Source organism: Euprymna scolopes, chromosome 25 (assembly GCF_053919585.1).
Source record: "Euprymna scolopes isolate OS-2025 chromosome 25, ASM5391958v1, whole genome shotgun sequence".
In the NCBI taxonomy this organism is placed as follows: Eukaryota; Metazoa; Mollusca; class Cephalopoda; order Sepiida; family Sepiolidae; genus Euprymna; species Euprymna scolopes.
This window is the reverse complement of record NC_136506.1, coordinates 65,868,504-66,147,934: the sequence shown is the minus strand read 5'-3', so window position 1 is coordinate 66,147,934 and position 279,431 is coordinate 65,868,504. Positions and strand designations below refer to the sequence as shown.

Here is a 279,431-nt window from a genome sequence, read left to right as displayed (position 1 = left end):
TCGCTTCAGCGACCACTGTTGCTACAAATTCACCGCTCTCGCGAAAACAGAAGTAACAAGTGACACAGAGAGCATGAAAGCGTGAAAGACAGATAATTGAATATTGAAAGCAGACGAGTTCCATATATTGCTATTACATATGTGTATGTTATGTTTATGAGGGAAAAAAATAAGACTGAAATTAAACAAAGAACAAATGAATTTACTGGAAGTCTGGAAAAATCATGGATAAAAATAGAAAAATGCGAGCCTGAAAAGTAATATGGTTCAACTTAAACATGGAAAACTAAAAGACTAGTTCTTAAAACCGGAAAAGAAAAGGACAAGATATTCTAGTAAAAAATATAATAAATTTATAACTTAAAATATTGCAGCATTAAGAATTTTTTTTAATTCAATTTATAACATTATATAATCAATTCTTAATGCCGCAATATATTAAGTTATAAATTTCTTATATTTTTACTAGAATATCTTGTCCATTTCTTTTCCAGTTTTAAGAATTAGTCTTTTACTTTTCCATGTTTAAGCTTAACCATATTACTTTTCAGGCTCGTATTTTTCTATTATAATGTAGATGTGTGTGTGTTGTGTGTGTATATATATATATATATATATATATATATATATATATATATATATATGCGGGTGCGTGCGTGTGTGCGTGTGTGCGTGTGTGTGTGTGTGTGTTAACTATAAACATTTTATTGTTTTCTTTGGGCGTATCCGAATTCTTGCCAGTACTGTAATGCTTGCATGTAAATCAAGGTCAAATGTGGCGCAGGGTTAGCTAATTAGTGTTTGGCATTGTGATGTCGGACAGAGGCGGAAATTTGATCTCCGCTCAATTCTTGGCCTACTTCTCACAATAAACCTATTAAATCTGCCTTTCAACTTTTAAAAATGTTGAAATATTCAAGATTACAAACAGATATAATGCCAACTCATTGACTTTGAGTACCTAAGTAAAGTGTTTGTACTTTTATTTATTATTTTTTTTAGGTTAGATTTATATGGTACACTCAACTACGAACAGTTCTAGGAAAGAAACTTTGCTCGTGGAATTTTCGTTTGTAATTTTGTGACCCTTTGGGCTGTGATCATAGCGTATTTTCTGTATTAACTGTGGCAAGCAGGACCAGGGGTCAAAACATTATTATTATTATTATTATTATTATTATTATTATTATTATTATTATTATTATTATTATTAATTGATTCGAGCGAAGGCGGGTCGCTGGTTCAATTATTATGGTTATAAAAATAAACAATTAACTTGGGAAAAAATATTTGACATATAATGTAATAATATCGCAAAAGAAATGTAAAAATAGAAAATAGATGTAAACATTATTTTTGGTTTGCATAAACAAATAACTAGCTTGGGGTTACATCAGCTGTTGGTTTGAGACACGTAATGAAACACGTGACGAAATGTAGATTTGGGGAGATCCGAGGAGTCGTTAGCTGGACATCAGAGAGAACGGACGTCTCAAAAAAAGGGTCTCTCCATGACGCGGGAAGCGGCATCATTTCAGGCAGCCAAGATGTAAAAACGTAGTAATGTAATCTCTGAAAATGTCGACCTGATCATGAAAATAAATGTTTGTAAATAATTCAGTTATGTGTTATTTACATCTGTTATGAAGAACTGTTTGTCTACAACTGTTTCGATACGTCCATGTGAATCGTTTCCTGTTAGAACTGCTGCATAAATGTTAAAATATACCCACTAGACGATCAACTAAATGGTACGACGTATATACACACACATTTGCACGTACACGAATATACAGATAAAAGATAAAACCCTTCTATTATACATGTACGTCGTTATCGAACGTATTCGTACATACAACGTAACATTAAGACTTTTTGGTGCAACCCCTTTTTAGAGACCCATAATATAACATAAGCTTTTTTGGAGCCGCATAACATAACACGTTTAGTTTTAGGCATTGATAGAGAGTGAGGGAAAATATTGACAGTTATTGTAACTGAACGAGTATTTGCTGCAAATGTTTTGTATTCATCATTATCAATCTTCTCATAATATTCTTCATTATTCAATTGAAAATCCATCTATCTTATTTATACTTATTCTTGTTGAGTGGTGATTCATTGTGATAAAAATAGGAAATAATAAAACCTCATTTCTTCGATCACAACAAGACAGACTTTAATTTAAGCAAGTAGACAGCTCCGTGGATATGGGATTCTGGTTCACTTTTTACATAAATCTACCGCGAGTACATCTAAATGAACTGCAACTCCCCATTTCAGATCCCGTAGGGATGACGCCAACTTCGCAAACAGGCCTCCTATCACCTAGGCAGAACCGACATCGCCTCTCTGCTACGTCGATTTCCCTATGACTCGGCCCTGTCGGTGGGGCATTAGAATACGTCGACTGCCCCCCTGCAGAGGGTAAAAGTCCCTCAATGGGGGTCCTGGATGGATATGACCTTAAACTATATCCAGTGGTGAGGCCCCAGCTTGTGGGCTTTGGGGAGTGTGGAGCCACCCTTTAATTACCATTGCTCCCAGGTCCACTCTGATCCGGAGTGGTAGTACCTGTTAGGGTCCCAACTATGGGTTAAATAGAAACTGACTTGAAAAATATATATATATATATATATATATATATATATATATATATATATATATATTCTATTAAAAAAATTTTCTTAAAAATCTTTGGGTTCGGCATTAAATAACCCGAAAAGGGTTGATATGCCGTAAAACAAAAACAACCTCAACTTCATGTACATATAACTCTAACTTCTTACTCACAAATAGAAAATTCCTTTGTCTTACTTATTATATCTTAACGTCTTAGTGTCCGTTTTTAACCCTATTTTTATACATCGAAATCTTATATGGCTACAATGATCCCGCCGATCCTGTGTGAGCACCTAACACCTTATAATCGCTCCAGAGCGACCTTAGGTAATTGGAGGCCCTAGACGAAGTGAATTTGGTGACCCAAATGAAATTTAAAAAGTTAAAAGTATATATATATAATTACGCAATTTATCAAAAACTACCTGTATTTATATCTAAATAAAAAAAAAACTGAAATTCATGCAAAACATATTCGTTTAACATGCCGTAACTTCTAAAAAGAATAACATGCCACTGCGTATCGATATAAATGTTTATCAGTAATTTCTCTAGTGAATTCAACCTATACTCTAAGTATGCAAGTTACTATGCGTTGATAGCACATGCCTATATTAATATGCTTATATATTTTTTGTGCATAATTAGCATTATGCATATAATTTTTTCTTATAATAATTATTGTGCGAGGCCCCCACTAATCGGGAACTCTAGACAGCTGCCTAGTTTACCTATGCCTAGGGCCGGCTCTGATCAATCATTGTGTATATTTACTTGCCTTCATACCCGATCGACTGAAGCTGGAAGTTTCATGGGAATATCAAATTCACAAACAATCCTTGGTCACTTGTAATGTACACAGAGTTAGACACAACATCGGTTTTTAATGTTCAGACAATCCAGCTCCCAAATAGCAGCACTGTAGGTTAGGACAAAAACTTAAATTGCTTAAGTCTAGAGGGGTTTCTCTTTCACTGACAGAAAAGATGGCATCTAATATTAGAACATTTTCTTCCGACAAAAAGGCCAAGGAGTGTCAGTTACGTGTATCGTAGTATCTCCAAACGTTTTAATGTCATATAAATAATTGATATTTTCTCATTTGTTATATGAACGTCTATTTTTAATAATTTATTGCAGACTTTTATCCTTATCTTAGTTATTGTTTCACGACATTTCGACCAACTAGTCCTCTGGCTTTCATCAGGTGACAACTGCGACGGGATAGGAACTCCAAATCTCCTAATTACATCCTCAGCAATTACTGCCTTCCATAGCTGTTCTCGTCTCACCACGTTTTTTTTTTTTTTTTAATGGAAGGCAGTAATTGCTGAGGATGTAATTAGGAGATTCGGAGTTCCTATCTCGTCGCAGTTGTCACCTGACGAAGGCGAGAGGAATAATTGGCCGAAATGTTGTGAAACAACAACTAAAAAAGATGAGGATAATAGTCCACAATAAATAAATTAATATAAATAATATTCATCTCAACAATGAATTCCAATTAAAATAATATAAATATACCATTCGATACGGACCCAACCATAGAAGATCAGATAATAAATAAACGTAGATTTACAAGACCAAAAAATCCCATCTTGATCGCAGTGGGTAGAGACATTGAATCTCTACGGTTCTAGGTAAGCATTGTCTGAATATAGCGGTTCCAATCCTACCCAAAGCCGGCCAGAGGCTTACTTGGAAAAAAGTGGTGAAACGATACCTATGAAAAGAGTTCCCGTCCTGACGAAGGCTAGAGGAATAGTTGGTCGAAACGTCGTGAAAAAACAATTAAAAAGATGAGGATAATAGTCCGCAATAAATAAATCAATAAATAATATTTATTTCAATAATGAATTCAAGTTAATTAACTAATATACTATTTTGGAGTTAAACTATTTTAAATATATCTACTCTTCTGATCTATGGGAACCAATCAAAGTATATGGCCAGTTAAGTTGGTCGTCGTGTCTCCAAACTTTTTAATGCTGTATTAACAATTGATCTTTACTTATTTGTGATTTCAATCCTTGTTCTTGATCTGTAATAATTATTAGTAAACTAAGTAAATAAACTGCTACTGAAGTATAATTATTTCAAACAACCCGTCTCTTCAACTAATCTAACGCAACCAATCAATCTATATGACACGCATCAGTAGTTTTTTACATAAAGAACACACCTTTTTTTCAGTTCGATTTGACTTGAAGCGAATTAAGGATATGTGCTCGTGCGTAAAATCATAAGCGTGTTATAAACGATTCGCTGAAGTGAATCGTTTATAACACGCTTCTTTCAAGTTTCTTTCAAGCGTGTTATAAATGATTCACTTGAGTGAATCGTGTATAACAAGCTTGAAAGAAACCCACGCTTTTGTCGTCTATGTATTCGTTGTTAATTGAACGTGAAACATTTTTACAATCTTCGATGCCGTATATCTATTATATAAAGGTCAGTTGTGTGTGCGTATATGCTGTATGCCCAGTTAACCGTAAAACATTGCAAAACAAACATCCACATTTTCTATCAACGTTGCCCTGGACGAACAGTATCTAAAATTTAGATAAGTTAATCATTCTCTTCGAGTCAGCTTGTCCAGATTTCGTCGGGGGAATTAATTTGCAAAGAAAATGCCGACTCATTCCTCAAGGAATCTATTATATAAAAGAGAGTTTTCTGTATACATGTGTGTGTGTGTGTGTGTGTGTGTGTGTGTGTGTGTGTGTGTGTGTGTGTGTGTGTGTGTGTGTGTGTGTGTAAAGCTAGAGAAGAATCGGCCAGGTCGAGGATAAAGATGAGGTTATAGAAAGATAGATGGGCAGAAAAAAAGTAGATAGACGTTTAAATAGAAATAGGTTATAATTTTGCCCCGGACAACACAAGATAGCCATGCTAGTTTAATGTATAAAGGAAATATTTTCGCTTGACTGCTATGTTAACGTTTTAAATAATCTTTTTGTTGATGTGCCGTACTTAAGGTTAGTTGCGTTGGATGATTACAGCTTGAAATTGTACTCGAAAACAAAAAGGATCGTTTGGTCTCTCATAGAGTCTGGATTTTATTATTGGAATCAGGAAAAAGCGAATTTGTAAAGTCAGTTATTTTTATGATATAAACCAAATCCTAAAATGATTCTAACATTCAATACATATATTTTTTCTTCCATTCTCTCTCTTCTTTCTGTCTCCCTCTTCGTCTGTTCTTCTCCCGCTCTCTCTTTCTCTTTCAAGAACTTGAATAAATAATGTTAAACACTATCCATTACATATTCTAACACTATTCATTACATGTATATATGTGTGTGTGTCTGTATATATATATATATATATATATATATATATATATATATATATATATATATATATATATATATATATATATACTAGTAAAAGTACCCATCGTTGACTGGGTTCAAAACAGCCTACATAAAATGGACTCTGATTTATGAAAGTATGATAGATTATGAAAAGAAAGGGTTGTAAAGAGATAGCTTCGAATTTGAGGGTATCAAAACCAAAGTATGATGAAAGTAAAAATAAAATAGATAAACCCCATAATTTATACCTGTTTACACTGAAACACTTATCACAATATTCTGTGGACCTATATTAAAAAACCTTGTTAAACTTTGTGACATATTTCTATTCTATGGAGGTCAGGCGCGAACGAACACCCCATAATTTTATTATACCATATTTCTTCAAACTGAAACATAATTATCAAAGTATACTTACGCAGATAGATATGAAAAGTCTTTATTAAAGTCTGTGCCTGTTTCCATTCTATGGAGGCGAGGCACGAACGCAGACACCACAATTTTATTATACCATCCCTATTTAAGTTAAAACATACTTATCAAAGTATTATTATGTACATCTATATCAAAAACAGTTGTAAATGTTTTTTTGTTTTTGTTTTAATTTTTTATTTCAATACTTTATGTACCAGGCGCGAACGGAGACCCCCACAATTTTAATGAACCACCGTTCTGCCAGATCAAACATACCCATTCCTGCGTCTCGATACATCTTCTATCATTATATGTAATCAGTTTTTTAAAATAGTCAACCATATAGGAGTCTATTCGTGACCAGACACACACACACACACACACACACACACACACATACACATACACACACAGTCATTCAGCTTTATCTTATATATATATATATATATATATATATATAGTTTGATAAAAATGGTAATTAGTAAAACCTGAAGAGAGTGCTCAATACTATTGCAGAGCAAATATGCGTTTTATTTTTTATTACGATTTTATCTGTTCAGTTACATATGTTTCGGTTGTCGGACTATATTTACGATCCAGCAGCCTCGTCAGACCTTACAGAAATGGCTATTATTATTATTTGGAAGAACGATTTTAAAAGAAATACGAGAGAGAAAAAAAAAAGAAAAAGAGGAAAAAGGAAAGAAGGGAAGAGAAAATAAGGGGGCGGAAATTGACAATAATTAAGTTTTGAAGTTTAAAATACATTATATTGTAGTGTGTGGGGGTAGTAAATTCAGCTAGGCGTGGGTGAAGATTTAGTGATATAGGGAGGGGAAGAGGGGGGAGATAAAAGGGAGGGGTAAGGGGATTTAATTTTGGGTTTTAAGATTTGGCTGTTTTTAGTAAAATCGTTTAGCTATAAACTGGAGTATATGAATTGATGGGAGGGAGAGAGGGAGAGAGACGGAGAGAGAAAGGGTTTGTGAACGTGTCACAGCGTTTGTGAATGTGTTTGGCAAGGGTTTCATTTTGGAACGCTCGCATTGGCCACGGCAAATCCAAACGTACATTCGACAATTAATTGCTTTAGGCAGTTAAGAGTGAATGTATATGCCAATACACGCGCACATACGCACACATACATACTCATATAAACACGTACATATATATATGTATACACATATATACACAAATACACACGTATATATAAAAGTATATCAACATATATACACACAACCATATACGCACATACAAATATATACAGAAAGTATATATATATATATATATATATATATATATATATATATATATATATAATATTGGATTATGTATACATTTAAAAAATTGGAGAAGTCGTATTTCCCACCAATTAGTCTGAATTTTTAAATCTATAAAACAGATCAACAACTGATGATCAGCGTTTTCTATGTCACAATTTATGTTGAAGAATCTTGCTTATTTTTCACGGTTGTACGTCCGAATCGCCATTTTGAAATAATGAATTTCCTAACAGAAAGTCGGCTTATACAAATGTCCAGTATGTCATATGCTGAACTTAGTTATCATCATTTGGAATTGAAAGTGCATTTTTTGTATAAAATGTCAAAATTTTTTTTAGACTTTCCATGTGTGCGTATATATATATATATATATATATATATATATATATATATATATATATACACGCACATATATTTATTTATATATATATATATATATACATGTGTGCGTGTGTGTATTTGCGTGTGTGTGACTGTTGCGCGCATTATTGTATGCGTCATGTGTAACGCGTTGACTTGTATTTCTAACACTAAAACCTTTCTTTCTTTCACTTTTTTCTTCTTTTATTTTCTTATTTTTACTTTTCCTATTTTATTCATTTAATTTTGTCGTTTTTGTTTCGTGTCTCCTTGATTAAATTTATGTGCAAAAGCAAAATGCAATTTTCTGACTGTCTAAACGAACGTAGCTAGTAGAATCGAACGGGTGGCTGTCTCTGCAGTAAATTACACTCAGTGTGCGTTGGCAGGTATCGGTGACGGCAAACATTTCAATTTGGGTTGGAGACTGGGGCGTAGTGTTCGTACATTCTTTTTTCTACTCATATCAAGTACATCCCCTACCATGTCACCGAAGAATCTCTCAAACAAATATAAATATACGTTTTCGTTAGGACACTCCTTTTATTTTAATTACTATGGTTTCTTTGTCTTCTTTTTTTATATATTAAATAGATATAGACTTCATTATATAGACTCTCCAGGTGAAATCGGTGTGTTTTACAAAACATCACTCCAATACACCATATGTTAAATAAAGAATCAGTGATAGCTACGAATTAAACGAAAATATTTTTTTAAAACTGGCTTCGCTCGCTAGCTATCGCTTCGCAATTTAATTCATATTGTAGCTAAACGAAACTAATAGCTGTGAAAAAGACAAAACTATTACTCTTGCTACATCAAATTTAACCACTCTCTCTTTATCTATCTATCTATCTATCTATCTATATATATATATATATATATATATATATATATATATATATATATATATATATATATATATACTAGTAGACCCGTGTCCCGGCATTTCTCGATAGAAATATGACATTTACGGCGACCACCCACCCCGAGAAAAATAACCTTAGATTATTTAGTGCATTATCGTAGTCACGTAAAGTACTGACTATTGATAAACAGCTAAAAAATATTAACATAGAACACAGATGGATGGAGGCGGTTGCTAGCGGTAGCGGCCAAAATGAAAGCATTGCCTGGCAGTGGCAGCTAGCGGAATCTACTTGCTGTCATTATTGGCGTTGGTGGTTACTGGCGATTAGTGTTGTTACTTTCTTTACAACCGTCACTGTTGGTGTGTGGTGGTCAGTATCGATCACTGTTATCCACTGGCGAACACGATCATAGCGGTCATTGCCGTAACAGGAGGAGGGGGATCTTTTTATGTGGTTACTGTCAGAATGTTCTTTTTGGGGCACTGACTGCTTTAGTAACAATCGTCAAATGTTGGGAAATGGCGACCATGACCGAACTAATGCTCGTTGCGTTCGTGTAGATGTTGTATCGCAACATATATTTTGTAAGTATGCAGAGTACGGAGCGTGCCATATTTGACATATATTCAAGTAAAATGATACTGTATGAGGTAGGTATTGTTTTATTAATTTTTAGGTGCGTTGCATATTAAGACAGGATCAGTATTCAGCACGGTCCGTATTCTGCATAAGTACCCATGTATAAAATGGTAATAGCCTGAAGGCGATCGACGTTTATTTATGCACAATTTGTAGAAATATATGTTTTTCAGAAATAAACTATAATTTATATTTGTTTTTTGGGGGGTTTTTTTTAGAAATATTCCTTAATACGCCCAATTAATGAAGGTGAAAACCTGGTCAAGGTATGGGGGCAATTCGAAAACCTTGCATATCGTACGTAATCCATGTACGTTTTTGATAATTCGAAATGAAAGTTATCCAATCGAAAGTTATCCAATCAAAAGTTATACAATCGAAAGTTATTCGATCGAAAGTTATACTTGCAAAATCTCTTTAACATCCTGTAAGAAATTAAGAAATTATCTATAAGAAAAGAAGACGACGAAAAAGAAGAATAAAAAGAAGAAGAAGAAGAAGAGGAAGAAGAAGAAGAGGAAGAAGAAGAAGAAGAAGAAGAAGAAGAAGAAGAAGAAGAATGACAATGAATGAATAAGTAAGAGAAAAGAAAGAAATAACAGAAAAATATCGAGAGCCATAGGTCTGCCGGTGAAAAATCATTTATTCAATCAATAGCGTGTCGCTTAAACATGCTGTTAGGAATTGTTTATAAATTTTATGTAGAAGAAGAAAAAGAAGAAGAAGAAGAAGAAGAAGGAACGAAAGAAAGGAAGAAAGAAAGGAAGAAAGAAACGGCAGAAAAAAAAGTTATAGAAAGCCACAAGTTGACCGGTCATTCAAAAGCAGTGTCTTTGTATTCATACGGGCGGTGAAGGATATTGGAAGAATATAACGTCGAAGACGAAAAAGGCGGCGAAGAAGAAGAAGAAGAAGAAGAAGAAGAAGAAGAAGAAGAAGAAGAAGAAGAAGAAGAAGAAGAAGAAGAAGAAGATTTTTATAATTAGTGTCGTATTGCTGTTGGATCCACGCCATTTTGTTTAGTATTTAAACGTCAAAAAACACCGTAAACCGATATTTTCCCTTATTCCGAGAAAAGCAAGTGTGTGCCCAATGGAATTGGTCGGACATTGCCTAAGGAGCTTCATTATTATTTTACGAAATGAAAACGGAAAAGCTAATTTAAATGTATCTATCTAAGGAGCAAACATGGACGGCGATGGAGTAAAACTTATCACGAATCTAAAGAATTTCCCAGTTACGATTGGGAGAGTGGGAGGAGAAAATAATTAGGGAGAAAAAATTGTGCTACCAATTTAGATACAGTTTGGATTATGACGCTCGTAGGAATTAATATAAGATTTTATAATAACGGATGAATGCGACTGCAAATATGTGCAAAACGTACATAAGACAGTTGCTAGAAGTCTGATTCTAATGAATGTGGCATCTGCGTTTGCTGAGCTATAATGTTTTTCCACCGTAGGAGAATAATTGTTCCTATTTTATTATGTGTGATTGTATTATCTATGACTGTCTCTAATATTTATCTGGCTCCAATGATATGAACATTTATGAAGCCGATGCAGTTACGGTTAGTAGATGGTTTCGTCGATTTCAGAATTGCGACAGGGATGTAAGTGATAAACCGCGTTCCTGATTTTTAAGAGTGGGGCATCAAAAGATCCTGGTAAAAGTGCATTGAAACTGGTGATGACTACGTAGAAAAATAAATAAAGCTCACTCGTTTCAATAGCATTACTCTCGTATTCGTAGCTTTTCAACGGTTTAGTTTTGATGTTAAAAATAGAAATGTTCACTTTTGGAATGTCCCTCGTAAATATCTATCTCTTTATTTCTTTTCTACCTATCTATCGCTATTTCTCTCTCTCTCTCTCTCTCTCTATCTATCTATCTATATATATATATATATATATATATATATATATATATAGTCATCCACATACAGTACTGTTTCGCTGTTTTGCAGCTCATCAGTGCGGCTAGATAGGCAACTGTCTCAAGCCAGGATCGAAACCTGACGGTCCAAATGATATATATATTTGTGTGTACGCGTGCGTGTGTTTTCTATCTCTTTTTCTTCGTTTTTCTATCATTTTATCTTTCTATCCATTTCATTTACTTCAATACACATTACTAAAGAAGTATCACTTTTTTCTAACAGTGAAAAATATTTATGAAGTAATACTGAGTATTTGAAGCAGCAGCGACGGCGATTTTAAACTGAATTCTGAATTGTGGACCAGTATTAAGTTTTGAAAGAAGCAGCAGCAACAAACGTTAATCTGCTTATTACGCTGAATGAATGACACAAAAAGAACTAGAAAAATACATTATGCAGAACACAGAAAGGATAATTAAAGCAGCGAGAGACACTGAAAAAACAACAAAACGGAAAACAGAGAAGACAAAGGATAAGACGAAAAAAGAAAAATGCGAAGAGAAACGGAAGATTCATAAGAATGATAAAAGATGAAAATAACGAAAACACCTAGATATGAATGCGAAAAGGACACATAAACCGAGAAACTGAATCCCTAATAACTGCAGCACAAGATAACTCGATAAGAACCAATCACATTAAAGCAAAGATCGACAAAACACAAGAAAACAGCAAATGCAGACTCTATGGACAAATAGACGAAACGATAAACCATATAGTAAGCGAATGCAGCAAACTGGCGCAAAAAGAATACAAGAACAGGTACGAGCAAGTGGAGAAGGTAGTACACTGAGAATTATGCAAACAGTTGCATCTCGAATGCACAGACAAATGGTACAAGCATAAGCCGGCAACAGTACTTGAAAACGAGAATCACAAAATCCTATGGGACATGGACATACAAATGGATAAACCCATCCAAGCAAGAAGACCATATATTGTAATAATTAACAGGAAAGAAAAGTCCTATCAAATCGTTGACTTAGCTGTTCCAACTGACCACAGAGTGAATATCAAAGAAAAGGAGAAACAGAGCAAATACACAGAGCTAGCCAGAGAGTTGAAAGGGATACGGATGATCAAGAAAATCAAGATAACATCTATAAAATAGGAGCACTAGAAACAATTCCATAAAACTTTGGGGGAAAATGGGAGAAATTGAAATAAGAGGAATGGCCGGAGAGATACAACGAATAACAATAATGAAAACAGCTGAAATATTAAGGAAAACCTTTGAATGCGGAGACCACATGAGCCACATATGTGGGCCAGACAAACTGCTGCAGAGGCAAAACATGAAAAAACGTTACATGGAACCAAAAACACTGAAGCTGCACATCTATAAGTTCTCTATCCCTTCTCCCATCCACCATTGCACCCCCTAAAAGAGTGAGAACAAATAGTCGAGAAAGGTCAATGAGGATGGAAAGACCGAGGAGAGAGCGCTGACCACACCTCTGCTGGACAAGTGCGAAGAGAACTGGGACCTCGGGAAGGCTTTATGCCACTCAAATTTCAGTGTAGACTAATGGCCGCTGCCAGCGAGAAAGCAATGGTTAGCGGCTGTTGCAATAACACAAATTCATTTACAAATGTTATCGAAAGAGGTAAAGAGTACTGGAAACCTGGGGAGACTTGTTGTCACTCAGCTTTCAGGAACACCACGGGTTGTTTTCAAAGAGAGATCTTTGATGACATGTGTGAAAGTTCCTTGTGATAATAATAATAATAATAATAATAATAATAATAATAATAATAATAATAATAATAATAATAATAATAATAATAGATAGATAGATAGATAGATAGATAGATAAATAGATAGATAGTAAGCTGGTAATGGAATGCTATCAGATAAGTCCCCCCAAAGACCGAGGATATCACAAACGGATGAAAGAGTTATGGGACATGTCCAGTGGCTACCATACAACAGAATAAAAAATTGCAGACCAAGCGAAACGTATCCTCAAGAGAGGCTGGCTTTCAAATCTAGAACTGAATGAAATATAACAAAAAACAAGTGATGAAACAGACGAAAAAAATGCTCCCCGCCTCGGAAAGAATCCCAAACATAGAAACTACAGAGGCAGAAGAACTGCAAATCTTGGATACAAGCAACATGGAGACCGAGACCTATGAAACAACAGAACTTAACGAAACTGAATTAGCTGGAGTAGAAAACACCAAGAAACTTATAAACGAAGAAAAAACAAAGCTCCCATCCTTAAGAAACCAAGAGTGGAAAAAACTAAAACCTGAAACTGAGAAAGTGAACTAACTCCTCCCACATATCACAATTGAGATCATTATAGAACTAAGCAATTTAATCTATGCAGGGGTCAAGACAGTATGAAGTTTAAAGAAAAAAGACAGAAAGAAAAAGCACCAACAAAACCTGGATGGGAATTGAGGCTGGAAACCCAAATCAACAAACTAAAGGAATAAGTCAAAGCGATGGAAGAGGATTGGAAAGTAGAAATGGGATCAGTGAGAAGAGGCGAAAGAAAAAACATCAGCAAAAGAAACGAGATTACGAGGATATCGATACAAATCTTAACAGTGCAAACAAAAAAGGACGTTTGAAACTAATGAAAGCCAATTCTATCGAAATGTAAATGGATAGAAAAACAAAAACAGAACAAGCGGACCCGACAGAAACGAAACACTACTGGAGCCATATATGGGAAGAACGAAAGGATCATAATAGAAATGCCGAACGGCTGAAAGAAATGAGTCACAGCAAATCGAAAAAGGAACAGAGAATGAAATCAGCAAAGAAAACCCTTAAGAAACCCTACGAAAAATGGCAACTGAGGGGCACCAGTTCATGATGTAATACATACCCATTGGTTTAAGAAATTCACAGCACTTCATGAAAAGCTAGTTCAGTAACTGAAAAAATGCATCCACAAAGTCACTGTACCAGAATGGATGACCAAAGGTAGAGCCGCACTGGTGCAAAAAGATGCAAAAAAAGATACCATCCCGAGTAACTACCTATACCCGGTTTACTTACAGTGTAGAAAATATTGACTGCACAACTGAGGGAACAAATTTATCAATCCCTTCATAACCCCGGACTGCTCCCAGAGGAACAGAAAGGATGCCAAAAAGGAAAAAGAGTAATACATATTCTATTATACATAGACCAAAGGATTCTGAAGGAAGTTAAAAGTAGAAAAAATTAGTTATGGCACGGATAGACTATAAGTAAGCATATGATAAAATCCTGCAAGGATGGATAACAATGTCTGATAATGAGAACATGGAGACCCGAACTGACAGCTGGTGGACAACGCATAACTGAAATTAAAATACAAAGAAGGATCTTCTAAGGCGATTCCCTATCACCATTACTGTTCATTATAGCCATGATACCTCTGAACAACATATTAAGAAAATGCCAAGCTGGACACAAGTTCACAAACACAGAAGAAACAGCTGACTGTATATGAAAGACCTGAAACTGTCTGCAAAAACAAAGACAGAACTAGAAACTCTAATACAAGGGTTGGCAACCTAAGACACGCGTGCCAAGCAATTTTCAATGGCACGCCGAGCCCCCAGCTCCCAATCTCCGATATAGCCGAGAATATAGAATTGGATCGCTTATTATGAGAATAGCTTAAACAAAATTCAATTTGCCGAGAACAAAGGGGAGAAGAAAAATTGATTCTACGCACGCTGTCGGGGCCAATGAAACCATGAGAAAGGAGAACTGGCGTCACACAGACTTCGATGACGTATTCATACGATTTGCAGATGATTGTCGATTCATTCATTGTTGTGCGGCGAAATACGGTGCATCAGCGGCGATAATAAGTAAAATCACATTTTTTACTTCGTGTTAATTATTAGAGTTACAGGATTGTTCAGTGGTCAGAATATGAATGCAAGATTGGGTATAATTGCCTTTCAAATTCTTAAAAGTGTACTTTTAATTTTCAAGCTCGTAACTGGCATTAGAGATGAACAATTTTGATAATCTATATACCAAAGAAAATGGTATGATTGGGAGAATATGTAGATGAAATATCTTTTAAATTGTGAATGTCACGCACGAATGGGAGCTAATCAAAACCTTTAGACTACTTCTGGGACACCCTGTACATAATTTTTCTCCACAAATTTTATTAAAATGTATCATAGTAAAAAAAAAAAAAAAAACAGTCAAAATACTGTTAAAATACTGTTAAAAACCCACTGAATATATGTCAGCTTATGTTGCGGTAACATATATTTAACGTGTTCTAACAGTATTTTGTATAGTTTTTTTTTTTTAACTCCTTTTCCCAAACTTATCGTGTTCAACAGAGAGTCTGGCGCCATTTGTAATTTTCAAATACATCGGTAAACACTGTATGTTTTTCGAGCTGAATGAACATTTTACATTAAATAAAAACACTAAAAACATATCCAGTTATGTAGAAAAGTAACTTATCTTGCCTTTGATAACATTTATTTGTTATATATTTGTTTTTTGACAACTTTTTAGAATCTACGTGTATAGTAATACAATCCAAGTGTTCGCTGTATTCAAGGATTTGGCTAAAAAAAAATCAAATATGCAATTATATAAATGCAACTTTGTGTGTGTGAGTTCGTTCTTTATAGACTCCGAAACGGCTGAACAGATTTTCTTTAAAATTTAAAGAATTTTAGTGCATAAGTCTGGGAGTAATCTTACGTAAGTTTTGTTTCAGAATACTCCCGATAATTATCGATAATCGGTAATCGAAACCGTTATTTTAATTTATCTATCATTGGTAAAGCTATTTTTAATGTCGTCGCTTAGCAAAAATGATAGAACAACAGGCCATAAAAATTCTATTGTGGGTAAGTTGATTGTGGGATTTTTTTTTGGGGGGGGGATCTGTTTCTTTTTTTTGGGGGGGGGGTAATGACGTGGTCTGTAGGTTCAAACTCCGCACGTAAATTTCTTAGTTTTTTCATTAACTGCAAAGAATTTTTTAAGACTTGAAAATTTACGTGTTTTTTGTTTGTTTGTTTGTTTGTGTGTGCGTTTTTTTTTTTAGGTTTTTTTTTTTTTTTTGCATGACATGGTCTGTAGGTTCAAACCCAGCACGTAAAATTCTTAATGTTTTTTTTTCGTTACCCGGAAAGAAATTTTATATAAAATAATTTTATAAAGGAAACAGTAGATTCTCTACAGTGCAATGTAGAATAACATATATTTTGGAGTAAGTTACTGCATGGCCGCATGTGAAGTCTTCTTCCCAGGCGATTTCACGGATTTCGACGACAATAAAAATATAGAAGTGTGAAATATTCGTTGATCATCATTCAATCCCGGGCAACGTCGTGTCTCACTGCTAGTATATATATATATATTTTTGACAGTATCGACAATGTTTAAATGATATTCAAATATAAGGCATTGATAAAAGTATTATACTTGTTTACAGATGTTCCCAATCACAGTTAAATTTAAGTCATACAATAAGCCACACGTTAACAAAACACGTGATTATCTTCCGTGCAAAATTTGCGTTAAAAAGCTACAATAATGTCACGAAACAGTAAAAAATACTACAAAAATAATGCAAAAATCCCAAGGAGGCATACACTGAGAAATACATTTTAGTTCCACTCATCATTCCATATGGTAAAAATAAAATAAAATAAAATAATCCAAAAGCAAAGTTTTAACTAAAATTTCAGCACTAAACTTTGTGATCGAATAATCAATTAAACGAAGCAAATAAATCCAATGAACTGAAGAATAACACTGAGTCGTTCGCTGAGTTTTCTTCAAGATTTTATTTGGAGAGAATGGAGTTGGAGAGATAGACGAATATTATCTTAGTTAATAACTTCTTGAATTTTACTTTCTATCTTAACGAAATGCGTGACGCGCATGGACAGGCATTTGAATATTAGTTTTAATTGCTTGGCGTAATACAGTTTTATCCCGTGACATTAATTCTGGCATAGGCAATTTATATTGTTAACGTATTTCCTGACAAGTGTCAAAACGTTCTCCTGCCTGTTTTTTCACTTGTTGAAATTCTATAGTTTTTTTTTCTCAGCCTGTTTTGTTCATTTGATTTTTCAGCCAATGATGATTCGATGGAGAATCAAAAACGTTCGTGATAAGTATCGAACATATATTGTTTTTATTACATTTGCTTGAATGAAAAAACGCTGTCTAAAAAACACACACATTCTCTCTCTCTCTCTCTCTCTCTCTCTCTCTATATATATATATATATATATATATATATATATGTATATATATATATATATATATATATATATATATATATGTATATATATGTATATATATATATGTGTGTGAGTGTGTGTGTGTGTGTGTGTGTACAGCATAATCACGTTGACACACCAGTTCACCGAAGTTAAGCAACGTTGAGCCTGGCTAAAATAAGATGGGTGACTATTTGGAAATTTCTAGATGCTGTAGGTGCTTTCCGCTTATCTCGGCATTAGTTTCCAGTTGGTCTGAACCTCCACTTGCCACTGGTATTTAACAATGTCGAATCAGGAGAGGTGTAGTTGGATATTGCGCAACTCTTGCCACAAAAATTTCACGTGCAGGCACCCTTACCCTGAGCCAAGACTGAAGGAAGCCTTATATATATATATATATATATATAAAAAACTTAAAACACATCCTAACTTCCTCAAAACTCGTCCCACATACTACAAAAGGGGTTACAGAATGCAACAAACCGCGATGTGGAGTATGTGACATAATAATAGAAGATAACACATACACATTCAAAAACCAAGCGCAAACATTCCAAATAAAAAAGGATCTAAATTGCACCTCCAGAAATGTAGTATATGCACTAAGATGCACAACATGCAATAAATCCTACATAGGCGGCACCAAAAATTTCAGCAATAGAGTGGCCTTACATAAGAGCAACATCAAAATTACAGAGAACAGACACCTCTATGTTTCAAAACACGTACACACATGCAGTGGAAACAGCTTCAAAATAATGCCAATCTTCCAAACAGACAATTATTTTTATTTGCTTACACAGGAAAAAAACTTCATCACCAGATTCACTCCTGAACTGAACAGAGCCTAATATCATCACACAAAAACATGAAATGCAAGGTACACTCGCATGCACATCCATACACATACATATATATATACACCCACACATAAATCAGAACCGACACATTAAAACACACACACGTGCACGCATACAACCACACACAGACATAACAACCCTATCTCTAATACAACGCACTGAACAATACCAACCCTACTAAACCTCGAAACCAACAACACTAGGAAATACCTAGAACCATAGTATAATATCTGTTCCAACACCTCGCTCCCTCCTCAGTCAGTGGAGGAGAACCCCCCCTCATGACTGAAACAACTATCATCCCTTCTATCATCCCCCTCCCATACCTATACCCCCTCCAATCTCCCCCCTCTGGGGAACAAAATCTCCCCCACACTAGGAACCGATCCTGGGTCTGGCCATACCCACATGGGGAGACAAATAAATAGAAATATTAAAAAATCCCTATACATATTTTAAATACACCCCTCTTTCTAAACAAACATAATATAAGGAATACCCGAAAAGACTAAAACGAAAAATCACAATACTAAAATCCAAGAATCCAAAAAATAAATATCAAAATAGAATGAAAGCACCCCTACCCTTATTTCAGAAGAGCTGGTCTCCCTCCCCCCTCCACACACATACATATTAGTAACAACCTCGGATCACAGTCACCTTCCTAAGGAAGAAAATAATCTCATAATACTATAAAACAGTGTATACATTCTCAAACCAATAAAAGCACACACACACGCACACACACGCGCACGCACACACACACACACACACACACACACACACACCCTACCCCACCCTAAAGGAAAAGAAAAAAACACTAGCAGAAAGAGAGAGTGGCTACAACCAGGTCAGCGGCCTGGACAAGCCCAATAAAAGAGCAATAAAAATTGAACATGCCAATGAATAATAAACACTTACAAACCTCCACCCCTTGGAAACACTTCAAATGAACTACGAAAATTGTCATTTTTACATTTCCAATACATTTGAAAATAATTTCTGACGAGGACGCTTCACAGAACGTCTGAAACGCGCGTAACAACGATTTCAATGACTTAAAAACATTATTACAATGATCCAAACATAATTCTCAATGAAAAACCAAGACACGGAATAATAAAATAATGTTAAAAAATACACATTGTTGGTGACTACTCCCTTATTTAAATATACATCTTTCTTTCGTTGAAATTTCTTAACCCATTTTATTTAAATATATATATATATATATATATATATATATATATATATATATATATATATATATATATATATACTATCACGCCGCCCGACGTTACTTGGTCGTAAAATACATGTAAATATGATATTTTTATTTATGCAGATTTCGTATTCATTATTATTGAGCCAATACACTATTGATTATTATATTGTACCTAATATATAGTAGTGATTTCAAAAGTTATTTTTTTGGACTTCTTAGCATTGTTAAAGACATAAATGTATATTGGCGCATGCGTAGAATTAACATGTTTAGTCAACCTCCGCCTGCCAAGCTCCATTTTTTTTCCAGTTTTTATCCATTAGTAGTTATTTTTTACTGGCTAAAAACCAAACTGAATTTGTTCCATGGGTCCAAATCCCCTATATATATTAAGTTTCAAGTTTATAGACCAAACATTGACAAAATAATAATAATAATAATAATAATAATAATAATAATAATAATAATATTATTATTATTATTATTATTATTATAATTATTATTATTATTATTATTATTATTATTATTATTATTATTATTATTATTATTATTATTATATGTTACTTTATATAATATTTATTATTATTCATTAACGGGAGTCAATCTATTTATCCTTGTTACCAACATTCCGGACGGATTATTAGTTGCAAAATAAATCCTTGACTTAAGTAAGTTATAAAAACAAACGATTAAGGGGCCTTCAGTATGTCACGTGTATGATTTAACTCAACCAATCAAAAATTTTGTTTGTGTCATCAGATGTACGAAAATCGATAATAGAGAGAAGTATAATTATAGTGATTTTTTTTTTTAAATTATACATTACATTCATTTTCTATGGCGTTTTGTCGACAGCCGTTCGTATGTAAATACCGTTCGATACTAGCGAGTCTTGATGATTCTAAGGTGAATGGTATATGGCCATGTCTGGTTGGAGTTCGCTACATTAAAGGCCGCCCTTGATTTACTGTTTTGTTTTATAGCATTATATTTATGCACATCTGGCAACGTTGATCTGTTTGAACGGGATTTGATTTCGTCATGAAATTTGATAGCTCTGTAGTAAAATCATTCGTATGATGAACAAATTATTTTTAAGAATCTTTCTACACTTTTATTCATGTGGAGTTTTTTTTGGGGGGGGGTCGTATTATTTCTTTCATTTGAGCTACTTTTCTTATCTTGAGTGTTATTTTCGCATGCTTCTCTGTGGATTAAATTAAGGGTTCCGTTAGAAATTTCGTGCAGATTCTCGAGTTCGGCAAAATACACCTAAGAAGAATGCATGTTACATCGGCCGAAACGTGGTGAAAATAACATTCTAGATGAGAACAGTAGTCCGAACAATCCAATTAATACGAACTATCTACTCCTTTTTATTGAATTTGGAATTTGCCACGTCACCTGGTGGAAGACGTCGGTCAGCGTTTTATAAAATGGCGAGTTATACGATTAGCAATATTTACGCACAATTCAACAGCTCTTGGCGCTTCGATGTCGTTAAAGCGCACAATCACTAAATAATTTGTTTCAACGCTAGCTTCTTCGATAATAACGGAAAAAATAACTTCAGAAATGTAAGAAACTTACCATTCGCCCATGCATGGAGTATTGTTGCCACATCTGGGCTACTGCATCTACCACAAGTCTCTTCCTCTTGGATAGGGTTCAAAGAAGAGTCTTCAATCTATAGGTCCCACTTGGTCAACTAAGCTCAAACTCCTGTCCCATCGCCGCAATGTGGCATCCTTGTGCCTGCTTCACAAGTATATTAATGGAATGTGTTCTGATGAACTCGTTGTACTTTTGCCTCCTCGACGTACATATCCCCGACAAACACGCTTAGCAACAAAATCCCAACCTTCACCTTTTGAAGCCCCTAACTGCCATAAAGCTTTCTACTCTAATAGTTCCTCTCCTCGAACAACTAGATTTTGGAATTCCCTTTCTGCTACCTGCTTCCTTGACTGTACTGATATGCAGAAGTTCAACTGTAATATAGACCAACATCTTGTTAATCTTTCCTATGCAATGTCTCAAATGGTAGCCCCTAGTGTCTAAGGGGCAATATGCCTTGTTAGGTGTGAACGTGAGAGAACAAAAGATTTTTATATTAGCCAGTTTTTAAGAAGTTTGCGTTGGTCTCTTATTGTTGATAATAAAGACTTTTTCAGCTATGTCTCTGTTTTAAGAAGTTTGGCTTCTTAATAAGTATTAAATTAATAGGTTTAGTAAATATAGGTTAAATTTTCTAATTGTATATTAAACCCTATTTTAATACTATATAATTTATGATGAGAAGAATATATTTCTCGGTTTATTAGCTTGCCTTAATAAATATTAATGATGTAATAATCACCAGTTGAGCTTTTTAATTTACTGGTCTGAGTATAAATGAATTAACTACAGTAAATAGTAAATTCTTATAGAGGTTTTAGAAAATTGTACAATTTGAAATACGATGGATACACGTTTTCTGTTTTTGTAATTATATTATTCAACTAACAAAAATAAATACGTATAATATGCGCACCAAGAACACCTGCTCTTAAGGAAATTACAAATAAAGTGTTCGAGGTTTGCATTACCATAAACATAGATTCGAAAAAGTTGTCAAATAACAAATATATAACAAATAAATGTTATTAAAGGCAAGATAAGTTACTTTTCTACCTAACTGGATAATTTTTTAGTGTTTTTATTTAATGTAGCGTGTTTATTCAGCTCGAAAAACATACAGTGTTTACCGATGTATTTGAAAATTACAAATGGCACCAGACTCTCTGCTGAGCACGGTAAGTTTGTGAAAAGGAGTTAAAAATTAAAAAAAACTATACAAAATACTGTAAAAACCCACCGAATATATGTCACCTTATGTTACGGTAACATATATTGAGCGAGTTTCTAACCGTATTTTGTATAGGTTTTCCTTTTAAAATGAAAATAATAATAATAATAAAATAATAATGATAATAATAATAAATTACTTATTTTAAAGGATATTTAAAAAGTATGCAATATATAAACAATTTATAGAAGAAATAAATTCTACACTCATTATTTTTCAAGTATAAATTGTTACAAATTCCACACAGATTTAAGTTTATGTAATATTAAGTTACATGTCATTTATGATTTAAAATATGCATGGTAAGTATTCGAGATTTGAATTCAAAGAAGCCCAAGATTAGGGTTGAGAAATCATAAATCAGGTTAAAACATTCTGTTAATATTGATAATAATCGAAACTTTTGAGATAAAGTGAAGGGAAAGATTATCCGAAAAAAATACATAGCAATTTCATCCAATAATCAAAAAGTTAAGATTAAAATTTTAAACTTAAGATTTAAAAAATGTAAATTAGAGTTAAATTATGCCTAATTTAACGAAGCTTCTAATCTCTTAAAAAAAACTAACGCAAAAAACACCATACACATAAATTTAAAAAATCGCATGTATAGCATGTTGGTAAGATATATAATATAGGTTGTATAATATGAATCATAATAATCTATGTATATATAAAGTAGTAGCGTTCATGTGTGTGTGTGTGTGTGTGTGTGTGTGTGTGTGTGTGTGTGTGTGTGTGTGTGTGTGCGTGCAAATCTCCTACAACCCACACCACTGGACCGATCATGACCAAACCTGGCATGATAGTGATTCCTCATTTCCTCATCTAGGGATAGCGCACATCATATATATATATATATATATATATATATATATATATATATATATATATATAAAGTAGTAGCATTCGTGTGTTTGTGTATGTGTCCGTGTGTAGAACTCTCCCGCAGCCCATACCACTGGAATAATGATGGTTCCCCGCCTAGGGATGGTGCACACCATTTTTAAAGGTTAAGGTCCAAGTTCAAGGTCATAGTCTATGTTTATATACTCTCCTACAGCCCACACCACTGGACCAATCATGACCAAACCTGACATGATGATGGTCTCCGACCTAGAGATGGTGCACGCTATCTTTCAAAATCAAGATCAAAGGTGAAGGTGATATTTGGTGCGGCTCTTACAACATCCACTTATTGCAAGGCTGCCTACTAAATGGGTACCCGAACGTATAGCAAAGTTCCGCGCAAAGTGTGGGTATCTTTGTTAGTAAAATAATAATATATAAGAATATGCAAAAATAATATCATTAAAAGCTAGCATCATTAAAGAATAAATATTTAAAACTTACACAACAAACAAAGTGGAGTAAAAATATAGACTAGTAAATAATAAAAAAATAGGTATAGGTTATAGATAAATGGTATAAAGAGGCATTAAAGATGGTATATTTAGAAGTTTGGTAAATTTACTAGTTTGTGACACTTTCAATAATTAGGAGTAGCACTATAAAATATTAGTCTAAGTAGTACAGGAACTAGATAAGATTAGATTTTTCTAGTGATAGATTAAGCGGGTGGAATAAGTAGGTGGCTTAGGAGGTATAGTTTATAATGCCAGCAATTAGTTTATGTCCTTTGTTTTTAAGAGCATATTTCTATACTTAAATCTTGTGACAAACAACGTTTCGTTCAGGAAAAGAAATTAGGGGGAGTTTAATGGCTGACAGGTTTAGTTTGTTTTTAATTTCCAATTAGTGTCATATTATTTCTTATTAGTTTTCTGTAATATAAAGCAAGCTACACAACATTTTCACTTATATTTGGATGGACAAAGAAGTTTTATGGCTAGTATATGTTTGTTTGAAAGCATTGCTTGTTTGACAAATATAGAATTTACTGGTGGTAAGATCTTCCTGTGCCCTAATGTTGGCTTGATAATTGATAGAGGTTGTTACACAATTCTGTTCGGGGGGCGGGGATATCCAGACTTATTATTACAACTACACGCTTTATTTTTTTTGTTTTGTTTTTGCTTTGGTTAAATTCCGTGTTGTCATTAAGGATTTTATTACTGTGTTTTTTATTATTTTTTTTCTAAGTTATTACTGCAGCTATAGTTTAATTTAACAGTATTTTTATTAAAAATTTCGTGAAGAATATTGCTTGGGGAAATGTAACCTTATGAGATTAGTTGTAACCATTTGGTTGGAGGAAGGTGTAAACCAAATGATTTTTCTTTTACATTTTTTGTAGATCTGTTCGTATTTTGTGTACGCTTAATATATTCTAGTTAAGTCTTTTTATAGCCACTGTTTTAAAGCCCTTATTATAAAAATGGTTGTTAAAATTTCTTTGTTTAAGGAGTTAAAACAAATTCTTCTGTTGATAGATTTGGGAATGCGTTTGATGATCAATTTGGGATGGTTTAAAAGTGTGTGGACATAGATAGAGTTCATATTATCCTTTTTATAGGTTCATACGCTTTTTTGCTAAGATTCAGAGTTACATCAACAAAGTTAACTATTTTAATATTTGAGGTTATATCTACCTTCAGATTAATTCTTTTCATTTCTTCCGTAATAATATTTTTAATTTTATTGCATTTAGGGCCATCAGCGTTTTTAACTATAAAAAGTTCATCAGACCTATACAAGCCGATAGTTTCTACCTCTATATTTTTAGTGAGAGTAGTGTATACAGGCCAGTTAAATCAGTAATTCCTGTGAATAAAGAGAGCCCATCGAAACACCAAATGGCCTAGCTTGATTTTTTTATAATCCATTGTTCATTTTTATTAATTTGTACAGTATTTCTACATTTTCGGATAATATCTATTTCATCATTACAAATGTCAGAACGAAGAGAGGCAAAATCAATGACGTCTTTGAAGAATTCCTTGGTAATAGAGGGATAATAATTTATATTGTCGAATTGAATGAAGGAACATCTATCCTAATTTTATGTACTAGAAACCCGGCTAATAGCCTCAGCTATATTGATCCACCGATAGAGTGTTTTATGTGTTTTTAATTTGAGAATTAATCCTTTTTAAGATTCTTCTACTAATTTTTCCCATTTCTAATGGAGTAGAGTTAATTAATCTAGTAGTCAGTTTGTTAGTGAAATCCAGATTGTGATCCTTTAAGAGAATATAAGCTTTTCAGTTACAGCCTTAATATCAAGGTTAATTATTTATATGCATATATGTATATATTTATATGTATATATCTACATATAGATATAAACATATATATACATATATTCGTTGTTTATTAAATGTATGATTTAATGTGGTCTAGAAATAAACATTTTTAAAAGGATCATTCGGGCTCTATTCTCTCCCTCTCTATATCTCCCTCTCTCTCTCTCTCTCTCTCTCTCTATATATATATATATATATATATATATATATATATATAAATGACAAAAGTCTATATTCCCAATTTCAAGATGTTGACCACCTGACAATTAAGTATGTTGACATGCACAATTTTTGACACCACCAGTTTCGTAGGGCAAAATCATATATATAATTTAAGGATTTTTTTATTTTGTAGTCATATCCACGTGCATTTAATTTCTTTTAATGAATTGATGGGTGCTTTTTTTCTGATGAGTAAAGGGCAGAATAGATTAATTGACTGATTAATAATAAATGAATGATTTTGCACTACGAAACAGGTGTTCTCATAAATTGCGCTTGTCAACGTACTTAACGGAATAACTTGAAGATGATCAACATCTTGAAATTTTGAATATAGACTTTTGTTATTTATTTATTATGTGCTCTGTAGTTACGTTCAGCTTCATAAATTAAAGGATTGGTATAAATATTATGTAAAATATAATTGAAAAATAAACACATTGCCACACATATATATATATATATATATATATATATATATATATATATATATATATATATATATATATATATATATATATATATATGAAAGTTTTCAAAGCCAAAAGCAATGCGGAAAAGATCGGTATCATAAGAGTAAAGAAAAGAAAAACAAACAAGTAGACGGGTATGTTTGAGTAGAGAAATGTCTAACTGCTTATTCAGCTATTATTGCTCATCTCGTTATATAATTATTTATTTTGCAACCAAGTTGTTGGTATATCCTGTGTATATTAAGTCCATTGGTGGTATGGAACTTCGGGAGAAAAATACCTCACCTTTTCAAAAAAAAAAACAAAAGTATATTCAAGATGGCGGAAGAGAAGAGAGCAGGACTGCAGATAGAGGTCAGGATCGCAGAAAGGTGTGATTATTTTAAACCGTCTTGAGCTGGGGGGGTAATTTTATTTTCTCTCTCTCCACTGGTGAGATTTCAAGCAGAAAGGACATGTCTAGTAGTTCGCCTAAATAAGAAATGGAAATCACGCGCGGTGTGGCTGATGAAGAGTGACGAGCTATCCTGTTCTCTGATTCCCCTCTCTCTTTCTCTCTTTCTCTCTCTCTCTCTCTCTCTCTCTTTATTTCTCTCAAGCACTTACCTCTGTAACTGTCCTTCCATGTTTTAAATAAAAAGAGTCACGTAGGCAGGTTATGTTCGTATGAGTAATATATATATATATAGTGTGTGCGTACGCACGGTGAATTATACAGGGTGACCCCCCCCCCAAAAAAAAAAAAACGGGCCCAACTCTAATTAGGCCCCGTTTCTTAGTGTTTTTTCCGAATGAAATGAAACTTTGGTCATAACTAGTTTATTATATTCAAAACACCACATCAAAACACTAGGGTCTTTGGCCTTTTTTTCTCCGTTCTACAGCATATGTTCTAGATGGCCTCCATTTAGCTCCGTGCATTTTTGAGGCGCAGCACGAAGTTGTCCATGACGTTCTTACAGACCGAATTGGTAATGGCTCTCATCTCCTCCCTGATGGCTTCCTTGAGTTCCGTGATGTTTCTGGGTTTCCCTGCGTAGACTCTGTCCTTAAGATAGCCCCAAAGAGAAAAATCTGGGGGGCTTAGGTCCGGGCTATCGGATGCCCACTCAAAATCAGTCTTGAGTGATCACTCGGACTCCGAAGTTCTCTTTCAGTCAATCTTGGAACAGGTTTGAGGTGTGAGAACTTGCTCCGTCCTGGTGGAACCAGAACTTCCTCATGAGCGACGGGTAGATGGTCTGCAGCTCACTCTTGAAGGTTTTGATGACCTCCACATACCGCTCCTTGGTGATTGTCACTGCTGCGCCAGATTCTTCGATGAAGATTGGTCCAATGATGCCTCTGGCCGAGATTGCAGCCCACACCGTGCACTTAGGATAGTGCAGGGGCTTGGTGGCTACTTTATTGGGTCTGGAGGACCCCCAGAAAACATTTGTCTTGTAGTTCGCCTTTCCATCAAGATGGAAGTGAACTTCATCTGAGGTCCAAAGGAGGTTAAGGAAACTTGGTGTCTCCTCGATCTTCTCGAGCATCTTAACTGCCATAGCCCTCCTCTGCTTCTTGTCTCAGGCTGTAAGGGTCTGCAGCGTCTGTATTCTGTATAGATAAGCCCTGATATTGTTCACCGGCACTCTCCTGCAAGTCTCACGGTACATACCGAGGGACTGACTTCGCTTACGCACAGAGCGTTTCGGGCTCTGCTGAAGAGACTCTCTCACTCTTTCGACTAGCTCGGCTGTTCGCTCCTTGGGACGTCCCAAGTGGCTTAAACGGTTCTCTCTGGCAGCGTTGAGGTTCTCCACGGTGCCATACTTCTCGAAGTGGTCCACCCAGTTCTGAATTCTGCTTCTGAATGGAGCCTTTTCACATTCGAACTGGCGCATGAAATTGTCCTAGGTTTTCTTAAACGAGCCTGTCTTGTAGTAAAATTTAACACAGTATATTCTTTGTCCAAGGCCCACTGGGTACTTTTGCTAGTGTGTATATATATATATATATATATATATATATATATATATATATATATGTGTGTGTGTGTGTGTGTGTGTGTGTGTGTGTGTGTGTGTGTGTGTGGTGCTCAATTACAATATTTTGGGGATATATATATATATATATATATATATATATATATATATATATAATGATTTTCTTGGGAGTACAAAACTTTATTAAGACAATCATGAAGGGAAAACGTATTCCTTCGGAATTCATTTTATATTAAAAAAAAAGAAAAGACCGAGGAGAAAAGGAAAATGGATAACGACTAAAAAATAAAAGCAGGGATATAGAAAAAAAAATCTAAACGAGTCAATTGACATGTTTCGCCCTCACTCATCAAAATTGGAATCGAGGGATTTATTGTTTAGCAATTTGTTTTCCTTGATGATAAAATCTAAAAAAAAAAAAAAAAAAAAGAGACGGGAGCAAGAGCAATCGTATGGGGATGAATTTTAGAGGCTGATCACGTTCAAACCCAACAAGCAGTCCTTTTGCTTACAAAGGAAAGGCTTTCTAAGGCGAACGTGAACAGTCTCCAAGATCCTAACATAGTCGCTATCATTTGTTGAAATAGTGACTACTCCTCTTCCACAAGAATGAGAGTGGAGAGTTGTGTGTTTTAGTTTCGATTCTAGCTGATGCCACCCAAGTCATATCTATAATCTTTTTTCAGTTTTATTCTCACTATTATATATTAGGTTCAATGATAGAGAATTGTCTCTTTAATAATCAATATGCAATCTGCATGAATTAAATATCATATTTACGTGTATCTTGCAATCGGGCAATGCTGGTCAGCTTGCTAGTATATATATATATAAGATTAAAAGTGACTTTTAAATCTGGTTTCATGAGAAAAAAAATGATCCAACAAACATGATTTTTAAAAACTTATTTTGAGAAAAATCTTTTATTAAACAGATCGGCAGAAATTATGGGAAAATGATGTCTTAAGATTTTGACAAAACAATGGAAAAATTGGTTTCCTCAAATCAAAAAAAAACATTAAAAGAACATAAGAAAAACGTTCAATAAAGAAATCTTTCAGGGTGTCCACTTTTGCTGTTTTTCAGAATCGACATCGATTAGCATCTTTTATTGTATGTGAGTATTCTGTGTCAATTAATGCCGAACACCACATTTCACCAACGTAGACAACAATCTCCTGGAGCGCCGCATTTACATCTTGGTCCCCTTGTTCGTTTCTTGGGCCCAGTGTTCAACCTTGCCGCATTGGTAAGCAAAGGGTTCAACGTCTTCGGCAATTTCTCGCTATGTGACCCTTGTGGCCGCATTTGAAGCAGTTTACTCCTGTGCCAGGGATATTCCTGGTAGGAACAGCAGATTTATTATTTGATAGACTTACGGCTGTAATCACGTGAAGGCTTTGGTCTCTGGTTGACGTCAACACCCTAGCTCTTGCTAGTAGGTCTTCCATGATTAGGGTTTCAATTTTTGGTGTCTACTGGAGTTCGATGGAAATGGCATCAGGGGGCCCTGTGACAAACACCAGTTTAGTAAGTTGTTCTAGTCTGGCTCGCTCAAAACCGACCAGTCCAACCAACCGTCTGATATGTTTCGCGTAAACGTCCACCTGCTCGCGAACCCATTTCACCATGGTTAACTTCCTGTAGGCTATAAACGCACTATCCCTGAATGCCTCCTTTAATCTGTTATATATGGGTCTCTAAAAAGGGGTCCTATTGTGTAATGTGTATGTGAATATAACGACGTACATGTTGAATAGTTGGGTTTTATATTTTTTCTGTATATTCATGTATGTGTAAATGTGTGTACATCGTATCATTTAGTTGATCGTCTAGTATGCATATTTTAACATTTATGCAACAGTTCTAAACGATTGACGTGGACGTACCGAAACAGTTGTAGACGAACAGTTCTTTTAACAGATGTAAATAACACAACGCACACCTGAATTATTTACGAACACTTATTTTCATGATCCGGCCGCATCTTCAGAGATTACATGTTCTTACATCTTGGCTGCCTGAAATGACGCCGCTCCCTGCGTCATGGAGACCAACTCCGTTTTTTGAGACGTCCGTTCTCTCTGATGTCCAGCTAACAACTCGCTAGAATCTCCCAAAGTCTACATTTCATCACGTGTTTCATTACGTGTCTCAAACTAACAGCTGATGTAACCCTAATCTAGTTATTTGTTTATGCAAACCAAAAATAATGTTTACATCTATTTTCTATTTTCACATTCTTTTTGCGATATTATTATATGTCAATCATTTTTCCCCAATTTAATCGTTTATTTTTCTAATCATAATAATTGATCCAGCAACCCGCGATCGCTCGAATCAATTATTATTATTATTATTATTATTATTATTATTATTAATAAAAAATATTATTATTATTAATAATAATAATAATAATAATAATAATAATAATAATATGAACCACCTGATGTATATGGACGATTTGAAACTTTTTGCAAGGACCGAAAAGGAGCTAGAGACACTAATTAACACTACCAGGATCTTCAGTCAAAATATTCAAATGGAATTTTGGAATGGAAATGTGCGTACTACAGCTTGACCAGAAGACCACGAGACTCATGACCATGCATAATGCACTACACCCAAAGGACGATATTGACAGACTCTACGTGAAAAGGAAAGACGACGGGAGAGGACTGATCTGTATAGAAGACTGTGTGAAGGACACAAAAAGAAGAACTAGAAAAATACATCAAGCAAAACACTGAAAGGATAATTATGACAATGAGAGGCACCGAAAAAAAACAACGAAACAGAAAACAGAGAGACAAATGACAAAACGAGAAAAGAGAAATGGGAAGAGAAACAACTCCACGGAAGATTCATAAGTCTGACAAAAGAGGAGAATAACGAAAACACATGGACATGGATGCGAAAATGACATATAAACCGAGAAACTGAATCTCTAATAACTGCAACACAAGATAACTCGATAAGAACCAACCATATCAAAACAAGGATCGATAAAACACAAGAAAACAGCAAATGCAGACTCTGTGGACAAAGAGACGAAACGATAATCCATATAGTAAGTGAATGCAGCAAACTGGCCCAAAAGGAATAAAAGAACAGGCATGACTAAGTGGGGAGGCGGTGCACTGGGAATTGTGCAAACGGCTTCATTTTGAACGTACAGACAAATGGTACAAGCATAAACCAGCAACAGCACTCGAAAACGAGAACCACAAAATCCTATGGGACATGAACATACCGACGGACAAACCCATCTAAGCAAGAAGACCAGGTGTCGTAATAACTAACAAGAAAGAAAAATCCTGTCAAATCGTAGACTTTGCTGTCCTAGCTGACCACAGGGTGAGTATAAAAGAAAAGGAGAAACGAAGCAAATGCACATAGCTAGCCAGAAAGCTAAAAGGAGTTTGGAAGATGAAGAAAATCAAAATAATACCGATAATAGTAGGAGCACTAGGAACAATTCCGAAAAACTTTGAGAAAAGAATGGCCGAAATTAGAATCAGAGGAATAGCTGCAAAAATACAACGCCTAACGATAATGAAAACGGCTGAAATATTAAGGAACCCTTGAATGCGGAGAATAATACAAGTATACAATATAACGAAGAAGCGTTACAGGGAATGAAGAACACTGAAGCTGCATATCTACAAGTTCTACACTCCCACCACGAATCCCCTTTCATTGTCTCATCACCGTTCCCCCAATAGAAAAGTGATACCAAAGAGCCGAGAAGGGTCAAGGAGGATGGAAACACCGAGGAGAGAGCGCTGACCAGACCTCCGCTGGACAAGCGCGAAGAGAACTGGGAACTTGGGGAGGCTTAGTGCCACTCAAATTCCAGTATAAATCCATGGCCACTTCCAGCGAGAAATCAATGGTAAGGGGCTGTTGCGATGACGCAGATTTATTTGCAAATGCTATCGGAGGAGGTGGGGAGAGCTGGACGTATGGGGAGACTTGTTGTCACTCAGCTTCCAGACAACACCATAGGTTTCCAATCAGATCGTTTGTTGACTTGTGTGAAAGCTCCATGTGAGCCAATAGTAATGCTTTGGCCCTTGGCCTTGTTTGCCACAGTTAACACAGATATTATGCTATGATTACAGCCCAAGGGGTCACAATATTACACATCGAGTCTCTATCCGTTCGACGTCCAGTTGGTCAATCGCGCTCATTTCTTATTAAGGGGCTAATGCACCCCTACTTCAGATACAATGGCAGTAGACTTGCCACGTCAGCTATCTTTTTAAGTCTTGCTACCAACCTAAACTCCTTCAACCATGCCATTACATCTCCCCTGCGGTAAATGGCTTCACCATATTGCAGCTTAGTCGTATTTTCGCACTAACAACGGCCGAAATAGCTTGAAGTGTTGAAATTAAAGTTTTAAACTGCCGAATACCGTTTCATGGACAAAATAAACATTGTTCTTTTCTCCCATTGACACGCGAATTAACTGTACGTACAACAAGACTCCGAGTGAACAAAAAATATCCTCCCCAATGAAAGAAATACCGGCTTTTTATATATTCAAACTCGACTGAAGAAAGAATATAAAAACAGACACGATCAAATCGGGAAGGCAGTACACTGACAATTATGCAGACGATTGCATCTTGACACCCAGACAAATGGTAGAAACGCAAACAGTACTTAAAAAGGAACGTCACCATATCCCATGAGATATTGAAATACAAACGGATAAACCCATTCAAGCAAGAAGAATGGGTTAACAAGAAGGAAAAGTCCTGCCAGATTGTAGATTTTGCAGTTCCATACCACAGAGTGAAGATGACGGACACGGAGAAGCGGAGCAAATACATGGAACTGGTTAAAGGGCTCAAAGGGATCTGGAAAATTAAGAAAGTTAAGATAACACAACTCATAGTAGGAAGGCTAGGAACGATACCGAAAAACTTTGAAAAAAAGAATGGGAGAGATTGGAATCAGCGGGATGGCTCAGAAGATGCAACGGATAACAATAATAAAAGTTTTAGAAATATTAAGAAAACCACTTGAATGTGGAGACTAACACTCACAAACTACAGACATAAATTGGACACACAGAAATGACTAAATGTAAAAGGCAAAAAAAACATCACATGGAATCAACGGTATAACTGTAAGGTACTTCCTCTCCCCTTTTGTGTGTGTGTCACCATAAACCGGCATTACACCAAATAAATGAGGATGAAGGAGGATGAAAAGACCGAAGAGAAAGCACTAATCAGACCTCCGCTGGTTGAGTGCAAAGAGGACTGGGACCTTGGGAAGGTTTATTGCCACCCAAATTCCAGTGAAAACCAATGGTCGCTGTCAACAAGAAATCAATGGTAAGTGGCTGTTGCGATAACACAAATTCTTTTGCAAAGGTTATCGAAAGAGGTGGAGAATACTGGAAGTCTGGGGAGATTTGTAGTCGTTCAGACTCCAGAGAACACCACAAGTTGTTCTCAATGAGAAATCTACGTTTTTGAGTTCGATCCCATCACTCTCTCCACCTTTTTTTAAATTTTTTTTTTATTTCGTCTCTGTGCCCATATTCTCCACCCGGGCAAAACCAACTCATTTATCCTCTTTTTTTTTTCGCATTATTTTCCTCCTTCGCGGTACGGGTTCGAGCCTGTCTGCCTACTACCACTTTTTTTTTTTTTTTTTTTTTTGCTCAGCACATACCTCCAAACACCTGGGTAACGCCGGGCACTCAGGATAGTAACAATAATAAAAGTGAGAACCATCCAGACGTCCACTCGAATGACACGAAGAATACAGGAATCCTGGGTATGTTTATGTCCATTCAGGTTTTATACAAAACCAACGACTATTATCTGTAAGAAATTGTACTCCCGGGCAACGCTGGTTAATACCTACTAATTTTAAATATTTTAATTAAAACTCCGGAGATTTCAGGTGTTAATAAAATATGAAAAACGATTTAAAACGAACTTAATGATTCTTGCCTGGGTGGATTGTTTATTTCAAAACTGATGAGGGTAAGGGTTAGGGTATGAGTCAGGGTTAAGTTAAATTAATATATGGTAATGGGGGTTATAATTACTTTGCCATTTTTCTTTGTCTCGTATCGTTTGTCGAGTGAGCTATTAACTCACCTAAATCGTTTTAGAAGACTTTGAAGGCGGAATTTAGCTTTTCATCGGCACTTGTGCTCGCACTAATAAACCATCTTAATTAATTATTAAATGCTGCAAAATTCCTTTCCGGTTCGTTTCTAAAATTCTCTGAACACATGAAAAGCAATCGCAGTGTGTGTGTGTGTGTGTGTGTGTGTGTGTGTGTGTGTGTGTGTGTGTGTGTGTGTGTTAGAGAGAGAGAGAGAGAGAGAGAGAGAGAGAGAGAGAGAGAATAATACCCAGTCACAAAGAATGATTGCTCTACTGTACACGTCATGGTCATGACGTAATATAAATGGTTGACGGTGAAATAAATATAAAATAAATGGACCGACCGTAGTTGAGGGCGACCCGAATGCTCCCTTTTCGTTTGATACTACATGAAGATGTAGAAGATGACGCCACTTCTTTCGAAGGATTACTCTACTTATATTTGGTCTTCACCTTACAATGCTGAGTGTTTAGCAAGGGGTCATCGAGTACATTATTTTTATTTTTTTTTTTGGTATGACTCGATCGAAAATTAAACGCGTCTTCCGGCCCATTGGTGAATACCCTAACCATGACGCCATTCTTTTCCCTTAATTACTCCCATTGCCCTAGATCATCACTTTAGAATTCTAAAATAAAAATAGGAAATAACCGTGCACAGTGAATGACGTCATAACACTATCCGTGAAATTATAAAACGCCTTTATTATGTTTTATTTAGATTACCCTGGGTGTTTAGCAAGGGGTCGTCGAGTACAATTTTCTCAATTCTTTGGTATGACTCGAACGTTAACACAGGTATGACAGCCCATTAATGAATACCTGAACCACGATGCCAAATTGACCAGTTCACTGTCGATAGTAGCATGTAATTGTTAATTCAATTAATATACTAGTAACCAATGTTTTGCGTTGTGTTAGTTCGTTAATTTAATATAAAAGATGTCGCTGAAAATCATTTTAGGAAAATTCAAAAATGGCGCTCGACACTCTCTTTAACATGGTAAGTTTGGGAAAAGGTGTTATAAATAATAAACTAGACAAAATACTATTTAAAAAACACCAAATATATGTCAACTTATGTCACGGTAACATATATTGAGCGAATTTTTAACAGTATTTTGTCTAGTTTATTATTTATAACATCTTTTCCTGAACTTACCGTGTTAAAGAGAGACTCGGGCGCCGTTTTGAATTTTCCAATACATCGGTAAACACTGTATGCTTTTCGAACTGAATAAACATGTTACATTGAATAAAAACACGAAAAATATATCCAGTTAGGTAGAAAAGTAACTTATCTTGCCTTTGATAACATTTATTTGTTCTATATTTGTTTTTTGACCACTTTTTCGAATCTATGTGTACAGTAATACAAACCCATCATTTTAAATTGTGGATTGTCTCCTCTTTTGGTCAATTTTTATGACGTGCCCCAGCGTATTATAAACAGCGTGTTTATAATACGCTGGGGCACGTCATAAAATATAAAATGATGGGTTTGTATTACTGTACACATAGATTTCGGAATAAACACCCCCAACCTGCCCATGTTAAGAACGGCTTTCGAGGTTGGGGGTGTTTATTCCGAAAGCCGTTCTAACATGGGGAGGTTGGGGTGCTTATAATACGCTGGGGCTCATCGTAAAAATTGGCCCCTCTTATATCGCATAGAACTAATTAATTTATGTATTTCTGTTGTATTAAATGCTAGCTTTTTTTTTTTTTCTCGTCCATAAATGTTTATCTACCAAGTTGATCTTAAATATTGTATAATCAATCCATTATATTATCATTTTCAGTCCCCCACCCCTAATTTCTGGCTCCCATCTTATCTCGCAATTACTTATAACGTCACCAACTAACTTCGGAAGACCGCCCCCATCTGCTTTTCTTTTATATCATAAGTTTCTTAAAACGTGACTAGTTAAAGTTCAGAATAAAATCACGCTTTCTCTTAACGGTTAATTTAAAAAAAAAAAAATCTTCTGAACGCTATTAAAAGTTAAATTCTTCACTAGTTTGCAGTTTGGAGACGGAAGCGTTGTTGTGATAAGTGATTTTCTCTACTAATTCGCACTTTTTATTTTTAGATTCAAATATTAATAACTACATTTTATTTCAGTATTTAATTTATGTATTTCTGTTGTATTAAATGCTAGCTTTTTTTTTCTCTCGTCCATAAATGTTTATCTACCAAGTTGATCTTAAATATTGTATAATCAATCCATTATATTATCATTTTCAGTCCCCCACCCCTAATTTCTGGCTCCCATCTTATCTCGCAATTACTTATAACGTCACCAACTAACTTCGGAAGACCCCCCCCCCCCGATCTGCTTTTCTTTTATATCATAAGTTTCTTAAAACGTGACTGGTTAAAGTTCAGAATAAAATCACGCTTTCTCTTAACGGTTAATTTAAAAAAAAAATCTTCTGAACGCTATTAAAAGTTAAATTCTTCACTAATTTGCAGTTTGGAGACGGAAGCGTTGTTGTGATAAGTGATTTTCTCTACTAATTCGCACTTTTTATTTTTAGATTCAAATATTAATAACTACATTTTATTTCAGTATTTAATTTATGTATTTCTGTTGTATTAAATGCTAGCTTTTTTTCTCGTCCATAAATGTTTATTTATCTACCGAGTTGATTGCAAAAATAGATTACCTAATTGTACTCATTTTTAGTTCGTGAGAGGGGAATCTATCACCATACTTTCCCTTAAACACGTCTGTTGGACTTTTATTAAGTACAATACTTAATAGTTTTTTGGGGGGTTTTTTAATGGAGAGTAGAAAACGCATTGTGGATGCGTTATCGGCAGCTCCTGTTACTCTCGCTTCTTCTTATTTGTCCCTCAGTCCTCATTTTTTAATGAGTGATCTTTCTGACAAAGGGAGAAGAAAAAGCTGTTTTCTAGGTTGGCAGTATTTTGCGCGAACAGTTGGCAGAGTTGGTGGAAATTTTCTGTTTCTATGTCTATCCTTGTAGCTATGTCACTAGTAAGGGTGCTGGAGGTAAACGTTTTGTCTGGGCTGACGTTATCCGCCTGATAGTCAGGGACCCGAACCTTGGATTAACAACTAAGGAGGCTGTCCTATCAGCAGGTGCAAAGTACTGGGGCTGCTGTATTGCCATTTGGTGAATGGAATCTGGACCATGCAGTAGCTTCTGGTGTGGCCTCTCGATGCCATACTAGTGGGTAATTGTTACGGCTTTACCTTATCATGTGCTACAAAAAAAAAATTCTTCGTTTCTTTTTCTCTCTTAGTTTCCACTCTCTGTCCTGCTCTAAGTAAATCTGACGACCTAGTCCACAAATTCCAAAATTTCATCATGACAAGTTTCAAGAAAAAATACACGATTAAACCCGGTTCTCCAACTTCCAACGTAGACCCCTACTACCATGTCTCCTTCTCCAACATCAGGGGTCTTCGTTCTAACCTTCCAGAGGTTGAAATCCAATTACAGGAGACTAAACCAGACCTTTTATTTTTAAGTGAAACTGGCATTGGACAGGCTATTTCCCTAGATGAGTTTGCAATTACAGGATACTCTAACTTAACTTCTAAATCTGACCCCCAAGATCGCCATGGGCATGGAATATGTGCCTATATTAAAGATAGCTTTCCATGTGGGAGGGACATCTCCAGGGAAGATCCTAACTTACCCTATATGTGCTTCCGGGTTGCTTTAGCTCACACTACTGCATTTATATTTACTCTCTATCGCCCCCACAACAGCGGAGTTACTATCTTTCAAAGCATATCTGAGAAAATTGACCAAGTCCTTTCTACTTATCCTTCAGCTAACATTCACGTATGTGGTGACTTCAATGTTCACAACGTCGAATGGTTGACCCACTCAAACAAGACCGATGATGAGGGGAGGTTCTGTCATGATTTCTCCATTGCCTATGACCTCACTCAGATTGTTCAGGAACCTACCCGTGTGCTCGATAATGACGGCCAGTATGCGAGCCTACTAGACCTTTTTCTCACAACTTGCCCTGAACTATGTTCAGTTTCTGTTCTGTCGCCTCTTGGATCTTCCGACCACTCTGTTGTATCAATTAAGATAAAAATGAAATGTAATAAGTCCCCAAACGTACCTTTTCATCGTACAGTATATCGATACACTAAGGCTGACTGGGATAGCTTCCGTACATTTATATCTGATCTACCTCTGCATTCCATGTTTAAAAAGGATGTGTCCTCTATAGTATTAGACCTGACTGAATGGTTAATTGTAGGTATTGACCATTTCATACCCTCTAAAAAGTTTCAGCAAAAACCTAACAGCCAGCCATGGTTCTCTCCAGAATGTGCTGCTGCCATTGCGCACAGAAATCACTTTTTCCACTGCTTCAAACGTAATAGATGTATGGAAACTAAAGCCGTTTTCAGGACTGCCAGCAACCATTGTAAGAAAGTAATAAGGAACGCAAGAGAGTTGTATGCTCAATCTGTTAAGTCCAAAGTAGCTGAGCAGCGGCTTGGTTCCCACCAGTTTTGGCAAATAGCAAACAGAATCCTGAACAGAAGCGTGTGCTCCATCCCAACTATTATCAATGGACCTGAGGTAATCTCGTCAGCATCAGACAAAGCCAAACTCTTTGTCAAGAACTTTGCAGCTAATTCTACCCTTTGCGGTAAAGACCGCCAACCCCCAATATTTCCTCCTGTATCAGAAAACACGCTACGTATATCTGTACGTGATGTTGCGAAGCTAATCAAAAACCTTGATTTGAGTAAAGCAACTGGCCCGGATGGTATTCCAATTATAGTACTCAAAAAACTTCAACCTGAACTAGCGCCCATACTTACAAAACTGTTTAAACGTTGTCTTAAGGAGAATAGTTTCCCATTTCCCTGGAAAATCTCATCAGTATGCCCTGTATTTAATAATTCAGGTGATCGCTCATCCCCCTCTCAGTACAGGCCAATAAGTCTCCTGTGCGTCATGAGTAAGTTGCTAGAATCTGTGTTAAATACAGAAGTAATCAACCATCTCAGCAAAAATAACCTTCTTAGTGACACTCAATATGGTTTCCGTTCTGCTAGATCTACAGCAGATGTCCTTACAGTTATATCGCATAGGATTAGCAAATCTCTCGACGGTGGCAATCTTTCTAGGGCAATTGCTCTTGACATATCTAAAGCCTTTGATAGGGTATGGCATAAAGGTTTACTTCATAAGATCGCTAGCTATGGTATAGCTGGAAAAGTCTTCTCAATTATTAAATCATTTCTTTCTGATAGGTTCATAAGAGTAGTAGTTGAGGGGCAAAAATCAGAAGCTCACAGTATTAATGCCGGTGTCCCTCAGGGATCCATCCTGGGCCCAACTCTTTTCCTGATCTACATTAATGATCTTCCAAATCATATCCTTACATCATTTGTAGACATTTATGCTGACGACACTACCATTTATGGTACCACATCTAAGACAGTAAACGACCAAGTTCTCTCCAATTCTCTCTCCTCTTATCTTGAGCACGTAGTACAATGGGGAAAGGAGTGGCTGGTTACTTTTAATGCATCTAAAACCAAGCTTCTCGCTTTACATCATCAACATTCTAATCCACATTTGTCATCAATTGAAATGAATGGCTCTCGTCTTCAGGAGGCCTCAAGTTTTGACAAGCTTCTTGGCTTGACCATTACTCCTGATCTTAAATGGAACACGTATATCAAATCTGTTGCCAAGGCCGCTGGAAAAATGGTGGGATCTTTCTATCGATCCGGTAGATATCTCACTGCTGATGCTATTCTCTATCTATATAAGAGCCAGGTACGTCCAAGGATGGAATACTGTTGCCACATCTGGGCAGGAGCTGCTAGAAAGGACTTGTCCTGCCTTGATAGAGTTCAAAATAGACTTCGTAGCCTCGTAGGAGATGTCCTTTTCTCCTCCTTGCAACCTCTATCTCACAGAAGAGATGTTGCGAGTTTGTCTCTGATGTATCGTTATTTTCATGGAAAGTGTTCAACTGAGCTTCAATCTATGGTCCCCCCTCGCCAAACTTTCACAAGAAACACTCGTCTAGCTGTAAACACTATTAATAATTTCCCCCACTCTTTATCTGTGCCTAAACCTAAACGTAGATTCCATGAACAAAGCTTCTTTCTTAGAACTGCACGCCTGTGGAATTGTCTTCCGTTTTCCTGCTTTCCGGCTGACTACAATATGGTTGTGTTCAAGTCTAAAGTAAATAAGTTCTTGATGAGCCGTTCCATATAAGTTATCAAATTTACCAAATTTTCATTACTAATGTTTACTATATTGACCAATTTCTACTGTACACTCTTTAACCCTTATCCTTGAGTGGTCTCTGGGCCTTGATAATGTGGTGATGCCTTTGTAAAAAAAAAAAAAACTCTTCAGAAACTGGAAACAAATAATTAGCAGTGGTGATCTAAAATGCACGAGTGCCTAAATATGAATCCAGATATCCCCAATTTTTGCGTTTCGGTTTCGATGCTAAACACAATCTGGACAATCGCTTCATGACACGAATCAGAATTGCAATAAAAATAAACGAGTGGTTTCAAGTTGTTTCGAGTAGTTCTCGCCTCTTTTCAAGCTCGCGTCGTCACGACATCTCGGCTCCGGGTAACTTGGAAAGTTAGGTGGAAGTCTGGGAAGGAGGCGGGAGGCACATAGTAAGATTGAAAACCAAGTTCTCTTTGAATGTAATAAAAGTAAGTAATTGAAGATTTTGGTTTTATGATGTCATAAATACTTAAGATTATCTTCAAAATATACTTCGTAACTTGAAGGTCGCAGTTATCGTTTTTTGATTTTTTTTTTTTTTCGTGCGTACAAGCATCTCTATAAGAGGTTCTGTATGTCGATCAGTCTGTCACGCAAACTGAATGGACGAACCTCAATATTATCCGTCTATTGCTTTTAATCTCTTTTAATACTTTCAGTTATTTATAGTTCATGTACTGCTTTCCTATAACCCAGAACTGTACCCTGCCGAAGTTCATCTCTAATATAATAGATGTAATACTCGCATTAGATTCGACTTTGTTGGGGTGGGGGTGTCTTTAGTAGGTTTTGATTTGAGTGAGATATTTTGAGGATGAGCCGATTTTAGAGAAATATTCTATTGGAATTATTAAGGATTCACTAATAGGGTGTGCTGGGATTGGATGAAAAACGACCAATCACAGGTTTCCCCTTTTAGATTCCTTTCCAACACTACGAGAGCTGTTTTTTTGTTTTTGTTTTTTTTTTGTTTTGTTTTTTTTTTGTTTTTTTTCGAATTCTCTACCTCTTTTGCTTGTCGGAAATATAATTATTTGTTTTTATTCAGGATAGTGTATGCGCAGATGATGTGTGCACAAATGTTGTACGTTGATGTATAAACTTCGACTTCTACATTCTCAGTGGAAAAAGATTTTTAAGTTTATCATTAAATGTGAGAAAACGGGAGATATGTTATACGATAAACAAAAACAAAATAAAGAGTTCAGAAAGTATACTAAGTATGGGCGGGCAAAAATAGTTTTGAAAGCCGATTTATCATAAATTTTGTAGGTTTCCGACTACTTTTTGATTGTATTGATTAAGTGAGAGACGCTCAAGGGTACAAGAATAAGAATTGTCCCAGTCGTGAAGGATTTCTCCTCCACCGAAAGAGAACAAGAAATGGAAGTGCGGCATCCGAAGAACAGATGCTGCACTTTGATCCTAACCAAAAGGCCAAGAGTAGCGGTGAACCCATGGAAAAAGAAAGGAAAAAAAGGCAGCTGTAAACGACGAAAGGAAGAGAAAGAAAGACAGAGAAAAAAAAGATAAGATCATAGCTTATGGTGGGAGAACGTGATGACGTTAAATTGGCCATGACAGCCCGTGGGTGGCGAGGATACCAATGAAATTCCGATGTACAAAGCAAACAGTGTCGACGAACAGCTGGGCGATAAGTGACCCTATTGAAAAGACACGGGGCCTTTGTGGAATCGGATTCAGCTGTTTTTATGTCCTCTCAAAAATAATTAAGTAAGACATATCTGTTTTTACGACCTGTCAAGTTCCATTAGGCCCCCGAAATTGAAAACGCCCGAATGCCAACAGAGGAAGAAAGACAGCTCCTTTTTTGGGTATAGGCCGCCTGGCGAAGATTTGACGGACAGCGATCCCTTAATTCTGATTGGCCAACGACCCGAAACGGGAAGAGACCCCGTCCACGCCCCCACAATATAAGCAGCGAGCCTTGGGAGATTGACAGTTAGTTAGAGAGAGAGCTTTGCTTCCTTGGGTCCGACGAACGAAGATTCCCCCATCGATTGACCCTGTCACGTAGATAATTGAGTTTTCTGTCGGAGAGAGAAGAGAAAACCTCGCAGTTAACAAGTGGCCAGTCCCTAACTAAACAGCTAACTGCGATTGTACCCTGATTGAATACAAAGAAGTTTAAACAAAAAGAAACGCTTATTGACTTGGTCCTTTCAATTGTTCTGCATGACAAGTCTGTTTCAGGAAACCGGCCGTTGACATCATCGCCGAGGAAACACCAGAACCGACAACCGGGGTCATTCCACCACTGGACGACGCGCGGGTGACGTAAGTGTCGCATAACTGGTGCCGACGACCTGAGATACCTCGTTTCGGTAGGAAACTTGCGAACGAATTTCCACGGGCACACAATTTTTTTTCTTTTCTCTCTCGAAGGCACAAGATCTCCCTGTGAGAGTGGGAAGGAAAAGTTGAAAAAAAAAGAAAAAGAAAACGAACAAAACAAGGAGGGAGAAAAAGAGAGAAAGCCAAAATTGAAAAAAAAAAAAGAAAAAAGGAAAGAAAGTAAATTCGAAACCAAAGCGCATCTTGTAAAAAAAAAAAAGAAGAAAAAAAAACGCCACGAGTGAAGCCAGACGAAGAACTTTAATCAACTGATTATAAAGTCTGAACAGCTCGTTAGTCATTCTCATCCACCAGTCGCAGAAGAACACAAGTGCATCAGACCGGGTAAGTCCATTTTTTTTTTGCTGGTTCCCTTTTGTATGCTTTGCTTTCAGCGGCTGTCTGTGTTTTGTGTTGGGCGCTGTTACACCTTGTAGGGGGCGAGGAGTAGTAGGAGTGAAAAAAATAGATAATAACATAATGTATTCTCAGGGAGGATTCGGGGCGGGTCAGTCGATGGGGGAAGAGTCAGAGCAGACTGTTGAGCTGCAGATGACCATGGAGCGGCCACTGTGGGGAATTAGTGTACCCGCATATGGGGGAGACCCGAGGGGAGTAAAGGAGTGGTTGGCGATAATAGAAAAAAAAAGATTAGTATATGGGTTGACCGATAGAGAAATGGTGCTGCTTGCCTGTGACGGAGCAGTCGCAGCGGCCTCAGAATATATATGCAAATGCCTGGAAAGTAACTCGGGCATAGCCTGGTCTGATTTTCGCGATCAGGTGAAGAGGAAATTCGCCGGCGAAAAGACCACAGTGCAGGCGGTGCGCGAGCTGTCTCGAATAGAGATGGCCGACGGGGAAGACGTGGATAGACTGGTCGACCGCATGCAAGAACTGGCGGTCCTGGCGTATCCGGTGACCGAACACCGCGATATGCCCACGACCCAAGCAATGCTAGTTGACACGATGGTGGATGCATTGCGGGACGAAGCGACCAAGATAGAGGTGCTAAAGAGTTGCCCAGACACTCTAGAAGAAGCACGCAAAATAGCTAAGAACTATGCGTGGTTGCAGAAAAGAATAATGGGGGAGGAGTCGCGAAATAGGAGCCGAGAACTGGGGAACAGAATGAGATATGGGGCCGAAGGACTCGCCCGGGGCCAGCCTGGATTTGTGTGCTGGAACTGTGGCGGCGAGGGTCACCGGTCGAGAGAGTGCCCCACTGTCCACGAGAAGACACCCCGACAGAATGGGAGAGTAAGAGTGGGCATCGTAAAGACCGAACTGAACGCGTGTCAGAAAGGAGGTAAAATTGACCGTTTCTCCTACAGCCGCCAGTCCCACAGGTGTTGGCGGGGTGGAGACCTGTGACATATTAGGAGGGACTGTCCTGACCGAGGGAAAAGCCACCCGAGGGCGAAAGATCCTCTGGAGAGAGGGAATCAGAACCAAACCCCACCCCCTCGGCGAATCTGTATAGAAAGAGAGGTAGGGCAGACAGGTAGGGTTGGAAAGAAACCACTGTCACAAGTTGCGATGCTCACGGGAGCGGGGTACCAGGAGAGAACCCTGAAACAGGAAAAGAGGGGAGCCCAGGTGTTCCCTCCGCTCACAAAAAAGGGAGACCTCACCTGTAATGTGACGATAGGAGCCACGCAGGTGAAGGCTCTGGTTGACACCGGAGCGATAATATCCCTAATAGACGCGGACGTCTGTCGGACTGTGGCAGGGAGGAGAAGATTGTACCCGTCGGATGTGGGGCTCAGTCAGGCCGACGGTAGCTGGATGTCGGTGACAGGGAAGGTATGGCTACCCGTACGAGTGGCCGGAAAGAAAGAGAATTTCCCCCTGTATGTGGTACCCGGGCTATGCAACGAAATGATTCTGGGAGAGGATTGGCTCCGAGCGAGGGGAGCCACTCTGAGTTTTAATCCAGACACGCTAACGGTGAGAGGGGCGAAGATACCACTAGGTGACACAAGGTCTGTCCCTCTCCCTATGGGAGCTGACAGCAACGGGAGGTTTTCCCCAAGAACGGTCGGGGCCTGTATGGGCAAGGTGGTTAACACCAAGGAACAGGGAGGAAAATTGTCCCAAGTCAAACGGGTAGCAACGTATAAGGTTAATAAGAAGGGAGTAACTCCTACAGATCGAGTAGTCCGAGAATCAGGGACGGTCCTCAAGGCGACGGCCGATAGGACTAATAGGACCAGGAAGGTCAAGAAGAAAAAAAGGCAGCGGTTACTGGACAGTTAAGACAGGGTGACCAAGTTTGGATGAAGGAGACGGGTAAAAAGATAAAGAATCCCGGGGGTAGTCAAACGCGAGATGAGGACAGAGTTCCTGACGACTATAGGGACGACACCGAGCGACGGTTTAAGACGAGAGAGACGACCTCTATAGAGCCTAGAAATATAGAGACGGACGGAAGGTTGGAACGGGAAATTTCAGGGTTCCACTCCACCAGCTATAGGAGGTCACGAAGAGTAGGCGCGGCTCGTGAAGAAAAGAGAGTGGAATGGCAGTTGACCGCAGAGTCAGCTGAGGAGTCGAACGAAGGGGATGAAGAGTGTCCAATACCCATCTCCTGGCTCCAGCAAATGGGGTGAGGTGAACCGAGGCTGCTGTTGAGGGGAGCAAGGGACTCCCTGTCCCAGGAGTAGTGTGACGTCCTTCCACCAAGGACCAGTGGGGGTCAGTAGGACAGAGACGGGAGGTTGGAGCGACATCTCCAGGTTTAAATGTGGTGCAGCTGTTTTCTCTGTGGATGCATGGAGGGCCCCCATGTGTTCGCACTGTTGGCAGATTGTGTCGCGGACTGACCTTGGAGGTAGCTAGGGACTAAAACGGAAAGCTTCAGGGTGGGGGGGGCCGTAAATAGCACGAGAAAGTCGCGTATTGAGCGAGGGTGTCTTAGGGGAATTTAAACTGTCGAGTAGAATATCTTAAAGAAACTAACGGTGCTGATATTGTTCTGTTTTGGAAAAAAAAAAGAAATTTAGAAATGCTCAGTCGAGAAGGATTTCTCCTTCACGGGACGGGGGTTGAATATTGTTAGTGTAGCGTTGAAACAGTTGTTGCACCTGGTCTCTGACCAAAATGGCGCTGCTGGGACAAATCAGGGACTGAAGGGCAGGATTGCCTCGGTCGGGGAGGATCTCTCCTTCACTGGATGAGAATAGTGCATGTTGGGTGTGGCGTTGGGGCAGATGCGGTACCCTGTTCCGAGTGAGAGAATGCTTATGGGACAAGTGAAGGTATAAAAAAAAAAAAAAAGCTTGGGTATCGTAGAGTTTAATGAAAGCTGTACAGGAAAGTGTGACGTTGTGTAAGTATGGTTTGGAAAGCGTATTAGCTGTGGAGGAAACTTAGTCTCCTTGCACCGGGGTATTTAGGAGAAACGATATGCACCCTCTCCAGCTGGCACGCCTATGTTTTTTTATATTTGGGACCATGGTGAAGAAATTGAGATGGAAGATTTTGTTGCCGTCGGTTGGATCGATGCACTAGAAATGTGCGTGTGTGTGTGTGTATCTGGTTAGTGTGCCGGGAAACTTTTGTTGATCTCGTAGGAGAAAGAATGAATTGTATTGGGAATTCTGTATTGTATTGTATTTGGGAAATTCTGTGAAAAAAAGAAAAAAAGGAACAGCTTAGTTGAGGACGGACCAGATTAGGAAAGGAAGGGGAGTATAAAAAAAGGGGGGAGGAAAAGGAAAAGAAAAAGAAAGAAAGATGGATATGTGGATAGGATGTGTTCAATGAGGTGTGAGAAAAGAAAATCTGTAGAGTGTTTTTAATTTGCAGATAGCTGGATAAGGATGTGAGGGGGGAGATGATGAAGATGAGAGTACCAACGGCCAGCCACGCGTAGCGGCCAGAGAAAAAGAAAAGTGTGCGTGTATGTGCGCAGTTGGGTGTGTTGTCATCGGGAAACCTGTACCCCCAGTATAGTGGCCCCGGGAAGGTTGAGAGACGTGTTATTGAAAATACGGGTTGAGCGACTGCATGATTTAAGGTAGCCTGTGGACCACGTTAGACAGGTACTGCAGTGCTATGTTGCACTGGGGGAGGGGGTGCGCACCACCAGAGCGCAGACAGCCGGGCAGCTAAGCGAAAAGAAGGGCACCGGCGGGGGGCAGCACCCGGTTCTAACAGGTGTGGTGGAACGAGCGGAGGACGAGTCCGTTCGGGGGCCGCCCAAAATGGCCCTTAAAATTGTAAGAAAGTAGCGGGAGAATCAGTGAGGAAGAGAAAACACACCTATGGACGCACACGCGCACACCCACGCACACAGCAAGCAAGAAAAGAAAAAAATATATGTATATATTTTTGCAGGACACTTTCATCTTACACCTGCAGACCAAAGATAAACAGAAGAGAAAAAACACACACACGCACACAGCAAGCAAAACAAAAAAAAATAGTATTTTTGCATGACACTTCCATCTTACACCTGTAAACCTAAGACAAACCAAAGACAGAAGAGGAGGGAACACACACACACACACTCTCCTAACAAACAAGACGTTTTTTTCTTCCCCTCCTTTCATTCCGCTTGTTTCTTGTTTTTTTTGTTTTTTGTTTTTTTTTTGTTTTTGTTTTTTTTACTTTATTTTGTCTTTTTTTTTCTCTGTTTTTTTTTTTGTTTGTTTGTTTCTTACAACTAATCCGAACAATTAAAACTCCAGAGACTTTATCACTTTTCTTTTGGCATGCGATTAATATATTCTGGAAAGAGGGGCTGGCTCACGATTTGCGATTTTTTCCCCCCTTTATTTCTCTCTCTCTCATTGAAACGGTCAGTGCAGTTGGCAATCCAGCCATCTGAGAAACAATTCAACTGGGAAAAGGTGTATTTTACGATGTAAAAGACATGTCGATGGGAGGGGAGTGGAATGAGACACGCTCAAGGGTACAAGAATAAGAATTGTCCCAGTCGTGAAGGATTTCTCCTCCACCGAAAGAGAACAAGAAATGGAAGTGCGGCATCCGAAGAACAGATGCTGCACTTTGATCCTGACCAAAAGGCCAAGAGTAGCGATGAACCCGTGGAAAAAGAAAGGAAAAAAAGGCAGCTGTAAACGACGAAAGGAAGAGAAAGAAAGACAGAGAAAAAAGATAAGATCATAGCTTATGGTGGGAGAACGTGATGACGTTAAATTGGCCATGACAGCCCGTGGGTGGCGAGGATACCAATGAAATTCCGATGTACAAAGCAAACAGTGTCGATGAACAGCTGGGCGATAAGTGACCCTATTGAAAAGACACGGGGCCTTTGTGGAATCGGATTCAGCTGTTTTTATGTCCTCTCAAAAATAATTAAGTAAGACATATCTGTTTTTACGACCTGTCAAGTTCCATTAGGCCCCCGAAATTGAGAACGCCCGAATGCCAACAGAGGAAGAAAGACAGCTCCTTTTTTGGGTATAGGCCGCCTGGCGAAGATTTGACGGACAGCGATCCCTTAATTCTGATTGGCCAACGACCCGAAACGGGAAGAGACCCCGTCCACGCCCCCACAATATAAGCAGCGAGCCTTGGGAGATTGACAGTTAGTTAGAGAGAGAGCTTTGCTTCCTTGGGTCCGACGAACGAAGATTCCCCCATCGATTGACCCTGTCACGTAGATAATTGAGTTTTCTGTCGGAGAGAGAAGAGAAAACCTCGCAGTTAACAAGTGGCCAGTCCCTAACTAAACAGCTAACTGCGATTGTACCCTGATTGAATACAAAGAAGTTTAAACAAAAAGAAACGCTTATTGACTTGGTCCTTTCAATTGTTCTGCATGACAAGTCTGTTTCAGGAAACCGGCCGTTGACATCATCGCCGAGGAAACACCAGAACCGACAACCGGGGTCATTCCACCACTGGACGACGCGCGGGTGACGTAAGTGTCACATAAGGACTAAACTTAATTTCCAAAAGGAAAAATGAATTTGTACAGGTGAAAAAAAAGTTATGAAAAATGTTTTCACGGCGAGCTACACAATTCAGCTAAACTTTGAAGTTAAATAAATTCATTGTAAAAATCCTTTAAAAGATTAACATTAGTTTTCTGGGTCTATTTCAAAGATAATTAGTAAAGTCCTAAAATATTGAATTAAATAAAATAAATAAAAAAACACCTTGTTTGTACAAAACAAATTAATTAGCCCAAAACCGAGTGATTCTGCCGTTCGCAAAACGCAACAAACTAAAGGAATATACGGAGGCCCAAAATTTCAGCCAGTCGAAAGACTGTGAAAATGACGTCATGTAATTAAAAGGGAGGAAGAGGTGTGATATTTCTCTCCTCCCTGATCCCTAACGTGTATCCGTACATTTCTTTTCTGAACGTTTGTATAAATTTTTCCATTTTTTAATTTAATTATTTTTCTATGTTCCTGTTTTTATATTAATTTCTTTCTTAATTATTGTTCAATATTGTATAAAAAATATGTTACGCTGAAAGTTTCACATTCTTGCAGCAAGGAAATTATTAAAATCTTGCATATAAAAATTATGCGAAACCAATGATTTAAAAAAAAAGTGGAAATATTTTTTGCAATTATAATTTTTTGTGTGAAAATGTTAAATAAATAATGCTTAATTCAATGGTAATATCGGTAGTTCGAGAAATTTATTTTTCTTCGAGTTATATTGAATTCATTAATACGGACTTTAGGGGCTTTTTCGTAATGTTCCTGTAAAAATTATTTTATTTTATTTTTATTGTTACAAATTACGATGCTTTATTTATATAAAAAAAGCAAAAATAAATTCTTGAGTATTTCATTTAGTACTGAAAACTAGGCACCGCCAAAACTGGGGGGGGGGCAGATAAGTACTTTTTGACGGACCGTCTTTTTACGAATCTACCAAAAATCAGGTAATTATCCAATCAATACGAAATTTTCAGCGATTATTAAGAGAAGAATGAGCTTTATAACAGTGTACTTATTTTTCATAAACGATATTTATATATATATATTTTTTTTTTTTTTTGCTTACAAAACCCCCCTTGTTTTGAGGGGTTCCAAATATGCTTAAAATAATCATCTGAATCTGAACAAAACATATTGTGTTGTTGTAAGGGACAGGATTATAGATTTAAAAAAAATTGTTTGCATACCTTATTTTGACGTCTGAATATCAGAACTTCGATTGTGTTTAATTATCCCGCTTTTGAGTTATGACGTGTGAAATTCGGTGAATATGTTAAATAAAATAATTAATTTAAGTTAAGCAAAACAAAAAAAAAATTAATATTTATACGAAAAAAAGCCATTTTAAAATCTTTGATAAATAAATTAACAATTTTTTTTAGCGAGCCGAATAATGCATGACCATTATTAAACAGGGCATGCTTTGAAGAATCGATACAAAAAAAATTCGATAAATATTGTGCCCTTTGTGTTAAAAATAGCATCATTTTTTCGATCCCGTTTGAAAACGTTTGCCGCCTTTCGACTACGGTGGACCAAACGCGCTGAAATAATTTTTTTTTATTCTGCTTTAAATTGCCCCCCCCCCATTTTGGGGAGCCTGGCCCCCACAGACATACACATTAAAAACCAAACTCATACAAATGGTCACCCATCTGGTACTGGCCAGCCTCAGCGTTAATAATACATTGAAATTTTCGTCACTGAAAAATAAGTTTTTTTTGGCCTGTTTGGTTTTCCATAGTTTTAAGTACAAACGTAAACATTGTCTAGATCGACGCAAAGTAACTGGTTGCCTATATGAATAAGTGAAATTATTTGAAATTCAGGTACTTATATTATAATATTTTTGCATATTGTCATAGAAAATCACCCTAAATCTTAGTTAGACAACAAATAAATAAATTAATTATTTCAAAAACCTTTTTTTTTTTAAATATTTATGTACGTTTTTTGTGCAAGACAAAAAATGTCAATTGTTAACTTTTGGGGAAAATTTAACATTTAAAATTTAATTAAAAATAGTAGAAAAAGTTTTACATTATTTTGTTTTCTATATGATAAAATTCAGGGTTTTATCTTTTTGGGAAAAAAAGTTACTCAGAAATAATGGATTTTAATAAATGTAATTTCGTTGTAAAAAACAACAACAACTTGATTTTTCGGCCATTTTTGGCGGTGTCTACTGAAAACCATAACTTTAGTAAAGGTATTTTTGTTTAAACAAAAAATACATTTCCACTAAGATTTAAATAAAAATAATTAGTTCATTATATTCTGCGATTATTATTTGATAAATACTGATAATTTTCTAAAAATTGGTTAATTTTCTGATTTTTGGTGATTTTTTAAGTAAAGGGAAGGGTCAAAATATTTATACATTTTGAGCGTCGGCATTCATTAGGCCCGTACCTAAGGTATACATTCACAAAAGTGATGTTTTATTTATGCTTAAAATAGAAGATTACAGCAATAGGAACGAACATATAATGTTCGTTAATATTTTAAAGTCTTTGTAAAACAAGAGGGACGCCGAGGACGCTGGGCCGTGGATTTCGGTTCAACTTGTTTAATAAAGAAAAATCGGATTTTAAGTGATCGAAGTGGCTCTCAGAAAGACCATTTCTCATGAATTCAGAAAGTTCTCTGACTGGTTCAAAATATAATTATCTGTTTTTATCAGGATAGTGTATGCGCAGATGATGCGCGCACAAACGAGTTTACGCATTTTAATTTTAGATGCCAAAATCGATGCTACACGACCGCCCAAATACATGCATCTGAGGTTTTGATGCCCACCAACGTGACTGTCTTGGATTCTTGAGATATACAAACGCGGCACATAATTTCTCAATTATATTCTCCATTTAACAGACTGTCACTTTCCCGACCCGCTTCCCAAATTGTTATGATCTGCAAAACTTACGTTTTTACCGATTCTTACCCTCACTGGCTGAGACTTTGTCGACATTATTTGGAAGGTTCGCCATGTCCCTTGTGTTCGCGTTGTCGACATTATTTGGAAAGTTCGCCATGTCCCTTGTGTTCGCGTTGTCGACATTATTTGGGATGTTTGCCATGTCCCTTGTGTTTGCTTTGTCGACATTATTTGGAAGGTTCGCCATGTCCCTTGTGTTCGCTTTGTCGACATTATTTGGAAAGTTAGCCATGTCCCTTGTGTTCGCGTTGTCAACATTATTTGGAAAGTTCGCCATGTCCCTTGTGTTCGCTTTGTCGACATTATTTGGAAAGTTCGCCATGTCCCTTGTGTTCGCGTTGTCGACATTATTTGGAAAGTTCGCCATGTCCCTTGTGTTTGCTTTGTCGATATTATTTGGAAAGTTCGCCATGTCCCTTGTGTTTGCTTTGTCGACATTATTTGGAATGTTCGCCATGTCCCTTGTGTTTGCTTTGTCGACATTATTTGGAAAGTTCGCCATGTCCCTTGTGTTTGCTTTGTCGACATTATTTGGAAAGTTCGCCATGTCCCTTGTGTTTGCTTTGTCGACATTATCTCCTTCGACGATACCAAGTCGTTTTCCTTCGTCTTTCGCTCTTCGGGTGGGAGTTGTCCATATCCGCTCGGCGTGGGGGCTTTGCCGAGTTTCAAAGAATTCATTCCCCCCCTCTCTCTCTCTCTCTCTCTCTCTCTCTCTCTCTCTCTCTCTCTCTCTCTCTCTCTCTCTCTCTCCCTCCCTCCCTCCTCCGGACTTTTCATGCCCCTCTTCTTCTTTCCTTGTTAATTTTTGCCGCTTGGCACCCGGAACAATAAAGGTTCAGAAAGTTTGCTGCTTATCGGGTGATCTCGTCAACTCGCTGACTCATATTCAAGGGGTGGAGGTGGTGTTGGTATTTGTGGAACGTTTTCTTCAACTCTCCTCTCTCTTTCTCCTACACTCCCTTTCTCTCGTTGTAGGCTCTCTCTCTCTCTCTCTCTCTCTCTCTCTCTCTCTCTCTCTCTCTCTCTCTCTCTGTTCTTTTGCCTCGGCGACAATCAAACAACAAATTTTTAAAAAACGATATATTCTTCGTCGCCTAAAATTAAATTTAGTTTTCTCTTTAAAACATGTAATCAATTTTAAGGATTATGCGACAAGGTTTATATTTAAATGTGAGAGAGCGAGACAAATGTTATATAATAAACACAAGTAAAATGTTGGGTTCAAAAGCATAAAACGTGTGTTGATATTTCTTGGGTCCTTGTAAAAGATACGAGATTTTTTAGGTGAAGTATCGAAAAATCGAAGTTATGTCTACGGATCTGAATATTATAATTAAAACTGTCCCCGTTCAAGTTTCATATGAATTATATTTGCTTGAAAGTTATCTATAAGAGCCAATATTCGTTTGCTTTCAGTGTAGAAAGAAAATTCAATGAGAAAAGTTAGGAACATTTCATATGAATAATTTTAAACATTTGATTTATATGAGGAGGCGAAAATGAGTTGTGTGTCTGTGTCTTCGTTAATGTCTGGCTGCATATGCTTATCACTGTGTGTATGAAGGAGTTGAGATAGCAGCAACTCCAAGGCCTGGCAATTTTGGGTCTAAACACTTGAAATTATTTGATATAGGTTTTTTGAGCATGGATCTAACTTAATAACTTGATTTGAGCCCAAAACTATAAATGTTAAGGGGTCATAATCGGGGTCAAAGTTTAAAAAAAATGACCTCTGCGGTCTCTACCAAATTATTAAAAACAATTTTTAGTCTAAACATTTGAAATTTTACATAAATGGTATTCAGAGATAGGGCAAGCTTTTTAATCGGTTTGGGTCGAAAATTTTCAGTTACCAATACATAAATGTATGTATGTATGTTTGTATGTCTGCCTTAAACTTTCGACAGAGGCCATGGATTTTTACAAGATCAATATTGTTTTGAAGTTCGACCTCTCAGACGACAAATATCGAAAAATTGGCTAAAATCATTAATATCTTCACCCTCAACTGGGCATTTTTATGCAGGGGGGTCGCATTTTTCGCTGATATTTTCGAAAGTCATCTTCTCCTTTCGATTGTCTAGACTTAATTTAAACCTACGTCACTTTCGGTTTGGTGGTGGTCGTAAACGCAAAGATGTCGGGGTTTTCCCCCCGTTCTTTTCCTCCTTTGCGATACGGATTCGAGCTTGCCTTCCTACTACCACTTTTTTTTTTTTTTTTTTTTGCTCAACACACACCTCCAAACACCCGGGCAACGCCGGGCTGAAATGCTAGCTGGTTAATAAAATACTACTCTGATCGATTTACTATTGGTTTTTACTTAGATCTGGTTTTAAAATAGACTTTAGAAGAGTGTTTAGAAAAAATACCTCCTGTGCTGAAGGCGTAAGTGCAACAGGCTCATGTAAAAAGGGTCACAATTTGTTGGGTTTTTTTAGTTTTCCAGGAGATCATAGTTTCAGTTTTTGACACTCTAAAACAGTATCAGCAATACTTTTTCGATCCCTAGGGTATTCCTAATCTGAATCTGAAGATCCCTCTAAATTTAGGGGATTTATGAATTTTTTTTTTTAATACTAAAGATGGTTCCTTTGTTCCTTTTAGATAAAGTGGGACTTGTTCTGCACGAGTTAAGTCCTTAATTGTCGATTTCGGTAAGTTTTGAGATAGCTTTATTACAGTGTAACATATGTCAGGCCTAGTGGCTGTCATCAAATAGATTAGACTTTCAATAGGGTCTCTGTATAATCGATTCTTGCATTCCAAACTTTAGCAGGATTTTTTCAATGTACCGTGATTGGTTCATTGTTATAGTTTCATTTTCAGAGGACAACTTTTGCCGAGGAACCATTTAAAAAAATGTATTTAATTTGTTTTTAACATCTTTTAACTGTCACAATTTGAAACGAGTAATATATCGTCAACCCACAAAAACAAAATCAACAATTTACTACCTATATTTTGGTATACATGCACGCGTCTATCGGATACTGCCTGAATTCTTGTTCTATTAAATAATTATGGAGTGTTTAATTGCAATTGTGAGCACTTTGTTTTAGACCGTGCAGTAACTTATTCAGTTTCCATACGAAATTTTTATTTTCATTTTAAATCCCTCAGGGGGAGGCGTAAATATACATCTTACAGTCAATCGGAGCACTTAAATAAGCATTTTTACATCCATTTGATGTATTTGTGAATTGTATTGAGTGGCAAGTTGCAACAAAATTCTAATTGTCGTTAAATTTGTCGTTGGCAAATAATTCGAAATTTGGGAAAAACATTTTGCAACAAATCTTGCTTTAAAAGTTTCACTGCCAGAAACTGATTTTTTAAGAAAAACCAGCGAGAAGAAAGTATATTCTTATCCTTAAGTTTTGCCATCATTTCATATGTAATATTTTCAGATAAAGCTTTCAATTCGGATTTCAAAAGCTTGCCCTATGTCTGAATATACTTTATGTAAAATTTCAAATGTTTAGACCAAAAATTGGCTGAGTAATTTGGTAGAGACCACAGAGACAAAAAATTTTTAACGTTGACCCCAATTTTGACCCCTTAAAATTTATTCTTTTCGGCTCAAATAAAATAAAAAGTTTGATCCAGTCTAAGTAACCTACATCTAAAATTTCAAGTGTTTAAACATAAAATTGGCGGGGGTGTTTGGTAGAGATTTCAAAGGTCAAATCGTTGACTTTGAACCCTTGACAGCCAAATTTCTGTCCGAAAACCAATTGAAAAGATTTTTCCAAATTTTAATACCCTTTATGTCGAGTCTGTAGACTGAAAATTGACAGAGTAGTTTGGTAGGGAAATGTACACACACAAACACACACACATACACAATTTTATTTGTATATATATATATATATATATATATATATATATATATATATATATATATATATATATTAGCATCGGTGCCCGGCGTTGCCCGGGTGTTTGGGGTATGTGTTGAGCAAAAAAAAATGGTAGTAGGAAGGCAGGCTCGCACCCGTACCGCGAAGGAGGAAAAGAACGGGGAAAAACCTGACGTCTTTGTTGTTACGACCACCACCGAACTGGGAGTGCCGTAGATTTTCGAAAATATCGGCGAAAAAGGCAACCCCTTCCTGTAGAAAAGTGCCCAGTTGAGGGTGAAGAAATTAATGTTTTTAGCCAATTTTTCGGTATTTGTCTTTGACGTTTTTGCTGTTACGACCACCGTCAAACCGAAAGTGATGTAGCTATAAATTAAGGCTAGACAATCGAAAAGAGGGGATGACTTTCGAAAATATCGGCGGAAAAAGCGACCCCTCCTTGTAGGAAAGTGCCCAGTTGAAGATGAAGATATTAATGATTTTAGCCAATTTTTCGGTATTTGTCGTCTGAAGGTTAATGCTTCAAAACGATACTGATCTTGTGAAAATCTGTCGTCTCTATTGAAAGTTTAAGGCAGACATGCAAACAGACATACATACATACATTTATATATTGGTAACTACAAATTTTCGACCCAAACTGATGAAAAAGCTTGCCGTATCTCTGAATACACTTTATGTAAAATTTCAAATATTTAGACCAGAAATTGTCTGAGTAATTTGGAAGAGACCGCAGAGGTCAATTTTTTTTTAACTTTGACCACTATTTTGACCTCTTAAAATTTATTGTTTTGTGGCTCAACTCAAGTTATTAAGTTAGATCCATGTCCAAGTAACCTATATCTATGTAACGAAGCCGGGCGACACCGGATAACCTTGCTTCCTAGGTTGAGGGTGAGTGGGATGGAGCTGGGCGAGAGGTCTCAGTCCCATCTCGTGAGAAAGCAACGAATTGTCATCGGGTGACAAGTAAATTATTTGGAGTTCAAAAGGGCCAGATTAAAGATAAGCCAGATGTCGGGTTGGCGAGGAAAACGCAAGGAGGTCTGGGAAGAGTCGACGAGTAAAGTCGACGATCCGAGTGTAAATGATAACATGATTCACTTAAACCAACAAGTTGGAGGTGATGAGAGAGAAAGAACAAACCCCGAAAACAATTGAATTAGTCATTCTAATTTTAAGGGAACAAATTGGTTAAATGCCTAGACAGATAACTAATTCTCGGAATTGAATCGAAAGGGGGTCGGTTGGGAAGGAGAGAGAGAGAGAGAGAGAGAGAGAGAGAGAGAGAGAGAGAAAGAATTATGATTACCCGTCGAATAGAGAGATTGGATCGACTACAGAAGGCAGGGGGGGGATGACGTTTAATAAAACTACTGCGGAGATAGACAAAAAAAGAGAATCGGACAGTCTGTCGAACAGAGAAGTTGGGAAGCCACGCGTGCCGCCAGCCTCTTCTAATTGAGACGAAGAGAACTAACAAGACCGCCACTTAGAGTTTTTGTTTAAATACACTTTGGGGGTTGCATTCCAAGCCTGACGAAAGTATAAGGGACGAGCCGAGCCTTAATGTATACCGAATCACTAAATGAACAGCCTAAAACTATCCTCATCGTTGTTGATTGTTTCCATTTATACTTGTGAAGACTGCCCTTCGATTTCAGCATAACCAAACTTGACTTTCCAGCCATCGAAGACAGAGAGAGACGGCCACAGACGAGAAGACGATCACGACAGAAATTACCAAGAATTCCCGATTGGGCGTTACAACACTAGACGGCCAGATACCAACGTCCAATTAGGAGAGACTCAGTAGCAGAGAGAGAGAGAGAGACGGATGCTTGTGCGGGGTCCGAGGCTCGAAGGAGCGAAAATATAGCCAACCATCCTTAGAGTTAGTGCGCGTCGTTTTTCACCGTGCGCGCGCGACCCCTGCGAGGGAGAAAGGGTTATATCTAAAATGTCAAGTGCGTGGGCCCAAAATTGTCGGAGGAGTTTGGTAGAGTTCTCACATGTCAAATCGTTGAACTTTTACCCCTTAATCACTAAATGTCTGGCCGAAAACCGATCACATCGATTTTCCCAAATCTCAGTACCCTGTATATCAAATTTCGAGTCTGTAGACTAAAAGTTGACAAAGTTATTGCGTAGGGAAATGTACACAGACACACAGATACACAGACACGTTCACTTTTATAAATATATAGACTAGCATGGGTGCTCGGCGTTGCCCGGGTGTTTGGAGGTGTATGCTGAACAAAAAAAAACACGGTCAATTTTTTTAACTTTGACCCCTATTATCACCTCTTAACATTTATTGTTCTGGGCTCAAATCGAGTTATAACTTAGATCCATGTCCAAGGAACCTATATATAAAATTTCAAGTGTTTAGACCCAAAATTGTCGGAGGAGTTTGGTAGAGGTCTCAAAGGGAAAATCGTTGATTTTTACCCCTTAACAGCGAAATTTCTGGCCGAAAACTGATCAGGTAGATTTTCGCAAATCTCAGTACCATGTATATCAAATTTCGAGTCTGCAGACTGAAAATTAAGAGAGTTATTGCGAATGAAAATGTACACAGACACACAGACAAGTTCACTTTTATAGATATATATATATATATATATATAGAGAGAGAGAGAGAGAGAGAGAGAGAGAGAGAGAGAGCTTTTGAGCTTTTTGGATTAAACCTTTTTATTTTCTCAGATGATCTTTTTAGTGTGTGGATCGAAAGAATTGATATAAGTTCCATGTGTTGTTCGAAGTTTGCCGTTGTGTTGCTTTTTGTTTTCTGAGGAAGACATCTTTAGGAGGGCTCTGTGAGTATTAGTGAAAGTGAGGTTGGTAAGTTTTTATATATAGTAACAGCGGGGAATGCGTGCGACCTCAGGTTGCTCAGTGTGGGAGAGAGAGATGCCCAGACCTGTGGTCAGGGTTGGGTCAGGTAACGGGCGGTGGGGGTTACGACAGGCATTTTAGTGTGTTTTGGCTGGATTGGAATATGATTTGATTGTGCAGGTTTTTGCGTAATATATATAACTTCAAGTATTTTTGACTTCTTGAAGTTGGTTTCCTGATGTATTATTTTTGTTACTGACAAGAATTTCTCTAATTTCGGAGGAGGGACATATATGTTTTTTTTCAATGTTGTAATACTGTACTTGATTCTGTATTATGCATGGTAAGGTAACGTGACAAGGTAGTCGTTGTATAACCGACGTATTTAACGTAACTAATAGTTAACAATATTAACAGAAAAATTGAAACAATAAAAAAGGTCCAATCAAACGAAGCTCTCTGTTTTTAACAACGTTTGTCTAAATTAAATAATGCTGCCTAAATACGCACACAGTATATATATATATATATATATATATATATATATATATATATATATATATATATATATATATATATGATTGTATTTGTCACAAACAGAATTCATGAATGTAAATTGTCCAATTGTTAAAAATGGCGATCATTGTCGTTCGTTATTAAAATCTTCTTATTGCGTTATTAATTAATGGACGCCATCATCGTACACAGGATATTAATTATTTTTGATGGAAGGAATTGCTCGCTGACATTCGGAACGTTTTTGCGAGGTGACGATTTTGGTATAATTAAACCAGCAAAATTGATTCTAAAGAATCAATTTCGCTTTGTATTGGATCAGAATCTTCATAATAAAATGATCCGAGTTAATCAGAAACAGTTAGGCTTTTACTCAACGAAATTGAGCTGATAACAATATACAAACGCGATGACGTTCTCGAGAACATAAACGTGCGTATGCTCGAGTGCGTGTGTAAGCACGTGCGTATAACCACAGAAGAAATAACCTAAAAGTATTATATATATATATATATATATATATATATATACATACATACATATATACATATATATATATGAGAGAGAAAGATAAAAAGAAAGAAAGAGAGAAAGAAAGAAAAAAGAAAAAAAACAAAGAAAAAGAAAGAGTGAAAACTGCGATGGTATGGTCCTGTTACGAGATCCAGTATCAAAGACAATCCTCCAGATGACAGTGAAGGATGGATGGAGGAGAGAGCAGAGAAACATTATGGAGTGGACGAGATCTTTACCACGATGGCCATAGATGGAGGTAACTGATGCAACATTCAGCAATGCAGCCGGAGAGTTAAGGGCGCATTGTGAATCGTGATATATATCTAAATTTATAAGCAATAAAAACAAACAGTAAAATTAATCTAGGGATTATGGCCTAACGGTTAAGGCACCGGACTGTGGTAAACATGGTCTGAGGTTCGATCCCTAGAAACAGCTGAACTACGCTGACGAGAGGTAATGACCTCGAAACACGCGTGTACGTAGATTACTGTTTTAAAAATAATAAATAAATAAAAATGTTATATACGTCCAAACAAATTAAAAGGGCGACTTTCTAAGTAAATAAAAAAATGAGCTTCGAGGCGGAGCCAATATTAACCGTATGTATCGCTTGAAAAAAACAACAATAACTATATATTATATTATATATATATATATATATATATATATATATATATAGTCTTGGAAGATTTTGACCTTTAAAACTATACAAAAAAATTATTTTTATCATTTGTTAGAAAACTATTTAGTCAGTAAGTCATTCAATCACCTGCAATCACTGCATAAATTTGGGGGTATCAAAACCAAAGTAAAATATGATGAAAGTAAAAATAAAATAGATAACCCCCATAATTTATTATACCGTACCTGTTTACACTGAAACACTTATCACAATATTCTGTGGATCTATATTAAAAAAACCTTGTTAAACTTTGTGAAATATTTCCATTCTATAGAGTTCAGGCGCGAACGAACACCCCATAATTATATTATACCATATTTCTTCAAACTGAAACATAATTATCAAAATATACTTACGCAGATAGATATGAAAAGTCTTTATTAAAGTTTGTGCCTATTTCCATTCTATTGAGACCAGGCGCGAACGCAGACTCCACAATTTTATTATACCATCCCTATTTAAGTTAAAACATACTTATCAAAGTATTATTATGTACATCTGTATCAAAAACACTTGTAAACGTTTTTTTTTTTTAATTTTTCATTTCCATACTTTGTGGACCAGGCGCGAACGCAGACGCCACAATTTTAATGAACTACCGTTCTGCCAGATCAAACATACCCAATCCTGTGTCTCGATGCATCTTCTATCATTATATGCAATCAGGTTTTTAAAATAGTCAACCATATAGGAGCCTATTCGTGGCCAGACACACACACACACACACACATATTCAGCTTTATATTATATTATATATATATATATATATATATATATATATATATATACAGTGATATATATATATATATATATACAGTGATATATATATATATATATATATATATATACAGTGATGATTATATATATATATATACAGTGATGATCATATATACAGTGATGATCATATATATATATATATATATATATATATATATATATATATATATATATATATACAGTGATGATCATATTTATTGGCACGGTAAAATAAAAGTTAAATTTTGTCTAATAAATTCTAAAAAAGGGATTAAATTAAAGAAAATAACAAAGTATATTATGTATTTTTAAGTGGCCTTTCCGATGCAGCAATCGGATTTTAGAAAAAATAAATAACAAAGGAACAACAAACATAATTGCAAAAAACCCTTGTTCAAAATTATTGGCACGGCTTTGTTTTTCTTTTAGTATCAGTATAATATCAATCAATTTCCGGTTTACGTGCTTTCTGAACTTTTTTATAGCCATATTATGCTTGTTTAACGCTAATTCAGTGAATAATTTTTTTCAGATAATTTTTAGATAGCGATTTATTTAAACTATTATAAGTGACTAAATTATAATTTTCAATCGCCATGGTTAAAACTAAGGAACACAGCGAAGACGTCAGGAAGCTTGTTGTAGCATGACATACCAATGGGGAGGGCTATGATAAGATTTCAAAGAAGCTAAACCTTCCCAAATCCACTGTTAGAGCCATAATAAACAAGTTCAAATCGCAAGGCCACGTTATGAGTTTAGAGGGTAGAGGGAGAAAAAGGATTCTTTCCCCAAGAGATGAACGGAAAATTGTTCGACAAGTAAAACAAAACCCAAGGATCTCTGTTGGGGAGATTGTTGATGAACAGAGCACCTCTGGAGTGAATGTATCTCGACATACAGTTGGTAGAGTTTTGAAGAGAGCTGGTTTAAAAGCATGTCGTCCGAGAAAGACTCCCTTATTGAAGCCTATGCACCTGAAAGCAAGGCTAGCCTTTGCAAAACGTCATATTGATAAAGATGTTGCATTCTGGAAACGTGTTCTATGGACTGACGAAACGAAAATAGAGTTATTTGGCCATAATAAAGTGTCTTATATTTACAGAAAATCTGGCGAAGCTTTCCTGCCTAAGAACACCATACCCACAGTGAAGCACGGTGGAGGCAGTTTGATGTTTTCGGGATCCTTTGCTGCCTCTGGACCAGGGCGACTTGTTAAGGTCACAGGTAGCATAAAAAAGGAAGATTATGTTAAAATATTGGATGAAAACCTGAAAGACTCTGCTAAAGAGCTCTCACTTGGTCGTCGTTGGTGGTTCATGCAAGATAATGACCCAAAGCATTCGGCTAAACTGACTAAGAAATGGCTTGAGGACAATCATATTAATGTTTTGGAGTGGCCATCACAAAGCCCAGACCTTAATCCAATTGAAAATTTATGGAGAACATTAAAATTGAGGGTAATGCAAAGGAAGCCTAAGAATCTTATTCAATTGGAGGATTATTGTCAGGAAGAGTGGGCTAAAATTACTACTGAAGAGTGCAACAACTTGGTTGTAAACTATGAAAAGCGACTGAGGAAGGTAATCAAGGCCAAAGGCTATACAATTGATTATTAAATAAATCGTGCCAATAATTTTGAACAAGGGTTTTTTGCAATTATGTTTGTTGTTCCTTTGTTATTTATTTTTTCTAAAATCCGATTGCTGCATCGGAAAGGCCAGTTAAAAATACATAATATACTTTGTTATTTTCTTTAATTTAATCCCTTTTTTAGAATTTATTAGACAAAATTTAACTTTTATTTTACCGTGCCAATAAATATGATCATCACTGTATATATATATATATATATATTCAATAAATGTTTGGGTTTGCAAATATTTTTATGTTCGGAAAAAAATCTAGTTTGTTACTTATTTGCTGCGGTATTTGACCAAGAAGAAATTGGAGTTATCCCCCATCACCACCATTGCCGCCGTCCGTATACTGCAGAATTGCCGAAAATAAAATAAATTAATAAAAACAGAACATTTTAAGTTAAATAAAAGATGCAACGTTTTCTCACTTACCTATTAAAAGTAACACGTGATTAGAACAAAACGTTTTCGATAAAATTGCTCGGTCTGTTAGGGTTTCTAAATAATATGCTTTTGTTCTAAAAAATGTCGAGCGTTTCGTCTATGTCTTGGAAATGAACAAATCGCAAAACGGTGTAAACATGATTTTATTCCTTATATAAAAAATGTCAACCACATTTTTTTTTTTGTCGAGATTACTATTTTAAAAAAGGAAAGCAAAGGTTTTTATATGTAATAAATTCTAACTATTTTTACTTACAAAACATATAAATCATTTAAGGAACAAAATATGTTAATGCAAAATTAACTTTTGTCTGTATTTGAAAATAAAAATAATGACCAATTGGTGCTAGGGTCCTGACATTATAGCCGCATTTTCGTATTGCGAAAGTCTAGCTCTGCTAGAAAACTGCGGCCGCTGTCAAAAAACTATTTTCTTTACGTCACAAGTGTCGCGCCAATACATGAATTCCATAGCTAATATAACATACTGACCCAACGGGTCACGGGTAGTCTAGTATTGTTATATATATATTATATATGTATATATTGTTATATATATGTTATATATGTATATTGTTATATATATATTATATATGTATTGTTATATATATGTTATATATGTATATTGTTATATATATGTTATATATGTATTGTTATATATATATTATATATGCATATTGTTATATATTTTATATATGTATATATTGTTATATATAAGTTATATATGTATATATTGTTATATATGTATATATTGTTATATATATATGTTATATATGTATATTGTTATATATATGTTATATATATTGTTATATATATGTTATATATGTATATTGTTATATGTTATATATATATTGTTATATATATATGTTATATATGTATATTGTTATATGTTATATATATTGTTATATATATGTTATATATGTATATTGTTATATGTTATATATATATTGTTATATATATGTTATATATGTATATTGTTATATGTTATACATATATTGTTATATATATATGTTATATATGTATATTGTTATATGCTATATATATATTGTTATATATATATATGTTATATATGTATATTGTTATATGTTATATATATATTGTTATATATATATGTTATATATGTATATTGTTATATGTTATATATATATTGTTATATATATATGTTATATATGTATATTGTTATATGTTATATATATATTGTTATATATATGTTATATATGTATATTGTTATATGTTATATATATATATTGTTATATATATATATGTTATATATGTATATTGTTATATGTTATATATATATTTATATATATATGTTATATATGTATATTGTTATATGTCATATATATATATTGTTATATATATATGTTATATATGTATATTGTTATATGTTATATATATATTGTTATATATGTATATTGTTATATATATGTTATATATATTGTTATATATATATGTTATATATATATTGTTATATGTTATATATATATTGTTATATATATATATGTTATATATGTATATTGTTATATATATGTTATATATGTATATTGTTATATATGTATGTTATATATGTATATATGTTATATATGTATATTGTTATATATATGTTATATATGTATATTGTTATCTCTTCTTCTATCTTCTTCTATTCTATTCTACATAAATAAAATGAATTCATTTTTCCCCTACGAGTTTGACCTTTGATGATTGATAATCTTGACATTATAGGCAGATGTACTGTGCACCAACAGCATCAAGATATCTGAGGCGTGTTATAGGCTTATTACCTACCCACTACCTCGCTGATCGGAGCTTCCTATATTTTATATGTTACGCTCAATGGAAGTAGTAAAGTATTCTCTCTGTATTAAATTCATACTTCAATCGCCATCCATTTACACCGTCTGAGACCGTTCACAGGAAACAATTACGGACGAACACCGGGTTAGGTTTTCATAAAACCTGGACTGCAATTTAGTTGAAACGCACCACGCCTACTTTTACTTCGGTTAAAAATAAAAACAAAAACAAAGCCCCACTCTTACTTTTACTTTGGTTAAAAATAAAAACAAACCTACACAAAAAATCTTTAAATTTTCTTCCATTAAAATAAAAATTATAATACTTCAATTCCGTTATATTTCCTGTTCTTCGACAACTATAACAGCGTTTCTTTTGATTTTTTAATCGTATTTTGTTTGTTTCTTTCTTTGTTTTTTATGTATCTTTTCTCGTTTTTTCGTTTTCCCGATCTTTTCATTTCTCAAATTTATTTATTCTCTCTTTCCGTGTTTCCTCTTTTACCGGCAAGTTTAACATCGTTTCTTTTTCTTTTTATTTATTTATTAACTTTCTTTTTTTTTTTAATTTTCCTCTGTTTCTGTTTTCACGATCTTTCCATTTTGTTGATTTATTTCTTCTCTCTTTCTGTTTTTCGTCATCCTTCGGCAAGTTTAGCATCGTTTCTTTCTTTGAAAAACAGCATGATTTAAAAACAAAAATTACAAGGATTCTTTCCTTCTTCTTCCGTTTCTTTAATCTTAATTCGATGTCTTTCCAATCTCTTTTCTTTTTTTTCTTTTTTTTTCTTTTTTTTTTGTTAGCATGAATCATTTGTTCGATGCCTTTCTCTATATTTTCATCGTTTATTTCGTTCTTTCTTTTTTTCTTCGTTTTACAGTATATTCCTTAGAGGCGGCACTTCTTTTTATTATTATTATTATTATTATTATTATTATTATTATTATTATTATTATTCATTTTTCTTCTTCTTTTCTTTGGGTTGGAAACGTCCGTCTCACGTTCGCATATAACAAAAAACACCAAGAGTACAGCTAGTATATATATATATATATATATATATATATATATATATATATATATATATATATATATATATATATACTAGCTGTACTCTTGGTGTTTTGTTATATATATATATATATATATATATATATATATATATATATATATATATATGTCATATATGAATAAAATAAAGCAAGATATAAACGATGCTTTCGACGTTATGTCATGAAATTTTTTTCTCTCCAGTACAGAAAGAGAACTAAACTTCTCCTCTTTCGCATGTGATATGGCCGTCTTCCTGTACATTCTCGCCTAGAAATCCTGATGATGTCCCCTGAAATAGGGACGAAACGTTGATTTTATTTTTGTTTTTACTTTAGGTTTTTCCTTTTTATTCACATATGTCATATATATATATTATATATAATATATATATTATACATATATTATATACATATTATATTATACATATATTATATACATATTATATTATACATATATATTATATATATATTATATGTATTATATATACATATATATTGTACATATATATATTATATATATTATATATTATATATATTAATATATATGTTATATATATATCATATATATAATATATATATATATTGTTAGATATATATTGTATATATTAATATATATATATTATATATATTATATATGCACCCTCAGTGTTGGTTAATGATGTAAAAGCTGAGGTCTACTGTCTGCTCTGTCTTGTGGCAATCATTTGCACCGACTGAGTTGAGCAGTAGTTATAAAATGTGTGGATGATTGTATACAAAGCCTTTACCACTTCATCAAATAATCTGTATGAATATCGGACAGCTTAGTTGTCTGAACCTCATACGTCGGAATTCGATGTGTGTGTGTGTGTGTGTGTGTGTGTGTGTGTGTGTGTGTGTGTGTGGCCATCTATCTAACTTTTCCTCTCTTCTGATTCAATGATTGTAGAAAATAGACAACTTTATTCCAATGCTCCCCTTACTCCTTTTTTTAAAACTTTAGTTGCTCTTTGTTCGCCAACCTAAATACGTCATCGACTTCAAAATCTCCATTAACGGCCATCTTCTTTTTTTCTTCCAGCCTTTTGTTTCCCTCTCTCTAGTATTTAATTGATGTTTACATCCTTACAATTATTTGCCAAATAGTGTCTACCTATCGACCAATATTTCTCTCTCTCTCTCTCTCTCTCTCTCTCTCTCTCTCTCTCTCTCTCTCTCTCTCTCTCTCTCTCTCTCTCTTGTGGGTCATCTGCGTAGTTTCTCTCACACAATCGATACCCACATCCCACCACTTTCCAATAATGGTTACGACCCTCAATCACAATTTAACCTTGACCTTAACCGTGGCCTTGAAACCGTGTCACTTAATTCGTTCGTTCAATGACGTCATCACACGAGCACCAAGTGTCTCTTTACTATTCTTTTTGCCATAACAATGAAAATATTCTGTTAGTGATTATTTTAATAATTAGTCACCACTTATCAAAGCCAAATACCATTCGAGGATAAAGCTTAATAAAAAAAGAAAAAGTGCGACTCGTTTACAGTAGGCACTTCGGTATAAAGTAATTCTTTAAAACAAAATTTGATATGTCTATAAACCGCACAACCCAAAAATAAACAAAAAACCTCAATAAACAGAACTCAAAACATGTTCTATGAGACACATTAGCCAGCTACGAAGTTTTTAATGACTCAAAAGAAATAGATACAGTTGACAACTTCGTCTACTTGGAAAACTTCATGAACAAAGAAGGCAGCATTGACTATGATTTGCGGTGCATAATAAGTAATGCCTCAGCAGTATTTTACTAGCTCTGCAAAATCTGGAAGAAAAAAAAATAAATAAAATATTCACTCTCAGATTTAAATTAAGATGTTATAACAGCAACGTCTTTTCTACACTGCTATATGGAAGTGAAACTTGGCATTTTACAATTAGCCAAGAGAAGAAATTAGATGTGTTTGATTTCAAGTGCCTTAGAAAGATTATAGGCATCAAATGGAGCGCTCGAATTACCAACAAAGAAGTCAAAGATCGCATTAACCAACAGGTGTCTTTTATAATCTGCAAATAACATACCCTAAGATTGACCTAAGAGAGAATTACCAACCAAGTGCTCTAATGGAATCCTAATGGAAAAAGAAAAGGAAAACTGAAAATGAATTGAAAGCAAACAAGCAAGAGAGACTTGATTGCAACGAGAGGAAACTGAAGGAACATTGTGGATCTGGTTTCAGATCGAAAACGATGACATACTTTGACTTCCTCATACCTTGCAAGATGCAAGAGTTCTTAAATCTAAGTAAGTAGCATTTAACCAACTCTGCAAGATCTGAAAAAACAAAAAATTCACTTTCAAATCTAACTTAAGATTTTATGACAGCAATGCCTTGTCTACACTGCGATATGGAAATGAAACTTGGCATTTTAAAATTAGCCAAGAGAAGAAATTAGATGTTTTTGGTTTCAAGTGCCTTAGAAAGAGTATAGGCATCACATGGAACGATTGATTTACCAACCAAGAAGTCAAAGATCGCACTAACAAACAAGTAGAATCATCAATAATCTGCAAACGACATCTAGGCTGGTGAAGACATATTCTAAGTTTGACTCCAGAGAGAATTGCCAACCAAGTGCTCGCATGGCCCCTGATGGTAAAAGAAGATGAATGCCAAAACTGGAAGCAGACAATTTGAAAAAAATATGGAGGGATGCTGTAGATCTGGCTTCAGAACGAACAGTATATATTTTGACCGTCTCATACGTCGCAGGACGCGGGAGTTTCTCTGATTTATTTTTTGCTAAATTTAAGATTATAAAAATGAGCAGATTAATTCGATCAACTAAAAAGTTAAAAACGTACCAGAAAGAGAAGTTGACGTTGTTTTCACAATGTCATTTTCTAAGTGTGTTTGCCTCATCTGCCATTCTGTAGTTGCTATATGAAAAAAGGGAAATGTGGGGCGGCATTTTCAGACTGTTTATAAAAATGATGATACTGAATTTCCACCAAAAAGTGAGCTGAGAAAGATAAAGGTGAACGAACTGAAATCCCAATTGTCCGGAGAGCAGCCATTTTTCAAACAGCTAACTTGAAAAGCAAATGCAGCCACCGAAGCTTTGTTCCTGGTGACTTTTAATTGTTAAGATCAAGAAATCTTTCCAAGACAGAGAAATTGTAAAAGAGGCATTTGTTAAAGCTGCTGAGTGATTGTTCAAAGATTTTTAAAATTAAACAGAAACACTATCATCGATAAGAGCCCTCCAGGTATCAAGAACTACAGTTACAAGACGCAGTGAAGCCATGGCTCAGGATTTAACCAAGCAACTTTGGAAACACATTTTAGAATGTGAGTGTTTTTCTCTGCAGCTGGATGTGTCTACTGATGTGAATGACATGAATCAGTTGCACATTTTTATTTGGATGGGGCTTCTGGTATGAACACAAAACAGGGGAGCTGTTAACAATCCTGCTCATGAAAGAACACACGTGAGAAGAAGACATATTTCAGTCCTTTAAAAATTTAATTAAGAATACCCAGCTTGCAGTGTACAAAATGGTGTCGATCACCACTTACGGGGCGCATGCGTCAGTTGATCACCTGAATCGGTTTATTGGCAAGTGCAGGGAGGACGATTCTTTCCCAGACTTCCTGAATCATCACTGCATAATACAACAAAAAGTTTATGTTCTAAAATGAACATGAAAGAAATAATGAATTTAGTAATGAAGATCGTCTATTCTATTCGCGCCAAATCTCTTCAAAAATAACTATTTCCTTCACATCTGAATAGTATTGATGGTGACCATTCTGAGTTATTGTTGCACATTGATGTCAGAGGGCTTAGTCGAGGAATATTCCTACAAAGATTTCGAGATCTCTGTCCAGATATCGAGGGTTTTTTTTTACTGTTATCCCTATTATGACCCCTTAAAATTTATTGTTTTGGGCTCAAATCAAGTTATTAAGTGAGATCCATGTCCAAGGAACCTATATCTAAAATTTCACGTGTTTAGACACAAAATTGTAGGAGGAGTTTGGTAGAGTTCTCAAATGCCAAATCGTTGAACGTTCACCCCTTAATCGACACATTTCTGTCCGAAAACGAGTCACATCGATTTTCCCAAATCTCAGTACCCTGTATATCAAATTTCGAATCTGTAGGCTTAAAATTGACAGAGTTATTGCGTAGGGAAATGTACACAGACACACAGACATACACACACACTTTCACTTTTATATATATATATATATATATATATATATATATATATATATATATATATATATATATATATATATAGTTTTAAAAAAAAGTAATAGGCGGAAGTTTCTCGAGAGCTCTTTCGGCTATCATCTCGTCAGGAGAAAATCGATAGCAACCTTAATAATATTGTGTCGAAAAATAAAGAGTTCTAATGGGGAACTTATTAATGTGCCAAAAGTACGGGGACACTAATTAAATTTATTTACGTTTAAAAACGATTAAAATATTGGCACAACGAGGGAGAAAAAAAAAAGCGGGAGAAAAAATTCAAAGTTCCCCAAAGAGAAACAATGTGTTTGATGTTTCTTTTTGCCGGCACAAAGAAGGTTGACGCACCGCAATAGAGCCGGCTTCCAAAATCTTTAAATGGTTTTTGGAGCCCGCTCTATGTAGCACCTCGAACCAATCTATTTTATATCTATCGGCACAGCACGGGTTGTCAACCAAATGCTGGCCAATAGCAGAGTCCAGGGCTGCAGAAGGAGGGAGACTACCAGACCCCATCCTCCCTTGTCTGATCTTCGATGGAACATGCACTACAATTTATAGAAAGCCGACATTTACTGGCCTATATGTGAACTGGTTGTCTTTTGTACCTAAATCACGTAAGGTCGGCTTAATTAATACTTTGGTACATAGAGCCCTCATGATTTGTTCGCCTAACAGATTAGATGTTGAACTCGATAAGATCAGGGAAATATTCATCAATAATGGTTATCCTGTTGACCTTATTGATGACTGTATTTTCAAAAAGGTTGCGGATTTTAAATCCCCTAAAAAGTCTGGACCCTTGAAATGCCCGGTTTATTTGAAATTACCGTGGATTGAGGAGGGGAGTAATAGAATTTCCAAACAGATTCGAAGAAGTATTTACGACTGCTTCAATTCGGTGTCCTTGCGTTTGGTATATACTACGAGACCTGCTTTTCCGTCTTTTCGCAAGGATAGTTTGCCTTACATCCAAAATAGTAATATTGTATATCAGTTTAGATGCCAGTGCGATGCTGGTTATGTTGGGCGAACATCCTTGCACCTTTTGACTCGTATAAACCAGCATGTTCCATCGAAGATCAGACAAGGGAGGATGGGGTCTGGTAGTCTCCCTCCTTCTGCAGCCTTGGACTCTGCTATTGGCCAGCATTTGGTTGACAACCCGTGCTGTGCCGATAGACATAAAATAGATTGGTTCGAAGTGCTACATAGAGCGGACTCCAAAAACCATTTAAAGGTTTTGGAAGCCGTCTCTATTGCGGTGCGTCAACCTTCTTTGTGCCGGCAAAAAGAAACATCAAACGCATTGTTTCTCTTTGGGGAACTTTGAATCTTTTCTCCTGCTTTTTTTTTTTTTTTTTCTCCCTCGTTGTGCCAATATTTTAATCGTTTTTAAACGTAAATAGATTTAATTAGTGTCCCCGTACGTTTGGCACATTTAATAAGTTCCCCATTAGAACTCTTTTTTTTTTGACACAATATTATTAAGGTTGCTATTGATTTTCTCCTGACGAGATGATAGCCGAAAGAGCTCTCGAGAAACTTCCGCCTATTACTTTTTTTAAAACTATATATAAATTCTGTACCTCTAAACATTTATTTTTATACACATATATACATATATATACACGCACACACACATATATATATATGTATATGATATATATGTATGTATATGTATGTATATGATATATATGTATGTATATGTATGTATATGATATATATGTATGTATATGTATGCATATATATATGTGTATGTATACATATATGTATATATACATATGAATATGTATACATATATGTATATATACATATGTATATATGTGCATATATATAAATACTAGCATTTCAGCCCGGCGTTGCCCGGGTGATTGGATGTGTATGTTGAGCAAAAAAAAAAAAAAGTGGTAGTAGGAAGGCAGACTTGAACCCGTACCGCAAAGGAGGAAAAGAACGGGGTAAAACCTAACGTTTATGCTGTTACGACTACCGCCAAACCGGAAGCGACATTTTTTTTAATTAAGGCTAGACAATCTAAAGGAGAGGATAACTTTAAAAAATATCGGCGAAAAAAGTGACCCCCCCCACTGTACGAAAGTGCCTAGTTGAAGGGGAAGATATTAATGTTTTTAGCCAATTTTTCGATATTTGTCGTATGAAAGGTCGAACTTTAAAACGATACTGATCTCAGTAAAATCCGTCGCCTCTATTGAAAGTTTAAGGCAGACATGCAAACCGACATACATACATACATTTATATATTGGTAACTACAAATTTTCGACCTAAACTGATGAAAAAGCTTGCCCTATGTCTGAATACCCTTTATGTAAAATTTCAAATATTTAGACAAGAAATTGTCTGAGTAATTTGGAAAAGACCGCAGAGGTCAATTTTTTTTAATTCGACCCCTATTTTGACCTCTTAAAATTCATTGTTTTGGACTCAACTCAAGTTATTAAGTTAGATCCATGTCCAAGGAACCTATATCTAAAATTTCAAGTGCGTAGACCCAAAATTGTTGGATGAGTTTGGTAGAGTTCTCAAAGGTAAAATTGTTGAACTTTGACCTTTTAATCGCCAAATTTCTGGCCAAACCCGATCACATCGATTTTCCCAAATCTCAGTACCCTGTATATCAAATTTTGAGTATGTAGACTAATAATTGACAGAGTTATTGCGTAGGGAAATGTACACAGACACACAGATACACAGACGCACAGACACTTTCATTTATATATATATATGGATAGATAGATAGATAGATAGATAGATAGATAGATAGATAGAGAATTAAACAAAACTATATACGCATACATAAATATATATGAAAACAATTTTGTGTTTACTATAACCTTTTTATGAAAATATTATGCAAGTATAAATCATGTAGAATATCTGCATGAATATAATTACACGTAATAATTACACGTAATAGTTAATTAAAGATGATCATCCAATAAGAAAACCGAAAAAAGTAATAGGGAATTAATTAAAATGAATGTTTAAAAGAATATGCGAATTAGCTAGATCTTTTGCAGATTAATGCATTTGCACGATCCATATATAAGAAAATTGTATTTTCTTTTTAAATAAATAGAAATTAGGGTGTTTTATATGAATGTCAATGCACACAAAAGAAAAACGAATTTGTAGGAGTATAGAAGATATATATATACTAGCATTTTAACCCGGCGTTGCGCGGGTATTTGTAGGTGTATGTTGAGCAAAAAAAAAACGGTAATTTTTTTAACCCCTATTATGACCCTTTAACATTTGTTTTGGGCTCAAATCATGTTATTAAGTTAGATCCATGTCCAAGGAACCAATATCTAAAATTTCAAGTGTTTAAACCCAAAATTGTCGGAGGAGTTTGGTAGAGTTCTCAAAGGTCAAATTGTTGAACTTTGACTCCTTAACAGCGAAATTTCTGGCCGAAACCCGATCACGTCGATTTTCCCAAATCTCAGTACCCTGTATATCAAATTTCGAGTCTGTAGACTAAAAATTGACAGAGTTATTGCGTAGTGAAATGTACACAGACACACAGAGACAAGGTCACTTTTATATATATATATATATATATATATATATATATATATATATACTAGCATTTCAGCCCGGCGTTGCCCGGGTGTTTGGAGGTGTATGTTGAGAAAAAAAAAGAAAAAGAAAAAGCGGTCATTTTTTTTTAACTTTGACCCCTATTATGTCCCCTTAACATTTGTTGTTTTGGACTCAAATCAAGTTATTAAGTTATATCCATGTCCAAGGAACCTATATCTAAAATTTCAAGTGTTTAGACCCACAATTGGCGGAGGAGTTTGGTAGAATTCTCAAAGGTCAAATCGTTGAACTTTGACCCCTTGCTCGGGTGTTTGGAGGTGTATGCTGTGCAAAAAAAGCAAAAAAAAACAAAAAAATGGTTAATTTTTTAAAACTTTGACCCCTATTATGACCCCTTAAAATTTATTGTTTCGGGCTCAAATCACTTTATTAAGTTAGATCCATGTTCAAGGAACCTATATCGAAAATTTCAAGTGTCTAGACCCAAAATTGTCGGAGGAGTTTGGTAGAGTTCTTAAAGGTCAAATCGTTGAAATTTGACCCCTTAACAGCGAAATTTCTGGCTGACACCCGTCACATCGATATTCCCAAATCTCAGTACCCGGTATTTCAAATTTCGCGTCTATAGACTAAAAATTGACAGAGTTATTGCGTAGGGAAATGTACACAGACACACAGACACACAGACAGATAGACAGACAGACACGTTCACTTTTATAGATATATAGATATATATATAGAGAGAGAGAGAGTTGGTGAGTCAGAGAGAGAGGGAGGAGGAGGAGGAGGAGGAGGGAGACTGTGCAACTAGCTGTTTGTTTTTCGATAGACGAAAAATTGTTTACCGTAATGGAATTGTTAATAAGATAATTATGTGCACTGATACATGAAGAAGGAAGGTGTTTTTTTTAACGTTACAAATTCCTTAAAAACAACATTTAATAATTAACAAAATGAGGATGCGACTTGACTCGCGAGAACAGACATGTCATAATTTCATAAACCAAAAAACTGGTCCCGCTAACATGCAAAAAAAAGTGCCATAGTGCCACGGTTTAATCCATTTACTCTTTGTAAATAAACTGAATCAGAGAAATACGAAATTTGAATGAAAATTTTTCAGTATTTGATAAATTTTATGCTCAATTAGAGAACAGAGAATGTATACAGCCACCTGTCTTTTTCGGCTTGTCTTAGATTGCTTTTATAGTGTTACTATGCCAACAGCACAGCCAATAAAAAATAACGAACATTGAGAATATTAAGTGCAGTATGTAAAGAGCGGTCTGATGTCCTTGCAAACCGATGGCCGGTGCTAATCTAAACATAACGGTCTTCGGCTCTTTGTGATCTGCATCTATAAGACACTAGCAGAGGATAACAGATCAAAGTTAGTAATAAAAATTATGTCTGAAAAGGAACAAATGTAAAAAAAAAAAAAAAAAATTCACATCGTGATAAATTTATAGAATGGGGGTTTAGTGGAATTTAACTTTTTGCGTAGACACATTTTTTTTTCAAATGGTGTGACTGTTAAAACCGAATCTTATATAAGATTTTCCCGACATTTTCAAGAGACAAACTAAATAGATCACCAGAATGCAACCCACTCTAGTACAGTAAGATCGGAGATAGGCAATGCAAGCTGTGTAGAAGATAATTAGAAACTTACAATTACTGGTGGGAAAATTCGCGTGACTTCAGTATTTAGGGGAGATTAATACAGGGAAAAGGTGGGCGTCTGCCTTGATCTGGTAGATTTTATGAATTCAAGTGAAAGCAACGTCTGTTGTTTTGATCTGGTGACGGGAAACGTGAACACATCTTTTATTGTGTGGGAACAAAGATCAATTCGTGTAATGGCTTCTAACTTTTTCTCAAAACATACAAAGTTCCAGACAATTGAGCAGCAAAAAAGGGCAATCAGTTCACATGATAGTTTTTGTTAATATACCGAATTAGCAGCTCTAACTCGTCCGGAATAAATGGGGTCTTATGTGTCCAGGTAAACGTTTTAGTTCTATTTTTATCATATTCAAATGATCATATCTATTTTAATAAAAAGTCGTATTCCTATCTGTTTGGTTGTTTGTTCACCATTTGACTAAAAGGTGCACTATTTCGCAAATTAATTTTCGTACTGAACAAGGACTTTTACACCAACACGATTTCTATATATAAAATATATTTAAAGAGAATCGACATTCAAGGAGTAACCTCATTTGCATATTACATTAAATAAACTATTTTGATAATTAGCTCCATGTTATTAATTGTTTGTTCTAATAGAATTGTTTTTATTGTTCTATTTAGAAATATTATTTAAAGTTGATTTATTTATGTTTAATTTAATTAATATTTAATTTAGTTTATTTTCAATTATTACCAGCCTATATCAGTTGCTTTCAAAAACGGAGACTACGTATATTTATTTAAGATGTGAGAGTTATTTCCCTTTTAAGCTATTTTTTTTTTTTTTTTTTTAAATTTTCATAAACGAAAATGGAGTATTTTATGCTTCCATAGATCCAACGTATGACTCACTTTCAGGAAACTCGTTAAGATATTCAGTAATAATTTGTGACTAAACCCTCTGCTCGCAAATATTTTTTTCTACCTGGCAACGCGGGATATATACAGCTAGTATATATGTGTGTGTGTGTGTGTGTGTGTGTGTGTGTGTGTGTGTGTGTGTGTGTGTGTGTGTGTGTGTGTGTGTGTGTGTGTGTGTGGTTTGTTTGAATCATTGTGCGTAATTTATATAGATTAATAGTTTAGTAGAAATGTTTAAAATGTAATAATATACCAAGAGTTATAAGAACAGAAACGTAATAGTAAGGCCGTAATTTAGAAACCAAAATAATATGAACACTTAACAAATAGATCATATTCCCGAAATTTGTGAAATTCCGACTTAATGATCGAGATAGAAAGCTCAAAACAATTAAGATTTTCTTTTCAATCGACTTTTCATAAAGTTTTCTTTTCGGACAACCTCCGGTATATTCCTGCATTCTCAGTATCGGCTAATAACTAATATTATATATATATATATATATATATATATATATATATATAAATTATTTATTATAATAATTAAATACCTACAGTTTCATCCTTTCGGGGATCATCAGTACAGGGTGTCATGATTAACACCAGTCGACGGACTCGAACCCGGCAACGAAGCCATTTCTGGTTCCATTAGCAAGGACCAAATCCATTCGGCCACCGTTAACCATGAGAAATACTATTAACATTTAAACATTTATTTTTCAAATGTTTTTAATGTCTTTTAGAATGATCTAATTATTATATGATGATCTGCAAGTGTTCAAAGATATATATATACATATATATATATATATATATATATATATATCTTTGAACACTTTTCAGTTGAAATAAAGTCAGTAAATTTAGCTCTCATGCACAGATCATCATATAATAATTAGATCATTCTAAAAGACATTAAAAACATTTGAAAAATAAATGTTTAAATGTTAATAGTATTTCTCATGGTTAACGGTGGCCGAATGGATTTGGTCCTTGCTAATGGAACCAGAAATGGCTTCGTTGCCGGGTTCGAGTCGGTCGACTGGTGTTAATCGTGACACCCTGTATTGATGATCCCCGAAAGGATGAAACTGTAGGTATTTAATTATTATAATAAATAATTATATATATATATATATATATATATATATATATATATATATATACATATATATATATATATATTGGTTAAATAAACCGTGTTCTAAAAGTTAGACCTATATTGAATTCATCTGACAAATAGACTAAAGAGTTATTTACGTTGATTTCCAATCTGTGTTGTTTCCGTGAAAAATCTAAGCAGCAAAGCAACACATCTAGTAGGCTAAAAAAATGTGATAAAATAAATAATGGGGCAGGGGAACATGACAATTGCATCGAATCAATTGTAATACTATGTAATTCTATCCACAAAGTGTTAAGAAGTGAAAACAGAGGATAAACTATAACAAAATGCGGAAATAGTTGATCAATAAAAGTATAAGAAGGTGAGGTTATAGAAAAACGATGGAGAGGAGCGTTTAACCAAGAAACACAAAGACCATCTGAAATAGGATGGTTAATCCAGGTTTGGCGGTGACTAGGGCAAAAAGGTCAATATATTTAAGGTTATTTTACAAACTGTTTTAGGAGTGGGCTGAGTTTTACGACAATTTACAGATAGTCTTGAGTTGGCGACAGTTGAAAGCAAGTTATGGCTCGGAGCAGATGGGAAAATGAATTGATCAACCGACTGATGAACATGGCCTCGACAGACGACTAAGATGTGGACGTTAGCGGGTAGAGCGTCGTTTTCCGTGATGCTATCACACACATAAACAGTACAACGGATGTCTGCCGACTGTGTTGAAGTTTATATTGTGTGTGTGTGTGTGTGTGTGTGTGTGTGTGTGTGTGTGTGTTTTATCTTGCGTTGTTTATTTTTTTTATACTTGTGAACGAGTGCTCGCCCTTGGCAGTCGCCAATGTATAAGATACGACGACACAGTCGAAACAAGAATGGGAGATGAAGAAAAAAAAACAGAACCACGGTACAACAACAATGTTTGGGGGTCGGCGGTTGTTGTCGAGTGGAGGAATAGCCATATGGTTTCACATCAGTAATGTTTCAGTTTCAATAATTGTAATTATCGCGTTTTTTTTGTTATATCAGTTGTAACTTTTCCAATAACATTTTAAACATTGTAACATGGTACTTTCTTTTCTTTTTTCAAAAAAATGTGAAAACTTTTTTTGTTGACGAGGAAATAAATACAATAACTTTTACTAACTTAACTGTTAGCGATTATAAATAAACAAACGTTTACACAAAAAATGCTAAACTCTCGAACAACCCTGTGTAAATACAACTTAATACTCGTCCTCACACAATACTACTGACCAAAGATCTCCTAGGAAAATGTATATTCTCCTGGCATATTCTCACTTATTTCGAGGATCGTAAAACAATTTAGATGGCTTTAGGTTAGCAGCACCAGACGATATGAGACGTGAATAAACACAGTTTTTAATTTTCTAATATTAAATTTTAAATCAGTAAAAGCTTTTGTCGATATTAGAATTAATGTGTTCCTAATATATATATATATATATATATATATATATATATATATGATGAAAATAATGGAAATAGTATTCCGACAAAATAGAGAAATAAAAAAGAACAAACCGTATTATGCGTTCATCAACGTTTCGTCTTTATTTCGAGACTTTTCATCCAGAGGAAGTCTCGAAATAAAGACGAAACGTTAATGAACACATAATACGGTTTGTTCCTTTTTATTTCTCTATCTCTCTCTCTCTCTCTCTATATATATATATATATATATATATATATATATATATATATATATATATATATATATATATATATATATATATATCCGTTTCATCTAATCTATCCCTCATAATTTGTGAAATCATTTAATTATCTGTTCTAAATGCCAATCGCATATTGGTTTATAACGCCATGTTTAACAGCTGAGTTTTGTTTAAAATATTCAGATTGGGTTGTCAAAGGAGAGCACATAATAAAATGTCGTTTTTAATGTATAAACTTTCAAAAAGAACAGATCCACAGTGCGTGTTAATGTATAATAAAGTTAAAACTTTGTCATTTATGTATACAAACATTTATTCCCGCTTACTTGCTCACAAACGAAGTCTAACACTTAACAACGAAAGGGTCTGTCCATGGTTTGGGATATTTGGGATTTCTTGTACCAAACAGTAAGGAATTGACGACCGACTACTTACCCAAGTTTTCGACTAGATTTCACAACATCAAAGTTCTGAGAATCTTTAAGCAGTATGTGTGTGTGCGTGTTTATAGAACTATTAAGCTAATAAGGTTATAAACATAATAGCTTAAATTAAAATAAAAATTAAAAGTTCTTTATAAATATTTATGGATATAAAACAAAATAAAATTTAAATCTTTTAATTAAATTTATTATATATATATATATATATATATATATATATGCATATATATACATATACATATATATATATATATATATATATATATATATACCTTGCTTATACACTAATTTTATTAGAATTTTTTATGAAACTTTATATAGTCAATCTTAACGCTTACCCTTTCTTGTTTATAGATGTTCCGCGCAAAAACAGACATGCGGCGTCATGTGTCTGTACATATACCAGTTGAGGGTGCGGTCAGTAGAAACTGGGCCATTTCGATGGCCATTTATCTTTCAGACAGAGGTATTCGTCCTTGGTAGTTCACTTCTCAAACCATGACTCATCTTTTTGAGGGTGCAGCTAGTTTATTGCTAACTGCCTGGAGTACCAAAACCGGGGAATGCCAACGAGACTGTCCAGGCAATATTTAAGGCTAAAGGGTGCTTGATTATCTCCACTTTTCGACCTTATGTCACATCTTACGGGGAGGGGGGAAGGATGCAAATATTAACTCTATATTATTGTAAAATCCCCAAGAAAAGGACTGATTCGTTTTTGCTTATACTGCAAGGGTACGAGATTAATAGAAGAGGTAGTTTCAAAACAAGTCCAGGTACATGCTGAAGACAAACTCTGAGCGGAGAAAGAAGAGAGGATGGAAAAGATCAATTGACAAGAGGACTGAAAGGAGAATGAAGAGGACTGTCACATGGCTTTTGACATCTGGAGAAAAAGTTGCAAGAAAAGTGAAGGAGAAATGTGAATTGGATGTAAACGTCTGAACAGTACAAAGAACGCTGCATAGGATTGGTTTGAAGTATGCAAAGTATAAGAAAAAATTACACTAACAAAGAAACACACAGGAGTAAGACTGGAGTGTGCTAAAAGGTGGTTAACAAAGCATGTTGACTTTAAGAAGGTTATATTTACTGATGAGAAGCGTTTCAAGTTTGATGGACCCGATGGATGATGTACTTGGTCGGGAAGGAGTGAGCCTGTTGTACTAAACAAACGACAGATCAGAGGAGGAGGAGTTATGGTTTGGAGTATGATCTTTGCTAATGGAAATATGTGGTTGGAGTGGCTAAAAGGACGACAGAACAGCGAAAGCTACAAACAGTTGCTGGACGAGAAAGTCTTACCAAGGATAAGAAGAGAGATGGGGAATGATTTCGTTCTACAGCAAGACAATTGCAGCATCCATGTGTCAAAACTCATGAAAGAATGGATGGCTAAAGTGAATATGACTACTATGGAATGGCCTGCAAAAAGCCCAGATCTAAATTTAATAGAAAATGTTTGGGAAATGCTTGCGTGACTTGTCTATGATGGACCTGAAATAACGAAAGAGGCTCAACTATGGGAACGAATACTAGATGCCAAAAAACAACTAATAGAAACACGTAGAGATGTTATTGTGCATATGTTTGATCATTATGAAGAGAGATTGATAAAAATTATTGAAAAGAAAGGTGATATTACAGACTATTAACAGTTTTTCAACGATGTCCAAAAAATAATGTCACGTGTGTTTTGTAAAAAATGATGAAAATTAAATATTTTTTCTTACCTAATCGATTTTCTTCCATTTTTATTACAGGTATTGTCTTTATATGTTTATGCTATTCTATTGAAGGAATTTCACCACTCGGAAAGTCGAATACTAAAGTGTCTGAAAAATATTATAGTAAATAATTATATATATATATATATATATATATATATATATAGTCATCCACATACAATACTGTTTCGTTGTATCTCAACTCATCAGTGGGGTAGACTAGCACCTAACCCTATTCGAAGATTGAATCTACAACCATCACATTGATAGTCAGCGGTTCTACCCATTGGCTCATGAGATCGGTGCTAGCAAATGACCTCAACAAATGTCCATTAAATAAACACTCACTCAACGCATCTACAGTGCTCAAACTGCTTGTTTATTTACAAACAAACAAACAGTGAGCCTTACTTATAGCCATTATAAGTAGCAGGTGAGATACATTTACAACAGTACTCAACCCAATGCTTATCAGCTTGCCATGTCAATGAAACCGTCCTTCCAGTTTTAAAAATCCATCTATTTAAAAAGAGAATGATCTTTAATTGCATTATTTTTTGTAACTTACAAGTCCATAAATTTGACATTTTTCTAACATCTATTTTTTTTTCATTCCTGTCACTAATATTTTTTTCTAATTATTTCACATAAAGATCAACTGTTATTCGTTTGTAGACTGTTTTAAGAACTAGTTTTGTTCTCATTTTTTCACTGACAACAATTGTTTTTTTTTTCCTCTTTTCAAAATAGACATCCTCTTCCCTTTCAATTCGCTCCCTCGTCTCTTAGGTTACACATTTGTTTTACAATTTTAAAATTAAGAAATAGTCACAGATCTTCAAGATAAAAGACAATATTATCTCAAAATCACTTTTTGTTTGAAACATTTTTTCTCTTAAGCTTCAAGGGCCAACAGGCTGAAGAATAGTCTAGTTATTAATAAAAGTAATAGTATTGTTTTAGATTAAATTTACATTAGTGAGATATTAAAAAAAAAATAGATATCAATATTATAATAGATATTAAAAATAGATAAAACAAGATGCAGCATAAACATGCCAGATTGTTTTCTTGTTCGACTGTGGTAACACAATTTCCTGAACTTTCCCATTCTCACCTAATTCTTACTGTCATACTAGCAGCAGTCACCCAGCTGGCCAAGCATTTTGGTCAGGGCTGTCTCTCAGATGAGGACGAAACACCAAACAAGTGTGCCACAAAATAGCAAGAAAGAGCCGGCAGAAATATACCGAGACCTTTCAACAGATGAACCTTAAAGAATGGGAACAACATCAGCGTGCAAAGTATTTCCTGGGGGAACTCTTTCAGGAGTACATAGATAAAGAAGGTTCTTTGGACTGGCTCAAAAGGGGATCCCTCCACCACGATCAGGAAAGGGTCATAATGGCTACCCAAGACCAGGGATTGATGACCAATGCATTCAAGAAGATGGCAGGGATCAGTAATGACAATAAATGCAGGTTCTGCCATACAGAATTGGAAAGTGTTGGCCATCTGATATCAAGTTGCAAAGTTCTTCTAGGGCACGGCTACTATACAGCGAGACATGATGGAGTATGCAAGTACCCCCACTGGACCATCTGTAAAAAATTAAACATCCAGTGTAGCAGCAAGTCCTGGGAACATCAACCTGAAAGAACAGTTGGAAATGACTTATATACCATACATTACGACCATGTAATCCCTACACCCACCTACCTTGAAAATGCTGCTGTGAAACCTGACATAGTTATATGGAATAAGTCAAAGAGAGTTGCAACCTTGATTGAAGTGAGTGTTCCTAATGATGGAGGTCTGAACAGAGCTGAAAGAGAGAAACAGACCAAATATCATGTATGATATGAAAAGAAACTGGAATCTTAAGGAGATATCAATCATACCAGTTATTATAGGTGCCACAGGGCTTATGAAGAAAAACCTGAAGTCCTACCTAACTAATATTCCTGGAGAACCAAGTGCAAAAGAGATTCAGACAATTGCACTTAAGGGAACAGCGAGGATACTAAAAAGAGCTCTAGGTTGGTTTCAATAAAAAAAAGCGGGGCAATGTTGGCAGCTGGTTTGACTGCCCCATACCCAGCATTACAATCTTCAAAGGAAAATAAAAAAAATAAAAAGCAGCAGTTCTACTCTGTGCTCCAATGGCATCGCCAAGCTAACAACACCTGAACGACCTCAGTAATAAGCTTGCTATCTAAACATACTTGCTCCACATCTGTTTTTCACCCATCTCCATTGTCTTACACTTCTTGTACAAAAACTGGTTATCATCTCTTAATTATCACCACGTAATTCCACGGTGTGTCTTATACCCAATGCTTACAAGTACAAGACTGAGTTGCGATCAACGGCCTTTCCACAAACTGATAATGAGGATTTTTCTATTTTGAGGAACTTTTCAACGCTACAACCACTTACCATGACTTTGGTCACTCTCAGAATTTTGCCTTGCATAACATTCAACTTGACAAGTATGTTTTCCATTGTTTCACAGACAAGTATGACATCATAAGCATACAATAACGCTTTCGACAACCCATACATAACTCCTAAGATGACACTTCCATGACACACACACACACACACACACACACACACACACACACGAAAACTATATCTTCTCCATATCTGAGTTTTTGTCTGTATTCATTGTTTTATATTGTTTTCACATAATTTTCAAATGAAACTAGAACGAAAAATTAATTTTTTTCTTAACAAAATCTGCATTCTTTCCCGTTTTATTATGTACAACAAATTAAGGCATGACAAATGTACAACAAAGCACAATAACTGCTCCTGGTGATTCTCTATTCGTGTAATATTTGAGCACGACATTCAAGCAACCTGGGATTCTTATATGTCAAGCACAAGAAACAACCAATTTTAAGCTAGACAGATTGGCATGTTTTTATTTTTATTTAATTTTTTTTTTTTACATCCGAAAAAAAAAAAAAAAAAATTTCGGACATTTACTATAAAACAAAAATAAATAAAAATAATTACGATTGAAAAAAAAAAATAAACCAATATTTCTTTTTCTTTTTACATTTGACTCATTTTAATATTACCCCCAATTTTTTTTTAAATATTACCCTTAAGTCTGAAAAGAAAGACTTATTTATTTTTTACTAGCGGAGGGGGGGGGTCTGGCTTTGCCCGCGCATAATATATGTTTAAATATATCTTAATTTGTCTGAAAGCAAAACTGTAGTTTTCAAAGCTGGTGACGTTACCACTGTACTAAAATGACATGCATATCAGCTGATTAGAAAGTAAAAATAAACTAAGATGAACGTACAAAATGTATAACGATTTTTGCAATTTTTATCCATTTTTAACCCCTTGAAAACTATTTTAACCGGCTAAAAATCCATAAAAGAATGTTTGGTAAAAAAAATCCAATCATTTGAGGCCCCTAGCGCTGCTGTGAAACTTTTAACTTTGGAAGAGATAGAGTTTGAAAATATGGAGACAGACAGACAGACTTTTATATATTAGATAAAAGATTTTAAAAAAAAAAAGTGGAAGCATTTGTTATGCCCTAATTTGTTGTCTTTAAATACCAAACAAATGGAGAATCAGCAAAAGCAATTGTTGTGCCTTGTTGTGTGTTTGTCGTGCCTTAATTTGTTGCATATCAATAGTAAAACCAGTATTCTTTGTCCAATGTAAAGAATAATAATGCTTCAATACATGATTGCCAAATATAGGTTTTATTGTGGTCTATAGATTTTAAATCATTTATAGATTAACTAGCACATAGTCAAGTGATCTTGCTGTGTGGCCTACCCTGAATGGATTATTCTTGTCGACACTATGATACATTGTATCTACACGATTTTCAGGTCATCTTTCTAAGAAACTGAAAGTCAGGTTTTATTTTAGAATTTCTGGTTCATTTTGTTCTGTTTTTTTTTGTTTTTGTTACCAGATTATTTACAACTGATTTTTGTCAACATGGAAAATAATATCAGAGAAACATTGTTTCGATGAAAATGAGCAGATATTGCAAGAGAAAGCCTTGAATTAATATTTGGCAACGAAAGTAACTGTTTGAAAATCTTTAACAAAATATGGTTCAGTGGTTCCACTGATAATATGAAAATTTAGAGAAAAATAAAAGGATGGTCATGTAACAAAAATTCAAAGAAACTGACACAATTTAGAGCAATATTTTTTTTACTTTTTTTAACGACCGACTAGACCCATACCTCAGAACTGACATAGAACAAGACATCCTCAAAAATGGTTTAAGCCAGTTTAACAAACGCCAAGATGACAGGCAACAATTTTTGAACTTCTTATATAGAGAATCCAAAAGAAAAACGATCAACATTTAATATAAAAAATTTAGGAGTGTTTCCAAGCAGAAATCCAGACTGAGACAAAAACAAACTCTGAATCACCATTATAATAAAAAAAAAAAAAAAGACCTTTTCCAGGCAGCAATCCAGACTGAGAAATAAAAAGGTGAAATTCCAGTTAACTAAACATGTCCATAAAACATGAGTCAAATTAGTAATTTTTTTTTTATTATTAAAGAAAAAAAAATCGTAATTTAAGTAACAATTTACTTACATATTTGTTTTTACAAAAAGATGGTTGCATATATATAAAACTAAGGTGTTCTGATTTTCTAAGTTTTCTATATATTTTATTTTAATATTTATATTAAGATTTTTAAAGTTTTCTATATATTTTTTTTATTTTCTAAATAGCAATTCTGAAAAATCTATATTCTAACTAGCCATTTTTTATTTATTGTTGTACTGTGTTCTTTGCACTAAAAAAAAAAAAAAAAAAGAACATTATTCCCGTTTACTTTTCAAATAATACTCATCCCATCCCATAAGATTAGTAAAAAAGACATTTTCCAAGTATTAGCTAAAAAGCGAAAATCAGCTTATATCATTTGTAAAAATATTGTTCTATTTTAACTATCAGATAAACAGTTTTTCCCCTAAATAATAGTCTATTCTTTTCTTACAATTAACATAACATTAGGTAAAAATGTTTGCAAACAACTGTTGTGTAAGCAATTCACACATTAATCGTAAACAAGGCTTTTATTTCTAAACAAAACTCAAATAATGTAAGGGCAATAACTCATTTTATTTTGAAGGGTAAAGTAGGAATTATTTCCCCTACATAATTATTAGTTTTATTATCTCTTTTAATATAATCATATGTGATTTAAAGAAAAACTAAAATGACATTAAATCCCAGATAGGTCCTGGATATGACCTTAAACTATATCCGATGGTGAGGCCCCAGCTTGCGAGATTTGGGGAGTGTGGAGCCACCCTTTAATTGCCATTGCTCCTAGGTCCACTCTGACCCGGAGTGGTAGTACCTGTTAGGGTCCCAACTATGGGTTTAATAGAAACTGACTTGAAAAAAAAAAATTTTTTTTTAAATATATTCTATTAAAAGATTTTTCTTAAAAATCTTTGGATTCGGCATTAAATTACCTGAAAAGGGTTGATATGCCGTAAAACAACCAACCAACCTAAATCCCAGATAACGTGGAACATGTACAGCTAATATTTATAACTTGTAGTTTAGATAGAATAATATTGTAGGAGAATTATATATTTATTAGACAATACTATGTAGCAATAATCCAAAGAGTCATATTAAAACTGTCAAATTCAAAAAGTATGGGAAATCTGTTGGACTAGGAAAATTAGTAGAGTGTCATCCTGAGTCAGCAAGCTATATGCATACAATGAAGAATATATACAAATCTTTATAAAAATTGAATGACTGTGTACAGACGGTCGACGAGAGATGGAAGTACATAGAGGGGTCGCAACATATGGGCTAAATATGAATGCACGAATTGCAAAAATAACGCTTAAAATTAAGAACAATACTTAATATATTCATAATGGTGATAAGGTTTTTAAAAAAATAAAGTCAAATTAAAAATTAAATAAAAAAAGAATGAAAGTTATAAAATTTTGAATTTATTGTAAGGGGCATGGCAGATTCCGAAGTGAAAGTAATCGCTTTTATATTCCTGGTTCCTCCCTTCTCATTTCCATTTTTAGTTGGGAATGTGCCATGCCCCCTAACAATAGTATTTCTCCATCTGCTGGACGGTCATGTCCACTCCATCCTCGCATCAGTCCTCTCGAGTTTTGTTACCCATTCACCTACAGCAACCCAACACCATCACGACACAGTTTCTCATCGTTTCATGTATCTTTTCTAATTTTGCATCATTTTTACTTAATGTTCAATTTAACTTAATTTTTAACTTTAGATCATTCAATCTTAATAATTATATAACTCTTGTGGGCTATACAGGCATTCTTACTTGTTTGAATCATGTTTTCAACGATCGAGCGATTGCATCTTTTAAAAAAGGGATGACAAGTGAATTTATATACATGGGTGTAATTCAGAAGCTAAGAAATGAGGGTAGAGAGTTGTATGCTTTGGTTTTGATTCTAGTTGATGGCACCCAAATCATAGATATATTTTACTTTGGATCTCACTACTGTATATTACATTCAATAGAAAAATCGATACAGAATTGTCCCTATAATAATAAAGACAATATGCATGAATTAAAATATTAACATTTAAGCATATCTTACAATCGAGCAGCCTGCAAGTATTTTATATTTTTATATATTTTATACTTTTATGAAGAGTTGAAAGGAACAGCAAATCTGATCATTTAATTTTTATTTACAAACTTTGAAACCCTTTACTTTATTATTTATTACTTTATTTCTATTATTATTTATTGAATTATTATTTATTACTTTATTTATTATTATTATTATTATTATTATTTATTGAATTATTATTTATTACTTTATTTTTATTATTATTTATTGAATTATTATTTATTACTTTATCTTTATTATTATTTATTGAATTATTATTTATTACTTTATTTATTATTATTATTTATTGAATTATTATTTATTACTTTATTTTTATTATTATTTATTGAATTATTATTTATTACTTTATTTTTATTATTATTTATTGAATTATTATTTATTACTTTATCTTTATTATTATTTATTGAATTATTATTTATTACTTTATTTTTATTATTATTTATTAAATTATTATTTATTACTTTATTTATTATTATTATTTATTGAATTATTATTTATTACTTTATTTTTATTATTATTTATTGAATTATTATTTATTACTTTATTTTTATTATTATTTATTGAATTATTATTTATTACTTTATTTTTATTATTTATTAAATTATTATTTATTACTTTATTTATTATTATTATTTATTAATTAATAATTATATATATATACTTAATTATTAATAATTGAATTATTATTTATTACTTTATTTTTATTATTATTATTATTATTTATTATTATTTATTGAATTATTATTTATTACTTTATTTATATTATTATTTATTATTTATTGAATTATTATTTATTACTTTATTTATTATTATTATTTATTAATTAATAATTATATATATACTTAATTATTAATAATTGAATTATTATTTATTACTTTATTTTTATTATTACTTATTTATTGAATTATTATTACTTTATTATTTTATTATTTATTGAATTATTATTTATTACTTTATTATTATTTATTGAATTATTATTTATTACTTTATTATAATTTATTAGTTTATTATATTTATTATTATTTATTGAATTACTATTTATTACTTTATTATATTTATTATTTATTGAATTATTATTTATTAGTTTATTATTATTATTATTTATTGAATTATTATTTATTAGTTTATTATTATTTATTATTATTACTTTTATTATTATTATTATTTATTGAATTATTATTTACTTTATTATTATTATTATTTATTGAATTATTATTTACTTTATTATTATTATTACTTTTATTATTATTATTATTTATTGAATTATTATTTATTACTTTATTATTATTTATTGAATTATTATTTATTACTTTATTATTATTTATTGAATTATTATTTATTACTTTATTATTATGTATTGAATTATTATTTATTACTCTATTATTATTTATTGAATTATTATTTATTACTTTATTATTATGTATTGAATTATTATTTATTACTTTATTATTATTTATTAAATTATTATTTATTACTTTATTTATTATTATTATTTATTGAATTATTATTTATTACTTTATTACTTATTATCATTTATTAATTAATAATTATATATATAATTAATTATTAATAATTGAATTATTATTTATTACTTTATTATTTATTATCATTTATTAATTAATAATTATATATATAATTAATTATTAATAATTGAATTACTATTTATTACTTTATTATTTTTATTATTACTTATTTATTGAATTATTATTTATTACTTTATTATTAATTATTATTTATTGAATTATTTATTTTATTATTATTTATTGAATTATTAATTACTTTATTATTAATTATTATTGAATTATTATTTATTACTTTATTATTTTTATTATTATTTATTATTATTTATTTATTACTTTATTTTTATTATTATTACTTTATTATTATTTATTGAATTACTATTTATTACTTTATTTATTATTATTATTATTTATTAATTTATTATTATTATTTATTACTTTATTATTATTATTTATTAATTTATTATTATTATTTATTACTTTATTTATTATTATTATTTATTGAATTATTATTTATTACTTTATTTATTATTATTTATTGAATTATTACTTATTACTTTATTTATTATTATTATTATTTATCATTATTTATTGAATTATTATTTACTTTATTATTCTTACCTTCATGCAGTCACCTCCCTTACACAAAGTAAGCAAGATTCACTGAATTTTAATTTCTTCTTAAGATTGTTTAAGTTTAAGACAATTTAGACATTTTCTAGAACAAAAATCATATAATGGATTCTGATTAAAATTGGAATAAAGATTGATATAAGGTTTGGTATCATTATATATTGATTTTTAACTTCATAATGAGACAAAATTGGTGTAAAACCATTGTTTGGGTAATACATCTTATTAACAAAATACCTCTCCTACAAGGAGTATTTTGCTAATTCAATATAATAAAACTTTGTAGACATTTTTGAAGTTCATAGATTGAAAAACCTATAATTCAATAAATTGTTTTGTTTTTTTAGGGTTTAACAACTATAGAGAATTTTGAAGAATTCAAGTTATAGAATAGTAATTAAATAACTTATTATAGCATACGACAGTTTATAGATTTCGTGAAAACAAAGTAGTTTAGTTTTATTTAAAACTAGCATTTCAGCCCGGCGTTGCCCGGGTGTTTGGATGTGTATGTTGAGCAAAAAAAAAAAAAGAAAAAGTGGTAGTAGGAAGGCAGGCTCGAACCCATACCGCAAAGGAGGAAAAGAACAGGGTAAAACCTAACATTTATGCTGTTACGACCACCGCCAAACCGGAAACGACATTTTTGAAAATTAAGGCTAGACAATTTCTCAAAGAGTTCTCAAAGGTCAAATTGTTGAACTTTGACCCCTTAATCGCCAAATTTCTGGCCAAAAACCGATCACATCGATTTTCCCAAATCTCAGTACCCTGTATATCAAATTTCGAGTTTGTAGACTAAAAATTGACAGAGTTATTGCGTAGGGAAATGTACACAGACACACACACAGACACACATACACACGTTCACTTTTATATATATAGATTATCAAATGTTTCAAGTACAGGGCAAATAGAATGCTTTTGATCACTATCTTTACCAAGAAACTACCAAGGATGATAACTCCATCTTGTTTTCATCAAATTAAGTTATTGCCCTTAGCAGTTAGAGTTATACTATTTACACAGCAGGAAAAATTGGAACTCTTTAAAGGTTTTTAAATATGAAAAATTTGAAAAATTAGAGGCTAATGTAGTTTGCTGGAAGCATTGTTTAATGTGTCTAAAAAATAAATTTAGGTTTATAGGAGGCAGAACAATGCAAAGATTTAGTGGATAGACACAAACTGAAGATGTGATGGTGGAACAAATAAGCTATGCAATTTCACCTTGATTGATTCAATACACACTTCAGTTTGCGTCTATCTGCTAAATCCTTGCATTGTTCTGCCTAAACCTAAATTTATTTGAAAAATTACTTTTCTACACTGCTTGCTCCGCCTTGCAACCACCTATGCTGGTACAGACATGTTGAACGAAGCTTTGTACACATATGCCAATTGCGGGTAGCAAGTAAAAGAAGGCAGACTGAAGAAGACTTGGAATGAATGATTCGCTTAAATATGGCCGCTAGCAATGTTGAATCGAAAGTAATATGATAGAAAGTCACCTTGCACTATCATGGCAAACATATGGAAAAATACATTGAACAAAAAAATATATGTTAGGGTTTGTGTTCCTTGATAGAAGCACTGGTTGAGTTTGAATAAAATAAAACACATATTAGATACATTTGAAGCCGAAACAATGCATTATTACAAAATAAACATATTTATTTTGTTTGAAATTTATCTTGGAATTTATAAATATATTTCGAAGGAAAACTTCATCTTCACTTCCAACACTTGAAAAGACTACCGTTAAAACAACAAATGGACTTCTACTTACTGATTCTATGCTCCAACAACATCATGGCAAATAAAAGAAAAAAAAAAAAAAAGACATACTGAAGATGAAGTATATCTTCGAAATATATTTATAAATTCCAATATAAATTTCAAACAAAATAAATATCTGTTTATTTTGTAATAATGCATTGTTTCGGCTTCAAACGCATCTAATACATATTTTATTTTTTTAAAAAGCATCTAAAATAAATTTTTTGGGGAGTATAATTTCAGCTGAAAGTTATTGAGAAAAACGTTTTTTTTTTTTTAAATTTTGTTCAACTAAAATGATTAAAACGTCATATATAACGTTTCATTATATCCAAACAATACAGAATAGTTGCTTAAACAATTTTAAGTAGAGACTGGCAAATAAAATATGAAAATTGTTATTAAAATGAGAAAAGAATACTTTGACCGTTGCAAAGAAAAAAAAATGGTGGCGTGATGATGAAATATTAAACTTAACAAATTTCACAAACATGATTTATGAGATGATAAAACAAACACTGCATCACCATTATAATGAAAATGCTTCCCGCCTACAATTACATATTTTTGCCCTCCTGGGAGGATGCACATATGTTATACTACCCCTAGAAGAAAGTAATGCTGAAGACATTTGTTCTTATGACAACAGAACATATATTACACACTACACACATCTGCTGAACTGAGAACTAAAAGATAGTACAATATTACATTAACATAAGTAACAGTATCATTTCAACTCCAGATCGATACCAAATCTCGTACAGCACTAATTAATAATCAATGAGTATCTTGCTCCAAAACTTTTGCTATCAGCGCCATCTGTGGATTGCGAATTCTGCACACAAATATTTCCACAATTTTGTTTTCTTCTCTTCTGTTTGCAGAGATTCCAACATTTTGATGACGTAAAAAATAAATAAAAAGATTAAAAAAAAGAAAACGTTTTATGACACGTGTCTACCTCCACTGACCATATTTCAATTTCCTAGTGAAATAAATCATGCAAGTTCACTTCCAAACAGACCATTTCTCTTTCTCAAATCTAACAACAAAGAGGTTTTCTATTGAAGAAAAGTTAAGAATGTTTAAGCTTTCAGGATTCTTAGATGAAGATAATTTGCATTATTTGGATTATTCGGACTACTGTTCTCATCTTGAGTGTTATTTTCACAACGTTTTGGTTAATGGAACCTTTGACATTCTTAATACTTTTATTAGAATTGATTATTACTTAGCACTTTTTCTTTATTGTGCCACAAGTTTTTGCAGCAGTCAGATTCAATCCTCAGTGAAAGGTAATAATCAGTTCTAAGTAACAGCCTTCTGGGGATTGAAGAGTCAATCCTCAGTACGAGCAGTTCTAAGAATACAGTTATGAATTAGTTATAGCTTCTACTTAAGTCATGCCTGATGGGATAGGACCAAGCTATCTCTGTAGATTAAATAAAGACTGTTCAAAATTTTATACAGATTTAAGAGTTCAATGTGATGTACAGAGAGAACAGAGGTTATGTCAGTGAAAATATGAGAATAATATCCGAGACAAGAACAGTAGTTCGAACAATCCGAATGTCATTATCCGAACAATCCCAATGATACAACTGTCATTATCTGAATAATCCAAATAATACAATTGTCAAATTCCAAAATGAATGAAAACGTCAAGAAGTATGAGTTGAACATTGTGACTGTTTGCAATTTATGTAGAGATCCTCATGCTCGATGAGATGCACCTAAAGAAGATCAAAGGTTATATCAGCTGACGTATTTTGAGAATAACATCCAACATGAGAAGAGTAAGTCTGGATAATCCAAAGAATTTTTAATAATGCAAGTTGTTTCTGTTTAAATATTTACATGTATAAATAGCTATCTATTTGTCTGGAAGTTAAGGGAGATAATTAAGTATATATTCAAGGAAAAACGGCTGATTAAAGTAGCAGTATTGTTCGTAATGTAAACAAATCACCAGCTGTTTTCTGCAAGGAATTCAATTCTAAAATTCATGGATAACTTGGGAACCAAAATTTGTAGAGGTAATGACAGTTTTGTTCGGTTTGGTTTTAGAATATTTAGGAAACATAAGTTTTTTTTATTTTTTAAATAAATAAAATTCTATATTTAAATATGCATCTGCAATTGATAGTTGCAAAATAGCTTTGTTTCTGCTGCTATGTGTATTTATTTTTTGGGATCAAGTAAAGATTAGATACCCCGTAGCAGAAGACGAATACTGGCGCATATTTCAAGTGACACCAGTTGTTAGACCTTGACATTGTTGCTGGTTGTTTGTAAACATGTCAAATAGCAGACATGGGCAGAATGGTCGCAAGCAAGATTTTTTTTAAATATACAAAACTTTTTAAGATTTAAAAGAAAAAATATATATTTACTAAACATTTTCTTTAATATTAAATAATTACAAAACTTTTAAGGATTAAAAAAAAACTTTTTTCTATTTACACAAAACTTTTTAATGTAAGTAATAAAACGAATGTAAATTTAACAAAATATATTTAAATAAATGGGTGTCTAGGCTAAGCTATGAAGTCTATTTTGCACTCTGTCAAGGCAGAATAGGCTGTTTTTAGCAGCTCCTGCCCAGATACGGCAGCAGTACTCCATCCTTGGGCGTACTTGGCTTTTATATAAATAAAGAATTGCATCAGTAATGAGATATCTACTGGAGCAGTAGAAGGATCCCACCATTTTTCCAGTAACCTTGGCAACAGACTTGATGTACGTGTTCCATTTCAGATCAGGAATAAAGGTCAATCCCAAAAGCTTGTCAAAACATGGAGCCTCCCCAAGACGAGAGCCATCCATTTCAATTGAAAACAGATGGGGATCAGAGCATTGATGAAGATAGAAGCTTGGTTTTAGATGCATTAAAAGTAACCAGCCACCTCTTCCCCCATTGTAACACACGTTCAAGATCAGAGGAGAGAGAATCAGAGAGAACTTCATCATTTATGGCCTTTGATGTGTTGCCACAGATGGTTATGTCATCAGCATAGATGTCAACGAATGATTTAAGTATGTGTTTTGGGAGATCATTGATGTAGATCAAGAAGAGAGTTGGGTCCAGTATGGACCCTTGAGGGACACCAGCATTAATACTGTGGGCTTCTGATTTCTTCCCATCAACCTCTACTCTTATGAGCATATCAGAGAGAAATGATTTAATAATTGAGAAAACATTTCCAGTTATATCGTAGTTGGAAATCTTGTGGAGTAGGCCTTTATGCGATACTTTATTGAAAGCCTTTGATATGTCAAGAGCAATTGCCCTAGAAAGGAAGCCTTTGTCGAGAGTTCACTAATCCTATGAGATATAACCATTAGCACATCTGCTGTAGATCTAGCAGAACGGAAACCATATTGTATGTCACTAAGAAGGTTATTTCTGCTACGGTGGTTGACTACTTCTTTATTTAATATGGATTCCAGCAACTTACTCATGACACACAGGAGACTTATTGGTCTGTACTGAGAGGGAGATGACCTGTCACCTGAATTCTTAAATGCAGATCATACTGATGAGGTTTTCTAGGGTGTTGGTAAGCAATTCTCCTTAAGACAACGCTTAAACAGTTTTGTAAGTATGGGGGCAAGTTCTGGTTGAAGCTTTTTCAACACTAATTGGAATGCCATCAGGGCTAGTTGCTTTACTGGAATCAAGGTTCTTGATTAACTTGGCGACATCATGCACAGATATTTGTATGTTGCATAGCATGTTGTCCGTTATAGGAGGAAATACGGGGAGTTGATGGTCTTCGTCACATAGGGTAGAATTAGCTACAAAGTTCTTGGCAAATAGTTTGGCTTTGTCTGATGCTGATGAGATGACCTCAGATCTATTGATGATGGTTGGGATAGAACGCACGCTTCTGTTCAGGATCCTGTTTGCTATTTGCCAAAACCGGTGGGAACACAGCCGCTGCTCAGCTACTTTGGATTTAACGGACTGAGCATATAGCTCTCTTGCATTTTTTATTACTCTTTTACAGTGGTTGCTGGCAGTCCTGAAAGCAGTTTTAGTCTCAGTACATCTATTACGTTGGTAGCTATGGAAAAAGTGATTTCTGTGCGCGATGGCAGCAGCACATTCTGGGGAGAACCATGGCTGGCTGTTGGATTTTTGTTGGAATTTTTTGGATGGTATGAATCTATCTACCTACAATTGACCATTCAGTCAGGTCTGATACTATAGCGGACACATCCTTTTTAAACATGGAATGCAGAGGTAGATCAGATATAAATGTACGGAAGCTATCCTAGTCAGCCATAGAATATCGATATACTGTACAGTGGAGAGGCACGTCTGAAAACTTGTTACATTTCATTTTTATCTGAGTGGTCGAGGAGATAGAACGGAACATGAACATAGCTCAGGGGAAGTTGTGAGTAAAAGGTCTAAAAGGCTTGCGTACTGACCAGTAGTATTGTCACACAGGTGGGTTCATGAACAATCTGAGTGAGGTCATAGGCAATGGAGAAATCATGACAGAACCTCCCCTCATCATCTGTCTTGTTTAAGTGGGTCAGCCATTTCACATTGTGGACATTGAAGTCACCACAGATGTGAATGTTAGCCAAGGGATGAGCAGACAGAATGTGATCAATTTTCTCAGATATGCTCTTAAAGATAGTAACTCCGCTGTTGTGGGAGTGATAGAGGGCAAATATAAATGCGGTGGTGTAAGCAAGTGCAACCTGGAAGCACACATAAGGTAAATTAGGGTCTTCTCTGGCGATAACCCTACCACACGGAAAGCCATCTTTAATGTAGGCAGATATTCCATGCCCATGGCGATCTTGATTTAGATATTAAGTTAGAGTATCCTAAAATTATGAACTCATCTAGGGAAGTGGTCAGCCCTATTCCAGTTTCGCTTAGGAACAATATGTCCGATTTTGTCTTCTGCAATTGGGTTTCAACCTCTGAAAGGTTGGAATGTAGACCTCTGATGTTAGAGAAGGAGACATGGTAGTAGGTGTCTACATTGGAGGATAGGGTTCTAGGCTTATTTATGTTTTTTTTCTGGAGATAATTCATGTTGAGGTTTTGGGATTTGTGGAACAGGTCTTGGTTAGACTTGGTTAGAGCGGGAAAGTAAGAGAAAAAGACAGGAAATTTTTTTTTTTTTTTAACAAAGTCTAGTATCTGAATGGCCTTCTGGCTAGGAGCAAACTCTAGTATCTGAATGGCCTTCTGGCTAGGAGCAAACTCTAGTATCTGAATGGCCTTCTGGCTAGGAGCAAACTCTAGTATCTGAATGGCCTTCTGGCTAGGAGCAAACTCTAGTATCTGAATGGCCTTCTGGCTAGGAGCAAACTCTAGTATCTGAATGGCCTTTCCTCACATTAAAAACTGACCTTATGCCTAAGTTTGTCCTCGTTGAGAGGCAAGTAAATAGGGAAAAATATGAAGACTGAGGATGCAGAGGAATGACTTGGTTCAGTGGATTTGTGGTGTGTGCATTTTGACAACAAAATTAGTTTCAATTTCCTGCTATCAGAGCTGAAGTGCTTGCTCAGCATTGCAATCAGCCATGATGATAGAGACATGTTGAACAAAGTTCTGATTAAATAAACAGACACATTAAATGAAGATGTTAAAAAAAAATGAAACTTTTCAACTTGTGGTTATAATCAATTATAGGGTGTCGACATTTGGTATTTTTTTCTTCATTTATTTCATTTAAGAATTTTTCCTTCTATCAAACTTTGGTTTAGTTAATTAAAAATAAAACTCTTTATTGGCAAAAAGACCAACAAACCAATGAACCCCTGCACTGCATATCGTCTCTTCCAACTCAACAAGATAAATTGTCACCCTTGACCATCGAGCAGAGTGAAACCAGATCCTTTTTCATTTGAAATCGGTTTACCAATAAAATCTCTTAGCAGAAATGATCATGAAAATAAAAAAATAATGAAAATGTAGTCAGCAACGACAAAACAATTTAAAAGTTATAAAATCATTTGTATCCAAAATTTGACTAGAAAAAAAATAATTTTCTTAAATTTTTTTTCTTTAAAAACAAAAAAAAAAAAGAATTTTCAAATAAATTTGAATTCATGCTCTCTTTAAAAAAACAAAAAGAATTTTCAAATCTTGATATAACAATTTTTAAGCAATGCATAGAATTGATATACATATGTATATATATATATTTATATATATATATATATTTTTTTAAAAAATTAGGTTTATTTAACAGGTTATTGCGTAAATTCATTTTGATACTGCAATAAATTTGGTTCAGCATTTTGTTTGTTTCTAATAATATTTGAGAGAGGTCGAGTGGCAAGGAGAGAAATTTCTTTTTGTAGTTCCGATAAAAATCAATAGTTGCATTGATCTAACCAACATTCCACTTAATGGCAACAAGTTGTCCGATAAAAATAGGAACAGGATTCTCTCACTGCCTAATTTAGTTATAAACAAAGGACACTGAGCGTGAAGATGGAGCCTGCAGTATTTCCATCTTTAGCATACATTTTTTTTTGCAGTGACCCATCTAGATTTCGCTTTGTTAAAGAAGCAGAAGAAGAGAGAAAAAGAAGGAAATCAAACAATTTGGTAGAAAATGTTTACTTTGTATCTGATGAGACGAGTCAAAATGCATAAATGTTTTTTTGTAAGGATGCAGTTTTTGTAAGGATGCAGTTTTTCGAAGGTTGGGGGAGCAAGGGCAAGTTTTTTTATACACAGCTGATGATGTTTGAAAAGATGAAGGATGCTTTGTCTATGAAAGATGATGAGAGCCATGGCATTCACAAAAATGAGATGAGGATGAAGAGGAAAAACGAAAAGGAGGAAGACGAAGATGAAAAAGGAGAGGGAAAAGAAGGAGGAAGAAGAAAGAAAGGAAGAAGAAGTTTTTTTATGTACAAAGTAAGAGTTTCAATTCTTTTGTTCTTATTGTGATGCGATAGTTTTGTTTTCTTGCTATAATCGAGGTCCATTAATACCCGGGTGGAGGAAAACACAGTTACTTCCAAATCGGCAACCATTCGCTGAAGTAAAATGGCGACAAATATTTGGCATATCTGAAAAAAATAAAAAGATTTGTAAGCAAAAATTTTCAAATTCAATTTTGATAAAAAAAAAAAAAGGAATTATTTTAAAAAATTTAATACAATCCATCGATTCAATCTGCACGCTGACAATTTGATTTCAAACTGAAATGTCACCAAAGTGTTTTAAAGAGATACTAGCAAAGTTCCGACATAAACTTTTGACTTTGACCTTGAAAAATAGTGTGATCAGAGACCATCATCATGTCAGGTTTGGTCATGCTCGGTCTAGTGGTGTGGGCTACAGGAGAGTATATATACACAGAGTAGAACTTTGACCTTTACCTTGAAAAATGGTGGGCACCATCCCTAGGTGGGGGATCATCATCATGCCAAGTTTCGTCATGATCGGTCCACTGGTGTGGGCTGTAGGAGAGTTGTACAGACACACACAAATGCTACTACTTTATATATGTAGATGTGGTCTTGCGTAAAAATTCAAACAATCAGGATATTTAGAGAAATTCCAACAGATCTTTCTAGAAGATTGAATCAATCTTAAATTGATTGCTCAAAGGGAGGTAACTATTTGTAAAAGGCGTTTTTTTTCACTCTTACCGACACATGTTGAACAGCTTTTAGAAATTGACTTCTGGGTTTTTTATTTATCTATTTTCTTTCAAGTCGCTTATTACTTACTCTCATGTTTTTTCTTGTTATCCCAATTGTTCTACACAGAATATTCTTTTTTTTAATGTGGCTATATCATCAAAGTCATCTGGTCTGCATTCATCTTCCTATATTGTTCGTATTTAATTTACACCGGAGATCATCAGATCTTATTGATGCATTATGATTGAATATTTTTATTTATTTTTAACTTCGTCTTGAAATAGATAAAATTGATTGTTAGTCTTAAATTGTACTTTTTTTTTGGAAATGAAATCATAATGTACTTTAAAAATATAAAGAAAGAGGAGAAAAAGAAAAGCTAATATGTATTATACAGAAAGCATCAAGAATGTTTTTCATAGTGTTCCATATTTTTTGTCATATTTGGTGAGTTTTTGTTTGTTGTTCAAACCAAGTTGTAGTTAAATTTTAAAACATACAAATTTTGAAATTTATTTCCAGGCAGTAAACCACTTCACTCAATGTGCTTCTTTCTCCTTAACACTCACTAGCCAGGTTTCACTTCCATTCATTATCACAGGAACATGTGTACTGAAGTGAAAAATGGCAAGTGTGGGTTGAAGACATGCGTTGCATGGAGAGAAATGATATGAGAATGATATATGAAAGAACATTAAATCTGGATGGTATAAGAAGATACATGCAAAACAGGAGACTTTGATAGTATGACCACGTTGAAAGAATGGATGAGAGTTTTGGAGTAAGTAGTTGGAAGTAGCAAGTCCAGTTTAAAGGGGAATGAGAGGAAGCGATGAGGACGCTCTTGGAAGAAATAGGTATGAAATAAAGACCTGCTCAAAGATAAATTAGTTTAGAAAATTTCTAAAAGACACTCAATACCCGATGTACTTGTCTCCATAATCTAAGAATTTATTTGCATAATTCTTTAGCAAGATATTTTACAGTCATTTTTACTCTCATTGTTTCCCTTTTTCGCTCTCTCTCTCTGTCAACTGATACAACACCTTTTTCTCATCTTTTCACACACTGGTATAGGTCAAGTATGAATTATTTCCACCTGGACAATATGCATATTTTTTCTGCATGCAGAAAAATAAGAAGGTGGTTGCTGTCGGACTTTGAGCATGACAATCTCTTTCGTTTATGTAAATATATACAAGATAAATGTACAAAAGATGGATGTTAATATGGAGAGGTTACAGGTAAAGATTCTGAATACAGCAGTCTTTCGAGCATTGTCTAAGAACAAAAAGAAGATAGAAAACAATGTTCTCACCTCGTCGTCCAGGCCCTGATCCAGGCCCTGGTCCAGAACCTGGTCCAGATCGACCTCGCATATTAGATGGCATTCCACCTCTCCCTCCTGTCCTTTGAGGAAATCCACCTCTTCCTCCTCTACCACATCTCATTGGTCCAGGTCCGGGTCCAGGTCCAGGGCCGGGACCTGGTCCATGGCCTGGAGGGCAAGGACCAGGACCAGGGCCTGGGCCCGGAGGACAATGGGGGCCTGGTGGTCCATATGGTCCCGGAGGACAAGGGGGTCCAGGCATTCCACGAGGTCCCTGATTGTGACCACGTGGTCCAGGTGGACAATCAGGAGGAGGACCATCATGCCATTCATCCATGTATTCTGGAGGAGGGTAGTCATGATGCTGTGGTGGGAGTGGAGGCCCTACTGGTCCACCAACAAGACCTGAAGTAAAAAAAAAAAAAAAAAAAGAATTAGACTCATCAAAATGTTTTATTTTAATCAACATTGCATTGCAACAAACTAATAGAACTTATATAACAGAGAAAATTTGCTTCTTGGGGAAATTAATATGGTCATTAGAGAAGACTGTGCCTGTCTCTGCAAGAATAAACAATAGTTATTTCTAATCCAAATGTCATATTGGTTATTATTCCTAACAAAAAACTTGCCACTAGGGACCTCTAAAATGACAATAAACCACATTTTTGAAAAAATTGAAATGAAATAATTATTTTTAACAAAAAAAAATTTGTTTTGCAATTTAATGTGGAATATTAAATAATATGGAGTCTACATTATTAAATATACAAGCATATTTTACATCAGGGAACAGCAGATGTGTGTGTGTGTGTGTGTGTGCATGCATATATATATATATATATATTAGTGTTGAGACGATTAATTGGAATCAGGAATCAGAAAAATCAGAAGATTTAGGGGTATCGGAATCAGAAAAATTGATGGCTATTTTCCAATGCCAAAACGATTCTTTTGTCTTTTTTTTTTTTTTTTTTGATTTTGTTTTAAGCAAAATCTTCCTTTGCTGGTAATAATGATAAAATAATAAATATTTAATGATTTTAAAATACCAGTAAAGCTAAAATCGATAAATCATCCTCCACAAGTGTATTTTGACAGTTAAGAAAATATCAGCATATTTAACGTGTGTTTTTTATGAAAATCGGGGGAAATAACAATCTTATAGTTAAATTAGAGATTTATAAAGAATCGGAATCAGTAATTATATCGGAATCAGGAATCGTCCTATCAGTTATATATATATATATATATATATATATATATATATATATATGAGAGAGATACTAGCTGCACCTACCCAGATTTACCTGCGATACAGTAATATTATTTTAGTTTTCAACTTTTAAACTCATACAGAAAAATACATAAAAATTTCAGTTATATTGTAGGTAACGCCTATTATAATCTTCATTTGAAAATAAATTACTGCCTTTACATTATTTAGTTCCACTCAAAATATTGTTTATAAATGATGTTATGTGCCTCGATTCAGTTTTCAAGTATTACATATTTTTTCCTTGGCAGTTTCTATTTGAATGAAAATACCACTTTTTTTTTAACAGTCATTTAGTGCAGGAATGTATTAATATTACTATTCTGTAATAATACAGAAATTTGCTGCTGATAGCAAAAACGGCTTCCATCATTTACTGACAAAAAAGACGGCTTCCTTGTGAAAAATATTTTGAACAAGAATAAATGTATTTTCAAAAAATGAAATAAAATTAAAAAGGTTTTTCTTAGCCACATAGACCAATACAAAAGAAAATATATTAAGATGGAAGCTACTTAGGTCTAATGTCAAAAATTTTTAGGACTTAATTTTGTAGATTAAATTATGTGAAGCATTTCTTAACTGTATTGTCATGTAGATGATTACTAACGTTCACCGAGTTACAGATATTTTAGTTTTATTATTAAATAAAATGCAACTAAATTAATTAAACAAAAATACTGAATATAATACATCAGAATAGATGAAAAGTCAATTCTTCTGTGTTAAGAACTCATCAAAATTTTAAGCCTGTTCCTCCTTGGATTGTACAATTACCTCCCTTGAATAACCGTAGTGTTTACTGGTAGTTTCATTGCTACATAGACACCTTAACTATTACACTATCAGCACTAGCTTACTGCAGGGAGTAAAATCTAAATGCTTACATTAAACATTTTCAGCAACTGGAAGTGCTCTATTCTTTTACAAAGAGCAATACACTATTAATAATATCCATCAGAGTGATCTCACTCACTAATGTACTCTCTCCTCCTTTCTATAATTTGTCACTTCTCCAAGCCAATCTGCATATCTTAATAGATTCTTCATAAAAGACTATTTTCATCTTGGCAGTTTTTTTACCATGGGGAAAGAAGTTCTTTTCATGCATTTAAACTGCATGCTCCTCAGATCAGAAATATGACAGTCTTGCATTTGGTGAAATGCATGGCATTTTTTTTATTTTTTTTATTCAATCTTTGTTGGTGCCATTTTATTTTTATTTGCTCAATTGAAAGTGTTTATCATCTAAGTGAATAAGTCTCAAAACCAAAGCAAGCCAAGCCATCAAGTTTTTGATAATTGCATCCACTCAAACCCTTTTACCCTACAATTCATTGTGCATCTTATGATGGGCGATTTCACCCAATCACCAGCAACCTCTTCTCATTGTTATTTGTTAATGCCTCTCTCTGGTGCCCTGACTCATACTTAAAAATGCATTTCTACTCTCTCCACAATTGCTTTCACAGTCTGATGCTATTGCTCCACTATTCCATTTCTCACTGGTACAGTCCTGTAATACATTATGTTCCATCTTTTAAACATTGTTTGGAGTTCTGAGCAGAAAAGCATGTCTGTGTCCACTACCACCACTGGACTACATTCAAGAATTATCTTTTCCAATTCTTTTATAATCACAGCCATCGTTTCTGCATATAATCCATTCCATATCATCCAAATACATCGTCAATCAATGACATGTATGAACTCCCACAATAATGCATTATTTTAATAGCTAACATCATTTTACTGTCTGTAATCCAAATCTCACCAGGATCATGTTTGCTGAGGGAAGGATTAATTAATTGACCTCTGGCACAGTTGCTAACCACTCTAGACATTTTCCTGTTTCTAGGTTAAATAGTTCAACCTAGTCCACTTCCATATAATGCAAGCCATGTAACTCTTTTGGTTTTCCATTCCTGAGAAAGCACAATAGAGTTTCTTCCTTATCCCTAGGCGTCAAAAACCTTTTGTTGGAGCACCCACCTTATTTTTTTCCATAGAGGCAAACACTGAATCCACACTCAAATATCATTTCATCCAAAATTCCCAAATTATTTTGCATTGTTTTCATCAACCATAAAATGCAGCCAACACAATAATGTGGCTGAGTCAGTCCTAACTCCAATCTCTTCAACTCCCATGTTAACATTGAATGCTTTTCATCAGAGGATTTAATTCATCCACATTTATGTTTATAATCATCCATTTTCCTCATGCAATCAGCAATATTTTAAACTACTTCTGTTGTAATGTTACTAGCGTTACACACCACTTTTTGCTTCACATCCTCATTTTTCTTCACCTGTAAACTTTTTGTAACATTGCAGTAGTTCTATCATAGACTTAACATTATCAGTTGATTACACTTGATCTTCTTTTCATGTAGTTGCTGGACACCGTCATCCCATAACAAGATGATGCCGCATTAACTTACCGCAAACTGAGAACAATTCTCATTTAATCATCTCTAATAATCATTCCAAATACTACTACTTCTGCTTTTCCTCTTTTTGACTTAAGAGCCAATGTTGTTCTTCCTTCCAAGGGTTCGGGTGGTTTTGTTGTCAGCCCAAATGTTTTGAGATCATCTTACACTTCCTCCGTTGATAGCTTTATATCTTTCACATCATGCCTTTAGTCATACTGTCTTTCATCAACGTGGTTTTTAAGATTGCTGCATAGAGTCTGAACCTTAATCAAGACAGACACTAAATTTTTTTTGCTGACTTAAGGTCCACTATTGTAGGTTTTCCAGGGCCAAATATATAGAGTCATCGTAAGTGGGAAGTTGTGCAGAGAGATGCTGGTTCACATTATATTTCAATTTCTACATGCTAGTACAGTCAGGGAAACACATATAAGGGAAGAAATTACAAAGGGAAACAATTTGAGCAAAGAAGTTATTAGACTAGAAAGCTTTCAAGCATTTGGAAACCTCTAAGTAAAGAGATGTGATTTTGCTGCTTTTTAGGTTTGTCGAAAGTATTGACATTGAATGAACACAATTGCACCAAATTTCTCAGAGCACATTCCATTGAAGTGTTTATAAAACAAACAGAAGGCAACATTGAGGTGATGGGACAGAGGCTAGAGCTGGGTAGACAGTGTGGAACCTAATAGACTGACATCACTTTCTCATAGGCTTATTATGCATATTTATGTTATAACTAGCATACCAAATAGCAAATTCTTCTGGGCCAATGGTATCTCTTTTCATTTTATATTAAGAGAATACAATTTGCAATCCATCTTTTCACCTTTCTTTAAAACTATTTTTTTTATTCTTTTAAGGAATTCTTACTGTACTCCGCCTTGTTTTTTAATACTAGAAGTTTTCTTGTACAATTCTATCATCCATCTTTTTCTGTTAAACTCTGTGTTGACATTTGAGACTTGAGTAGTTGTTGCAGAGTTCATTTCTTTAAACCTCAAGCTGCCATTTTTAACAGCCACACTTCTTCATTTATCAATTGCATCTGCTCCAACAACAATATCAATCCGGTTTATTATGCTACGAATGATAATTACTTCTATTTTTAAATTAATTTCATAAAGTTGGATTGTCATAGATCAGGCTTTTTAAAATTTTATTTCACTCCAGTCATCTAATTTCCCTTCGTCACTCCCACTTTCACCCAATGCAAAGTTAGGAGCAAATTAATCAGTTGTGCAGCTAGTATCGATAACAGTGACTAATCACATTGTCAACTGAAACTTATATTAGTAGAAGTTGGTACCATTTCCTTGTTCTCTTCAAACGATAGCTATTAATGCAAAAGTTCCATTTTTCTTTTCCTAACTGAGGACAATACCTCACAATACATTAGAATTTGGTAGCACCTTATGGTCTCTAATTAGATGTTATCTGACAACATCTAAAGTATTAAACATTCAGTGATTTAATTTGTCCATTGTTTTCAATTTTTTTGTAGGTTGGGTACTTTGTGCAATCTCTGCCACTTTCCTGGCATCAGCCAAGACATTACGTTTTTTTTTTTTTTCTCCTCCTTTGCCTACTACCACTTTTCTTTTTAACAACACTTCTCTCCACCCGGGCTGCCTACTGATATCTTAACCCTCCCCCCTGCTACTTACACTTTTTTTTTTTTGCAGTTCCTTACTACACCACCTACACACACCCAGGCAATGCCAGGTACCCCCGCTAGTCTATATAAAAGGCAAAATGTGTGTATGTGTGTGTGTGTGTGTGTGTCACAAAAACTTTTGACATAGGTGACGGATTTTCACCAGATCCGTATCATTTTGAAGCTCCACCCTTAAGACGACAAATATTGAAAAATTGGCTAAAAACATTAATTCCCCACCCTCAACAGGACACTTTTCTACAGGGAGGGGTAGCAAAATATCGTTCCTTCATGACAAGAGATGCATGCACAAAAAAGGTTCTTTTTTGAATTAGTTTAAAGTTTATAAAAACCGACCCAATTGCGCTGACACACCCTTAGCTTAGTGGCTAAAGGACCAATGTCATTATCTTAAGGTTGCAAGTTCGAACGATGATGTAATTTTTTTTTTTTTCAATTTTTAAAGTTTTAATATTGAAATAGTTTTTTTTTCCATCATGTTCGCCAATTTTTTTGTTTTAATTTTCCGATTTTTTAAAAAGTTTTAACATCGTTTGCTTACATGTTGTCTTTTTTTTTTCAATCATATTCACTGTTTTTTTGTTTTTCCGATCGCTTACACTTTTTTTTTTTTCCATCATCTTTGCTGTTTTTGTTTGTTGTTGTTTTTCCGATGTTTTTAAGTTTAAATTCGTTTTTTTTTTTATAATATTTACACAGGGCTATTACTTCACATTCTTTAGTTTCCATTTTGTTTGGATTCACCCCCCCCCCCATACACACACACACCTCCAAACACCCAGGCAATACCGGGCACCCCCACTAGTCTATTATATAAAGTTCAAATGTTAGTTTGTGTGTGTGTGCGTATGTCCACTAAAAACTTTTGTCAGCCGCATCGAACCAGGTCGAAACTGGTACCATCTGAAAGAGCAATGTTTCAGACAAATAATATGTGAAAATTTGAAAAAAAAGATTAATTCTAAGGTGATCAGTTTGACTATTTCTTGCAAGAAGGGTCACTTTTCACAATGCCATTTTTGCAAGTTACGTAAGCGTATCAAACTAAAACTATGCTTATAAACACTATATTGAAGGGTCATAACATCATAAGTCATCGTGGTTCAATGGGCAAAATCATTTATCAAGTAACATTTTTCCCTTCTTTCCCTCTTTCGCATTTCAGATTCAAGCCTGCCTACCACGTCATTTTTTTTTCCTTGCAGTCGCACAGGCACTTGCTGCTATTTTGATTGGAACAAAAGTTGTTTTGATTTATATTTTTTTGAAGGGGGGGGGTCCAGGTTGTCACCTACTTCTTTCGTTCTTTTCTGGGAGTTGCTAAATATCCTTAGTATAGCAGCTCTGTCCAAACCAAACTTCATGTCCACCTGGGCAATGCCAGTTATCCATGATAGTCATATAAAGGGGACGTGTGTGTGTGTGTGTGTGTGTGTGTGTGTGTGTGTGTGTGTGTGTGTGTGTGTGTGTGTGTGTGTGCGCATTTGTATGTCTGCTAAAAATTTTGTCATCCGCATCTGACCAGATTGAAACCATAACCATCTGAAAGAGCAATGCTCTGGATGCATAATATGTGAAAATTAGAAAAGAAGATTCGTTCTGTGGCGGTCAACTGGACCGATGTTTGGAAAGGGGAGTCCGTATTTTGCTCGTCTTTTTCACAAGTAAAACATGCATATTAAACAAAAACTATGTTTAAAATGCTTATTTTACAATGTCATGATATAAGTACTCATGGTCGTGTGGGCTAAAGTGTTTGTCCATAAGTTTTTGCCTTCTCCTCTTTTACATTTCACGTTCGAGCCCGGATATTGTGACACTTTTTTTCTTTTTCTTTTTTTATTATCGTACAAGCACTCCTTGCTATTTTGATTTTATTTTGATTGAAAGAAAAGTTGTTTTGATTTTTTGGGGAGCTTTTTTTTTTCAAATGCACAGGCAACAAAAAGTGCTCACTATTCAGAGAATAGCTTTTTCTCTTCATATCCCTTCTGCTGAAATATCTGGCAGCGAGGTTGTCACATACTTCTTTTTTGGAGTGATTACATTTTCGTGCTTTTATCTGTTTTTTTTTTTTGAAAATGTTGTCGGGGTATCAACGTTGCCCACAATGGAGTTGACATATAATAATGAAAACATGCTCAATATCCTTAGTATAGCAGGTGTGGTCAAACGGAACGTCATGTCGACCCGGGTAATGCCAGGTATCAATACTAGTTAAAATTAAAAACCAAAAGAATATTCCAAATTACAGTTTGATTAGGAAGTTTAAAAAATGCAATTCTGTGTTAGGATGATGAAAGTCAATGTACGATGGGTAATTAAAACAAATTAGATGTCAATCACATTATATCACTAAATTAAAGGGATTCAAACCAAAATGTGCATTTCACTTTTTGAGAAACAGTATGGAATATAATAAAGGAAAAACAATCAAAAGAAATAAATAAAATGCAGAGGGTATGAGCAAAAATTGAGGAGAACAGTGAAAATTAAGAAAAAGATAATTGAATAATTTTTTTATGAGTTATTTCCTCTTTTTTTTTTTTTCTAAAAAAAAAAAAAAAAAAAAAAAAAAAAGAGGAAATAACTCATAAAAAAATTGAGGATTATCTCCCCTGCATTACAAGAACTGAGAAAAAAAAGGATAAAAATTTTTTTAAAAGTTAAATGTTGAACCGATAGTTTTTGGTTATCAGTGATTGTTATACATTTTTTTTTTTTTTTTTTAACATTTGCAAATATATTACATTTTCTTTTTTATAGAAAAAGAAAATGTAAATAAAAATGGATTCTCAAAATGGGCCATTCTGTGGACGCAAGTATTTTATTATTTTTATTGGAATTGTGAAGTGTTACTTTGCAATAATTTTGATTGGAAACTATAATGGAGAGCAGAAATTATTGACAGATTCAAAAACATGAAAAAAAATTTTCAAAATGCAGTTTTATAATGAATTTTGCCTCATAATATAAAGGAACAGACAATGTATATATATATATATATATATTAGTGATGGGACGATTCCAACTTTTCCCGATTCCGATACAATTACCGATTCCAATTCTTTACAAATCTCTAAATATTTAACCATAAAAATATTTTTCCCGAATACCGTAAAAACACATCTTCAATGTGCCTATATTTTCTATGTACATGTACTTTATTTGTATTGCACTTTGTTACACCAGAAAGCCTGTTATGAAAGCTAGTTTTGCCAATTGATCTAACCTTTTTACTAAATACCCCGCAAGCCTCTTTTGATATTATTGGCATACACATCCTCTAATTCTTTAGTCAATTTCACTCACTTGAACTTTTTCATATGTTTCATAGGCCCCTTTGGTGAATGTTTTCTTCAACTTGATCTCAATCATTCCTTCATCTGACTGGCCCTTTCAAGCACGTCACCTTATAAGACCAGTAAAGGAAATGAGCAAAGTCTGCTACATTTTGAAGCTTCATGATCAATTGCATCTTCTTTATCCACACGATATCTTCCTTTCAAGGATTGTATCATACCAGATTCTATGATGCTGAAATAGCTTGACATAAGCCAGGTATTGTTAGTAATATTTTTATCTAGTTCATTTACTCTCTGAACTATCTTTCTTTGTCCATCTTCGTCCTCTCCATCACCAATCTTTTTATTCAGCTAAAAACTAAAAACTATCGTTTTTAGTTTCTTCTTTCATTGAGTTTTATATTCTCTCACCTCTTTCCCATAATTCATCACTTTCACTTAATAGATTCTGTATAATAAGAGTTTCTTTCCCACACTAAGGTAAGTTAGAGTCCATATTATTTTCATTCATTTAAACCAAGTTTGGTTTGTAAATTGAAAAGGTAAACATGAGAGATGAGGAGGGAAGGGTTAGAAAGGACAACAATAAAGGAGGGATTTTAACAATGTTCAAAAGCCGTTGACTTAAACAAAAACAAAACATGTTAAGGAGAAAGAGAATGAGCAAAGTTATTGGATCTAGTGTAGACATTTAAATGGGGAAGGAGAAGGGGAGAAAGGACAAAAAGTTTTCAGGGGACAAAAATGCAAGTATGGTGGTATGGTAGACAAAACAAAGAATTGCTTTGATTTTGGCGGCCATTGTCTAAGTTTGTTTTTTCTTAGATAAAAATTTTATACAAGATGTGATATGGTAGAAACCTATTTGTTGTTTGATAGCATGGTTAGATTGAGAAATGGAGACAACTAGAGATTAGTAATAAAGACGAGATAGCAGAACGCTTCAATATTTCATGCTATCCATAATTTCATCAGTTAACAAATGGAAAAGGATGTAAAAAGAATATGAAACAATGCATGTGGTGTTTATTATTTAAATTTGAAAAAATATTGGCTTCTCATCTTCATCATTCAATACAAAAAAAATGTGATTTGTCTGAAGATGTCAGAATCACAATTATTTCCATCTCCATTATTTGAACCACCCAAGAAACCTTTATAGATTAAAAAAAAATCATTTTGGCTTCTTGTTTTAAAACTTGCATCATCAAACTTTTAAAAAAAAGGCACAGATCTGGATAAATTAGAAAAATAGTCTAAACAAAGTTCAAATGTGCTATGCACAATGTAAATTTATTCCCCCTGCTCATCAGTTACCTCAGTATGGTTACCAATTGCAGAATTAACACTTAGTAAGATTCTATTACCAGTTCTCTTTGAGATTTGTCATGAGGACAAAATCACCAGATTTTCATTGGCCTAACATTAACTACCTAACATAACTCATTTTAATCATGACCTCTTGCCCAATATGTTATTTCACTCAACTAATCAGATATTCTGATTTATGGTTGTTTTATGACATATTAAACCATTTTTTTCTTCATTTTATTTATTTTTATTGGGTGCATGTGGGGGAGGGGAGTGGTATTTTAATACCAAATTAATTTATTTAGGTATAGTTTCTTATGTTTTAAGATTTTAGGTAATTTGTGTTGTACATTCATTGTGTGGTCCAATCAACATCCCCCCCCCATTCATGTTAGAAAGAAACAGAAAAAAGAAATAAGTTAAACACAACAAAGGTTATAGAAATGAACTAAGTAGAAAGACAGGAAAGAGAGGAAGTTGTTCACCAACGCACACAAAGGAAGCTTAAATAGGATTGTTAATCAAGGTGTGCCAGTGAGGGGGAGACAAAGGACCGGATAATAAAAGTCTATATATTTAGAGTTTGTGCAGGTTGTGAAACAGATCAAGATGAGCTAATGTCAACTAGCAAACACGGCCTTAACAGAAGATGTAGACGTGGATATAGACCTTTGCACTTAGAGGATTGTTTCTCGCAATGGTGTCACACACACATCCAGAGCCCAATCGATATATACAGAATGTGTTGGAATCTTTTGTTTCTCTTGAGTTTGTGTTTTGGATTGTTTTATTTATTTATTTTTTACTTGTGAAGGCATGCGCGCCCCCTCGGCAGCCATCAATGTGAGAGACACAACATGAACCGAAGATGAAAGAATACCACAGCACACAGGGTTGGGGTCGGTGTTTGTTATTGAGCAGAGAAGCACATGGTTATACAATTGCATGCTCTGTTTGGGTTGAATAAAAATTACAAAAATATTTTTTTAAATTCATCGATATATTGATATCAGTTTGTGTGAGTGCATGTGTAACTAGATAATGATTAATACTCAAATTACGTTTCTGAATTTTTGAGATGAGGATCAGTTATTCATATTATTTGGATTCTTCGGACTACTGTTTTCATTTTGAGGATCATATTCACAACGTTCCGGTCGATGTAATATAAACATTAACACACGCATACACATATATATTTCTATATATTAGGAGGTATATTTGGTAAAAAAAAAAATAAAAAAAACGGAAAAAAGTGCTTAATACGTTAGTAGAGCTAAATATGTTTTTATTATTTCTACCTCGGAGATTTTTGATTAAATCATTGCAAGTTGTTTCAATAGACAGGACAATAAAATTATTCTGCTGATCTCGTCAGATGATCTAAAGCAAAAAAAACTTTTGGTTTAAATCATCTGACGAGATCGGCAGGATAATTTATTGTCCTGTCTATTGAAACAACTTGCAATGATTTAAGTAAAAAATCCCTGAGTTTGAAATAATAAAAGCAACATATATATATATATATATATATATTCATATATATAGTACGATAATAATTAGAAATAAATAGTGATATTTACAACTAGAAATAATATAAATATAAGGCTCCTAAAATTCGTACTAGAATTGTCTGCAAGGACCAGTGAATAGTACTTGGAAAAATCAATTGTAAAAGTAATATTCTTCTAAAGGTTGAAGGTTCAATTCTTAGCGTGAGTAATCAATACAATTGTGAATTATTTAGGACCTCTATGACTGACAGAATGAGAATATGCTATCCCAGTGAAGTAAATAAACGGTTCCATTCGATATTCTGTTCAAATTCCCGAGTTTGACAGAAACATTTCTGAGTTTGACAAGATACACCTAAAAAAGGTCGGAAGTTATGTCGACTGAAATGTTGTGAAAATGACATTCAAGATAAGAACAATAGTTCGAAGAATTCAAATAATACTAATATTCAAATCTTGAAATGTTTCTGTATAAACAAATTACTTTTATGAAGGACATTATCTATAATATAAAGCTGAATGTCTGTGTGTGTGTGTGTGTGTGTGTCTGGTCACGAATAGGCTCCTATATGGTTGGCTATTTTAAAAAACTGATTACATATAATAATAGATGTATCGAGACACAGGAATGGTTGATCTGGCAGAACGGTGGTTCATTAAAATTGTGGGGTCTGCGTTCGCGTCTGGTCCACAAAGTATGTAAATAAAAAATTTAAACATTAAAAAAAAATGTTTACAAGTTTTTTTGATATAGATGTACATAATACTTTGATAAGTATGTTTTAACTTAAATAGGGATGGTATAATAAAATTGTGGGGTCTGCGTTCGCACCTGGCCTCCATAGAATGGAAATAGGCACAAACTTTAATAAAGACTTTTCATATCTATCTGCGTAAGTATACTTTGATAATTATGTTTCAGTTTGAAGAAATATGGTATAATAAAATTATTGGGTGTTTGTTCGCGCATGACCTCCATAGAATGGAAATATGTCACAAAGTTTAACAAGATTTTTTAATATAGATCCACAGAATATTGTGATAAGTGTTTCAGTGTGAACAGGTATGGTATAATAAATTATGGGGTTTATCTATTTTATTTTTACTTTCATCATATTTTGCTTTGGTTTTGATACCCCTAAATTCGAAGCTATCTCTTTACAACCCTTCCTTTTCATAACCTATCATACTTTAATAAATCAGAGTCCATTTTCTGTAGGCTGCTTTTGACCCCAGTCAACGACGGGTACTTTTGCTAGTATTATCTAATCTAGAATTTTTGGAAATGGTTCCTTCTTGTTGCTTGTATTATAGTTTCTCTTATTGGAGTCAAATCAGAAAACTCAATATTTTTCAAGACAATCTTTCCTATTTAACAGGGTTAGTGAGTTCAAACTTAGGTTTGTCAAAGGATTGTCAAATATTTCAAAATACATATCTATGCTTTGATGCTTATATATAGAAATACCAGGGTTTAGTGTCCTGGCACAATGTTCACTTACTAAATGAAATGGGTCACTTTAACTTTTGCGAATTTTGAAATTGCCTTTTCATCACTAAGCACACAGATTGAATGTACACATCTTTTGTTTAAAGGCATGGTTCATTGGCAAGCCTGTCAGGCTTATGTGGTATAGCATTTCCATCGGTCTGTCACAAACAAGGAATAGCATTTTCCATAAGACTATGTACATCATAAATCTGTCATAATTAATTTCAAAATCAGTTTTATGAAGAAATAAGCAGAGTGAATAGACACATGTGAATATTTTTGTTTTCTTTTAAATTTCAACCGTTTGAATTTTAAATGCTATATTTTAATCATAATATTCAATATGAATGCAAACTGTTATCAGTCATATAACTGTATAATTGTAATCCTACCCTGTACCCTATTTTTCTGGCTATTTTATATTTGGATATCCACTTCCATGAGAAATAGATCATTTTAAGTAATTTTTAGGAGAACAAAAACTGATATAACACTTGCTTTCAATACTATCTCATATCTGCTTACCTTTGGACCAAGTGATGCTGTTGGAGAACCTTAGTAATGTTGTACAATGTAGATAACAATTATACCTTTGTGCTTAAATGGCATTATCCATCTACTGTGAAGCCACTGTTACTTTCAGGACAATTAAACTGTACGTTTTGTGAGCAATGATTATACTCTTCTTATAAGTTGACAGCCGTTATGCATGTTACGCTGTAGCTCATCATTAAACTTCTTCTCCACATACTGAAGAACAGGATTTATCATGTCTCCAACACCTCCCGTTTCTCACTACTTTGTTTGACTGGCCAATTGATCTGGAAGTTCAAGAACATATGTTATGTCATTCTTTCTCTAGTTTAATTCTTTTCTTGCACCCTGCCACCATTCTTTCTAGATATACTGCAGAATATGATATATTGTGTATCAACTCTCTTTAACAGCTCTCTTTAATTACTTTATGCTTAGCTGACCGATTGATCCAGAAGTTCAGGAAGATATTTTATTATCCTATCTTTGTGCTCTGTGGTTTGCCTATTTTTCAGCATCCTACTACCATTCCTTCCAGACATACTAGATCAACAAATTGCTGATTATGCATCTATGTATACATAAAAGATATATGCATGTATCTGGGTTTTTACTATATAACTGATTCCTGGGTGGTTCAAGAATTTATTTTGTCTCTTTTCCTGCATCCTTCCACCATTCTTTCTAGACATATTACAGAATACAATATATCATATATCAACTGCCTCCAAGACCTTCGATATCTCGCTACTTTGCTTAGCTGGCTGAATGATATGTAAATCCACACTATCTTCTCAGTGATTTACATCTTTTTCTGCACATTTCCACCATTCCTTCTCAACAAATTACGAATTATGTACCTATACGTACATAAAGGATATACGCACATATCTGGTTCTTGAGTTTCTTACCTGGTAACTGATTCTTGAGTGGTTCAAGAATTTGTTTTAATTTTTCTGTCATTTCATCTTGACTGCCGTACTCATTTCCTGAATTACCCATTAATGAATAAAGAAGGTTTTGCATATTTGCCTCTACGGGGCTTGGGGTGGGGTTGATAGGAAGAGAGTTTTCTGGGGGTGGTGGCTGCTGCGTTTGTGGCTGCAAAGAGGCCATCAAATTAGCGAGTTCTGGCGGAAGATTGACAGCTGAGCTATTGGTTGCGTCAAGGTTTTCAACACCCGTCATCTCATGAATATGATCGTATGAATAAATTGATTCATCTATAATACCAGCTTGCTCCTGTAGATGAGAAACAAAGACGTCAGATACATACATGAAATTAATGCAGATAGTTATATAAAACTAGGTAAAAAAAGTTTGGGTTTTGTCCAGCATCCTCTCCATATTAAAAAATAAAAATAAAGAAAAATCTGTATGCTGTACATACCCATGACAAAACAAAAATATCATATTCCAAAAGTTACGTAAATTGATCAAGGAGTTTTATTTTTAAATAAGAAAATCAAATTTTATGAGCAATCAAAAAGCAGTTGTCTTTATGCAATTTTGAAAACAATCTAAAAAACAACATGAGATAACTCAATAACTACTAGATTTATGTTGTAATGCCTATAAATTCCCATTATCACTTAAAAATTATTTTCTTTATAAAAATAAAACTACTTGATTAATTTATATCATTTTTGGAATATATTTTCTTGTCATCACACCGATTTTTCTTTATTTTTGTTTTTTAATATAAAGAATTCTGGGCAAAATGAAAAACTTCAATTTAAAAAATTCAATGTGTATTCATCAAAATCAGTTACATGAGACACATACAAGATCTTGTGTGACAGTTTCATAAAAGGATTTTTAATATGATTTTAAAAAAAAAATGATAAATCTAACAGTGTTTATCATAGGAAAATAATTAAAGAGAGACTTACATCTTCTAATGGAATAATTTTATGTTCCTCTGGTTCAATTAGTTCCAAGTCTGGTTCTGCTGGCCCATCTGGTAACCTGTGTATTTTAATTTTAAAGAAATAAATTAAAATATAGAAATAATAAAGTATTTAAAAAAAGAATAGAAGCAGTATATTACTGTAATAACTGGTCAAAAAAGAAAAAAAAGCTTTTTTGAAAAAATACTGATTTTATAAAACATGTATGAAAAATATTAAAATACAAGCAAAAAGAAATACATGCCATTTGGTGGCTATTAATTTAGTGTTAAGTTTTAAATGTATCAATTACATTATATATCTTTGGTTCTTATATAGAATTCAACTTAATAAAAAAACAAAAATACAAATTTTTATGATGTACATACTCCTAAATCATATTCCAAAAATTACGTAAATTAATCAACTATTTTTGAATTTTCTTTTAATAAGAAAATCGAATTTTATGACCAGGGAGTCGGGAGCCGCCATGATTTTTAAAATGTGTTTCAAGGGCAACAACACAATTCAACTACCGAGATTTACAGATATGGCTGCCAAAAATTATTAATCGCTAAAAATCGTAAAGTTTGATTTTCTTATTTAAAAAAAACAAATAACTACTTAATCAATTTACGTGATTTTTGGTTTGGTTGTTTTTGTTTTATGGCATATTAACCCTTTTCAGGTTATTTAATGCCAAATCCAGTGATTTTGAAGAAAAACTTTTTAATAGAATATATTTGTTTTTTCCAAGTCAGTTTCTATTTAACCCATAGTTGGGACCCTAACAGGTACTACCACTCTGGGTCAGAGTGGACCTAGAAGCAATGGCAATTAAAAAGTAGCTCCAGACTCCCCAAAGCCCGCAAGCTGGGGCCTCACCGTCGGGTATAGTTTAAGGTCATATCCAGGACCAGTGATTTTTGGAATATGACCTCTTCATTCCATGACAAGTATGTAAGATTTTTCTGTATTTTTAAATAAGTGTAATTCTAAATAAACACCATATCTTTAATATAAATCTATTTGCAATAGATTTATAAATCTATAAATAGATTTTATAAAGTTTTCATTTCAATTACCTCCTGTGAAAATTAATGAACGTAATATTTTAAGAAAGGTTTTAGTATTTTAATTTTTGCTTCATTAAATTACTTTGATTAATGTTAATATGGACAAAACTATTTATATATTAGGAAAATAGGGCAATAAAATTACAACTGAATAGCAGCAACATTAATTTATTATAAACTTTTTAAAAAAGTCATGCAAATTAAGCAGATAAATAGCTGTATTTAGGTTTTTGCTCTCTCTGTTTACAGTGTTTCAAAAGTATTTTATTATTTTTCCGATGGTTTTAGTACCTTCAGCACTGACAGCCTGTTGATTGCGAGATAAAATAATGCTGATCTTGCAAAGTCCACCCTCCCAGGCTTTGCCTTCTCTCTTTGAGAAGGAGTTAGTTTATTGTTAATCGCTTGAGGAACCTCTACTGGAAAATGCCAATGGGGCTACCCAGGCACAAGTCAGTGTACCCCTCCTCGGGGGCGTTGACTTTTCAATCCCACTTTCGGAACCTTGTGTCACATTTTTCACCGTAGGAGAGAAATAAATACTTATTATTTATTTATATTACTGCAAGTCATTTCAATGGTACTATAGGTGTGATAAATTAAAGAAACTTTCACATTCATCGCCTTCACATTTATTTTCATTCTTATTTTTTTTTAATGGTATCTTAAGTTGTTAAATTATTCTTTGAATCAAATTTTTATTAAACTATTTATAATGTTTTAATCTCTATAAAATGATTGGGTGTAAATAGCTTCTAAAACTATCAAGCTTTGAATACATTATGATTTGTTAAGAATTTAATGCGAGTTCAAATGATTTCACATTTAACAGTTTAAATGCTTACAAATTCCTTAAATATTTTTTAGAAAATCCTCATGTATTAAAAATTGGATATTTTAGGATGCAATAATTAAAACAATATTACCCTAACAAAATGAGTTATTGTTTTATAACAATTTTGTTCAATTAATCTATAAGTATAAAAGCGAAAATGTGTGTATCTATGTTCGCTTTTTGTGTATGTCCAAGAAAGGCTTTTTTCCGAGAAGCAATCGGTCAACTCACTTCTTCTTAAAACTTTTTATATCACGCCTAAATGATAATATCTACGAGTTAACAACCGGAGTCGCCTGTCTATTTAATTTGCCCGACTTTCAAAAGATAAATATTCAAGATTTTTCGATTGGTACATGTGTATTAAGCTTTTTCGTATAAAAAAAGAAGCGAACAGACTCATGGTAAATAAAACAGTCCCACACTCAAAGTTGACGTCATTAAGTTGTCAAAAACGGACACCTGCCATTAAACGTCGCACGTTTTTTTTTTTCACACTTTATTCTTTTTCAACTGCGCGTCAAGGCTTCGGTTTTTTTTTAAACAAACACCCGGCCAACGATTTTTGTTTTCATTTACCCAAAAACACACACACCTCCAAACACCTGGGCAACAATATACCATGGAATAAATAAACGGTCCAGTTTAAAATCTTGTAAAGATTCCCAACTTCAACAAAGATTCCAGAGTTTGAAAAGATGCACCTAAAGAAAGTCATCGATTACATCAGCCAAAACATTATGAGAATAAGATCCAAGATAAGAAGTGAATAAGCCAAGACAAATTATCTCAAAAATTTCTAAACATAATTTAAAAATATTAATTTAAAAAAAATGGTAAACGACAACACAACATAGTTAAAAGGGAAATAAATGTGAAAATAAAAAATATGCCATAAACATACAAGTATTTCTATTTTTTTTATGACATTTGTGTTAAGTGTGCGAACATAAATGCAATTCAAAGAAAACATTTTTACATCTTTTACTTACATGTGTTTGGAGAAATAAAGCGCTTGAAGGACACCTTGTTCTCTTTGTTTTTGAACTTCTTTTTCCAAACTATTGCAGCCAACTTCAGTTAACATGTTCCCTTCAACAGGAACAGGTCTTCGCCACTAAAAAACAAAAGCAAATATAACAGATGTAAAATATTGCAGAGCACGTATTTTAAATAAGTGTTTTCTTTTGTAATACATTGCCAGAGAAAAATAGACAATCATCAAAATGTCCCCCAAAGCCATATATATATATATATATATATATATATATATAAAGGCAAAACAGGCGCGCGCGTTTTTGTATGTCCAAGAAAGGCTTTTTCTCAAGGGGTTCTCGACCACGTTACTATTTAAAACTTTTTATATACTCCCTAGATTATAATATCTACGATTTGCGAACGGACGTCGTATCTACATTTATTTACATTGACTTTTATAAAATTTCCTTTATTCCATCCTTTCATGTGTTTGTCTTTTTCGTATAAATAAAGTGAACCTAATCGGAGTGAAGGTACAGAGCCTGGACTTTCGTGCTGGGACATCTTGAAAGCAATTAGCTTTGATCAATGTTGGGGAAACTCTTCATATCAGACAATTGCTATTCATTTCGACTGCCAGAGTTCCTCCTTTTTCAGGGGAACAACCTCGTGGGGAAATAAATAAATACCACAAAAAAAAGCACAAAGCTTCATTGGCCCCAGGCCAGGTTTAAAAGCCACTTTCATTTCTGCACCGACCCCTATGATTCTCAACTTAATTATCATTGAGTTGACAACTTTTTGATTGACGTCGCTAAATTTGAACGCTTTTCAATTCCTGTGGCGTCATAGCGTAGCGGTAAAAGTTCAGGTTTTCTTTCACTTTCTTTTCCGCCTTCGCATCATGGGTTCAAACTTGCTTGCTAACTATTTTTTCCTCAACACACACCTTCAAATACCCCGAGCAATGACGAGCACCCCAGCTAGTTCAAACGATTTACATTTCATGGCTACCCAAAACATCTTGAAGGCCAATGGTATCAATATTATGATTAATAAGACAAAACCTGTAACAAGTTAAAATTTGGTGAACAAGTCCAGCAAATTCACATTGGACCCTCAGCATAATCACACCAGTGTTTGTTAAAAGATGTATCAGCGATCTCCTTTTGCATTGTGTTCTACAATCCTGAACATGCTGCCTCAGAATTGTATGAATGAACATCACATTTTTAGAGTTTTGTATTGGCTATCATGATATTCATAAGTTTTATGCATTCCCTAATTAGTCAATATATGAAAAAATAAAAAGACAAAATTCTTTTTTGTTGTTACATATACACCTCTCTCTTTCTCTTTACAGTTACAGAGTAAATAATATTACTAGTTATGGTGATATTCCCTTCTCTTTATCTTTCCTTCCTTTATATCTTCAACTATTAATAAACAGAGTAAGAAAAAGAGAGGCAGAATTGACAGTGATAAAAACGGTATAGAATTAGAGCATGAGATCAAACAAGATACAATGAGAGAGAAGAGAGTGATAAAAGCAAAAGATGGGTCACTTTATAAGTCCATTGCAAATAAAGGTTAATTAGAACAATTCATCAGCCATTTAGTAATTAGAGTGTTTGCTAATGGGTGAGGAGACAAGGTTTCCTCACCCTTATCATACCAAAGACGAGGAAAAAACAGTATCTGATGTCACTCAGCATCATAAGGTGAGAGCAATTGGTAAATGGAGTAATCCAGAGAAAAGTTGGTACTAGATGTCTTCTTCTACATCTATGTATAGCAGACAATGAATATGGAGCCTTTGGATCACTCTTGACTATGGTAGATCCATTTATTTTCTTAAATATACTGGATATTTGTGGAGAGATGCATAGCAGTGGAGAGTCGATGACGAATGTGTGCCTAAGCAGTGAGAAAACTCAGTTTCATTGGAATCACTTAAGAGTGAAGGTAGAAAAAGCAGAGAACATAAATTTTGACAGTGACAAATGTGTGATAAGAGTTTTTCACTGAAGCTAATTAACCTTATCACACCTCTCCTTTACAGTCCGACCCTTCCTCACCATGGTAGAAGCAGTAGAAATGCTTTAATGTCAGAGCTAAACCCCACACGAACCCACTCCTGCCCAGCTAGTGAAAATCCAGAAGGAGTCACCATTATGATCCATTATCCTCTCGTCACATCTGCTTTTGTATGTGAAAAAGCAAGAATGTCTTCAGGTGCAGAATCCCAAATCCATGAAGATAATAAAATGGCCACTGCACATGTGTAGAAGCAACTGCTATTTCTTTGTGTTCTGAGTCAAACTTTCCCCAACTTTGTATGCAACTGTTGGGCCTTGCTGCTTGTAGTAGTAGAGGTAAAAACCAACAATGTTTGGGATATAACAAATAGCTTTTGACCAACGAGAAAGATTTCATGAAGATCAGACATTTCTGAAGCACAACCTTAGTACACCTGTGCAGAAGTCAGACTCGCCCAATAACAAGAACAATTCTCATTGCTTTCTTTAATATTTTGTTGAAAATCTAACGAACTCATCGAACCCATCTAAAATTGCTTAGAATGAATCCTTTCCAAAAATCACAAATTAGGAAAGAAATCAGTATTTCTCGACTTGTTGAACAACAAATAAAGGAATTGTATTTCTTTTTATAAAAACGTATTCAATGTTTTTTTTCTTGCTAACAATCTGGCTATACAATATAGAGTTACTTAGCTTGAGGAAATAGTAACAGAAAAATAATTTTATTACAATGCAGAGGTGTAAGCAAATTAAGACGTACAATGAATTTGCATAACTCAGTTTATGTCTATCCATTACATCCATCTGCATTGTAATGTCTTCTATAAATTACCTTTATATACACTAAACAATGCTTCAAGCAAACTACATTCAACTCTTAACTTTATTACAAATTCTTTTGGCTGTAAACAATGTTTCAAACTAATGACGAACCAATTGACAGAGAGTCTCTAACAGAAACAGATGTTTATTTATCTCCTTTGCAGGAGTTTAGACATAAGGTAAGGTAAGTTTTGAAAACCAATGCACAAGATGAAGAGCACCTCTGACCAACACAAAATGCCTAAGCAACCCTGTCAGCATTCTCTAAGGACTTCTCAGAGAGAAGATAAAGCCAGGAAGGGTGGACCTCATAAGACTAAACAGATTGTGGATGTATCTAAAAATGATAACCGGATGGGCAGAACCTCTTATAGAAGAGGCAGACATCCATCTAGATGCCTTTCAAAACAAAAACAACTCTCATGAATGAACTCCATCCTATCATCGAATCAGTTGTTAACAGGAGCAACCATGTTATGGATGTCAACATGTCATAGTAAAAGTGGAACAATGTTTCCGACTCAACTTGAACATGGAATACTGAGTCAGAGCAATGAGGATGTGACTCTAGGGATTACACTACTAGTACCAACACTAATATTAATATAGAGACTGAATTACTAATAACAACTGTTTATATATATTTCACTCCTTAATTTCATAATATTTTAAGTAAACTTAACTATTTTTTTTTTCCTTTATTTGACAATTAGTTTCTTCTGTGGAAAACAACCTTTTATCAAGTTGCCTGACGAGGACTTTTGGTTTTAACCAACGATTTGTCCGAAACATTAGCATGTCTAGTGTCACGACCATGTAAATTTGTTTATAATATATATATATATATATATACACACACACACACACACACGTTGTTTGTCTTTGCGATACATTTTGAATGAATTCAATTATTTACGAAAGTGCATTCTTACCTAAATGTGAGTTGGGAATAATTTTCCCTTTAACCAATTTGGTACCCCCACATGGGAAGCGGCATATATATTATTTTTAAAATATAACTATCCACTGACACGTGTTTCGTCGTCTATGACTCATCAGAGTGGTTGAATCTAGCGAGATTCGAAATCGGGACCCCACGGTAATCAGCCTATTTCGAATCTCGCTAGATTCAGACACTCTGATGAGTCATAGACGACGAAACACATGTCAGTGGATACTTATATTTTTTAAAAAATATATATACCGCTCCCCATCTGGAGGTACCAAATTGGTTAAAGGGAAAATTATTCCCAACTCGCATTTAACTAAAAATGCACTTTCATAAATAATTGAATTCATTCAAAAACAAACAACATCTAAGTAAATCGCAATATATCCAAACAGTCGTGTGAAATGGATGAGTGGTAAGGAGTTTAGGCTCATTACCGTGGGGTTCCGATTTTGAATCTCGCTAGATTCAGCCACTCTGATGAGTCATAGACGATGAAATCCGTGTCAGTGGATAGTTATATTTTTAAAAATAATACACACACACACACATATATATAAAAACATACATATACATACATACATGATGATTGCTGCATCTTTCCAGATGATCGCCGTCACATTGAGTTCTCCCAATCTTGTTGTCCATGCCATCTCAGATGACTCTGCACTCCCACCGCAGATTTGGATAGTGGATAATATACACACACACACACACACACACACACATATATATACATACACATACATACACCCACACACACATTTACTTTTTATTTTAGTTTAGAAATATGAATTCTTTTTTAAATTGTTTCTTAATTCTAAGAATGGATTAGTTGAGATTTCAATAGAAAACAAAAAGAAAAGTTTAGGAAGATGAAAAATGAAAATCAGAATTTCCTTTAAAATCATATAAATCAATGGTGGGTGTAGATGTACAATGGTGTAATTAGATGAAAAAACAAAACTTACACTAATTTGTTCCTTCATGATATCGTGACTCAATCGCTTGACAACCTGAAATAATGTTTTAAAAAAATTTGTTAAATACAAAAAAAGAATTTCACAAATTTGACAGAAAATTTATTTTATCATTTTGGCCATTTTTTATTTTAAACATATTCAAAAGGCTAACTGGGAACAATGTACGTCAAGAGGGCACATGTATGATGAGTTCATCAGAGCACATTCTATTAAAATACTTGTAAAACAGAAAAGGGTGCAACATTGCAGCGATGAGACAGGGGTTGGAGCTTAGTTGACAGTGTGGGACTTATTAGATTGGATACTTTGGATCCTGTCGAAGAGGGAGAGACTAACAGTAGATGCACCTGCCCAGATGTGGCAACAATACTCCATGAATGGGAAAATAGTGGCTTTGTAGAAGTACAGGATACTTTGTACAGGTGTGAGTAGCAATCTAGCACAATAGAGGGAACCCACATTCTTTGCAATAGTCTTCACAAAATCCTCAATGTATTCGTTCCAGTTCATATGGCCTGTGAGTGTTAAGCCGAGGAGTTTGAAGGAAGAACTCTCAGGTAGGGGTGTTATTAGTCATAGCTATCAGTGATTGGGAAGGCTTATTGTAATTATTAAAGGAAAACAGCTTTGTCTTCGTAGCATTAAATGTTACCATCCATTTAAAGCCCCATTACACTACAGTTTGGAGGTTATTTTAATATTCCTGCCATTGCCTTAGATATGTATACATCAGCTTTTCCTTCATGCCTGTTATAGAGCACTGTATCATTGGCAAATATATTCATCTTGGACACAATGTTATCAGGGAGGTCGTTTATGAATACCAGGAATAATAGTGATTCAAGGATCAACTCCTGAGGCTGCTGATTACTTTTTGATTCTGTTTGAAAGATTAATCTCTAAAAGGAAAAAATGTATTTTTACATGTGAAAAATAAATTTATAATGAAAAATATTTTCATGACAGCTACAAAAATTTGAAAGTTAAATGAATTGTAAAAATTCCTTAAAAGATAATTTTCTGGAACTATTTCAAAGACTATTAGTAAAGTCTTAAAATACTGAATTAAAAAAAACAAAAAAAAACACAGCTTACTTTTCCTAAAAAAATGCTTAATTATCCTCGAAAACGTGAGAGTTTAGTAACAGAAACCGACATTCGCTTCATCAAAACAAATGACAAGTGATGCACAGAATTTCTATGGGAGCCCAAAATGTCAAAAAATCAATTTTACTTTTAACATTATAAAGAAATTGAAGCATTATCATGCCTTAATTTCTGTATTAATGAAGATTATAAAAAGGATTCATTAACTTAAGTACTCCTATTTTGTTGTAATGAAAAGGAAGTGCTTATTTAATTAGAATATATTTGAATGTATACAATTAAGATTTTATTTTTAATTTGGTATTAGTTTTAAATTCAGAGGTATTTTTAACAATAGTCAACAGTATTATTGGTTAAAAATTCCCAAATTCAATAATATTCTCAAAATATTGATTAAGTCTGTTTAGCAATGTTTTTCCTTATGCATACAGCATTAATTTATTTTATTTTTTTACATGATGACTTGATTTATTCTTAAACATGTCATAACGATAAATACTTTTTAAATAAAACTAAAAGTCTTAAAAGAAAAAAAACAGTGCATGTTTATCTACTTTTTTCACCCTCAATCCCTACATTTGTTTTTTTCTTTCGCAGATGACAACGAAGATGAAGTCTCTTCTCTTACCCGGCGATCCATCAGCATTTCTTCTTTCTTCATTGCATCAAAGTCTTTCGGCCGATTAACATTTTCTAGGGGAGAAAAAAAAAAAAGAATTACCATTTTTTGTATTCAAAGAAAACATCTTAATTCTATTCATGATTCTGAATTTCTTTTGTCCACAGAAACATGGAATTAACAAATAACGCCATTGGATAGCCAATAATCCAAAATCATCCTACATAACCTTATAAAGTTATGTAAGGATTTTGTGAAAGAGTTTCCCAAAGTGAGCTCCACGGACCCTTGGGCCTCTGTGAGTGAATCTGAGGGGATCCAGAAGCCATTTCTTAAAGAGGACCAAATACTTTATATGAAAAAATGAAATGGTTGCAGACATTTAATTATTGATCTTTTTCACTGGAATTAGATATGATACGTAATTATAGGTGTAAAGAGTTTCAGGGTTGTTCATGAAAAAGTAAATAAAAATAAATTAACAAAAAATACAATTTTTGATTAATCAAAAAAGAAAATTTGTTGTAAATATGAAAATATAGTAAAATCACAAACAGGAACAACTAATAACCATATCTAAGTTAAAATTTTAAATTAATGTTTTTCATATTTATTTTAAGAAGTTATCTTGTTAGTGATCCATGAAAAACATTTGCCCTGCTCAGGCGCTCCATGGTGTCCTGAAGTTTGGGAAACCTTGTTATAAAGCAGAAGATACAGAAATTAAAATTTCAAATGGAAATATTTCAAATTCTAATGTAATAAAAACTTTGTAATAAAAAAAAAAAATTAAATATTTTCATACCTCGTTCTGTCTCATCAAGTTCAAAATAAAACGTTTGCCGTAAATAAGATTCATCATTCCGACCCTCATCTGCCCACGTAACTTTCTTTTTGAACTTCTTACGCACCAGCAGGACTTGCCCTGAGGCTCCACTGGTATCAGCTGCTGGTTCTGACGTTTCCCCAGGAACAAGATTTTCACCTTCGGATACATTCACTAGGGTAGATAGGAAAAAGAAATGAATATAATCAAAATTGTTTTGTTTTGAGGAGAAGGCAGGGGGAGAGGGGTTGTAAACAAGAGTGTTTTGATCAGTGAGGTCAGAGTTCAATTCCGCCTAACATTTAATAAAAAAATAGATCTCACAAAAATAATTCATACATGTTTAAAGTTTCTGCTCTTTCGTCAATGGCCAGCACTCAGAGTCACATAAAGCAGCAGTATAAGTTTGAAACACCAAAATTTTAAACAAATTGACATTTTTTGTTTCAGATAACAATATATATATATATCTATTGCATATAACCATTTATGTATAGCAAAGAAGACCAGGCAGTCTGAAGATGTTGGTTTCTTGACTTAAATGCACAAACCACTGCAGTAATTGTTTTGCAAAGCCAAAAACAACAATTTTTCTCTCCAAAACTATCAAACCTAACACCATGAATAAATATTTAAAGAACTTGAAACATAAAAACTTTCACCAAAAATACCAGATTGGGTATGAAATAACTTGAAAAGGGTGGACATCCCATAAAACAAAACAACCAAACCAAAAAAGCATTAAAATTCTTAAAATTTCTGAGGAACCATGTCAAATCCTTGCAAAAATAGAGATTCCACTTTTCACTGTTGACCAAGTGATTGTCCAATTCATCAACAAGGGAACATAATATAATCTCCTTTATATTCATCAGGACCATTTGATAAGTAGTCTTCATTATGAATCATAAGATTATCTACTTGTTTCATGTTTAACATTCAACAACTGAATTATATTTAGCACTAGGCTAACTGGGAACGATTTAGAACCTATTATTACTAAAAATGATCAGAATCAAATGACAATAATAATAATAAGGATAACCTGAAATACTTCATCAAAAAACACTTATCTCTAACCAAGAACATACCAAATGTAATGCAGTTCACTTGTTTTTAATGGTGTCATTTCATGTAAAACACTCGACACATAAGTGGTATAAAGTTAGTCTCAAGGAAACAAAGATAAGAATTCAATTCTCTTTCTTTTTGTGAAAGAACAGACATTTATTTACAGGTACTTTCCAGAATAACATCTTGTCTCTTGTTCAAAAATACTTGTGTTGAACATGTCTCTGTCTTTGTTCGACCATGTTTAGGACATCTTTTCCTGTTACTCTCAACCCACTTGTGTAAAACGTCTGTCTTTTCTCACATCAAAGGTTTACATTTTTCAATTTTGATAATCTTTTTCTTTCCTTCTTCCTCGCAGTGATGTCATCTCACATATGGCTTGGTGATTTGCATGCGCGTCAACACTGTTACACAAAGTCATCCACTTCTCCTAACTTCCACAAGACTTAATTTAACAAATAATGCCAACAGACTATATGGCCATGCTGTGTTTAAAATCTTTAAAAGCAGGTCCTAGTAATGAAGAGTTAACTTAAGATGCATTAGAAGCCACTGTCAACAGCAACCTGGAAATTATGTGCAGATTTCAATGGGAGTCATACACTATTCATCAGCTTTGTAAATTGTTACAGATTAGAAGATGGGCTCTGTATATTCTCATACTTCATTATACCATTGGATTTCAGATTAAATAAAAGACCAAAACAAGACAAATTATGCATCACCGATCATGTTCTGCACACCTAGCACTAACAGATTACCATCTCTTTAGAAGTTTTCAAAATTGTTAGTGTGGATTAAGATTTACTTAAAAAAAAAAAAAAAGGAAGTTTAAAATTAGTTTGGTTTTAGTGCATGTTTACAATTACAATATAGTTTCTCGAGTAAGACATAAAAACTCCCAAATTCAAAACAAGTTACATCGAATAAAACATTGTGAAAATAATATACAAGAACAATCATCCAAATAGAAATTATTTCTTTTCTGCAGATCAATAAAAAAAATATGGGTATAACTTTTGTCCCAACCTGATAAAAACTCTTGTCCCCTTACCTTCATCCAATTTTTCTTTCATTTCCACATCATTCGAATCACCATTTTTGTCATCTGTAGGAGAATGATCTTCTTCTAACCGGTTATCATCATGAGCTTCTAAAGTGTCTCGATAAAACTAAAACAACAAAATAAATATAAACAACATTCAGCAAACGAAATACTTCAATATAACAAACAGTTGGAACAAGGCATAGTTCTTCACAAAATATTGAGCACTCTCGGCAGTTAGTAATGTGAATATAAAAATATATAAGCATTATAATTTCCGCCGCATTCGGATTGAGTTTAAGAGTAAAAGACAAGATAGCTCATCACAATTTGCAAGTGATCTTGTTTCAAACCTTGAAAACATTCAGCATTTGTAGCCACAATGAAGAAACAGCTGTCTGGTTAAAAATTAAGTTTTATGTAATTTAGTCGTTTCATGATGCCGCATGATATCAGAATTGGGCAGGAAATGGTTGTGAGTCTACTCAGCTACACTAAGCTGATAATGTACCATTTTGATATTTACGCACATAATTTCTACACTTATTAAAAGCAACGAAATAACAAAACTTCAATATATTAATACGCCGAGTTAATTTGTTTGATTTGTTCCTACAGCATTTTGACGTTTGAATTTAGCCATTGTTTCTTTTGTATTTCTAACAACTTTAATTTTTCAAAAAAATGTAAAAACTTCTGGTATACCTTAAATCCTTATTTTTGGCAAATATTGTCCATTTTTAGGGAATAGAAATTCTTATATATATTTAAATTAAATAACATGATTATTTTTTTATAACATTGTAAAAAACATTTTGATATCGCTACATTATTTAAATAAGGGTGTATTAATAACAGTGTTTGTTAGTAAAAAAAATTGGGTTCTTAATGAGTAGTAGGAGCAGTATTTTTTTCTAAGAGAGTAAAAACTTCTACTGCCTTTGAATATCACTAAGCAAAAATATTCATTAGGACTAAGTATGTTTTTAATAAAATTGATTCTAAATACATTTAAGAACATGGTCTAATGTTTACTATAAATAACTAGCAAAAATGAATGAAATATTATATAAGAAATGTCATTTAGCATTTAACGGACTTTACATTATATATTAAACAAGTTAACCTTACCGATGGCATTTGTGGTAACCGATTATATCCAGACGTCGGACTATTGCCCTTTCCACCAACTGTATGTTTCTTTTTCCGCCTTAACATACCAACAACAGGACCTGCACTCGTAAGAGCTTCCATGAAACCACTACTATCATGAATTTCATGGATGGAAGATTCTGGAAAGAAAAGAAATATTGACTTGTACAAAATTAAATGCAAAAGTTGAAATTATTTATTGAATTAATAGTGAAATGAAGACATTATTTCAAGTTAATTCAACTTTACATAATAGCAGCAATTTATCTTTTTATGCATCTCTTAGTTGTGAACCAATGTTTAGCAATCATGTTCAAATTTTCTTTTTCATCTTTTTCTTTAACGGGACGGAACCACATGCGATTGCCCAGGCAAATTGATTTCTTCTTTCTTTTAGTACAAATTTAAAAGATAGATAAATTTATATCAAAACTAAATATTTTAAGATTCTGAATTTTGTGAATTTTGAGATGAGAGTTGATTATTCGTATTATTTGGATTCTTTAACACTACTACTCTAATCTTCAGTGTTATTTCCATAATGTTTCGGTTGATTAAACCTCCAACCTTCTTCGGATGTATCTTGTCAAGTGCAGTAATCTTTGTTGAACTCAGGAATCTGCAAGAAATTTCGAATGGAACCCTTTATTTGGTTCTTGCTTCTGGAGGTTGAAAGTTCAATACTCAGTGCAAGCAACAATCAAAATAAAATTACGAATTGCGTAGGACTTCTACGAAGTCATTACTGACATGCTATCCCTGTGGATCAAATAAAGGGTTCTATTCGAAATTCCATACCGATTCCTTAGTTCGACAGAAACATTCTCAGAGTTTGGCAAGATATATTTGAATATGGCCAGAGGTTAAATTGACGAAAATGCTATGAAAATGATACTCAAGATGAAAGCAGTAGTCCAAAAAATCCAAATAATATGAATAACAAAATGGTAATGTCTATATGGATAAATGCAAACATTTTTGTTTTGTGTTCGTAACAAAATTAGAAATTGTTTATTATTTAAGATTTTTGTTTCAAATATTTGTGGGGCAGTAATAAACTGACAAAGTCAGTTGTAGGTAATCTGAGGGTTAAATCTGAGTAAATTGTCTAATAAGAAAATGTCACTTTCAACCCACATTAATCTGGAGTAAAGTTTAATTTAAGTAAATTTAAGTAAAATTGGAGAGAACAAAATATTTTATACTAATTGTCCGATTCAGTGTTGCCTGAAGGTATTTGTACTTGTATTATTTTGTAAGAAAATATTTTTACATAAATCATACATATCTGCAAAATCACATTCAAATATTTCTTTTAAGTTTATTTATATATTACTAGCAACAACTAGCATGTTGCCTGGGACTAGGTTAAAAAGTGTGTGCAACATCTTTATATTAAAATTATCACTATTTTTCTCTTTTTCCCAATTTTCCACACATCTTCCATTCACCTCTCTTTTACCTCTACCCAGCTCATTCCTTTCTCTTGCTTTAATATATTGAAAATAATAAAAATCTAAGGCAATTACCCTGGACATATCAAAGGCCTTTGATAGGGTATGGTATAAAGGTCTACTTCACAAGACATTTCCAGCTATAGTATAGCTGGAAATGTCTTCTCAATTATTAAATCATTTCTCTATGATAGGTTCTTAAGAGTAGTGGTTGATAGGCAGAAATCAGAAGTATTAATGCTGGAGTCCCTTAGAGGTCTATCCTAGGTCCAACTCTCTTCCTGATCTACATCAAATCACATCCTTACATCATTCATAGACATTTATGCTGATGACACTACCATCTATAGCAGCACATCAAAGGCCATAAACAACCCAGTTCTCTCAGATTCTCTCTCCTCTGATCTTGATCACGTTGTACAATGGGGAAAGAAATGATTGGTTACTTTTAATGCATCTAAAACCAAGCTTCTATCTTTTCATCATTAACACTGATACCCATCTGGTATCAATTGAAATGAATGGCTCTTGTCTTGGGGAGGCTCCATGTTTTGACAAGCTTCTGGGCTTGACCTTTGCTCCTAATCTAAAATGAAACACGTACATCAAATCCTTTGCCAACGTCGCTGTAAAAATGGTGGGATCCTTCTATCGATCCAGTAGATATCTCACTGCTGATGCAATTCTCTGCCTATATAAGAACCAGGTACGTCTAAGGATGGAGTATTGTTGCTATATCTAGGCAGGAGCTGCTAGAAAGACCTTATTCTGTCTTGACATTGTTCAAAATAGGCTTCATAGCCTAGTAGGGGGATGCCCTCTTCCCTGCAACCTCTTTCTCACAGAAGAGACATTGCGAGCATGTCTCTGCTTTATTGTTATTTTTATGGCAAGTGCTTATCTGAGCTCCAATCTATGGTTCTCCTTTGCCAAACTTTCACGAGAAACACTCGTCTAACTGAAAACACTATCAATAATTTCCCCCCCACTCTTTATCTGTGCCTAAACCTAAATGTAGATTCTATGAACAAAGCTTCTTTCTTAGAACTGCATGCCTGTGGAACTGTCTTCCATTTAGCTGCTTTCCAGCTGACTACAATAAGGTCATCTTCAAGTCCAACGTAAACAAGTTCTTGATGAGCTGTTCTCCTTAAGTAATCTAATTTACCAAATTTACACTTCTAACGATGACTATAATATTGTCCCATTGACTACTGTACATTCTTTAACCCTTTGCCTCTGCGCCTTCATAAGTGGTGACTCCTATGTAAAAAAAAAAAAATCCAAGTCATTCACCCGAGCTTTCCATTTTAAAGTTATTGCTTCCCCACTCATTTCCTCAAAAATATAATGAAATCTATATTTTATTATATATTATATTCCTAGGCAACAACAAATTTTTTATCCCCCCTCCCTCTTAATAATATAATGAAACCTACATTTAACTTAGTGTATTCCAAGGCAAAGTCAAGTTTCTTACTTTCCTCTTCTTGAAAATCCAATACTATTGCACACACTTATTCTATCTAAGATACTGAATACGGATTTTGTTATACAGTGAAAATTTTCTCCCAGGTGACGTGGTGTTAAAATCACCTACTCTATGTAGGATTGCTCTATCTAGAAAGCAATACATTGAAATTACAGTATTTTTCGACCTTTCCCCTGAAAAAAAATTTGCTCCATAGGCCTCTTGGAGCTGCACTAAAGAGATTCAGAAATACTTCTATTATCTTTCCCAGTTAAATTTATATAAAAATACCTTTTTAGATGTTATGTAAATTCTAAAACTATTTTTTATAGAACACACAGTTATATATATATAAACCAGCTTTTTGTATTACTGCTATTGTTTGCACAGATAATATCATTAAACAATCTATTTCATCCACAGGGCTGGATATAAACAAAGATTACAACAAAGTGAAAACTGAGGTTTGTACAATTTTTCACTTTGTGGTATTCTTTGCTTATATGTGGACAAAATAGATAGATTATTTAGTAATATTACCCATGTAAACAATAGCATGAACAACAAACAGCAGTTTAATACATAACATATGGTAGAAAATAAATTCCCAATATTAAAAACATAGCAAAGTAAAGAGAGTATTTCCAGTATAGTATTTTGGGAAAGTGTGTGTATATATATATATATATATATATATATATTTTTTTTTTTTACACAGTGATCACCACTTATCAAGGCCCGGAAGCCACTCAGGAATAAGGGTTATTGCAAGTACATTACGTTAGTGTGGAGATTTGATGAAGTGTTTACTTAAGGGGGCAGTTCATTAGGAATTTGTTAACATTGGACTTGAACACATCCAAATTGTAGTCTGATGGGAAGCAGGCAGACAGAACAGAGTTCCACAGGCGTGCAGTTCTAAGAAAGAATCTTTGTTCATGGAATCCACGTTTTGATTTAGGCAACAATAAAGAGTGGCGGAAATTTTTCACAGTGGATTCAGCTAGACGGGTGTTTTTCATGAAAGATTGGCGAGGGGGGACCAGAGATTGGAGTTCAGACGAGCACCTGCCATGGAAATAACGATAAAACAAGGATGGGCTCACAACGTCTCTTCTGTGGGAGAGAGGTTGCAGGGTAGAGAAAAGGGCATCCCCCACTAAGCCACAAAGTTTATTTTATACTCTGTCAAGGCATGATAGGCTGTTTTTTGCAGCTCCTGCCCAGATATGGCAACAGTATTCCATCCTTGGACGTACTTGGCTTTTATATAGATAGAGAATTGCATCAGTAGTGAGATATCTTCTGGAGCGGTAGAAGGATCCCACCATCTTTCCAGCGACCTTGGCAACAGACTTGATGTACGTGTTCCATTTCAGATCAGGAGTAAAGATCAAACCCAGAAGCTTGTCAAAACACGGGGCCTCACCCAGACGAGAGCCATCTATCACAATTGATGCCAGATGGGGATCAGAGCGTTGATGATGTAAGGATAGGAGTTTGGTTTTGGATGCATTAAAGGATACAGCCACATCTTCCCCTACTGAACCATGCACTCGAGATCAGAGGAGAGAGAATCAGAGAGAACTTTGTCATTTACAGCCTTGGATATGTTGCTGTAGATGGTCGTGTCATCAGCATAGATGTCAACGAATGATTTAAGTATGTGTTTAGGGAGGTCATTGATGTAGATCAGGAAGAGAGTTGGGCCTAGGATTGACCCCTGAGGGACTCCAGCATTTATATTGCAGGCCTCCGATTTTTGTCCATCTACCACTACTCTTATGAGCCTATCGGAGAGAAATGATTTAATGATTGAGAAAACATTTCCAGTTATACCGTAGCTGGAAATCTTGTGACGTAGACCCTTATGCCATACCTTGTCGAAGGCCTTTGATATATCAAGAGCAATTGCCCTAGAAAGGAAGCCTTTGTCAAGAGATTCACTAATCCTGTGGGATATAACCGTCAACACATCTGCGGTAGATCTTGCAGGGCGGAAACCATATTGTGTTTATTTATATATATATATATATATATATATATATATATAAACACACACACACACAAATTACTTTAAAAAATGAAATATATGCAATTTTATTTTCAGGAATATTCTTCCCGAATAACAAATAAAAATGGGTTAGTTAGAATCAAAGTCAGTGTAAATGCTACTACTAAAATTTGGTTAATTTAATTTTATATTAGATGTAATCATTGCAATGTTGTAACACTGTCACTTAAACAGACCCCCAATGTCTTACTGGTGTAGTTAGTCTTAGAAGATTCAGGTAGGTCAAGCAAGGTGGGACTGTAGCCCTCAGCCAATTGTTAGAATAGTTAAGGAACCCGATTACATTAGATACATCCACTAGTAGACATAAGGCGGATGTATATGTGTGTTTAGCTGAGTAATAGATTGAACGCACTGATCAGGCGAGAATGAGAAATAATTGTTTTGGTTGAGATTGATTTTCAGTAAGTGGAAAATGTCAATTTACTTTAAGATTCTGATTGATGATAAAAGGAAAAGATCAACTCAAGAGAGTTGACTAAGTGCTCAGGATATGAAATTATATCTGTCCTTTGAAAAGTCTGAGTCATGTCAGTCTAGCATAAATGATTGACCAATTATCTTTCAGCGAGAATTGATGTGGCATGAATTAATTGGTAGATGGAAGGGAAATCACACCCATAACCAACCATACCCTGCGTATAAATGGCACTACACAGCTGGTTTTCGTCAGTTTGTCTTTGAGATCGGTTGAGTTCAGTTCGATAACTCAAGACAAACTCGACAGAGTTTGGTTCAGCATAGCAGATCAGTTCTGCTGAAGATGTACAGATAAAGACTCTTTCAGATATTTAAAGATTCATGAAAACTCTAGAAAAATAGCAATGACGAAAACTATTGTTCTAACTCGAAATAACAGAGATATTTCACTGACATATTGTAAAAGAACATTAGAAAGTGGGAATGCACCAATCTAGCCAATAACCCCCCCCCACCCACCAAAAAAAAGCTTTTAAAAAGTTTAAGTTGAAACCTGATTTCATGATAACGCATTGGAGTGAACAACCCCACCCATCTGTCTGAGGAGAAAAAAAAAAAGAAAAAACGAATAGGGAGAAAAATTAACAGCACCGCCACTAAACATACAGAGTTAATACGTTGGTACATCTGTCCTACTTTTTTTTATTGTTTTTCTTTCTTGCTATCTATTGTTGATGGTTTCACAGACCTGAACACTGTGACATTGTTTAAAATATGTCTGAAAGATCAAAAGAATGGCTTGTGTTATTATTTTACATATAGTGCGGCTAACAGAGAGCATCAGTTCTGTTTTGCTTTGCTTCTATCTCTGTCTTCTCACCGAAAATAGCAAAACATCCATCCATTAGGCGAGGATCTTCCATGAACGGCACACTGGCCGGATGGGTGAGAATCTTCCATGAAAAACGCTGAACTAACCGGTTGATCAAAGAATCTTTATGCAACATGGTGCATACAGCAATTCTATCAAATTTACACATCATGGAATCCAGAACACTAGAAATTTTCCCTGCTGACTATGAATAATTTTGACTTCCATTGATAAGGGCCCTTACAACGTTACAAATGTATGTATATAAAAGAGGGGTACACAGCATAATGATGTTGACACACTGGTTCTCGTCAGATTACCAAATTAAGCAATGTTGAGCCTGGCTAGTACCATATGGATGACCATTGAGAATTCTAGGCACTGTATGTGCTCTCCACTTATCTCAGTATTGTTTCCAGTCATCCTGAACTGACTTGCCACTGGTATTTTACAGTGTTGACTCAGGAGAGCTGTGGTTGGAGACTGCGCAACTTTTGCCACAAAAATTCCATGCACGAGCACCTTTACAGTGGGTATCCATAGTGTGTCAAGACTGAGGGAGCCACCATATAAAAGACTAAAAAAATAAGCACATCATTTCTCAAACTTTTAAATGTGATTGAACATAACTAGGCAAACAGAACTATTCAACTGATACTGATTGATCTTGGATTTTGAAACATTTTCTTGGAAATTAAAACAACGGCACACATGCTGCTCGATTAGCTTAATTACCCCCCCCCCCCCTCCGAGATTCACATCTTATAGAATCAGACTCATATGAACATGTGATCACAGGAACGCTATCTTTTGGAAAAAAAAATGATCAAGTATTTTTATTGTTAAAAGACAAACAGTTCACAGCATGATAACATCCATAATTTCATTAGGAAATAAAGTAACATTAAATAATTGTAGGCAATTTAAGATAAAGTGTTTATCATGAAATAGCTATACAGACACAATATTATGAGAGAGATTGTCTACTTTTTGTTTTGATTTCCTTTTAATATAGAATTCTGAAAATTAAATTTAATTATTATTGTATTGCTCCATTGTGAAGTTATTAAACAAATATTTTTATAATTATTAAAGTAGTGTTGTTTTACAAAATCATTGTATGCAAAAAACTTCCAGAAGATTCAATCTTTTAATACATAAGGGTTTGCTAAGAATGTTAAATCCAGAAGTTACTTTTATTGTTTCTAAATTACTTTTAAATTCAGAATAGTCACAAAGTATTTTTTTTCAACTATTAAAAGATTTTTTAGAATCAAAAATACATTCAAACAGATTACATTTCATGAGATTCTTTTTTAAATAGAATTTTAAAAAAAATTATTTTACTAATTAACACTATTGATACTTCTGATTTCAAATATTTGAATAGTAGAAAATAAAAACAAATATTAGTAAGTCACAGAGGTGAGAACTACGCAGACACCCAAGATGTGATCATACACATAGTACAAAGGTTAAATTAAAATTTATTTTTATAATAAAGAATTTGTAAGACTTAATAAAGAAAACCATCAGAACACAAAGATATATATATATACTTACGTCTACTCATTTTTGTTAAGCCCTTAAAAGATTTATGTAGATCTGTTGGTGAAGAAACTATTGACGTTGGAGAATTTCCACTTACAGTTGTTGGAGATGTAATACTTGTGGTGGAAGTTGATGTGATCGGAGCTAAAGGATTTACTATCATCAAACGAGGTTTCTTATCAATCAGTTGGTCGATGGGCCGTAAATCACCACTAAAAGAAAATGAGAACATACAAATTAAACAACTTTCCAAGTCTGAAAATAAATATTGAAAGCAAAACGAAACATACATTTTCAGCATGCAAAAAAGAATTCCAATTAAAATTATCTACTAGCCTTATAATTTACTAGCCTGGGTACCAGGCGTTGCCTGGGTGTTTTGACGTGTGCGTTGAGCAGGTACCACAAAGGAGGAAAGAATGTGGAAAAAAAAAAAAAAAAAAAAACGTATCTTTGCTGTTGTGTCCATTGACAAACCGGAAATGATAAAGGTTTAAATTAAGGCTAGTAAATCGAAAAGAGGGGATGACTTTCCAAAATATCGGCGAAAAAAGTGACCCCTCCCTGTAGAAAAGTGCCCAGTTGAGGGTGAAGGAATTAATGTTTTTAGCCAATTTTTCGATATTTGTCATCCGAAGGGTCCAGCTTCAAAACGATACCGATCTTGTGGAAATCGGTCACCTCTATCGAAAGTTTTAGGTAGACATACATAGATACATACATTTAAACAGACAGGTGATATTTATATTATAGACTAGGGGGGGGGTATCCGGCGTTGCCCGGGTGTTTTTGGGTGTGTGTGGTTGGCAGGGGGGGGGGTGTTAATGAAAACCTAAGAATAAGCGAAGTAAAAAAAAACAAAAAAAAAACAGAAAAACAAACGTTAAAAAATCTGAAAAACACGTGAAAAATGGCTTAAATAACTCTGCTTCAATATTAAAATTTTAAAAATTGAAAAAAAAAGAAAAAAAAAAGAAAAAAAAAAGACATCTCACACCACGATTCGAACCCAACACGCTTAGATAATGAGGCCTAGCACTAAGCAACTGAGCTAAGATGACATCGCCGAAATTGTGTCACTTTTTCAAATATTTAAAGTAAATCAGCTTACGACGTCGTATGACGCATGCGTAGAAGTGAAATGTAGGATTTTTAGATGCATTGAAATGACAGAGTGAATTGAAAAGTTAATGTTCTTTATTTGAGTAATTACATTGTTTTTTTTTATAGTGAATGCACATCACATGATCAAGCAATCGGGACATTTTTTTGTTTGTCTAGTAGATCTCTACTAATATATAAAAGGAACTTTGTGTGTATGTGAATTCGTTTTCGATGGACTCAAAAACAGCTGGACCAATTTTTATGAAATTTCACATAAACATACTTTATGTGCTTGACAGTGTTCTTAGATAGGTTTTGTATTAGCATGTCTTCAATAAGTATCGATAATTGAAATAATCCGATAAAAGAAGGTACAGACAATTTTGACTAACGTTAACACCATACACAGCTTATCAGAAGTGTATTTGAAAAGTTTTATTACCACACAAGCCAAAGGCCCTACATATAAAATCGACTAGGTTCTTCGATATGATAAGGGTGCACTTGAAATGAATATTTCTGTTTAAAGCACAATTGCACCATGATACTTGACTTTTGCATTTTTTGAACTTTAATACAAGCCATTATATTTAAAAAATAATTTTATAAAATCAACAGTAAGTTCATGTAGACTACAATGTATTGTGGACTAAGTCACTGAAGGGAAGCATGTGAAGCTTCCTTCCAGTGCACAGTGATGGGTCCTAAACTAGAGCAGCAAATCAATTGAATTCATTGAAAAATAGGTAATTTCACTAATTTTGATGACAATAAAAATATGAGAGTGTGAAACATTTGTTGATCATCATTTAATCCCGGGCAACATCAGGTCTGCTTGCTAGTATAATAGTTAGAGCAATGTCAAGTCAGATTACATCCAGCATATCAGATCTGGTATCATGTTGGTGATGCTGAACATATCAAAAGCTTGATATATGCCTGACAATCTGTCAGTCATGTTGAGAGAAGCAACTGTCGAATAAGAAAGTGCAGAGACCTTGAGATGGAAGATTGGAGGAAAAAAACTTGCTTGCAGTAGAGGTAGGGAGTACTGGGTCGAAAAAAGGTCACATCTTCAAAATCTGGTGGGGACCCCCTCAAATCAAAATATAAGGTGTATCTAGGTCAAAATCGAAAAAAAATTTGAAAAAAAATTTTTTTCATCTGTTGGCGGCATTTTTTAGATCTGGGGCTGGTTTTTCAAGAAATATGTGTCCGAAATGTCAATATGAGTGATTTCTAGGCATAAATTTGCTTCTTGTGTATCTCCAATGCCCATTAATGGATATAAATAGTTTCAAATGACACAGGGTCATGTATTTAAACAGGTTTTGTGGTATTCTTGGTCAATTTCGGTCAAAAAATGGCCATAAATTGGCCGAAAAACAAGCAAAAATCACAAAAACCATCTTGGGTCACATAAATTATCCTCGTCCACCTTTATAAAGGTATATATTGCTGTAAATACCTAAAATAGACATTGGAGTACGATTATATACAGGTCTCAGATCTTTTTGGGCCTTTTTTTGAAGAGAAATAGACCAAATTTTGACCCAAAATTGCCAAAATCCTGTTCTCGGTCACTTAATCGATCCTTGTTCATTCCCAATGGATATGAATGACTTCAGACACACATATAAGGCAGAGAACCATGATTATTGACAGGTCTTGGGGTCTTTAAGGGCAATTTTAGGGGTGAATTTGGCCAAATTGGACCTAAAATTGCTGAAAATAGGCCGAAATCGACATAATCCCGTCCTTTTATGATTTCCAAGTGCTTAACAGACTTAACAAAAGTGACTCAGATATACGCTACAAGCACTACAATAATCCATCAAACTTGGCTGCAATCTCTTTGTGGTTGTGCAGTGTGAATTGCATGTTTCGGTCCGAAAGAACATCCCAGTCTCCGTTGATTTCGCATTCGACAATTTGATCTGCATCGATAGTTTGCTTATCATCTGGGTTTGGGTACCTCCATTTTAAGTTCTTCCTTTCATAAACACGCTCCAAATGTTCAATTTCGTATTCTGGTTGTGTAGGATTTTAGTACAGTACCCCAAAAACCATGTTGGCACCCCCTTTACTGTCCACAACACCACACACATCTGATTCACATTCAGGATTAAAGGTAACTCAACTATTTCCTCTGCAACTCGTGGAATGCAAGTGATGGCTTTTAGGGCATCATCATTAGTGAGCAGAGGAATTCTTGTGGATACCGGGCAATCATCCAGGAGTGCGCAAAGATTCATAAGCCGCTCTTCATGAATGATTTTGTTGAGTTTGAATAGTTCAGGATTTGCAGTTACATCTGATTTGTGGGTGTCTCTGTAATATGCTAACTCAGTCATGACAATCTTCTCTTGTAATTCTGAATGATCTTTTAGCACCGACATCAATTCTTCAGAACTAACACACGGACCACGCCAACTTTTACAATTTATGAGCAATTTAGTAGTGTAATTGCTTGCGTTCATCGCTTTATAACTGTGTCAGGATATTCAAAATGGACCCAAATAAAAATATGAATGGACCCAAGGAGAAGGAGATTTCAACTGTGTGCTATGATTATGATAAAAATAACATAGCAAGGAGACTCTACATTTCAGAGTCTCATTTTGAACTGACCAAATAAACAAAACAACTCCTTTCTCAGATAACACTGCAATGTTATCAATCATTCGATTCTACTAGTACTAGTCCCCAAGCCCCTTGGGAAACTAGTTAAATAACACAATTTTTGTATGAAGCTTTGTAAGAAACATTCTTATGTAAAATTTACCAGATTTGGAACACTGGACGATTAAGGGTATTTCTTTCCGCAAAATGAATGACATCTAGGGTGTAAATCACCGTGAAAATTGTGCTAAAATCACGATTTTGTACTAAAAAATGACTTTTATATGCTAAAATAAAACTCAATTTAGCTATACATTGTGTCATTCCTATCCTAATTCATTGACCAAGTCAAAAGAAGTGAAAATATCTAAGTTTCAACTGCTATTTCTTATCCCTTCTTTTGCAAAGATGGGTAAATGGGTGTTTTTGGGCCCCCGGAGCCTAAAAATCTAAAAAATGGCGCCAACAGATGAATTCTGATTTTTTTTCAAAATTTTTTCGATTCTTACCTAGGTTTAGTGCATATTTTGATCTGAGGGTGTCTCCACCAAAATCTGAAGACCCGACCCAGTACTCCCTACCTCTACTTGCAGATGATCAACAAGAATCTTAGGTAGTGGAATGTAAATAAAACCAATCCTCAGGACTAACAAACTTGGTGACTGAAATTGCAAGTTGCCAGAAAATGTCAGCCCCTTGATCAAAGCAAATATGATGACAAAAACATGAAAATTACTAACAAGGTACTTTACATACTTTAACAAAAAAGAAATCATTATAGACAATAATAAGCACAAAAACATGAAATATATGGACTGGACCGATTATAAAAAAAGAATGTACTTAATAAAATTGTTATGAAGGTTAAATTTATCTTTCCTACATATATAAAGAGAGGTTGTATCTGTCATTTCAGAAATTTTGACAAAAATCTACAATAACTGAGAAAAAGAAATAGAAAAATTTAGAAAGATCAAGAGGATTCTAGAATATTCTAATACTGAGTAATGCTTTCTATAAAAAATGTTTCTGTGCTAACTCAGCAGTTGTTAGTTTGTCAACATGATGAATCGGAATTCAGTTCTGGCATGATTCCAAGGTTATAAATGCAGCCAAAAGAATCCTTTTTAAAACCTGGTAACAAAAAGTAACTTCATCCCTATATATAATAAAAATGCTGCAGTTTTTACCTTTTGGACCAAAATACCTTAGGTTTACAACAACAGATACCATATAGAAATTTATTATGTCTAGCCTATTAGCCACTTATCTTATGTAACTTTATAAAGACTTTTCTGACACATCCAGGTGTTTGAATATAATCCTAAATTTCTTCCGAGGAGCTACACCAGCACTATCGCATTAACCTACGGAAGAAGTAGCCCCAATTTTTACCCCATTGCTAAAGTCCTCATACTTATCCCCATAAACACTGCAGGGATTTATACACATGGTATAGATATTGTGGTTACACCCTTCAGAACGGATTCATAAACTAATAGCCCAAACATTAAATTTCTGTCCATCAATTCAAAAAATAAATTCTCCCTCATAACATTCCTGCTATTCTGATTGGCTTAGATCAGACCGATCCTTTATTTCAGATTACAATTCTGTAAACTAAAACAAACATAGAAGCCGTTATCCAACATGGCATTTTACATTAAATAAAGTGATTACTGAACAGCACGGAGGTATTTGCTTCTCACTCACTCTCTCTCTCAATGTGTTTAGAAGGAGAGAGAGAGTGTGTTATATCTTTTTTGTTTACATTCAAATACTGTGCTGAAATGAGAAAGAGAGAGAAAGAAACAGACAGAGAAAGAGACAGAGATAATATAATCGTAACAACAGAGAAAGAAAGAATCATCAACATGGATTGACCTCATTTCATTACCACGTTATTTGGTTTAAATTAAAAAAAACATGGCATTATTTTGATGCTATCGTGATCGAGCAGTGGATAACAGGGTCTCGCATCGCAACCTACAGGTTTCACGTTCGCCCTCATGTAACAGATTGATTTTTTTGTTTGAAATTTTAACATTTGAACAGGGTTACACCTTGCGATAAATACGTATAACATTTCATGTTTTTTCTCAGTTACTTTTTTATTGAATTCAAACAGTTTTATTATTTTTTCTCCCTTTTTATTTGTTTTTGTTTATATCGAAATGAAACGATAAACCTTCATTTGTTTTTGGAGTGTTTTCTTTTATTTTGTGCTTATTTTATTTTTTTTTTTTGCTACGTTGTTGAAATATTAGTACTGAAGTAATTATTAAAAAACAATAAATGATAAATACATGAAAGAAGTTTCTGTCATTTTCTTAGGATAGGATTCCATGTTTTCATTCTTAAATAAATTTCTGCTTCTTAATAAAACTTAGTATTTTTAGTCATGGAAGCCGCTAAGTAACCAGTCAACATGTTACACGAATGACCTGGTCTAAGCCGGGTTGACATGCTAGTATATATATGTGTATAGGTGTATATACATATATGTATGGTCATGAATAAAAATGTGGCACACTTCTGCGGATGAAATGTCAGAAATTGACAAGCTAAACGGGAATTGTTTCAATATTTCTCACAAATATAAACAAACCTTGTTATTGTTATGAAAAATGTAACAGAAAGGAATCTGGTTATGTGGATGTTTTGAAAAGATTGACAGGAAAAAATCACAGAAGGAAAAAGATTGCAGTTAGAGATTTGATTGTCAACCAAATGGACGCCACGATAATTCTCTCTGTCGCTCCCCCACTCTCTCTATCTACCATAAGCAAGAACTACAGGAGAAATAAAAAACGGACTGTTGCTTACACCAATGGTTGTTGTGTTTTGAATTCTTAAAAAAGGTTTATAATATAACAAACATTACCACAGTTTCAACGGCTAAATGGATGTTTTTTGTTTTGATTTTTTCACCTCTCTCCACCCAGACTGCCTACTGCATTCCAATAGCATTTCTTACCATGAGGAGTTGGAGGTGTTTATTCTGAAAGCCGTTTGTAATATGAGGAGGTTGGGGGTTGGACAACAATAACAACCATACTTTAATCTTTTTCAAGGGAGGACACTCTTCCACCAAGCAATTTGATATGATATATTTCTCTTTATTTTAAATTTTGAGATTTTCTTTATAGGAATAATTAAACTACTCAGCATACTCTGAAGTCCTAATATTCTCATCTACCTTCTCGCCACTAGGTTTTCCGAGTTTGTTGTCAGCTTGAGTTTTTTTCTTGTTTTTCATTTGTTAAATGCTTTCTCTGTGTGTGTGTGTGTGTGTGTGTTTGTGCGTGTGTGTTAAGTAAATATTATATTTAAATTAATCACTAATTCCTTATTTTATTACACTTTTAACCACATAACAGTAATAGAGATCCATATATGAGGAGTAAAAAATCAAAACTAGTCCTTTGTGCTTAATCATCATTGTCAACAGAGATATGTACTACCAATTCATTTGTGTAAAAGAATGTGTTGATATTGTTATAAAAGATTGTAACCAGGTTTATATACTTAAAAAAACAGTAAAAGTAAACTTACTCTAGCTATAAAAATTCTAAGAGTATGAACAAAGGCCTCTTGTAGCATTTCACAAAGACAACATACTAAAAAAGTATTTATGAACAAATTATTGTACCTCCTGTTTTCATAAGTTAACAAGTAGACAAATATCTACTTTTTTCCATAAATAATTGTTAATCCTAAGTCAAACACATGTAGAGAAACGTTGAATTTCTTTTTCTCAATTTCATAAGGAGCTGATGAGTTTTGAAACAGAAAATAGCTCCACTCGAATAAATTTCCTTTCTAGAATAAGTAAAAAAATGTGTAAAGAATATTCTACAACCATAAAAAGGAAGAAATTGCTAGTCAGAATCAAACAGCATTAGGTTTAAAATAAGGAATCAGAATTTTTCTTAATATTATAAATATATAAATCGTAGAAAATCAACAATGGAAAGAATGATGCTCAAACAGGATTCAAACTTTTGCCAAAGAATGGGGAATATTTTTATTCCGTGTCATTTTTATTAAAAGTTGAAATGAGAATATTAATTAAAATAAGATATGATTTACAAAGAGGATCAATAAATAAATATTAGGTTGTCCTAAAAGTTTGTGCCAAATTTTAAAGGAAATGAAAAGTCCCTCCTCAAAAATATGGCATTAAATATTTAATCAAATGCTCATAAATGATGGATAAATAAAGCCTTTCTGTTATGTAGTAGAATCATTCTCAATGGTTTGATTTGGTTACCATCTAAAGTTAAAATCTCCAGCTTTGAACTTTGTGAACCACAGTTTTTCTTTTTTGCAGCTGGCCATTTTGTCAAAAGAATTCCTGGAAACTAACAAAGACATTTGTAATTATCTACAGTTTTTGTAAAAGAAAACTGACTCAGTGAATCAACTAACCAATGTGATGGCAAAGCTACTGGAATGATTGGATCCTGTCTGTCATTCAAAATCTTGCAACACGTTAGCCACAAAATTTCTGTACTCAATGTAGTGGTACTGACCATACCATATGTTCATATAATCGGTTGTTTGCCATGCCCAAGAGGGGGTATGTAAGCCTCATTGAAGATCTTCTGCTTGATTAACTTAACTTTGGGTAGTGAGAAAGTTAAATAATACACTCATGATACCTGAGCATTTTTCTGCCCTATTTCTATCATTACTTGTGTAATTTTCAATATAAATAAACAATTTTTTTTACTATAAGCCCAAATATAATCTAACACCTTAATCCCAGATGATGTTCCATGCTTTCATTGTTTTCTCCTTGGTCATACACTTCTAACAAGTTCCCAACCAATTCCTTATCTCAATCCAAAACTGAAGTTATGCCTGTTTTCATATTCCTCTGAATTTAGTAAATTTTGGCAGATTCTCAACATTTGGCAAAAGAGCCAAAATAGGTCAGTTTGATCCCGAAAGCCATTTTCAGACAAATATCAGTTAAAATCTGATTAAACCGTACCTAAGTTGAGCATAGACTTCCGAAATTTTTTTTTTTAATCTTATAAAACCCATCTGCGATGGTGCTTCACCTCTATCTCTAAACATTAGTCATCTGGGCCCACAGTGAGTTAATTTGTAAAAAAAAAATATACCAAACAAAACTATTGGTAAGGTAGTGCAAGAAAACAAATAGAAAGTCAGAAAACTTGTTGCACAAAATAAATTTGGAAAGAATTATTACATTGTAAATAAAAAGTGAACGCTTTGTTTTTTTTCTTTAGGTCATTAAAATGATAATTTATATATATAACAGTTTTCCAATGTTTTGCTATGACTATGAAATTGACATCATAAACTAATTTATATATTGCTTTGCAAAAGGACATCTTATTAATTAACTATTCAGTTTACTATAACACACAGTTCTATTTATGGACGTTTTCTACATTGTAGATAAATGACTAGAATTTAGTGTGAAAATAGTTGAATTTATTTCGATGGGGTAGGGGGTACAATTCTTAGGTTCCGTAATTTCTCTTTATAACATCAGAGGTGAGTGTCCTGGAAACAACTCATATTTTCTAAATTCAAAAATCTTGTGCAAGTTCCAAGATGATCTTAAACTGTACACTTTTTTTTCAGACTGACATTCTGGACCTTTCACGTTTATAAAATGATAGTCACAAAAAAAATAAATAAATAAATAAATAGGTAAATAAGCTTACGATAAGTGCCTCTTTGGAATGGGCTTTAGATTTACATCAGAGCTTGGTTTCTTCTTTGGAGGTAAGACAGTAGCTTCTTCAAGACCTGTAAAGGATAATGGAGAGATATTAGATGTAAAAATGTAGATTATTAACTTATGGATAAAATTATGTTCAAATCTGATGTTAGTTGAAATGCTTCAATGAACATTTTTGAAAGACTTTATAAAACAGAGAATGTATATATGTATGTAATCCTCAGATACACGTTTCATCTTTTGAAGACCCCAGTGTGGTTCGATGCAACTAATGCATCAATAGGTATTTTAGATACAAAAGTGCACAAAGTATATAAAAATGAGATTAAAATCTCCAGAAAACATAGAAACTATATCTATATGTATATATGAATATATATATATTTTCATACACATGTACAAACACGTGTAAATGTGCATAGTCATCCATAGATACACATTTCATTTCACGGCTCATCAGTATGGCTAGATGCATCAACCCTGGATCATCCTATTACTGACAGTCCATCCTTACCCTCCCAGCCAGCTGTGTGTGTATGCACATGTCCACATATATATCTTAAGCAAACCATAGAAAAAATGCTATGCCTATTATATATACACACAAGTGTATACAAATAGATTTATATACGCAGAAATATGCACATATAAATATACACATCCACACACCACACGTACGCATAATTTTATTTTCAGTAATATTCATGCCAAAAAACTCCAGCAAAAAATATTCTATTTAAAATTAATAGATTTAATTTTTTTACGTAGAAAAAAAATTTAAACTTTAAAATTCCGAAAGAAACCTTGATATTAATGAGTTTTTTTTTAAATAAATACTTTGTTTTGTTAAGCAAAGTTTAAAGCCTAAAAACTAAGCAATTCATATTCATTGGATTAAATCTTTATTCTCATCAATTTCATGGATTTTAATAAATTGCTAGGATACTTTGTATCTCAAAGTTTAAAATGCGGCATGTTAGTTTAATTTCTGATTTACATCAGATATTTAAACACTTCAGCTGCTTGAAATAGAATGTATAGATTCTTCTGACATATTTGAGTTTAGATTAAAAATACGTCTGTGTGTGTGTGTTATTCTATATATTTTTAAACGAGTTTTCTAACAAACTTTTCTCATTAAATTTAATTTTATTCTGTACAATTGAGGAAAATCTTATTATACAAAGTCACAACCTACAACTTATATCTTGCTTATTGATAAAATTAGTCAAATTTATCTCTTATCAAATTATTTTTTAAGGCAAATTCAAGATTCTCGTAATTCATTATTTTTTATGTATCTTTTCATATTCAATTATGTTTAATTTTAGAGGACAGGGATATTTTTATTGTCCAAAATGTTCAGTTATCTTTTGTCCTTTATAAAAAAAAAAATGCACTCAAAATCATCTTCACACATCAAATATTTGACAGAACCTCAGAAAGTCTTCAGCAATGAATGCAGATAATGCAAAAGATTTTGAGAGTTTGGGATGTGATTTTATGCCCATAAAGAGAACTATTATTTCTATCAAATGGCTAAAGCCATGATTAAATATTTTAACTTATCTACAATTGTTTTGTTGATTATTTAATGGCAATACTTATTGAAAATGACATTAATCGGCTTGCTTTTGCTTATTTTATATATTAACACTTCAGATTAATACTGAAAAAAAATCAGTATAGGAAACTATGCATTAATTTTGCTCATCTGTTTTCCAGCTCTTTTTTGTATTATTTGATACTGGAAAAATATCCATTCAAAATGATCCACTGAATATAAGTGGCTACTTTAATCATAAGATATCTTCAATGAGCTTGAAACATGTTTAAGAATAATGAATTTGCTTAAAAAAGTTCTTAGTGCTGTAGATGACTTATATACATGTCCCTTTGAGGAAAAACTTTGTTTTCAATGTTAAATGTATTTAAATTTATGTATATATGTATTTACTTACATACAGCATACATAGGAAAATCCATGTCTTGAAGATTTTGGAAATATAAAACTGGACATTTTTCTGCTTAAAATATTTTTTAACCAATTTAGATAGAATTGAAATAAATATTTGGAGTGGGCCGAGTAGGGTGGGGGGCTGAAAACTTGTATGAAATTCCTCAAACAATTGGCATTAACCATTTTACACATACACGAACAATGAAAGAAAGACTCAAACATGAGCATGGATTTATTTTCTTCTCATTTTATTATGAACCAACAAACACAAAATATATGATTGAGTCTGTTGAAGATCATCTCTTCAGATGAGAAAAAGAGGCAGTAATCGACAAACACAACAGGGGAGACGAAGGATGTCCATAGTGTAAACCAGTAATGACTGACCAAATTATCAAAACTCCCGGCAAACTTTTCTCATCATATTTTGTTTTACATACTAGTATGGGTTCTCCTCTTCATAATTGAGACACATTAAGTTCTTTAATTTGACATCTGGGTTTCCTTAGGCTTTTTCTCTTATGATGCAAAATCATTTACAAATCTGTTTTTATTTATATCATGAAGAATTTACTAACCATAAAGAACTTCATATAATTCTTTTAATTACTTTTCTTTTTTAAAGTAATTTTTTTTTTTTTACATTTTATTGCTCAACTAATATCTATTGCTCTTGTGGACGATTTATATGCCTTTTACTTACCTTGACATTCTTCTGTTCTCTATCAGGAAATTGCCGTAATATTTTTTTTCTTGAAGTCATCTTGACATCTCATCAGTAAAGATTGCCAACATTTTATCTTTTCTATACACACACATATATATGTGACTTAAAATAAACACTACCCTGAAACAGCTGCAAACTAATAATACTTTTGTGTATGCTCTTTATTTTAAAAATGCTTCCATTTTGTCAAAATACACACACACTCATATATATCAATAAAATCAAGTTAAACTCTAATCTGTTCTTTCTACAGTTTATTTTGAAGTAAAATTCAAATCCTACTTTCAAGATCAATCAGGCTTTATTTAATTAATAAAAATATCTTCGAAATTTAAAATGTTTGCACTGAAAAAATGTTTATACTGACATTTTCCTCAATTCTGTCTATAAATTGTCCATTTCTTATGAATACAATCTTTCATACAAATTGAAATATTGGTGTTCATAAAAATGTTAAACCCGCTCCTGTATCAATATTTTAACTAGTTTGTTTTTATGCTTATCTACCCATTCCATATATATGTGTGTGTATAAATTTTATTGTCACCTGTCTTGGTATATCATGGCGTTTTGATGTGGGTAAGGTGTTTTCATGGTGGGATTCAAAACCCTATCACTAATCAAGCATTTAACTTCTACACTATTATACTTGACCAGACAGCAAGGAAAATTACAGTGTTTATATTTGATGTTTTTTTTTAATATTCTTACTGTCAGTAACCATGATTATTCTAATTATACAGTGTAATGCTTCATGTTAGATGGAAACTTACTTTTCTACTATTGAGCTCAACTCATAAGTGGGGAACATATACATTTAAAAACAAGGGAAAACATGTTTTAATACGAGAGAAATAATTATACAAAATGTTTTAGAAAACTCAGAATTTAGTATTATATAGATTCATAACTAAATTTAAGTGTATGAAAAGTTATTCTTATATCCATATATAGCTTCTATCAAGTTAACTATTTCTTTTTAAAAAGCCAGCAATTGTTTAATATATTTTATATTTAAATCAAACAAAAAAAAAAACAAAAAAAAAATCTGTAAGATTTTTTTCTACATCTGTGTCATTTTAGAAAAAAATCAGTTGTTTTAACCTTAGTATTTGACATAGTAACTGCAAAGAAAAAAAGCAGCAATTTCTTTTTTGTTGGCTTTCCTTCCACAGAAAAGCAACCAACTACCCCAACCACTAAAAATAAAAACAAACAGCCTGAACTCTTGGCTACTTGTTTAAAAATAACTTTTAATGACTTAATATATATATAATAAAATAAACACAAAATTTTACAATGTTTTTCGGGGGTTTTTTTTATATGACCAGACAAAAGAGAACGTGTAATTGTCGAAATACACCACATCTGTATTCACATGTATATGTTCATTTAAATTTCAAGATGACTTTAATAATAATTAACATCAAAGTCCCAATTCCAGTATAAAAATTAAATATCATGCACACACACACACAGATCAAAAGTAGTGTAAAATGTTTTTTTTTTGTTTTTTTAATACAAAAATCAAATTCTGTATAAAAAATAAACTTGAAAAATTTATATAAAAAATAATAGCATAACAAGGCCAAAATATCACAGTCAAGTTTTAAAAAAAACTGATGCAGTCTGATTAGACTTTTCAAGGGAAACAAGAGAATGTTACAAACTTAATTGAAATCAACCAAGTTGGAAACGAATTTATACCATTATTTAATTAATCCTTATCTCATAAATGGTGACTTAAAATGAAAAAAAAAGTCCCACAGTTTACAGACAAATTTTAATTTAACCTAAAATGTAGAATTGAGTTTTTTTAATTACTTGCATACAAATACCTGGTGATGAAGATTGATTTTGTTTTTAAATGCTAGAACGTAAACATTTTCCTGCAAAAGCTTTCATAAAGATTGATATTTGCTTTTTTTATAAACACATAACCTCTTCTCATCGAACAGGTCTTAAATGTTAAGAATTGCTATAAACTGTACTTGTTTTAACTCTTTACTACAGTTTTATGATTATCACCAATTACCAGAAGTGTCTCTTGAAATGTTGATTGATGCAAGTGGAGGAGGAATCTGATGATCAGAGATACTATTAAACTGTCGTAAAATGTTAAAGCTACGTAAATTTTATTATATAGCTCTATCCAATAAGATATCGAACACTATTTGTCCAAGATGAGCTGTCTTAATTCTTTGCTTATTTTTTTATTTAGTTACACCATAACTGTTGTAATAATTTCTGGGTGGAAAAATCCAGTGCACATTTTACTTTGGTGAAATAGATCATAGTCGAGGACAACTTAAAGATTCCAGATTTTAGCTACTACACTGAAATGTAGGAGAGGACACCACTCTTTTCTTTGGATTGCTCCACTTACTCTTGATCCTTACCTTATAATGCCGAGTAATAAAGGGGGGCTGCGGGTATGATTTGATCAAAGATAAAATCCTAGTCTTCCAGCCTATTAGCAATCACTAGTCATTATGCCATATATATATATATATATATATATATATATACACACACACACACACATGATGGATGAATATTTTAGATAAATAGGTTTATTTTTTATTTTGTTAAAATAATTTGGCTCTGAAAAGACTTATGGATGAAACTCTATAAAATATTATCATCACTGTATTCTTTTCAATTCAAAACCTATGAACAAAACACAATCTAATAACAGTTCTTTCCTAGTGCAGAACACAGCTTGAGCAAGTTCAGACTTCTTCCTCTGATATAGGAAGTTTCTAGGAAATATCGAATTCAGAAATCATCTCTAGTCACACGTGTATGCCATGCAAATGAGATTTAAAAAACAAAAACGTTGGTTTTTCAGTTTTTTGCAGGCGTCATTGTCCCTCTATATACGGCACCTAATATCCTTAAATACTCATCTGGTTGAACATTGGTCATCTAACAAAAACAGATGTGTCAACGTGGTAATAATCTTCGATATATATCACAAGGATTGTTCTCTATAGAAATGAACAGGGCTGTACCAAATAGTTTTTGAGGCATTGAACCCAATTTACAAGAAATTGAATTGTGTCTACACACGTTTCAAAAGTCGATACAATAAAGGAATCCTGAAGAAGCATGAAAGATCCCATTCAATTTTTTATACCACAGATTTCAATTTTAGCTTAAATATACAAGATTTTAAAAATATGAACAAATATCGTTTTAAGATTCTTGAATAGGGGATAAACACCACAAAATTAACATGCATCTTAAGCTTAAATTCAATTGTGTTAGTTTTATTTTCACTCAATTTGCCCCAGATGAAGATTTTTTTTTTTTTTTTTTTATTATAGCTAAGTATTTGAGGGTTTTTAACTCTTGTGCTTTTTAAAGGGTCCAAGAGTGTTCCAATATTATTAACCCATTCTGGAGTTGATATGCCTATTTATATAAAGTGAAATATGTGTATATGTTTATATATTTGTATGTAATCAATCATTGACTTTTGGGAAACAGTTAAGCACAAGTGGTTGTTATGTGTGCTATATTTAGTTTATGCAAAAGGAAGAAAAAGGTGGTAGAAGCTCTTTGTGAAAATTCAAAATACCTCCAAGATTTGCTAAAAAGTAATAAGTGAATCAATAAATATTCTCCAAATTTGTTTCTTCAGAGTATTTTAACAGATTTTAAAAGGCACAACCTATCATTTGAAAATTGACATTTCAAATTTGCAATGAATTTGATCCACAGTCATTGCACACAGATAGAGCAAAGTTTCCAAAATTTCAATTTCTCCTAAAGGCTCTTTATATTTAAGCCATGTATTTTAGATGTTATAAAATCAAAATTATGCAATGAATTTTTATCAAAATAAGAATTCTAGACATAAGGTTTAGTAGCATTATATCTCCATTTTAATATTTCTAAAGGGATATAAAGGTGGTGCAAAACTGTTCTGAAACAAATATTCTAGTTCCATATAACTATTAAATTTTGTTAAGATATTTTTCAGAAGCAGTGGAATATATCACTATATTTATAAAATTGAGCCATTTGCTGCACTGATTGTGAGATTAAAAGGCCACTTTTCTATTCATGATAAAAACAGCTAATATACTAGTTTGTTGCAAGCAACATGCAAAAATTTAACTAATTTACATATTACTGTGCACAAAGAACTCTTGTTAGTTAACTATTAGCTTGATTGTTTATTTTTTTATATTCAATAATTGTTTTCATAGGAACATTAAATCACAATTTTATTTTTAAATATTTTCTATAATCATAAATAAATATTTAGAATGTTGAGTGATACAAATCTTTCTCCTTTCCGATCAATTTACTTCTTAGGATTACAATTCTGATTTTCTTCAATTTTCCTGGATAGGGCCAAGATACAAGTCCTACTAATAATATAATATAATATTCTTTTCAAATGGAGAATGTAATTTAACTCTTTTTTTATATAAATTGAAAAATTGTAGCATAGGCATTAATTTGTGTAACTGATATCATAAATATGAAATCAACATAAATTTCAACGGAAATCTTTCAACATATTTTTTTAACAGCCATCCAGGCAACACTCGGCTTATCTGCCATCAATTTAATAAAAGAAACTTGTGCAAACCTTCCCCTTGCTCTTTTGATAAACCAAGCCTTCAAACATGAGACTCGTTCAAAACCACTAACCCAAGCATCCATCAAATGGTATCTTCTGTTTAAAATTGAAGAGAGTTTCCTAAAATCATTAAAAACATTTTACATAAATATAAAAACTTAAATGCTGGAGTTTTTTGGACTTGAACGCGAATCTGTCAATCGGAATTAAATTATTTTGGCAGAATTGTTCGTGTTGTGATCGTCCAAGAGTTTGGAGACAGAGTTTCATGGCGCTAAAAATGTGTTACCCACCTGTCGACCTAAATTTGGAGGGATATGATTTTACGGTGCTAGGCCGTTTGCGCTCTTCCTCTTTCGGGGCCTTATCTAAAAGCACCTTATTTAAAGTTTTATTAGCCATCACAGATTCGTCAGCTTTAACAGCACCTTCTGCAGAAGGTTCACTTGATTTGGGAGAAGCATTCCCATCTAAGTCTTTCTTGAAATCAACTTTCAATTTTTCTCCCTTTTCATGTTTCTTCTTTTTCTTGGAAGATTTATCTGGAAAATAAAAGAAACAAAAACACATTTAAATATCAATTTCTCGTCACATAGAAACGAGAAATGAAAACATTTTATGCTTGTGTTCATAATAGTTTTTTTTAAAAATACCATCATCATGAAAAACAATTGCATCTTTTTTTTTTTTTTTTTTTTTTTTTTTTTTGAATAGTTTAATTTTTGGTGTGGAACTCCAATAAAATCTCAGTGTATTTCAATAAAGGTAGTTTTCATTTTATTTGAATTGTTAATTTTACTTATTACATGATAATATGGTTGATGCTGCAGTAAGACAAAAGCTCACCATTTTTATATTGTGATTTTAGGATCAAGAGTGAGTAGTTGAAAAGGACATGGACTCAAACTTACCTTATTTTATGGAAGAAAATGTCATGATGAAAATAGTCTTTTTATAAAGAATCATTTCAAATAGGATTGGGAGAAGTGAGGTTATGAAACTCAATGAAAGCAGTGAGTGAGAATTTTTTTTCTCCTTTGCTTTTAATGCAGTAGGGAAGGAAGAGGAAGAACAGTAAAAAGAGAGGGGGTGAGAAAAATAGAGAATACATAAAATGTATCTTATAATATTTTATTGATTTTGGACATGCTTTGTTCGCTTTGTCAACCATTGAAATGCACAGAAATTCTAAGAGTTTATGAGCATTTAGAAAATAAGTTTACCTTTTATCATGACGGTGTGATAGTAAAGATGCAACAATTTGGTTCAAGAAATACTTTACAATTTGAAAGCAAATGTGATTCATTAGTGTCAGAATTTTTTAGTGTTATTTTCTTTTTCAACAATCTCAATCTTGTTAAAAGATTTTATTTTCATATTCTTTCTCTACATTTTATCTCTATGTCTATTACTGCTGATATTTAAAACAAACATTGTACAGAATTGCATTAAATTTGGTATGAAACACCATGGGTACTAATACTACTACAAACCACCATAAAGTAGTGGCACTAGCATTGATTGGCACCACACAAAATGGTCATGAAGAGTCTCAGAGAATGAAAAGACTAAGAAGGAAGATCTCTATCTAAACAATCACTGGAAGAGCACAGTACTGGAATCCTAAAATGGCTTATTGCCATTCAAAATATAAGAGAAAGTTAACAGCCGTTGTCAAATAGAAATCAATAGCAAACAGCTGTTGTGAAAATGCAAAGTGATTTGCAACAGGTATTGAAATGGAGAATATTAAAAATCGGGAGGGACTTGCTACTCTGACTCTAGAGAGCATCATTTATGTGAGAGCTTGTAGTAAAACTATTACTAATGGAGATTTGGTATTTGTCTCTTTGAAGCTACACTATTCTATCAATTGTATTTTCTTTTAATGCTCAATTCAATTTACTATATTTTTTTCAGGCTAATGTACTATCTTAACTTGGTATAGATCGTATAGTATCTATTTGTTGCCTTCCAGGTATCATCTTTTCAGGGGTTGATAGTGTGGTATATGTTCACTTGTCATACCATTCACTCAAGTATTACTTCCTCCTTGGAGGAGGATGGGAAAGAGTAATGGGGTAAAAACTATTTTGGAAAAAATACCAAATTTAGTATGAATAAATTTTGGCATTAAGAAGCTATGGGAGGATCAAATGCATTATTACTAGTAAACACTTATAAGTCCCAAATACATGTACTAAAATGTTGGCATAAGAACTAATGAGATGCTGAGTGCATCATAGAGGATCAAAAAACCTAGATTATAATTACTTATATAATGATGAGGATATTGTAATGCTAACAGTTTTCAGAAATGTATTTTTCTACTGTAATAGTGGCCAGATTTATACGAGCAAACCTAAATGGACATTGGACAGCAAGATGTCTGTTTATATTACACTTAAATTTCTACATGTTGGCACAGACAACGTAAACAGAGAGCAAGAAAGGAATTTCAAAGGTGAGCGATCCGAGGAAAGAAGTTATTAGATTAGAAAATCTAGCATCGGTGTACCTCTACAGTGAATGGGGAGGGGGATACTAATAGTCTCATGAGTTGAAAGTATTTTAAGTATAAGTGAAGTTAGTTTGGAGTGCATTTTATGAATGTACTTGTATCATAATACAAGCACAGGAATGCAACATTGTGGTGATCGGAGCTTGGCAAACAGTGTGGGACCTATTAGGTTATAAATTCTTTTTTTTGCATCTTGTTTAAGAGGGTTGGTTGGTTTGGTTGGTTTATTGGTATTTTACAGCATATCAACCACTGTCGGTCATTTAATGCTAAATCATTTATTGAATTTGAAGAGTTTTTGTTGTTTGTTAAATTTTGAGTTGCACAAATTTTTAATTACTTTCAAAGTTATGTGCCTTTAAACTTTTGGTTGCTTTTAACATTTTATCAGCATGGTTTAACATAATTTAAAGAGTTGTTATTTTTAAATATTTGATAATCTGGTGTAGTGCCACCTTATGAAACAATTCCTCAATTCCATTGACTGCATAATTCGTCCAAGAGAGAGTGACTAGTGCTTGGAGCACCAGTCCAGATGTGCCAATTTGGCATAAGGAGCCCTTGTGATGCTGAATGTAATAAAATTAATAATACTATATTTATAAAGCCAATGTTAGTAATTTTTTTAATTGTTAGTTATTAAAAACTAAGTATTATGAATGGATAATTTTGAAAGCTAGAAAATATAAACAGACTTAAGATCTGAATAGAATGAAAATGAGAGGGAGATAAAAAGAAAGTTGTAAATAGAGAAAGGGCAGAAAAGAACCATGAGGAAAAATGATGTTAAGTTTTTAAATTAAAGACAACTTGCTGTACCTACCCGAACATTGTCTGGAATGTAGTAAACTCAGTTTTATTTTTAAGTTTTTGTTTATTCATGCATTTTTTAATTTATACAAAAAAGAAATAGAAACTTTGTTTTACAATAGACAACTATTATATTCAATTTTAAAGTTATTCACTTTACATTTGAGTCATACTTAAGAACTCTGTGAATAATGCATCACTTTTTCTACATTGAAATTTTAACATTTTTACATATTACCTATTTCTTTCCATAGCAGTTTCTACTTGAATGAAAATTTGGAGTTTTTTAGTATTATTAAAGAAAAGAATGTATCAGTATTTACCATTCTGAAATAATAGCAAAATTTGCTCTTGAAAGAACAAAAAATCTATAATTGACATTTGCTACAGAATAGATGGTTTCCTTGTAAAAGAATATTCTAAGCTTCTAATCATGTTTTTATGAAAAGGGTAGCATTACAGAAGCAAATCTAATAGAAAGATTAATCAGATGGATTTTTAACATCAAACTTAGACAGTTTTCATTTTAAAATAACAAAATTATTCTAAATCATTTTCTTTAGAATCGGCCCATGATTTTAAAAAAGGAAATATTTGTAATACAATTTTTCTCTTAAAAAAACATGGACCAATGCCCAGAAAAAAAAGGTTATCCAGAATGAAATTTGTACATTTTAAGACAGAAGTTATTTAGATTAGATTTAGAAGTTGGAAACCTGTTCAACTTAATATATATATTTGATTTTATTCTTTTAAACAAACCTTACACTTTTCACTTATATATATATATATATATACACACACACACACACAATTCATTTTTCCATAGGGCTACCTAACATTGGTCAGGGCTAAAATAACCTATTTATATTAAAACTTTTATCTCTCCATCTCTCTCCAGCTGGACATACACCTACACTCTTATTGAGTCAACATTTTCTTTCCGTACATAATAACACTAAAAACTGCCTTCCCAACTAAAGTAACCCAGCTGACCCTCAGAGAATGGACAATTTTTTTTATTTTTAGATATTATTTATCTATTAGCTTATTTATTTAGCTGATCAAGAATATACCAAATTGTGGATGTTTGTTTTGTAGTTATTTACTATTTGCTGAACACACACCCACACACGCAACTGCCTTTTATATAATAGATGATACTGATGACCTATGGAAGGTTGAGTGTTGAACATTGCCACTGCAGAGATCAAATATAAATTGTAGTGGAGCATGCTCATTATCACTTTACATGTCCGAAACAGCAACATCTGGAGGGAATGACATCATCAAGACAATTGAGAAGGGAAAATAGATGAGCTGACGACGTCTCTTGTTACAGACAACAGGTGGACTGAGAGCGACACACCATGGATTAGAACTAGAAAGTGGCCAAAATCAAGATAGCATAAGAATTTGACCAAATACATCTGCCACACAAGGTCAGCGATGAGAAGCTATGAAGGTTAATCAGAAATGGATTTCTCCAACAGCAATGAGTACCAATTTGGATTTGAAATAACCGCAACTTTAATATAATTTCACAATTTGTCATTTAAATAAACCATAGTTAAAAAAAAAAAGTGCTCGCTTAAAAAAGTCTGTTATGTTTGGGTGAAGGTCAGAAACTATACAAGATGCACTTACAAACCTTACATATTCCTATCCATCGTAACTCTCAACTTTATGTGAAAAATTAGTGTAGAGGGGGTAAAATACCTTTCTTAGTAGTAGTGGTTTTAAGAATAACACTGAAACTTCTACTCTAATAGTCTCTTCCCCAGAACTACTAGACTTTGGAACTCCCTTCCGGGTTCCTGCTTTCCCAACTGTACTGACATGCAGAAGTTCAAATTTAATGTGAACAGACATCTTGCTGCTCAACTTCCTACATAGAATCCCTGCAACTTATGACCTTGATAGTAGCCTCCTACATCAAAGTGGCACTGTGCTTTGTTTTGGGTGAAAATGAAAAAAATTATTATATTGAAGGAGAGAGACGGGACTAAAGAAAAGTAGAGAAAGGGGAAAATTAGAAGAATAGGTAGAGGTATATAAAGAGAGGGTCAGTCAACGAGAAAAAAAGAAATAGAGACAGGGGGAAAGTCAGAGAAAGGATCGAAGTATTTTTTTTTATATAATGTTACACACAATTATTTTAAAACTATTTTATTATCCATAGTACTAGGTAACCCTGATTAAAAACAAGTAATTTAGTTCAGTTTTTCTCACCAATTTGTTCAAAACCAAAACATATATGCTGAGAGATGAAAATTAAGTATTTTTAATGTTGGGTTCATTCTTCCTATGAATCTTTTGGAAGAAAGACTATCTCTTCTTAAATGACCTCTTGCTTTGATTTTCTCTATTTTCTTAGAACTCCCATTCTACTCCAAAAGTTATCAAAAGAGTTTGGTTTCTTATGAGCAATTTAATATAAAAAGAAAAATCAATTAAAATTAAAGTACAGTATCTGTTTTGATACTATACTTCATCTGTTTTGGCTTTGATCATTGAATAAGAGATCCTTTTAGACTGAGGCACTTTATTGTTCTAATCCAGAGTATCTCTATTGGGGACCTGGATTTTTCCCACATTAAAAACAACTACATGTCAAACTGTTCAGAGAGGTAAGTAAATAAGAGCCAGTTCTAAAGATTTCAATTTCTGAATATTTTTTTTTCACTAATGAACCATCGCTTATAAAAAAAGCCCAGAGGCCAGTTGAAAATATTCAGGTCTTTCGTCCCTTTTCAAAAGCATCAGGGTGAGATTAACCTCAATCCACTTTTAGACAACAACAAACAACAACAAATGGACAAAATGGAGCCATGTATACCAAAATGACATCTGGCCCAAGGTGAATAAACACACAAAAAAATAAACATTTTAAAAGGTTCATTCAAACAGTATGCAACTGAAGACTTTCTTTTTAAAGATGTTACACACTTTTTAAAATTCTATTTTTTTATTTATTTTTTTTTTTTTTATTTATCCAGGACCACCGACAATGCTAAGTAGCCATGCTTATTTGGGCTAAATCACAGATATGGACAGAATTTACAGCAACAGAATATTTTGATAACAAAAATAAAGATATTAATAATTGTCTTAGAAAAAAATGTTATAGACGAATCTCTTAATTTCAAGGAACAATTATTTGAAATCAAATATAACTTTCACCTTCAAGACCCCCATTTGGCCCAAAGATAGATGTCTGACAACTGACCATTGATCCAAACATGATAATTGGTTGGATATTTCGAAAATAACAAGCAAAAAGGACGAATACTTTTATTTAAATGTACATTTAAACTTCATGGAATGAAAATGCTGATTATTCAGATTTTTTTTTTTATTTTCAAGTCGAATCAAATTTTTCATCTTTACAAACTTCATCCTTCAGATGTGTATGTTAATTTTTAAAACTTTAAAATCCATTTCATATTTTTAAAGCGACCACCCATTAAGTAGATAGTATGAAAATCAAGTTTTCAAATCATTTTATACAAGTTCGTTTTTTATTCACCTTTCACAAATCAGAACCATTTATTTCAAAATACAAACAAATAAAAAATGTTTCCTTTACTAAAAGCACAAAACGAACATAATACTTGACTTTTATCTTTAAAATGATTTTTCATTGGACTCAAAATTAGTTTGGAATGAGAAGTTTCATGACAGAATACACAAACCATTTCAATCTAAATTAAAAATGTCTGACATGTTTATTATTGTAAAATTAATATTTCAAAAATAATTTTGAAACCTTCATTTAAACCAACAAATAGAAAGTAATTAGTGACACTTGTGTTCATTTGTGCTTCTCAACCAAAGGAAAATAATTTTCTCAGAAACTTATAGTATCAAAGGGTCAAATATTTCTGATCAAAATATTTCATGCTTAGAATTTTTTTTTTTTTTTTTTTGGAAATCAAATCTAAGTTAAGGAACATTTATATAAATATAGATTTTTTTCCGTTTGTCAGGCACAATTTTTTTTTCTTTTTTAAACATAATTTTTAAACATTGGGGAATTGGTTTCATTTTGAAATATCAGAGATTTTAACTACTTTTAAAAATGGAAAACATTGCATTAATAATAAATAATTTCCGACAAATAAAATGTCATAAATAGAACCCGAAACTGAAATCTTCAGTTCAAGGTTCTATCAACTGTACTATTTGACTTTCTTAGAGCTAAAAACAAATTCTAATCAATAAAAAAGGTTCAAAAATATTTCATGAAAAAATTGCAGTGGAAATATTTTAAATAAAAGTTTCAGTTAAAATCAAATAAATTAATATTACTAAGAATAGGGATTTTTTTTTTTTTTTTTTTTTTAAATATTTTAATTCAAAACAAAATTATCTTTAATTTTGATAAACAAAACTTATTTGTTCATGTAGTTATTATTCTGAAAGTAAAATCAGTAAATAAAAAAATGGTCATGTGAACATTTTTCTTTCTTTTGAATGAAAATTCCTTTCAAGAAATATTTCTCTACTGAAAAAAACCCAACTACTTTGTACTTGATTAAAAACTTTCAATAAAAAATTTTTTTTTAGATTAAAAAAAAAACAAAACATTTCTTGTATATTCAATAATTTTCTTAGCATTTTAAGATGGACCTTTGCATCTATCACAGGTTGCATCAGTCAGTCATGTTTTCACTGTCACACTTAAGTTTGAAATAGTATTTTCAATGCATCCAGAGAGCAGATTCTACCAGTTATTTTTTTTTTTTCAATACTATTTTTGAAGATCATATCATCATCATCTTGCATATAAAATAAAGTTAATTTTTTCTTATTTTTTTGATGGTGACCTGAAATTGTTCAGTCAATTTTAATATATTTGTTAAAAACATTATTTTCAATCCTGATCAATATTTTAGTTCTTTTAATCATGAATTAAGAAAGAGGAAGGAGTTTTCATTTCCTAATTCAGATGTACTGCTACTCTCTCTATGAACACCAGGAAACAGACTAAGGAAAAATATTTAACAATTCGCCAGTGAAAAAGAGAGAGAGAGAGGAAGTCTTATTTTGTCCTTTTTGTTTTCTTTCCCCTCATTACTTTTATTGGTTTTGCCCAAGTATAATTTATGTTCAACATTTCTGTACATGAATACATTCATCTCTATAAGGGTTTTCGTCCATTTTTCTTTCATGCTTTAGCTTGAGATAATTAAATGTGCAGCTTGAATGGCCCAATCTTACTTCAGAAAAGTCAAAGCATTTTGTCCTTCAGTCCGTCATACTAAAGATTGAAACCGCATTTTCGTTTACATCATATTTTCTTATAGTTTCAACAGATGCATTTCTACAAGATTTTTTCATACATACACACACTTTGAAAAAGCATTTACATCGCAGTTGTTTTTTTAAATTATGTAACCTTGTTTGTTTGAAATAAAAAAGAAAAAATGCAGATAATGTTGTGCATTAAATAATGCGTATGAAAAAAGCCAAGTCAAAGTAGATGAGAATTATTATTAATCCGACTCATTGCCCACCAAATTGTAATACTCATGGGTTAATATCTTACCATTACTATTTTCTACGTTGCTTTTCTCCCTAATTTTTTTCATCCATTGGTCCACTATGCCACCAGCTAAATTTTTTATTCCTGAAAAACAAAGATGGATAAAAATTTAAGCAAAATAAGAAAACATTATGAAAGGCAGAAAAGGCTGAAAAGTTAAACCCAAATATTTAACTTTCTATCCATATAAATATCAATGTTTGTGTGTTATAAAAATGGATATGTAACAGTACATTCAAATAAATTCTAATAATTAAATTTTTCAAAGAATCTAAAGATATAAAAATTCTTTTTTTTTTTTTTAATAAATTTTCTTTATCTCATCAAACAAAATACATTTCAGTAATATGAATTTGAATCCTTTTAATGCCATGAAGTATTATCTTGAAAAACTTTTGTTTTTATATTAACATGAATTATAATAAAATTTTCTTAAAAATTACAAAACCGTTTTGAAGTATAAATAAGGTCACAGAACTCTGGTATAGGCCAACACGATGTAAGAATACAATAGCAAAAAAGCAAAAACTTGCCTAAACTTAGTGTTCATCTACAGATCTTAGATGAAAAAAAAAGAGGGACGGGGGTAAGGATGCAACTTCTTTTGAAAAAGAACAAAGTTAGAATGACATGTTTGAAAAAAAAAATTGGATCAATGAAAATTGTGACTTATCTTAAAGTAGCATGAAAATAAACAAAACAAAAAATTGTATATTTATTAAAAAAAGATTCGATTTTGTTTACATCCAAATCTTTAAAAAAAAAAAACAAAAAAAGAAATAATATCTCATTCATTTTTTTAGGTTAATTTACTCATTTTTGCACTCTAAACTAGGCTAGATTGTATACTTAATATTAAATTTAATCTTTATGAATATTTTTACTTTTTTACTATCTCTTTAATTGTAATGTAATTTTAAAACTACAAATCAATCATATAAAATGAGGTGGCAATCTAATGGTAAAAAGTTCTGAATGTCAATGTCTTCTCAGAGAGTCATGAGAGTAGTCTGAGTTGGTCACTAGTTACTCCTACTGTCTCAGATAAAAAAAAAATGGACATGACTTGTAAGAAGCAATTGGATTAAATATTTTTGCTATTATATGATATTCCGAATAAATTATTGCTGCGCTAAGAACAATCTCAATAGTAAAGCAAATGTGTCTATAATAGATTTATAGATTCACATTTCAGGTGCCATTACATAAACAAAAGTGGCCAATGTTTATCAAATTTCTTCAAATTGTATAAACAACTGAAACTACAATGAGGAAGTTATTTTTTTTTTATTCAACACACTGAAAATGAAATCCAATCAAACAAGGTTGATAGATTACTTAAAAATTGTGAGCAAAAAATGTGCAATATCTCCTTAATACAAGATAATCTCAAAATTTGGATATTTGATATATAATGAGTGAAGTTTTCAGTTTATGTTTTAATCTCAGGAAAGTTTGAAAATTTTTATTTTGGAACAAAATGAACTTGGAATTACCAGTTGTTAAAATGCATTTGATGACCATAAACAGTCCAAGTTTTTTTTTTTCTTACATTCTTTAACATATTTATCTCTCTCTCTCTCTCTCCATAAATATTAACAATTTTGTGCTAAACATTTTTTAAAAACATGTTTGTTGAATAAAAACTGCACTAGCAACCCATTTGTGAGAACTCAAAAAACATTGAGACTCGCCAATAGTCAAGTGGAAAATAGTTTGACAAGCCAGTATATGTAAAAATTTAAACAACTAGTGTAGATTATGCCTGAATGAAAAATTTGAAATCCTGCTGTAACACCCACAAAACCTATTAAACTGTATAAGTATGTATAGAATAAACTTTAGGGTAATGCATGATTTATATATATATAAAATAAGAAAAGCACTCCAAACATTTATATATTAAAACAAGGTCACCTCTTAATTTAACACATTCATAAAAATGGATGAGCCACCTTTCTTCAAAACTGATAAAAGGAAGAGGGAATAGGTTAGCTGAACCTTTGTTTGAAAAAAGCCCTGCCATTGGCTAATGAAAACTTACACCTATGAGCGGAAATAACAATGAATGATTGGTTAGCTAACTTACAACCACATGTTTATATAAAAAAACATCTTGTAACATGAATTCCATGCATTTTAGCATGACGAGCCCTTACAAAGATGAAACTAGGAAAATTCTGTGTAGCTTTATTGCCATATATAGTTTCATAACTTACTATATAACAGTTTTGAGAACACATTAAAGATGTAAAAATACGATTCAATTTCTTTCTTTTTAAAGTTGAAATATTTCTTATTAATTTCAGACTATAATGGATTCATCTTCAGAAAAATGGGCAACTTATTTAAATCGATACATTATAACATTTTTATATAGTACTGACAGAAGATCCAAATTTGCATAACTATATTTTAAACAGTTTATAATAAATTACCATTTGGTGTTAATCATTTACAATTCCATTGTCCTATTTTTCTATATATGTGCAATAGTTTTGTTAACATGAGCAGTAATTAAAATGATTTATTAAAAAGATAAATTATTTTTGAAAAAGTAAGTAATTTATATTGAACATCACACTAGAAAGATATACTAATGAGCCATAAGCAAGAAAAGTTCACAGAAAAACCTAGGACAGTGACTGAATTACTTATTTTCTTCTGTCGGCAACACATTTTTTTTTTTTCATTGTTCTTAAGTTCAATGACGTTTGAACAAACATTTCACATCTGTGTCTAAATGCATTTTTCCAGACATTTCTAAATTGTAAAATAACAAAAAAAAAAAAAAAAAAAAAAAAAAAGAGCCTCTCACATCATCCCTCAGACAAATTGATTTCTTTTTTCTTTTTTATTCTTTCTCAAATTATAAATAACATCGATAAATTTTTATCAAACTTGACAAAATGTTAAGATTTATTCATATGAATGCAAAAATATTTTGTCTTATTGAAAATTTTGGTTTAAAGTAGCTAACCAGCTAGCATACATACATATGTATATTTTGTCACCCTAAAGGCAGTATATTGCCACTTGGATGTAAGGGGCTACTATTTGGGATTATGTCTATAGGCAACCATAGGAGTTAAATAGGGAGATATTTGTTCATAACTTCTGCATGTCAGTACACTTAGGGAAGCAGGAAAGAGAGAAAATAACTAAATTTAGTAATTCAAGAGAAGAAACTAGTAGAGTAGAAGGCTTCCCAGCATCTAGGAACTTTAATAGTGAAAAGGTGGGATTTTGTTATCTGTCTGGTTAGTCAAGACTATTTACATCAAGCAAGCACAAGTGATAGGAATTTATAAGAGCATTAACAGGCAGTAGGATACCACATTCCATCACTAGTGAAAGATTTATTAGATTTGAAATTCTTTTTGGAACTCTGTCTAAGGAAGAGAGACTAGTGGTACATGCACGCGCCCAGATATTGCAATAATACTTCATGTAAAAGCGAATCGTGGCCTTGTAGAGGTGTAGAATACTCATGCGTATGAGTAATTTTTTAGCATGGAAAAGGGAGCCCACCTTCTTTGCAGTAGCTTTGGCAATGTCCTCAATATATTTGTTCCAATTCATGCTCCATGTGAATGTTAAGCCGAGGTTTGAACAATGACCTCTAAGGTAGGGTGTTATTTATGATGATAATTGGTGGTTGAAAAGGTGATATATGTACATTCATTTTTCCCCTCATGTCTAGTAGAGCATGGTGTCATCAGCAAATATACCTATTTCAGACACAATTTTATCAGGGAGGTTGTTTATGAATAACAGGAATAATAAAGGTTCAATGATCGACTCGAAGCACACCAGCATTAATGTTATTTAGGCGCACAGTCATCATGGATAACCTGAATTTTCCTCTTGTTTGATATAGTATAATTTTCTTAATTACTTTCTTAATATAGCAAGCAAACTTTCGGGGTTCAGATGGTAATTAATGTATGGGTTTAAGGGTTCATCAGGAGTTGTTTTTTTTTCTTTTTTATGAATTTATTTTTTCTTGTGTTTTTATTATTTTCTCTCACGTTTCATCAGAACAGAAGAAAGGAATGTATTTGTATATTATTGTTTTATCAATTACGTTTAATTATATTATTTTGTATATTTATTTTTAAATATGGAAGATATTTAATATGTTAGTATTGATATTAAAAGCTATTTTTTTTTCAAGTTTCGTTTTATAATTATTGTTTCTAGTATTTTTAGTCAATTTTTCTTCTCTAAGTTAACTGTAGTGTTTTGTTGCATGAAACGATGTGGCGTTGAATTGTGTAGGATAGATGATTTATAAGAAGTCTGGAGAGAGTTGTTATTGCATGTACTATATCATGTTCTATTTTAGTCATTAGGAAGACATTTCTCAAATGGGCATGTGAATATATATTACAGTTGTTTGGCATTATATTTTATTATTCAGTTAGATGTTTTATATGGTGTATAGTAAATGGTTTAATTTCCAGAAGGTTTAGTATATCCTGTATAATTATTGCTTTTTTTGTAGAGTTTATAATTAAGGTGCATTTGATTTTTCAAATATGAGTGGTAAATGTAGTTTTTTTGTGTTGGGGTTTATATATATATATATATATATATATATATATTTTTTTTTTTTTTTTCCCCCCCATACATGGATTTTATATCTAAGTTTATTTTTTGGTTGACTATTGGGGGAATTGTTATTAGCTTGTTTTATATTGGATTTTTCTTATAAAAAAATGTTCTGGATGAGGATATAGTGTGCACAATGGACAAGGTTTTTTTATTAAGATTATTTTAGATTTTTGTCAGCATTCACTGTGATAGTTAAGGTGGATAGGGTTATGTGTAGGATTTTTTAAATGTGAATATCCTATATTGCATAGGGTTTATTAGTACATCTAGAAAGAGTATTTTATTGTTTACATTTAATCCATGTGTAAATATAAGGATGGAGTTTCTAGGGAAGAAGTCGGAACTATATTACACCAGTCACCTCAGACACTTAATTCAGAAAAGTCTAAAATATGAAAACTCTGTGGTTTTTAATCCAACCTGTATAAATAATGACTGGCTGCCCCAACTCTCTCGAGATATATACTAACAGGTTATTTGGCATTATTATTTTTGGCAAATACTTTCACCTCCCCACCATATACATGACAGCAGCTTCTATGAAGTCATAGCATATATATATATATATGCTATGACATCATTATGAACAAACAGACAGGAACATGGATTTATTATGATAGATATACACACAGAAGATTATTCCTATCTCCCTATATAAGAAAATTTTTTTAACTAAATTCACATTGGCTTTGAACAAATAACATACAGAGCACATGCATATATATACACATGAAAATAAATTTGAGTGTGCATGTATGCATGAAAACAAAAGCATATATAAATGAACCCACCTACATAAACCAGAACAGATAAACTGATCTAAATACACACCACACACAGAGATGACAAGAAAAAATAAACAACCCGTCATAAGATATATTCACTAATTCTAAACACTAATTATATGTAAAAAAAAAAAAAAAAACTGTTCAAATAACTTGAATAAACTCAACATGCTCGAAAATGAACCAATGACTTAAAAAGAACACATGCATTTTCAAAGAGAAGAGAGCATGTGCAAAACACATGTTACATAGAAATTTAAACATCAAACTTTAAAACAATTTACATATCAAATTCTTAAAAATGAATGTTAGTAAACTCCCTTCTTTAAATATACACTTTTCTCTCGGAACCTCACTCCTATCTACTTATCTATATATTATATTCAGGGTGATCCAAAAGTAGCTAGACAGTATGTGGAAGCGGTTTATGTATAAAGTTACATTACTACAATTGTGTTTGTAGTAATTTTTTTTTCAACAAGATGTGGCCCTCAGATCCATGAGTGTTGTAAAACATTTCCTAAGAAATGAATAGGATGAAAAGGTCAAGCTAACTGGACTTGATTCCGATGGATTTTTTCTTTTGGTGAGTACTCAAGGACAAAGGTCATAATTGAAATCTAAGTGTGATTTGAAAAATTACACAAGAGATGGATTTCAAGAAATTAATACCCAAACTTGTACAAAATTGATCGCAGCATAAAAGGCAAATTCAAAGCTATGTAAATTGTGATGAAAAACAGTTTGAAAACTTGCATTGATAAAATTGAAGGGCTTTTACATTACTGTTCACAACTTTTACTTCGTCCCAAGAGGGTAGATGCTTTCCTTTTTCCCTCCATATGTAGTCAGCCATATCAGACTTTATCTATAATCTCTCCATGTATTATGGCTTTTCGATGTTCTACTAACCTTGCTTTGAGTGGGTAACATGTTTCACCTTGTGAAAATAGCACTTAAGATGAGAATCATAACCCGAAAAATGAAAATACGGAATCAATCCTCACCTCAAAAACTTAGAAACATATCATTTTATGTTAAAATATATTGCATTCAGTGTCCAAAAAGCTAGAATGGCTCGGAAATGGAGGTGGGGATTATGTTCTATTTATATAAGGAACTGATCCTCCAATCTAAACGCTGTTTTACCTTTTCTTTTTTCTGTCAAGTTTTTCAGAGTGTTCACACACAATCGTTAAAACATTTCATTTTTTTTTGTTTTTTCAGGATCAGCAGAGAGTGTTAATTCTACAAAATTTCTAGAAAGTTTTTTATGTTGATTTTTTAATTATCAACTCTTCATTTAACTTGTCTCTTCCACATTGGCTATGGCGGCACAAAGGTGAATTTCTACATACTGACATTATATTGGAATATTTTCAATTATTTGAAATATGCTAACATTACTTTCGATTACAGAAACAAAGTCTTATCTAATATAAATGTTTATTTTGTTTATCTCTTAGATATGTAGTCATGCAGTATTTGCCCCCTTCATTCACTAAATGCAAAATCAATAGAACAGTAAAAAATATATTTTTATACAAAGTGTTCACAATATTTGTTCACAATTTTCATTTAATTTTATGCATATTCTTTTTACTTTTACTTTCGTTGTCTTGTTTACATGAAAACAAACTATATATATACCCCCCCTTCCAGAATTGAAAATGGTTTGATTGGTTGATTAGTAGCCTATAACCATACACAACGATTATTTAAGGTTGAATCCAGTCATTTTCGTAAAAAAAATTTATGTTTCAAGTTTTTATATCTTCAGATAATAATTCATGGTGTTTGGTTTGGTTGTTTTGTAGATGACACTATTTTCAATTCTGGCTTTACAGAACATGATTGAGTTTTGCAAAGGGAAATGAAAAAGAACGACAACATCAATGTTTGGTACATTTTAGGCAGGAAATTGGTATCTTCTGACAGCCTGATCTGGTAACACTAGCAATTATGGACAAGGTTAAATCTCCATACTTGTGGAAAGGGATAGATTTCTCTTTGGAAGTCATACCAGGAGGAAAAATAAGAGGTCAAACTTCCTCAGCATAAGCAGGAAGATGTAATTAAAGGTCAGAAAAGAAAGTTCAAGATTTGACCACAAGGCAACATCAGAGAAAAAAAACATAATAGACAATTTGACAGCATCAGAATGCTGGAGTTAGTCACCGAAGTTCAGATCATCAACAATAAACTTAACGAGTTGATGCATGTCTTTGCAAGAAAAAAAGTAAAATAAAAGTTTATTAGGTTGATGGTGCATGAGGACATCTTCATGCAAGATAAAGAACAATTTCTGTCCAAGGCGATGCAAGTGACTGAAGCATGCAAAGAAGCTGATCGACAAGTTGAAATATCCATTGGATAGGCCAGACATACTGTGGTTGTTCTTTAATGAGAAAAATTTTTGCCAAAATACAATTAACTTCTAGAACAAGTACTCACTGCTGCATCTAAAGATGTACTCAGAGTGATGTAGTATTCTGAGCGAAGTAGTGAAGCCCTTGATCAACCAGGTAGTAAGAGATAGTCGGTACATGTGACAGCAAGACTATTCTCTGCCATACCAGCCAAACTTGGCTGTCAGAGAACTTTGTCAGCCACACTTCATCTAACCCTCCAGTTTACATAACAACTCTCAACTTCTTTGTATAGGACATGGTGAAACAAATATCAACAGATCAAGCTGCACTCCAAAGGACGAGTTAAAACTATTATCACTTGAACTATAGTTTAATGAATAAGTCATAAAAAAAAAAAAGATTTTTTTTTTTTTCTAATTCATAACGGATTCAAAATCCTTCCTCAGAAAAAGAGTTTTCTTTTTTTCTCTAAAAACTTCATCTTTGTGTTGTGTTATCTAGGTTATGCTGGGTGGTGATACACATAGAACTCTAGTTTCCTTCTTATTTTAAATATTTATTAAGCCAGAAAGGCACACATTTGCCAAATATGAAATTAAAAATGTTTCAGGCAGTAGAAGTATCTTGAAAAATTAAAAATATAGAATAAACAGAAACTATTGTTTTAAAAGCAGGTTTTTAGATGCAAATTAATAATAAAAAAAAAAGAATTTTTTTTTTGCATCTAAAAGGGTGTTTTTAAAACAGTTTGTTTATTCTATATTTTTAAGTTTTCAAGATGCTTCTCCTGGCTGACACATTTTCAACTTCATAATTTCTTAACTTTGGTATTGGTAGTTGTTTTTACAAGAATTACAAAGTCATAGGATTTTACAAATTTGAGAATACATTGTGGTTAAATAAAATTCAAAATCGAACCCTTTTATTTTAAAACCTTCCTTCTATTGTCCTCTTTTCTCGCATTTTTAATTATTTACATCATTTTATTAGAAAGTTAAAAAGATTCTAAAGTCATAAATAATACATTGCGATGTCATAATAAACCCTGTCTCTAAATTATTTAGATCATTTCATTATTCTTACATGTGTCACCATTAAAATTAAAACTGCAGCTGAAATCTTACTTCAAATCTTTCCCTTTTCATATGATTAAACCAACTTTCACATTACTTTATGATTCGGCCGCTGATTTTGCAGTAGTTGAGAAGTGGGCTGAACTATCTGGAATAATGAATAAGCATAGCAAGAGACTTATGAAAATAAAAACTGAAACACCATCTAGAAAGCAGAACCAATATTTCAGTAAATATAAATCCTGGATTCTCATCTGAATCGACTGCAATATTAATTTTGCCTCATGTGTTTCCCCCTCTTTCAGTTATTACATCATTCCATTTCTTCCACGTGTTGTCAATAAAATTAAGGTTGCAAGTGAAATCATTGATTATATGATGCACATCTTATTGACACTTAATTTTTAAATACAACCTCAGTCATATTCAACAGCTGTTTTTTTCTTGTTATAACAAAAACTATATGACATGGACTAAAAGAGAAAACTAATTTCTATATTGTAGCAGGCATCTAAGCTCAAAGCTTATTCCTACATTCTTACTATAATTAAAACAAAAGTATTATTGAATAGTATAATTGAAAGGAAAGATAATATATGCATTATACCACAACAAAAATGTAAGACTTCTTTTTCTTCATTTAAAGTGTCTTATGACATAAGATGCGAGTTACACATTGACTATGGCTGCACAAATTGATTCTCTCCATGAAATTCTATCGTTTACATTAGTTTTAATGTGTCATTGTTTGACGTCATCTGTGATTTACCTTTTTCTTGATTATCCTCAATTCAGATGTGTGTACATCTTTAAGACTCCTATTACATATTTCTTGCTGTGTAACACATTACGCATTAATTGTATCATTTCTTGCCATGCAACACATATCCTTAACTTACACCTGGCAGATTTCACTTCCATACATCATCGAACTGATATGACTAAAAGACTCTTTTCTTAACCGACAATGCTAACACTACTGGTTAGTTATACAAGTTCCCAGAATATACGCCATCCACTTGACCCTTGTAATCATCACACAAGCACCAGCTCCTTGTGCTCCAATGTTATCACAAAGGTAACAAAGTTTCTCAACAACCTCAAGAGCTTCGTCATCCAAACATACTTTCTACAGATCAAAAGTTCTCATCCATCTCCATTATCTTATCCCAATCTACCTGTAACACTGAAATTCACACTGCATTTCTACAAAAACAAATCGACAGACTAACAAGACATTACAAATATTTACTAGAAAATGGGGAGGGGAGGGGGCTATTGCATGACTTACCTTCATCTTCAGACTTCCGCAGTTGCTTTATTGTCTTAGCAGCATCATTTTTTTTCATGATATCAATTGTAACAGGCAACGTGTGATAAACTCGTAGAATCTCCATGAGTAAAGGAGTATTTTCCGATTGACGGGCATCATGCAACCAATCGTTCATGATATCCCAGCCTCCATTCGTTAGAAACCTAGGCAAAGAAAAACACAAAATAAGTCATGTTGCAACAGATTTTAGATATACTTACTCAGCATTCTGCAGGTGGAAATATTACCACGTGGAGAGCTTAGAGAAATATAATTAAAAACAAAATCCTGTTTATCATTTTTTAATATTATTTTCATTTTCCATCTTCCTGCCTTATGCTTGAAATTAGATGTTTTGTGAATGCCTTCAACTTTTCCTATCTTATGATGTTGCTTGTATCGCCTACTAAGATCAGGTTGTCATTAACTGACCCCTGCCCACATACCGTAAGCGATCACATACACTTAAAAATTGGATTTAATTTTCTTTTATTTGAATAAATATTTAATTAAAAAAAAATAACTATATTAATACAAAGTTATGGTAATTAAGGTGTGACTTCACGCTCCCCAAAGCTCCTAAATTAAGGCTTCACTAGGAAGGACGGATTTGAGAGAAAGGTTAAAGACCTGTCCAAAGATAAAAATTTATCTCCAAATTAATCTAATAGCTGTCGAACACATGCTAGCATGTAAGGTGGACGTTAAGCCACAAATGAACATACAGATTGAATTTTTAGATGTATTGAAGTATCTCTACAAACTAAGAGTTAATGGGTTAGTAAATATAGAACAGTTGAGGTATCAAGGTCAGTTGGAAGGGGAAGGCCAAGGTAAACATGAAAGGAAGAGATAAGGATGGACTAGAGAAAAAGGATAAATAAAAACCTGGCCAGTGCTAGATTAGTTTGGAAGTCAGTCAATTTCGAAAAGGAATCCAACACATGCAAGTATGTAAAACTAAATATGATAATGATCACTGGATGCACTTTCATATATATATATATATATATATATATATATATATATAAAGAATTGCCCCCCCCTCCGCTCCCCATTTAAAAACAGAAGAAATCAATAACTTCAGCATAATTTTGTTTTATGTACACTCTTAAGTTTACAATGGTATGAATTCCAAAAATAAAGGAAATAAACATACATAAGAAAATGTTTGTAAAACAAAATATAAAATAAATATTAAAAAATAAAAGGGAAATAGAATCAGTTACATTTTAATTGTTGCCATTAAATCAGAAAGTAACCAATATCCGAGAACTTTCCTTACTTTAAAAAAGCTTTTCAATAAACAAAAATAAGTGAATATTGTGTGCAAAAAGGCAGTTCAGGATTTGAATGATAAATATGTTTGTACTAACCAATCATAAGTCACACAATTAATGAAGAAAAAAACTTAGACATTTTAATTTATTCTTGCTAAATGGATGGAAGCAGATCAAATTCATGAATAACTGCGTCAGTTTGAAAAATCCATCTTCCAAACTAACCTGTCAAAAGAAAGGACATAATGACATTCTTCCCAGGTGACAACCAATCCAGATAAAAGTTGACTTTGTTTTAATGACAACTAAGGTATCACTCTACATTGTAGAGAGATAGAATCCAGTTTTAACACTTTGGTTAGTGTAAATTACAAAAACAAGATCAGGTAAAAAAAAAACACTGGAAAGAATATAAGAAAGTTAAACTCTTTCTCATTGTATGCAACTAAATTTGTCAAAGATAAGATTTTTAGGATTTATAAGCTGCATTTACACAGCACTTCCTGAGCTTAGATAAAATAATCCATGTTTACATTAAATTTTTTTTTTTTTTTTTTTTTTTTAGATGAGGGTTGATAATTTTTCTTATTTGAACTATTATTTTTCATCTTGTTATTTTCAGATTTTGGGTGATGTGACTTATGACTCAGGAACCTAAACAAAATTTCTATTTACTCAACGAGGGTAGATTGTTCTCATTCCGTCAACCATAACCGGGTAAAAACGTTAATTATTTGAACCCATGGTATAACAACAAACTATATTGGCTAACAATCAGTTCTAAGTGACAGTCTTCTGGAGTTTGAAGGTTCAATCTTTACAACAGATTAACATAAAATAATTGAAGCTTCTACTCTTATGGCTGATGAAACAATCTACCCTCACGAAACAAAGAGGTCAGTCCAAAATTTTGTATAGATTCTCAAGTTCAAAAATATGCACTTTGGCAAATATACATTGCCAGAGATGTAATAAATAAATATAAATAAAATAACCAAGATAAGAATACTAGTCTGAATAATCCAAAAAATAAACACAAGATCATGTCCAATAGTTTTATTAAAGACTTTATTGCTGCTCCAGTAGACACAGTTTATTATGAATCAATTATTAAATCATTTATCAAGGAACTGAATTACTCATTGCTTTCCTTTTATATTGACAAACATTTTAGTTTTCTTCATTTGTTCAATTTTATTTTCTTTTAAAACTTCCATTCAATGCCCTTGAAATTTCTTTAAAAATCATATCAGTTGCCTTACAAATGGAGAAGCATTAGCTACTTATCTGCAACAATAATCACTGTGTACTGTTTACTTGTGCAACCAGACACTAGCCAGCGATACCAGATTGATTTCAGATATCAAATGTATTTTAGAATTTTAAAACAAATCAGATTTATTTTTGTTAAATTTATTTTCCTTAAATTTAAATCAATTGTTGTCTATGCTTGACCCAATCACCAAATCCTGTTTTCACCTCACTTCATTTATTTAGAATATTACAATTGTTTAATTCGGTGCATATAAAAAAAAAATTAAAAAAAAAAAAAAAAAAGAGTTCACTATAAGCAGACTATTTATATTTACTTGCATCTCCAAGATGCACAGAATACTTCATTGTTGAAAATGGAAAAAAAAATTCATATCTAAACAAAAAATTATCACTTTAGAGTGGTTGAGGGTTTGATGGGAGCAAATTTTAAAGGTTTTGCTGAAGAAAAATCATTTTTTAATAAACTCAAAGTCTACTAAAAAAAACAAAAACAGAAAAAACAATTTTTACAATTTTGCTTTATTGCCCCAACAACAAGAATCAGCAATTCAAAGGACTGCCAAAATTGTGGAAACTTTCAAAGTTTTGACCTGAGCAAAGGGTAGTGATTCAAAGACTTCACCTTATATCACCTGTTTGTGCTTTAAAATGATCATCCTGGTCTCAAATTTAAGGATTTTAAACTGCAAAAATAGCATTATAAAGCTATAGGTATTATTAACATGTATGCTAATTTAATTCTTAGTTTGGCTTCCAGTCTTTATTATTGCAACATTTTTCAGGTGAGTAGTCAAATTCAAAAGGTCATAATTGTTTTTAAGAAAAAGAATTTTTTTTTTGTTGCATTGTTTCACATTGGACATCTAGTTTTAAAACCTGCATCATTTAACCATATTTGATGATATCAGATTTTAATTTATCCCTCCCCCCCATCATCTGATGGTTGGACGCGAGTTAAAATGATATGTCACTATTACTGAATGACACGTACATTGTGCTCATGATAAAGGCAGAGTCGTGTCAATTTGTTTTGATTAGCACTTTCTAAATGCTATAATTAGCAGTAGTGGTTCTAGGTACAGATAATGAAGTTGCTATGCAGAGTTCAAGATCCAGCTAAGAAAATTATGTTCATTTTATAGTTATTCTTAAGAAATATAAGATTCTTCTAATTCTTTCTAGATATAAGTTAAATAGCATTAATCTGCTTTGTTTTAATATGGTGGGAGAGGGACGAGCTCTCCATCAGGTTCAACTGCCTAAAATGTCATTGCATGGCAACAAACCATTAAATCCACAAAATGTTTTTTCCCCATTATTTTTCTAAAATGAAAAACTCAATAGAATTCTCAATTTTAAGTAGATTAAAAAACAAAACAAGTCAAACATTTCATAGAATTTTGTGAGTTTTGGATTTTACTAAACTACTTTTCAAAAGTTTTCTTTTAAGTTGAAAAACCTTATATTAGGAATAAGTTGTCATAGACAAACTCCCATTGTCTATAAAACGCTCCTCAAGGCAAGCATTTACAGTTAAGTCTAGTTCCACACCTGAAAGGGTGAAGGCAGGTGACCTGAAAACTGCTTTGCATAGACTGAACTCATCAGTGGAAACACAGCTGATTTAAGATAAGGAAACTGATTTTAAACCTAATCATCAAGTCAATTATGAAGAAAAGCCAGCATGCTGCCAATTCCTGTTTCAGCACTGGAAGCAAGTGTATTGACGTTCACCTTTCCAATGGAGTATTCCAGTGATGTGGAGAGAGGAGTCTGCTGTATGAGTAACAGCTCATTTGTGCATCTTCAGTCTCCAAGACTGAAGAATACTAATAATAATAATAAAAAAAAAAACAGGTCTATATAATCAAAATGATTGTTGATATTCATTTTGATGATTTTCACAAAAACATAAAAAACTGCATCTATTTTTTACTCAAAATTGAGGATCGGGTCATACTTTTCCTAATGAAATTTTAGTTCAGATTGCTCAATGACCACAATAAACCATAAAATGAAAAACATTTATTAAAAGAAAATGAAATATAGATATTTCAATGAAATTTAATATTGAGAATATTTGGCATGCAGCCATCAACTTCTGACCGGCCTGTGTGAAACAGATGCAGGTAATATAACTGCATCACATTATAAAATGCTAGTTTTATAATGACTAGAATTGTAAACTTTCCAAACTGTTTTTGTTAATATTTAGCAATATATTCTACATGTTTTAAAACAATACATCAGATAGGAACAAGTTCAATATATTGATTTGATTATTAATAACAATCAGAATTTTTAATAAGCCCGCACTCGAAAAATCAATTACCCACTTTTTATTTAAGAAAACTAAAATTTTTATATAATGAAATCAAATTTTATTTAAAATAGTTGGACTAAAATCAAAATAAGTCTACGCATTGATTTTTGTATTAGAAAGGAAGAAAAAATTTGCTTACTTTTCTAAAACGTCTTGTCCATCGGTTGATTTTAAGACATTCACATAAATACATTTGCTAACCATTTTATTTGCATCTCTCATCAAACTGAAAAGAAAAAGGGAAATTTAAGTTTATAAATATACGATATAAATATAGCTTCATTTTGATAAAAAAAAAAAGTACAAAACGAAACGACATTGTTTTCTTCTCAAACCATTGTCCTCACCAACGAAATTTATATTTCAATAAGATTTGGCCACCTTGAGCAGATATTGTACGGTTTTCATTTTTTAAAAATATCTTCAATCTTATTCTGTTTTTTAATTATGTTGTTATTTTTATTTTTAATATTGTAAAAAAAAATTATTTTAAAAGTTAAATTTAATTATTACATTTTTTGTCCATTATATCATTACTTTAACCAAGTTTTATAATACTAATTGTTGTTAAGGTAATGTATAAAATGATTGGATGTAAATAAGCTACCAAAATATTCGATATTTTAACGAGGATTTGCTAAGAATTTTAAAACAAATTAAAATAACTTCCTATTCTTTTCAAATTTCTAAGAGTCACAAAGTAATTGTTTTTATTTAAACTATTAACACAGGATTAAAATAGCCAAAGCTAAATGCATTGTGGCAAATTTAATTTAGTAAATTGATTTTAAAACTTTATGGTATTGTATTTTTGATTTAAATAATTGCAAATAAGATGTATAAATCACAGACACATAAGAGGTCACACAATTTTACTAATATGGAGATAACGCTTCAATTGTGTATATCAACATTTCTTAAATATTTAAATCCAATTCTTTTTTAATTGAAGTACAAACATCAACCTACAAAAGATAAATGATGATCATATTCACACAAAGAAAAAAATATTACATAAATGGACATTAAACATGAAGAAGGCCAAAGAACACATCAGCTGAAATGAAGTAGAAATATTATTGCTGACAGGGACAATAATCTGACAAAAACAATATAAATAAATATCCCCTCCTCCCCCAATATTTTAGGTTTAGTCATCTTTTATTTTACCAGCCCATTTGCAATAACAGTTAATATTTAATTATCGGGACATTGAGGTCGATGGTCATACCACAGATGAAAGAAAGAAAAAAAAAAAAAAGTTATTCAGCATTTCAAGTATGGATCAAGGGTAAGTGTAGTACCCCAGAAAAAAAGAGGTGCTATCTTCTACATGTTGGTGAGGAGACAAATAAAACAGGAGCTTTTGAATCAACCTACTTATGTTTACTTCATGTTAAAATTATGTAAACAAAAAATGTAGGATGAATAATCACAAAATATAAAAGACAAATCACAAATGTTTTTTTTTTGTTTTTTTACTAATGAGTCACCACTTTCCAAGGTTAAATATCACACAAAGATAATGAGCTGGATGGGTTGTCAGTTGAATGATGAGCGTTATAAAGAGGATTGAAAATAATGGATAGAAGGAATAAAATTTAATAACTTATAAGACCATTTCATAAATATTTGTTGACATTGGATATGAAAATAATCATGTAGTAACCCTTGAGAAAGCAATTTTGTGGCAAGATGTTCAACAAATGGCAAGTTACTGGAAATAAATTTTGAGGTTTGTATTACTGTACACATAGATTTGAAAAAGTTGTCAAAAAACAAGTATATAACAAGTAAATATTATCAAAGGCAAGATAAGTTACTTTTCTATCTAACTGGATAATTTTCTAGTGTTTTTATTTGATGTAACATGTTTATTCAGCTCGAAAAACATACAGTGTTTACCGATGTATTGAAAAATACAAAAAATAAAAATACGAAATAAAAATTGCGGCTGACTCTCTCTTTGACATGGTAAGTTTGGGAAAAGGAGTTAAACATAAAAAAACTAGACAAAATACTGTTAGAAACTCACTCAATATGTTACCGTGACATAGGCTGACATATATTCGGTTAACAGTATTTTGTATATTTTTTTATTTTTAACTCCTTTTCCCAAATTTACCATGTCAAAAAGAGAGTTTGGCGCCATTATTAATTTTCCAGTACATCAGTAAATGTCGATATTATTTGTGTGTGACTTTCACAAAACTGTTTCAGAAAATTCCTTATTTATTGTGGTTATATTTTACAACTGGTAACCATTAATCAGAAGTAAATTTTCCAGGGCATTCATTATAAAACACAAACAGCTGATGTAAGTGTAAACAAATAGAACTTGATTTTAATTCATTTTATTAAAAATAATTTTTTAGACTTTATTCTTTGCTATTAAATTAATTGTCATACATATTAGCAATGTACAGACGATAATTACAGATTTCAAGGGGGTTCTGCTAAAAGCGTCATTTTAAAAACCAAAGTCCTCAAAATACCTCAGTTTTGTTCGAAAATAAATATACTTTCAAATGAATTAATAAATAATAATGTACATTATATATTATAATAGTCTTAAGCAAAGTGATAAAAATGTTATCATAAAACAGCATTTTCAGCAAGATTACCCTGATTTGTAAATGGTCGTAACCCGTTTCTCTCAAAAATTTCATCATGAAATTTGGAAATTAACTAGAAGAGATATTACTTTTGATAGATTCGGGTGTCCGAAATTCTTTTGACAACTCATGTTTTTGTTGTGTTAAAAAAAAAAAAAGACTTCAACATGACTAGTATGGAAAATTTTGAAAATAAATTTCTTCAGACACTCACTGTTAAATAAATCAATCTTTTCACTATATTTATCCGTTAAAAATAAAATTGTAACCTGCTTTCTCTTGTGGTACCAAGCAATTTAAAATCATGATATCGGAAAAAAAAAAAAAAAATCAATCATTCTATTTTTAAAAAAAGTTATCTAAAATGTGAATTAAACAGTGTTTTGTTTAAAAAAAAAAAAAAAAAAAAATGTGAACTATGATTTTTTTGCTTCACGTGTGCAAACAGTACCTCTCCCCACCCCCAATATATTTGATTTTTGTCGTTCATTCTTAAAACTTTTTATATCACCTCTAAATCATTATATCTATGAGTTAACAACGGAGGTCGCCTATCTATTTAATTTGCTCGACTTTGAAAAGTTAAATATTCCACATTTTAGGATCGCCGCATGTTGCTTTTTACGGTATAAAAAAAGCTTTATTATTTCTCCTCTAATAATAAACAGGGGAGCTGCTTTTCCTTCCCACCCCCAAAAAAACAATCATTAAAAACTGCCCCGCACTAAAAATATTCATTGCTGATTAGCCATTAATTACGTCGTCGTAACTCTCCTGCGATGACCTCATTAAGCGCCCACATGTCAATCAAACCTCTTCCGCGTCTCTTTCGCTTTGCAGTAAAACTAAAGGTCAAACATCACGCGAATTAACTCCTCGCACCTGGCAATTTCAATTTATAAACGTTAACTTAACACGCTTATCAATTTCTCTCCCCTCGTGGCCGAGATGGTTAGGTGTCTTGGCTTTTTTCCCCTTTCTTTTCCACCTTCACGTCAAGGCTTCGGGATTCAAGCCCACCTTACTACTGAAATTTTTTTTTCTTTTACACCTCCAAACACCCGGCCATTATTTTGTATCTACCCCCCAACACACACACCTACAAACACCCGGGCAACGCCGGGTACCCCCCGCTAGTTGAAAATAAAAACAAAATTTATCCAAAATTTGTGAACGATTTGTTAGCTTTAGCAAAAAGTGTTTTTGGATTTTTAAATAAGAGGGCAAAAAATACTTTAAGTTTTCCAAACCTCACATTTTTTGTTAGTGACATCACTTGTTTTAAATGAAATTTATTTTTGTCTGTTTGTCCTAATTCTTGTTTCACACCTCTCATTTACGTAAGTTTACATATTTAAAAGTAATTTGATGTCCAAAATCTAAGGCATTACATTTTCAAAAGCCAATAATTATGACCCACCCACTGTAAATATGAGTATCAAACACCTTAAACAAAAATCCTTTAATCCTACCTCTAACCCTTGGTAGGAGTGGCAAGTCTCCTCCTCCTCCTCCTCCTCTTAAACCTTTAACGCTAAATGGCAAGAAAAAAAAAAAACAAAAAAAAAAACAGATCCTTCCAAAAACAAAAGTGCATGATTTATCACCCATAAACAAAATAAATTGGTTATCTGTCCTAAAACGCTAGAATGGTTTCGAAATGGAGAATTATTTTACATTAAATTTGTGAAACTAACCCCACTCTAAATTCTAAAATTGTTTTTGTTTTGCTTGAGAGTGTTCACACATAATTTTCCTTAGCTCTATCATTAACCCAAAGTCAGAATGGCAACCTTTCTACCCTCTCATAATTGCACAAGAACCCTCTTAAAACTACAATCGTCTTTAGAAAAAAAAAAAAAAAAACACACACACACACAGGATTTATCTCCTATAGAAAAAAAATATGGTTAACTGCCCTAAAAGGCTAGAATGGCTTAAAATGGAGAATCATTTTACATTAAATTCTAAAATAATACATTTTTATCTTTCATTAAAGTTTTTCAATTGCCTACAAAGGTAAAATCGCATATTTTGGAAAGATGGTCAAATGGGCTGGGGGTTAACAGAAGGCATTAATCTACAATAATACCAAAGAAATATTGCAATATATTCATTTTTAAACAGTCCTAGATTTCGATTTCAGTTATTTGAACATATAATGCATAACAATTCGGCTTTGAGTTCTCTAACTTCTTTTCTTTTAATGAATACATGGCATTTTTAAGGAATGGCAGCATATTTATGTGCATTTACTGTAGATTATTTGAAAACCATTAGTTTCTGGAGATTTTCAGTAGCATATTCTAATTTTTAGCACAAAAATACATTTATATTGAAAATTTCATTGCTTAGTCTTGTGTTTTAACAAAGATATAGCATTTTTACTGAAAAAGTAGTGTCAAAAAATGTGACAAAATGCATATGGCCTTAAAGAGGGAAAAATATCCAAACTTGTGAGGTACAAAAATAGCCATAGCTTCTTTAATTTTAATTGGATTTTAAAAATTTAAAAAGATTCTTTCTTAGCTCATCAAGCTCTTTCTATATATATACAAATATTGAAATATTTTAAGCCATTTCAATTTTTCTATGTGTATTGCTATATATATATAATAGATACTTTTTTACTTTCTGCATAAACAAACTTTTTATTCATTACAAATTCATCGTAAACGGCAAAAAAACTGATTGTTTACTTCAGCTTTCTAAAATATTAACATTTTAAATTTGTAAATCTTATAAACAGTATTTAAAAATGCAGAAACTACTCGATTTTTGTTGCCTTACAGCTTCATTGAGAATAATAAACTTTCTTGGTATTTGTACAGTTTAATCAGACATTAAAAAATATAGAAGAAAGGTTATATTGTACGTATCCATTTTGGACTGAAGATCTCAAAAAAAAAAAATTGATTTAATTTGATCAAGTTTTTTTTTTACAGCGGAAAAACATGTTTTTATGAGAGCACATTGAAGTCAGCCATTATGGAAATTTTTAACATGCCACGGGGAGATAACTCCATGTAAAGCGACGACACTCCCTCCCCATCTTGATTATTAGCTTTTCTTCCTAGAAATTGAACCTTTTGCTTGGTATCATAAATTGTTTTTTCGCTGTAAAAAAAAAAACAAAAAAAAAAACTACTTGATAAAATTAAGTGAAATTTTTTTCGGAGAACTTTGTTCCATAAGGATATATACAATATAACCTTTTTCGATATTTTCATTTTTTTAATGTCTTGATTAAACTGTACAAGTACCACTTTCTTTGAAATTTGTAATATATATATTTTTTCTGAAACCTGCATGTTTTATGAAAGCTTCATTTTATATATAAATTCAGTCAATTGTGAATAAGTACAAAAAAAAATTTATATTCTGACATTTAGTTGATTTTTACTATTTTTATTAATATATGTACCTATGCACCTTACAAATGGCTACGACATAGGGACATTGTTTCAAGGTGTCCATAATGTAATCACAATATTGGGTTTGCACTTTCATTATTTTCGTATGCTGAAAAAAAATTCCGTGAGAATCACTGTATTCAATCAAATTAATGATTACCACAGTATAGGAAGGCTTCTCAAACAAGGAAAGATCAGAAATAAAAATTTTTAAAATAGTTTAAGCATTTTTAAAATACTTATTTACAACTGAGTCTAGGAGAAATTATCAAACAAGGACAGATTAGAGATAACGAAAAGCATACTTTCAGCATTAAAAATACTTATTCCAGACACATTTATCATTAACTAAGTCTAGAAGAAATATTCAATTAAAGATTAGAGACAACACAAATTAAATAGTTTCTGCATTTTAAAATACTTTTTATAAAATTTACTTTTTTTTTGGGGGGGGGGGGAACTGGGGAGGGGGGGGCTTACTGCTCTTAGTGAAATGCTTACATAGACAGCAAATTTTCTAATTTCCAACAAATTTTTAATGGTCATAATTTGATGGCTATTTGAGCTAGCAAAATTACTTTAGTACTATTGTTTACATTTTAAAATTTTAATTAATTACATTTTCACCCCAAACAAGGCGCATTGCCACTTTGGTGTAGGGGGCTACTATCAGGGGCAGCAACTACTGGGGCACTATGTTGGGATTTGGGCAGCAAGATGTCGGTTCACGTTGCACTTGAACTTCTGCATACAGTTGTGGAAGCAGGAACTTGGAATGGAATTCCAAAGTCTAGCGGTTCTGGGGAAGAAACTACTGGAGTAGAAAGATCTTTTACATCTAGGGATCTCTACTATGTGGGGGTGGGATTTAGCTGCCTGTCGGGTTTGTCGAGGGTGTCTACGTCGTGGGGGCACAAGTGTCTGCAGTTCGTCAGAGCATTCAACATTAAAATACTTGTAGAACAGGCAGAGGGATGCAACATTTCATCGATGGGACAGAGGCTGAAGCTTAGATGCCAGTTCAGGGCCTATCAGATTGGCAACTCTTTTTTGAACCTTGTCTAGGAGCGAGAGACTAGTAGCAGATGCACCGGCCCAAATGTGACAACAATACTCCATACATGGGCGAATGGTGGCCTTATAGAGGTACAGGATACTTTCAGGTGTCAGCAGTTTTCTAGCACGGTAGAGAGAGCCTACATTTTTCGCAGCAGCCCTGGCAATGTTTTCAATATAATTGTTCCAACTCATGTTTCCTGTGAACGTTAGGCCAAGCAGTTTGAAAGATGTACTCTATGACAAGGAGTCACTGGCCATTGCTATTGGTGGCAGAGAAGGTTTCTTGTAATTATTGAAGGAAACCAGTTTAGTCTTGGCAGCATTGAATGTGACCATCCATTTATGTCCCCATTCCACTACAGATTGGAGGTCATCCTCTAGTGTTTTTGCCATTTCTTTAGATATGTGTTCGTTTGTTTTCCTGTCATGCCTGTTATAGAGTGTAGTGTCATCAGCATATATATCCATCTCAGAGGCAGTTTTGTCAGGGAGGTCATTAATAAATATTAGGAACAATAGAGGTCCAAGGATAGACCCCTGAGGCACTCCCGCATTTATATCACACTGTTTAAACGTACAGCTGTCGAGGACAACCTGGATTTTTCTCTTATCTAAGAAGGATTTAATTATGTTAAGTATTCTACCAGTGATACCGTATGATTTAATTTTCTTGAGGAGACCCTTGTGCCATACCCTGTCAAAAGCCTTACAAAATTCTATATATCTACATTAAAAGTTTTTACATACAATGAAAAAATTTTGGTTAGAGATAAGAAATAGTAATGAAGATGGAAAAAAAAAAAAAAAGACTTAAGTGTGTGCACATCTAAAGAGTTAAATTTCAATTGATAGCTGGATTCTTTTCTAAGACAAAAACATTTTCAAAAGGCCATCTGCATTTGTGTGCCTCCAACAGTTGCATAAGAAGCTTTAAATATTCAACCAAAGGAAAGATTTACCAATCTATCATCCAGAGGATCCTCCTGTATGGTTGTGAAACGTGGCCAATGAGAATGATTGTGTCCGCCAATCAGCCATTGTCCAAGACCATGTCTCAACCGCTGTTTTTTGGCCAACACCTTAACTTGGAATTCTCTTCCATTAATCTTGTTACAATGAGATCTTTGATAGTTTGGCATGCAACAATTCATCACCCAAAAAGTGGAATTAATCGACAATAAAAAAAATGCAGTTGTAATGCTTTAGAGTTGTGTGATTTATCCAATAAGACTTTAACTCAACATGTCTGATTCCATAGTCTGTGATAATATCTATCAAGCAATCACATACCAAAAAATTGAAAGAAACAAAATTCAAAGCATTTGTTAATACATAATAATAGCCTTTTCTTACATTATTACCTGTTACTCCCTATTTAGAGTTATGGACTTGGATGTAAAAAATAAAAATAAAATAATTTCATATTCATCTGTTACTAAAACTTTTGCTGGTTTGTTTTTATTTTCAAACGTAATATTTTAGGACATTAATATTTGTTTATGATTTTAAAACTTTTTTCCACTTTTTAATCATTATGCCACAACACAAAATAAAATAAATCTCGAAAACATTCAAAATATAAAGAAAAATGTTTTTAAAACTCTTCATAAAATAGAGCTTACTTCCACAGCAAATGAAATATTTTTTAAATGATACCAGTAAAAGGAAAAATAAAAAATATGTAATTTACACAGGTCTAGAGAGATATTAATTTTTAAAAACCTTTATCTTTAAGTGAACAATCTTTACACATGCACACACACTTACCTGGCAACAGTAACCGCCTCTTCTTCACCTTTAATACCTCCATTGTGACAAAGAAGAGGGGCCATACTCTTCAAAATCTTACAAGGATCAACTATAGGGGCCTGAAATAATTAAAAATATACACCTTAGTCCAAAGGTCAACTGGAGTTGGATTCTTTTTATATTGAAAAAAGAAAAATGAATCGCAAATTATTTGAATTTTGGCATTGTTTTTCAAGTTTTTTTTCCTATATTTAACAAAATTTAACAGTTCAAATTTCCATTTTCCTTCAACAATATAGAATAAAAGCATTTAAATTCAGCAAATGAAACCTTTTTTAACAAACAAAATCACACAAAAATGCATACATGTAAAATAATTCGAAATAGTCATGCTATAATTTAAACATTTTTGAAAATTCATTTTTAGTTTTTCTTTATTTTCAATAAATATTCAATAGTCAAAACAAAATTTTAAAATAATCCAATGAATATTTATTATCAAAGTTACATATAGGTGAGAAAAGGACACTTAAAATCTTGTCAGACAGGTTTTATTAATACAGTGCTTTTTCCCCATCTATACAATAAAGTAAAGGCAATCAGTTTTTCAATATCGGTTATTGATAGTTTCCATCTTACAAAATCAATATTTGATTCTAACGAGTCACTTATGACAATTGTTGATCTGTGCTCATAAAAATTAAAATTCCAATCACATGCCATATCCAACCAAATATTTCTTTTACTAAAAAACATTTCCCAATACTAATCAGTAATTTTCATTGCCTCATCATCTACATTGAAATTTTATAAATAGGGAAAATGCAAAAAGCATTAAAAACAATCGTTTTGTAATTAAAATATTTTTTCGTTTTAATGTTTAAATCAGGAGTGAAATCGCAATTAGTGGTGATTTTTTTTCATTCAGATAAAAAACTAATAAAAATGCTTTAAGAAATTAAAAAAAAAAAAAAAAAAAGACATTAGCTATCTCCTCTGATCACATGTATTTTCACAGGCAGTCTGCCATCTTAATCCAAGTTTAAAAAATGAATTTGAAAAACTAACATCAAATTAAACTTCCAAGCGCTCGTTGATATATGTTTCTTGAATTTTAGAGATGGAGAAAAAAAAAACTTTTTTTTTCATATAACTATTTCTTTCCTAGCTACACAACAATCCTTTTCTTTTCAAAATCTTTCATAAAGGAGTAATTACACAAAATTATTCATAAAATAGTCTACAATAATTTTATTCTTTTCTTTAGTCTTGGCCTTATTTTTACAGATGCATGTTCTTCCTTAAAGGTTAAATTTTTTAATAAAGTGAAAATGTGCCTATTGATTGGTAAGAAAAGGGGAAAAATAGTCAAATACAGGTGGTGGAAAAATTTACAATTTTAGTAAACAATGAGCAAAAATTAAGGAAATATAACTTAGTAAATTAATGAGTTCTTCACCTTAGATCATATTAAAAACGCAACCTTAAATTATAGTTTAATAGCAAGTTTTTTTTTTTTGCTTTTTGCCTATTATTTTAACGACTAATTTATACGGAAATAATCACATTTATCTTAAAAAAAAATTTCTTTACAAGGGGTGGAGATAAACAAAAAATGCATGGTTCAAACATTAAAGTAAATCAACAAAAATTGACAACGAAAATAACACTAGTCTAGACTTTATAGTGGAAATTAATTCTTCATTTAAAGATAGCATTAAGATGCAACAATTCTTTTTTTTTGTCATTTTCTTGTTTTCGTGTGGGTGTAGGTACTGGAGTGAGGATTCTTTTTCTTCTGGGACTATACATTAAAACAAGTTACAAATAGCATTACTTTTTGGAGAGCAAGGACAAAAGACTTAACAGTTCAAGAATGCCACTTGGAATATGAATTATGATAAGATTATGGAAAAGCATGTAATTTTTTATGATTTAACATTTTTTATATTACAGTTAGAACAAAAAGATTATAATTATGAATTAGTATATGGTATAGTTTTACTATCTACTTAATACCAACTTTTTTTTCACATGTTAATCTTTTTAAGCATTCATACCAAGATAAGATTGGCTGTTGGCTAAAGTATCATCCTATGCAGTTCTAGGAGGTCCATTATTTCAAGTGTTATTTTCTTACCTTTTGAGAAAGGTTTAGTTTATTGCTAATCGCCTGGGGCCTCCCTAAAAGGGAATGCTGACAAAGCTGCCCAGGCAATTTTTGTCTGGCCAAAGTGCTTTTCTTCTAGGGCATTGGTTTCAAATCCCACTTTCGCAGCTTTTGAGTCACATTTTTTGTCATCAAAGAGAGATAAATAAATCAACGATGTTCAACATTTTTTTTATCTCCCCTCCATCAAACCACACAAAATTTTTCTCCTTTTATAAAACATTTTGTTATATGCCCTTAAAAAAAAATAAATAATATATATATATATATATATATATATATATATATATGGTTTGGAAATTGCTGATCATTTATGTTAAATTTACATATTCAATTGATCCACCAACTTCTAAAATTATTTATTTTTAACGAAAATATGCCAGGCTAGAAGAATATCTAAAATTAGGTCAGCCAAATTTTAAACTTTAAACCAAAATAAATTCTGCTCTAAAATATTAATATTTCAGTCTGAATAGCCATTTCTTTTACTTTAACATTGGTTCATATTGTTATAAAAAAACTATTTAATTTCTTTGCAAATACAATATTCATGCTTGGAATATTTTTTAAAGGGAAGTCATCTTTTTTTCCTACAACAAATGTCAATTACAGATGAAAACAGCAAAACTCAAATAATCTAAGAGAGATAACTCATTTTCTTGTATCCATTTCAATAAATTACACAAAGTAATTTAATAAACAAAAGATATTAAAAAGTAATATGACAATGCTGGGTAGATATAGCGAGCTTTTAATACCGAGAATAATATGAAGATATAACAGGTGTTACAAGATAATATAATAAAGCAATAAAAATTAATGCTATCAAATGACGAAAGCAAAATGAACTAGTAGTATTGAACAATATTAATAGTAAAAACAAATAGGAACATTTCGGTTAGATTTTAGTTCATAAATGTTTACAATTTAAAGAAGAGTTATGTTTTTTAAAATGACCCATTAAACTTTTTGCAAGAGCAGATAGTTTATTTAGTAACATAAATGAACCCCTACTTAATTGTAAACCGGTCTTTAGATGAAAATATGCCTCTTTTTTATTTATTATTTACCTCATGTTCATCCCTAACAAGGATGTAAAGGGATGTAAGGCACTACTATTTGGGACCATGCCTAGGAAAGATTAACAAGATGTTGGTTTACATTACATTTAAGCTTCTGCATATTAGTACAGCCAGGGAAGCAGGTAGTAGGAAGAGAATTACAAAGTCTGTTAAGCCTCTTTTAAAGACTGAACAGTAAGTTCTTCAGTTTTTTCTTTTTTTGTTTTTTTTATAATCTGATACTTTAATTACATAGTTGATATCTTAAACTTCATCCCATTTAATAATATTAAAATTTTCAGATTTTTTTTTTCTTTCAATCATCAGCTGTTGGACAGTCTATTGGATTTTTACGAATGTACAGGTAAACTAAAATTGGTTCATGATTCTTTTAGTTCCAATTGTTTTAAAGCATTTAGTTGAATAAAAACCAATCCTGCACCCTCTCATAGTTTGTAAATTGATAACTGACCGGTGGTAATCGATGTGCATTTGTCAGAGATGAATTGGTAATTCATACAAGAAATGAATTTTGAAAATTTCAAGGATTGGCATGTTATGTGACAACCAACCATAAAAATAAAAACGTGGGCTTCAAGTGATATTAATTTACAAAATGCACAATAATTGATCAAAAACATTTCAACTAATCCTGTTAGAATGTTTTAAAAATTAACTTGAAATGGACTTATTAAGTGTACCTAAAGAGAAGTGAATGTCAATCAAAGCATTATGTAACAGTTTGATTTCACAGAAGTGTGATATAAATTAGTCTTGACAGTAGCTTTATTGATGAGGTACGATTCTGTCCAGTCCTAGGTAGTTCACCTTCCCAAGCTTTGTATTCTGAGATTACATTGCTAATCACCAGAGACGTCTCTACCCAGGAATGCCAACAAGGCTGCTAAGACATTATTTATAGGCTAGAATGTGCTTATTCTAGGATGCTAGTTTCTCAAAACTACACTTGATATTGTGTCTAACCTCCCCTAGAGAGGAGTTGAATAATAAATTTGTTAAAAAGTTCCATAAATTGGAAATCAAGCACAAAGAGAACAAATATACAGTCAATGTATCAAGAAATAAAAAAGGCTAACTTAAATGTTTTCAAATTCTTTAATCTTAACTTTAATTAAAGCCCATTTTCTCAGGAATAGAAAATCTTAAATCATTCACCAAGCCGACTAATTTTAGATACGTTTTCATAGCACAAACTACAAACACCATCAAACATAGTTATAGAAGAAATTTTATATCTTGAAAGTTCAACTGCAGAGGGACAAATAGTTAATTTAAATATTGATTATATAATGAGGTTTGGATTGTATGAAAAACTGAAGATTTCAATAACTAAAATGAAATCATTATTGAAAAATGTAAAATCAAATTCTCTTTTCAATCTCTATTTAAAAAGAAAAACAAAAGTATTAGAAAATGTACACAGTATTGGCTAAGTTTCAAATAAATACAAAATATTGAAAAAAAAAAAATCTATATTTCTTGTGCCAAGGCAGAGGTTATGTTTTCAGTCGAGTTTGTCACTATATTTGTAAACAGCCTAGCATCCACATCACTTGGCCAGTCACCGACAAACTTTCTTAAAATATCTGTCATGGTCTAGTACAGATATTATTTTAAAACAACAATGTCACAATGTGAAAACTATATTTTTGGCAATAACTTTTAAGAGATCCGATTTTTCTAAATTTAACGTATAGACTCAACACTTTAATAACACTAATAATCATGCAAGATAAACAGTTATCAATGTTTCCATGGCATAACTTTGGGAATACTTCATGCAATATGGAAAAGTAAAGCCTAGATAAAACTTTGGCTCATCCTTACATTGTCAAGCAAACATATGCAATCTCACAACTAACTTACGTTCTTGTTAACTAAATTAATATTTTACTCTTTCATCTGTTTATTTTGATATTTATATTTTTTTAGTTTTATTTTTTTTTATTTCATATTTCTTTTTGGATTTCTGAAATGTAGTTTAAGTTTTTTAGCAATTTTCTACTGCAATATCAAATGACAATTGTTCTGACAGCAGGATCCACTCCCTATAAAAATCTGGTTCAGCCACACCCTTCGTCAACATCCAGGTGACTTCATCCATGGAGTAAGCGATCCAGCTCCACCACCAAGCTGGAAGAAATGTTTTGATGGTAAACTCAAAACTTGGCTTAGGACGCTGAACTGATACTGGGCCCCCATTTTTACGGGGTTCGTTGTTGAAACCACAAATGATTTGCACTTATAACAGAAGCAGCGGTGCTAATGCAGAGAGTGATTCACGCTATTTTTTAAATCGTATTTCCACGTTTAATTAAAGTTTTGTTTTTTTATTCAATTGTAAGGTTAAAGTACAGAATAGGTAAAAAACACCCACCCCCTCCCCATGTTAAGAATGGCTTTTTAAATAATAACATTATTTCAGCACGGATCACTCTTTGCATGAGTACAGAAGCAGCCTTGAATCGTCCTACCTGGTCAGCTAATATTTAGGACATGGTGAACTTGTTGGAAATAGCCTACTCAACCAACCCAAGATGAATGTCAGGAGTTTTTATAGCTTATTAATTCAGTGAAGATTTTTTGTACAAAAATCGACAAGATTATAATATTTAAATATTTTTCAACCAATTACAGAACCAGGATTTCTCTCAACTAATACAGCCATAAAAAAAAAAGCAAAAAAGGCTGCTTGAAGGCAAATTCAAAACTCACTTTCATATTTACTAATTTGCATGCAAAACATACAAGATATTCCTCATGTGAATAAAGTTTATTTCGAGCTATGTTCATTCATTAAAAACACATTTGTATCCACTACAGATGCCATTCATTCATAAAATTTCTTACATCTTATATGTAGGAAGAACTTTGTCTGAAATCATATATATATATATATATATATATATATAAAATAAATATGTATTAGATACGTTTGAAGCCAAAACAACGCATTATTACAAAATAAAGACATTTATTTTGTTTGAAATTTATAAATATATTTCGAAGATACACTTCATCATCAGTATGTCTTTTTTTTTTTGTCATGTTGTAGCACAGAATCAGTAGAAGGAAGTCCGTTTGTCGTTTTTACGGTTGTCTTTTCAAATGTCAGAAGGTGCATTGGTCACGCAGAATTCATGTTAGGGTTTCTGTTCCTTTGATAGAAGCGCTGGTAGAGTTTGAATAAAATAAATACATCTTAGATACATTTAAAGCCAAAACAATGCATTATTACAAAATAAACATTTATTGTTTGAAAGACCACCATAAAAACAGACTTCTACTGATTCTATGCTACAACAACATAGCAAAAAAGACATACTGATGATGAAGTGTATCTCCAAAATATATTTATAAATTTCAATATAAATATCTGTTTATTTTGTAATAATGTGTTGTTTTGGCTTCAAACGTATCTAATACGTATTTAGTTTATTCAAACTCAACCAGCGCTTCCATCAAAGGAACACAAACTCTAACGTGTGTGTGTGTGTGTGTGTATATATATATATATATATATATATATATATATATATATATATATATATATATATGTTTTATTTTTTATTATCATATTTTTCTGTTTAGTTACATTATTGTTTAAGCTACGCGACCGTTTTTTGGCCGTCATCTAGCCTCCTCAGACTTTACAGAAGTGTTCGTTTATGGTGGAATGAAAGAATGAATGATGTCAGGGGAGGGGTGCGAGAAAAGCGGAAAAAGAAAAAGGGGGAAATGTGGAAGGGGGTGCTTGGTAGGTCGGTAGTGCTTTAGTTTTGGAGTTCAAGAACATTAGGTGGTTGTTGGGGGGGGGGAAGTTCATCTCTGGTGTGGCTAAGGACATAGGGATACATGGAGGGGGAGGGAGATATGTAGGGGTAAGAAGAGGGGGGTTACTTTAAATTTTGAGTTCTAAGGTTTAGGTTGTTGGCGTCTCATTAGTGAGATGATTTCTTGATAAGTATGTCTTGACCTGTTGGGTGTTCGCTTAGGTTGGGAGGCGGGGCTACGATTCGGTTTATCTATTTGATTTTTATTTGTTGTGAAGTGCTTTGAGAAGGTTAGCCTAGGGCCATGCGCGCATACACACACACACACATAAAGAAACGCGCACATGTATACATACATCTCCACCTCAACATGTAAACACATGTGCATATACACCCACATTGCTCCCGTTGACCACAATTAATCTTAAAGTGTTAAGTTGAGTATGTGTGCGTAAGCATGGATGCGCACATATACACACACACACCCATACAAGCGTATACATGAGCCTACATGCATATATTGATTCAGACATACATGCATTCCCACGCATATATACAAGCATACGCACACATACAGAGACTTATATTCGTGAACACATACATCAACATACACACAGCTGTACGCTCATACATACATATGTGGACAGCAGGTAGCGGGCACATATACTCTCACATACACAGGTATGTGCATATATCGATACCCTCATGTACATATGGACTCATACATGCACATACATACATACATACATATTATATATATATATATATATATATATATATATATATATATATATACTAGCAAAAGTACCCGTCGTTGATTGGGTTCAAAAACAGCCTACAGAAAATGGACTCTGATTTATGAAGGTATGATAGGTTATGAAAAGGAAGGGTTGTAAAGAGATAGCTTTGAATTTGGGGGTATCAAAACCAAAGCAAAATATGATGAAAGTAAAAATAAAATAGATAAACCCCATAATTTATTATACCATACCTGTTCACACTGAAACACTTATCACAATATTCTGTGGATCTATATTAAAAAACCTTGTTAAACTTTGTGACATATTTCCATTCTATGAAGGTCAGGCGCGAACGAACACCCCATAATTTTATTATACCATATTTCTTCATAATTATCAAAGTATACTTACGCAGATAGATATGAAAAGTCTTTATTAAAGTTTGTGCTTATTTCCATTCTATGGAGGCCAGGTGCGAACGCAGACCTCACAATTTTATTATACCATCCCTATTTAAGTTAAAACATACTTATCAAAGTATTATTATGTACATCTATATCAAAAACACTTGTAAATGTTATTTTTTTTATTTCCATACTTTGTGGACCAGGTGCATACGCAAACCCCACAATTTTAATGAATCGTCATTATGCCAGACCAAACATACGCATTCCTATGTCTCGATACATCTATCATTATATGTGATCAGTTTTCTATAATAGTCAACCATATAGGAGCCTATTCGTGACCAGACACACAGACGTTCAGCTTTATATTATAGATATATATATATATATAAGAGAGAGAATAGGTACAAGGTTAAATGATTGAGAACCATTTCTGTGAGGTTCCAAGAATTCAACAAACAAATTTGTGTATGATGTAAATGAAAACTATTTAAATCCAAATATTTTAATTTGAGTCCTTTTCAGTGGTATACATTTTTGGTGCTTCTACACTATCAGAACAAAATTTCAGAAATCATAATACTGAATTTCACATGAAAACAATGGTATCTATGTATTCCTTGTATTTTTAAGATGATTATATCAAAAAATTACGAAAATCGATAAGGTAAACATTATTTAGTATAGAAAATAGAATTTTAAGAAAATGATAGAGTTCAAACAGGAGGCAATTTTCAGTTGCCATTTAAACAAGATGATTGCAATTTTTCACCTACTAACACGATTAAAGTTGTTTTTTTAATAATTCAGTAATAATCAGGTAATTTCGACTGCATAATTTGAAAGCTAACATTGTAATTTATTAGAATTGAAAAAATAAAAACAGTAGAGACCATTGTTTTTATCTGAAAACTCCATTTATCAACTACAAAATTTTGTTCTGATAGTGTAGAAGCATCTTTTTTCTTTTTCTTCATTGTCAGGATCTAAAGATGTTCCCAAAGACATTCAACTTCTCCCAATGTTATTAGAGACTGTCTTTTAAATATCTTGATATTCATAATGTCAGTTAGTAAAAATAAAATAACCAGACTATGATGCAAAGGATGTAAGTATCCATGGATACAGGTTTCATCATCTTTGACTCATAAGCATGTTTAAACTGAAGATTCAAAACCAAGGCCTGACATCCAATACTGTTTTGTTCCCTAAGGATTTTTTTCTTATATACTTAAATAACATAAAATAAATGCTTTAAAAATAAACTGTTTTCATTCTAATTAGTTGTAATTTAGAATTAACTGAACAAGTCACCCATCTCTTTCCCCCTTAGCTATCTATGCATTTCTACCGCCTCATCTATATCGATTTAAACAAAATTTATCTAAACATATAAATAGGAATATTTTTTTAACAGGGTCATGTAAATAAACTGACATATCTATTAAAAAATTCTTCTCGTATAACTAAAAATAAGTTTCTTTGACCATTCAACATGTAAAATTAGACCCAAAATTGGCGGAGGGATTTTGTAGAGTCTACAAAAGTCAACTCTTTCAACTTTGACCAACTTGGCAGCCAAATTTTCGCCCTTAAACTGATTAAAAAACTTGCTGCATGTCTGAATATCTTTATGTAAAATTTCAAATGTTTAATACCAAAATTTACTGAATAGTTTGCTAGCGACTGCAACGGTCAAATCTTTTGAATTTTGAATCCTTGGCAGTTAAATTTTCGGTCAAAAACCGATTAAAAAGCTTGCCTTATGTCTGAATACACTATGTAAAATTTCAAATGTTTAGACCAAAAATTGGCTGAGTAATTTGGTAGAAACTGCAGAGGTCAATTTTTTTTAACTTTGACCCCAATTTTGACCCCTTAAAATTTATTGCTTTGGACTCTAATCAAATTAAAAAGTTTGATCCATGTCCAAGTAACCTACATATAAAATTTCAAGTGTTTAGACCCAAAATTGGTGGAGTTTGCTAGAGTTTTTAAAGGATAAATCGTTGAACTTTGATCCCTTGACAGCCAAATTTCTGGCAGAAAATCGACTAAAAAGATTTTCCCAAATCTCAATACTCTTTATGTAAAATCTTGAGTCTGTAGACTGAAAATTCTTAGAGTAGTTTGGTAGGTAAATGTACACACACACACAATTTCATTTATATATATATATTGCTCATGCTAAATCAGAAATAAAGCTATTACAAAAATTATCACTTTAAATACAGCATCTGTCGGTTAACTTTTGAATAATTTTTTCAATAGATGTATAATCTTTCTTTGTTTTCAGATTAAAAATGTGTATGTGTAAAAAATTTAAGCTTAAGGAATCTTTAGAAATTAAAAGAATCTTGGTTAATTGGTGTCTAATGACTATGGATCTGATATATTAGAATTTTCAAATGCTTGTGCCAATATTAAGACTGCTAAAACCTTGAAAAATATTCCAAAGAACCTGAAATTTGGGGGAATATTTATTAATATTTACCTTTTTTTTCTTTTTTTTTCTTTTTTTTACAAAAATCAGAGGTATCTGAATTTTCATGAAGGGCTTACACCCTCTTTCAATAAAACTAAATATAGCCCACATTTGGACCCCATATGTACAACAGCTGTGTTCCACTAATTAGAGTGAATCATGTACAAATTTATAAATACAACTTAGAGATGCATGCATTTTTAATGATTTAAATCATTTTAAAATCATATTTCATGAATATTTGTTTTCAGACCAAACAGCATCTTTCTTCAGGTTATTTCTTGAGCATCTTTCAAAACAATGTCCGATAAAAAAAATCTCATTGACCAAAATAGAACAAAAATCATAAGACTAGATCCCATGTAAAATTATTTGCACATGTGTATATTTGTAATCCAGGAAAAAAAACAAAAAAAAAAACAAGGTATCCAAGCAGTCTGTAATTCGAAATATGTCGGTCGTCAGCTTTGGGTAAAGACAAAGTAATTCAAATGTCACAAGAGTAGTGAAAGTCCATCTTATATATTCTATAGAGCAATATTATCTGAGGGTCTTAAAATTGCATAGATGAATAGATAATACTCATTTATTTGTTTCAACTACAAGATGATTGGAAAGTAACTCCCTATTAATAAGTGCTTGTAATTTATTACTGAAATATAATTCTCACAAGCAATTAATATAATAAGTGTATATAGTATGACGTTTTATTTAGAATTTAATATGAGTGCCAGCATTCAATACTAGCTTTTCAAGACGTCTGGGAACTGATTTCACAATGAATCCTCCCCCCCCCCACTAATGATTCAACACTTATCAAAATAAAAAAATCCATTTAAGGATATGGATAGATTGACAGACGAATGTGAAATTTAAAATCTCCACACATCACACCAACTCAAAAAAAACAGCTGATCCAAAAAACAGCATTTTTTTTCCCCATTGTCGAAAATATTGCTCATATGAAATGTGAGGGCTAAATGAATAAAAAAAAAAAAAAAAAAAAAAAGGGTGGCACCTCACAACTCTTGCCTCCACCCCATTCATCTCTTTAATAATAAATTTCAAGTATAGAGAGTTAGTTTCCAATCACCTAATATACCGGCATAGTCCAGATGGAGATAATTTGTTGCCTATGAAATGGAAGATGCCTGTTTTTGTTTAGATGATAAAAATGATTTGGCTATTTTGTCAGGATGGACTTAGTATGTTGGGTATGTTTAATTATTGTTGTATTACTAGTTGGTTGGATTTTTTTCTATCCTTGTTCTCATATGAGGCTGGTTTCCTTTCATGTTATTGCTTCAAGAATCTTGCATGATGGTGAACTGTAATGTTCCTCTAACTGAAATAACTGATTAATGTCAACATTATGGGGATGTGGTATTTGGATTAGCAGTAAAATAGTCATGAATTTCATAACTATTCCGTTTTTAAACCACAAAACGATTATATGGTAAACAGCTGATGATTTTTTTTTTTTTGACTTGCATTGTATTTTTTTTTCTTGTGTATAAACAACTGCTATTTTATTTATACAAACATTTTGGTTACATGTATGCAGGGATGTGAGTGTCCAATGGCAAAAAATGAGATTGAGATAATTTTTCCAACATGCAAGGCCACAACCCCTCCCAATTTCCAAACCTATTCTCACATGTGTGTGTGAAATATAACATAGAATGATCCTCCATTTCCGGGCCATTCTAAAACTGTTAAACAACAAAAAAGATAAATTCTGGCTTTTAAGATATCGAAAAGTTAGAAAAAAAAAAAATTTAATTACTTCCCTATCACTAACTAGATTTGCGTGATGAGATCTCAACCCCTCCAAAAAAATTCTCTTAACACTATTACTAATCAGAAATTGGAGAGCCAAGTACACCCCCACCCCACAAGAAAAAAGAAAAGGCTTATCTCTCTTGGGAAAGAAAAAACTAGCTTCCCCCAAACACTAGGAGGAGAGATCATTTTACGCTAATTTGGAGCCTTTTGGTCAATTATGATGTTATATAGAACTATATTTTTATTCACTTGATTAATCAATGCATTGTACCGAAATTTATGATTGTCCAAATATCTGCAATTCTTTGGTTGTCATGGAGTAGTTATCATGCTGAGTGCCAATACAATTGTAGCTTTATGGACTTTGAACAGTTTGCACGTATTTAACTAAATGACTATCTTTAACATTAGTTGTTACAGTGTATGTATCTACTTGTGATTCCAATGACTTCATAAAAACTGGTTGTCACACACATCACTCTCTTACATGGTATTCCAATGATGGACATATAAGGTTGACATGTATACCAATCCTATGATATTAACTGACCAACTACATAGACAAAGAAACACAAGCCACCCAACCCTCCTGCCAAAACATTTATGAATGAAATTAGATTATTTTTCAAAGTCGCCACCTAGCTGCATATTTAGTGAAATAGTAATCCTGATATACTCTCAACTACGTCCACCATACTTCGATGAGTAAAATCCCTTTTGTGCGCCAAAATATAACCATCTGTTTGAAGCCAATCAAACTTAATTTAAGCTCAGATTTACATTGAGGTTTATTATTCACCCATCAAAAAGGTTTGTTGTTACAGAGAGAAATCAGAATTCTTCAATGTACAGACTGACATCTACCAAGTTTACAGCCCCGCCCCCCATCTTGTTTAAGTATATTATCAACAGGATCTTTGATGAAAGCATGATGGACTTTGCTGGCTTATAAGTTGTTATTCCATTACTAACCTAGATTATGTTGACAATGTTGATGAAATATACTTGGATATCAAGCAAATTATGTGCAAACTGGTAGACCCAATTACACCTGTCGCATGGATGAAGCACAAAGGCAGCCAGCTGATTTCTTGGAATGGTGAAGACAGACATAGAGCCAATGGCTGGCCTCTGCATTTTTGTGTTCATTGCTGGAACCAAGAATGGATGAAGTGTTCCAAGGACTCAGATTGGTGGACCGTATTAATGGAGTGAACTTATTTACAGTTTGCTCAACTCACACAGCGTGAATAGTGTTAGAGTTAGGAGAGTTTATCTCCTAAATTGTATTATTGTACTCCCTAGGATATTACTTCCTCCTTTCCAAGGAGAGGAAGAAGAGGGGGGGGGTTATTGTGCCATAACCTCATCTTATGTGAAAGTGTGTCAACAGGACTGTACAGATATTTTACTCCCACCCAGAACTCAATTTATCTAACATATAAATCTATCCTCCCAGATTTGCAAAGTTGGGCAATGCAAATAGCATTTAAACCAATAAATCAAACTTTTCCCAACAATCTCATTTTCATTGTACCATATTATTGTTATATAAAAACATTTTGCTACATAGTTCATCTGATGCTAAATGTTAATATGGAATTTTTTTTTTTTAATAATCACCTAAAAATAAGTCAGCAATTCATTTTAAATTGAAGATAAATAGAATTGTCTAGCCTAAGTTTTAAAATGTATAGACAAATAAAATACAATAATGACTGCATCTCAGATAAGTAGAGTTAGTATTAATTAATCCTAACATTTGGTAGATCTATGCAGAGAAAAAAATATAGATAGTGAATATGTTCTAAAACGTTTGCAAAACTAATAAAACCTATCAGAAGAGAAACAAAGCCACAAAAATAGGTCAAATCTGATTAAAAAAAAAAAAAAAAAAAAAAAAAATCAAAATTAACTTTTTTTATCCAAACTAAACCTAAAACCGATGAAATTTCTTTAAATACCAGCTAACAATTTGATATGAAATTGAGTTTAAATATGCATTACTTTACAAGCCCATATAAATTGTCAACTTACATATTGTTTATCGAAAAGAGATTTGAACTCCTATGCTCCACTGATCTATAATAAATCTGAACATCAAAGCCTGATTTTATGACCAAGACACTCTTTTAAACTGTACACAAGAAAAAAAAAAAAAAAGGTTTGTGTTGTGCTTTTCATATATCATGTTGCATAAATATTATGCAGTTTCTCCAGTGAACTACAACTGTTTTAACATCTACAAAAAAAAAAAAAAAAAAAAAATGCTGATAATTTTATCCTTAGGTCTCAAACAGTGACCAATCAAGTTTTCTTTTTGATCAAGGATGAAATCTAAGGTGTGCATCCTTTGTAGGGTGCAGCTTCCAGATGTTGCAGATGTTGAGAGAAACTTTTAGCAATAAAATTTATTATATCACTTTATGGTTAAATTTGATAATCAAAACAGAAAAATGAGATAAATGCAAATGGCACCTCGGTTGCAGATGTATGCTTTATCTTATAAAATGATGCAAGTAAAATAAAATCTTTTTGATGGATGAGGTTATAAAGAATGACTAGTGGCTTTATGTTAACCACCTCTCTTTGTGACATAATCTAGTGTGCATGGTGACAAGATACAAGATAGATATAGAAAAAGAGTGTGATGGTCGACAGGAAGTTACTGATTCATTTATAATCTCAAGGCAAGAACCTAACTCTGCAACCAATTAACAATCAACATTCACCATGAATATTAGTTTACTGGACTAAATATAATCAAAATGTTCTAGATTGATGAACAATTTGTGTGATGAAAGTCAAACGTACGTGTGGTCATCTTATACCAATGGCAATAATTGTGGTCACCTTGTGAAAGAATTAAGTCACGTGCACTTTTCAGTCATAATTGAAGATTATATACACTTGTGCCCGATATTATTCATACCCCTCGGATCTTTGAGATTTCTATAAGAATATTGCTCAAACCAGAAGGTAGACAATATTAAAGGGATTTCAAACAATAAATCAAGCATAAGCATTTAATTTAAACTCAACAAATAAATAAATTATGCAAGTTTGAAACATTATACAAAGAAAAACAATAATGGCACTAGTTCAAAATTATTCATACCTCTCTTACTAATAGTCAATAGCATGCCCTTTATTCTTAATAACTGCCTGTAACCGTTTTGGATATTTATCAACAAGGTTTTTACAAGCATCAACACTGATTTTTGACCATTCTTCAATGCAGTAGTTCTCCAAATCCCTCAAATTTCTAGGTTTCCGCTTTTTAACCTCAGTTTTCAATATGTGCCAGAGGTTTTCGATAGGGTTCAGGTCGGGACTCTGGCTAGGCCATTCCAAAACATTAATTTGATTATCCTTAAACCATTTCTTGACTATTTTGGCAGTATGTTTTGGATTATTATCCTGTTGAAGGACCCAGTTTGGTCCTAAATGGAGCTTCTCCGCATCCTGTCTAATGTTTTTCTGGAGTATCTCCAAATATTGCTCCTTCTTCATGGTTCCATCTATCTTGACCAAACTACCTGGACCACTAGCCGAAAAGGAGCCCCAAAACATTAGGCTACCACCACCATGTTTCACCGTGGGTATGGTGTTCTTTGGGTTGTAAGCTTCTCCTTTCTTCCTCCAAACGTAAGAAGCATCCATATGGCCAAACAATTCAATTTTTGTTTCGTCAGTCCACAAAATACTTGAGAAAACGGACTCTGGAGAATTCACATGGGTCCTAGCAAACTTTAGACGTGCTGCAAGGTGTTTTCCGGTGTGCAATGGAGTCCTTCTTGGTCTTCTTCCTTTCAGACCATTTTCATGCAGAGTCCTTTGCAATATTTGCCTTGATATTTTTATGCCAGAAGACTCCAGATTTTCTAAAATGTCCTTAGTAGTGGTGGTTGGATTTGCATTAACACTTCTTACAATATTCCGGGTGGCTCTAGCAGACAGTTTCCTTTTCCTTCCTCTACCAATCAAGTTGTTTGTTGTGTGGTGGCTCTGGAATTTTTTGATGATGCTCTGTACTGTTGCTGTAGGGACCTCAAATTTCTTGGAAATTGACTTGTAACCTAAACCATCCTTATGTGAATTCACAATTTTAGTCCTAAGATCATTACTAAGCTCTTTTTTCTTCCCCATTCTAATAATTTTTATTCTTTTATTGGTTTTCAGTTGATATCATTTTAATTTCTGAAAAAATGCAAAAAACGCAATGAAATTAATCAAAGGTTGTATAAAAGCATTCAAAATAAGAATCAAACAGGAAACAAACAGTCAGAAACTCGATTAATACTGAAAAAATAAGGGGGTATGATTATTTTTGAACATTGCAGATTTTATAAATAGCTGTATATTTCTTTTATTACAAGTATCCCGAGATTTTAAAATGACGAAAATGATCAGAAGAGGTTTATTAAGAATATGTATCAATATGGACGTAAACAATAAATTCTTACAAAGTTACACCTAATAAACTCAATTTTCAAGGGGGGGGTATGAATAATATCGGGCACAAGTGTATATAAACTCAATATGTATGCATGTGCTCTCTATAGAAAGGAAGGTTAGAGAATCTATATAAAATCTATGCATTTTCTATGTAAAATTTACTAAGGAAAACAATGTAAGTGTCCCCCAAGCTCTTAAGTGTCCCCCCCCCATTAGGGTTATAAGGACATAACCCTCTTAAAACTTAAAATGTATCCTATTTTGATTAAATTTAGATAAAATGTATGAAGTTTTCTCGAGAAGATAATGAGAAAGCCCTGACCCTCGTTTAAAATTGTAAATATATCCTACTTTGATGACATTTATATCTTGTATAAAATTCTCCAGATAAGCAATGGAAATGATCGATTCTCGACATATCAAATATCTATGTGCCCACTCTTAAAACTTCAAATATGTATATACATTTTTTAACATTTCAGCTTCTTCCAACAATATTAGAGGGCGAAAAACAATGAAGGAGAGGTCAGTAAAATCAAACAAATTAATATAGTGTCCACACATGTTAATGGAACAACTAAGCTTTGGCAGAAGTTCTGTATTCAATCATATGACAAAACTATCTGGAAAGAGTATGTATCTTGTTTTGATACTCATGTCAGTTTTCATCTGTAGAATTCCATGTTATTTTTTTAACGCTACAGGTAAAATTCTACGTTTAAGAGAAATAATTTGTTTTGTTTGTTTCAATTTAACAAATACTTGATTGTTCGTATTAAGATTTGTAAATTACTTTACACTTCAAATCGATAGATGAAAACAAGTCTATGCAAAAAAATTTATTGCAGGTCCATGAAAAGATTCGATGCCTCCGTTCAGTCTCGACAAACAATGGATACCCTCTGTAAGGGTAGCTGTGCATGTAATTGTGAGACAAGGGTTGCATAATCTCCAACCACACTTCTGAATTGGCACTGTTTGAGCCCAGTGGCAAGAAGTCCAAGAGGAATAGAAACGATGCTGAGATAAGCAGAGAGCATATAAAGTACTTGGAGTTTCCAAATGGTCACCCATTTTAGTACTGATTAGGTTCAACATTGCTTAACTTTGGTGATGTAACGGGAACTGGTGTGTTAACGTGATTATGCCATACATTGAAAAGATATATTTTTAGAAGAGTTTCCTAATGACTTGAGAATTTGAGGGGGGAGGGGGTAATAAAAAAATGCTTTCATTCTTACTTGCAATTGTTTATGAAAGAATTGCTGAAACTATATTAAAGTCAGCTGGTTATGACTAGGCTTTTCTTTTTAACATATTACCAAAGTTTGAGAATGAATGAGACAGGGGCAAAGATATGTTCAAAAATTGCAAATAAAACCTTTTAATCTTTATTTTCTTATTGATGTTCCTGGACAAAACTAGGTAGCCCTATTAGAAGATAAAAATAAAAATATGATGTATGTCCTATCTGGGAAGGAAAAGAAAAAAAGAGACCGTTTTGGTTCTTACATAAATTTACAACACGTGTTGATTCATACAATTTCCATTGGTTGTTTTGGATTAAAATGGGAAAGAAAAAAAAGAAAACATTTAAAAAGTAAAAAAAAAAAAAATTGTAAATATAAAAAAAAAGATTTTTTTTGCATCTGCTTTTTCTTTATACCAAAAGAATTTGCCGTTCTATTCAGCATCACCCAAAGTTCTAATTTCCATAAATTATTTAGATTACAGAAAAATAAAATAAAACTAAACAATCTAATTGATATTGTAATTCAAAATGCCTATATTCATTTTGGGATACAATCAGGGTATCAATAATTATGCCCATGTGTAGTTCAAACTCGCATCTTTTATCTCCAAGTATGGCACTCTCACGGATTGCCCCATAAGAGCAAATACAAAATGATAATATTAAATACAAAAACCAGACTCTCCCCTTTCTTTCTCTCTCTCTCTATATATATATATATCATAGAGACAGAGAATCAAATGTAATTCACCCACTTATAAAAGAAAAAAATAGCCAACAAAACTGAATATTAAAGAATTCTATCTTCTAAACTTTTTAACAAGCATCCATGAGAACATAAATAGATGGAAATGAGAGGAAATGAGTAAAAAAAAAAATTCCACTTCTGAATCTTATGAGTAATCATCATTTTTGCTATTATGTCCGTTTTACATGGCAGCACGTGTTGGATGGCTTTTAGAAATTGACTTCTTCCAAACTTATGTATGGAAGTCATTTTCTTAACCAAAACAAAATTTTTAAAAATTGGATGCCCTTCTTGATACCAACCTAGTGATATGATGGAAACCAGCATCTTTATCGAGACACTATCACTAGATAATTGATCGCCATGCTTCACTTTTACTGATGTTTATTTCAAAGAAAAAAAATTTTGTTTTTAAAACATTTTTTTCTTACAAAGTTGGCGACTTACCAGCTTAAAGTGTAGATTTACTGATGTTATTAAAAAATATTTTAAATAAAATATGATTTATTTAATAAAAACAAAATATTGATCAGAATTAAATATTAAAAACCAATGACATCAATTAAAAATAAAAATTTTATTTTTAACATGGATTGATATTTGCCACAAATCATATAGAATTTTTATTTATAAATAGCTGGTAGTAAAAAGTATTAATTACAAAAATATTCATAAAATTTATATTTTGAATTATTTTTATATTTGAATTCCCCTCATTGTTTTACTTGTCAATCAAAATGAACAATTTATTTTTCCCTAAAAGTATGACTGATCCATTGAGCAGAGAATTAAAAGTATTAATATGTAAGCATAAAGCAATTGTTGTTGGAATTGAATTCTCTTAAATAGAACGTCTAAATCCTCTTTTCTATGTGAGAAGGAACGGAACATTCTATAGAAACAAAATAGATTGATGCTCATCAGCACATACACACGTCCCTTACAAACATCTGAAAAATTCTGTATAATTCACATTTAATCATAAACACAGTTGTTGTTCCAGCAACATTCATTTCGGTTAGGTTGAACACTACATTCTGAATGATGCAGAGTAGTTTGAGCAAAGTCGCACAAGCTGGCTAATCAATCGCAATTCCACTGTTGAAATCCTCCAAGATGGTTTTTGTCCAGGTCCTCAGTTATCCACTACATTTGCGCCACCCAGGCAGAGAGGCAGGGAGGATTAAATTGTTATTTAATTCTCCCTCTGAGCAACAAGCTGCATAGCTAAACCATTAAAGATGTTACTGCACAAGAACAGACAGCAGAGACTTTAGATTAAGGCGTCAGCAGTTAGAAGGCAGCCATCCACCAACAACAGAAAATGACAAAATCAATCATAGTTTTGCCGATCAACTACTCTTGTTGGCCATATTTTGCAGCTATTGAGGACAATTGATCAGATGACAAATTTGTAAGCATGCCTTTTTGTAAATTTGTAAGTATGCCTAAAGGATGATTAAAAATGCACAGCTGCTGTTTAATCAATTGCATATTTATAATGAGACAAAGTGAGTGTTGCCAAGATCCATCATTGAAAATAGGAATACTTAGATCTAGTCTGACACTCTTTGAATTGAGCTATGTGGGTTAGCTATATCTCTTATACTGCTAAGCGTTTATTTATATCTGTAATGGCTTTAAAAGAAAGAGAGCTGCTGCTTTCAAGACGGTATCGATTTGAAAAATTTTCCAAAGTGGAGAAGTTATATTTTCAAAGAAACTGAATCAAAATACACTTTTATTAAGAATACGTACCAACATTCCACAAAAAAAAAATTAAGCATTGGTTGTGTAGAAAGTTATGAATCAGAAAGATTTGAAAAACAGACTTGCTTTACTATCTATATTAAATTTGCCAAAATGTCAGCAAATAAGGAATTCTTTTTATTAATATTAAAACATTATTTTAATCAAACTTAAAAAAGGTAGAAAGTTGGCTGAGAAAACTCAAACTCATGACAGTTTTAAGAATACCATCCTAAACTCTATATCTCTGTTGCAACTAAAGAAAATATCAAGGATACAAGTAGCCACTGGCAAAAAAAAGCTGATGGATTTCTCAACCTAAACAAGCCATGGCCCCATGTGTGGGTGTGTGGTGAAGACAGCATACAAAAAACAACTTCAGTAATGAGGATGAATAGTAAAATCACATTTAAAATTTGAATGTTTAATTGGTGAAATTAAATTTGGTTCTTAAGATATAGCGACAAATCGATTTTTTAAATATATAATTTTTAGCAAAAACAATATTATATACTTGTCATGGTGGAAATAGTAATATATCCCAGTTTTCCATAAAAAGGGCTTGACTATAAATAACTTTCTACTCAATGATTTTTCGTAATTTTTGGATATATTACTATCTTTGGTATGACAAATATGTCATTGTTATTGCTTAAAATGACATTTTAAAAAATCAATCTGTCGACTTTATCTTAACAAGCACCTTTAAATCTTGATAAATAAAAATAGAAACTTTGTTTTTTAACATTGAAATTTGTTCTTAACAACCGTGTCTATTTTCTGCAATTTAACTTCATTTATAGTCTCCATTTACTTGCCTTTCTGATGAGAGCAAAGATGGATACAAGGTCAGTATTTATGTAGGGAAAATCACAATTACTAAAAAAAGGGTCACTCCTGGTTGGGACATAAAAATTGCCTCAGTAGAAAAGAATCTATCCCTCACTGGTCAAGGACAGAAAAGATGAGGTAGAGTATCAGAATAGATATTACACTTTACCACTAGCAAAACAAAATTCTGAGCAGGACACGAGTTGAGATAGAGGGGGTGGAGAGACAACTTGTCATTCCTTGGTGAAACAAGTACTTAACTCCCCCTATCACCTTTGTGAATCATTAGAAGTTTAATATTGCAGAAAATATTTTCAGTTTTCAAAGTTAACTATTATAAAAGAGAAAAGGAGGATAAGGTAAGACCAAATGAGAGAGGAAGAAAGAGAAAAAATAAAATCCAGCCAAAAACAAAAATCAGCCTTTTATTATTATTTAAAAAGAAAAAAGATTTTAATCAAAAAGTGTAAAATTTTCATTTAAATGGAAATTCACTTTTTCTGAAAAAAGAGAAAATTGCAATTGTGCTAAAAAGCAAATTCTCATTGCTTAAATATACAGAGATATGTAGAGATTACTTTCAAACAAGTGCTCATAACAAACACACAAGAAAGGGAGGATTTGTTTTCACTCTAAATTAGTAAAGAGAAAACAATGGCAAAAAGAGATGTTTGATGGCCAGTTAGTGTTAAAAGAATCGACAAAGCTATTGACACTTTGAAATCCGACCAATAATTGTGGACATCTTGGCAAAATAATTGCAGACGACTGATAATTTGTTTGGAAATTGAAGAACAAGAATGCACCATGAAAGCAACAAAGACATTATGTCCTGCTAGCTAACATTTCAAAGTCCTCAACGGAACCTAATTGAAAAACACAGAATTTTCAGCAAGAATCTATTTAAGTCGGACCATGGATTTATAAATAAATTACAAATGTAAAGTAGGAACGTGTCTAAATAAGTGACACTGGACTTAAAAAGTGCAAGTAAAAACCTTAAATATTTTAATTTTAGTTATAACTCTGCAATAAATTTAATTGAAAAGCTCTCAAAAGGAAATATAAGTTAGCACATTTAAAACCAAACTTAGATTGGAAGTTTTATTTCTTTGCAGCAATCTGATTTTGTAATAGAATTTATTTCCAGCACAAATACTGTATAATACTTGATGAATAAGAAATGAAACAGACATCTTGGAAAATATATTTTTTTATTAATTCTACGAGAAATATACTAGGAATTCAAAACTACAACCTGCCATTCTCGTGTCTCAGACAGGAGCAGAAATAAAGTGTACCAACTCGGTATAAGGGAAAAATAGGATTACTACGCATGATAATAGAGTTGAAAGATATTAAGAGATTTGTCATAGCACTGTATGATTTGATGATTAGAATGTTTGCTGGACAAATATTTAGACAGTGAAGAAATAAATTGACATTTTCACAGCTAAAAAGGCTCATCTCCATCTTTCTATTACCCAGATATTTTAGGTTCAAAATATTTGCATATACTCAGTTTAGTTGATCTAACAGACACTGGAAAATATTTTGACAAGAGATTATATATATATATATATATATATATATATATATATATATATATATATACTAGCAAAAGTACCCGTCGTTGATTGGGTTCAAAAACAGCCTACAGAAAATGGACTCTAATTTATGAAGGTATGATAGGTTATGAAAAGGAAGGGTTGTAAAGAGATAGCTCCGAATTTGGGGGTATCAAAACCAAAGCAAAATATGATGAAAGTAAAAATAAAATAGATAAACCCCATAATTTATTATACCATACCTGTTCACACTGAAACACTTATCACAATATTCTGTGGATCTATATTAAAAAACCTTGTTAAACTTTGTGACATATTTCCATTCTACAGAGGTCAGGCGCAAAAACTGAAACATAATTATCAAAGTATACTTACGCAGATAGATATGAAAAATCTTTATTCAGGTTTGTGCCTATTTCCATTCTACAGAGGCCATGCACGAACGCAGACCCCCCAATTTTATTATATCATCTCTATTTAAGTTAAAACATACTTATCAAAGTATTATGTACATCTATATCAAAAACACTTGTAAACATTTTTTTTTTTTTAATTAATTTTTTTAGTTCCATACTTTGTGGACCAAGCGCGTACGCAAACCCCACAATTTTAATGAATCATCATTATGCCAGATCAAACATACCCATTCCTGTGTCTCGATACATCTTTCATTATGTGATCAGTTTTCTATAATAGTCAACCATATAGGAGCCTATTTGTGACCAGACACACACAGACATTCAGCTTAGCAGACCACCCAGCATTGCCCGGTTATAAAATGTTTCAATATAGTTTAATTTATGCAGATTTCATATTATTATAGAGACAATTCTTTATCGATATATATTGTACTCAATATATTGTAGTGATTTCAAAAGTTTTTAAAAAATATGCCTCGATTGCCATCAGTTAGAATCAAAACCAAAACATGTAGCTCTCCAGCAATATTCAGGACCATATAACCTAAGGACACATAGATATCAAAACTTTCAAAATATACACAGGTAAATATAAAAAATGCATATTTGCACATAGGTGGAACTGCCAAATTCCATTTTGCTCAATTTTGATTGCTTTACCAAGTAAAAACCAAATCGAATTTGTTCCATGTTCAAATCCTCTATATATTAAGTTTCAAATCTGTAAACCAAAAGTTAAAGTAGTTTGGTAGACTGTTACACACACACCACTAATAAATATATATATGTATATATATATATATATATATATATATATATATATATATATATATATAGCTTAATGCGGTAGAGGAAAAGAGTGAGCTCAATTCTATAAGAGGAGACTTATTGGACAATATAAAGGTCAATAAGTATCCTTGAAGCTTATACAGGAGAATATATATATATATGTATATATATATTTATTTTTAAAATAATATTATCCACTGACACGTGTTTCGTCGTCCACGACTCATCAGAGTGGCTGAATCTAGCGAGATTCGAAAGCGGCACCTCGTGATAAGAAGCCTAAACCTCTACCACGGTGCTAAACTCGCCGGACTACTAAATGTATCACTTTTACGTAGATGTTTTTATTTGTTTTTGTTAGCGATACTTTCTTGAATGAATTCAAGTATTTATACGAAAGTGCATTTTTACCTAAATGCTTGTTGGGAATAATTTTTCATTGACCAATCTGGTATATATATATATATATATATATATATATATATATATATATATATATATATATTAATGGTGTGTGTTTGCTCCAGAATTTCATTTTCTATTTTAAAATTTGTTGTGTCACACATTTGCATTTTTGTGTGAAGTTTAACTTCCATGTTAAGACAACAATATCACAATTGGTATATATACATAACAAGTTAAAATAAAAATGGTCACTTTGAGGGATTTAATAAACTAAAAATCAACTGGATTATGTTGACCATGAGCATAAAATGTTACAAATTCTTTTTATATTAGTGCCTGATAAAATATGAGCATGACTTTAAATCACTTTAAATATTTTCATTATCTCACTTTTATTCATAATACAATCTGTTTGTTATAGGAAAATAAACAGAACCCCAAAATATCAGTCTATTTCAAAAATCTATTCGAATCATCATTTAAGAACAAAAAACAATTTGTTGATTTTATAACCATGGTATTTATGTAAATGTTATTCAACCTTAAAAGAACTTTCAAAAAATATATAATTTAACCATATTAAAAGTGAGATATCAAACTTTGGACATATTTTCAGATGGCCAAATTAATCATTGTTTTAATTAAAATCAATTCAGTAGACAAAGTTCTACGGTTTCCTATCATAAATCTTTAACATAAGGCAAATTATTTTTAATATATATCTATATATGTTGTTTGAGAAATGACAAAGTTCTAAGGTCAGTGTCAACTTGCTTTATTTGACCTAAGTTAACAAATGCATATGGTTATTTTAAGACCATGTACTTCAAAATGGTATAGAAATTTTTTCAATAACATTAAAAAGTTTAAAGTTAAATGGTCATAACTTAAAAACTGTTACACTTAGGTAAGACTAATTCTATTCAATTTTCATCATGATGATTTAGAAGTGTAGAAAATCTTTAAAATTTTGTATTAGTCAAGGTATGTTTTGTCTATTAAAATTTTTTTAGACAAAAATAACCTTAATTGATGAGTGGCCTTACCTTAATATGCATTGGAACTATCATACACACCAAATTTAACAAATGCCTGTTTTTTCATATGAACAATAAATCACTGAAAATAACTAACTTGAAGTAGGCTGGAAAATAACTCTACACAAGAGAAAGAATTGTATATTTATAAATAGAAAAGATTAAATTTTGTTTGCATCCAACTTTTATCAAACTAATCAAAACAATGAGATATTATAGAAGTTGAAATTGAAGGAAATTTCACTATCTCATTTTTGACTTTGGGAGTGTGATATCTATTTTCAATAAAATCTAATTCGTAAATACTGACAGACACGTCAACAGAATAGCTATCCATATGAACCTGCAGTGCAACAGGTAACATGCTAAGTAATAATCAATACTAAATAAATCTTCTGAAGATTAATCAGTAAGAGCAATACTCACTAAGATCAATACTAAGAATATAAGAATTACTTAAGACTTCTACTCAGTCATGACTGAGAAAACGAGAGCAGTTTACGCTTGATCATTAAATAAAGGGTTCTGTTCAAAATTCCATACAGCTTCCCTAATTCAACAAGATGCACCTGAAGAAGGTCAGAGGTTACATTAGCCGAAACACGAGAACAACATCCAAGATGAGAACAGTAATCCAAATAATACACAAAATCTACTTCACTTTTTAAAAAGCTTACATGCTTTTCTAAATTGTTATTTTAAAAAATATGACTTAATTTGACATTTGAAAATAGTTGAATTTTAGTTTAAACTATTTGTTAGAACGAGCAAGAGAGTAATTTCACTTATAATTCAAGAGTCAAAAACATGAAGTCATTAGAGATTGTGCTGAATCAGCAATCTTCAGTTTGGTCATATGGAAGTAAATAAAAGGTTCCATTCAAAATTCAAGTTTCGCAACACATATTTGAAGAAGGTCAAAGATTACATCGGCTGAAATATTGTGATAACATCAAAAATGAGAACTGTAGCCTGAATAATCCAAATACATAAAATTTATCTCATTTTTAAAAACATCTTCAAAATTTCACTTTCCAGAATCATTATTTAAAAAAAAAAAATGAGTTTATTCAACATTTACATAACATTTGAAAAATAGTTTAATTTTAATATATGACTTCGGTGCAATCTGCTAAAATCAAAACCAAAACATCTCCAACCTTATTCGTTACCCTCTGCCACATATATAGTTTATTTTTTAACTTTATATATATATATATAAAGTTAAAAAATAAACTATAAATGTAGCATGCATAGAAGAGCACTTTTCAAGTTTCATTTTTTTTTTTTTCAATTTTGACCCCTTAGCAGCTATTTTTACTGGCTAAAAAACAAATCAAATTTGCTCCATAGGTTCGAATCATTATCAAGTTTCAAGTCTGTAGCCAAAAAATTGACAGAAGTTTAATAAGTCGCATATGACCACTGTAGCACTATGATAGGAGCCCAATTTATAAGGGAGGAATTTGGGTTTGTAGTTGAATAGAAAGAGAGTTAGAGAACAGAATGGCATTCATTGTTCTAGTTAAGAAACAAGGCCAAACACTGAAAGTCTTTTCCCTGTGATGATTGTGTTTGACTAATAAACAAAGGAGTACAAGTCAAACAATAGGTGGAGCTCACAATAACTATAAACTATTAGTTCAGTCTAATAAGTGGTTTTCAGTTCATTTCAAAATTTGACTTCCTACATGACAGGATTGTTACATAAGGGTCATGTTTGAATAGGGATTAGAGGTGATCCCAAAACAAGTCAAAATCATGTGACTTCTGGACAGGAAATTTTCCGTCCTTTGGTTAGTAAGACTTCAAGCAATAAAGACATGTCTAGGGTGTTAGCCCCAATACTAGATAGATGCACACAATGTAACTAGGTATAGCAGAATGCTCGCCGTTTGTCTGTTGCCCACACATACAAAAGTAATCTGTTTCTGTTCTCTTTGTAAACGTTTTTATAAACATGGGACGTTAAAGTACTTTATCAGCTGAGGAACAGAAAAAGATTCTAAGTTTGATATTAGAATAGCCACAGCCAAACAAACTTTCTAAAAAACTGTTCTTTCCATAATAGAATTATTATAAAGTTTTTTCTGGAATCCAAAAGAATTCATGTTTCTATAAAACTAACTCAAGATGAAACCTGAAAGTGAACTATTTTATTCTGCTTAAAATATTCTAAAAAGATAACATTGACATAAAAAAAAAAAAATGAAATCAAAATGGATTCTCCAACTTACCCAACCCTATGTGTGTGGAGATCAATGCACAAAAAAAACTTTATATCATTTGAACCAAGTTAAAATTAGGGGTGCACATGTGGAGGGAGAGGTGACAAAGTCATTCTTTGATAAAATAAGTCATCTAACTCCCTACTCACTCATGAATCCTCTGAAGTGGTTGCCTTCATGCCAAAATTAGCATTTTCAGTTTTCAAAGAGAACTGTTAGAAGAGGGAAAATAAAGGAAAGGCAAAACAAGATAGAGAAAGAATGTGAAAAAAGATAAAACAAAAAATTCAACCAAATAGTGATCAAAAACAATAATAGCAATTTGGCAAAAATTAGCTTTCTTGGGGAAAAAAAAGAAACAAAAAAGCAGATTTCAACTGAGAAGCAGAGAACTCACACCCAAGAAATTTAAGCAGAATTCTGATAAAAATCAGAGACTTACATCCCTGTTTAAGTGAAAAAGTTTGTGCCTAATTGATATACAAAGCAAAAAAATAAAAATAAAAAGAGGGGAAAAAAAAAAAGGAATTTGACTTCTGTAGAGAAAGTGTTTGTCACACACAACACAAGTGAATAAAATATTACACACAACGATGTTGACATACCTTGACTTGTGAAGTAGTAGTGATTTGCAGTATTTGACTGCCATTAGAGTGACAAGGAATTTGGAAAAGAGCTGCAGTCTCATCAGCTTCTGCGTGGCTGCCTTCCCGAATGGTTTTGTCTTCCTCGTCCTCCTGAATAGGATAAGCTTTTTAAGCATGGACTTCACAAAAGTCAAATTCAGTCTAAATCTATTCTCAATTTAACAGTATACCATGCAAGAAACATAAAAGTGATAAGATTAAATGCCAACAGAAAAATAAAAATTAAGCACTATTTTCTGAATGCTTTTGTTTTGGTTGAGGGACTTGGTTTTAATTTACAATTTCGAATTAGATTGCAAGTCAGTTCCCTAGAAGTAAAATTAACTGGAAAGGATGATGTTAAGCCTTTAAGCGGATAATTATCCACAAAAAAATAAAATAAAAAATAGAACTGTGTGTTAAATTAAAATAAAAAATATCACTGAATTAGAAAATAAAAATGAATTACTGGGATGACCTTTTGCAAAGCAATATGCAAATTAATCGTACAACTTCTATCACATACACATGATTGTTATATTAAAAATAGATTGTGCTTCTATTGTATTAAATTAAAATCTGTGTTGTAATCTCACTGTAGTAGCATAATTAATGTCTTTTTACAAAGCATTATGAAAATTAGTTAATCTTACAACTTTGATATTATTCTTGTATGGATTGGTTTAATGTGCATATTTATGCGAGAAATGGTTAAAAATTTTCACAAGAAAAACCCTATTTACCCCACCACCATATTTCACACAAGGTCAACTTTAAAATCGATATCTGAAAAACAGGGTACTCCAAGCAAAATTAAACATTTTAAATTGTCTCTAGGTATGATTTCTCCTCCTCAGACTGAGAACAGAACAGATACATTTTGATCATAGACTAGATAAAAATGTAATTAAACAGAAAAAAAAAACCCTAATATTTAATCCTTGTAAGTGGCCAAGTTTTATCCAAAAATAAAGACATCTGTTAACTTTGAACTGTCATTAAAAATGCACTCAAAATATGACTGAACTTGAATGCCCTTGTAGTCGACCCTTTAAAAACTAAATGAACTCAATCATTTTAGATTTGGGGGATATACATATATATTGCATTAGGCATACTTAAAACCAAATGGCACAAATTTCATGAATTTTTAGAGAAAAATTGTTTCAATTTATCAAAACTGCAACTGAAGCTGCATCAAATTTAAATTTGAATAGCAGAGGGAAATGTGTATGAAAAAGACTTCATTGAAAGAATGAATGGGAGTATTTGGATTAATAAATGTGTAATAGTTGAGGTAGAAGGTTCAGTTTATAGGGAAAAGATGAAAGTGATAAAGATGAACTTGAAAGAAAGAGGTATAAAGACCTGGTTAGAGATAGGTTAGTTTGGAACTTCCTATCACATAAGGGCTGAGTTAAATACACAATATCAGACTTTAATGTGGGAAAATCTAGCTCTTTAAAAAGGGACACTATGAACTTGAATAAAAATAAAAATTTAAGTCCAGAACGATTTCTCCTCCTTCACCAACCAAGAACAGAACAGACAATATACTTTTAATTATTTAGTTGCAGAAAATATTTTTTAATTACTTTTGAAACAAATTAGGCACAAAGCCGAAAGTGTGAGGAAAATGGGTGTCATTGGTCATCTTTGGTCTTAGAGTCATTTCAGTTATCACAATACCATTTACACTAGCAATCATCTGCTTCAAGAGAACCCAAAATTTGTTGGAAATTTTCTTTTTCCATAATTATATTTATATGTAAAGATTACATTAGTAGGAATCCCAGGTCAAGAAAGTACATTTAAGTCAATTTCTAAAAGCCATCTAATTTATGCAAGTATTAAACCAAATATGATGATGAAGTGGTACCTTAAGATGAAGAAATCCTAAGTTCTATGAATCTTTCTTGCAAGCAGACGTGAAAACAATGCAGTAATGGCAACTGACATTAGTTGCGGGCAAAAGTATCACCATGCATTTTGGGAGGAAAAATCCAGGATACAAATACTTTCTACACAATACCAATATTATCCTGTGAACATTAGTTGGACATTAATGTCATTAGTAGACAAAGCACATCTCTAAAAGTGTAAAAATGTTGAAGGATGCCTTAATTCAGTAAAACGTTTGTTAGCCACTCTTTAGCCATTTATTTAAAATTGTGGTACTTGTACAGTTTAGTCAAGACATTAAAAAATGAAAATATCGAAAAAAAGTTTAAATAGTATGTATCCGTTTATAGTATGAAGTTCTCCAAAAAAGAATTTCACTTAATTTCATCAAGTACTTTTGTTTTTAACAGCGGAAAAACACGTTTTTATGAGAGCACGTTGAAGGCGGCCATCTTGGATTTAAAAAAAAAATTTGGTTTGAATTTTAGAATTGCCAAAGGGAGATTTTAATACTAGCTTTTCTTCCTAAAAATCGAACATTTTGCTCAGTATCATAAATTGTTTTTTCGCTGTAAAAAAAAAAAAAAAAAAAAAAAAAAAAAAACTACTTGATGAAATTAAGTGAAATTTTTTTTTTTTGGAGAACTTTGTTCCATAACAGATACATACAATTTAAACTTTTTTTTTTTTTTTTTTTTTCGATATTTTCATTTTTTAATGTCTTGACTAAACTGTACAAGTACCAAAATTGTATACAGTTTGTGACCACTTAGAATTCATAGCGTCATCTGGAAACTCCATCTTACTCGGAAGATTGATTGCAAATAAAAATGAATAAAAACGTTCAAAGAAATGCAGCAAAGTTAATATTAGGTATGTGTAAAATGAATAGCCCATCTCCAAAATGTACAAACATTTTGACCCCTCCCTTCCCTAAAAAAAAAAAAAAAGTCAAAATTCAGGAAATCAACCAATTTTGATGAAATTTTCAGTATTTATTAATTCAACGATCTTAGAATATAATCATTTTTTTTTATTTTAGTGAAAATATTAGTTTGTGTAAACAAAAAAACCTTTACTAGTATTAAGTATTTAAAAAAAAAAGTATGAATTTATTATTGCTTTTTTATGAAATTAAAGCATCGTAGATGTTAATTACAATTTTTTTTTAATATTTCAGGAACATTACGAAAAAGCCACTAAAATCTGTGTTAATGAATAAAAAACCTGAATAAAAATTAATTTCTCAAATTAACGATGTTATCATTGAATTCAATATTTTTACAAAAATATATAAGTGTAAAAATATATATATTTTTTTTTTTACACAGTGATCACCACTTATCAAGGCCCGGAAGCCACTCAGGGATAAGGGTTATTGCAAGTACATTACGTTAGTGTGAAGATTTGATGAAGTGTTTACTTAAGGAGGCGGTTCATTAGGAATTTGTTAACGTTGGACTTGAAGACATCCAAGTTGTAGTCCGGTGGGAAGCAGGCAGACGGAACAGAGTTCCACAGGCATGCAGTTCTAAGAAAGAAGCTTTGTTCATGGAATCCACGTTTTGATTTAGGCACAGATATAGAGTGGGGGAAATTTTTCACAGTGGATTCAGCTAGACGGGTGTTTTTCGTGAAAGATTGGCGAGGGGGGGACCAGAGATTGGAGTTCAGACGAGCACCTGCCATGGAAATAACGATAAAACAAGGATAGGCTCACAACGTCTCTTCTGTGGGAGAGAAGTTGCAGGGTAGAGAAAAGGGCATCCCTCACTAAGCCACGAAGTCTATTTTGTACTCTGTCGAGGCAGGATAGGCTGTTTTTAGCAGCTCCTGCCCAGATATAGCAACAATATTCCATCCTTGGACGTACTTGGCTTTTCATGTGATTTTGATAATTCTCACAAAATTTCCAAACGTAATATATTCTCCTTGTACGCATTAACATATAAACATCAGTGTAAGAAATCCAGGATCGTTAAGAAAAAACTAATTTTAAAAATTTGGACAAATACAGATGACTAACATTTAAAAAACAAAAACAGAGAGGATTTGCATCTCATTCACCATATTCTATTTAATCTCTATATAAATAAAATGAACTCATTTCCCCCCCCCGTCTGATTTTGACATTAATAGGATTAAAAATCAAGATATTTCATGCAAATATAATATGCACAAACGGCAGAACAATATCTGAGGTGTGTAATAGGCTTATTATTTCTCAAATTCCTCGATAATCTTAGATTTCTATACTTTTTCTGCTGAGAAGTCACAGCCAAAATCGGTTAAGATCAATGGAAGTGGTAAAATATTTTCTCTCTAATAAATTCCTCCTCCCCCTGCCACCACTTAACACCGTTTGGGGATCGTTCACAAGGAACAGTTAAGAGAACACCGGTTTGGCTTCGTAGTTCTTTCATGTGAAGTTATTTAAAATCACTAAACTAAGCTGCAGTGCTCTGTGGCGTAGTGGTTAGCGTGCTGGACAATTCACATTATATTTTCACGTTCGCGCCGACCTACCATAGTCGTTTTTTTTTGTTTTTTTTTTTTCCTAAACAACTGGAATGGACTTTTCTTGGTGGCCGAACTGTTAACGTTGCAGATGTTTTTTTTTTGTTTTTTTTTTCACACTTTATTTTCCTACTTTTACTCATGACTCTGGGGTTGATCCTTCCTACTTACCTACCATAACATTTTTTAAAACTCCCCCCCCCCCGTCCCGGAAACAAACACTCGGGCAACGCCGGGTACCCCCGCTAGTTATTAATAATTGTTTTCGCTTAATTTTTCAATTAATAAATTGTCAGTGTAATCAGTGATTTTACTTGACTTTTTCACACTTAAAATGCATTTTTACTTTTATTTAAAAAGAATTTATCGTTATAGCATGTTTAAAAATAAATCAAGTCATTATGTAAAAAATAAATAAAATTGATACTGTGGGCAATTTTACAGAAGTTTAGCAAGTGACTTGGTAAGCATTCACAAAATTATTAATCACCACATGAACAAAAACAACAACTCTGAACATTATTTTGATCTCCATATGTGAACATGTCTACAAAATTAAAAAAACAATATAAAATCTCATGATTTTTGGAAACAGTTTTTCATGCTGAGAATTACTGAAGAATGTAACAGTGTGCATTGATCGTTGTCTGTCAAAGCACAAACACTGTTTCACAAAATTTAATGCCACTCCCGTCCTCTATACACATGCACTTCGAGGAGTTGCAACACACTTGAGTACTGCATGCAAGGATTTCATTACATGTAAAATTTTTTTAATCAATTGAAAAATAATTCTCATTAAGCAGGTGAGATTTTAGACAATTTTTATGAAATTCAACATCTTAGACAAATTTGTAAGAATGTGATCAAAAATTCAAAAGTATACCTCAAACAAAAGAGAAAAACTAAGCCAAATATTTTAAAGATTTTGAAAAATACTTTTGTTCATTCAAAATCTCCATTATTTTGTCCATTCGTTGGTCTGTCATTCTTCTGATTTGCTTTAGTTTTTCATAGAATTTTGCAGAAACTTTTGACTATGAATGCATAAAACTAATAGCAAGATTTTTTTTTTTACTTTTAATTTGAAAATTTTAGCTATTTACAGACACAAAAAAAAGGTGAAATTTTTAGTTTCTAAAACTTTCAACCTGCAGAAACCCTCAAAATAAATGAACTTCATTATTCGAGTACTAATTATATGGATTGGACGCAAATAAAGAATAACAATATAATAGCTTGTATAGTCAGAAGATTTTGATCACCCAAAGTGAATCTAGATTAGGTGAGCAAACTGTTATCTAATATTAGTCACCGAGAGATTGCTACATGCAATAAAGTCACCTGTATACATTTCTTTCTGACGGAACAAAGAATTCATTCTTTATAAGACCTTAAACAGAGTTTTAAGTCACCTCAACACAACTTGTTCAGCTGTTCTGAGGTGGCTATTTCAAAAAGAAAGGAGACTAACAGAATTTTAGCCATGTTATTGCTGATGTGACCGTCTTCTGTCGACTTGAGGCATGGTCTTATGCAGTTCGAGAAGGTCCACTCCCTTCCAGCTACAGAATGCTGGTGAAGCTGCATAGACATTTTTTTAATCAGCCAAAGTACTCTTCCTCTAAGATTTTCACATACCACTTTCCTGACCTTGTGTTTAATTCTCCCACCATAAGAGGGAGATAAACACCTATATATATATATATATATATATATATATATATATATATATAAAGTAGCAGTGTTCGTGTGTGTATCTGTGTGTACAACTCTCCTACAGCCCACTACTGGACCAATCATAACCAAACCTGGCATGATGGTCCCCATTTAGAGATAGTGGGTACCCACTCTCCTACAGACCACTCCACCGGACTGATCATCACCAAACTTAATCTGATGATGGTCTCTAATCCAGGGATGGTGCACACCATTTTTCAAGGTCAAAGGTAAAAGTCGTATTTGGTGCAGCTCTTCATAAATTCTCCCACCTAGAAATGGTACACACCAAGTTGGGGTTCGCTACCTTAAGCAATAGTTGTTTTTACAACATGCTAAGTGCCTGCAAAGCAGGTACCAGAGCATACAACAAAGTCCCGCATGAAGCACAGGTATCTTTGCTAGTGTGTCCATATGGAAAGATAAACTAATGACTGCTATAAACATTTGGTGTGTTGAATCGATTTGCCACTACAACACTTAAGCTATTTGAGGAAAATCATCAAAGTGGTGTCTGTGGCGTTGGCTCAATCAAAATTTGACATAACCAAATATGGTTAACAGATGCAGATTAAAAAACTAGAGGTTATATGTGAATCAGTGCAAAAAAAGATCAGAAGTTTTTTTTCTTAAAAAATTATGACCTTTTGAACTTAACCATAGATGAAATATGCTGCAATAAATTCCTGATAAATATAATACAAGTTATATTAATACATATACTTTCATAAAGCTATTTTTACAGTTTAAACCCTTAAATTTGAAATAAGGATGGGCATTTGAAGTACAGATGGGTGGTCTTTGATCCCCAGCTTTTTACACAGTTCAAAGTTAATTTTTACAACTTTACCAACCCTTCAAGTTTCCGAGTATTAATCTTGGGTTACATAGGATCATAAGGTGTTATTCCCTTGAGAAAATTGTAGAAATTCTGACTTTTCCTCTTTTTTTTTTTTTTAATTTTTATTTAAAAAACTAAGAGTTGGTGCTTAAAAATTATGAAACAAATACATAAGAAAGTCTTCTGGAATGCGAATTATGGGATTTTTTTTTCAGCAAACATTAAATTCTGCTTACAAAAAACCCTCAATAGCTTACGGCCAATAATTTATTCCAATACCCAAATAAGATTCATAGTAGTGTTTATAAAAAAATTAAAAATAAATGTTTTTTGTCAATATGACAATTAAATTCTGCTTTCAACATTCAGAGAATTTTTTACTAAGATATTAACCTTTTACAATTAACATAATCAGTACATCATAGCACAATTTAAGGATGATCTAAACTACAAATGTCAATCAATTACATCAGGAAATATCAGTGCCATAAACAGTTGGCAACAAAATTGAGGGAGAGAAAGAGGTTCTTCTACAAAATTATTAAAATCTTACCATTTCAGCAATCCCTAGAATAGTTCTTTCAATATTAACATCCTAATATCTGAAATAAAATAAAAGTCATTCAATATCTTATAAAACAAAATCATTAAAAGAACTGACAAATGTGTATGAAATTTCCTCAAAAGTCTTATTTGCTGAATAGCAATCAAGCAAAAAAGTTTCAGATAAAATTTAATTACTTGCTCAATTTTTAGTTTAAGGTCAGTTTTTTTTTCTTTTTTTTTTACACAAATTAAACAGCACCACACCTTTCATTTTTGAACATTTAGCAATAAAAAATAAAATTCCATTTTACAAATGAGTTTTGTTTTTCAGAAATTTAAGCGTGTTAATTTTACATAAAGTGAAACCCCACACTAAAAATTTAATTTTAAGTTTTCATAATTTTAGGGTTTGCCATTCAAGACAAGTTTTGAAAGTTTTTTTTTTAATCTTTTAATAAAAATTTAAGACGGTGAAGAAATCCTTATAATAACTCAGGGAGGTGGGTATTTTATTTTAAACTTACATAGCAAAATGAGCCTTACAGCTAAAAATTTGAATAGGTAACTGCTCCAAAACCATTATAATTTGAAAACTTGGTGCTTAATCCTATTTGGAAGAATTTTTTTTTTTAGATTCAGTAATCAAATTTTTAAGGGGGGAATAGAATTCATGCATCTACATTTATTTTTTAATATGACAAAAAGAAATGAATAAGACTAAAAAATTAAAAGAAAATAAATTTGGTTTGAAATTAAAATGGAAAATATTTTTTTAAAATTTTATCTTTAAATGTAATTTTACATTATGCAAGTCAAAATTTCAAAGAAAAAAAGAAAAAAATTTAATACATAACTTTCAAAACTTTCAAAAATTGTGTTCAAATCTCTAAGTTAGGCAAGGATTTATTTTGTATAAATTTACAATTGCAACATTTATCAGCTCACCACCTGGCATTGGTTGGTCATAAAATATGCTTAAATACATTTAAATTCATGTAGATTTTGTATGCATTATTATAGAGCCAATTCTTTGATTATTATTACCCAAGATATAAGTGATTTCATAAGTTAAAAAAGAATATGACCTGGGTGCCATCAGCTAGAATCAAAACCAAAACAATTAGCTCTCTAGTGTTATACAATACCATCTAAGCTGGCAACTCATTCATATAAAACTTGACAAATCAATGCAGTTAAACATGAATGTATATTTGCACATGCATATAATATACACGTTTAGTTGACTTATGCCTGACAAGTTCAAATTTTGAACACTTCGCAGCTATTTTTACCAGCTAAAAACAAATCAAATTTGTTTCACAGGTCCGATAATCTCATATATCAAAAATTAACGAAGTAGTTTGGTAGAGCCCATTCTGCACACACAAAGTCACTTATGTATGTGTGAATGACCCTATGAGATCAAGGGGGAGGGGAGAATAGCCAAGCACTGAATTATTAAAATTTCAAACAAAAGCATAATATTTATTTATATATCATGCATTACAGAAGTTTAGAACAATTTGTCGATTTGAAACTGACGATACCATATTCTTAACTTATATAATACAATATATTTGAGGGAGAGAGAAAAAGCTTACAAATATCTTACACACTCGGCATCTCAGGTGATTTGGGCATATACACAGTGGTACCTCTCATCCACTTCATATAACGCATATGGATATCCCAGACGCAAAAACATGGCTAACCAAGGAAGGCATGGTTTGAATGTGGAAGAAGCAAACTAATTGCATGCGTAACGAACAGTGTGTGAAGAGCCAACGTGTATCAGAATTTTGGGGGAATTTGACACCCCTAACATGAAACTGTGAATAAAATATAAAAAACTCATTTCTCTTTCAAAAGTGGGTTGTTTATTTTCGTTATCGATTATACTTCCAAAATAAACTATTAAAGTTTTATAAAAAGTAATAGAAATATTTTTTAAAAAACATTTTTTACGTAATGAAATCAATTGAATTTTATGAGTTAAATATTTTTCAATTTTTAAAACTTTAAAAATCTATCAAAATTTTTCTGATTCAATTTCTACGATATTTTCAGGGTCAATGTGAAATTTTATGCTCTTTCCAATAAACCGAATATAATATTCTTGACAAACTTTTTTTTTTTTTTTAAATTCACCCCCCCCCATTTTGAAATATCTATTAAAAAGTAAATAAGTTTTATATATCACAAATTGAAGATAAAAGATCAATAATATATTCAAATTTAAAACCTTTTTTTTTAAACATTTTTTTTAATGAAACCTTGGTTCTTGCTCCTTTAATTGAAAAAAAAATTAGGGTTTGAATTACATTTTTTGAGTAGTTATAAGCTTGGAAAGACAGGGGGTCGAATTATTCAATATTTTTTCACGCATTCCTAAGGTTAGTTTCTGACACACCTAGTGAAGAGCCAGCGTGAGACATGGACTGATGTTGCTCACATTGCAGTCCAGGATACTCCAAGAAAACTAAATACCAAAACTGGATGACAAAAAAAAAAAAAAAAAAAAAAAAGAAAATGGCATATATATATATATATATATATATATATATACACACACACACACGACAATCATATTGACACACAGGTTTCCATAGATCACCTAAGTGACGTCGGGTCGGGTCGGGTCTGGTTAATATTAACTGAGTTTGGAGTACACAGCTTTTGTTCCACAATAACACATGCAGCTACCCTTATAGGAAATATCCATTGTCTCTCAAGGCTAAATGGAAGCCATGAATGTGTGTGTGTGTTTACAACTTATCTGTAAACTTTTCCATGGATTTATCTTTCTCAATATCCAAAATCTGTATTGAAAATATATATATATATGGCAATTAAGCTACACAGAATTTTCCACATTTCATTCTTGTAGAGATTCGTCAGGCTATTGCAAAAATTCTGGGTAGCTTAATCGTCATATTTTCAACCTAGCTCTACACCCGTAATAAAGAAAATACTGAAAATTGATTCATAAAATATTACATACCCTTATAAAATTTTATGTAGATACATGAAATATATTATTCTCTTTATTGCTTCTATGATGACAAATGAACACATTGAAATATTTTAGGAAGAGGCATAACCTAATGCTAAAGGGAAATGTTCTCTTTCACCAGTGTGATATGCCCATATCAGAAGCATCTATATTTAGTAAAATAGAATTATCCAATATGTTTCACCATTTTATGGCTCATCAGCATGACTGATACTAGTGAGATTCAAAATCAAAATCAGTGGCTGTTAGTTTTGTGACTTAACCAATGAGCCACAAAAATTCCCTATGGCAAGGGAAAGAATTACTACACAAATTTTATCATTTTATTAGCTGAAACAGAGAAATGGCTGTTAAGGATGAAACACTAGTGTCTGTAGGTATTTAATTATTATAGTAAAAAAAATAATTATGACGGCCCCTTTAAGAAATTCATTTCTTATCGTTGAGCACTTTCAGTTGAATTAAAAGTCGGTCAATTTAGCTCTTATGCATAGATCATCGTATAACGATTAGATCACTGTCTGACTGACGTAATGAACATTTAAATTAAAATGTTTAAAATTCAACGCTATTTCACACGGTTAATGGTAGCCGAATGGATACGGTCTCCGCTAATCGAGCCAGAGATGTCTCATGTTGCGGGGTTCGAATCGTTCGGCTGGTGTTAATCGTGACACCCTGCACTGAAGAATCCCGAAAGGATGAAACACTAGTGTCTGTAGGTATTTAATTATTATAGTAAAAAAAAAAATAATTATATATATATATATATATATATATATTAGATTGAGAAGAAAGTGCTTGCAGAATTTTTATTTTTGATTTCAAATAATGTATCTTAAAATAAGTCCATTATAATACTTTTAATGCTTTTCAATCTATCTAATCATTTAAATTATAATCTTTTTAAATCAATTATGCCTTTTCAGAACGTTGAATACAAGATGGAAAAAAAGCAAATTTGCACAATTTTCTTATTTCAATTCAAGCTATGCCAAAAAGCTGCTGAAACAGCTCGCAATATCAATGAAACGTTTGGCCCAGGAACCACAACTGAACGCACAGCACAATGGTGATTTAGGAAATTGCGCCATCGGATGTTAACAACAATCAAAGTCAATGCACAACTGTTCGAGAACTTCCTTCTGAATTAGATGTAACATACAATGATTTCAAATAACTTGAGATTGGAAAGACAAAAAGTCTTGATAAAAAGATGGGTCATTCATGCCAAAACACCAGCAAAAGTTGAAATCTGCACCCACCGACACTGAATTACTTGAAATTTGGCACAAATATTCTCCTTCAGGAGTTAGGAAAATTTGCCAAATTATTTGGTCCTAAACCTTACCGTTCGGATTTTAGGGGGGTATAAAATTTGCATATTTTGCTTCTAAATTTATGCCGCGAAATGTCATGAAATTTCAGTGTTTTATAAAATAAGAAACAAAATACTTCCACATATTCAATATTTCTGAAATTTGGTAGGAAGAGCATTTAGGGACTGTAGAATCCGAATATTTAATTATTTTAACCCCATACCTGGTAGAAAATAAAATTTTGCTCACCCAAATCCCCCAAATCATCAATTTTTTACCAATTGTAGCTTACGGTCAGTCTAGAGAAAATATGTCCTCTTCAATTTTCATCATATTTTTTTGATAGCATCTACTATAACGGCTTAAGTTCTCAAAAAAATTTTGTGAGGGTTTCTAGCCTACTTTAAAAGATATAGCCCTGTGAAGTTTATCTTTTTTTTTCTATGTACATGCAGTAATTCAGTGAGATTGATAAAGACAATCATCCTAATGCATCCAAACTCCTCAAATGTTCATATTGTGCTAATTTCTTAAACTATTCAATAAGATCGTCTTTGTTAATTTAAAAAGAAAATAATTTTGCAGATATTGCATTTTGTATGGTACGGATAGATTGTCTTTAACAAGTGATAAACATTGACTCATGCATTAGGATCAACATTTTATAGAGTTTTTGTCGATGGCATTTAACATTAATTTAAAAGAAATTATTTATGATTGAACTTTAAAAAAAAAAAAAAAATTTCATTATTTTCACAAAACAAAAATTTGATTTTTTTTTTGTTTTTGTTTTAAATGCATGTGAAAACTTAGAATATTTGTAAATTGGAACTAAACATTTATATTTTTTTTTTTTATCCATAAGAAATGTTTTCAATTTCATCACTTTAAAAATTCTTTATTTATATTTTTTTTTACAAGTTTTCAAAAAGTTATTTTCATTAATCTAAAACTTTTTTTTCATTTAGAAGAAAGTGATAATATACAAATTTTAAACTACGCTGTGCACCAAATTTTGTTGTGTACATAGGATTAAATTGTTTTGTACACAATTTTTAGCACAGATAATTTATCCACTTTGGACAAATGATAAACTCTACAATTTGGTATTGTAGGGACATCAGTAGTGCACATAATATTTGTTAATGGCACAAAGCATATATCCTTAAAATCCTCTTTCCAATAAAATGAATGTGACGGAAGAGCTGGATGCACGAACTTAATCAGCAAGTCCTTATTTTCCATATTAATTTCTAGGACCATGCCAATCCAAACGTTACTGTCATACCTGAAACAAACATATTCTGAAACAACCCCAATAAAGAAGTCACATATCAACTCATAGTTTTCATCTCCACAACATTGTTTCATGGCTATTTTATCTCTGTTGAACGGAATAAATGGATGAAAACTTCTTGTCCCTGGAACTGTGAATACATTTTCAAATCTAATAGTGAGACTTCTCCTTGCTTCCTGAACTTCCCTCTTTTTAATCAAAATGAATTTGATTCCTTCAATTGTAGATTTGCATTATTCAAACATAGTTTCTGTTGAAAGGATTTGTTTGGAATTTGGTCTTCGTAAACTTTCTTTTGCTACTATCCTTTTCACTGTCCCACCTATGCCATCACATGGTTGTTTACCATGACTAGTTGCAAAGAAGTTCCATTTTGCATCAAGTCCAAAATCTTTATGATCATTGCACAAATTGGCAAAGTTCTTATAATTCTTGTAGTGCTGCACAACCATCTGTAGAATATTCAATACTTTTCACATTTGGCAAATTAACCTTGATCACCTCGATAATGTTTTTCTATACCATATAAACAAATACCACATCATGAGAGTTGTCACTCGATATAATATAAAAACATTGACTTTGCATTGTGGTTTCAAGCTTAGAGTATCCCTGGGTGTAAAGTACATTGGGAGGTACTTCAATGAAAACTCTGGATCTCGTCTTGAACAACAAATTTGTAATTTTCAGCAAAACCCCCAAGAAATAAAACTTTGCTATCACTAATATCCTTTTTTTTTTTTTGCTTTAAATATCAGGATTGTGACTTAGCCAAGCAATAAAGTTTTCATTACCAATACATTCTTCAAGGGTGTCATAAAGAAATTTTTCCAGCTTCTGTGATGATTTAGGACAATTTGGGCACCTATGAATCATACACTATCTATTACTTGTATTGCAGACAATATATTTCAAAAGATCTTAATACAGTACATTCAGTAGTTCCAGTAATAGTTTGATGTTTTGGTGAATAGTGCATACATATACAGCATGTGTACCCTGCGCTACCAGCAAGGACGCACCATTTTGGTCTAAGATTACAAAATTTTGAAAACCCTAGAGATACTGTCAGGTTCAGTTCCTTGAATGCTCTGAAGAGCTCATTTAGGTTGCACAATGAGTTTCTTCTGCTGATATAAATTACGGTTAATACTAACATAATCTTTCCTTCCTGGCATCAATCGAGTGTACTCATCATCTTGATAAAATGCTTGCATTAACTGTGCAATATCAACAGACAAAGACTTGCCTCTTTTTTGTTCATGCACAGCTAAAATACCACTTTCCAAACACAATTTGCAAGCATTGCGTACAATGTGTTCTTAAATACGAAATACATTCATGAATTTTTGTGTGATCAATCGGTAAGGGCAAGTGTCAAGATCTGTATTTTCATTTTAGAGGATTCCACAGACTTCACTTTTGCTGCAAGAACTATCATTTTATCAAAGCACTTAGCTTTATCTAAAATCTCATTTTTTAATTTTAAAGGTTTATCACATAACAGCTCAGAGTCAATGTTTAATGACCTACTGATTGCAGAACAAAGTTTTCTCTAACCTAAACGAGCATTTCCAGAGTCATGAAGCCCTTTTGTTTTCATTGGAGAAATTCCAATAGCAGAGAAACATTCATTGCTATTTATCTTGTTTCTGTTGAAGTACTTGTATCAAGTTCTTGCATTTCCTCATCCGATACACACCTTTGTTTTTCATCATCAAGAAGTTTAATGATTCATATTTGGCAATTAGAACAGAGTTTCTTGCCTGGAATAAGTAACTTAGTCTTTGCTTTATCTGCCAACTTCAGAGAAATTGATTTCAAGCTGCCTTTAATTTGCTTCTTATGATTTTTAAATGGATTGCAACAACTCTTTTCAAGCCACTCATACTTAGTTAACAAGGTCTGTTTGTGATGGCCACAGATAGTCTGTATCTTATCCTCATCAAGTCCTTTCCTATAGGCAATAAGCTTTACATCCATTGCATCCAAATGATTCACTGAAATTAATCCAACCTGTTTATCATGGAATAAATTAGTACTTGTTTCAACTGTTAGCTCACTACAAATAGAACAATTCATTCATCTTTATCTGGAAAAAAAAAAAAAAAAAAAAAAAACACTACTTCAATTATTGTGTGTGCTAGTAAAAAATCCAAGTAGGAAAATGTCACCTTCCTCTTCGGATACTGTAAGAAAAATGACTAATAAATATTTTAGGTGCCACAGACAAGTTCCAGTCTGGGTCAAAAGAGGGTCATTCAGTTCACGGTTGGCCTAATTCTAAATTTATTACAATTATTACCCATCAGATCTTATGTTTAAACAATGTTTAATCCCATTTATGTTTGAATTAATGTTAAATGCCATCGACAAAAACTCTATAAAATGTTGATCCTAATGCATGAGTCAATGTTTATCACTTGTTAAAGACAATCTATCTGTACCGGCGTACCATACAAAATGCAATATCTGCAAAATATATTTAAATTATTTTCTTTTTAAATTAACAAAATCTTAAAGAACTTACTTAGCACAATATGAACATTTGAGGAGTTTAGGAGCATTAGGATGATTGTCTTTATCAATCTTCCACTGAATTACCGCATGTACATAGAAAAAAAAAAAAGATAAATTCACAGGGCTATATCTTCTAAAGTAGGCTAAAAACTCACAAATTTTTTTTTGAGAACTTAAGCAGTTATAGTAGATGCTATCAAAAAAATATGATGAAAATTGAAGAGGACATATTTTCTCTAGACTGACCGTAAGCTACAATAGGTAAAAAATTGATGATTTGGAGGACATACTTTTGGGTGAGCAAAATTTTATTTTCTACCAAGTATGGGGTTAAAATAATTAAATATTCGGATTCTACAGTCCCTAAATGCTCTTCCTACCAAATTCCAGAAATATTGAATATGTGGAAGTATTTATTTTTTAATTTTATAAAACACTGAAATTCTGTGATGTTTTGCAGCATAAATTTAGAAGCAAAAATGCAAATTTTATACCCCCTAAAATCCGAACGGTAAGGTTTAGGACCAAATAATTTGGCAAATTTTCCTAACTCATGAAGGAGAATATTTGTGCCAAATTTCAAGTAATTCCGTGTCGGTGGGTGTAATGGCCTGGTGAATTGATATGGAATGACCCAGATGCCTCACAAATTTAACAACATCCAAAAAAAACGCCGTTTTGAAGTGTCATCTGTTCTTTTACATAAGAATTACTTGACCGGATTGCGACTAGTGGTGAATAGTGGGTTCTTTATAACAACCAGTGATGTTCAGCTCAGCAGTTAGACATCGACGAAGCTCTGCAACACTTCCCAAAGTTAGAGTTGCAACTAAAGGTCATGCTGTTTGATGGTCTGCGACTGATCTCATCCATTAGTTTTTTGAATGCCGACGAAACCATTACGGTGGACAAGTACAGTCAACAAATAGATGAAATGCATCAGAAACTTTCACAACAATACCCAGCATTAACCAACAGAATAGACCTAATTCTCCTTAATGACAATGCCCAACCACACGTTTCTAAACCGACCTTGCAGAAGTTGAATAAATTGGGTTACAAAACTCAGCCTCATCCACCATACTCTTCAGACCTCTCACCTACGGACTACCACTTTTTCAAGCATCTCAACAACTTTCTCCCAGAGAAATGCTTCAAAAACCTAAGTGATATCAAAAAACGCCTTCATCGCCACCAGAACATAAGATTTTTAAGTTACTGGCATAAATACACTTGTTTTGCGTTGGTAAAAGGGTGTTGATTCTGATGGTGCTTATTTCGACCAATATATTTTTGCTTTAGCCGAGATATGTTCACCTGAATTTAAAAGTTAAAAATCGAACTTTCTTAACCTCATACATACACACTCCAATAGGAGGAACTTATTTCAAACAAATATTATAGCATATAATTCCGGTCAATATCCTGGTCTTGTATGTTGGAATGGTGTTAGATGCAATGCGCGATACAGTGAAACTTGTATTTATTGTGGATCTGTTTGTTTTACTATACACATAGATTCGAAAAAGTTGTCAACAAACAAATATATAACAAATGTTATCAAAGGCAATATAAGTTCAAAAAACATGCTGTGTTTATTGTTATATTTGAAAAAGACAAATTGCGGCGAGTTTGCTAGTGAAATACGTTAAGTTTTGGAAAATGAGTCCAAACTAAAAAATTATACAAAATATTGTTAGAAACCCACCGAATATGTCAACCTATGTCACAGTAAAATATATTGAGCGAGTTTCTAACTGTATTTTGTATAGTTTTTTAGTTTTAACTAATTTTTCCAAACTTAACGCATCCAAAAGCGAGCTCGTCACAATTTATCTTTTTCAAATATACCGATAAGTAAGCATGTTTTTCGAACCGATTAAACATTTTACATTAAATAAAAACACTAAAAACTTATCCAGTTAGGTAGAAAAGTAACTTATCTTGCTTTTGATAACATTTGTTTGTTATATATTTGTTTTTTGCCAACTTTTTTAAATCTATGCGTGAAACAACCAAGTGAGCTACACAGAAACGTTTGTGTTTCATTCCATCAAATAAATTGGATACTAAATGCATTCTGATGAATTATTTTTGGAACGAAACAAACGTTGTCGTTTCTGTGTAGCTAACCTTAATGTTTTTATATACTCATTTAGCTCTACTCAGGTTTTGAATACTGCAGTAAATACTAAAACCTAATTTCACACCCATAAGTCATCATAAAAGCAGGTGGTCATCAGGAATTGAACCCTAACCTCTCAGTTTATTTTTCAAGAAAAAAAAATGACAAATACTTACATATTAAATGCTTGTTCACGAGTTTGGAAAAATCATCAGAAAAAGCTAGAAATAGCTAGAAATTCTTTCTCGTCAAAGAATCAGGATTTGCAAAATTCCTACAAAACAAAAGAAATTTGAATATTACACAAAAATTATAAATTCAACCACAAGAAAATTGAAATATTCTAAGCTTTTGTTAAAAATAGACTTTTACACACACTAATATGAAAACTAAAATGTTTAAACATTTTCCAAAAACGTGCTTTTAGAATGAAGAGTTTTGTTGACATAAAAATAAACTTAGATGCGAAGTTGTGTTAAAAATATTGCAATGTTTTTTTTTGTATAATTTGATAAAAAAATTTAATACCAAAATTGATTTTTTAATTTAAAATATAAATTAATGTCTAAAGTTGATTTTTTTCACATATTTTACCATTAAAAAAACTTTCATTACAGAAGTAAAAATACTTTTCATTTTACTTTTACACCGAATTCGGGACACGTGCTTCTTGTGAATATTTATTTTTTGTTTTTACTTACAGCGATATTTTTGCAATCATCTATTGCCATTTAAAAAACAAGTTACGAAAAAGTTTTTTCTTTTTTTTAAATAATCACCGTTTTGGTGTAGTCATTTACATTAATCAAAGCATCGAGATTATATATATATATATATATATATATGTGTGTGAAAAAGTTTAAATAAATTAAAAATGCTAAAAATTAAATAAAATGAAAATGACGGAATATAGAAAAGGCTAAAGTCAATTTCTTTTTTGTGTGTACAAATAAATTTTTAAATATAATTTCATAATTAAAGTGATACTTTTCATAAATAAAAATTCAATTATTTTTTCTTTTACAAGTAAAAACTTTAAAGTTAAAAAAAATAAATAAAAGGGTACAAAAAATCTTTAAAATCGAATTTGATTCGACACGTGCTTGTACATAGATATATATTCATGTATAACAACAATTCCAAATTTTGCCTTTTCTCCTTTACTTACACATAATTTCTTATTCAATTCGGCAGAGACGGAGGGGAGTAATTTTAAGCAAGTGCAACCGTTTACCAAAAGTCAATTATACAAACTTTTGTTTTAGTCATGCAAAAAGAAAAAAATAGTATCCAACTCACACAATATTATATTGTATAATGAAATGATTTAGATTACAATATTTTTAAAGTAGAAGGTTGTTTTTCTTAATATAATTAAATGTTTAATTCATTTTAATTAAATGCAAACATAAATATAAATTATGAACATGTAAAATATATATAAAAACTTTGTCCTAAAAATAATCGTCAAATTTTTCTAATATCAGGAAAATAAAAGCAGTTTATTTCCCGATGTTATATACGTCCAAACAAATTAAAAAGGGCGACTTTCTAAGTAAATAAAAAAAAAATGAGCTTCGAGGCGGAGCCAATAATAACCGTATGTATCGCTTGAAAAAACAATAACAAAAATATATATATATATATATATATATATATATATATATATATATATATACGTGTGTGTGTGTGTGTTTGTGTGTAAATGTTTAAACAAATATTTTTAAATTGTCTTTTTCGTCGAGTTCAAAGTTTGTTTTTACATGATTTGGGTTAGATTCGAACACTTATTGAACGTAAACACCATCTGAGTTTATAGTTATTTTTTTAAACATTCTTGGCTTGAATGTTTATATTTGTTTTCCTTGCAGTTTTCGTTTTACGAAAAAAAATAAAAAAAGTGTGTGGGGGGGGTATTTTGCGGGAGATATTTTTGTTGTGTACGTTTTCAGTGTCCAAAGTTCCTTTTCATTCTATATCAGACTTGTAGTTTTAACATTGCATTGCAGTTGAAGATATATATAATATATAATATAAAGACTCAATTTAATATCGATTTCTTTTTAAATAAATGTATGTATGTATTATTATTAACCAAGTTTTTAATTACTTTGTATATGTTTTGAAGTTTGTTTTGTTTTTTTTTACTACCAATGAATTTATTTTATTTTTTATATTTTATTTTACTAGTACTAGTTATCAAAATAAAATAGTTAAAAACTAAATTAAACTTTTCATGTGTATTTTTATCTAAAATTGAAATGTAATTTTTAAACTAATAATCTAATATAGAAAAAGACCGTAGCGAATTTGGGACGCTGAAAACGTACAGAGGGATCAAGCAATCGTGCGGAATGGTTGTCTCTTAAAAAAAAAAGAATTTAGGACGCTGTATGGTACAACAATTGACGGGTTGACCCCTATCAAGTATTTATAAAGTCTTTCACTAAGGTGTCAGACAATTTACCGGTTGTAGGGATGAATTTGAGAGCGGAAAAAAAAGCAGAAAAAAGGAGTGCCTTCTTATCAAAAAGTCTCCACCATCTTTCGTCCACGAAGGCAGGAAAAAAAAAAAAAAAAAAAAAAAAGATGGCGGCGCTACTTACATACCTGACAAGTTAAAATTCCAATCGGGGGGGACAGAAAAGAAAAAAAAACGAAAAAAAAGAAAAATAAAAATAACACGAGGTGATAACTTAAAACCTCAAAAAAAATTAAGGTTTCATAGTCTTATATAACATTAAAAATTGTCCTTATGATTTCTCTAAATTAGATTTATATAAATTTTAAAGCGCAGAAAAAAGAATATCTACGCTAAACACGACCGCCATTATTATTTTCTTACAGGAATAGTGATTTTAAGCTTTAAAATATTCAAGATTAGCGTTTTGAAAATACGTAATTTAATGTATCAGACTTTCTGTCGATATATCACTATACTTAAATGCGGGGGACTACTGCAGTTTATGGTTAAATTTAATTTTGAATGCTTAGTCGTAGGTTTCTCTTTCTGTTCGTCCATTAAAAAAAAAAAAACACCTAAGTCTTCTCTGTTCAGCCTACAGACATTTGAATTTATATCGCATTAATTATCTTGGTTGGTGGTTTTCATTCGTCATTTAACACGTGTTCGCTTCATACTTTGATGTTAAAAGTTATAAGAATTACCCTTTTTCTTTTTTAAACATAAATCTTATCCTCAAAGTTGTCTACTATTTTTCCACAGATAACAAACGACATGCAGCACGCTAATTTTTAACACTGCCTTTTTCTGACTGTGACGTCACAGAGAAGGACCGGTAAGGGATATCAAGATTAACCTATTTCCGAAAAAAATGAAATCGTAATTTTAAACAATTCAAAAATAACAAAATTAACATTAAATTAAATAAAAATATTCTATATTTATTTTTTTCATAAATTTTAATTACTCGCATATGCATAATGTTACAATGTTTTGCATATCTCTCTAATCTTATTTTCTACTTTCTCCTTCTAAGCCTCAGAATATACTCTGTAAGTAAAAGTACATTTGATTTTTTTTATATTTATAAAATATATTAATAAGTTATTCAAATTCATATACAGCTATTTTATTTATTAAAGTATTAATTTGAAGTTTTAATAGAAAAAATATGTATTTTTATATTTTTAATTTATCCACATGGGTTAGAGGTTATTTCGCGAAATGGATTTTTTTTTAAATTTTAAATATAAATCTGGAGCTGGTCGAGCTCCGCGTACTTTTTTTATTATTTATATTTTAACAAATTATTCAAATTAAATAAGTGCTATTTTATTTATTAAAGTATTAATTTTAATTCAAAATAATGTATTGGTAACGAAAAGGTTAGAGGTTATTTCTTAAAGCTGACCTGGTAAATTACTTATGTAACCCTACTAAAATCCCATATAATATTTAATAGACAAACCATATGACAGTTCCTAGAAAAATAATTTTTTAATTATCTTGGCAGTTTTTACTGAAAAAACAATCGGAAATTTATATCTATGTTTTAGTTAATTCCTGATGTAAATTATATCAAGGACTTACACATTATTCTTAAATAACTTCTTTTTTTTTTTTTCATGTTCTAATAATACAGAAAACCATTTAATCGTACGCTGAAATGTGTGAAACGAAACGCTGAAAATAAAAACTAGATCGGAAAAATATAGTCACCGTCTTTATAGACAAGTCAAGAACAAAACTAACCAAGGAGGAACGATAATTCCCGTTCATAACCCTGCCTTTTAATTAGTAATTTTATGAGTTTATTTTCCAGTTGACATTTTAAAGGCATCAAAATCACATTCGGATATTCTCACAGTACACATGTTCCCCAAACTCTTTTTTTTTTTTTTTTTTTTTTTTACTCTTTTCCACTAGACATAATGTCACTTGGAACGTAAGGGTTACTATTGGGAATCGTGATTAACAGGGAAGTGGAGAGTTTAGCTGCGAGGTCTCTGTTCATATTACCTTTAAACTGCAAGATAACACAGTCAGGGAAACAGGAAATAGGGAGGGAATTCCAAAATCTAATAGTCTGAGGGAAGAAACTTAAAGTAGAAGGCTCTCTGGCATCAAGAGACCTCAACAGTGAAAGAGTGGGATTTTACTGTTTTTCAGATTAGTAAGGAGTATGTCAAGGAGGTACAAGCGCTATGAGTTCATCAGAGCATGTTCCATTAAAGTACTTGTAAAACTAGCACAGGAATTCAACACTGCAGTGTATGGGACAGAGGTTTGTGGTTGGGCGATAGTGCCGGACCTATTAGATTTGAGACTCTTTCATATGCCGCTTGATTTCAAACCTGGATGATTGGTGCTAGACAGAATGACACAGTCCAATAACTTGAATGTTGTGGTCGATTCCTCTTTTACTCTCACTGCCCAATGCAGTGGTTTCCAAACTTTTTTACATGGTGGCCCACTATTGATTTTTTAAAAATTTCGTGGCACGCCTATGAAAAAAATAAATAAATATTTTCTACTCATAAAACGTTTTTGCAATAAAACATTTACAATATGCTAGGTAACAATAATGAATTTTAAATTGCAAATAATCATTTTTTGAAGTTTTTTTTCACAATTCATATCACTAACAAGAATTAAAATACATTCATTTGCAAGATAATCTATATTGCTACTGCATGAAGTTAGATTAGCTTGAAATTAACTTTGTCTTACAACCTGTATATTTAGGAATGGTTTTGGTATTGAAATTGTGTCTGAATGTTTCAGCTCCGATGTCGATTCCCGAGACTTTGAAAATCTTCTAATATTCCGATTAATTATCCCATCACTAATATGAACCGTAAAAAAGCTTACCAATTAGTATGCTTGAAACATTTAGATTCCAGAAATTCAACAATCTTGAACTGCACGGTGTCATCATGATTAAGAAATTAAATGTCTTTATTAAACAAAATGAAATTAAATAGCTTTTAGCTATTATCTCTTCGTAGCACACCAGTAATCATTCTATGGCACACTAATGTGTCACGGCACAATGGTTGAGAATCACTGACCCAATGCCTTCAAGTGGTAAATAAGTGTACACTTTGCCGTCTACCACCCCTTTGCCACCATGACAGCTGACATTTTCGTACGTTTTTACATATTTCTGGTGTGGCCGATTCTGAAATAAAGCCTTCTATCTCTATCATTTACCTATTTTTTTCAGCATATCCAGCACCTGGAATGGGTTCAGGGACTGGTGAGACAAATGACATGTGGACTCCATATCAGACATTCCAAAGTTTCCCACATACAGATGAACATAGACCTGTCTACAAACCCAATGCCTCTTTCTGTCATAAAAATGCAAGAACAGGAGGTGCACGAAGGCCTTTAGGTATTTTATAGTCAGAGTAAGTACAGCCAGTCAGTCCAGGATGAGAGGAAAGATGTAAGTGGTACACACCTCCACTCTACCCTTTAAGGAAAGTTTCCTTCAAAGCCAAGAAATGGCCCATGATTTGACCTTTAACTGTACCGCTGACTAATTCTTTTCAAGCTGGAAGTCTGGTCTGGACCATATATCAAGGATGTGGACCAGGCCACCTGTCCAGCTCAAAGGTGCCGGAAGGGTGGTGACACCACTCCAGATACCTAACAATAGGCCGACCAACTTGATGCAGTTGATTTTAGCCCTCTGTTACCATCTTGATGTCTTAGAACCATAACACAAAGATGGTGATGTCATTGGCGACCATGGAGACTTTGACCGGTGTTCCACCAAGCAAATTGATTCTGTGAAAACCAAACTTGCTTCCCCATGCCTTAGCTTGTGAAGTAGTAGCTCCAACACAAGGACATAAAGCAGGGGGCGACCACGGACAGCCCTGACACACTGACTGGGAGATAATGAAAGACTCTCGCAATATACCTATTCAAACCACACCTAGAAAACTCCCTATGCTCATCTGCATCGGAGTTCACTGCTTTGGAATCTTTTCTTAGTCTAGCCCTAACTACTTGGCCTTTGTAATGCTCACTAGCCTCATGCCAAATGTCCTGCTAGCTAGTTTTTGACTAACTATATCCCCATCACCCCTGTCCAGATTAGTTTCTCTTCTAACTGCTTCTTTGTCTTTGTCTTATCTAGTGCAAGGTGCTAAGCATATTTGATGGAGAAAAACAAGCTATTTGCTACATTAAAATTAGTATGAAACAATATTACTTATAATAATGCATAACCGACCAGTAAGACTAAAACATTTGTTTTTAACACTAAAACATCATTGACAACCACGGTCCCTACAAGACAAGAAAATATGACTGACAGGATAGAAGAAAATTCAAAAGTGAGCAGATAAGAAGAAAAGAAAGCAGACAAGTGACTCACCAACTGGTGAAATATCTTTTCTTTTTTTCCAAGTTTTCGACTCTCAGCTGGGTTTGTTTTTAAGTCCTTATTTGCGACTGCATTTTTTCAACCTTCTTTTGCAACTACATTTTTCTGTGGTAACGTTTATATTTCTTTCTTTTTTTCTTCATGTTGATCCTTTTATGTTAAAAGACCTAGTCACGGCAGCCAAAATAAATGTATGTAATTTTGTGTGGTGTTACACTTTGTTTTAAATAAATAAATTCATAAAAATAAAACTGGAAATAAATAAATCAAAATCCAGCTCAGAATTTTTCTCTTTTTAACATAAGTCTTTATTACCGAACTCTCCCATCTCAACACCACTTAAAAGTCTCTCACCATTGTCCATCTCGTCCAGTGTATACTTTCTTCCCCAACCTCACACTGGCTATAGCCAGCCCTTTCTCGCCTTCAACTTTACATGTCCGTTTTCTTTGACATCAACTTTGTTTCTACCCCAAGTATGTGATTTTTTTTTTCCTTTTTCTTCTAATACCTAATTTGTATATGCACATTTTTTGGCTATTGCTGCTAATCTCTTTGAAAGCCAGCCATCCTTTGCTGCTGCTGATATCTTCCCATGTGCCCATATGCACTATGTTACACTGGTTTGCAGCAACATCCACTCTTAGGGACAAGAGGTCTTTCTGAATGTGAGCTGCCCAGTTTAAAGACCTCAAGCCCATCACATTCAAGCAGCTAGCCAAGTTAAGAGACATGAACTTAGCTTATGCAGTGTCGTACCTGGTTCCAGTAGAGGATGATGACACTATACACCATGTTCAATGTTGCCAGTTTCCAGATGTCCTAGCCACTGCAAGCAATCCTGCTAGCGTCCAAAAGAAAGGTTAATTTAAGATCACTGAAGAGTGATGGATGCACCAGTAATGGAACTCTTCTCTTGCATTCTGGTAAAAGTTTTTTGAGGGAAGTGTCTTTGTCCTTAGATAGTTTCATTCCTATGATGGCCTCCTCTGTAGCTTCCAGCATCTGCCAGAGTTCTTACAGCCAGCTAGAACCCTTATGTCACAAAAGGGGCACCTAGGAAGTCAGTGGGGTTATCAATTTCTTTTTTCCTATCTGATGGAGTTCTGACAGAGGTTTTCTCCTTTGTCAAAGTGAAAGGTCTGTACCAACAGACAGGGGATCAATTTTGCATATGTCCTTCCAAATATTGAAAAGGGGGGGGGGCGTTATCATTGTTCTTTTTGGTGAGAAAGAGAGACTGAGTGGCTCTTCTTTTTCTTCGGTTCATGAGGATTAGAGCTGAGTGGTGTGTGTGTGTGTGTGGGTGTCTGTTTTGGTGCATGCGATGTGGGGACAGGTTTTGCTTTTTGTATTGGTGTGGGGACCGGTTTTTGCAGAGTGGAGGTGGGTACTTTGTCTGAAGTTGTTCTGGGGTAGGAGTTGGTTGTGTGCATGTGGGTTTTGCTGGTGTCTGAGATGGTGCATGCTCACTGAGGGACTAGCCCAACTTTTTCCTCCCTTTTGTTTTTGAGATTTTTTTTTTTTGTCTTTTGATGAACCAGGGAGGAGCTACTTTGCATGCACCTCCTTTTCAAGAATATAGTTTTCCATTTTATCCCCTGTTTGCTGAGCATAGGAATATTTTGTTGCTTCTACTGGTGCTGCTGGTGCTGGTGCTGCTGCTGCTGTTGTTGTTGTTGTTATTGTTGTTGTTGTTGTTGTTGTTGTTGTTGTTGTTGTTGTTGTTGTTGTTGACGAGGAGGAGGAGGAGCAACAAGTCAGAAAAGGGTTATAGTTCCAATGGGAGAGAGAGACAATAGATAGGGTGAGGACAGAGTTGGAGGCAAAATTATCAGGGGTGATGGTTGTTGTTTTTTAGGGAGAAGGAGAAAAAAAGTGTCTGGATACTTTGGAAGTTAGAGAGGCTATCACTGAATATCCATGCCTTTTGGATCTGCCCTTCATCTTGTATTATCTGTATTGCATTTTGCATTGACTTCATTTCTGCTTGGAAGGAAGAACATCTGCCTGTTGGAATGGTGAAAGAGTGGGGGACTTAGGAGTCTCTTGAGGGGCTGGTGATGGCAACGATTCTACCACCGCCTGTAGCAGTACCACTCATTGCTGATTCGTCAGTATAGAGGATCAGGTTGAAGGTGTCCCATTATTCTGCCAGACTGCTGCATGCCAATTTCTTCTCAGTGTCCATGTATACAGACTTGTTCCTAATTGTCTCAGAGATAGGGTTACCTGTCTCCAACCATATGTTTGACGTTTGCTTCTGCAATTTGATGACATGGGTTTTTACTTGCTCAGTGATCGCTCGTCCCATGAAGCATTGGCTCATCTCTAGCTTCTCCATCGTTAATTAAAGATATGACATCCAGGGGCAGTGGTTTATTTGATGGTGGCTTATTCTGTTGCTATATATGTGGATCATAGCATTCGTTTATCATAATATGACCCCCATGGACGGGGACAAAAGATAAGAGAGTCCTGTGGTAAAAAGAGAGTATGTGTGCATACCACTCGTTGAAATCCATGCTTGAAGATAGCCATGTTGGTTGTACTCCCACAGAGAATTGTGCTGTCAGCAAGAACCGAGAAGAAAGAGGGACAGTATATTGCTGGTTTAATATTTAATAAACTTGGTCACATGACTGAGAGCTGGCTTCTGATTGGACAAGCCAGGAAGAAAGTGGATTCCAAATCTCCAGCCACGAGAATTTGCTCCTGCTTCTGCTTGTTGCAATTTTTGTCTGCTACAGAACCTTTCCACTACTGAATCAAGGTGATGTAAGAATCTGAGGTGGATCTCGTCAGGTCTAACAGCTTTTGCTAGGTTGAAATTTTTCAGTACTGATCTGACCTCGCCTCAATCGGTGGTTATTCTGGCAGCGTCAGTGTTCTTTGTCACTGTGAGACTTTTGAGGAGCGACCACATCTCTTTCTTCCACTTCATGGATATCACCTTTCCTTTCCAGATTTCTGCTTTTCTAGATATCTTCATTTTGTGCGCAAACCATGGAATTTCTTTCCTTCTTCAGTAGATATATGTTGTATGTTGTATGTTGTATGTTGTACGTACTGTTGCTGCTTCTTGTTGTTGTTGGGCATCATTCTTGATGTTTTTTATTGACATTGTGAGGGACTATGGGAAGGTTGCTAACGTTCTTAAGTGACAGTGTTTCTGTAGAATGAATGGGTTTAGACTGCTGGTGCTACTGCTGTTGTTGTTGTTGTTGTTGTTGTTGTTGTTGTTGTTGTTGTTGTTGTTGTTGTTGTTGTAGCTGCTATTTTTGTTGTTGTTGCTGTCGTTGTTGTTGCCACTGTTATTGTTACTGCTGCTGTTTGTTTATTTGTTTGTTCATTGAGTATCATTTATGATGATGATTTTGTTGGCATTTGTTTCTCCAGTATCTTTCTATTAAGAATTCTTCCTAGAAGGGTATCGGGTACTTACTGGAGAGACAACGTGAAGATTGTCAACGTTTCTAAGTGAAAGTGTTTCTGTGGAACAAACTGGGTTTGAACTTGGTATACCCAGCTTGTTAGCCCACATCATCAACCACAAAACCCCCATCATCTCCCTGCTGCTAATGTCATTGAGTGGGAAGTGAGTCAGTGGTGGGAGGAATTGCGCTATTATGCATAGTTCTATTTGTGCATATTTTCTACATTGTGCTTAATTACATAACATTTAGAACTGCAATTAGAGTAAACAAATGTGACCTTATCTGTCTGTGTGATGCGCCCCTCAGTGCTCTCCGGCCAAAAACAGACGCTAATAACTTGTAGAAAAAATAAAGTTCTTTATTCTTTTTTCCAAAATGCTGCAACTAAATTCAATGGTTGCGTGTAACAGTGAGAAACTTAGCAGTGACGTAGGACGGGGGGGGGGGTCGGTGACCTCATCAACGAATACATCCGACCTCTGCTGCCATTGACAGTTCACACCTGCAGTCTTCCGCACAATTCACTGTACGCACCCCTCCCCCACAAATTAAAATATATATATATATATATATATATATATATATATATATATATATATATGCATATCTTTCTTTTTTTTCTTTTCCATCCCGTCGCCACCATTTCTCTCTCTCTCTATATATATATATATATATATATTTTTTTTTTCTATTATACAAAAACATTTCAGAACAAATTTATACATGAAAATTGTCCAAATTAAACACAAAAACAAGCGCTTTTACATGTATTTTCACACAACAAAACAACAACGAACAATTAATTGTCTTATATGTAAGAGAAGGAAAAAAAAGGAGAAAAAAAATGATTCCTCTCTTTCTTTTTTCACCCAGTTTTTTTTTCTCTTTAGATTATGCATTCAGCAGCCGCATACAAAATAGTCAGATATACAGTTTTTTTTTTTGTCTTTTTTTTTTTTTGTCTGTCATTGTTATATTGTCCTACTGAAAACACCCACTTCGACGGTAATCGCGTTGTAATTAAAAACAAAAACATTGGTTGGTGACACTCGATGTCCCCGTGTGTGCTCTGCTCGAACTAACAATGATAAAAAAGAAAAAAATATATGCATATCCTTACATTTATATTTTTATTTTTTATTTTTATTTATTATTTTTTTTTTTTTTCATCATATGTAACTCGATCTCACGTCTCACATACTCTGTCGAAACGATAGCCGCCGTCATCTTTCCAAGTGACACCCATGGAACGAACCTCAAGAGGAATATCTCTCATCCTACCAGCAGAATATCGAGTTAACCCAACCCAAACAATTCTCTCTCGGTGGTTCCTCTTTATTACTTCCAAATTCTGATCCTACTCTAGGCTTTTCCGAGAAATTCTTGCTTCTCTCCCCGACTTCCGCAAGTGATGCAAATAGAGGCTAGCTTGCGTCTTAGCTATTTGCAATTTTTGACGTCATGCTACGCGTTATGACTCTATCCTCCATCAACGGTACACTTGACTTCTCAACCAGCCTCTCCCGTCGAGGTCGCCCCCTCTGTCTTGGTATAGTAGTTTCCTCTGTGGCTGACTCGTTATCCGACTGTCTTGGAGTCGCCAATGCCCTTCTTCTCAATGGTTTGTCCGCTTTAGGAATTTCCCATTCCTCAATTGACGCTGCACGGAGATGCTCTGCGTGTGCCTTCATCATGGAGCCCGTCAACTGGTCCTTAATTTTGTATGAGATGGGACCCGTTTTCTCTATCAGTACATAATAAGGTTTCCAAAGCGTATCTAGCTTACTCCATCTCTGGTGATTCCTATAATAAACTACATCTCCAACTTTAAAGTCCACAGATTTCATTTTTTTTATCAGAGATTTCTATCATCTTTCTCCTAGCTTTCCTAACATTATCCCTAACCAAAGTAAAGGATCAGTGCATCTCTTGTAGCGTGATCTCGTTGTTCATTGCCATAGTATTTTCTACGAGGCATTAATGCATTGTCCCGGGGCAGAATTACATTCCTGTTGTAGAGTAAATAGAATGGCGAGAATTTCATAGTCTCGCACACGTGAAACCTAACAGCCGCTAACATTTTGGTTTATGTATGCATCCCACAACTGTTCATCATTCCCGATTTTCTTTGATAAAACGTCATGCATCGTCCTATGCAGTCTCTCAATTTTGCCGTTACTTTGGGGGTGGTAACACGACGTTGTCACATGATGTATGTTGAGGTCCCCCAATGCCTTTTTCATCACTTTGTTAATGTTTTCGGGACCATTTTCCTTTACCCGAATGTGTCTTTGGATAGGGCCCAGAAATATCCAATGCTAATTTTGCGAAAGGAAAAGGAGGCAGATCACCCTCCTGCACTTGAAGCTGTTGCTTCTTTAAATTTCTGGTTTGGCAGGGAATACATTTACCCATGTATTCATTCACTTCTTTAAATAAACACGGCCAGAAATATTTGTTTTTAATGGCGTGGAACGTTTCTCCATGCCCATGTGACCATTATCATCATGTTACTGAAGTAGCACTGTCTTTTTAAGATGCGATGGCATGTACAACCTTATCAACAGTTCATCGTCGGGTTCTGATAGGTAATACACTATCTCATCCATTAGTATGAACTTTTTCTGTTCTGCCTTGGACGATTTCCCATTCTTCATCCGCATCTTTAAATCTCTAATTTCCTTATCTACTTCTTGTTCCCTAACTACATCTAAACCTGATAACATAGGACGTTCATATGATTCCACTGAGCCCTCTGCCTTTTTATATGATGCAAACTCTTTTGGCTCAAAACAATTCGAGTTTATTGCACCCATAGTATAATTCCTACCATCTATTTCTACCAGGGGATCGTTGTTGTCTCAGCTTGAATTTACCACAGTGACAAGAGATTGGCACACACATTATCCTTCCCCTTCAAGTACTGTATGGTGGAATTATAGCCGGCCATACTCAAAGCCCACATTTGTATTTTTCTATTTTGTATAGGCGAGTTTAATAGGTATTCCAAGGGTTTATGATCGGTAAAGATGGTGAGCTCAGCACTATGTAAATAGTGATTTAGTTTATGAATTGCATAGTGCATTGCGTATGCCTCTTTTTCTATAGTCGACCATCTCGTCTGAGTATCGCTAAGTTTATGGGATAAGAAGTAAATTAGTTTTTCAACCTCTTTACCCTCCCTCTGATCATAGATCATTTGCAACAGACATGCCCCAATTGCGTAATCGGAGGCATCCGTGTACAGCCAGTAGCTCTTCTCGAGATCAGGATAGGCCAGTATAACCTAACCATATCTGTGAGCTTTGTTTTCAGATTATCAAAGGCAGACTGACATGCGTCGTCCCACTGGAACCTCGCATGTTTCTTCGTTAGACAAACCAGTGGCTTGGCGATCTCGGAAAAATTCTTTATAAATCGCTGATAATATGACGTCATACCAATGAAGGCCCTCACTTGTCTCACAGTGGTTGAGGTCGAAATCGATTTGATCGATTTCACCTTGTCCAGATCTGGCAGTATACTCCGTTCACCTACTTTGAACCCCAGATACTGTACTTTCTTCCTGAAAAACTCGCACTTTGTGGCTTTCAACTTGAGGTTGTGCTTACGTAAACTAGATAGTACCTTATCTATGTGATCTAACTGGCTTTCCATCGTATCTGAGAATATTAGGATATCATCCAGATACGGTAATGCATAGTCTTCCTATCCCTGTAGAACTATGGACATCAATTCTTGGAAGACCATGGGGGCATTCGCAAGTCCGAACGGCATCATGTTAAAGTGAAATAAACCCCGGTGGCAGTGAACGCAGTTTTCTCTCTATCGTTCCTATTCAGTTTAACCTGCCAGTAGCCCGACTTTAGATCCAATTTTGAGAAGTATTTTTATTTTTCTGATCCGAGCGAGGCTAATATATCGTCAATGACTGGTAACGCTCTGGCATACTTCTTCATGACTTTATTTAAAGCCCTAAAATCTACGCAAAATCTTTTGGTATCATCTTTCTTTTTGACTAACACTATCGAAAAGCTCCACGGGCTATTCGACTTTTCAATTACTCTAGCCCGCATCATCTCGTTTAATGCCAAATCTACTGCTTTCCTTTGTTTTAGCGGTGTTCGGTATGGACATTTACGTATGGGCTCCTGTCTCGATACACATCTCCATGGTATCGGTTCTGCCCAAGTCTTTATCGTTCGTAATGAATAAATTTTTATTCCACTTCAGCACCCTATCAACTTCCGACTTAAACTCTTCAGGTACTTTTATTCCCTTCAGATTATTTTCCAAAATTGTGCTTCTATTTTCCTTTGATGTGGTAATTTCTGTAATGCTACCAGCTGCACTACATGTAGCTATTTTGCAGCCTCTTTGTAGGGTGACAGTCTGGTTCGTGTTGTTCATTATCAATAACAGAAACCTACCAGACCTTTCCACTTTCACTACCGCATTAGCTACTGATATCCCGCTAAGGTTGCTAACAAAATAACTACTTATTTGTTCTACCTCATATTCTGAACCCTTCTCATGTTTAAAACCTGCATGAGCCATGCACATATGCAGATGCTGAGGTTTTAATGTTAGCTTACGTGTTAACCTAACTATTGATGAAATATGGGCATCATACTCCAGAGCTATTACTTGTCACCTATTCTTATCGCTCCCAAATCGAAGTACATTCTAATCCTATTTTTCTGATGTCAGTCATGTCCTAGTATTACGCTTCTGTTCAGATTTTCTGTGACAAAGAATTCCTGGTGGTTAGATTGACTCCCTATCTCTACTCTTAATCGAGCAAGCCCTTCTACAATTAATGGGGACCCATTTGCTGTTCTAAGACTAACCCTTTTATCGCTAGTTCAGGTCCCTGCTTAAGTGCCTTAAAAACACTGTTGTGTATCACTGACACTTCTGCTCCCATACCTACTAGGATTCTATATTTTTTCCTTCTATTCTAATTAAAATAGAATTTGAGGTGCCCATATTACCGACTACGTGTGTCGGTATATTCTTGTTCTGCTCGACTGGAGTTGCATGAACAGAACACATTCATTTCCCTGAATGCACATGCTGCAAAATCTTGCTATGTGACCAACTTCGCCACAGCAGTAGCACCTAATGATCTGCCTACCTTCCTCTTTCTTCCTAGTTTTATATAACGAACCCCTACTCTTTACTTGGTCTCCATATCTTAGGGAACTGGCTGGACCCATTGCATCAGCTGGAATCTGCCGTCTCGTGTGACAAACCTCCATGGGTTCGTCCTCATATTCCTGGCTTGTGTTAAGCCAGATCTTCCATATTACTTCAGCTAAGGCTTTTTGATAAGCCGCTTGAAGATCCTGTGGTTCGTCTCTCATCACAGCCATTTTTACTTCCTTATCCCTGAGACCCTCTACAAAAAATCCAAGTACCTGCTTTCTAACTAGTTCACTACCTTGAGCTATCCCACTATAATCCCCTTCTGCTAATCCGATTATCCTTTGCATACAGTCCTCTATCCCTTCTAGCCTACCCTGCCTTACATTTGCTAATTCGACTATATGCCTGTTAGGGTTTGGGATGATCCCATAATAGTCCTCTAGGGACCTCTTCAACTCTGCCCATGCTAGGTTTTCATTATTCAGCATGAGTCGGTTAACGAATCGTCCGACCGGGCCCTTTGTGGTCAAGAAAGCTATCTGGCATTTTTCCTCGTCCGTTGCCCCGGTCACCCTAAAATACCTCTCTATGTCCTCCATCCACCTCCTATAGCCAACATCGCCTCTGTTTTCCAATGGCACTATTCCTCTTAAACGTGTTTCCCCTCTTATGGAACTGGTAACCGACTGTCCTTTTTAATTCCGAGGTCAGTCCCTGAACAAAGCTTGAAATCAACTGTGACTCCATTTTTGTTAAACTTCTATACGAATGAACAAAATCACAATTTCTTTTGTTATTGTTACGAAACACGAAAGAAAGAGAAAAAAATATATAAGCTTATCAAAAGAAGAAAAATTCTGAGCAAATATATCTGTGTTTTTTTTTTTTTGAGCAGAACACGAAGGGAACTAAATGCCCCCTACCTGATTGCTTTATTGGTGTATTCTTCTTCTGCCATGTGCGGAACGCTTGTTTTCAAATTTCTACTTTTTTTTTTGTTCGTCCATTTCTGAATACTCTTGTTCTTTTGTTTTTTTTGTTTTTTATTCATTCGTCCAGTTCTGAGTTCTCTTGCATTTTTTCGTTTTTTTCTTTATTCGTCCAGTTCTGAGTGCTCTTGTTTTTTTTTTGTTTTTTTTTTTCGTTATTAGGACCCCTCCTTCAGTTGTGATCACATTCGCCCACATTCTCTTATTCTTTGCTAGAATAGCTGGTCATAAACGGCACCAATGATGCGTTCCCAGCGCTCTCCAGCCAAAAACAGACGCTAACAACTTGTAGAAAAAATAAAGTTCTTTATTCCTTTTTTCAAAATGCTGCAACTACTAAATTCAATAGTTGCATGTAACAGTGAGAAACTTAGCGGCGACGTAGGATAGAGGCGGGCGGGGGGGGGGTAGGGGGAGGGTGACAGTGTCGGTGGACAAGCATGCGGCGTCCTCAGCAACCTGGCGCATGTCTGCCTGTTTCTCCTTCTGCCTGACAAGCTACCCGCTTTTGTTTATATATCAGAGTCGCGTTTCCCGCTGCACCTGCAATGTCAATGACTTTAACCTGTGACCCCATCAACGAGTACATCCGGCCTCTGCTGCCGTTGACAGTTCACACCTGTAGTCTTCTGCACAATGCACTGTGCAACATGTGTGCAAAATAGTCTCTATCAAACTACTCTGTCAATTTTTGCTCTACAGACTTAGAAACTTGATATATGGTATATTCAGACTTGTGAAACAAAAATTGATTGGTACTTAGTAGGCCTAATTCGACGTAACGTATATGCTCTATGCATGTACAAATATACATTTATATATTTAACTGTGTGAATTTGTCAAGTTTTGATATGCATATGTCATTAGCTCAGATAGTCATTTTTTTAACTTTTGAAATAAACACTACATATTGGGTACAATATAATAATTAATAGAGAATTGGCTCTATAATAATAAATATGAAATCTGCATAAATTAAAATATTGTATTCAAGTGTATTTTATGATCGGGCAACACCAAGAGGCCTGATATTATGTACATATATATGATGGACTCTCTCGTCGTGTTCGATGCATGAGGGCTATAAATTTACCCTGTTATGCTCTGCTTTCAATGTTTGTGCCACAACATTGAAGACATATATTACGTACTTCATGCAGGATGGAAATGATGAGTGTGGAACAACTATTGACCCGCATGAGAAGGCCCTGCAGAATTGGCTGCCACCACCTCTGCCAGATGAATATCTTCAGAATCAAAACTTTGCAATAACAGTAAAAAATTTGCTTGTTACAGGTGTGTTACACTTGGCAAAGGACTGCTTACAGAATCGCCAAGAGAGGCTAGACAGTCGGATACAGAAAGTTCATTGTGAAAAATGTTACTTCAGATGCACTGGCCTTTGACATATAGCATCGCAGTGCCAGAGAAATGCTGAAGGGGAGGAGGTATTAGCATCTGTTTCCTCCATGACTAACTGTACACTAAGAAGCTCCCCTCCTTGAAAGTACATCTAGATGGGCAACAGTGTATGGTATTGGTCGATTCTGGGTGCTTGCAAACTCTAGTGAGTAAAGCCATGTGTCGCTTTTGGAAGCAGAAGTCATCAGGAGTACTAACAGCTGATGAAAGGACATTGAGTTGCTGAGGATATGGCAGAATAAATGTAGAGGTTGGCCTAGTAGTAGCTGTCGATATTGAGGCGTTGGTCATGGATAAACAGCTGTTGGGCTTCGAATACACAGTGCTTGTCATGTTAGGGATGCCTATGAGAACGAGATCAGTGTCAGCAGAATGGATGGCTGGTGCCATATTCAGAAGAACTTGGTCCACTCTAGGGTTTAATTCTCTTAATGGCAATCATGCAGGAGCAGAAGCAAAAGGTGCATCTTGTGCTTGACTACTGGGAATTGAATGAGTTTGTAGATGCTTTCACTGTAATGCAGAAGTGTATGCGCAGAAAATAAGAGTAGTGGTGACAAGAAGTCCATGTGTCGCTTATGGATCTGTGAAATGCATATCTTCAAATCAATGTCGACACGGCATTATGGCCGTTTCAAATAGTTATTTTCAAGGGTCAGCACTTCTGTCTTAGATGGTTGTGCCACTTATTATGAATTCTGTTATTGATGCTATTGCATCTCAAGACCGTGCGATGAAAAGTGCCACATCAGCATATGTTGATGATATTTTCATTAATGAAAGTGAAGGTCCTGCGTCGCATGTACAATAACATTTTTTAGACCATGGTTTGGTTTCCAAGGATCTGGTATGACTTAGAGCCAGAGTTCTTGGCTTGCAAGTCTGGGAAAATGATGGCATTCTTCGATGGAAATGAGGAAGTCCAATTCCAGAAATCCTTGATGAATTGACCTGTTGTCGCATATTTTCTCTCTGCAGGGAAACTCGTTGGTCACTTTCCTGTGGATGGCTACGAGTGGCAGTTGCATTTATCAAGCACCAAGCAACTGCAGTAACAAAGAGGTGAGATGACAGAATCAAAAACGCATCTCTTTGTCATATATTGGCAGAAACTTTGAGCACAGTACGAAAAGTGGATCCCATTGGAGGAGACTGGTGTATGGACACTAAAGAAATTACAGTCTGGGTGGATGTGAGTTGCATAGCCACAGAAGTGGCATTGGAAACGAATAGGATGGTCATTGAGGATGCGTGTTGGCTATGTCCAACTGACAATGCTCAGCACATCAATCTAGCTGATCTCAATGTGACACTCAAAAGAGTCAATTTGACCCTTCAGTGTGAAGCGACAGTGTTACACTTGATTACTGATTTGATGTGTGTGCACTGATGGATTTCCGACACTTTAACTTGAAAAGTACTGCGCAGGTGAATGGATCTACTCAAGGAAGGAAGAGAGCCGGTGCTTGGGAGTTACACAACAGTAGGACAACTGGATGAGGATCAGGTAGCTGACATCCATAATCAAAGTGGACATCCAGGTGTGAAACAAACTTTATATTTTGCCAAGTCAGTTGACCCACAAGTGTCCAAAGAGACTGCTAAATATGTTGTAAAAGCCTGAGAAACCTGTCGATCAATAGATTCAGCACCGGTTCACTGGAAAAAAAGGAAAACTCAGAGTGAAGAACAACTGGAGCAGATTAGTGACAGACATAACCCACCACAATGGTGAGAATTTTCTAACTATCATCGATTGTGGCCCCCTCTAGATTTGCAATATGGCAGCCACTGCATTGAACAGATGCGACCACTGTTATCCGACAGTTGGAGAATATTTTCCTTGAGAAAGGCTTACCAATGGAAATACTGACCAACAACGCCACTGCTTTCAGCAGTAAAGAGTTTGGAGAATTTGCAAAAAATTGGGATGTACAAATGTGGTTTTGATGTGCCTACTCACAGAGGGAAACAAAATTGTAAAACAAAGTCATAGGACCATTGAGACCATTGCAGCCTAAAAGAATTAATCAATATTGGCGGCAGTCTACTAGTACAACATCACCTCAAACGATGACGTTTCACCTTCCACCATGCCAGCTGACATGTTACATAGATGTTCGAATCAAAGGTGTTAAAAATAACCCACTGCCAAAGCCAAAGGTGACTGGAGGGAAATAAGAAAAATGGGTTAAAAATCCACATGACAGGTGCACAACAAAATATAGTATACGTCCCGTTACTGAAATAATCAGCCAGCAGTCTGTGAAAGTTGATAGGGTGCCTCAGCACATTAAAGACTTTCGACCAGTAATACGGATGCACTTATCAAGTGATGAAAGTGATTCTGAGGATAGTGAGCAGCTAATCTATATGAATTCAAATGTTTGACAGTGATTCCGATGCTCGTAATTTCCCAAGTGCATCTGCAGAGTCTAAGCAATAAGATTGAAGTCAGTTACACAAAGACTTGCAAGCGAGTCTGCACTGCCAAGTACAAGTGAGTCTGTACTGATTTCGATGTACGTTGTTTATGTTGATTAAGTTCCCTATTTGTTGGTTGAATCAATGAACGTCCAGTCATCGAGTTTTTCAATGAGCCTGTCACAGCTAACTTGTTTTCAACTGGTGACTTCTTCCATGACATCCAGTCGTTGAGTTTTTAAATGTGTGTGTTGCAGCTTAACTCATTTTAAACTGGTGTGACTTCTATGGTGGTTGTTATTGATGTCTGTGGATCTTATGTGCTTGATGAAAATCCGTGAGGGTTCGGGTGTGTTGAATCAATCGTTGAAGAAAGTTTGAAAGTTCTGAAGAGTGTTGTTTGCGGAGCTAGACTTTTATGTCATGTATGAAGTCAAGAGTTTGGTGTTGGTTCATGTTCAGAGTACATGTCCGAGTGTGTCGGCCACTTTGTCAACCATGGCAGGAGGTAATGCTTGGACCATGTTGACAAATTTTGATTGCTCAGACGTGATCTGTCTGACTGCGAAAATCACCTCAAGCTGGAAGAACTAATTCTTGGTGTTTTCATTAAACGTCAGTAAGTGCGTCAGGGGCACAATGACGCTGATAAAGAGATTGTAGAACTGTGACCTCTGAACACGTTGAAGTCGCAATAGTCATGATTGTCTTTCCTCCAAGAGTTCTTTATAGGATTCTTCCGTGTCACAAGCCTCGTTATCAGGTTGATGTGCTGGTGTCCACTGAAAATAATTAGCTTCTCATGCAAGCCCAATAATGCTTAACTATTAATATCAGCCTAGTTGCCTGGCCTTAGTGGAAAATAAATTTTATACAAAATTTATTTTCTCAAACTTGTAAATAAGTGAAAAGAGAAGACAGGAAAGTTTCCCCTTAAATGGAGTCTCTTCCTGCGACTGAGGTAATAAAATGTTCCTTATGAAATGCAGTAGAAAAAGTTAAAATTTTAGGTTGGGCAAACCAGTCCTTTTAAAAATAATTAAAAACATAAATTGCAATTGCTTACTTCAGCCAAACATCAGATAAGGGTAAAAAAGTAAATTTCCACGTGGAGAATCAAATAAGGGGTGCATGTGAGTCACACAGATGGAATCGATGTTGCTGTTACAGCATGCTGGGCTGGGCTTGGCTGACTCTTTTTTGGTGTGTGATAGGTTTTTAAGGGCCTCGACCAGCTCCTGGAGACAGTAAAAAGATGTTTATAAAAATGCGTTTATTTTCAAACACTGCTTGGACAAAATATCAAGGTCTGTGTCACGTGGGGTGTTTACAAATACGTCCGTGCAAAAAAAACAGAATCTTAGTTTTTATGCCCGCAGAATTTGCGTTGGTGTAGGAAGTAAATGTGCGCGTAGCTGAAATGTTCTTTACACAGCCGCGCACGAACTGGGTTTTATGTTTGGAGAGCAAACACGTGCTGCACACCGATATTCTGGTTGAGTAGCCCTCACCATTGTTTGCCAAGGCGACGGCGAGTCTACAGTATCTTAAACAACAGGAAGCCGGCTTCGCCTCCTGGTTTAAAGGGCTATAATTAATCCCATTAGAATTTGTTGGGGAAGGGAAGTAACTCTGCTTCAGTATGTTGCATTCTCTAAATTCATCATTCAGTTTTTGCAGTATTTAATTACCCCTTGCTTCAAATATACGTAATTTTACATACATAGTAATTGTTTTTGTTTTTTAATTTATATTTAATAAATTTCAGTTTCACTATAAATCGAATTGTATTCTTTTCTTTTCTGTTTTCAAATGCAATTTTTTAAGTAAATAATAAACAAATTTTATTCTTTAAAATCTATGAAAGAATAAAATGTTTATTTAGAGAATGTTGTTTCATAAGAACAACACACAACTTTTGAATTAATCTTCATTTTTCCTTCTTTTTTTTTTTTCAATATTGAATAAATTCACTTTCAGTATGAATCGTGTTTCTTATTTTTTCTCTTTTTCAATGCAAAGTTATAAGTTTTCTAATGTTTTTGTAAAAAGTTCTCATTTGTTATTCATATTCTGACTATTCAAACCGATTTTGCTTGCTTCTACCTTAGGCATAACGTCAATTTTCAGTGACTAGGCCTCCTATTTATGACGGTCACAGCTTAGCTGTGACAATGGTCATGGAAACAAGCATCGTGCGTAAAAAGTCACTGACACTCAAACTCGAAACCTGAGCGATAGGAAACGTAAAAGTAGCATATGCAAATTAAGACGTGGTTGAATTTGGGCATATAAAAAACAGGTATTTCTTTCATCGGCGACAACATTTTTTTGTTGACTCAGAGTCATTTGAACGTACAGTTGATTCGCGTGTCAGTGGGAAGAAAGAAAGATGGATTTTCTACGAATGTTGAAACAGGAAAATAAAAAAGATTGTCGTTTTTGCATGTGCCAAGAACATTACACGCTGAAGAAAACCTTCTTTTTTTTTGCACGAACATTTAGCGGCACTCGGCAGTCCAAAGGAAAACTTCAAAACTTCAAACTATCATGGTGAAGCTATGACTAAACAGCAATTTACCGGCGAGGGAGACGTAGCGGCTGAAGAAGTTAAGGTTGGTAGATATTGTATCTGGAGGGGGATGCATTAGCCCTCAACTTGGAGATGAGCAAAATTGACCAACTGGACATCGAGCGGATAGAGACTCAATTAAAGGAGGCTTTCATGAATGCTGCATTAACAACCTATAGGAAGTTAACCATGGTGAAACGGGTTGAGTAGATGGACGTTTACACAAGCAACATCAGACAATTGGTTAGACTGGTTAGTTTCAAGGGAGTCGGACTAGAAAAACTTTCCAAATTGGTTTTTATCATGAGGTTCCCTGATGCCATTTCCATCGAACTCCAGCTGACACCAAAAACTGAGTCCCTAACCATAGGAGACATAATAGAATAAGCAACCAGGAAACAAAGTCATCACATAGTTGCAGCCGTGACTCCATCCAATGTTAAATCTGTTATACCTACTGGGAATAGCTCTGGTATGAGAATAAATTGCTACAGATGTGGCTGTAAGAGTCACATAGCGATAGATTGCTAAAGACATGGAATGCATTGTGACACTGGGCCCAAGACTGTTTGGGAAATGAACAAAGGGATGAGGCATCAGCACAAGCCTACTTGCCCACCAAAGTGTAAATGCGTTGCTCCCAAAGATTGTCGTTTATGTTGATGGAATACAATTTTTGGTATTAATTGACATAGGATACTCACATATAATAATAGATACGAATCAATGTTGATCCTGGAAGACAGCTAAAGTGGACATTCTGACTATTGGGGGCTCGTCCCGTGCATGCTATGGAAGAGGAATAATTACTATTTCAACAAATGATAGTGACTATGTTAGGATCGAAGCTCTGGTAGTGCATCGTAAACCACTGGGATTTGATCTGTTGTTAAGGATCGATGCTATATAAGCATTGCGAGGCATTACTGTTGAACCTATGGGTGCAGTCTGAATTGGCGTCAAGAAAGTTTCCATGTGTGTGGTTATCTCCATCAGTAAACCGGATTTTACTGTTACCTTTGACTATCAGAAACGAGCATGGATCACAGCATGGATATGAGCAGATAACCATCCAGCTGAAGAACTGCGCAATAGACTGCCAGAATTTCAGGCATGGACGGACAAGGGTTAGCTTGTGACATATCCAAAAGAAAGACTCAGACCCCCAAAGGGATTAATTCCATTGATGGCTGTGAGGCAGCAGAATAAGGCAAAGGTGTGGTCAGTGATGGACTATCATGAATTTAACAATCAAGTAGTTGCATTCACAGCAAATGCAAATGTTTGCACTGCTTAGATGTGCAAATGGCACCAAAAAGGGGTAAACATGTCACTGCTTGACCTCCAGAGAGCATGAGCCCACAAAGCACTGTGGTCATACCAGGCAGTAGAGGTTGATGGAAATAGATACTGTCTGACACATTAGGAGTTTGGCTTGAATCTGGCTTCTCTCATTATGAAGGCTATTGTTAGCAGAGCGCTGTTGCAGGAGGAAGCTATGGACCGAGCAATGTTGGCTTATATCAATATTTTTGTTGATGAAGATGTGCCCACATCTCGAGTTTGGGAACATTTAGCTTGATTTGGGCTAGAATGTAAGAACCTGGAACAACTTGGAGATGACACATGCGTGCTGGAACTAACAGTCTTAAGAGAGCATGGTGTCCTTCACTGGAAACAGGGGAATGCAATCCCAGAAATTCCCAATATCATAACACAATGCTCTGTATTTTCTTGGTGTGGAAAGCTTGTAGAGCTTCACCCAGTATGTGCTTGGCTGCATGTGGCATGTGAAGTAATAAAGAGAAGAACCTGTTCAATCACAAATGGCTGGAATGACAAAGTGATAGACTCCCTACTCTGGCATATCTGTGGATGCAGTAAAGCGGAATGATCCAGCTTGTGGGGATTGGTGCATGGACAGCTGGGAACTGAATGTATGGGTCGATGCCAGCGTGCTAGCAACCAGAGTTGCATTGGAAAGAGATAGAACTGTGGTGGAGGACAATTGTTGGCTGCAATCTGAGAATAGTGCACAGAATATTAATTTGGCTGAATTCGATGTCGTGTTGAGAGGAATTAACTTGTCACTCCAGTGGCAGACCAAGGTGTTACACATAAAGACCGCCTCTGCATGTATACAAAATTGAGTGTCAGACACTCTCAGCAGGAAAGCATGAGGCTGCCAAAGAGATGCTCATTAGAAGACGACTAAATACCCTCAAAGAATTGGTGAAGGAATATGGATTCCCCAGTAGATGTGACATTGGTTGCATCAATTCACAACATGGCCACTCAATTAATACACGTACCACAATGATGGTGCAATGCCATGAAGAAGGATATGAGACCCAAGCCACTGATTGGTGCAGTGCATGTTGCTGAGCTAGATGCAGCCCAGATCATGGCCATTCATCCAGGAGTTCGACACACTGCTTATTTTGTCTGAAGAGTTTGCCTTGCGATGAAAAATGCAGCAGTCAGATTGGCAATGCAAATGTGCGTGGAAAGCCACTCTATAAATCCAGTACCAATTTGAGCAAAAGGTAGCAAAACCAATTGACCCTACAACTAAGAATATTACAAAAAAGAGAACGGCCATAGCAAAAAGGAAGAATGACAAAAAGCTGGAGTACATTTAAAGATGATTTATTTTCGAAAAAGAAATAAGTGCAAATGACAAATTCAAAAGACCTGGTCAGTTCAAGTAAATCAGGATCAGCTTGACGACAGTGGACACTGGAAGTTAGGCACCAGCAGGTTGTTGATCTGGACGTGAGTAGGCTCTGGATAGTGAGCATCAGTGGGCTGCTAAACAGGACATCGGTGGGTTCTGGTATAAGTAATGAAACATTGTCAGGCTCTAGAGTGGGTAGCCTGATGTCGACTGTCACTGGAAAAAGTAGCTTGACAGCTGTAGGCACTGGAACAGGTAATAGGACGTCGACAAGCTGTGGAGTGGGTAGCCTGACGTCGACTGGTATTGAAAAAGGTTGCACGAAGCTGCAGCAGGCACTCGATAGATGTAGGAAGGTGCGACACGCACTGAAAGTGCTGGAATGCTGCAGGAAAAGCTGAAGGCTTCAGGAAGCACTGGACATGGCAGGGGTGAGCTGGAGTTTGCTTATTGAAGAAAGGTATTCTCAGGGAACAGACAGGCAGCAGTAGTTGCATGGTAGTAGTTTGTGGTACACATAAGAATAGTTTGTGGTTTGCATAAGAATAGTTTTGTGGTTTGCATAAGAATAGTTTGTGGTTCGCATAAAAATAGTTTGTGGTTTGCATAAAAATAGTTTGTGGTTTGCATAAGAATAGTTTTGTGGTTTGCATAAGAATAGTTTGTGGTTTGCATAAGAATAGTTTGTGGTTCGCATAAGAATAGTTTGTGGTTTGCATAAAAATAGTTTTGTGGTTTGCATAAGAATAGTTTGTGGTTTGCATAAGAATAGTTTTGTGGTTTGCATAAAAATAGTTTGTGGTTTGCATAAGAATAGTTTGTGGTTTGCATAAGAATAGTTTTGTGGTTTGCATAAAAATAGTTTGTGGTTCGCATAAAAATAGTTTGTGGTTTGCATAAAAATAGTTTTGTGGTTTGCATAAGAATAGTTTTGTGGTTTGCATAAGAATAGTTTTGTGGTTTGCATAAGAATAGTTTGTGGTTCGCATAAGAATAGTTTGTGGTTCGCATAAGTAGTGTGGAAAAGGTAGCCCTGGAAAAGGCTGTTTGAACTGTTGCTGCTGCTGCTGATGACACCCTTCGGCTACTGGGTTTGTCAACTTGACTGGGAACATCATAGTCACATTTGGGCGGGGGGCTTCCTGCTCCCTAGTCGTGTTCCTCATTTGACCACAGATGCGCCATACTTATGAGATAGTATTGTTACAACAGGCATCATTCTCAGTAAAAAAAACAAATGAATAGAATTAATTCCCCACTGAATCAATCACAATAAAAATGTTTACGTTCGATTAAACTCAGAATCAAATTCTCTTCCTTTTGCTTCATGATTGAATTTATGTTTTCTTCTTTTCAGTTCGAAACAAGAAAAAAGAGTTGTTTCTATTTTTAACTCTCGGCAGTAATGGCGGTTGTTTGCTGCTAGGTGGTGTATGTGAGATTTTTTACAAATAAAAAATGGTAGTCGTAGTAAAAATACAACGACATAAGTGCACCGCAACAATTCTACTGGGAGAAAGAAAAACTGGAGGTGAGCGGTGATTGGCAATGGTTTGGAATGGGCATTACCCATTACAGTGCTTACCATTTCCTTACTATCACAGATTATGGCCTGTCGCGATTTTCAGTGTGAAGGTGATTAGCATGGCAGGACTCAGCAACTATAATTCATCAACTAGAAATGGTCTTTTTTGAACTACTGACAAATAACAACACAGCCATCTGCAGCAAACAATTAAGGAGATTTGCAGATGAATGGGGTGTGAACTTGAGATTTTGCTGTACATATGCCCCGGCTGGGAATGGCATGAAAGAGTAATGCCATCACACTGTGAAATGGATCATGCCTTGAATGCACTGCTCCATACCAGAGATGGTCTACTGGTACAACGTGACTCCAAAAGATAACAGATCATCTTTAACTTCATCAACCAATGACAAGTCAGCTGGTACGAGGTCTAGGTGAAAGGAATCGATGTTATGCCACCAGTAGCAGGCCTCAAGCATAGTTCCTACTAAATCAGAGATTATATGCGGGTGAAGGCACCAGAGAGTTGATGTACCACAAGATTTAGCCAGGGTTAGGTAACCAAGACAATTAGTCCATGGTCCATCTTGGTGGTTTGGATGCCCCGACACATGAAGGACCTGCTTTTTTTTTTATTACATTTTCACCCCAAACAAGGCATATTGCCACTTTGACGTGGGGGACTACTATCAGGGACCTAAGTTCCAGGCGTACTATGTAGGGAGTTTAGCAGCAAGATGTCTGTTTACATTACACTTGAACTTCTGCATGTCAGTACAGTTAGGGAAGCAGGAAACCGGAAGAGAATTCCAAAGTCTTTTAGAGTAAAAGGCTTTCTTACATCTAAGGATCTCAACTGTGTAGAGGTGGGACTTTGCTGCTTGTCAGGTTTGTCGGGGTATTTTCGTCAAGGGGGTACAAGTACTTGTAGTTCGTCAGAGCATTCACCAGTAAAATACTTGTAGAACAGGCAGAGGGATGCAACATTTCGTCGGTGGGACAGGGGCTAAAATTTAGATGACAGTTCAGGACCTATTAAGTTGGCGATTCTCTTTTGGACCCTGTCCAGGAGTGAGAGACTAGTAGCAGATGCACCAGCCCAAATGTGACAGCAGTACTGCATACATGGGCGAATGGTGGCTTTGTAGAGGTACAGGATACTTTCAGGCGTAACTTTCTAGCATGGTAGAGAGAGCTCACCTTCTTTGCAGCAGCCTTAGCAATGATCTCAATGTATTTATTCCAACTAATGTTTCCTGTGAACGTTAAGCCAAGGAGCTTGAATGAAGTGTTCTCAGGTAAAATATCTCTAGCCATAGCTATTGGTCGTTGGTAAGGTTTCATGTAATTATTAAAGGAAACGAGCTTTGTCTTGGCAGCATTGAATGTTACCTTCCATTTATGACTCCATTCCACTACAGACTGAAGAGCTTCCTCTAGGGTTTCGGCTATTACCTTAGATATGTGCTCATTAGTTTTCCCCACATGCCTGTTATAGAGCGTGGTGTCATCAGCAAATATACCCATCTCAGAGACAATTTTATCAGGTAAGTCATTTATGAATATCAGAAATAATAAAGGTGCAAGGATCGATCCATGGGGTATACCCACATTATATAAAATTTTTTGGATGTACACCCATCGAGGACAACCTGGATTCTTCTCTCATTTAAGAAGGATCTAATTATGCTAAGCATTCGTCCAATAATACCATAGGATTTTATTTTCATGAGAAGACCACTGTGCCATACCCTGTCAAAAGCCTTAGATATATCTAGGGCTACTGCCCTTCCCTCCCCTGCCTTATCCAGTGCTTGGTATAAACGTTCAGAGATTACAGTTAGAATACCTGCAGTAGAACGGGCTTGCCTAAATCCATATTGGTGGTCTGACAGAAGTTTAGCAGCTGTAAGGTGGTGGACTAGAGCTTGATTAATTAAGGACTCAAATATTTTGGCGAAAAGAGGGAGGAAGCTAATTGGGAGATAATATAATGAGTCAGTTCTTTCACCAGAGTTTTTATAAACTCCAGCAGACAGGAAAGCAAGATTCGTTAAGGCATTTGTTAAAGAGTTTAAAGAGAACAGGAGCGACCTCAGCGGAGCATTTTTTTAATGGCACAGCTGGGATGAGATCAGGTCCACATGCTTTTGAGGTGTCTAGGTTTTTTATACCACGTACTTGGGAGAGCATGATCTTTAGATCATCTAGCATGGTTTCTGTCTGCAGAAGAAAATCAGGGAGGGAATGGCTTGCTGGGTCCAAGATAGAGTTTGAGGCAAACTGATGGGCAAGCATGTTAACTTTTTCAGTTGCAGTTTTTTCATGATAGTGGGGATATTTCCTATTGCCCATTATTTACTAGACTGTTGTAGATTTTCCAGAAATCACAAGTTCCTATGCAGTGTACTCTTGCCAGAAGAAGCTTCTGATAACACAACATCTTGAGAGAATGGGTCAGAAAGTCTTTTCTTTGTCCACCACATCGCTTCTTTCAATCCTATAAAGGAGATGGGGCCATTGCTTTGTACACGAATTCTTCTGAGCATGACCCAGCCAGTGTAGATGTCTCATGGGAATGATTATGTTAATTTTTAAGCAGAAACATACTATATTATTTGAGAGAAAGTGCTGGCATCAGACACTGAGGCTGCAACACAAACAGTGATGATAGAAAGTTTTCAATCGCCTAACATCTCATTGGTCAAAACTGAAAGGAGGATCATTTGGTAGTAACACCAAGATATTTGAAACTCAACCTGTTCAAAAACGTCACCAGTGAGGATGATGGATGTTGTCTAGTCAAGCAAAGTCAATAGTAAGTATTTTGTCTTTGAGGTATTTATTTTCATCCCAATCTGCGGCAAAACATGCTGAAGCTCATTAATAACAGATTAGACATCAAATGTTTCATCAGGTAATGCAATATCATCTAATAAGTTCTTTATAGCAAAGTTGCATCTAACAGTGACACTGGGGGACTCTTAAGGCATTCAAAGTGATCCAGTCAATGGCATGATTGAAAAATGCTAGTGAAAGAACACATCTTTGCCAAATGTCAGACTGTATTTGGAACGGTTCTGAAACCTCACCGTATATGTGTACATAGGATAATGTTGAGTAGTAGTATTCTTTATGAAGACTTAGAAGTTTAGGTGAAATACTATCTGTTTGTATAACCTTCCAGTAGCAAAATCAATGAAACTGTAAGGGCCAATGTTAAAGAATTCATCTTATTTATCAGTGGATCCTCAACCCGGATGAAAACCACATTGGTTTGGCCTTGATCTGTACTCGCATTCAGATTGGAATCGTCTTATAAGAATAAAAGTAAATATTTTAGCAGCCACATCGATCTGGCTGATACAATGGTAGTTGTTGGAGTAGCGCTTAAAAAATGGTATCAGTGTGTGTTGTAGTCTCTCAGACCTAGCTCATCATGATCATACTGTTTCATTCCATCTCAAGGTCCATCATCAGTGTCTAAGGTATCTCTCAAGTCTGCATCAGGATAGTGGATAATCTGTGAGGAGGTGTGCAATAGTTTACACGTTGGTGAGTCGGGATACTTAGTGTCCTGTACTTGTGCAAGTTATCCCGTGTTTTGGCAACCTTTGCTTAAGTCCGATTGAGTGTTACCCACTCTTTTTGGAGAAGGTCAGAGTCTACTGGGAGGTCTTCTTTTGGTGTCTGAAGAGCCTCGTTGTTGTCAGACATAGTTAATAATGGATGGCAGATCGTACTATATTTTTGCTATGTTTGAGAATTTCAGCAGGATTTTCACTTGCACTTTTGTTATTTTTTAGACTTTTGATAAGAGCAAAAACAACCTACTCTATGACAAGCAATATAGTTTCCAGATTTACAGCTGATGTACTGACTGTAATTTTACATACAATTAATGAATCTATCAATGTGAGTTCCTGCTTTAAAGCAATAGCTCTTGACATATTTAAGGTACTTTATGCACAAAGATCTACTTCACAAAATTTCAAACTGTGGAATATCTGGAAACACCTTTTCAATCATTGAATCCTTTCTCTCTGATAAGTTATTACAAGCAGTCATTGATGGGCAGAAGTTTGAAGCTCTAAGTATCAATGCTGGCATGCTTCAAGGATCCATCCTGGGCCCAACTCTCTTCCTTATCTTCATCAATGATCTTCCAAATAAGTTCATTCGTCAACATATATGCAGATGACACACCCATGTCTGGTAACACTTCAACACCCAGTCTGCCTTCTCCAACCTGATGCAAGGTCAAAAGGCAGCTGGATAAATTTAATGTATCCAAAACCAAGTTTCTATCTTTTCACCACTAATGCTTTGGTCCTCACTAAACCCCAATTGATATGAAGTCACAAGCTTCTGGGTCTGATCTTCATTCTTGACCTGAAATGAAGGTTGCTGAAAAAATGGTTGCATTATTCTACTACTCTAGAAAATACCTCACTACTGACGCAATTATTTACATATATAAGAGCCAAATATGTCCTAAAATGGAGTTTTTGGGGAGAAGCTGCTCGGTGCACCCTATTCTGTCTTGAAAGATTTCAAAACTGTCTCTGAAACCTAGTAGGTGATGCCCTTTTCTCTTCCTGTAACCTCTTTTCCACAGAAGAGATTTTGCGAGTCTGTTTCAGCGTTATCGTTATTTTCGTGGTACGTGCTTGTCTGACCTTCAATCTATGGTCCCTCCCCATTGCAAAACTTTCACAATAAACACTCGTCTAACTACAACCATCAACAATTTCCCTCAATCTCTATCTGTGCCTAAATCAAAACACAAATTCCATGAACAAAGTTTTTTCCCTTAACTACTCACCCATGGAACTCAGTTTCACTGGCCTGCTTTCCAGCTAACTACAACTTAGTCGTCTTCAAGTCTAATTTAAACAGATTTTTGTTGAGCTGCCCCTTAAATAATCAAATTCCACACCACTAACAATCACTACGCTGTGCCTCACTGACCACTTTACATTCATTAACCTTTATCCTCGAGTAGCATTTGAGCCTTTATAAATGGTGACTCTCTTGGAAAACAAAAAAAAAAACTTTTTTAAGCGTTGAGGGGGGAGAGTTGTTTGGGAATCATAAACAGTTGGATTGGTGCTATTTATAAGAGTAGTTGATGGAGGACGGGTTTCCATAACGTTTGAGATGCTCAAAACCATTGAGTGAAAAAAACAATTGAAACTGCTGAAAAAGCAAATCAAGCTCATTGAAACAAATCTGACAATTCCAAACAACTACGCCATAATACTACCGGTTCTGCTCACCCTAACTGAAATACATTTTGGAAGAAAATGGCATTAGCTGTTAGGGAAATTTTACAATCTTCTCTGTTTAGAAAAACAGGTTGGGGTGGTAACAAAATTATCTTGAATCAGAATCACGAGCCAATCACTGAACGCCTCATCCACTGGATAAATCACTTCATGACTCTCACTTTAACATTAAAGTACTTGTAAAACAGGCACAGGGATGGAACATCATAGTGATGGGACAGAGGTTGGAGCTTTTTTGAACCCTGTCTAAGGAGGAGAGACTAGTGGTAGATGTGGCAACAATACTCCATGCATGGTCGAATTGTGGCTTTTAATTACACCTTGTGTTGAACTCTACTCATAGTGACTACTCTTCACACTTTTCACACTTAAATATCACTGGTCCTGGATATGACTTAAAACTATATCCGATGGTGAGGCCCCACCTTGCGGGCCTTGGGGAGTGTGGAGCCACCCTTTAATTGCCATTGCTCCCAGGTCAACTCTGACCTGGAGTGGTAGTACCTGTTAGGGTCCCAACTATGGGTTAAATAGAATCTGACTTAAAAATATATATATATACTCCATTAAAAACCGTTCCTCAAAATAACTAGATTTGGCATTAAATAACCTGAAAAAGGTTGATATGCCGTAAAACAAAAACAACCAACCAACTTAAATATCACTGTCACAAATGCATCCTGCTCTAGTCATACATACTTGAATTCGCAGCTCACAAAATATGTAGCAGAATGAAACTATTTTCTATTGTTGCGAGGCCGAATGTCAGTGGCGATCGACCCTTCAATTAAAAGACGACACAGGCAAGAAAAAGATGAAAAAACGACGATGGCAAACGCAGCGGGTACTGTCGTGAGTGAATATAAATCTGTTCAGGTTTATTTTTACAGAAACCGAATGGTGGTAAGAGGTCTCAGACTGAGGGTTGGGATCCAGCTGGTGTTGGCTGCGAGGTCGTCACTAGTGGCTACGAGGAACACGTGCTGGCTTGAGAAGCTGGACTGCTGTGAATTAGATGCGTTGATGACGAGTGGTCACTACTGCTGCTGCTGGATTCGATCGTTGTGATGGTCTTTGGTGTGGTTTCAAGTGAGGGCGACATCATGCCACCTCACATCTTTAGAGTCAGCTTGAAAGTCATCATCAAAGTGTACCTAGATGTGCTGAAATGGCCACTGGCAGACTCTGGGTGTGGCAGCAGGACTCGTCGCCGGCCAATAAGTCCAAAGAAACCCAGGCTTGGCTTCAGAAGGAGTGCTACAATTTTGTACCCTTCTCTCACTGGCCTCCCCCTCCTCCCCTGACCTGAACCCGCTGGACTAGTTTGTTTGGTCATACGTTGAGAATATCACCAACATGACCTCCTACAAGATCAAAGCTAGCCTAATCGTTGCCATCCATTTGATAATTTGCTTATTTGCATAGCTCCCACTAGCGCTTGTGGAAAAGGCATGCTCCCAGTTCCTCTTCTATTAATTTTCATAATTTTGCAACAAATAATGGCAACAAATATAATGTTCATGCCTCATAATAAGATGGGCAACATTTTCTTTTAAATCTAAATTTGCTTTCAATTTTTCTAACTTTCCACCATTTTTCATTTTTATTTCATTATTAATTTATGAAATAAAAATGGAAAATGTTTTCAAATCTATTTAGTAGAATTCATTGTTAAGCATATGACTTCAAGAATTCAGTGATTCTTTTTAGACTTTGTAACAATTATAAGCATTACTTCAAATTTTATTTTCTAACTCAAATGAACTTTCAACCTACCCTAAAATCTTTTTAACTGTTGTAACTGAGCGGTTCTGTCAGTTTATGGATTGACATTTTGAAGGCATTCTCGTCTTCTACATAAACTTCAGGGCTATGGTATTGGTGGTGAGGTTCTTAGCATCATTAAATCTTTTCTTTCTGATTGAAGATTGTGAATAACATTTTTCCTATGGATAAGTTGTGCTGCTACTACCTCTAAAGATTTCGTAAGGGGGAGAGTGAATCAGAGTGAAGAAATTGTAGCAATTTACGAATTGTAATTAAATTAAATGATTATTAGTGGAAAACACACACGAAATACATGCAGGCCATTTTGGATTAATGTCTGGCCCTTTTACTGTGATGTTTCATTGTAGATGGGAATAATCAATATAGAGATATATAATACAACTATTTCATAGATATACAGTTTTTCAAAGCAACAGTAAATTTACATATATATGAAAATATTTTGATTAGCATACTTCAGTTTTATTGGATGTCTTTGTAAATTATTTATTTTTATAAAGCCATCGAGCTTGGATCGGAGTAGAATATCTGCTCAGTTCTCAGGAGGCTATTATCTCAGGTATTATCTCCCATGAATGAGGGAAGAGTTATTATATGGGATGCCCTCACCACAAGATTCACCCAAATCTCCATTGATTTGTGGAAATCCTCTTCCAAGAACAACGACAACAAAAACGTTATCAGAGAAGAAAATCTTCCAGCATTTAATAACTTTTACAGTGAAGAGATGAGATTTTGCTACTTATCAGATGGGTCGGGAGTATTTACGTTGGAGGAAGGTACAAATATAGTAAGCTTATCAAAACATATTTCATGGAAGTACTTATAAAATGAAAATGATGATGATGACAACAGAGAAATGATATCTGAAAAAATTATGAAATAATCTAAATATTAATTTACTTGTCCATATGTCCAGTGTCACAAAAATCATCATTAATTAATGAGAAATGAATTATCTCTCTTATAGTAACTCTTTATCAGTTAAAAATCATTAAAACCATTTCTTCTATAAAATTTTGCAAAAATAAACATGGTTGTCTTTTTAAGATTTCAAATTGGCTATTTTATTTTATAATTTAAAAAAAGTCATGTTGAGAGTAGACTAAGTTTTTTTTCATTATAGTTTCTTTTTAAAATTTAAAAAAAGTTGCTAGTGAATTGATCCTTTAGAATTTATATTAAATTATTCAGAAAAAAACACAAAAAACAATGTGTTGTATGCCGAATTTTCATTGAAAAAATTGTTAATTTTTAAATCAATTCTTTTTAGCTTTAAAAAGTTAAAAAAGAATTTGCTAAAAAATTGTCTTAAATTTGTCGTTATTTGTTTTATTTTTTTTTTAATTTATAATGTGTTTTAAAGATTTTCAATTACCGTGAAATTTTCACGGGTTCTGCTAGTGGATGTTTATTTGGTTAAATTATGTGCATGGAGTATTATTGCTACATTTAGGTTGGTGTAATGATCATTACCCTATCTCTCTTGGACATGGGACCAAAAAGAGTTTCTAACCTAATAGGTTTCACGCTGTTTACCAACCTACACCATCTATCTTATCACTGCAATGTTGCATTTCTGTGCTCGTTTTGCAAGTACTTTCAGAGAATTTGCTCCAATAAAATTACTGCACTTGTACTTCCTCAATATAAATACCCAAGATCAACTGAACTAGCAGCAAAATCCCACCCCTTAACTATAGAGGTCCTCAGATGCCAAAAAACTTTCTACTCTAATAGCTTCTTTCTTCAGATCATTTGCCTTTGGAATTTCCTCCCCATTCATCACCCCCCCCTCAAAATCAACAGAGATTAGAGCATTCCTGTAATGACCTGGCCCCTGTTGATTGTAGTGTAATTCTAGTTCTGTGCAGCTATAGGAGATCCTTATTCCCAGGCTTTGAGAAGGGGTTAGTTCATTGCTAATCGCCTGAGGCGCCGTTGCCAGGGAATGCCAACTGGTTCTCCCAGGCACTTTTTGCAGGTCAGAGTACCTCTATTCAGGAGCGATGACTTCTCAATTCCACTTTCCAATCCTGGTGCCACAGTTCTTGCAGTGGGAGAGAACTAAATACCTTCTTCGAATTGTATTAACATGCAGAAATTTAAATGTGATATAAACAAACATCTTGCTGCACAACTTCAAACAAAAGATACATCTTATAAATCTGACCTTTAATCTGGGTAGGTAATTATGTCTCAAAGGCAACATGCTTTAAAATTATTTAATTGGAATTCATTATTGAGATGAGTATTATTTTATTAATTTATTTATTGCGAACTATTATCCTCATCTTTCTTAGTTCTTAGTCAACTAAGAAAAGATGAGGATAACAGTCTGAAATAAATAAATTAGCAACATGCTTTGTTTGAAGTGAATAAAACTTAAAATGAATAAAAATAAAGTTAGAATTGGAAATTTTCTAAGTAAATGAAGTGAATTCCCGTTGAACGATTGATGGGGTGGATACTTTTAGATTGTAGATTTGTGGGAGCCCTGTCTCAGCATCAGTAGCAGGGAGATTTTTTTTTTTTTACAAGGTGGTCACCACTTATCAAGGCCCGGAAGCCACTCAGGGATAAGGGTTATTGCAAGTACAGTACGTTAGTGTGGAGATTTGATGAAGTGTTTACTTAAGGGGGTGGTTCATTAGGAATTTGTTAACGTTGGACTTGAAGACATCCAAATTATAGTCAGGTGGGAAGCAGGCAGACGGAACAGAGTTCCACAGGCGTGCAGTTCTAAGAAAGAAGCTTTGTTCATGGAATCCACGTTTTGATTTAGGCACAGATAATGAGTGGGGGAAATTTTTCACAGTGGATTCAGCTAGACAGGTGTTTTTCTGTGAAAGATTGGCGAGGGGGGACCAGAGATTGGAGTTCAGACGAGCACCTGCCATGGAAATAACAATAAAACGATGACGGTGGCTCAGTGGTTAATGACGTGGACTGACAACCTAGGTGTGCCAAGTTTGAACCCAGTTTGTTCCAAAGAAAAACCTTCATGTGGTCACTCCCAAAAGTACTCAATATCCTTCTAGAAAAAATACTTAAAAGAAAGGTATCAGTGAAACGCATGCCAACAAATCATCATCATAAATGATGCTCAACAACAACAACAACAACAACAACAACAACAGCAGCAGTAACACTAACAGCAATTGTAGAGAAGTGATCTCTAAATTACTTGATATTTGCTTTATTTCAATTGATTGCCTATACTGGACTTAAATTAATCAGAAGTGTTTGTTGTAGAAATTGGATATCTGTTTGTGTATGACATTTATTAAAGCACTGTCAGCAGTGAAGGACCCAACTTTCCACAGGAACCTATATCATTCACATCACGGTGTTACTAACTACTACATATACTCTTGGCAGGCACACAAACTTTGGCCATAGCCCCTAGCTACTGACATCACTGTAAACAGTAAAAGTCACAGTCATGAACAACTAAAGTAAAGCGACAGTTTAGACACAAACTCACTCACTAAAGTTCGCACGCATACAGATAGAATGTAGAGTGAGAGTTGGTTGCTGGAGATTCGGGAGAGCCATTTTGAGGTGCCGTTTGTATTCATCTGATAAAGTTAACTTGAAATGAAGAAGAAAAGAGTCATCAAATTTCCATATAAAAATAGTAACATTTTTTCTATAAATAAATTAACTTTACTTAACAGTTTCATTAACACAGGAACAAACGAATGTAACGTAATTTGGTTTGGCAGGCAGGCTTTAGCTATAGAAAGAGAGTAAATGTAAAGATTAATAGTCTGAACAGTTTCTTAAAAAAATTCAAATAAAATTAGTGTGTAAGTGATAATAGGGTTACATATGTGCATACATGTTTCTGTAATCACCCGTTACTTGAGGCCAAGGATTACCTTTATATATATATATATATATATATATATATATATATATATATATATATATATAAAGTTATAAAAATATATGTGGCAATTAAGCTACACAGAATGAATATTCCATGTTTCATTCTTGTGAGAATTCGCATTTCATTCTTGTAAGAATTCTCACAAGAATGAAACACAGAATATTCTGTGTAGCTTAATTGCCATATATATTTTCATAACTTACTACCTAGCTCTACCTATGTATTGAGCACCATTGAAGTAAATACTGAAAAATTTACACATAAAATTATATCTTCGTATATTAATTTATGTGATTAAATGAAATAATCATATATATATACAGTGGGGAAAATAAGTGTTGGACACATCCCATTATTCTTTATTTAACACATTTTTTATGCAGCGAATGGCGCGAAAATTTAACAAGAAATAGTTACTAATTTAATAATAACAAATAACTTTAGAAATTGGAACCTTTTAATGCATAACAAAAATTATATAATAAAAACGAGAATAGCCGGAAAAAAAGTATTGGATACACTAACACAATTTCATCTAATATTTAGTTGAAAACCCCTTATTGGCTATTACAGCTTCGAGATGTTTTCTATATGACGAAATTAATTTGTGACAACGTTCAGGCAAGATTTTGGCCCACTCTTCAACACATACTTTCTTCAAATCCTGAATATTACGTGGATCTCGCTGGTGGACCATGATTTTCTATAGGATTTAAGTCAGGGGACTGACTGGACCACTTAAGAACATCTATTTTTTTTCTGTACGAACCAATCGGAGGTTATTTTAGCAGTATGTTTGGGATCATTATCTTGTTGAAAGACCCATCCCTGTCGTGTACTTAACGCATTGGAAGCAGGCAAGAGATTATTTTCAAGAATTTCCCGATATTTGGCTGCATTCATCTTTCCATCTATAATATGAAGTGGCCCAGTACCATTTGAAGAGAAGCATGACATTTCCACCACCAAACTTTACAGTGGGGAGGGTGTTCTTGGGATTGTGCGCTGTGCCATCTCTTCTCTATACTCAACATACAGAGTTAATGCCGAAAAGTTCCACTTTCGTTTCATCGGACCAGATCACATTCTTCCAGTAATCATCTGTTTTCAATAAGTGGTCTCTTGCAAACTCCAGATGAGCCTTAACATGACATTTTTTTAGTAATGGTGTCTTTCGAGGTGTACGAGATTTAAGATCGTTGCGTCGGAGTACATTACTAATCGTTGGTTTCGTTACTACTATCCCTGCTTCTTCCAAATCTTTCTGAAGTTTGCCTCGTGTGATTCTCGGTTGCTGCTGAATTTTTCGTACAATCTTTCTCACTGCTTGATCCGACATCTTGCAAGGAGTTCCGGTGCGCGGACGGTTCACGGTTGAGTCATGCACCTTCCATTTCCTAATAAGGTTTCCTATGGTGCTTACAGGGATTTTGAATTGAGCAGATATACGCCGATAACCAATTCCATTCTTGTGCTCAGCAATAATCTTATCACAGACGATTTGAGAGAGTTCTTTACGTTTACTCATCCTGAGAACCTTCACGCGTGATGGCTTACTGGTGACTAACGTGTTTCAATACTTTCCAACGATGTAGAGAATGGTCTACAACAATCGAGAAACTTCTAAAACGTATAATAGTGTCAGCAAATTAAAATGCAAATAACAATTTCCAGCATTATTTATAAAAAATAATAATAAAATATAATTTAAAACAATGTGTTCAATACTTTTTTTTCGGCTATTCTCGTCTTTATTATATAATTTTTGTTATGCATTAAAAGGTTCCAATTTCTAAAGTTATTTGTTATTATTAAATTAGTAACTATTTCTTGCTAAATTTTCGCATGGGGAAGATGCAGCATCTAGCGTAAGGTTCATTAAGGCCGAAAAAGATTAAGAGGAATTATAGAATGTTAGGAGAAGCTTTATTGAATTCTTAATAAATAAAAGAGAAGCTTGTTATATATAGTATGATATATAAGATTGTATATGGCCTTTAATATAGTGTTGAGTTTAAGGGGTATATGTTTTAGGGTTAAATTGGGGGTGTATTGTTGCTGTGTGGTAAAATTTTAACGGTTTGTGGGGTGTCTATTATCTATGGAGTGGTATTTTTGACAGGTGCAACCCAAACGACAAATGGCGGATATAAAAACGCTTATAATTTTTTTTTTGGGGGGGGGGGATTAATGCAAGATTGTAATATTGATTAGGTAATATTCGGCAATATTTTTAAATTTCTTCTGTTATGATATAGGGAGTATGATTATAAGGGGGCGGTCGGAGGATAGGATGGCAATGTCTATGAGTGCGTTTAACTTGATGCAAAAGGTTTAAATACATATAGTTGGTAAGGTGGAAGAGTAAGGGGACATTTACTACTTTTAAAAGTGGTAGTAATACCACTAATAGTAAGGTAATTATAATAATGAGAATGATAATAATAATGATAATTATAATAATAGTAATAATAATAAAATAAAAATAAAATAAAATAAAAAAAGTAAAAATAAAGATAAAAAAAGTAAAAAATAAAGGTAAAAAAAAAAAATTAGCTGTGATAAAAGAAATGCCAATGTTGAAGGTAATATATATATAAAACCAAGTGCTGGATTGACTTGCCTGACACACAGCAAAACGATGTGTACTAACCCTAAGTCTCAGTGGCTATACTTTTCTTTCGTCTAGTAATGGGCTCTTTAAAAATGTAACCAGACACTCATTGATTACTGGAAAATACTGCTCTGAGTGCACAAAATGTGCCTGACCCTTAGTCTGTATAGCAATATGTTGTTTTCTCTAGTGAATAGCTGGTATGCTGCTTTTCTCATCTGCAGCTTGTTACTCTCAAATCAAAGCAATCAATAATTAATGAAAACTTCAGAGATCATTTTCTTATAAATGAAAATAATTATTGCATAAAATAATTTCAGATACACTTCATGTAAAGAAAAGTTAAATTTATGTTTTTTCTGGTGCAGAGTTTCAACTTAATTCGATTTTAATTGCAAGGTTCCAGACAGGACTTATATTTGTCTGTTTACTCGGCTGCTCATGGGAAAAAGTTTTTCTTTCCTATTTGCTCTTTCTGGGAACATTTTCACATTGAGGCTTAACAAGCAAATCTCTGATATTTGCTAAAACAAATGATTTTTTTTTTTATGAAAACCACTAATTCTGTCCCATCTCTCTTAGATTAGCATTTCCTCCTCTTCTCTTTTCTTTCTCCTGGGATCTTTCTCTCTCTTTCAGACCTCTTTTTTTGTTTCTTTCTTTTCCTTAACAAAGAAATTAGTTACCGGTTAAACCAATTCCTACAGCCCCCTCTCCTGCATCATCATCCAACTTATTTCTTATCATATCAAAAACTTTTTGTGGAGGTCTTGACACTGACATACGTTTGCTATTCTCTTGCTAGTGAAATGACAACAACCTTTGTTTTCAAATTCTTCTTTCAATATTAACAGGTGGTTGTGAGTAACTATTTCTACTGATAATGGCTTTCTGTCCCCAATTGTCACTCCCCATTATCAACGAAGAACCCATTTCTCTGATATCTATCACAAAAGAAAATAGCTTCTCATTTTCAGAGCCATCTGGGTCAGAGGGGTCTGATACAAACTGTCAAACACTCTTGACCACTCAACCGACTGAGTTGCCTTGGCAAGGTAACTTGATACCGTCCAGGATATGAAATAGTGTTAAAAGATTATGATATTAGGAATATTTCGAAGTTAAAATCAATTTAGTATTAATAGTTCTTCTATAAGGACATCGCCTTTGTTAAATGGCTTTGAACTAACCGTCTTTGGATATTTTAAACTTGTCAGAAATATCTTTGGATATTTTATTTTAAACCTGTCAGAATTTGTTACTTGCAAATTTCAATACATTTGCACCTTTACAATAGATTATCAAATATTGTTAGGGACTTCCTTGATTCTTCTTGTCTCTTCATTCCTGACTTTTATTGCAAATCTGTTTCTTCTTCCGTACACAAATTGGTTTACCTTGGAATTTCTGATGCTAGAAATCATTGTAAAGAGTGAAATAGCAAAAGAAAGTATGCTGGAATAATCAGGGAATACATTCAACCGCATAAGATAGGAACTCGTGATTTCTGTAAAATTACCCCTTCTCATGTTTGCAATATCATAAAAAACTTAGACATCTCAAAGGCGTGTGGGCCTGATCTCATCCCTGCATTACTAATTAAGAAATGTTCAGCCGAACTAGCCCCCATACTTTCCAAGCTCTACAATAAACGCCTTGCTGGATCTTGCTTCTCTAATCGCTGGAAGATGGCCTCTACAGTACCAGTGTACAAGAATTCTGGTAGAAGAACAGACCCTCTCAATTACCGCCCCATTAATCTCCTCCCACTCTTTGCTAAAATCTTTGAGACCTTAATTAATCAAGCACTAGTTCATCACCTTGCAAAAGCAAATCTCTCTGACAAACAGTATGGATTCAGGCAATGTTGTTCTACTGCATATATTTTAACAGGAATTTCTGAATGCATTTATCATGTACTGGATAAGACAGGCAAAGCCAGGGCTGTAGCCCTTGATATATCCAAGGCCTTTGACAAAGTCTGGCAGAAAGGGCTGCTAATAAAAATTAAATCGTACAGTATAACTGGACGTATACTAAATATAATTAGATCCTTCTTAGACAATAGAAGAATACAGGTTGTCATTGATGGATGTACATCCAAGCAGCATAACATTAATGTGGGAGTGCCTCAGGGGTCGATCCTTGGACCATTATTGTTCCTGATATTCATAAACGACCTCTCTGATAATATTGTGTCTGAGATGGGTACATTTGCTAATGATACAACACTCTATAATATGCATGTGGGAAGAACAGATGTACATAAATCTAAGACAATGGCAGAATTGTTAGAAAATGATCTCCAGACTATAGCGGAATGGAGCCGTAAATGGATGGTAAGATTTAATGCTAGTAAAACTAAGCTTCTCTCCTTTAACAATTACAAGACTCCTCTCCAAACCCCTATATCCATGACAAATAGCACCCTACCTGAGAATTCTACCTTCAAACTCCTCGCCCTAACATTTGCAGGCAATATGAACTGGCACAACTACATAGAGGACATTGCAAAGGCTACTGCAAAGAAGGTGGGTTCCCTCTATCGAGCTAGAAGACTACTCACACCTACAAGGCCACCATTCGCCCATGCATAGAGTATTGTTGCCACATCTGGGCTGGTGCATCTACCACTAGTCTCTCCCTCTTAGATAAAGTCCAAAAAAAGAGTTATCAATCTAATCGGTCCCACTTTATCAACTAAGCTCCAGCCCCTGTCTCATCACTGCAATGTTGCATCACTGTGCCTGTTTTACAAATATTTTAATGAAATGTGTTCTGAGGAACTCGTTTCATTTGTACCCCCTCGACATACATATCCCTGACAAATCCGCTTAGCAAATAGATCTCACCCCTTCACTGTTGATGTCCCTAAATGCCAGAAAGCTTTCTATTCTAATAGTTTCTTCCCCCAAACAGCTAGACTTTGGAATTCCCTCCCTGCTGCCTGCTTCCCTGGCTGTACTGATATGCAGAAGTTTAAATGTAAAATAAACAAATATCTTGTTAATCTTCTTCTTTTTTTTTTTTTTTTTACACAGTGATCACCACTTATCATGGCCCGGAAGCCACTCAGGGATAAGGGTTATTGCAAGTACAGCACGTTAGTGTGGAGATTTGATGAAGTGTTTACTTAAGGGGGCGGTTCATTAGGAATTTGTTAACATTGGACTTGAAGACATCCAAGTTGTAGTCCAGTGGGAAGCAGGCAGACGGAACAGAGTTCCACAGGCGTGCAGTTCTAAGAAAGAAGCTTTGTTCATGGAATCCGCGTTTTGATTTAGGCACAGATATAGAGTGGGGGAAATTTTTCACAGTGGATTCAGCTAGACGGGTGTTTTTTGTGAAAAATTGGCTAGGGGGGACCAGAGATTGGAGTTCAGACGAGCACCTGCCATGGAAATAATGATAAAACAAGGATAGGCTCGCAACGTCTCTTCTGTGGGAGAGAGGTTGCAGGGTAGAGAAAAGGGCATCCCCCACTAAGCCACAAAGTCTATTTTGTACTCTGTCAAGGCAGGATAGGCTGTTTTTAGCAGCTCCTGCCCAGATATGGCAACAGTATTCCATCCTTGGACGTACTTGGCTTTTATATAGATAGAGAATTGCATCTTTCCAAGACGTGACCCCAAATAGTAGCCCTTACGTCCAAGTGGCGATATGCTTTATAAGGGGTGAACATGTGTAAAAAAAAAATTTTTTTTAATTCTTCTGTCTGAATATCAGATGAGAATTCACTGCCTAGACCTGCTTCTGTTTATACTGCCAGAAATTTAAAGTGCACAGACATATACGAGCTTCACTCGGAAATTTCCGTAATCCTGATATACGATTTAATCATATCCACATTGACTTAGTTGGATCTTGGCTACTCCTACCTGCTGACCTGTATTGATCATTTTCGATGTGGGGAGGCAGGTGTGCTGTCACTCACTCACACACACACGCACATACACACACATACACACTCGCGTGCAAATAAACGAACGTTCATTGATTTTAATTTCCCGTGCATTTGCACAAAAATAAGTTCTTCAAGCAACGACATAATTTCAAATACGCGCACGCACTTTTCTCACAACAACAAAAGCAAAATGGACATATTTCTGGCGGAGGTAGGTGAAGACAATACCACATGACAATATCAACCAATGAGAAATTTTAGAAGATTGTTTTTTAATGCTTTCCCAAACCAAATATCAGCAGCAGCAATCTTGTGCTGGAATCCGATTCCAAAAGTATTTTAAATGCAACAAACATTCTTTCTCTCTCTCTGACACAAGAACATGTATCTTGTTTTCATCTCATCGTCATTTTCAAATCTGTCAAAACCATAATTACACACGGCATGTGGGCATCCAAAAAAACACACTTTTGCACACACGCACCCATTCCATATATTTTCTATAAGAATTACTAACAACGGACTACTTTCCTCATGGAACTTTTGAACAAGGCAAATTTTGCCAGTTAAAACAAAAACCTTGAAATAAGGACATTATTTTCACAAAAGACTTTCACCTTCCAATTTTATTATTTTAACGAAGTACTTTCATTTAACATGATCTTTTAATCTTAGTAATTCCACAAAGGATTTTTCACCTAATTTGAATATTCTAATCTCAATGATTTCACAAGAACTCTTGGCAATCTTTGTTCATCTTGTTATTTTATCGAAAAATAAATGCAGTGCATTTTAAACGAGAAGGAGGTGTCATTGTGTTTTATTTCTTTTTTTTGTTGTTATTATTTTGTTTGGGGCAGAGGAATTTAATTTCTCTTAAATTTCTTTTCCCCTACACAGGGAAGTCCATAAATTATCAGGTAAACAGAAACAAAATAAGTATTATATGGGTAGCTCTTTCCTCGAACTGCTTGCCCTTGGACTTCTCTGTCTGCTTCTTTTAATGCAACTGAATCAACATGTAGAAATTTAAATGGAATGTGAACAAACATCTTGCTCACTTAGAATGGCCCTATCAATCTGGCCTCTAATC

General features: G+C 33.6%; 1 protein-coding gene across 6 annotated transcripts; it reads right to left on the bottom strand.

Annotated features, from left to right (window-relative positions):
* Positions 1–98,786: 98,786 nt before the first annotated feature.
* LOC145247409 (serine/threonine-protein phosphatase 1 regulatory subunit 10-like) lies at positions 98,787–237,093 on the bottom strand. Of its 6 annotated transcripts, none has more exons than XM_080109116.1 (21): positions 236,958–237,093; positions 233,966–234,063; positions 223,523–223,571; positions 215,970–216,101; positions 187,457–187,557; positions 178,742–178,828; positions 173,704–173,888; positions 163,569–163,649; positions 154,980–155,228; positions 147,386–147,470; positions 137,967–138,166; positions 130,093–130,253; positions 128,971–129,088; positions 126,822–127,016; positions 126,026–126,090; positions 124,279–124,323; positions 119,509–119,633; positions 116,609–116,684; positions 115,628–115,958; positions 101,158–101,574; positions 98,787–99,260 (listed from the first exon to the last, which is right to left on the bottom strand). In XM_080109116.1, exons 3-21 carry the CDS (start codon positions 223,523–223,525, stop codon positions 99,160–99,162), a joined length of 2,757 nt encoding a protein of 918 aa, XP_079965242.1. In that variant the 5' UTR covers positions 223,526–223,571; positions 233,966–234,063; positions 236,958–237,093; the 3' UTR covers positions 98,787–99,159. The 6 variants fall into 6 exon arrangements, with proteins under 6 accessions (XP_079965242.1, XP_079965244.1, XP_079965243.1 ...); XM_080109118.1 differs by having other exon boundaries at positions 236,400–237,060; XM_080109117.1 differs by lacking the exon at positions 236,958–237,093 and adding an exon at positions 236,257–236,335.
* Positions 237,094–279,431: the final 42,338 nt, after the last annotated feature.

Excerpts from the sequence above, each read along its gene's own strand:
- LOC145247409 (XM_080109116.1), bottom strand. Across the intron at positions 187,558-215,969 it reads CTACTACTTCACAAGTCAAG|GCCCCTATAGTTGATCCTTG; the intron begins GTATGTCAACAT and ends TAATTATTTCAG. Across the intron at positions 173,889-178,741 it reads GGACAAGACGTTTTAGAAAA|GTTTCTAACGAATGGAGGCT; the intron begins GTAAGCAAATTT and ends TTCTTTGCCTAG.